Source organism: Amphiura filiformis, chromosome 6 (genome assembly GCF_039555335.1).
Source record: "Amphiura filiformis chromosome 6, Afil_fr2py, whole genome shotgun sequence".
NCBI lineage: Eukaryota > Metazoa > Echinodermata > Ophiuroidea > Amphilepidida > Amphiuridae > Amphiura > Amphiura filiformis.
Window position 1 is genome coordinate 36,961,994 of NC_092633.1, and position 273,051 is coordinate 37,235,044.

General features: G+C 36.3%; 10 protein-coding genes and 1 long non-coding RNA gene across 18 annotated transcripts in view; 3 read left to right on the forward strand and 8 right to left on the reverse strand.

The window, feature by feature from the left end:
- Positions 1-13,375: 13,375 nt before the first annotated feature.
- On the forward strand, positions 13,376-29,411 carry LOC140155369 (interleukin-18 receptor 1-like). Its single transcript, XM_072178187.1, has 8 exons — positions 13,376-13,545; positions 18,221-18,396; positions 19,276-19,396; positions 20,935-21,202; positions 22,841-22,980; positions 23,475-23,636; positions 25,655-25,807; positions 27,124-29,411. Exons 1-8 carry the CDS (start codon positions 13,431-13,433, stop codon positions 27,741-27,743), a joined length of 1,755 nt encoding a protein of 584 aa, XP_072034288.1. The 5' UTR covers positions 13,376-13,430; the 3' UTR covers positions 27,744-29,411.
- Positions 29,412-32,634: 3,223 nt separating this feature from the next.
- LOC140155371 (dnaJ homolog subfamily C member 15-like) lies at positions 32,635-51,867 on the reverse strand. The gene is made up of 6 exons (XM_072178189.1): positions 51,741-51,867; positions 49,993-50,044; positions 47,057-47,118; positions 46,017-46,093; positions 39,919-39,989; positions 32,635-34,156 (listed from the first exon to the last, which is right to left on the reverse strand). Exons 1-6 carry the CDS (start codon positions 51,741-51,743, stop codon positions 34,080-34,082), a joined length of 342 nt encoding a protein of 113 aa, XP_072034290.1. The 5' UTR covers positions 51,744-51,867; the 3' UTR covers positions 32,635-34,079.
- Positions 51,868-51,934: 67 nt separating this feature from the next.
- Positions 51,935-65,317, forward strand: LOC140155370 (uncharacterized). The gene is made up of 3 exons (XM_072178188.1): positions 51,935-52,044; positions 62,520-62,598; positions 64,054-65,317. The coding sequence occupies exons 2-3, from the start codon at positions 62,542-62,544 to the stop codon at positions 65,305-65,307; spliced, it is 1,311 nt and encodes a 436-aa protein (XP_072034289.1). The 5' UTR covers positions 51,935-52,044; positions 62,520-62,541; the 3' UTR covers positions 65,308-65,317.
- Positions 65,318-75,582: 10,265 nt separating this feature from the next.
- On the reverse strand, positions 75,583-135,268 carry LOC140155372 (phospholipid scramblase 1-like). Of its 5 annotated transcripts, none has more exons than XM_072178190.1 (9): positions 135,078-135,268; positions 133,068-133,128; positions 130,035-130,076; positions 129,078-129,272; positions 120,060-120,137; positions 116,191-116,323; positions 111,815-111,989; positions 110,958-111,119; positions 75,583-78,176 (listed from the first exon to the last, which is right to left on the reverse strand). In XM_072178190.1, the coding sequence occupies exons 2-9, from the start codon at positions 133,078-133,080 to the stop codon at positions 78,114-78,116; spliced, it is 861 nt and encodes a 286-aa protein (XP_072034291.1). In that variant the 5' UTR covers positions 133,081-133,128; positions 135,078-135,268; the 3' UTR covers positions 75,583-78,113. The 5 variants fall into 5 exon arrangements, with proteins under 5 accessions (XP_072034291.1, XP_072034295.1, XP_072034293.1 ...); XM_072178192.1 differs by lacking the exon at positions 75,583-78,176 and adding an exon at positions 78,183-79,404; XM_072178191.1 differs by lacking the exon at positions 75,583-78,176 and adding an exon at positions 91,908-94,082.
- A 4,912-nt stretch (positions 135,269-140,180) lies between these two features.
- Positions 140,181-157,923, reverse strand: LOC140154507 (uncharacterized). The gene is made up of 10 exons (XM_072177074.1): positions 157,906-157,923; positions 156,903-157,143; positions 154,567-154,659; positions 154,185-154,267; positions 153,497-153,690; positions 145,674-145,814; positions 144,734-144,833; positions 142,386-142,472; positions 141,471-141,622; positions 140,181-140,583 (listed from the first exon to the last, which is right to left on the reverse strand). Exons 1-10 carry the CDS (start codon positions 157,921-157,923, stop codon positions 140,397-140,399), a joined length of 1,296 nt encoding a protein of 431 aa, XP_072033175.1. The 3' UTR covers positions 140,181-140,396.
- A 1-nt stretch (position 157,924) lies between these two features.
- On the reverse strand, positions 157,925-161,811 carry LOC140154251 (uncharacterized). The gene is made up of 3 exons (XR_011859285.1): positions 161,762-161,811; positions 160,565-160,744; positions 157,925-158,028 (listed from the first exon to the last, which is right to left on the reverse strand). It is a non-coding gene; the product is annotated as an uncharacterized lncRNA (long non-coding RNA).
- Positions 161,812-169,350: 7,539 nt separating this feature from the next.
- LOC140155374 (uncharacterized) lies at positions 169,351-205,442 on the reverse strand. Of its 2 annotated transcripts, none has more exons than XM_072178197.1 (21): positions 204,992-205,442; positions 198,949-199,161; positions 198,452-198,536; positions 193,569-193,729; positions 193,363-193,398; positions 192,790-192,906; positions 190,328-190,477; positions 189,756-189,875; positions 188,536-188,652; positions 188,000-188,137; positions 187,674-187,790; positions 185,827-185,943; positions 185,383-185,491; positions 184,771-184,872; positions 183,706-183,777; positions 183,371-183,442; positions 182,570-182,641; positions 181,979-182,056; positions 180,239-181,428; positions 179,509-179,753; positions 169,351-169,947 (listed from the first exon to the last, which is right to left on the reverse strand). In XM_072178197.1, the coding sequence occupies exons 1-21, from the start codon at positions 205,053-205,055 to the stop codon at positions 169,807-169,809; spliced, it is 3,516 nt and encodes a 1,171-aa protein (XP_072034298.1). In that variant the 5' UTR covers positions 205,056-205,442; the 3' UTR covers positions 169,351-169,806. The 2 variants fall into 2 exon arrangements, with proteins under 2 accessions (XP_072034298.1, XP_072034296.1); XM_072178195.1 differs by having other exon boundaries at positions 192,790-192,909.
- Positions 205,443-214,752: 9,310 nt separating this feature from the next.
- LOC140154252 (D-beta-hydroxybutyrate dehydrogenase, mitochondrial-like) lies at positions 214,753-220,946 on the reverse strand. The gene is made up of 5 exons (XM_072176839.1): positions 220,451-220,946; positions 220,225-220,359; positions 219,108-219,260; positions 218,505-218,638; positions 214,753-218,129 (listed from the first exon to the last, which is right to left on the reverse strand). The coding sequence occupies exons 1-5, from the start codon at positions 220,737-220,739 to the stop codon at positions 217,725-217,727; spliced, it is 1,116 nt and encodes a 371-aa protein (XP_072032940.1). The 5' UTR covers positions 220,740-220,946; the 3' UTR covers positions 214,753-217,724.
- Positions 220,947-221,283: 337 nt separating this feature from the next.
- Positions 221,284-221,637, reverse strand: LOC140154508 (uncharacterized). The gene has a single exon (XM_072177076.1). The coding sequence runs from the start codon at positions 221,635-221,637 to the stop codon at positions 221,284-221,286; it is 354 nt and encodes a 117-aa protein (XP_072033177.1).
- Positions 221,638-225,693: 4,056 nt separating this feature from the next.
- LOC140155377 (uncharacterized) lies at positions 225,694-239,735 on the forward strand. Its single transcript, XM_072178202.1, has 9 exons — positions 225,694-225,994; positions 228,923-229,021; positions 230,134-230,183; positions 232,502-232,603; positions 235,189-235,674; positions 236,034-236,298; positions 237,106-237,204; positions 237,395-237,444; positions 238,194-239,735. Exons 1-9 carry the CDS (start codon positions 225,864-225,866, stop codon positions 238,763-238,765), a joined length of 1,854 nt encoding a protein of 617 aa, XP_072034303.1. The 5' UTR covers positions 225,694-225,863; the 3' UTR covers positions 238,766-239,735.
- Positions 239,736-254,671: 14,936 nt separating this feature from the next.
- The window catches only part of LOC140155376 (uncharacterized), a 105,663-nt gene continuing 87,283 nt past the window's right edge, over positions 254,672-273,051 (reverse strand). The window contains exons 75-97 of one of the 3 annotated variants that reach the window (XM_072178201.1): positions 271,728-271,994; positions 271,041-271,310; positions 270,636-270,790; positions 269,607-269,730; positions 268,997-269,100; positions 267,996-268,205; positions 267,157-267,331; positions 266,673-266,824; positions 266,277-266,393; positions 265,044-265,202; positions 264,427-264,613; positions 263,947-264,095; positions 263,312-263,490; positions 263,027-263,156; positions 262,174-262,336; positions 261,012-261,208; positions 260,460-260,643; positions 259,810-259,980; positions 259,044-259,272; positions 258,557-258,636; positions 256,233-256,364; positions 255,393-255,542; positions 254,672-254,806 (exon numbers count right to left, since the gene is read on the reverse strand). In XM_072178201.1, the coding sequence (XP_072034302.1) occupies positions 255,505-255,542; positions 256,233-256,364; positions 258,557-258,636; positions 259,044-259,272; positions 259,810-259,980; positions 260,460-260,643; positions 261,012-261,208; positions 262,174-262,336; positions 263,027-263,156; positions 263,312-263,490; positions 263,947-264,095; positions 264,427-264,613; positions 265,044-265,202; positions 266,277-266,393; positions 266,673-266,824; positions 267,157-267,331; positions 267,996-268,205; positions 268,997-269,100; positions 269,607-269,730; positions 270,636-270,790; positions 271,041-271,310; positions 271,728-271,994 (3,572 nt within the window). In that variant the 3' untranslated portion in view covers positions 254,672-254,806; positions 255,393-255,504. Of the gene's footprint in view, positions 254,807-255,392; positions 255,543-256,232; positions 256,365-258,556; positions 258,637-259,043; positions 259,273-259,809; positions 259,981-260,459; positions 260,644-261,011; positions 261,209-262,173; positions 262,337-263,026; positions 263,157-263,311; positions 263,491-263,946; positions 264,102-264,426; positions 264,614-265,043; positions 265,203-266,276; positions 266,394-266,672; positions 266,825-267,156; positions 267,332-267,995; positions 268,206-268,996; positions 269,101-269,606; positions 269,731-270,635; positions 270,791-271,040; positions 271,311-271,727; positions 271,995-273,051 lie in introns of all 3 variants that reach the window. The other 2 variants (XM_072178200.1, XM_072178199.1) reach the window with 2 other exon arrangements.

Below are 273,051 nucleotides of genomic sequence, written 5' to 3' on the forward strand. Positions count from 1 at the left end.
TTAATGTATGTTGGTAGAGAGCAGCATCAGATATACCATAGAGAGTATGTCAATAAACAGGAAAACTCTTTGTATGTGATACAGTCAAGCAAAATGACCCTTGATTTTAGGAAAATTTCTCTTGTTCAAATGACCAGAAGGAGCATACAGGTTTTTCATGTCTAATGTACTCTAATGTCACTAAAACTTCATATATCGACTGCTCGGTGCCAGAAGTTGTTAAGTGCAATAGCTGCCCTGTGAACATTTGGCAATTTACACACAGTATATTGTACTCATCTACATATGGCAGCTATTGCACTTACCCACTTCTGACACTGAGCAGTCGATACCAGCAAATAGTGCTTTAATATTTGCAACATTTTTAGCAGTTGTAATATTTTCAAGATGTAAATTATGTATAAATGTGAAATGTTAGCGATATTGGGCTCATTTTGCTGGATTGCTTAAAAGAAATCAACCTCTTCCAGTGCCATTGGGCCCTTGGATTTGAAATCTAAGGGCCACCTTCACCCCTCGTCACGGGCTGAACACAAATGTTTAAATGTTATCTTGGTCCACATTTTGTGACATTTAAGTATGACTTCTGATTCGCAAATCAATAACGGGTAACGTCATGGATTGATGTTGCAGTCAGCATTGAGCCTTGTCTTTAGTAACAAAATTTCATTGCTTGCATGCGTTTCTCTGTTGCAACAAAATATGACATTTTCTATTCTTCACTACAATCTTGACTTGTCTGCAGCGATTTACAGCTCATATGACTAGTTTTTGCCACAACTGAAAAATACACAGGGCTAAGTTGCACCAACAAAATGCATACTAAAGAGCTGGTACAGCATATTACCAAATCCTGCCTGGTAATGGCGATTTCTTAGTGTCGAGTGTTTATAAACTTGCTGAATGTATGAAGACAGTTAACAAGCATTTTGTTTCAGCTGAATATTACTGCAGAGCAAATAATTGGGCTATTCCGGTTGAAATCCACACTACCCCTGTGGAAGATTTTGGAAATATCAAGGGGGGGGGTGTTTTTAAAATGTAATTGGTCAGGGTTAATCATTTTGAAACCCATACTCCCCCTGTATTATGGCTACCTTTTATCTTCTGGAGCGAGTATTTCAAGTGGGAAGTTGACCAATTTGTTATTCTAATCGAAACTCATACTCCCTCTGTGGAAGAGTTCAGCTAAATCTTCCACAGGTGTAATGTGGATTTTAAATGGAGCCCATTATTACTGAAGCAGCTGTAAAAGAAAGTGACTCAATTGTGATAAAAGCACCTTGTATTGAGTGTTACCTGCTGATATCATGAATGTCTATTTTGTTTTTTCATTTTGTCAAGAAGAGAATATGGATACAGTGCTATGTAAATGATGTAATCAAAGTATACTGTTTTTTTTTGTATGTAATGTGGTTGTATTCAAATAAAAGACAGCCAGTCAAGATAAGACCCAACAAATGCCCAAGTATTTTTGTGTGTAATTTATTAAATGTTTACAGCATTTTATTACAATCTTTGTTTTTGCAAAGTATTAATGCAAGCGCCGATTTAAAGCATGAACCTACCTACCTCAAGCCTCGGCATATTATCAACGTCGATTCGATGCTGATGATTGAGGTCAACAAATGTATGACTTCAAGCCTCGGCATATTATCAACATCGATTCGATGCTGATGATTGAGGTCAACAAATGTATGACCTCGATCATCGGCATCAAATCGACATCGATAATATGTTGAGGCTTGAGGTGGGTAGGTTCAAACTTTAAAATTGGCGCTTGCATAAAATATTGGTACCTTGCAGTTTCCAGGTTTATGGGAAAGATTTGCATCCAAATTTTCCTTACAAGCCCGTTCAGTTGTTTGCTCATTGGCAGGAGCGTAAAAATCATAAATTCAGATTTTGGAATCTTTGTTAGTGTCATAAATGTGCTAGCATAGCCTGCTAGTGGTTAAGCCGAAAGACGTATATATAAGACAAAATGAGACATTTTACATTTTCCAAAAATGTCTAAAATAACATTTTCCATTACCAAAATACAAGTTTTTTAAATAATTCATTTTATCCCATTAAAACTATATTTTCAACAATATAATTTTATATGTTATAAAGTTCGTGCACTGATATTTTATTACTAGAATATTTGTTTTCAGATGCGATTTAACCCAACTCCCATGCCTTTCAATTCAAACTTAGTTGATATTTGGTAAATGAACTTTAAAATAAATTCCCTATGGCACTATGGTGTTATACACATGAAAGTTGAGTGAACTTGGGAGACAGAGCATCAATCATCATCATAATTTATTTTGTTTTATTTGTGGCATCTTTATAGATGCTAGCCCAGATCAGTGAACAAAGCACTTCTTTCCACTGGGGCCCACTTACAATATTTAAATGTACATAAGAATAATTATGAATATTGTAATAAATGCATTAATTTCTCAATAAACAGATCAATTCAAATTGGGGAAATTAGGTCTACCCTGGTATTAGGGGGACTCTTGGTCTTTTTACAAGATGTAAAAATTGCTTGGTGGTGCTTATTGGGGCATGGGCGCTTAATGTTACAAATGGAATAAATTAAAAGCAATGTTGATTGTAAAAAAAAAACCCAAAACAATCAGATAACTCATGAAAGTCCGCGTTACTCATGTGTGACCTCTAACAAAAGGCGCTGGTTCCCGTAGTATTCCTCATTCAAACCAATTCAATGCATGATCTCGGAGTTACATGTATGACTTTGGCGGGCTATTTTGAAACAGTCATGTTTGCACATGCGGGTACCTCTATTGAAAATCCTAAACAAGGTATAGCAGTCGCTGATAGGATATGCAGCTTATAGAACACGGATAACCTCTATTAAATGGCATATTTTCAATGAGGGCCTTGACTTCCGACCATATTACTAAAAAAGGAGACAGCTAAAAATAGAGCAAGTGGAAAAAGGGTAAAAAAAATAGATAAGTAAGGAAAGGGGAAACAAGCTGCACCAGGGACATGATTGCAAATAGCTGTTGGAGAGATGCGGGTACCTCTAACCTCGTCAGAATTAAATAGCCAAAATGATTAGACAAATAGGCTACTGTCCATACACTGAGTACAGTCTCATTGCAAGATCATAGGCTAAGTACCGTAGTCCTTGTCATTTGAGGTACGTAAAAACATACTCATTATGATCGATGCGAATTATAGAAACAGTTCAAACAATAAAATAACTACACCTTTATCTTGACACTTCCTCATTTGTTCGCCCTGTTCCTTTTTAAAGGAATTTTTATTTGTGTGTTGTTCAGTTTTTTCTGCTGTTTTATTTTTATTTTTTCCAAATACACCACACAAAAATATCCCAAATCGTAACTCTCAATAAAATTTTTCATAGGTCTATTCTTGTCTAAATCTCGTCCTACAGATAAAGATAAAAAATAAATAAAGTAAAAAAATAAATTCTAAAAAAACCAAACCACATTCTGCATTAGGTTTTTAACTTGGGAAGGGCTTTAAGATAAGATGGCCTAATATAAGGAACTGAGTATCAAGAAGCATAATTCATTTGTAATAAAAGGTACTAGTACAGACGGGAGTACAGACTTACAGAGGTCAATAGATTTTGGGAACAGCAAAAGTTAAACCTATTTTGGGAACTCTTGAAGCCATAATGTGTGATTTACTTCACAGCGATACCCTCAATTTTCCTTGACTTTCTACTTTTTTGCATGATTGTAATGCCAAGTGGTGTACTAAAGTAGGCTACCATAAAGACTTAGCCTGTTTTTTTTTTTTTTTTTTAAATTTGTCTCTTTTTTTCGAATATTGATGGAGACATGTGAAAAAAGCAATTTTGTCACTCCATCAAATTAAGCTAAAATTGCACATAATGCTGTATATTTTTCTTTAAAGGAGGATTTTGTGATCCTAGCATCCTCTTTTTATGACATTTTTCAGTAGATATCCACAAAAAGCGTATACCCAAAATTTCAGTTGATTCTGATTTTGCGTTTGCATGATTATGTGTATTACATTGCTGCATAGGCCACTGTTGTATAAATACCAGAACGAAATTCAAATTTGACGATATTTTTGCAAAACGAATTAATCTGCAAGAAATTTTATGTATAAACATTATGTAGCCAGAGGTTTCCGCTTTCCAGTGGTACAAAATCTCAACTTTTTGGAGAAAAATGGGGGAGGATAAGGCTGTGGATCATGAAATGCCCTTTTAAAACAAATATTTTGAAAAAATTAAAAAACCTGGCCCTAAGTTCATGTCTCCTCTTCATGAAATTATAATGCTAACTAAAATTTTTTTATTTATTCCAAACCAATTTTTTTTTTATCTTGTCACAAAAAAAAAAAAGTTTGTTTCCTGTAGCGCAGCATTTCGTTTTTGACTGCTTTTTTATGCATTTAGATTTTTTTTTTCACTTTTGAAAAAAAAAAAAAAAAACATCACACATTTGTTAATACTTTTTTTAATCTGCAGGTTGAAAGGGGATCATAAATATTCTTGAATATGAAGAAATATGATTTTTTTTGTGTGTCAGAGCACTGTAAATTTCCATTCCAATTTGCAGCAAAAAGGCTATTTTTTTTTCATTTGAAGACATGGATTATAAAAAAAAAAAAAAAAAAAAACGCATTTCGCATTTGACTTTTTTGACCTGCTACAGGAAACAAACATGTTTTTTTTTTTTTTAAAAAGAGAATTTTTGTAATGTTCAAATAAATACTTGAGATTTTTGAAAAAATCTAACGTCATCATGGGATTCCTTGACTCATTTCCTTTCCAAAAATATATAGTTTTATGATGCTTGAAAAGTTCCATGTTCTCACCCCTTACTCTGGCCTTAAGGATGAGCGTTCAATCAAGTCAGCCAGGTAATTTCAGGAAAAAAGGGGAAGCAACAATAAAAAAAACAAAAGAAGGCCAAAATAGTGTGAAATATACCTTTTTTAAAACTTTGAGGCTTGATGACTTCACATGGTCTCTCTAAAAAATAAATATATTTCACTGATTTTACTGGGCTATTTATGAGAAAAATTATATCCAATAATAAAATCCCACCCCAAGCAAAACCAAGAAGACATTTCTTATTTGCAGAAAGCTGACCATGCCCCTGGTCAAGACTCCATCACAGACCCTTTTCTAGGGAGCTATAGGGTCTGCTCCCAAGAGAGCTCAAGAGACTATCTTGGGTAACAAAACAAAACCAAGTTCATAAAGTTTCAATATCATTGCCCAAAATTTAAGTTCATATCAAACCACTCCTTCACAGCCTGCATGTAGCCTTTGGACCTGAGGATGAGGGTAACCCAAAACCACTACCAGGCCAGCAGCTGCCATACATGTACATGTAGCAGTACTGGCAGGCAGTGATGTTGACAACAACCAGGATACAAGTAAGGCCATAGACACACATGTTTGGAATGATAAGGGACTACATGTATGCCTGATTTACTGGTCAAGTGTATTGGTATATTGACATGATTAAATTGTGTAAATGTCACAATATAATATGAGAGTTCAGGTACCTGTATGATAGCAGATTTGTCACCAGTTTGACCCAGTTCATGTAAATATATAAATGACTCAAAATATTTCTGACTGACTTGCAGGTGACCATGTGACTATATTTTAAGCTATTTTACCATCCGAGGAAAACTTTATACATGTATCTTCAATTATATTGTGCTATTTAGTATTAGAGTTTGACCTATGTATACATCAAGAACGTTCTTTTGTTGTTTGCTGTAGGAACTCATAGGTAAGTCTATGATATTAAATTTGGTCATAATATAATTGGCATGCCTGATGGATTCAGGAATGGGCTGATCCCAGTTGAAGATCTTCCACAGAGTCATGGAGTACCGGTACTTGTAGTATGTTTTTCAGGGTTAATCATTTTGTATTTATGGCTGTTAGGGTCTGTCATTTTCTTCGGAAGGGGGGGGGGTCAGGGGGTCATAGAATTTTGGGACCAAAAATAGGGCGGGTTTTAATTTTTTAACAACCAAAATAGGGGGTTATAGAATTATTAAGGGCTGGTGACTCAAACTTGTTAACTTTTTTTACACTTTTTTAACAAAATGTGCGCACAAATATACAATGCAAGATTTTTGCTTTGTGCGCCTTCTTTACGCTTACGATCAAAATTTTTAACACGTTTCGTGCACTCCGCTCTAAAATTTTGGCGCGCTCCGCACCTTATTTCCAGCTATTAATTTTGGCCTTGTGAATTTCAGGGTGGAAATAAAACAATTTTGCGCCAAATTGCCAGAAAAGTTTACATTTTCGTAACTTTGGGTTTTCAGTTGATTCCGATTTTGCATTTGCGAGTTATGCATGATTAGGCCAAATAAAATAAAAAACATGTTTCACGTCCGGTTTTCAAAAAAGGAGGAAGAGGGGCTTTTATTTTTTATTTTTATCGCAAAATCGGTGTAAATACCCATAATTAGAGCTATTTTAGCGTATACAATAATGCCTGGAAAGAGGAGGAGGCCTCTTTTTATTTGTTGTTCTGAGAGATAGGCCCCCTCTAACTATCACAAAACCTTATAAAGTGTTTCTTGTATATTAGCAAGGCTATACATGTAGAAAGCACCTCTACTTCCTAGACATATTTTTTGAAAAGTTATAACTGAATTTCAAAAAATAAAAATAAAATTGAAGAAACCTCAAAAAAGGAAGCGGGAGGGGACGTGAAACATGTTTTATTTTTTATTTGGCCTTATGTGTATTACGTCTGCTCATAGGCCATTGTTGTAATTTTGTTCTGGTATACCAAAACGAAATTCAAATTTGACAATATTTTTGCTAAACGAAATAATCTGCCAGAGCTAGTTTCCAGTGGTATAAAAATCTCTACTTTTTTTTTGAAGTTGGGGGATGAGGCTGTGGATCACAAATATGCCCTTTTAATATTCGATTCCTTAATGTTATAATGCATCCTTGTACAATAAGTACAAAACCCAGATGGTTTCAGTTTAGAATAATTCACAGAATCCTGGATACACATTTATTTAATTCAAAATTGGGATAAAAGATTCCAGGCTATGTACTTTTTTCTGGTTGAAAGTGAAACTTTGATTCATTATATGCTGTAATTGTGGCATGAACAAGGGGATATGAGTCGGATGTCGCTAATATTACTTTTGAGATATTGGCAAAAACAGTGTTCAAATTCTCTTGTTTTATCATTGTTTTCAACCATTGATAAATTGCTCATAACTCGGTAACCAGTTGTCCAATTTTGATGGGGATTGCATCAAAATGTAGTATATGTAAATTGCCAGAAAATGATGTAAAAAACTTGTAATTGAAAATTGCTGACACATGACTCATTCCCCTGGCCTTGATCATGTCAAAATTGTCTCATTGCAATCAAATTTTGGTATGATGTGAAAAGTTGATCGAGGACTAAATGTTAACATAAATCTTTCTTAGAAAAAAGATAACTTGCTGTTTGGCGTATATTGTATTGTATTGAATTTTAGAATTATAATTTTATACAGATTTCATGTACATATAAAATTAAAATGTGGAGTGGAATGTGGCTTGTGGATTGATGGCAGTGGCGTAACTAGGGTTGGTAGCACCAGGGGCAAGTAACAAAATTGGCACCCCTACCCCCACCCGAGAATATCTTAGACGCAGGCAGTGGTGTAGCTAGGGGTTGTGGCGCCCAGGGCTTGCACGCGAAATTTTCGACAAATAATGCCTACCACTAATTAATTTTGGTTACTAGAAGTTAAATATCAGTCTTAAAATGTTCTTTCAATTGATATTGTGCTGAAATGTGTGGGAAGCGCGCGACAATTTTGACTTTGAGCGTTTGGATGGGTGCAGAATCGATGCTGAATTGGTCAATTTGCCCCGAGGGTGGCGCCCAGGGTATGTTTATGTTACCCCCCTAGTTACGCCACTGGGATATGGGAGTGTTTTAGGGGTGTGGTGTTTGTGTTTGTTTTCACCTACAAACGTGGACTTTGAGTCCACACTTATGTAGTGAAAAACCCTGCATAGCATATAGTGGACGTCCACGGTCATAAGACAGCAGCAGAGAGTGCTATACAGCATAACTTTGCATAAGGAGTAGGGTCCTCTATCATTGGTGTAATACCAGGTCCACGGCCAATAGCGGTGAAATATCACAGAAGTCCACCTTTGGATTATGATATGTCTGTGTACGTGTGTGTGGGTCCATGGTTTCACTGTTAACAACCACACACACAATACGGGGCCACGGTTGTCGGTGAAAATGTGTAGGGGTGAGGGGGTATGGGGTGGGGTGGGTGTGTGTCTAGGGGTGGTTGCACCAGTGGTGGGTTTTGCATGAATACTTTTAAACCCCAAAATCCGCAAAATCTTTCTTTTCCATAGTTTCTGAGAAGTTAAAACCCTTCCAATAAAAGTTATTTCTGTAAAGGTGACATGTTTGTTTTCAAATAAAATAATTTCTTCCACTCTCTTAAAAGGGCATTTCGTGATCCACAGCATCATCCCCCACTTTTCTTTAAAAAAGTTGAGATTTTTATATCACTGGAAACCTCTGGCTACATAATGTTTATGTACAAAAAATTTCTTGCAGATAAATTCGTTTAGCAAAGATATCGTGGAATTTGAATTTCGTTCTGGTATACCAGAACGAAATTACAATACATTGTCTATGGAGCAGTGTAATACACATAATCATGCATAACACGAAAACAAAAAATCGGAATCAACAGAAATTTTGGGAATAAGTTTTTTCGTGGATATCTACTGAAAAATGTCATAAAAAGAAAATGCTAGGATCACGATATACTCCTTTAAATGTTTCAATCTTTTAATGGTTGACGATCATAGGAATCAATCTAAATGGGTTAAAAAAATGATTTTTGGATTGGTTTTAATTCTTTTTGGAGACTGATTTTGCCATCCACTCAAAGTATAATGTACTGTAGACCTACATTGCATATGGTTAGATTGAGATTTTTATTGTGAAAATTTCCAATCTTTTTTCAATTCAAAAGAATTTGTCCCTAATTTCAATTGGCAAAAGATTGAAAAACAATGAAAATCAACCCTTTTGATAGAATATTCAAATGGCACAGTTTTTTCCAGCAACTTCAATTGCTAAAAGATTGAGAACCATTTCTTTTGATTAAGAAGATTGAAAGTCAAATCAATTGACTTTTAATTTGAAAAAGATTTGTCCCTAAGTGCAGTTTGTAAAAGAATGAAAAAATAATCTTTTTGATTGAATATATTAATCAGAAAATGTATGAGAGCACAAGATCTTTTAATTTCTTTTAGTTTTTTCTCCATTTCAATTTTATTTTTGTTTTTTTTAAATACTAGAGTACCTGCGGCTGTGAGGGCACTGTAGCTGTACGTGAGAGCACCACCAGCATCAGATAGTGATGCTGTTTGACCCCCACTGAACCCATATGACCTCTGACCCTAAATGACCTTGGCTTGATCCCCTTTGACCTTTGATGACCTCAGTTTTATTTGATACATCCATTTGAAATTTAGAAATCATTTTCAGCTATGAATGCTGGGAAGACATTGCAGTCCTCACAGGGAGTGGTGAAATGTTCCTGTTCCTGTCATATTGAGAATTCGTTATACCATGTTTAAGCCCTCGTAGCAAGGACTCCACCCACCAAGTCTGTGCCCGATCGGACAAAGTTTGAAATTTGACCCCTCCGTAATGACCTTTGACCTCGGTTGACCTCAATGGTATTTTGCGCATGTATTCCCCTCGTAGCAAGGATTCCACCCACCAACTTTGAGCCCCATCGGACAAAGTTTGAAATTTAACCCCTCCATAATGACCTTTGACCTCGGTTGACCTCAATTTCATTTCGGGCATATATTCCCTCGCATCAAGGATTCCACCCACCAAGTTTGAGCCCGATCGGACAAAGTTTGAAATATGATCCCTCCGTAATGACCTTTGACCTCGGTTGACCTCAATTTTATTTCGGGCATATATTCCCCTCGTATGAAGGATTCCACCCACCAAGTTTGAGCCCGATCGGACAAAGTTTGACATTTGACCCCTCCGTAATGACCTTTGACCTCGGTTGACCTCAATTTTATTTCGGGCATATATTCCCCTCGTATGAAGGATTCCACCCACCAAGTTTGAGCCCGATCGGACAAAGTTTGAAATATGACCCTCCGTAATGACCTTTGACCTCGGTTGACCTCAATTTTATTTCGGGCATATACTCCCCTCGTATGAAGGATTCCACCCACCAAGTTTGAGCCCGATCGGACAAAGTTTGACATTTGACCCCTCCGTAATGACCTTTGACCTCGGTTGACCTCAATTTTATTTCGGGCATATACTCGCCTCGTATCAAGGATTCCACCTACCAAGTTTGGGCCCGATCGGACAAAGTTGAAATTTTGACCTTTGACCTTGACCTCCGATGACCTTTCAAACTACCCCATAAACGTGGAATGCCCGATACCTATCTATATCCGAAATATCGGAGTGATGCGTCGAAGCGCGGCGAAACGCATTGCCGGACAGACGGACAGACAGAGCTTACGATTTTATTAGTACTAGTGCACCTGCAGCTGTGAGAGCCCTGATGCTGTGAGAGCACTGGCCCACCTCAATTTTGTTTGCGCATATATATTCCCCTCGTATGGAGGATGCCACCCACCAAGTTTGAGCCCGATAGGACAAAGTTTGAAATCCATGACCTTTGACCTCGGATGACCTCCATATAATGGTTTTCATGCTCCCCTCATACAAACGATTACACCTACCAAGTTTGAGCCCGATTGGACAAAGTTTGAAATTTGACCCCTCCGTAATGACCTTTGACCTCAGTTGACCTCGATTTTATTTCGCCCCTATATTCCCCTCGTATCAAGGGTCCCACCCACCAAATTTGGGCCCGATCGGACAAAGTTTGAAAATTTGACCTTTGACCTTGACCTCCGATGACCTTCAAAACCACACGGTCAACATGCTTTTCCCGCACCTACCCATGTCCCAAATATCGGATCGATGCGTCGCAGCACGGCGGAACGCATAGCCGGACAGACAGAGACCGCTTATTATTTTATTAGTATAGATAGATTTTTGGTTATTTGTGACGTGTCATGTCAAAAGGAGACACTTTTGGGCAGGATCGTAAATGGAGAAATAGCCAAAAATCTGCCGGGGGTGATTTTTTCACAATTTGGGTTTGTTGCGAATTTGTGATGTTATTAATGTAAAAAATATTGTCTGATAGTTTCAGACCGGAATATAACTGGCATCTTGTATTTTTGAGACATTTCTCAAGGTAATTCCTACTCTCAACATTGTCAATAATATTTTTAAAGGTCGATATCTCAATTTCCAATTTTATAATACCATAACTTACGAACTCAATATCTTCGCTTAGGAATGTCCGATTTCATTGGGGAAACGGCACTGTGGAGCAAAATATCTCTATATTTAAGATATGTAAAAACCTCACAATTGATAACCTGCCCAAAAGTGTCTCCTTTTGACATGACACGTCACATTTATTTTTCCCCATTTTTGCCAAAGGTGTTTTTTTCATACCAAAAATAAGGTATTTTTGTTTCATTTCTTATACTTCTGTTAAATTATTAATATCTCATGAAATAATATAGACTTATTAATCAACAATTAACATTGTGATCTTTTGTGAAAGAACATTTGCCTCATTTCCTTGGGTAGATATGATCAAATTATGTACTATTTTGTAACATGACTTGCTGTTCATCCAAACTTTGTAATTTGTTTTATTTGACTCATGGATTCCAAGAATAAGTGTGTAGCTGGAGCTACCCAACAGCTACACTTCCCCTAACAGTACTTCCCCTTTTGGCAAAAACTAACTGGGGAATGGAGGAACTTGGAGGGGAAATGCAGTACAATGATTCAATTCAAGGTTGGGATTCATAAGTGCCAAGAGGTTAAAAAGGTTAATATGCTAAAGGCAGCTATAGGGCATTAAACCATATCCCAGTAATATCCAATTATAAACTAACCACCAAAACGGGAACTGAAGAAGAAAGTTGTTTTTTTGCCAAAGTTGAGAATTATAATTGCATTTTGGATGGTTGTTTAAGCCTTTGTTATGTAATTGCATACTTCTTCATGTATCTGGCTTGCCCAAGACCACTAAATCTACTTCCTGGTAGAAGTCCTGATTAAAAAAAAACTATTAAAAACATCATTTGGTTGTTGAATCATTGAAATCAATTGAAGTATTCATATCTTTCAATTATAAAATAAAATAAGAACTGGCTTATTACCATGATTATTCTTTTTCCCTTCATTGTTGTTTTTCCTATATTTTGTTCTAATTTTCTTCTGTTCCTTCCCCCTTTCAATCTTTCTGCTGGTCTTTCTTTTTTCCTGCCTTTAAAAAAAATTTTTTTTGTAAAATGTCCTAGAAATTCTCCATTATCAACCTGAAATTGGTTATGCAAATGCAAATACACTGCAATATTGAACAATGTTGGGTCTATTAAACAAGGGGTGGTGCAATAATAACATAATTCTGAAAGGAGGGCAAGCAATTTGGCCACAGATAGGCCTATTTGGGCACCGTTTCTATATTGCCCCTTAAAAAAAGGGTGTAGAAACGTAACATGTTACAAAACTTGCAAATATGCATTAATTGCATCACATATGATTATAGACAATTTCTTGTTTTAAATTGGGGTTCCCCAAATTCGCCATGTGTAAAGGGAGGGGGGGGGCAAAAAGTTTGGCATGTTGAGGGGGGGCAAAGATTTTTGGCATGTCAAAAGGGGTAAAAGATTTTTGCATGTTGAAAGGGGGGGGACAACCGGGCAAGCAATTGTTGGCAGACCATACTTATAATACATGGCATGTGAATAATTTCAAAATCAAAATGTCATTGAACCAATTCAGAATATGCCCAACATTTGGTGAAATATTTGCCCACTAATTTAGGCTGCAAACATATTGATATTAAACCAAATATATGGGAAATACATGTATGTGCCCATATTTGCAGTGTATCGGTGCCTGGGATCATTGCTTACATCAAAATAAATGATCTAACATTATGCTGACATATTTATTTGAGTACAGTTCCTGATAAAATGTAGCCTATATTATATCAAATCAAGATTTCCCTGAAAAAGAACCACCAAATATTTTCGAAATCCTCATTAAATTTTGATTCAGAAAAATTTTCTCACTATTCCCTATCCAAGTTTCCAGTTCCACACAGTGTTATTGAAGTGGGCGGGCACAAAACCATTGGTATAATTGCCTTACCACTATATAGCACTGACTCACATTCAGTGATGACTTTGATGAATGTACATTTCCCTTTTAACCTGTACACAGGATTTCGCTCAGCAACAGTGGGCTCAGTGGCACAAGAGAGATATTTCTCAGTACAACTTCACTTCAGCTGCCAACAAAATGATGGTGGAAAGAATAGTGTGTTGTGTGATATTCCTATCACTGTGTGTCAGTGGAATGAGGATTAGAGGTAGTGATTTGTGTGATGGTGGTAAACTACACAACCCCACACCAGGTGAGTACCTCAGAAAAAGGGGGACGGTAAGTTATGTGTACTATAGCCTACACTACTCCAAAAAAAATTAATCAAGTGGATCAGAATCTGACCATCTTGATTTTATCTTGTTCTTTTCTCATTGTAGCATGAAAGTAATTACTTAATGAAATGATGCCTTTTAGTATCTGATTTACAGGATTAAAATGATTCAGTGATCCCAGCGAAAATGTTTAGAAAATTAAAATTGTGTAATATTGCTTAAAGGGGCATTTCGTGATCCACAGCCTCATCCCCCCACTTTTCCCAAAAAAAGTTGAGATTTTTACACCACTGGATACCTCTGGCTATACATAATGTTTATGTACCAAATATTTCTTGCAGATTAATTGCTTTAGCAAAAATATCGCTAAATTTGAATTTCGTTCTGGTGCACCAGAACGAAATTACAACTCATCGTCTATGGAGCAGTGTAATACACATAATCGTATATAACTCGCAAACGCAAAATCGGAATCAACTGACATTTTGGAAATAAGCTTTTTTCGTGGATATCTACTGAATAATGTCATAAAAAGAGGATGCTAGGATCACGAAATCCTCCTTTAAAAGGGAAGGATAAGTCATTAAAATTGTCATTCTTTGGAAATGAAAGCCTGAAACCCACTAGCACGCTATGTCAGCACTTCTATGCAGGGGGTGCGACGACCCCCACCCAAATTTGCAAAAGTATACCAAAAGTCACAAAATTTAAGAATTTGTGAGCATAGCGAGCCAAAATATCAGGGTTTTTTTTTTTGGTAAAAAAAGGTCCAAATTTGGGGAAGAAAGTCAACTTTTCACAAATTGCCCCCCCCACTTTTTCCAAATCAGCACCCCCACATAAAAAAAAAAAAAAACTGGCTACGGGCCTGCTTCTATGGTTCTAACTTAGGTGCAAAAAAATGGAATTTTAAGATTTTCCAAATGAGCAAATTGCTGCATACAGGCCTTTAATGATAAATATTTATGCTAATATTTCATCAGATCCTTAATTTCTTTGAGTAGTGTCTAACTTCAATCATTTCTTTTATAATTGGGTCTGCTATCTAGGAAACTAATTAATTTTATTTTGAAAAGGATACATTTATATAGAATGTTATACTGAACATGTTCATGAGGAGTGTTAATTGAAAATTAAACATAAAATTCATAGTTCTACTCCAATAAGGACAAAAAGGACATAGTGTTGAAACTTCCACAGTAAGTACTATTGGAGTCATATGAATTTCGTATTTAATTCAAAGCAAACTGTTTAGGCCTAATGAACGTTTCTTTATAAATTCCAGTATTGGAGGGATGAGATTGAGTTTTGAGGGGTCAGGACCCCTCAGTTGCTGCTTTGTCATTTGCTTATCATGTTTGCTTGTCAACATAGTATGATCAATATCAGTGGTGTAGTCAGGATTTTGGTGTGAGGGGGTAAAGCCAAATGTTTGTCCCCATTTAGGGGACAATGCCAGATTTGCTTTCCCATTTAGGGGCCCCTGGGAAGCCTGATTTTCATCCCCATTTGTCAATTTTGTGTCCCATTTTTGGTCATTTTAAAGACATTTTGCTCTTTACCATTCCCCATTGTCCTTAAAAACTTTCTGTGGGGAGGGGGCACTCTGCCCACCTGCCCCTGGCTACGACACTGGTCAATATTACATTTAAAAAGTGAGCAATGTTACTTTTTTCATCAGTGAATGTTCACACTTTCTAGAGAGTGTTGCCCACTCCAAAAGAATGTTTTACTCATACAGCTCTTTCTGATGAGAGTGGGGAAATCATGGAGTGGTTTTACACTCTTTTGCATTTAGAGAGTACACATAATGTTTAAGCCCATGAGTATAGTAATACTGATTTTAGCCTTTCCGACATTTATGAATATACATGAGCTTATGAATATTGATGAGATCAGGTCAGTTCCAGTTTGCATATTAATGAGGTAGGCATGGCTAATTAGCATATTCAGGAGGTCATAAATATTAAAATGAGGATGCTCCAAATATTTTTGCATGTTTTAGTTTTAAAATATTTTTTTGTGTTGCAGTGAAGTTGAAAATATTTTTTGGCATTGCAAGGATGTTTGTGAAATGTTTTTTTGTGTTTTGAGGATTTAAAAATATTCTTAGTGTTACGAGGATGTTCGTGAAATATTTGTTTGGAAATAGTAGGAAGGAAGTAATTTTAATTACAGGAAACAATTAAATAATGTGTCAAAACCTTGACTTTGTGGCATGGTAACCATTACTAGAATATTTACAAGGTTAATGAATATTATATTATTGCAGAAGTTGTTAACCTAAAAATAGATATGAATAAATGTGAACATTATTTTGAGGGAATTGTTAATTACAAATTCAGGTATTCAACTTTCCATTTTGTGCCTATGATTTCATGGTATGCATGTGAGAGTGTGATTTAATGATTAAAATAACAAAACAAAACAAACAAACAAACAAACAAAAAACTACAACAAAACCTGAACTTTGGGAATGATTTTTGGGAACCCCAAAGTTTGTAATAGTTAGCTACTGAGATAGGGATGAGCTGGGAGTGTTCGCCCTAGGGGCAGGTTCGCCCACCCCTTGTTTCTCAGCACTACGGCTATCGGGGAATTTGGTGATGGCAAAATTAGGTGACATATGTCATTATAAACTTCTCATATTAGCTACGCGACATATAGGGACGTGTTCATCGAACTGCAGCCAAAACAAAAAAATTACACCAAAACGAATTTTTTTTCTTGCAATAATAATGTTGTATTATCATTGATACATAAATACAGATGGTTTTAATGACAATCTGTATTGGGAACATATGTGATTTGTCAAAGATTTAATGCAATTATAAACTCCTTATTCGATTTGTATTATGCATACCCTGAAGAAAATACAAAAAATGTGCACAAGGGGCACGTTCGCCCTTTTGAGGATGGGGCATGTTCGCCCTATATCCTCCCCGGGCGGACTTACCCCAAACTGGAGGGCGGACCTGCCCCATCAGTGTATTATGCAAAATATTTATAATTATACCATTAAACAAGGTAAAACTACTGAAAAGCATGTGTTTTAAAGTTATGTGGTATCAGTATTACTCATACCACCGTTTATGTCCTATCTCCCCGAAGTTGTAAACATGATAAGTTTAAGCTCACTTTGGACCACTACATTTTACCCTGACCCAACCCCTGCAACAATTTAGTGACTCCCTAGAAGAGAATGAATGCCCTGTATACTCTTGCTAAATAGATCTAAATGTTTGCATTTAATATGTTATTGTTATGCAATGTTTAAACCTTTTTTGTGATTAGGGTGAACTTACCCCCCTTATATATGGGCTGTAACCTGCCCCAATATGGGGCAAGTTCGCCACTTTGCAAAACTTTTTTGTTTGCTCTATCCTGTTGCTATTGTAAGGCCTATAGTTCTGGGATTGTGGCCGTATATAGCTAAGACATAGAGCTTTCACATGGGCTAATCAGGTAATCCCTAACCTTAAAATTGACATCGCTAGGTTGGTCAGAAAAATATAGGGCGAACACTCCCCGCTCTCCCCTACATCAGGATCATTTTGCTCCAACAAGCTCCCCATTACAACTGGGTACCGTGGTGTGAGGCAAGTAAAGTAAAGCACCTTACCCAATGCACAACACATTGGCGATAGGGACACCAACCCACAACCACAATAGCCCCCAATAAATCCCCCCAATATTTTGCCAGGGGGATGGTCCATACAATCATCCCCCCAATGTTGACGCCTGTATGTGGGTTTTTGACCAAATTAACCTCATATTTGGGCATTTTAGCCCCCAAAGTGCAAATTTTCGCACGCATTTATTCCACTTTATTTCATGCCATATTTCAACAGTTAAAGGAGGATTTCGTGATCCTAGCATCCTTTTTTTATGACATTTGTCAGTAGATATCCACGAAAAAAGCTTATTTCCAAAATTTCAGTTGATTCCGATTTTATGCGTTTGCGAGTTATGCATGATTATGTGTATTACACTGCTCCATAGACAATGTGTTGTAATTTCGTTCTGGTGCACCAGAACGAAATTCAAATTTGGCGATATTTTTGCTAACCGAATTAATCTGCAAGAAATATTTGGTACATAAACATTATGTAGCCAGAGGTATCCGTGGTGTAAAAATCTCAACTTTTTTGGGAAAAGTGGGGGATGAGGCTGTGGATCACGAAATGCCCCTTTAAGCTTCAAAATGGCAATATTTTTCACACGCCTCGCGCCCATTTGTACCATAAACTTATTCTTTCGCTAAAAGATGCTGGATTTACTATACTTCAAGAATTTTTTTCCAACCCCATCCCCCCAATGTCAGGAAGAAATCTACGCCACTGGCTAGCATAGTCTGCTAGTGGTTTAGCCGAAAGCTGTGTATTTGAGACAAAATAAGGCATTTACATGAATCTGTAATTTATATACTGACAGTATATAAATTAGCTACATGTATTTGAATGGGGCTTCAACTTCGTCAATACTGCTGTTTTCTTGGTTTTTTTGCCAAATTTTCATTTCTTAAAAATACCAAATGACAATTTGAATGGCTTATCCTTCACTTTTAAGCAATTTATTTAAAAAAAATTGTACACTTTTGCTGGAATCACTGAATGGGGCTTTAATGTACTTTTTATTTCCTAATATTTTCAGATAACAAATTGGATTATGTGAAGAAAAACCTATCAGAATGGACTAATCATGAATTAGTAAATGAAGGTGGATTGGTGCGTGTGCGCTGTGAGGTGGTAAACTTTTGTACATTGGAGTGGATTGACAACCAGACAGGAAAACCAATTGAGGAAGAGGCTGGCTACATTGAATTTGAGGTAAGTGAATTAGGATTTTCAGCCAAAAAGTGCCAAAATTGGCTATTCCAGTTGAAATCCATACTACCTCTGTGGAAGATTTTGGAAATATCTTCCACAGGGGGAGTATGTTTTTCAAATGTAATTGGTCAGGATTAATCATTTTGAAACCCATACTCCCCCTGTATTATGGTTTTACCTTCCACAACAGGAGTAAGTATATCAAATGAAAGTTACCCAAGTCTATTCTATTTGAAACTCATACTCCCTCTTTAGAAGACTTTAACTAAATCTGGGGTAGTGTGAATTTTAAATGGAATAGCCAAATAGAGTACAATAAATTGTCCTGTAAAGCTAAGCAGTTTTGGTCACTGAGATAACTTTGCAGTCCCTATAAACTTTGCCTGCCAGTGCACTCTTAAAAAAACTTATCAAAATGAATAGATTCCTCTTCAGAGGGGGACTTACAAGGTATCTCTTCAATTTTACAAGGGTTCTCTTCAAAAATGGTAAATTGAATAAGGGGGTCAAAGGTCAAATAAAAGATTAATACTTGTCAGAAATATAGAAGAATGCTTCTTGAAGTGTGATTTATACCTCTCCTAAAATGTACCTCAAGCTTCTTGGAGAGGGATTTATGATCATACTCTAATAAGGAGTGCAATTTGTAACTCTCATGAAAGTATTCAACAAACTCTAATGCAGCTCGTAGATGGTAGATAGACCTTAAACTCAATCCTTATAATTATTTTATAGTGCTTAAAAAGTAACGGCACATGCCTATACATGAAAATATTCTGAATTTTCCCCCACCTTCCCCGGTCGATATGCCTCTGTGCCTAAAATGCAGTTAGAAATAGCCTGTATAACATAATGATATGGGATTTGTTATATATACAGGATGACAAGCAGGTGCTAGTACTACAAAATGCCAGACTAGAAGATACACGGTATTACACATGTAAAGCATCGCAGGCCAAGGAGTCATTAGAACCACGCACCATATTGGTACAAGTCTTAGGTATTGGGCTATTCCAGTTGAAATCCATACACCCACTGTGGAAGCTAGACATGACATTAATCTCCAAGGAGATTGAATGTTAAATGGATGGGTGTCTCCATTTCAAATCTACACTCCCTGTGTGGAAGATTAAGGTCATGTCTGCCATACAGGGTGTGTGGATTTCAACTGGAATAGCCCATTATACTATACCCCATGCATCTTGACTATATACCCAGCAAACACAAAACGTTTTCGACATCATTAGCATAAGGTTATAAAAGGTTGTCAGAAAACGTTTAAATGTCGGGTTATATAAAGGGTATATTAAGGGTATAAAACGTTTTCATAACATTGAAAAACATTTTTTGATAATCTACTTCCCAGCAAACACAAAATGTTTTACAGAAAACGTTTAAATGTTGGGTTATATAAAGGGTATAAAAACATTTTAATAACATTCCAAAAACATTTTTGAAAACTTGATACCAAACATTCTAAACAGAATGTTATTTTGGGGTTGAAAAAATATTTTGCGAAAAATGTTTGCCCGAAATATTTGCAATAACGTTTTAAAAACGTTTTCATGACCTTTTACGACATTTAAATGTTATTAAAACGTTTTGAACAAAACATCTTAAGAACATTTCTATGTTTGCTGGCTGCAAATATTTTAACATAATGTTATTTAAGTGTTGACAAAATATTCGGCAAAAAATGTTTGCAAAAATAGTTTACAATACCATTTTGAAAACATTTTAAAAATATTGTTGTAGTGTGTTTTCATACAAAACGCTTTTAAAACGCTTTTCATGACCTTTATATAACCCGACATTTTAATGTTATTAAAACGTTTTTACCTAAACCAAAAGCCAAAATATAACTTATTTAAAACATTTTTAAAACATTTTTGTGTTTGCTGGGTAATGGGAGCCCGGTGGGTGGGGGGCACTCACTAAAATGGGTGACAGAGCTGTGCGGCTACAATGACCCCCATTTTTCAACTGCCTTTCACCAAATGAACCCGTTTTTTATTTTACTGAACTACCTCTCACCCAATAACCCCCTTTTTTGTTTTTCTGTCACCAAAAGACCCCCTTTTTTTTAAAATTTTGAGAAAATTTCTGATAATCTCTCACTGAATGACCCCGTTTTTTCCATTATTTTTCTTCAAATTTTTCAAACTTTTATATTTTGACCCCAAATTTTTTCCAGTCTCACTGAATGACCCCCTTTTTGGTAAGATTTTCCCCAGTCTCATGGAAAGACCCCCTTATGGGGGCCTTGTCACTGAAAGACCCCCTGTGTCTAGGCTCTCGCCGAAAGACCCCTAGTTTCGAACTGCACATCCCCGTCACTTTCAAAGTCGAGTGCCTGATTTTCTTTGTCATTTTTTGTCTGAGTGGCACGTTTCTCTTTCATTTTTTGTCAAGGGGGAAATCTGCACCCTGCCTTTTCCCGCTGGCTATGCTACTGGTGTAGTTTAGTTTTACATCCCACATATAAATGACTGCCGAGACTTTAGTTAAACAAAAAGCTGTATTCATTTAAATCCACAGAACTAAATTCAGAGGGATTAGTGCCATTGTCACATCCACACTGCAGAAACACGTCTGCTGACATAGGTGACACGGTCATGTTTTACTGTGAATATTCCGTCGGAACAACAAACCCATGGCAGGGAGTAGGTACATATTGGGAAAAACAAAATGGAACAGGTGGTGATTTTCTCACATTATCCGCATTTCATGAGGAAATTGAAGATGATCCAGATGTAACTACTGACTATGATGAGGTAGTTGAAAGAGAAGGTGTTAAAACAGAAATGTAAGTCTTACAAATCACGTAATCAATAGCACATAATAACATTTTTGTTTCAAACGGTATTGATGTTTGATTGTGTCCTCATGGTTTGCATATACATAGGGGTGTCCTCATGGTTTGCATATACAGGTGCATGTCAAAAAGTAGGCCACTCCGGTGCAAATATTCCTTAATATGAGGAGCTCCTTAATATGAGGAGCCCCACTCGTGCCAACGTGTTGTGTCCTTAGGCAAGGCACTTTATCCTCATTGCCTACTGGGGGATGGGGTTGGATTGGATTGGATGTTTGTATAGTTGTTTGTTTCAATGTTGCAATATTGGCGCTGATTAAGTTGCTGCCTGCAAATTGCATTGTGTCTGTTTGTTGTGTTTAATGTACCATTCTAGCAATTTGACCTGTGGGTCACCATTAGATAGATAGATAGATAGATAGATTTATTATTATCTTTTCACTCATTACATGATACAAGAATAATACATAAGAATAATACATTATAAAGATATAGATAATAATACATATAATAAACTATGGAAATACATAAAACAACGATGAGTGAAGGAATTACAGTTGAGGCCCAAAGGCCTGTAGCTCTGTAACCCCTTGATACGTTCAGGTATATGGCAATTATTTGACATGACAGCAGGTTGGTAGACAACAAAAATGCCGAGTCCAACCAACCAACTGTCATGTCTATCAACGACATATCCTATGTTAACATTTAAGGAAAAACAAAGAAAAAAACAAAAATGCACATATCAAAAACTAATTATTGAAAGTAAATTAATGAAATTAGTGAACAATATATTGGTGCGGTACACATGAATGAAAGACTGTAAACAATTAGGAATAGTTTTGCATAAGATGTTGTTTATACTTTTTCCAGAATTGCTTCACTGATGACGAGTTTGAAATAAAACCTTCCTTATATGGTCACACAAAATTATAAACATATTGCAATTACTGAACTGTTTTGATTGTATGTATTAATTATCATTGGTGCTAATTTTATGTGTTTGTTATAAGAAAATTCCTTACCATCAGTAGTTGAGTTTTCCTGACAAATAAGAATATACCAGACATTCTTTAAAAAATGGTTCTGTGTAGAACCTAAAATGGTTCTTGAGCTGTCCCGCACGTGGACCTTAACCCCTTGAGCACTACCTGATGATCTAACATTGCCTCTGATTGGTCAATTACATGATATCTTCATTTTAATCACCAATCAGAATGGAGCTTGGCAAATAATCCACCCCAATTTTTTTGTGTGGTGAAATTATTCTAACAATGTTGCTGATTGGTCCAATTGATAATGAAAACTTCTTTTTGGCCTAGCGGCAGGTAGTTCTCACAGGGTTAAATGGTTCTACAAAGATGAGAACGAACCATCTCAGACCTGAAAAGGGTTCTGGAAAGTCAAAAGAACCATCTCAGACCTGAAAAGGGTTCTGGAAAGTCAAAAGAACCATTTTAGACTTGAAAAGGGTTCTGGAAAGGCCAGAAAGAACCATTTTTAGCTCTTTAAATTTTCAAGAACCCTTTTCTCTGATGAGGGTTCTACATACAGGACAGCCAAGAACCCTTATGCCTGAAAACTTTTGATTCTCCTTGCACCCCTCTCTGTCTTGCTCTCTGTATACAGGCCAGCGGGTGATCCACTCTGGGTGTATAACACCACACTGTACCTAAGGAACATATCACAGGAGGCATTTGGTGAATATAGGGTGTTCTTTAGTATTCTTTTTGATGATAACAGACTGTACTACATATCGTTAACAGAAAGTAAGTGTATCTTTAAATTCTGTGGTGATTGCACAAGTGGTTTAAGGGATCAGACAGCAACATTTGCACAGTATTTCTTGTGGAGCATGAGAGAACCTCGGACATATCAAAAGTATTCTGAATATGAGGAATGTCTTTCTGATATCAAATAATTTTGATTTTTAAGGTGTACTGCAACTCATGATCATGAAAAAAACACCATCTCTATTCTGAAATATTTTCCAAAGTTTAGGCACTTATCGAAAGTAAGTGTATCTTTAAATTCTGTGGTGATTGCACAAGTAGTTTAAGGAATCAGACAGCAACATTTGCACAGTATTTTTTATGGGGCATGCGAGAACATCAGACATATCAAAAGTATTCTGAATATGAGGAATGTCTTTCTGATATCAAATAATTTTGATTTTTAAGGTGTACTGCAACTCATGATCATGAAAAAAACACCATCTCTATTCTCTATTTTCCAAAGTTTAGGCATTTATCATATTTTTCAGATCCGGCGCCACCAAGGGATGACAGAAATGGTGTAACAGAAGTATTAATAGGCATTGCAGTATTAATTGCAATTATTGGCTTACTTGGAATAGTCTACTACAAAAAACAGGTTGATATCAAGCTATTCTGGAAAGACAATTTCAGCAAGGAAGGGAAAAATGGTAAGAATATATAAATATATTAAAGGAGTATTTCGTGATCCTAGCATCCTCTTATGCAAGTTATGCATGATTATGTATATTACACTGCTGCTCCATAGACAATGTGTTGTAATTTCGGTCTGGTGTACCAGAACGCAATTCAAATTTCAAGATATTTTTTGCGAAACGAATTAATCTGCAAGAAATTTTTTGTACATAAACGTTCATGTATAGCCATAGGTTTCCAGTGGTATAAAAATCTCAAAAACTTTTTTTTAGGAAAGTGGGGATGATGCTGTGGATCATGAAATGCCCTTTTAATATTGTGTTTTGTATCTGACATTGAGGCAATGGCGGTGCCAGAATTGTTTTTTCAGGGGGCATGTTGGGGATCACACCACTAAATCAAGTTCCTATATATACCGTGTGTCGAAAGTCCGTTCCGCCTATATTCCGACTTCCCATGGAGCGTAGCATCAATATGGAAGTACCCCCTCTGTTCATTTGCCTTTGGGCTACTAGCTACAATGAGTCCAAAGGCGCATTGCAAAGAAAAAAATATGTCGGCCGTTGTTCTACATTTGTAGAGCTAATTTTGTATGTGTTGACAGATTCAAAGATCTGCAAACCTCAGATTTCAATGGAAAAGCAATACTGACTGAGGTTTGCATACCTTCGGAGGTTATCGACCATAAAGAGACAACAACTTCAAATAAATTGCTAAGTGACATTTTAATTAATCTAAAACAATAACCAGTAACAAATTAATATCAAATTAATTGTGTAAGTTTAATTTAAAGCATCTGAAAGTGGTTTTCTTATGGGGGGAGGAACAGACTTATGACACACCGTATATGTATGTGTTAAAAGGTAGTGAAGAATTCATAATTTTCTATTAGTTAAACCGTCATCCCAGCAAACACAAAACATTTCATACAGGTTATATTTTGGGTTTTTGGTTTTGGTAAAAGATTGTATATATGTGACGTGTCATGTCAAAAGGAGACACTTTTGGGCAGGATCGGGGTGATTTTTTCACTATTTGGGTTTGTTTTTTTACCTTGAAATTTTTCAAGGTAATTCCTACTCTCAACATTGTCAATAATATTTTCAAAGGCCGATATCTCAATTTCCAATTTCATAATACCATAACTTACAAACTCAATATATTCGCTTAGAAATGTCCGATTTTATTGGGGAAAACGGTGTTGTGGAGCAAAATATCTCTTTATTTAAGATATGTAAAAACCTCATAATAGATAACCTGCCCAAAAGTGTCTCCTTTTGACATGACACGTCACATATAGTGGCTTTAAACCATGCCATTTAAGTATGCTAATTTATGTGATTTCTCTCGTAATAATATTTTAATATAAAATCGAGACACAATTAATATGATTGGCCATTAAGGCACAGTGGGAGTGAGAATGCAGTTGATGAAATGTTTAAAATGTTGGGTTATTATAAAGGGTATAAAACTATAAAATGTTTTGATAACATTAAAATACATTTTCGAAAATTAGCTGAAAAACTTGGTTAACCCTAACTGTACCAAACATCAAAAAACTCAATTCACAGAGCATCTGCTAGCACGGGTATCCCATATGATGCATGCGATTGCATCATCATGCAAACAGTCATATGGGCATGGAAAGCTTGGCCGCCCTATGACAAGGTATGGCAGTGCGCATGTCTGGCACCAAAGAGGTCCCAGGTCCAAAGCCGGTCCCCCTCACCAAAATAGGCCTGGGCGTTAAGGTTAATAATGGTTTGTAAATATCGGAAAAATATTTTACAAAGTGTTTGCCCAAAAATATTTTACAATGATATTTTGACATTTTAAAAATGTTGATATAGTGCTTTTTCTTATAAAACCTAAGATATATATAACCCAACATTTATAATACTATTAAAATGTTTTGGCCAAAACCAAAACACATATAACATTTTATAAAAATTTTTTGCTGAGTATATGCATGAATGAATAACCTATTTGCCCTTTCAAATATATTTTCTATTATCCTCTTTCTGTAATTCAGACAATAAGGAGACTGATGCATACATATCCTACCATAGCGATTACGGCCAATCTGAACAGGACCTCAACTTTGTAATCAACGTGTTGAAAGTGAAACTAGAGGGCCAACAATATAGAGTAGTTATCAGAGATATACATCATATACCTGGCACACGTAAGTAGCCCTGTATGAAAAGAAATGAAAAAAAGAAATACCAAGGGACGTTTCCAGAAACCTTTGACCTGGGATACAGAATTGTCAACAGTTACCATAGGGTATTAAATAAAAGGCACTAAATTTAATGCCCACGTGACCCATGGGCACCGCCATACCAAGACCACCAAGTGATCAGTAGATGTGCTACAATGCTAAGAGATAGGAATTTTTCAGACAAATAACATCAAAATTGCTGAAAATTTAATAGGCAACTTAATTATACATACGGGGGTTCTGTTTTTTAGTATGTTTTCAAGAACTAAATTTTGAAAGTTTTGGTCGACGGAAAAAAAAGTTATCGAAGGAAACTCTTACAATAATACAACAAAGTTGCAAAAAAAGGACAAATTTGCTAGAAAATTTGGACATGCATCCTGCGTTTCCAATTGAAATACACAGGAAGACCACCCGCTGTGCCAAAGGTCACTTTTCCAGACATCCTGTCTAGACGCTGTAATGTCAGTGCCCATCTGGTCACGTGGGCATTAAATTAAGTGCCTTTATTTAAATGCCCTAAGACGACTGGTCAAAGTATATATCTTTTGCAATTAGGCTAAGTGGCAACACAACTTTATAGCGTTTTGGCATGATCTTGAGAGCCACTTACAAATTTAATAATTTATTTTATTGGCACAGACCCCCTTCCCATATGCCCCTGACATATACCCAATGACAATATATCACCATCCTAGATATGTTAGGTGCACACAGAGAAAATGAACTTATATTCTTAATTAAGTTGATACTGTCACTTTCAAATAATCTGTCACATTTACTGGACCAATTTGACATAATGAAACTAAAGAGAGTGAACAAAACAGTTTTCAAGTTTCTTGTCATTTTGAACAGAAATCTGTTCATTTTGAACAGAAATCTGTTCGTTTTGAACAGAAATCTGTTCGTTTTGAACAGAAATCTGTTCGTTATGAACAGAAATCTGTTCATTTTGAACAGACATCTGTTCATTTTGAAGAGAAATCTGTTATATCCCATTTGAATAGAATTGAGGGGGGGGTTCTCCCTGGGTGAAGGTATACAGGGATTTGCCATGGTTTTGGGGTACCTTTTCAGCGATTTTGGTATATTGATGGGTAGGTTTTCAATGTGCCCAATTGAGTGCATTTTGAAAATTGGTATACTGATGGGTAGCAAAAGTAGGTATAGAGAAAAAAATTATCCATTTATTTCAGATACTTTGCACAATGCTACTTTTAAGTTAGTTCTGTATGCACTTTGCTAATTTTATTACCATTAATTATTTTATGTCATTTCAGATATAGCAGAGGAGATAGTCAAATCTCTTGATACATGTCGCCGTTGCATTCTTGTTGTGTCGCCTTCGTATATCACATCATCAACTGGAAATTACGATATCAAAGTCATGATGGATCAAGTAGAAAGCTGCAAGAAGCAAATTATTCCAATTGTTTTTAAGGAAGTAGAAGACTCACTTACAGGTGATACAAATGATATCAAGTTATTGAAACATATTATGAACAATGCACACTGCTTGAAATGGCCAGAAATTGAAAGACAATCCGAGTCCACATCTGAAAAACAAACTAATACGAAAAGGGTTAAAACAGTGGATAAAAAGATGGATAAAAAGAAGGAATTATTTTGTAAAGAATTGATGCTTCGGATGCCTCCTCGACCTAAATCATCTCTGGAGTACAATACAAGTATGAGCCAAGTTGATATGATATCTCATGAGGAGAGACCGTCATTTTCAACTTCAATAAGCTTTCAAAATGGCCAGACCTCAATCTATCCCAATCTGAATTCTGAATCAAGTACTGATATGATCAATATGGCAACAGTGCCAGAGACAAGTAATGGTGAAGTTCCACAGCAACACAGTAAATCAGTTGGATTGTATCCAGTTCTAACATAGGGTTTTACAACAGTCAACATTAATGGGTATATTGTCACGGGAAAATTTTCTGGACACATGACCAATGCGTATCAATGTAAGTGTAACCTCGAGCCTGATCACTGACCCCCGGCGGTGACCTCGCTATTCAAGTCTTAGTAATTTTGAATTGGAATAGTATTCTTGGCCGCAATTTTGATAGAAATTTGTGTATTGCAAATTTATTGAATATCATGCAATCTTAATTTCTTCACAATATCATCAAAACGTAATTTCAAAAATATCTACCTATGGAAAAAAATATTTGTCTACGGAAACTCTTACCATGATATTTTTAACATGCGACAAGTTATTTATTTTGCATCAAAGAAGGAATTCTTCCTATTCAAATACATTGGAAGACCACCCGCTGTGCTCGGGGTCACATTCCATAATGCTAATATGTCTGCGCCCATGGGTGTCACGAGTCCAGAAAATTTTCCCGTGAAAATGTACCTATTAATTCTAACTGCACAATGGGAGATTGTCGAGTAGATGCCTTTTGTTCTTTTCTCTTGAGTGTATAGTTGCTTATGACTAACATTTTCTTGTTTAACCCCATGAGCACTACCAATCTAACATTGCCTCTGATTGGTCAATTACATGATATCTTCATTTTAATCACCAATCAGAATGGAGTTTTGCAAATAATTCACCCCAATTTTTTTGTGTGGTGAAATTATTCTTACAATGTTGCCGATTGGTCCAATTGATAATGAAAACTCCTTTTTGATCAATAGCCAGGTAGTTCTCATGGGGTTAAGGTTGATGCTTAACATGTTGAAAGGTCAAAAAATAGCATGGCAGATGATGGCACCCTTGAGCAATAAATATGAAGTCAAAGGTTATACAGGGGTCAAAACTCAAAATTGCTCTGATCTGGTTAAAAGCTATACCAAAATATTCCTTGGGAGGTTCTGGTTAAAACTATTATACGCCCAAGGTGAGATCAATAGTACTATACGCCCTCAGGAAAATCTCAACATCTCAACAAGGGATCATAGTTTTAACCAGAACCTTGAAAAAAGGCAGTATAGATTGGTTTTATTATATACTCCATTAATATATTCTTAGTTCATTGATTGGTCAAAAATTCAACAGCTGGAGAGTACAAATTCAACATTTGTACTCTCCAGCTTCTATACTGAGTGAACAGCACAACCAATTTGAGCATAACTTATATGTTTTGTTCTTCAAAAAGAAATTGAACAGGATAAAATCGGGCTAACCAATGACAGCAGCGCGAAATCATGCTATGGTAGTTGCTCGCGCGTTAATTGTTCCGTTACATCGGATGTGTGTATACAGAAGACATTGTTGAAGACAATTGTTACGGCTTGGAGGTACTATATATTTATGGCTCATCCGGGACATTGAAAAGACTATTTACGGCTAAGAGGTACATGTAATATTTATGGATGGGAGTACTGATGTACTATTGTACTGTACTATTTTTCGGTCATGTGATCCACTTTTAACCAATCAATGAACAAGAATATATTAATGATGTACAAGGGGGTATCAAAAAGTTTTTGAAATCGCCCTGAAATGAAAGAGCTATATCAATAAAATTTTGTCAGTGCAATCACTGGTCCTTATGTACACTAGGCCAAAAAAAAATATTGTTGTGTTGCCCTCAACCGTCCTACCCTAAATTTTGTTTTTTTTTTTTTTTTTGAATGATGATTTTTACAGATTTGTTCAAAAACTCAATGTTTTTCACTTAAAATTAATATTTTATTGTGAGACTAGTCTTTAATTGTTGTCTAACAGGTATCCAGAAGTCAAAATTGACAAATGTCCCCTAATTGAACAAGCATTATTTAATATTTGAGGGGATTTTTAAAAACTGAAGGTTTAAAAAAATGTAAAAAAGAAAGAAAAAAAATCCGGGATCCGACCGTCCTACCCAAATTTCCCATTTTTCCACTTGAGGGCAACACAACAATTGTTTTTTTTGGCCCTATGGTGCAAAAATGGTCTCATAAGTATGTTTACTTTGTTTACAGGCGCTAGATGTCAGTACCTGCCTATGTAACCGCATAACCAGTAAAATGGAGAAAATTGAGACATGTAGCATGATTAAGTTCCATTTTAAGGGTTACAGTGCCCAGAAAATTTGTGATGAAATAAATATTCCTTTTCCAAAAAGCAACAGTGACATTGGCATCTAGCGCCACCTGTAAAAGAAGTAAACATACTTATGAGACCATTTTTTCACCATAGTGTACATAGGGATCAGTGATTGCACTGACAAAATTTCATTGATATAGCTCTTTAGCCTCTTTCACTTCTGGGCAATTTCAAAAACTTTTTAATACCCCATCGTATATAATTATCATTATTTATCATTTCTGCACAAAAAATGTAAAAAATAGTGTATCAAGTAGAAATTTATTATAGTCAAACATATATGTAAATATTGTTTATATTATTTCATTTTGCAAATAAATTGTACAAAAAAGACGAAATATAGCACTGGTAAAAAGGTTGTCCAAAGATATGGGTAGTGAACAGTGAAAACCATTATTACATTATTGTTCCCATCATTTGTGTAGCTGTGACTAAGTTTGGGTTGAAATTTAAAGTGATCAGTATGTGACATATTTTAACTATTACCGGTACATAAAATTGTCCAAATTGCACCCATTATCCAAGTTTGATATAAAATTGGATGGTTTAAGGCCAGAGTAAGGGGAGACACATTCGTCCACATCCGAATTTGAGATTTCTTGATATTTATCAACACTAAGATGTATTCTTTCACTTGAAACTGATAAAAATACAACTTCCTAATATTTACTTGTATTTTTGCTTGATTTATTTCACTCTTTTCAACTCTAAAAAGTCACATGGCTCAAGACAGCTTAGTAAATTGGCGGAAATAATGAGTTGGCAATGCGCTTAATGCAAAATATTGTGATTACGCGTGTGTCGTCGCAAGGACGCCAAGCGCAACTCTCGCGTGTGTCCAACGAGTCAAGGCGCATTCGGTATATTGTTAACACCAGCAAATGTGATGTAAACAAAACAACAATTTGTAGTGAAAAAGCCACTTAGATTTTTTAATTATTTTGGATTTAGGCGCACTAAAACAGACATTATAGATTCATTGGTGCAAAAAGATGCATATTTAGACCACGCACCAGATACAGCTTTTACAAGCGTGAAAGTCTTGCCGTTTTAAAATATAAGGACCTTTTGTGCATAATTTTGACATTTTTTTACTAAAATGTCGATTTCTCAGAGTTCATTTTTAACAATATTGTACGATTTTTGTGACAAGATAACTCGAAAAATATGCAAGCAAAAGGTAAACCTTTTGCACTATCGTTTAGAGCACATCAAACTCTAGGGAAGGTTTTCTCATTTTTTCAAAATATTTGTTTTGAACAAAAATATACACCATTATGTGCATTTTTTAGCTTAATAGAGTGACAAAATTGCTTTTTTCACATGTTTTTTGCAATATTACAAAAAATAAAAAAAAATTAAAAAAAATAAAAAAACCTTCCCCAAGTTCATGTCTCTTCTCCATGAAAAACTAACTAATTTTTCATTACTCGAACGGATTTTTTTTTAAGTTGTCACAAAAAAATGGGGGTAAAAAAGTGAATTTTTGTGATTTTTTTCAAAAACTCAAGATTTTTGAACAAATCTGACGTCACCATGGGATTCCTTGACTCATTCCCTTTCCAAAAATGTATAGTTTTATATACTTTGGACAACACAATTCAAAAATAATGATGCTCGAAAAGGTCCGTGTTCTCTCCCATTACTCTGCCCTTAAACATAATAAAGGTTGCAATTGAATTTGAACTGTGCATGTGAGACCACGTCATTTCAACCTATTTAACCAAGTTTGGTTGCAATTGTGACCCGTTCTGACAAAACCAGGAACAAGTCGCATTTTTGACATTTCATGATTTGGATAAAATTGCAAGCACTATACAATAAGCTTTAAAATGATACCACAATTATATAAATAAAATCAATACTTTTCAACGATAAGGATAATTTTGTAAATGATACCTTGATATTTTTGCCAAATTGGTATCTCGAGTACATGGAGTATTGGGCCAATTAGTTTCCTGCCTTACACAGGATTGAATAGGGATTATCATAGTTCAACTGTTATTTATTGATTAAATAAAACTCCCTCTAATAAGTACTTTCACAGAATTTAAAAGTCTACTTAGTCCCACAGTCAAATACTATGAAATCAAGAATTCCAAAATTTGATTATTTTGTTTATGGAAATGTCATCTTTAAAGGCCTATAACTCAAAAACATGTCTGGCGACTTGTTTCGGGTTTTGTTGGAGCTGATCACAATTAGATAATGAGCTCTTCCTGTGAGAGGTAAGTTTATACTAAATTATATGTGACGGACATACACACACCCCACTCTAACGTCAGCCCACCATTGATAGGCAAGCCTATGAGACCTGTTCCCACAAAATGAGTGGAAAGTCACTAGGGAAGAAACCCGGTCCCCGCACTCCGTGCATCCGCGGGTATTCATGCTCGTCGAAAATTTCATGAAATAAGGGGTGTATTCAGATGAAGAAACGCGATTCATGAAACACACAAAAAGGGTGTGTTTTTTCAAACCACATGTAAGAAAAATAAAAAAAAGGGTATTTCCATCGAGCAGCCAACACGTTTCTGCCAGAAAAGAGTATATTAGAAATATCATTCGCGTTTTAGCGAAAATAGGGGTATTGTCGAAGAGCAAATAATTCGCGAAAAAAAAAAAAAAAGGGGTGTTTTTCCCCTAAAAACTTCGCGAAATGAGATGCAAAAGGGGGCGTTTTTAAAGTTCACCGACAAGCATGAATACCTGCGGATGCACGGAGTTCGGGGACCGGGGGAAGAAAAGGAGGTATGGTTCATTCATATTGAACATAGCAGAAAATATAGAATTCTTCTTAAGATATTGACTTTGAACACCAAGTGAGAAGCAATCCTGGCAAGTTAAATACTATTTTGAAGTTAATAATCCAAATATGAAACCTGCTACTACTAAATGCGTATCAAGTCGTAAGTAGTTTCGAGACATCCTGGCTGACTTGAGTTGTTGTTCTTTGTTTGCTGTGCACCTGTACAAGCCAGGAGTATGTCCTTTGTGAATGGCCCATTGTGCCCACATTCACGAAGGACATACAGACACACTTCTGGCTTGAACATGTGCGTGAAACAAAAGAACACCAACGCAGTAGCCAGGGCGCTTTGAAACTATCAACTTGAGACTTGACACTTATTTTGTGGTAGCAGGTCACATATGACGTGCAACTTTCCTCTCATTTTTATTAGATTTCACTGAAAACCTCATGTTTCTCTTCAACTTTTGTTAAAACATTAAAGGCCCATTCAGTGATTTGATCACCCGGACGATCGTAAAAATCACCAAAATTCAGATTTTGGTGCCTTCATCGTTGTCATAGATGTGCTAACATAGCTTGCTAGTGGTTTGACCGAAAGCTGTGTATCTAAGACAAATTAGGGCATTTTACATGAATCTGTAATTTATACACTAACGTCAATACTGCTGTTTTCTTAGTTTTTTGCCAAATTTTTCATTCAAAAATACCAAATGGCAATTTGAATGACTTATCCTTCACAATTTTTTTACAAATAAAACAAATAATCTTTTTATACTTTCACTGGGATCACTAAATAGGACTTTAATCAAGTTCAGTCATCACACAAATGAAGGGAAACATGTGCATTAACATATTGCAGTATTCATTTAACAAAAAAAACAAAATTTAATGTTCCCCAAGAATTTTGTTAATTATACGTAATGTTTTTCATCACATTTTGGCCTGTGTTTGTGCTTTCTTTTAAACAGGCATGAGAATTTTCAGTTTTAAAACTGAATTCAGTTGTTTTTTTTAGTCAAAATTTCCGCAACTTAATTTCAGCCTGTGTTTGGTACATTTTGCCCAATTTCAAACGCATTTTCGTTTTTTTTAAGGAAAGTGCAGTCTCATGCCTGTTTAAATTATTATAACATGGTTCTAAGTTGTTATGCTGTTTGACTAAAAACTACCAACATGACAGACACACACTGTTTATCTGCTTTGCAAAAGACCGCACCCTGAAGTAATTACAAACTAGATAAATAAGATTGTAAAAAGCTTCCTGGTCTCTTTCTGATTAACATCTCCACATCGGCTCTTTCACACACGGCAAGTTTTTACATCCAAAAGCAGTTCAGTATTTCAATAAACCTGCTTACTGGGGAAGACAGTCTGCTATGGTGACATTTTTCTTTGACATAAATAGTCCATACAATTTTGCACATAAGTTCATTTCACATAGATTTCTTTGATTGGCTTTCCATGTAGTCCTTTGCTTCATTGATCTTTGCTGCAATATAGGGTGAGCCACCTATAAACAAGAATAAATATTATAAAAAGATGTTATCTACAATACATTGTCAAAATGTGTTATGGCCTAGTTTCTGGTATTTTTAATTTTTAACGTGCTGAAATGCCACTTTATTGTATTGGTGTCAAGCCTAAGCCCTTCCATAACCTCCCAAACCTCCCCTTTCCCCTACCAGTCAACCGCCGGTCAAATTTTGATTTCATCAATCAGGATTTGTTGGGAGAATTGGGGCAATTACATTACCCTGTTGAAAGTGACCAACACTTTTGACGAGCATTGTAGCTGATCATCACCTACATTTACATGTCAAAGTACAAGTATAGGTGCCCGCACAATGATAAATCCATCCTATGCTATATCAAATACCTAAAATCCAGGTCCTGTGAGCTTCCAGGAGCGCTGCCCCAGACCCTTAGCGTTGCTAGGGCCATTAACGTGGGCCCCTAGACTCCACCAGTTAGTCACTGTACTCTGCTATGCAGAGCTCCACTCTCATGTATAGTGGCACTTTTAAATTCTAAATAATTATTTGAAAGTAGCACTTCAGGAAATAGGTGAGGACCCCTGGTCTAGAGAATTAAAAAAAAAAATGTTTGTGCAATTGAAGAAGTGACATCATGGAATCAAACAGCAATGCTGAAAAGATATTTTGCTTGATGCTCCATTTTCAATTGTGTATTGCAGGAAGTGCCTGCATGGGCAGGATCCTTCAACCTTGACTCACTATTATTAAGTCTATTTTTATCTTATCAGGTAGCTTCTGGTCACCTAAATCTCACCTTTGTTTCATAACCACTAAGGTATAAAACATTTTTAGGTTTTGGCTAGAGCTCCCTCTTAAAAAGTATTTAATTTCATTGTGGGAATGTGATGATATTAAGGTATGGCTTCTGGTATGAACTGCATAGATATTACTGAATTGAAGCAACAAACAAGGGGCAATCATTTATTTGGCCAAAATTAAAGGAGTATGTCATGATCCTAGCATCCTCTTTTTATGACATTTTTTAATAGACATCAACGAAAAAAGCTTATTTCCAAAATTTCAGTCAATTTCGATTTTGCTTTTGCGCATTGTGCATGATTATGTGCATTACATACACACAATACTAAGGCCTACCCTTACCAAACATGAATGCCTATTTGGCATTCTGTAGGTATTCACCAAGCCCTCAAGTGCCAAGGATAGCGGTACTAGGTGGTCACTAGCACTCAGCAGCTAATGAATGCCTATAGAGCTGGTTCACAGGCATTCCGAATGCCTCACAAGAATGCTACCGAATGCCTATTTACTCATTAAGCCCTCGTTAAAGCTCAATGCTATTAACTTAGGCATTCCTAAGCATTCGTAACTTAGGCATTCCTTTAATTAGGCGGTTTGCTATAGGCACTCAGTGGCATTCGGATAAGTCATAGGCATTCGGTTAAAAAAATTCTTAAGTAATAGGCATTCCACTGAAAAATTTCTAAGTATTAGGCATTCGGTTAAAAAATTCTTAAGTAATAGGCATTCCACTGAAAAATTTCTAAGTATTAGGCATTCGGTTAAAAAATTTCTAAGTAATAGGCATTCCATTCAATTAGGCATTCTGCTAATAGCCTTGACTAGCATTCCTTAGTGGTTGACCCAAGGGTCAAGCAGGTGCATGATGGGAATATATTTCTAACTGCCATTTTGAACTGGTGTGAATGCAGAGATGATGGTTTCTTAATCCTTTCATGTTTCCAGCTTTATTATAGGCCTTATTTTTCACTCTTTACATTTGGGATGTTACATGACAATGCATATTATGTGGACAACATCATACATGTATGGGATCCATGTAGTTATCTTTGTGTACAATAATTATGCCACAATATGGATGGTGTAAGTATAGGTAAGCTTAAATATGACTAGATGTAACTTTGAATATAGGTTTTTATGCAGGCAGTTTCTTGAAATATGGAATGGTCTAGTGTTAGGAAAGAGGAGCTAGTTACCATATTGGGGCATTATTGTTAACATTAATAATAATAGTGTACAGTTATACCATGCACTAATCCACTAAAAAATGCACTCATATGTAAGGACCGTCGATGTTAGGATTTTTAAAATCGATATATCGGTCACTCATTATCGATAATAATCGATAAATCGATTTTCCTCCCAATTTTAGTGACCTGAAAATTCAAGTCACTAAGCTTCTAAAATTTGAATTAGGCATATGGAAATGTATTAGAAACTTTTAATAGTGGTGAGGTAAAATAACACTTATTGATTCTAGAAGTTTTACATTTCAAAACACGCCTGTACTGACATAATTGCGGCAGTTAACACACTGCTTACGCCCGATTTTTGGATTTTTTTTTCATTATCGGCAACTCCGATATATCGATTTTCTTCCGAAAGTGATATCTGCGATATTGATATTATTGGATAGCCGATTTTTTGATTATTATCGATTCATCGACGGCCATATGGCGCAAGAAGAGCTCAAGCAAAGAGCAATGAAACCTCAAACAATGAAACAAAACAACAACGACAAATTACGACGTAGCTATAATTATTTTGTGTATTTATAAAACACACTGATCCCAGTGGGCACACCTAACGTTGAAATCAGGTTGAAATTTCGACGTCTACTAGTTGAAATCGGGTTGAAATCATGTTGTATTTGCAAATGGACTTCAACCTGATTTCAACCTCCTTAAATTTTGCATTGAAAGTTGGTTGAAACCAGGTTGAAATTTCAATGTGATTTCAACTAACCGTAAGGTTAAAATCAGGTTGAAATCAGGTTAGGTTGAAACTTCGATGTTGTTTCAACGTTGATACAACATCAAAATCCTAACCTGTGCCCACTGGGATGTACTCAATCTATCAGTTATCAATTTGATCATGCAATTTATGCTCTTGCTGATGCACATGGCTATATTTGAGTTAAATTTGTGCATATTTTTAATCCTTACTCTCCTAGAATTCCTATAGCAACCCCTATAGGGGTTCAAGTGCTATCTCGGGAAAATATGGGAAATCATATGGAAAAATATTTATCATGAGCCTCATTTGATCAGGAAAATGGGAAAATTAGCGGAAATTGTCTTTTTCACTCTTGACCTAAAAATATCATAGACTCGACAAAGACATACGCTGTACTGAACTAAAATGCCTCTGCATCTGTCACAATGGATAAAAAATGGTTCTGGGCTATTACCATGTGCGATTTTCTGCAGTGCATTATATTCCTATTACGGTCACTCTCGTAGAATTGCTTAGCCAGCATATACAGCCTGTCTCAAAAAAAATTGTGCAAGTAAAAAACGCCCTCTTTGGCAATTAGAAAATACCATTGTGACATGATGCTTACATCAACGTCAAGGGCGTAGTCTTAGCTCTCAAATGCCGTTTACTCTGTTCCATTTGCTTGTTTCAATCTCGAGATATGTTTATTTAACAACGAAAGGGCAAAATCACAATTGTGCCACTTTTACTAGGCAAGAGAGCTGTACATCAATGAGCTGACGTTGATGCGTCTAATGCACTCCCCCTTTGGGACTCGTGCATTAGACGCATCATTCGCATCAACATCAGCGCGCGTGCATTATTTTGTCTAATTTCTCTCCCAACAAGTAATATAAACCTATAAAGTCGTATGCACAAAAGAGTTAGACCGGGTCTAAAGTTAGACCTGGTCTAAGTGGAATTTAGTACCATGAGAAGGACATTTTCCTTTACATTTGCATAAGTTATTTTGTATTATTTTTGAACGTTGCATTACAATCTTTAGAATGTGCTAGCTACTTTAGGAAGGAAAAAAGAGTAGGCCTAAAGGACCATTCCTGATGGAACTTAATTCCAGTTAGACCAGGTCTAACTTTAGACCCTGCCTAACTCTTTTGTGCATATGGACCTTAGTGTGCAATATGTGTTTGTCTTTTAACATGTCTTGAGTGACTAAGAGAACAGTATTTCCCATGATAAAATCACTGACGTGCACATGGATTTAAATTTACAACAGAATGTGAAATAGTTATTCTTTTAATCTGTCGAAAAAGAGAATCATTATTCCTGCATCATGATAAAATAGTAAAAAATTTGTATTGTGTAATTGATGCATTCTTTTGATTTCACGAAGGAACCCTTGATAAACTTGATGCTATCACTGATTTACATGTAAAGCATCTTCCTAGTAAAAGTGGCACAAATGTGATTTTACTCTTTAAATCGTTAACTAAGCATATCTCGAGATTAAAACAAGCAAATTGAACAGAGCAAACGGCATTTGAGAGCTAAGACTACGTTCTTGACGTTGATGTAAGCATCATGTCACAACGGTATTTTCTAATTGCCAAAGAGGGCGCTTTTCACTTGCACAATTTTTTTTGAGACAGGCTGTAGCTATATAATTATATAGTGGTTCGAGTGCCTCACCTGTAAGTGGTTGGAATACCTATAGGCGGTTGGAATGCCTATAGGCGGTTGGAATGCTTCTGAGGCGATTGGAAATTTCTTTGGCGGTTGGAGTGCTTCATAGGCGGTTGGAATGCCACTAAGTGGTTCGAGGGCCTAGCTCATTTACATATTTCGCCTCTGAGGAGGGCTTATGAACCACTTACGAACCGCTTATAGCGGTTGAGGGCTAAATAAGTGGTTCGAGTGCTAACCGGTAGGCGGTTGGAATGCTTCTGAGGCAGTTGGTATGCTTCCTAGCGGTTGGAATGCTTCCTAGCGGTTGGAATGCTTCCTAGGCGGTTGGAATGCTTCCCAAGCGGTTCGAATGCTTCCTAGGTGGTTTAAATGCTAGGCGGTTTGAATGCCTCCTTAGTGGTTCGAATGCCTCCTTAGTGGTTCGAGTGCTTAGCTCATTTACATATTTCACCTCTGAGGAGGGCTTATGAACCACTTATGAACCGCTATAAGCGGTTGAGGGCTAGCAAACAGGCGGTTGAGTGCTAATAACCGCCTATTAACTCAATGTTATAGTATTGGAGGCATTCACCATTTAGGCATTCATTAACGGTTCTTTACCATTCAATGGAATGCCTAGTGAGTGCTTAGGGAATGCTAGTTTTTTAGGTAAGGGTAAAAACAAATTGTTTGATTGGCATAGCCCGACCGACCCTGAAAATAGGCCCGACCCTAGACTTTTTTTTGATTTTTTGCAAAAAAAATTTAAAATAAGAAACAAAAAAGTTCCAAGGCCTTCATCATATTAGTGCTGTAATCGATAAGCTTTCTGGGTATCGATATGTCGGGAGGCAAACATCCGACATGTCGATACTATTATCGATACTCACACAGTTTGAAACACGGATTTGAGTTTACCAATTTTATTATCAGTAAGTTCCAGAAACAAGTTAACAACAAGTGTATTGAAGCCTAACAGCTAAAACTACATGGATCATGCATTAAACAAACGAAAGTGGTATTGCAAATCCGCAATTTTACATGACTTTGGCAATGTGTGCCATGTCGTTTGTGTATCGATACTGACATTGAGTGTTTCGACATGTCGGAAGTCTATGTATTTTCCGACTATCGATACTTACGACAATCGATTACAGCACTACATCATATGCAATTTACAGCTTAAAAATGTGTGTGTAAAAAAAGAATAAAAAAATTGGCGACCGACCTACCCTAATTTTTTTTATGTTACACCAATCAAACAATTTTTTAGGTCTAACCAATCACAGGCTGTGCTGGAGTTTGATTGACAGAATCATTAGACACAAACTTTACAACTTTTATTACAGCTTGTGAAAGACTCCATGCAACTTACCTCTATCTGGATGGTTTAACAACATTATTCTTCTGTGAGCTTCTCTTAATTTTGTCCTACTAGTCGATGGGCTGTTGGTCAAACAAACACAAGGTAGATCATGTGGTTAGAACGGGGGTTAGAAGTTGTTAAATAAAGGGTTGGTCTTTTTTTTTAATTTGAAAAACAAAAATAAAACGTGATTAAAAAATTTTAAAATCAGAAATGCTTTTTAAAACACCAATTCGCCATAGAAGTAGTGATGTGACAGGATTAATTTACTACCATAGCGATAGGTGAAAACAATTGTTGAATAGAAGTAGTGATGTGACAGGATTAATTTACTACCATAGCGATAGGTGAAAACAATTGTTGAATAGAAGTAGTGATGTGACAGGATTAATTTACTACCATAGTGATAGGTGAAAACAATTGTTGAATAGAAGTAGTGATGTGACAGGATTAATTTACTACCATAGTGATAGGTGAAAACAATTGTTGAATAGAAGTAGTGATGTGACAGGATTAATTTACTACCATAGCGATAGGTGAAAACAATTGTTGAATAGAAGTAGTGATGTGACAGGATTAATTTACTACCATAGTGATAGGTGAAAACAATTGTTGAATAGAAGTAGTGATGTGACAGGATTAATTTACTACCATAGTGATAGGTGAAAACAATTGTTGAATAGAAGTAGTGATGTGACAGGATTAATTTACTACCATAGCGATAGGTGAAAACAATTGTTGAATAGAAGTAGTGATGTGACAGGATTAATTTACTACCATAGTGATAGGTGAAAACAATTGTTGAATAGAAGTAGTGATGTGACAGGATTAATTTACTACCATAGCGATAGGTGAAAACAATTGTTGAATAGAAGTAGTGATGTGACAGGATTAATTTACTACCATAGCGATAGGTGAAAACAATTGTTGAATAGAAGTAGTGATGTGACAGGATTAATTTACTACCATAGTGATAGGTGAAAACAATTGTTGAATAGAAGTAGTGATGTGACAGGATTAATTTACTACCATAGCGATAGGTGAAAACAATTGTTGAATAGAAGTAGTGATGTGACAGGATTAATTTACTACCATAGCGATAGGTGAAAACAATTGTTGAATAGAAGTAGTGATGTGACAGGATTAATTTACTACCATAGTGATAGGTGAAAACAATTGTTGAATAGAAGTAGTGATGTGACAGGATTAATTTACTACCATAGCGATAGGTGAAAACAATTGTTGAATAGAAGTAGTGATGTGACAGGATTAATTTACTACCATAGTGATAGGTGAAAACAATTGTTGAATAGAAGTAGTGATGTGACAGGATTAATTTACTACCATAGTGATAGGTGAAAACAATTGTTGAATAGAAGTAGTGATGTGACAGGATTAATTTACTACCATAGCGATAGGTGAAAACAATTGTTGAATAGAAGTAGTGATGTGACAGGATTAATTTACTACCATAGCGATAGGTGAAAACAATTGTTGAATAGAAGTAGTGATGTGACAGGATTAATTTACTACCATAGTGATAGGTGAAAACAATTGTTGAATAGAAGTAGTGATGTGACAGGATTAATTTACTACCATAGCGATAGGTGAAAACAATTGTTGAATAGAAGTAGTGATGTGACAGGATTAATTTACTACCATAGCGATAGGTGAAAACAATTGTTGAATAGAAGTAGTGATGTGACAGGATTAATTTACTACCATAGTGATAGGTGAAAACAATTGTTGAATAGAAGTAGTGATGTGACAGGATTAATTTACTACCATAGTGATAGGTGAAAACAATTGTTGAATAGAAGTAGTGATGTGACAGGATTAATTTACTACCATAGCGATAGGTGAAAACAATTGTTGAATAGAAGTAGTGATGTGACAGGATTAATTTACTACCATAGCGATAGGTGAAAACAATTGTTGAGTAGAAGTAGTGATGTGACAGGATTAATTTACTACCATAGCGATAGGTGAAAACAATTGTTGAGTAGAAGTAGTGATGTGACAGGATTAATTTACTACCATAGCGATAGGTGAAAACAATTGTTGAATAGAAGTAGTGATGTGACAGGATTAATTTACTACCATAGTGATAGGTGAAAACAATTGTTGAATAGAAGTAGTGATGTGACAGGATTAATTTACTACCATAGTGATAGGTGAAAACAATTGTTGAATAGAAGTAGTGATGTGACAGGATTAATTTACTACCATAGCGATAGGTGAAAACAATTGTTGAATAGAAGTAGTGATGTGACAGGATTAATTTACTACCATAGCGATAGGTGAAAACAATTGTTGAATAGAAGTAGTGATGTGACAGGATTAATTTACTACCATAGCGATAGGTGAAAACAATTGTTGAGTAGAAGTAGTGATGTGACAGGATTAATTTACTACCATAGCGATAGGTGAAAACAATTGTTGAGTAGAAGTAGTGATGTGACAGGATTAATTTACTACCATAGTGATAGGTGAAAACAATTGTTGAATAGAAGTAGTGATGTGACAGGATTAATTTACTACCATAGTGATAGGTGAAAACAATTGTTGAATAGAAGTAGTGATGTGACAGGATTAATTTACTACCATAGTGATAGGTGAAAACAATTGTTGAATAGAAGTAGTGATGTGACAGGATTAATTTACTACCATAGTGATAGGTGAAAACAATTGTTGAATAGAAGTAGTGATGTGACAGGATTAATTTACTACCATAGTGATAGGTGAAAACAATTGTTGAATAGAAGTAGTGATGTGACAGGATTAATTTACTACCATAGCGATAGGTGAAAACAATTGTTGAATAGAAGTAGTGATGTGACAGGATTAATTTACTACCATAGCGATAGGTGAAAACAATTGTTGAATAGAAGTAGTGATGTGACAGGATTAATTTACTACCATAGTGATAGGTGAAAACAATTGTTGAATAGAAGTAGTGATGTGACAGGATTAATTTACTACCATAGTGATAGGTGAAAACAATTGTTGAATAGAAGTAGTGATGTGACAGGATTAATTTACTACCATAGTGATAGGTGAAAACAATTGTTGAATAGAAGTAGTGATGTGACAGGATTAATTTACTACCATAGTGATAGGTGAAAACAATTGTTGAATAGAAGTAGTGATGTGACAGGATTAATTTACTACCATAGTGATAGGTGAAAACAATTGTTGAATAGAAGTAGTGATGTGACAGGATTAATTTACTACCATAGCGATAGGTGAAAACAATTGTTGAATAGAAGTAGTGATGTGACAGGATTAATTTACTACCATAGCGATAGGTGAAAACAATTGTTGAATAGAAGTAGTGATGTGACAGGATTAATTTACTACCATAGTGATAGGTGAAAACAATTGTTGAATAGAAGTAGTGATGTGACAGGATTAATTTACTACCATAGCGATAGGTGAAAACAATTGTTGAATAGAAGTAGTGATGTGACAGGATTAATTTACTACCATAGTGATAGGTGAAAACAATTGTTGAATAGAAGTAGTGATGTGACAGGATTAATTTACTACCATAGCGATAGGTGAAAACAATTGTTGAATAGAAGTAGTGATGTGACAGGATTAATTTACTACCATAGCGATAGGTGAAAACAATTGTTGAATAGAAGTAGTGATGTGACAGGATTAATTTACTACCATAGTGATAGGTGAAAACAATTGTTGAATAGAAGTAGTGATGTGACAGGATTAATTTACTACCATAGCGATAGGTGAAAACAATTGTTGAATAGAAGTAGTGATGTGACAGGATTAATTTACTACCATAGTGATAGGTGAAAACAATTGTTGAATAGAAGTAGTGATGTGACAGGATTAATTTACTACCATAGTGATAGGTGAAAACAATTGTTGAATAGAAGTAGTGATGTGACAGGATTAATTTACTACCATAGCGATAGGTGAAAACAATTGTTGAGTAGAAGTAGTGATGTGACAGGATTAATTTACTACCATAGCGATAGGTGAAAACAATTGTTGAATAGAAGTAGTGATGTGACAGGATTAATTTACTACCATAGTGATAGGTGAAAACAATTGTTGAATAGAAGTAGTGATGTGACAGGATTAATTTACTACCATAGCGATAGGTGAAAACAATTGTTGAATAGAAGTAGTGATGTGACAGGATTAATTTACTACCATAGCGATAGGTGAAAACAATTGTTGAATAGAAGTAGTGATGTGACAGGATTAATTTACTACCATAGTGATAGGTGAAAACAATTGTTGAATAGAAGTAGTGATGTGACAGGATTAATTTACTACCATAGTGATAGGTGAAAACAATTGTTGAATAGAAGTAGTGATGTGACAGGATTAATTTACTACCATAGCGATAGGTGAAAACAATTGTTGAATAGAAGTAGTGATGTGACAGGATTAATTTACTACCATAGCGATAGGTGAAAACAATTGTTGAATAGAAGTAGTGATGTGACAGGATTAATTTACTACCATAGTGATAGGTGAAAACAATTGTTGAATAGAAGTAGTGATGTGACAGGATTAATTTACTACCATAGCGATAGGTGAAAACAATTGTTGAATAGAAGTAGTGATGTGACAGGATTAATTTACTACCATAGTGATAGGTGAAAACAATTGTTGAATAGAAGTAGTGATGTGACAGGATTAATTTACTACCATAGCGATAGGTGAAAACAATTGTTGAATAGAAGTAGTGACGTGACAGGATTAATTTACTACCATAGCGATAGGTGAAAACAATTGTTGAATAGAAGTAGTGACGTGACAGGATTAATTTACTACCATAGCGATAGGTGAAAACAATTGTTGAATAGAAGTAGTGATGTGACAGGATTAATTTACTACCATAGCGATAGGTGAAAACAATTGAATACCTGAGTGAAAGAAGGGCCCAACTCCATCAAAACTGTTTTTGAGATATTAAGAAAAAACTTAATATTTGGAAAAGTTTTGTAGACAGAATTTTTTCATCTTCAGGGGACCTTTAATACATGAAAATACAATATTACATACATTCGAAATTATATATGATGTTTCCATGGTAACAGTACGGGTCATAATATGAGCTGGAGTTGGGCCCTTCTTCCACTAATATATTGTAAGTGCCAGTTCCGTAAGCAGATGTGTTATAAATAGCTACAGAAATTTGATAATTATCTATTAATTGCACAAGTAGAAGTATGTAATATGTTAGTAAGAAAGTATATTGCAGTGAAAAGCAGATTTCATGGATGAACAAAATTCCTCTTTAACCCACTATTTGTGGAAGAAGGGCCCAACTCCATGGAGTTGGGCCTTTCTTCCATGAAAACCATGATTATTAAGTGTACGTGGACTTTCACACACAAGGAAGAACAGTCTACTGGCAATAAAATGCTGGGTCTAACTCATTTTTGTAAAAAATTGGAGTTGGGCCCTTCTTCCACTCAGGTATTCAATTGTTGAATGTATTGCCCTTTTCACATTATGCAGAGTCCATATATGTTTCAAACATGTACGACTAGTGTCTTTGAAAAGGGTGATACTGTATTCAATCTATGATTGCAGGTGATGAGTGCAGCCTACTTATAGTGCAGAGTAATATATTCAAAAATTGTTTTTACCTATCGCTATGTTAATTAACCCTGTTACATCACTACTTCTACAGCGAATAGGTGTATATTGTAAGTTATCTAAAATCACAAAGATTTTCAATCATGGGCTAGAGCAGATGATCAAATAAGCCAAACATATATTGAATTGTCCATAATTAATAAAATTAAAATTTTTAATATAAAGTTGTAAAAAGAATCATCAACTGATTTAAATTAACCAACCCTGATTAAAAACAAGTTGTTTGCCCAATAAAAACAAACCTAGCCATCACACAATGGAAATTTTACCTTTCCCCCTTTGTAATTTTACCCTTCCCCCTAAGCAATTTTACCTCTCCCCATTGGCAATTACCCGCTCCCCTTGGTAATTTTACCCGTCCCCATTTTCAATTTTGCCTAGTAGGTTACTTTTTGTCGGACGTATCTTTTACAATAGGATGCATGTACTTATTATCACAATGCAGCTTTTGACAAATCCCTTCTTACCTTACTCCTAGAATTAAGGCTGCTTCTCTTTTTGACATCTTGGGCTCAAAACCACCTTTGTAATAACTAGAAAATGACTGCAAGGTAAAACAAACAACAATTGTGTCATGAAAAATCAGTCTTGAAGTTGGGCAAATTCATTTTTCTATTTAAAGGAGGATTTTGTGATCCTAGCATCCTCTTTTTATGACATTTTCCAGAAGATATCCACAAAAAAAACCTTATTCCCAAAATTTCAGTTGATTCCGATTTTGTGTTTGCGAGTTATGCACGATTATGTGTATTACACTGCTCCATAGGCCACTGTCATAATTTCATTCTGGTATACCAGAACAAAATTCAAATTTGGTGATATTTTTGCTAAACAAATTAATCTGCAAGAAATTCTTGGTACATAAACATTATGTAGCCAGAGGTTTCCAATGGTATAAAAATCTCAACTTTTTTTGAGAAAAGTGGGGGGATGAGGCTGTGGATCATGAAATGCCCTTTATTGTACAAGCATTAGTAAAGCTTCCTTTAGTAGGAAGCACATTTACATTGGACCATTAGTTCTAAGATATGAGCAGTAAAGAGTTATAATAAAAGAATGGACATTTTTCCCTTTGTTTGGCTATATCTCAAATCTTAATTACCCTTGCGACCCATTATTCAAATCATGCACTGTGATTTGTTAAAACTCATCAAGTGAGAGCCCTTTGTTCACAGTAGTGGGTCAAGCACCTAACACAATATACACAGAGCATTACGCTTGATTACGCGCACAATATTTTCATGATATGCACTGCCACTTACTGTGTATGCGCAAAATATTTGGGCAAGAAAGTGGTATTTTATCTTCAAATTGCACTATATGGTAGTAAAAGAACATAAATAAATGGTGTACATATCATTATTATAACATCCAAAAAGTGTATCCTCTGCAGTAAAAACATTTAAATGGGTTTGACTGTACATTGTAAGTATCATTTATATTTTTAGGACATGTTGTCATTTGTCAAGTGACTGCATCATACACAGACAAACAAATTTGTACTTACTGGTTTGGGTATTTTGTGTGCATTTTGTGAAACCAGCTTCCCTGTTTGAAGAGCCAACCGTCCTGCAAATTCAATAAAATACACGTAAGAGAACTAAAGCGGTTACCGCACCATAGCTGAACCATGGGGCTTTGGCAGTATTGTGGTACATGTATATATATCACGCCTTTATGACCCCTTAATGACCTTAAATGAATATTAAATTATTTTAAACATGTTTAGAATGTCATAAGGATCATTGCATTTAAATTTCAGCTCAATTGGAACATTTTGAAAACTTGACCTTTGACCCTTTATGACCCTTAATGACCTTAAATGAATATTAAATTATTTTAAACATGTTAAGAATGTCATAAGGATCATTGCATTTAAATTTCAGCTCAATTGAACCATTTTGAAAACTTGACCTTTGACCCCTTAATGACCTTAAATGAATTTTAAAATCTTTACTAATAAAATAATAAGCGGGCTGTATCTGTCTATCTGTCTCTCTATCTGTCTGTCCGGCTATGCGTTCCGCCGCTTTGACGATCGAGCGAAATTTCGGATATGGGTAGGTGACGGAAAAGCATGTTGACTGGGTGGTTTTGAAGGGCCCCTCGAGGTCAAAGGTCATCTAGGGGCAAAATACCCCAACTGGATAGCAAAAGCAGCAGCAAGTGGATACAAAGATGTGTAATGGGCAACTATGGACAAGTTTCATTCAGCTTTTGGCTGTCTGCCCAATTTGAAATGCACTGTAATGTCTACCCAGAATGCATTGCTGCAAAGCTACAGGTGCACTATCTATCTATACTAATAAAATAATAAGCGGTCTCTATCTGTCTATCTGTCTATCTATCTGTCTATCTGTCTGTCCTGCTATGCGTTTCGCCGCACTTCGACGCATCGTGCTGAAATTTGGGATATAGATAGGTATTGGGAAAAGCATGTTGGCCATGTGGTTTTGAAGGTCATCGGAGGTCAAGGTCAAAGGTCAAAATTTCAAACTTTGTCCGATCGGGCCCAAACTTGGTGGGTGGAATCCTTGATAGGAGGGGAATGTAATGCGTGAAATAAAATCAAGGTCAACCGAGGTCAAAGGTCATTACGGAGGGGTCAAATTTCAAACTTTGCCCGATCGGGCTCAAACTTGGTGGGTCGAAACCTTCATATGAGGGGAGCATGAAAAACATTATATGGAGGTCATCCGAGGTCAAAGGTCATGGATTTCAAACTTTGTCCTATCAGCCTCAAACTTGTGGGTGGAATCCTTGATACGAGGGGAATATATGCGCAAAACAAAATTGAGGTCAACTGAGGTCAAAGGTCATTACAGAGGGGTCAAATTTCAAACTTCGTCCGATGGGGCTCAAACATGGTGGGTCCAAACCTTTGTATGAGGGGAGCATGAAAAACAATATATGGAGGCCATCCGAGGTCAAAGGTCATGGATTTCAAACTTTGTCCTTTCTGGCTCAAACTTGGTGAGTGGAATCCTTGATACAAGGGGAATATATGCGCAAAACAAAATTGAGGTCAACCGAGGTCAAAGGTCATGTAGGGGCTAATTTAAACTTTGCCCTATTGGGCTTAAACTTGATAGGTGGAATCCTTCAGTATGAGGAGCATGAAAAAAAAAAAAATACACCGAGGCCATCAGAGGTCAAAGGTCATCTAGGGTTAAACAGTATCGCTATCATGCCAGTGCTCTCACAGCATCAGGGCTCTCAAAGCCGCAGGTGCACTAGTATACTAATAAAATCGTAAGCTCTGTCTGTCCGTCTGTCCGGCAATGCGTTTCGCCGCGCTTCGACGCATCACTCCGATATTTCGGATATAGATAGGTATCGGGCATTCCACGCTTATGGGGTAGTTTGAAAGGTCATCGGAGGTCAAGGTCAAAGGTCAAAATTTCAACTTTGTCCGATCGGGCCCAAACTTGGTAGGTGGAATCCTTGATACGAGGCGAGTATATGCCCGAAATAAAATTGAGGTCAACCGAGGTCAAAGGTCATTACGGAGGGGTCAAATGTCAAACTTTGTCCGATCGGGCTCAAACTTGGTGGGTGGAATCCTTGATACGAGGGGAATATGCCCGAAATAAAATTGAGGTCAACTGAGGTCAAAGGTCATTACGGAGGGGTCATATTTCAAACTTTGTCCGATCGGGCTCAAACTTGGTGGGTGGAATCCTTGATGCGAGGGGAATATATGCCCGAAATGAAATGGGGGGTCAAACAGCATCACTATCTGATGCTGGTGGTGCTCTCATGTACAGCTACAGTGCCCTCACAGCCGCAGGTACTCTAGTATTTTAAACATGTTTAGAATGTCTTAAAGATCATTGCATTTAAATATCAGCTCAATTGGAGCATTTTTGGAAACTTGACCTTTGACCCCTTTATGACCCCTGGCCCTTAATGACCTTAAATGAATATTAAAATATTTTAAACATGTTTAGAATGTCATAAGGATCATTGCATATAAATTTCAGCTTAATTGGAGCATTTTTGGTTAAAATGACCTTTTTTGACCCCTGTGACCCCTTGGATGACCTCTGACGTTAGGAAATATTTTATCATATTCTTTACTTCTTTCTCTTTCATTTGACACCACTTGGGGGTTCATACCTTCGTGGCATTTAAAGATATGTCCATTTTAGACCAAATGGTTGGTAAGTAAGTAAGTAAGTAAGTAAGGGACATACACTAATATAGGCTGATACCATTTCATGGTTCAGCAAAAATAGTGAGAATAGTCTATAGAACATTCATCACATTGATAGTCAATCAATCAATTAATACATCAATCAATCAACCCATCAATCAATCAATTGTGTAGCTCTGGATTTATTGCTTACCATAGTAGACTCCTACATTGTACCTGCCCACGCTTACATTTTCAGCTCATAATTTCACTTAATATCCATACACATAATATATATCCACACTTACCTACATATGCTGCACCAGCTAGCCCTAATCCAACAACTATAAGGGTAGTAGACTGCAAAAGAAAATTTAGCACACAATAAAGAAGACTTAAAATAAAAATCTACATAATCATAATCTATAACAGCTGTACTCTATATCAGAAATGATTTTGACAGACCATATTCCAGTAGGTCTATTTTTTAAAACTAGACATGTATAAGCCTACATAGAATAGGCATGGGAACGTTAAACGCATGTACCGTTAAATGTACGCATGATCCGTTAAACGTTTAGCAATTGTGGTAAACGTGTAACACGCAAGTCATTTTGAACCTTCAATTTTCCATTTTTCAATGCTAATCAACAGTTGAAACTTGAAAGTAACAAAATCCGAAGATGACCTTAATAATTTACATGAAACTTGCTCAAAACATTCATTATTTAACACTAATACATTGAAATAATGCATAGTTTCTGACATATTTGGGCCGTTGACTTCGCCAATTTCAGGTGGTGGGAGCCGTGCATTCTCTAAATTCAGTAAATTTCCATTGTCAACCATGTAATTGAATGGGATTATTTTGAAATTTTAAAATGCTTGAAATATCACAAACAAATAGGCCTATGGTAATAAATAATATAAATACAAGCTAAAACCGTTGGGGTTCGAGCAGCTGGTTTTTGTACCCGAGCCGTTAGTCCCGGCGGGTATAATAATTTTCGAGTGTGACTCAATTTTACGGAATTACTCCTACTCCTAGCCTTAGGCTATGACATAATGTACTTGAAAAATTCTTGTAGATTAATTCATTTAACAAAATAATATTTATAGGCATACATACCGTAAATCTTTAAAAATCTCAACAGGAAAATGGAAGGAAATAGTCAAATATTTGCATCAAACTGCGATAATACGATGCAATACTGGGTTACTGGCGATCAGATGCTTTATAAAATTGTACTCCTGCTGCCCAACACATTTGTACAGATGCATAAATATTTTGTGGGATGTGCATTACTGCATTTCAGATTTTCCTGACCATGATTTACAGTTGCGAGTGTCCGATCTGACGCAGAGATTTTGAAGGCTAGTAGGAGCCTTGCTACAATCATGATGTGTGACATTATGACTATGCATGTTTATTTTGAGAATAAACGATAGGAATTTTTGTTTTTACTATACCCTCAACCGTGTGATAGACGACAGGCAGGTCCAATATCCAGTAGTGGATGCTGGCACAGCCGGCATCCACTACGTCGACGATATTTATTTTTTAAAGCAAAAACTAAGTTACTGTCATAAAAACTTGTTTACAACTTCATATTTGTTGCGTATACTGCTAGTGCGTGTGCATATTCCGCACTAGTCTACGCTTATAACTCGATACATACGCATGTGTACGCACACCTCTACAAGCGTGTTACGCATTTCATATCAACACTCATCATGACATGATGACGTGGGGTCGTCTACGACCTGATATACGACACCCAAAATCATGCGATTATCCAATCAGATTATGTGCCTACGAACTAGACCACTCCCACTGACTAAGAATAATGCATTATCATGTTATACTTAACTTTCATTATATAGTAACAAGTGAACAAGCATGATGACAAGCATGCAAAATTCGACATGTTCGAGTAAGCTTAACCATGTTAACTGTCTTAACACTGCAGATTTAGTGCATGACAGCATGAGTGATTACTAGTAATTGCATACGATGTTTTGTCCTAAACACGGGAAATTCATGCAGTCTACTTACCATACTTATTATCTAGATGAATTATTATATCATTTATGGGTCAAATTGATGGGAAAATGACGTGTTTCGCAATCAACTGCGTGCAATAAAATCTGATGTAATCCGATCCTGTTTTGCGCAGATGTCGCGCGCAGTTCACTTTCATACCACGAGCTGCCTCCAAGATTTCAAGTGCAAATTTTTTTTGGCGAACGATCTCTCTCTCTTGTTTCGAAAAAAGAACAACAATGCATGAATGTGAAAACAACAATTAATTATGCAACGGTTGCCAGTATTTGATTGAAAATATATAATTATATATGTGGTGAGTATGATGTCTATATCCACATAACAGAAACTCATCTGTGACTAAAGGATAATTTGAGTAAACATGAAAATGATCCCAAGACCAAGTAAATTTTAAGCTTACTGGGTTACTTACCGGTACTCAAGATTTATGTAGACTCGCTCGCCAGTCCTACGTCTACGATACATACCGTACCCATACCGCGGAAACATGGCATGTTACCTCAGGGGATCGACGCTAAGTCAGGTACCTCGTGAGCAAATTCAAAATAGCGCAAAACAGCGCGAGCGTACACAAAAGATAGGTATGCCAGGCAAACCTTAGTTAACACATTTGCTAGTCAACCAAATTCACCTAGAACTCAATACATATTTTACATAGAAATTTAAAAGAACAGGCTGGTCAAGGAAACCTACATAAATATGTTTTCTATACTTCACTTGACCCAAATATATGATTTTTTATGGTGATAAGACAATCGCACATGGAATTTTAGAGGGATTTTGATAGCAGTTCCATTAAAAAGCTGCTATCATAATGAGACTACGATCTAGAAACATCCCCGAAATGCTGTTTTGGGGAATTTTGCCAGGAGGGTGAAAGTGCATAGGAACAATGCCGGAAACTACGTCACGCTATTGTTCGACTTAAATGGATAATGAAAAGAGACCGAATAATGAATAATGAAATAGCGACCTCGTCCTTTTTTTTAAACATCCAATCGGAAACTAATAATCGAGTTCCATTGGCCTAAACTACATCATTTTTAACCCCTTCCGTTTCCGTTAATACAGCTTTAGCCTCCTCCACCTTCGCAACACGGTACGTGGAGTGACTGGAATCACAATGACAGCGGAGGAGAATACTAGCTGGTCAGACAATTTAATTCTATCAAGCATATAATACCTGAACAATCACCGTCATTTGATCGATTTACTACAGAATATATTGTATACACAAAATATAATTTTAAAATTGTAAACCTGTTAACTTATATACTTGTGTACTAAAGTATAAGGACACGTGAATAAAATCATGTAGAAGACAAAATGGCCGCTAATCCGCCTATTGTCTAGACTTAAACTACATCTTCCGGTTTGTTACGTAATACTAGGATGCGATGCCCTGATTTTGCTAGCTGAATCTTTTTGATGAAAGTCAATATTTGACAAGATGTAACTTTGCTACGGTATGTGCTATGAAAAAAAAGGTTTTCAGTTTTGGCTTTGTTTACTCAAGGGCTTTAATTTGATACCGGTATATAAAATGATGCAGTTTGATGGCAAATTTGCATTCACCTAGCATACCTACAAAAGAAACTTCGCGCGTAAGATAAGCGATGTCGCCAGGTCTGTATACATGTATGCTGTACCGGCGAATTCGAGTACCGTACGCTTAGAAGGCACAGGCATGAAAAATTCCAATCTGTGTATTAATAATCTAAGACCGTACCTAAGGACTGGCTCACACCATTTTGGATGTCAATGGGAAATACACACTTAACGATTTGCGCAGGTCAGAAATTTGAAAAAAATCTTTAAAATTTCATCAACATGATCAATGTATATAAAAATGGTACCAACTTTATTGTGCTTGCTAATTTAAGACTTGGTTGAATCAAAATTAAGGATCGAATGCATTTTAGGTCATGTTCACATATGAATTATTTACCCGGGACCCGAGTTAATCCATGTTGTACCCGTGTCCCGGGTTCAAAAAATCTCTGTTCACACTATAGCCACTCTCATGAAGAAAATTGACCCGGGTTGATTATTTTACCTAAGCCTACTGATGATGCAGGCGTATCCATATTCTGTCATTGACTATTACCGGTATATATAAGGCCAAATAAAAAAATAAACATGTTTCACGTCCCCTCCCGCTTCCTTTTTAGAGGTTTCCTCAAATATGTTTTTATTTTTTTTTTTTCAGTTATAACTTTTCAAAAAATATGTCTAGGAAGTTGGGATGCTTTCTATAGCCTTGTTAAGATACAAGAAACACTTTAGGAAGGTTTTGTGATCATTAGAGGGGGTGTAACTCTCAGAACAACAAATAAAAAAGGGCCTCCTCCTTTTTCCAGGCATTTATTGTATACGCTAAAACAGCCCTAAGTATGGGTATTTACACCAATTTTGCGATAAAAATAGAAAATAAAAAGCCCCTCTTCCTCCTTTTTTTCGAAAACCCGGACGTGAAACATGTTTTATTTTTTACTTGGCCTAACAGGCTCCCGGCCACACCGTCGACGTCCTATACGATAAATATAAATTTAATACTCCGTTGGTGAGCGACGGGCGAGTGGTAGTGAGCGACAGGCGAGTGGTAGGCCTATTTCACTGAACGCAAGAAAAGGAGTTCTATCTGATTGGCTAGCAATCGATCGCTTAGGTCGCTCAGTAGTCAACTACAAACTCATGCATTCAATTCGATTGAAATCGATTATTCTATTATTGACGAAGATAAAGAGCGTGATAGTGTGTCAATAATGTACATTGTATTGCACCTGGTTTTACCAGCATTCCTTTATAAAAAAATTTTCTCAAAGAGTTGAATATTATCAAAATTTTTACCCAGGATTTCAAATTTTTTACCCGCAAATTGCAGTTAAACATATCCACAGCAAAATACCGGTCCTCACTAATTAGTACATTTAATTTCCAGTTAGTACATTTAAACGAAACCTGTGATTTACGTGACAACAAATAAAATTTTCTTACAATAGAAATATCATATGGGATACTGATATGGTAGGCACAACCGCCTGGCGTGGAGCTGCTACGCGTAGCTGACTTTTTTGTTCCGTGGAGCCAAATTGACCAATCATGTTAGAGTTTTTCATTACTCGGAGGTAAAACTGACCAATCAAGTACGACTTACTCATTACGTGAAGCGAATTTAGTCATTAAGAATTTGCCAGACGAGCTTCACGTAGTTGCAAGATATCCTCGGTCACAATAGTTATGATTCAAAAAGTAATTTATGAAAAGTACGAACCGACTTATTATTAAGATGGACATGCACTCACAAGAAACTCATACAGTATTGTACACAACTATATAGCTAGGCAGAGTGGTGGTAAACCATGCACACAATTCTGCGATCTGCAGTGTATCGCCGGGAGCTGATTTGTACATCTTCTTGCGGCGTGGCCTGCGAATTCGACCTTCAGCAAACCAGTTCGGATTTACTTTATATACTAGTAGTAGGCCATACATACTGTAGTTACGGTACTGCCCGTTTTCCTATACACAATACTCAGTGCGCTCACCATTGACGCGTGACCTAGTGTATGTTAGAAGTATTATGCCAATGCCTATATGACGTCACTGTGTAAAAAATAACCAGTCAATATTTAAAGTATTCTCTGAAATTCTAGAAAATATAGTTTTGTAACATTTCCTAAATTTTTAGCTAATTTAGGTGTTTGGAAATATTGGTACTTTTGTGTTTTAGGAAGGATATGTAAACGACAGATAACACCAAAAAATATGAACAAATTATTTCTAAACCGTGTTAAGTCTGCAAACCATTATGCTTCTAATTTTCAAGAACGCTGGTTAACAATAAGCAGACTATTGTCTCATTTCGTAAACAAAAGTATTGTTACCTTGCGTTCGCTTTATAATCATTCACCCAACTGAAACTATAATACCAGCTCATTGTTCATTGCACAGGTAAAACAGACACAAGTGCAGTGTGTATTTAACCAGAGAAGATCTGATGTAACATAGTTGAGCTGTTTTCATTGAGTGTTATCTTGGTTTAATAGCTTTTAATGGGGTTTAAGTCCTTCAAAGGTCGTGGTGAATTCTACTGTAGACATGACTGCATCATGATTATTTTAAAGTCAACAACATTCAACAATATGATCACCGTGATAGTATGACAGTATCAGTACCGTGGGTGTCAGTGATCCTGGCCTGACACAGTAGACAAACAAACAAACACGCCACACACATGACACATGCATGCAAGGTAACATTGACTATACACTAATCAAACAATGGTATTGATCCTGTACAACTGTTTGTGGTTTATTTACATTCGATTCATTTAAAATCCACATAGTAAACATTAATTTTGGCAAGAGTTTTCTCTCTGGAACGATGATGCATCAACTGGCTCCGCGTAATGAAAAGATCTAACATGATTGGTCAATTTAGCTCCGCCGAAGCGAAAAGTAAGCTACGCCAGTAGCAGCTCCACGCCAGGCGATTCGACCAGCCATATACTGATCATGCGAAAATCGTAAAACATAGAATAGAAACAGTGTGGCCGGCTCTCAAAATCTCAAATTGTATGCATAGCCTGAGTCGCATACGGCCTATCTCGAACAAAATAGCTCAAAATCACCATGCGTAGTTACGCCATTACCACGGCAATTTATAACACGAAGATATAGGGATGATGACGGTGTGCCGGCCTAACTATGCTAATTTTTTAAATTTTATTTTCTAATTCCACCTTATGTAATTTATCTAGTTGCTTCTGTTTTGGGTTAAAAACTCACAAAAATAATTGTTACTTCTTGATTCGATAATACTAGTAATTTGTTTGCATGAAAATAACTCAGGAATAGATGTTTATTGATTTTATTGCCAAAGAACTGAATCATTCTTTTCCCAGTGCAGACAGACACAATAGAAATGGGGTGATAATGGTTGCGTTTACATGTACTTCTAGTAAAGCGGGTCAAACAGTGAATTTCTGTTCACACTACAATTGACCCGGATCATACCCGGGTTTGACCCGGGTCTTAACCTACTCTTTCCTAGGTTGAAAAAAATTGACCGGTCGATTTTTTGAGGTTTTTTCCTGTTCACACTTATAACCAACCCGGGTCTAACCCGGGTTGTACCCGGACCCAGGGCAAAACAGGCATAGTGTGAACACGACCTTAGTGTCTAAAATTTTTCTAAAAAGGCAAAATTATCGTCAACAAAGTTCTGCCGAATTCTGCACCCTTGCGAGGGGTTCAGAATTCGAATCGAATAAAAATATCCGATCTTTGGGATCAAAAACACAACAACTTTAAACATAATATTGGCAAAAGACATTAATATTACTAAACAATATAGACTAGTAGAAAATTCGATGTCAACTTGTCAAAATATTGGAGAAATGTGCTCCCTAAACTTGTGGCGAGTAGGCACAATAATTCCCATTCAAACGCATGGGAAACTGAAAGTGCATAAGGCCCTTCGCACTTGATTATTAGTTTCCTGTTGCAGATTTTGAAAAAGGGACGAGGTGACTTTTAATTATTAATTATTAATTATCTTTTATTTTCTTTATGAACTATTACAAGCAACTATTGACTCGTTTTGACTAGAGCGGGCATTTAATTATTTCACAACAATATTTGATTTTATAAATAAGTGAAGGTGGAGTTGTACTCTTTGTTTATTCATCATTATTGTTGATATTATTAAAGTCAGAAAATGGAAAGTAGAAGTAGTTGAAAGTTATTTTAAAGGAGAAAATTAGAAATAAAAATAAAATAATTAATTATTTTGAGATTTTCAATTTTGGACGCGGGCGGTAAACAGGAAACTAATAATCAAGTGCGAAGGGCCTAATCCCCACTATAGATTTATGAGTAGAAATTTCATTTGAATGCACCTGCCAACAGCAAACTGTGTGATGATTCTACACATACATGTACACTATGTGATGAACGTCTGTGTGTGCGTTAAAATGTGGAAGTGAATTCAACCATGCCCAGTGGTACGTGGTGGAGGTTTTTCGGGGGGGGGGGGCATTAGGGGAGCAATAGCCACGCAAAGAGTATGTTCCACGATGTACACAAATTTGATAATTTTTCTATAATTGCTTTATTCTGAGCAAGGCCCAATACTTTTGCTGACAGCCAAGTTGGTCACTTCTCGCTCACTGTTCAAAATGTGACATGTACACACTGGATGCAATTACAGTCCCCGAAATGGTCTACTTTTTAGCCGACCTCAATTCCGAAACATTTAGTGATTGATAGTTAAAATGCGATCCCCAACCCTTTGGTTACCTTTGGAAGAATTTGTAGAAGTCTCCGTGCCTGAAAATCCCGGTTACAAACATCGAAAATGTCGCATTTCTGATTTCTCAGATTTCTCCCGGTGATGAATACTATCCACGTCGCTGTTTAGTCAGCAGCCATTCAAACATGAATATGCATATCTCTGACCCCTGTATAAAGGTCAACCACGTCGCGTTAATTCCAACCACTACTCTGATCCACCGATATTGTGACCACGTGGTCGGGTTCATGAATATTTAATGAGCAGCTTGATACTGGCGTCATTACGCATGCGTGTTAAGAACTGAACTCTTGCATTCTACTCGCTAGATACAGCGGTTTAAAAATTTCCTTTTGGTTGACATAAATCAAACAAAATGTTCAATATAACGGGTAATACATACATGTGTAGTAGGATTTCAATTTTTTATTAATGAAGTCGCATGTAGTTTTGCCACGGAGGAATGACAAAGTTGTTTTTGGAAACTTGGATGTTTGTTTCAACTGATGATGTAGGTTACTCGAGAAGTCTAGCCAAGAATTTGCTCACCGATAGCTTCACATTCTAGGCTAGAGACCATTGCATTCAAAATCTAGTCGGATTCGCTGAAGCATGACACCGTGTAAAGCAATGGAAGTTAAGAACGGCGGACTGAGCAAGTAAACATTTTCTTACAATTAGCGATGGAAAAACTTTAAAAAAAGGATAATAAATTGGTAGTTTAAAATAATAGTATTTTTTAGTTCTGGAGGAAAATAATAGCACGCAGAAAGTTGCGTATGTTTAGTCATGAAAATATATGAATGAACCCCTAATTAATGCCGAGCCGGTGTAAGAATGATGCCTTCAATGCTAAAATACACAGGGTTCGTACACATACACACATGTACTTTCTCCAACATTCAGTGATGTGTATGTCATCATTTGATTTTGAATATAACTAAATAATAAGATGTAAAATTCTTCAAAATCCAATTTTGCTAAAATTATCACACTAAAGCAGGTGGGCACTTATGGGTTAGTTTGAGCAACATGATGCCAACATCCCTGTGTTATGAGTGCTTGATTAAAATCAACTAAATTGCAAACCCGGAAGTGGAATTATTATCTAAACCTACACGGAAAACAATGTTACTTTTTTTTATTTATACAGCCACCAAGTAAGGGACCGTTCACAAACACTTGTAAGGGGGGACCTGATGCAAAAAAATTTCATCATGAACATTTTTGGGCCCCTCCCCCTTTACAGACCTCAAAAATTTCAGGGCCCCCCTTTTTGACATGAAAATTATGGGTCAACCCCATAAAAAAGCATATAAACTCAATTTTTCCAGGAAAATTTTTGGTCATTTTTTCAGGCCCCCCCCCTTAGGAGGGTCAAAATTTGCAGGGCCCCCCCTTTTGCATCAGGCCCCCCCTTACAAGTGTTTGTGAACGGTCCCTAAGTGCACTGAAAAGTTGACCGGAAAATACCTCAGCATGCATAACATTTTCCATGCACGCTTTTATATAGTCCGAATAATCAGACCCAGAACAAAATATTAATTTCTGACATGATCGTGTTCTGGGTCTGGACTGTTTCCATTCGAAATCTTGATGCCAAATTGGACAAAAGAAGCACATGGTCCTACTTCACAGTTTTTAATCCCCTATTCATGTTGCGTGAATCACTCTATTGTGGACCATCCTTTTGATACTTGAGTATTTGGACAAGCGGAACAGTTTTGACAGGCCCTTTGTCTACCTCTCTGTTTGTAAACAAACGAGGAGGTAGAAATTGTCCTCCTCAGCGAATACGAAAGGCAGCGTAATAGTACGGCACTAGCTTTTATAGTGCCAGCAAGCCTGGCTTAAGGTCCATTCATACTATGCCACAATTGCTTTGCGGTGTGGTGCTGATACATTGATTACTTTTTGCCACAACTCGTCTCATTTCCAAGTTAAAATGTATTTAACTTTATTGCGATGCTGCATTGCAGTATTTTGCTGTACAGTGCAGTGCAGCAACACTACACATCGCAAAGCAATTGCGGTGTAGTATGAATGTAGCCTTACCAAAGATAAATTCCCAGAAAGGAGACAGCATTCATTCATTCATTCATTCATTTCATTCGACTGCGAAGCAGGCGACTACAATGTTTCTTCATGTACAATGTACTTCGATTTGAAGCCAAGGTGGTAATGGAATCTGGCAGTAAAAGGTTGTCGAGCTGATCAGTGCACATGAGCTAACTGCAGCAGCAGCCCTCCAGGTGGCTTAAGGCCAGAGTAATGGAAGACACATTAGTTCACGCCCGAATTTGAGATTTCTAGATATTTATCAACACTAAGATGTATTCTTTCACTTGAAACTGATAAAATACAACTTGCTAATTATTTACTCGTATTTTTGCGTGATTTGTTTCACTCTTTTCAACTCTAAAAAGTCACATGGCTCAAGACAGCTTAGTGAATTGGCGGGAAATAATGAGTCAGAAATGCGCTGAATCGCGAAATATTGTGATTACGCTGCTGCGATTCGCTTAGCGTGTGTGGCGCAACTCTGCGCGTATGTCCAACGCAGTCTAGGCGCATACGGTTTGTTGTTCACGCCAGCAAATGTGGTGTAAACAAAACAAAAATTTGAAGTCAAAATGCCACTTAGATTTTTTAATTATTTTGAATTTTGGCGCACTGAAAGCAGACATTATAGATTTATTGGTGCAAAAAGATGCATATTTAGACCATACACCAGATACAGCTTTTACAAGCGTGAAAGTCTTACCGTTTTAAAATATAAGGACGTTTTGTGCATAATTTTGACATTTTTTTACTAAAACGTCGATTTCTCAGAGTTCGCTTTTGACAATATTGCACGATTTTTGTGACAAGGTAACTCGAAAAATATGCAAGCAAAAGGTAAACTTTTTGCACTATCGTTTAGTGTACATCAAAGCCTAGGGAAGGTTTTCTCATTTTTCAAAATATTTGTTTTAAACAAAAATATACACCATTCTGTGCAATTTTTAGCTTAATAGAGTGACAAAATTGCCTTTTTCAAATGTTTTTTCAATATTTCAAAAAAAGAGACGAATAAAAAAAAAATAAAAAACCTTCCCTAAGTTCATGTCTCTTCTTTATGAAAAGCTAACTGAATTTTTTTTTTTTTTTTTTTTTTTTTTCTAAGTTGTCACAAAAAATTGGGGTAAAAAAGTGAATTTTTGTGATTTTTTCAAAAACTCGAGATTTTTGAACAAATCTGACATCACCATGAGATTCCTTGACTCATTTCCTTTCCAAAAATGTATAGTTCTATATACTTTTGACATATAATTCAGAAATAATGATGCTCGAAAAGGTCCATGTTCTCTCCCATTACACTGCCCTTAAATCAGCAACTTCCCAACATCTACAGAGGGGGATTACAGATTTACAGATATTAATTCCCCACCCAATCCCACAAAAAAAGCTCACATCTTGGGCTATGCCAGACATGAGCCAATTCTACCTAAAAGCAGGCAGCCTTATTTCTATAGATCTACTGCGCATTCAAATTGCATTGTATTGCATCGTAATTTCATTTGTGTCCATGCTAATTATGTTTACACAACATGAACTTGCATGTTTCAAGCAAATTCGTCGATAATAGGTGATCAAAAGCGATCGCATTCAGCTTACTTCATATGAGATGAACTTTGGAAAAATATGGCATAATTTGTCATGGTGCTTGACAACTAAAAATCAGCGTGTCGCTGTATCCTCCGCTGTCAGTTTCTTATCCACTCATTACATCCTCACAAAAGCTTTGTGTTGATTACGTAATGTGTTATGGCAAATTGCAATATGATAATGAGTAGGGCGGGTTCTGGGGCGGTTTTTTTCTTCGTCTTACGTAACAGTATTGTTCTCCAAAAAACCCGGTTGCTCTACCTATGGCACTCTAGCTGAAATACAGCAAGATAATGTAAGATAGTAAATGTAAACCTGTATTTTAGCTAGTCCGAATAATCAGACCCAGAACAAAATATTAATTTCTGACATGATCCTGTACTGGGTCTGAACTGTTTCCATATGAAATCTTGATGGCAAATTGGACAATAGAAGCACATGGTTCTACGTGACAGCTTTTAATCCCTATTCAGGTTACGTGAATCACGCTATTGTGGACCATCCTTCTGATACTTCAGTGTTTGGACAAGCGGAACGGTTTTTTGTCTACCTCTCTGTTTGTAAACAAACCAGGAGGTCGAAATCGTCCTCCTCGCCGAATACGAAAGTCAGCGTAATAGTACGGCACTGTATTTTAGCTAGAGTATCTCGAGCTAGGCTATGCCCTGGAGATAAGGTGGGAGTGGACAAAATATGTGGCACTACCACCCATATGGGGTTTAGTTTAATGCTGTATCCTTGCTGCCCTTAGCATGATGTAAATTAAATTTCAGTGACCAGTGTATACATGCATTAAGAAATTGTATGATTTATGTTCATTGCTTTCAGAGAAATAAAGAAGAAATCAACCATGGCAGAGTCACCAACATCAAACCAGCCTTTGACATCGAGTGCAATAAACATAGAGGTATGTTACTCATTCAGCGTTTTTCTATTGGAGTAAAATGCCGGCTTTTATCCGGTTTGTGGATTAAAAATAACCAGTAGAAAATGCAGTCCTCCGGTATTTGGCCGCGAATGCCGGCTAAATTTTCTCCGCTTTTTTGCCGGCATTTATCCTTATAAAACTAGGATTTTTTCCAGAGAGGAGAGCCGACTTTCGTCAATGGAAAACCACAGCCTCTGTATTCCGATTCGCCACAGGAAGTGATCATGCATTGCGCGATGACCTACAACCGGCAAATATGCAAATGACATCAGTGGCATCGGGTATTTACCCGGTATTTAGTGCAGTAGAAAATCACGGTGAGCAGGAATATTCCGGTTTAATCTCTAACCGGAATGATTCTTTATTATACCGTATGTTCAATAGAAAAACGCTGATTGTTACCAGGGACTGAGTATGAAGGGACTGGAAATGACTTATTGATGACTATTGTTATCGGATTACGACCTTTGATTAGAGGTTAATACATTTGTAACTATGCATCGGTTATTTAGAGGGCATCGTGACCCCGAAGCACCACTGCACCTTACCCGCTATGCACACACGCTACCTCACAGAGTCCTCCCTTGACATGTTGGCACTTCATGATCACTACAATTTTCCAGTTGGCACTTCAAATAAACTAGTTGAGAAGGCCTGGGCTAGATTCCAGTTGAAATATACATGTTGTATATATATATACCGCGTAGGGAAGACCTGACCTTAATTTCCAGACACAGTAGCGTAGATCAAATGGTGTCACCCATTCAGGTAACTCCATTTGAAATTCCCACTCCCTGTGTGGACGATTAAGGGCAGAACTACCAGTGCCATATGATAGGTGATGTGTTGATTTCAACTGGAATAGCGTAATGTGGCACATTTCCATTGGCAACTGCCCTGACCCATTTTTTTACAGAGAACATGTACATCGACTGTTCAGTGTCAGAAGTGGGTAAGTGAAATAGCTGTCCTGTGAACATTTGGCAATTTACACACAGTATATTTTACTCGTCTACACATGGCAGCTTTTGCACTTACCCACTTCTGGCACTGAGCAGTTGATGTATGCAGCTTAAGACATTATACAGTAAAACCTCATTATAACGAAATCGGATACAAGAAAATATTTTTCCAGAACCAAGATACAAAATTCTTTTGTTATTTATTGTTTTTACAACCCTGATATAACGATATTTGGATATAAAGAACTAATTTCTCTGTCCCTGATGACAACTTCGTTATAATGAGTTTCCACTGTAGAAACCGTCAGTCGTGAGTTAAGTTCTGGTTTCGTGCAAAAGAAATTTATTCTAACTAGTATATATCTACAAACCTGATGAATCTATTCAGTCATTAGAGGTTGCTATGTCAATTCTCTCAAAATCCCATTATATGATATTTAATTATCTATGTGTATGTTTGTTTTCTCCACAGGAAAACAGTATGGAGAAGAAATCCAAGAAAACATTTACTTGCATGTCACCAGGTTGTACCAAAATCTTTGCAGCCAACTACAACTTGAAAAGACACATGATTAAAGCCCACAAGATTAATGCCATTTCCGACAACTTGAACATCAAATGTTTACATCCAACATGCACAAATCAATTTGTACATGTGACAAAAATGTTAACTCATCTAGAAGATGAACATGGTGTGGAAATTCAGCGGGAGAAACTCACGTTTAAGACATTGGACGAGTTCTACAAGTGGAAAGAAAACGAACAGACCACAAACTTTGTGTACTTTAGTAAGTATCAAGGAGTAGCGACGCCTAAAGATGGCGACTCTGTGGTGTTATACTTCAAGTGTCAACGTGATGGGTCAAACAGGCCACACAGAGCATCGGGTCATACGCCAAAGACTAATAAAACGAGAGGGTCTGTTAAAATGAACATGGTTTGTCCGGCTAGAATGGTGGTCAAAGTAAGCAAAAATGATGGTACTGTCATGGTGGAATACATCCAGTCTCATTCCCATCCCATCACGGCTGAAGATTCCAGACGTCAACCCATGCCCTCGTCGCTACGGGAGGATATAGAGAGAAAATTATCAGCTGGTATGACTGAAGATGAAATCATGACCGAATTAACAGGCGGGACGTATCTTCCGACTGGTAAGCAAGGCGATAGATCAATGAAGGATAGAAGAGGCGATCGCAGCTCAATCAACTACGGTATTCCGGTAGACAGCGGTATTTATTTCATCAACAAGAAACGTTTATCCACCATGAAACGTCGTCTGAAGGTACCCATCGCAGCCGACCCTGGTGGTGTCCCATCTGGCGGACCACCGGCAAAGAAGAGGAAGACTGTTGATGAGGCTGCGCTTGAACTTGCTGCCATAAAAGGACAACTGAAACAGCTTTCAGAATACCTTGATGATGAAGCAGTACGTGAAGCCGTGCTGCCAGACGTTCATTCTCTTGTCACATATCTACTACAGAGTTGTGCTACAGCAAAGAAAGGCGAAAGTTTAGACGCTTCGCAACAATCATCAGATATTGTTGGAGGTGAACCAACAGTTGCATTACAGAGTGTACCATATGAGCAAGCTGCGTCATCCCAAACAGTAGATAAGAGTGATGCGGAAGACTCAGAACCAACCGTTTACTTTTCAGATGGTAAGAATGTTATTAAAGTAGCAATTAAGAGACGTTGTAAGGATGGAAATAAACCCCGCCAGTAGTTTCACAGCCGTCTTTAACAGATACAAGCATAAGCACTCTGCCTGTATCATTAGCTAGCTTGGGTGAATTGCAAACTGCCGTCTCGTCCGTCACTACCTCATCAGTTGGTACTAGTAGCATTATTGAATCACAAAGCACTGTCACTGCTCCAGTCTTTGGGGTTATTGATGCACAGTCATCAGTTATTGAAGTTCTTCCATCCGGTCATGATAATGGAATAGATACCCAATCAAGTCAGATTGATGGCGGATCAGCTGTTGAATTAGTAGTGCCAGCAGACAACTTGTCTGTAGAGCCATCCGCTCTGACGTCTAATCCAAATTTAGAAGAGCAAGAAGGAAGTTTGGAAGTCAACCCAGGAGTGGAGATGATTCAAGTGATTGAGCATTACGAGCAGGCTCAGCAGTCGCGGATTCTGTACAACCTGCCTACAGAGGGCGCTTATGTGACGGTTTGTGATGTAGATGGTGTGAGTATGGATGGTGGTAGTAGTGCAAATGGAGCAATAGTTAATGCCGAAGCACAACAGGATGGTCAAGCCAGTGCAAGCATACTTCTTAATGCGATCATGGCAGCCAACTTATGTGGAACAGAACCAAATACTAGTACCTCATAACAATACTGACATGCTCAACTGTAAGTTCATATGTGCTGGTGGTAAACAATTTCCAAAAGTTAAAACTGATTTTGAGCACAACAAATGCAACTAACCTTGGATTTTGATGTGTGACACATGTCTTCATCAGAAGTCCTATGATGTTGTTTTGGACTTGCCATTTTGTTGATACCAGTCCTGGCGATTGCCAGAACAAATTCGCCAGAAAGAAATTGACAGAACTAAACATGATCAAGGACTGAAATTGCTAACCTTATTACAATACCCTCATTTGATCAAAAGTCACCAATGGTCAACAAAAGGGCAAGTCCAACACCACATCATTGGACTTCTTCTGATTCGTGTCACACTTCGAAAATTCAAGGTTAGTTGAATTTGTTGTGCTGAAAGTCAGTTTAAACTTTGGAAAAATATTGAAGTGCTGTATTTAAACTCAAAACTATTCAAATGTATAGCACAAAAGTACAAAAAGGTAAATGAAATATATTTGTCATGTCTGAAACCACAGCAGCAGAAAGGACTATCCCATTATGCTAAAAGTGGTAATATAATAGAACTGCATTTGTTTAGAGAATATACCGAAAATCCCTCACTTCAACATTTTACTGAAGAAACTTAACGAGTTCATAGAATTCAGCAGTGTGTAATTGTGTAAGTGCCTTACATGACTTGGCAAATCATATGTAAGGCACTTTATATCTGGTATTGTTTAGCAGAACTCACCACAATGTTGCAGGCAACAGTGAAGTGAAACTATAGAGGAGTTCAACCATAGAGCTGTTTATGTTATAGACGAATCCAATTTCACACATTCCTACACCTCAATGGTAGCCATAGCTGGGTCCCTGTTTTATTCATCCCACCTGAAATGTGAAATGGTGCGGCATTGGTGGGAATTTTAACTTGCATTCCATCACCCGTTTAACACATAGACAAAAGAATGATGAAAGTTTACAACACAGTACAATATGACATAGATTTTAAGCGGCTTTAATCCACCCATTTAGGTAGTCACAACACCAGTTTGGTGCGAAGGGGACCCAGTAATGGCTGAATGAATTCTGACCATCACGTAAGGCTTGTTGGAATCGTCTATTATACAGCTCAATTCAATACTGTTTCTGGTAGTATCTAAATCAATTTAGCCAGCATGCTGGCAGTATGGGTTAATTATGAAGCCATGTATTAGTTTAACAGTGGAATGAACTCATAATTGTCTAAGCCATGGATGTTAGTTTTGTCAGGTCAGTAAACTGTACATGTATGTATTCGCTATTGTATATAAAAAGATTTTGTATTATCAGGAATGTTTGTGCTAATGAGTTTCCACTCATTGAAGTACAAAATGTACTCTGTAAGGTATGACATTAATTTAACATACTGTTTAAGATGCCTGAGAATGCAACATATTTATTTAACAGGTACATGTATCCACTGAAGGTACATAACTTTTTGACATAGGTAATTCTCAACAAGGGTGATTTTTCAAATTCGCTCAGTTCATCAGCACATGAACTTTATGCAGTTAAAGTAACTCAAAATTAAACATCATTTTTACTAGTTAAGGGTACTATTAGTGACTCCCTTGAGAAAGTGTAAACATATGTGACCATCCAGCACAACTGAGCCCTGAAGTTGCCAATCATCATTTTTGAGATATTCAACCAAAATATTCTGCTTAAAATTAGCTTTAAAATGATGTATATCATGTCTATAGTACTTGACATTTAAGTAGTGAAAATCAATAAAACAGTCAATAAATCCTTTGTTTCCTATTGTTAAGTTCAACGGAGCATATCTCAATAGTGGCACTGTGGACATCCGGGCGCAGTTGTGGTGGATGGTCACATATATGTACAATGAATCTGAAATTTCAGGCCTTGTGTTTTAGATTTTTCCAGGTGAGCTGTCAACATGCCCCTTAAGGGTATTAAGGAGAGCTGTTCAAACTGCTCCCCTGAAAGTTTTAAGGAGAGTGGCCAAGCTGGTAAGAAGATTAATCCCTGATAAAGGAGAACCCAGTTCTAAAGGGTTTTTTTTTTCAGTTTTTGTGCATGCATTTGAGGACCTAGAATACAAGAAGTGCAAATTTGAATAGATTTCATGTACTTTTAATAGTAACTTGCAAATAACCTTCTGAGAAACTATTAGGTGATGTCATAAAAGTTCCCTGATTGCAATTGAAGGGGAATGCTCACCAAAAGCAATTAAGGAGAGATGTGGCCAAGTGAGAGCTCCCACTCGCCTCACAAAAAGGCTTGAAATTTGTATAGGAAAAACAAGTTAGAAAGGGAATGACTAACTGGTAAATGCGTAGAATTTTATACATCTTCTCTGTGAGCAGGGAGCAGATTCACATGCATTTCTTTATACAGGGCATACTATTATAATAGCTGTGAATCAAGTCAACCTCCATGTACTGAATGACTGTTTGCAGTTATGAGGAACCATATTGTACACCCATGACCAAGGCTACCCAGCAGATGCGAATACATATTTGTGTACATCCATATCAAAAGGATGCACTTGTCGGCTGCTACAGGTGTCTCTTTTTAACTCATAGCTGGGAATAAAATACCAGACTCATCTCAAGTGGAGGTCATTTCAAATCATCAGTATAAGTCACATGGTTTAGGAATGTTTTAGAACTGTATAAAATTTATAAACCATGTTACTTGGGATGTTTTGAAGTGATCTCCACTTGAGATGAGTCTGATATTACATGTAGCTATTATGTAAAAAGAGACACGTGTAGCAGCCGACAAGTGCATCCTTTTGATATGGATGAACACAAAGACACCTGCTAGCTGTCCTAAATATATGGATTGTAAAAGTATGGCATTGACATCTGCTTACGACAGCCAGTGTAGCCAACCTCATCTCCAGGTAGCAGCGGTCACACTCACAGCCCACAGGTTTTATAATGCGGCAAAGCAGCTGCTCAGTTTAGGGAAGTTGATGAATCTCTCCCCAGGGATCCAAGTTTTTTCAAGACATTAGAGATTGAATGAAAAGTGGTGGAGATTAAGCTTCCTTGCTTACTATTTGTAAAATATTTTATGAAACCACTCCAGGCTAGTTATCACTGCACATTGAATATTTTCAAACTACACCAATTTTCATTCAGTTCTGCAGGTAATTCATGAAATGGTCTATACATGTGTATGTTAATTAATCTTATTGTGTTTCGTAAATTACAATAATGAATTTATGAATTTATGAACCCTGGAATTATGGAAACTCTCGGGCGTCATAACTGCTAAATTGTTGGTCTAAAGTATATATATAAAAGTATACATATTTAGAATGGCAAAGACTTGATAAGTTCATCTGCTAGGTCAAATTTGGGCCAAAATGCCATTTTGGCCCAAAATCTAAAATAACGTTTTTTTGGCCCACTTCTTTTTAGTGCAACGTAACTAAAAAATTCTTTTTTTTATTAATTTTTAAAAACTAGATAAAAATATCTAGGAGCCGTTTTTTCATTTTTTTAAATTTCGACCAACTTCAAGAAATAATCAAATTTGCACCAAAAATGGTAAAAAAATGCTGAATTTTCAAAAAAATCATAAAAAAGCCAGATTTTTGCCTAAATTTTTGGGGAAGTTGGTCAAAATTAAAAAAAATTAAAAAAACGGCTCCTAGATATTTTTATCTAGTTTTTAGAAATTAATTTTAAAAAATTTTGGCGTAAGAATTTTTTTATGTTGCACAAAAAAGAAGTGGGCCAAAAAAACATTATTTTGGGGATTTGGGGCCAAAAATGGCATTTTGGCCCAAATTTGACCTCACAGATGAACTTATCAAGTCTTTGCCATTCTAAATATGTATACTTTTATATACTTGACACCAACAATTTAGCAGTTATGAGGCCCGAAAGTTTCCATAATTCCAGGGTTCAGACCAACCTTAACATGAACTGATATATCTGGGGTTTGAAAATTTTGCTTCTTTCTGAAAAATTCTGAAATTCCAGCAAAACAGTTATTCTCCAATTATCCTTGATATTTTTTTTTACAAAAACCAGTAGAGCAGACATAACCAGTTCTGGCTCTAAAAGCCCTTAAAATAAACTTCATTGTTTCCCTAAGCAGAAAATGCTGGCAATGTAACTCAAACAATTGTGAATAGCATGGGCTTATGGTTTTGCTTTGAGGGAAATCTTTGCCTAAACTTACAATGTATACATTTAAATGTATGTGTGAAAAATAACTATTAAATTGAACTGAATTGATTCAATTCTCTTGAATTAGAAAACATGGATCAACTGCCATGTGTCGACGAGTGCAATATACTGTGTGTAAATTGCCAAAAATTCACAGAGCAGCTATTGCACTTACCCACCTCTGGCACTGAGCAGTCGAAATGTTCTTTAATAATAAATAAATATTCTTGTAAAAAGTGTTCATAAGTAATGTCATATTTTCACTTCAAAATAAAAGCAGGGAATGTAAAGAAAATAGTCATCACTATGTTTTGTGTGTTCATTTCCATACATTTATTCTTTTTATTTCCGTAGTGTACAAATACAATAATTGCATTATGATAGTTATAATAAAAATGCTGGAATTGAATAAGAATACAATATTTATAGTGTACATGCTGATGGGATTTTAATGCTATAGGAATATTTCTTTTGTTGCAATTTGGCAGCAAGATTGAGGATAACAAATTCTTTAAAGGTCCATGGTTCTTTGTTTAGGTCTATATTTTGTTCAGCATATACCGGTAATCGGCAAAACTTATTTGATTTCGTTACTGTGCACATGAATTCAAGTCTGAACTTATACTCGCATAAATTAATATGAGTGCACCAAGAACAGGACCTGTAGAATCCATGACCAAATCATAGAACAAACGTTTGAGAGTCATTTTGGGATCTTTGATTGATTGATTCTGAATAAATTTAGCTTGGGCTCACCTCCTGAAACTTCCGGGCATTCCAGGGAGGAGTCAATCAAGGTCATATGGGTGTCAAATTTTCAGAATGCTCCAATTATGTCAAGTAATATATCAAAATACTCGTATGGTCATGAGGATTCCAAAAATGTATAGTAAACTGATGACCCTCTTTTGCAACATGGATGCCAAAAGCATCCATATAAGGAGGTCATCGATTCCTTGTACAGTTTTTTAAGTTGCATAGTTGTATTTCTCGTGCAAGAAAACATATTTAGCTATGGTCAGAATTCAAAAAGGTCGTTGACCTATGAACATTTTTCGTCATAGCACCCTCTTGAAAGGTCTGACACATAACAAAGTATACATTTTTGGAATCCTCATGACCGTACGAGTAATTTGATATATTACTTGACATAATTGGAGCACTCTGAAAATTTGACCCCCCATGTGACCTTGATTGACCTCTCCCCGGAAGTTTCAGGAGGTGAGCCCAAGCTAAGTTTATTCAGAATCAAAGATCCAAAAATGACTCTCAAACTTTTGTTCTATGATTTGGTCACGGATTCTACAGGCTGGTCCTGTACTAACCAGTCATGCATTATGCAAGTAGCATAAGTTGTGTGCCCTACCACGTACACGCCATTCTATATATCAATACATGATGTTGCGAGTCATTTTTTGCCAATTATAAGGTGAACAACCTGGTCTGAATCTGAATTCCATTATCCCAAAATTGTCATACACTGTATTTTAATTGTGAACATGATTCTTACATTCTATGTAGGATTGCAAGACTAAATCAACTGTAGACATAGTGTCACTATAAAGGTAGCCATGACCCTGGTCTGGTAATGTCAACTAATGTTTCAAAAAGTGTTAATATTCATACATGTGATACACACGTATAGGGTCCAAACTTATAAGTTCCCCCTAAATACTCTTTAAAATAAATCGAAAAATATTTGACAAAATTCAAACGTGTCAAAAGGTATGGGTAGCCTTATTTGTTTTACACATGTGGCCCAAATTATAGCATCACACATCATTGCGTTCAGTCACAATAGTTCATTATGTAAAAAAAGATACCAATTTGAACAGTGTTAAAAGTTGCATCTGAGTCCATAGGAGTCAACTCTCAAACAATACAGGAGGCCAGGTCTATTCATGTGTTAAAGAAATCATGACTGCTATGAACTCAGGTGCAACTTTTAAAACAGGCTCTTTTCTTACACAATTAACCATTGTGACTGAACGCAATGACGTGTGACGCTAAAATTAGTCCACATGTGTAAAACAAATGGGGCTATATATACCTTTTTACATTTCGTAAAATATTTTTCGACTTATTTTAAAAAGTATTAGGGGGAACTTATAGTTGTGGACCCTATATAAATGGCACCTATATGTGCACTTCATGTACAGGCTACAGAGAAAAAACTTGCACTATACCGAGTGCTGAAGTTCCATGACAATGAAAAATGCGCAAATTAGTATTGCTCACTTCATTGTTTTGAAATGCTAGATAAATTTAATAAAAAAACATGCACATATATATAAATGATTTGAATAATATACTTTATAAAAAGGATATAATAATCACGATGACAGCAATACCTTTTAACAAATACAATTATTATACAACAAATAGTATCTAGTGATATAAATAATTGAATCAATAATTTTACTGTTCATTATCTCGAAATACTGATAGTCAAATTTTAAGTGCACTTTAATGATTGAAGTTTTACTTTTAAATTCGAAAATTAAATTGGAAATATTTCTTTTTATCCCAATTACTTTATAAATTCAATTGTCAAAATCAGATTAAAAATATGCCAAACAAGAAATATATAAAGTTAAAACAAAACCTGTGAATGTGAAATACCCTTGTACAACATTTTGGTCCGATTTCTCAAAGCTTGGCTAGTGGTCAGGCTTCCTAAGCCAGCAGGCTATCCCTACCAATGTGTATCCATTTCAGTGATTTATCTTTCTCGGCAATGTATGATGTGAAATTGTAAGCACTGGTTTATAGGACTAATTGGGCTTACGCCTGATGGCTAAGCCCTACCACTAGCCATGCTTAGAGAAACCAGCCCTAAGATTAATTGCATGCATACATCAAGATCCTATAAACTAGAAGTATCTGTACCACATACAATTATAAATATAATACACAAAATTTGGATAAACTAGTTCTTTAATATGAGATGTACTGTAAACATGATTGGTAAAGCTTGGCAATATGACACTTGGAAGAGCTATTAATTTTAACTTCATTTTCCTCAATCCACTTCTGGATAAATCGAGCTGTACTCAAAACAATAGGTTCTCCCTAATATAATTTATACTTCTCACCACACAACATGAATAATAGCCAATGAAAAAAATTCAACTGATCATCCATGATTTGAACCTGGGACTTGAGGTTTGCTGATCAAAATGCTCTACAAACTGAGCTAGAGTAGATTTTCATCCAATAGGTAGTCAGTTCGATCCAAATTAAGTTTGGAAAATCCAAATATCACTAGACCAATTATTTTCAAAGTATGCAGCATATAGCATGACAATTAAACACATCAAACCCTACATGTACTAACATTTTGTCATTTTGAAAAATAAGGCCATTTTTCACAAGAAGCCCATTTATGAATTTGTATGCCTCTTCCATTTTTCACCTTAGCGAGGCAGCAATATTATTGCGCATATCATTGGGCACAAATCGTAAGCGATCAGGAGTCAAACTGTTTGCATACACACCCATAGATATGTGCGCAAAACAGCTGCCTCAACACGTTAACATCACTGTCTCACCAAGACGCAAAATGGTATAGAGAAGAGTTGCATTACTATCTTGTGTGTGAGACCTTTTTCCTACACTGTCCTTTTGTCTCCTTCTGAATTATATGGCTGCAAAAATGCACATAGTTATGAGTCTGTTTCAATTGTAGCACATTTACATCCATAGTAGTAAGACAACCCTAAGTAATACAATATACAATCATCAATAATTATTTAAAACATACAATATGGTAAAATGAATTTTTTAAACAGTTCTCTAAAAAAAAAAGACACTTAGTTATATTTCGCCACCGCATCCACAGGATTTAACCAGACGGTGACATACACATTTTTAATCTTTCCCCAGAGCAGGTTTGACATGCATTTGTTAAACGCCATATTTTTCACTATGATGTGGCAGTGACGTCAACGCGTTGATGCAGATATTTCGCACTTGCCTCTATGCGGCGTCTTTAAGCATGCACGCAGCGCTTTGAGCATCCTCTAGCTACTTGAAGCTGCGCCTAATGAAAAGCACACTGACGTCACTGCCACATCATGTTTAAAAATGGTATAGGAAAGTGATGGCCACTACATTTCAATCTTCCGCTCTTCCCCCTGTGGCTCAATTGGCATTACAACTGCATATTTTTTTAACAAATACATGCCAAACCCATTCTGGGGAAAGATTAAGAATGTCCTATTCCATTTAAAATCCACACTACCCCTATGGAAGATTTTGGAAACATCTTCCACAGAGGAATTTTCAAATGTAATTGGTCAGGGTTAATCCCATATTCCCCCAGTATTATGGCTTTACCTATATCTTTCAAAACGAGTGAGTATTTCAAATGGAAGTTACCCAATCATTTGTTGTACAATGTATTCAAAACTCATACTCCCTCTGTTGAAGATTTTAGCTTAATCTTCCACAGGGGTAGCATTGATTTTAAATGGAATGGCCCAATGTGTTCATCACAATCTGAAGTAGATGTGGTTACAAAATCTAAAAGTAAGTCTTTTTTGCGAGAGAACTGTAAAAAAAATCATATTACCATGGATCAACCTATCAGTTTAACCTCCACAAATAATACAATAATATATTTACAGCTGATCTCTAGGATTATAATATCTAAATACTAATCTACAATTTGATAAATTGATAACATGAGCTGCATTTGTATTTATTTTTGTGTATTTAGCTATATTCTAAGAATACAGTTCCTTCTTTTGGGGGGAGGGATTAAAAAAACTTTGTATTACATCAACAATATTAAAGTCTAAAGAATGTAGGAACAACTGATATCAAACCCTTACACTGAAAATATTTTTAAAGACCGTTGCATTTCTTAATCTTTCTCTAATCTTTGTCAAAACAACCTCCTCACCACTAATTAATTTTACTGTATTCTTTCATTGATTTTGGAACGTAATATAAAGTAATAAAAAAATTCTTAAATCAGCACAAACACATTTACATTAAAACTAACAAAATGTTGTTTTTATAACTTATTAATTTGCAAATATGTGACGTGTCATGTCAAAAGGAGACACTTTTGGGCAGGTTATCAATTTTGAGGTTTTTACATATCCTGAATATAGAGATATTTTGCTGCACAACGTCGTTTTCCCCAATGAAATCGGACATTCCAAAGCGAAGATATTGAGTTCGTAAGTTATGGTCTTATGAAATTGGAAATCGAGATATCGGCTTTTGAAAATATTATTGACAATGTTGAGAGTAGGAATCACCTTGAAAAATATCTCAAAAAATATAAGATGCCAGTTATACTCCGTTTGAAACTATCAGACAAAATTTTTAACATTAATAACATCACAAATTCGCAACAAACCCAAATTGTGAAAAAATCATCCCGGGCAGATTTTTGGCTATTTCTCCATTTAAGATCCTGCCCAAAAGTGTCTCCTTTTGACATGACACGTCACATATATAAATGTACAATCAGTTACATTCTCTCTGCATAGTGTTCACATAATAAACTGCTCAAATAAAGAAAGTCCGCAGTCATGTAACCCATCCTAGACCAAAACCTGATCTTGTTATGAAAATCTGATTGATACGGTTGTGTGCAGAATCTTGTTAGCTCTAATTTGATACCAAATTTGATACCAAACACTCAAAAGTGACAAAGACTGATACCAGTTTATGGCATTTGGTGCATTTTCAAAAGTTGCAAATCAAAACGATAACGCGGTCGAAATTGCTTAGCGTGGCAATGTGGTCAAGCTTGCTTGCCCACGATGAACCCATGTCGACTATCCCAAGTGCGCACTTTATTCAATTGTTAATTTAAAACGCATGGATTGCTACAGTGCTTTACTGATGAATAATAGGGCACGATGCGATCGATATGACCTAGCGGTTGTTTCGGGCTATGTCAATGGTCGCGCTGTGCCATTCACCTCTACAGCTCCGCGTGGTCCATTTTTAATTCGCAACTTTTGAAAATGCACCAAATTTCATATACTGGTCTCAATCTCTCTGAATTTAGAGTTTTTGGTGGCAAATTTGGTATCAAGTTGGAGCTAACAAGATTCTGCACACGACTTTATCAATTAAATGTTCATAACACGATCAGGTTTTGGTGTAGGACGGGTTACATGACTGCGGACTTTCTTTATTTGAGCAGTTTATAACAAATCATAGGCTACCTCATTAAATAAAACCTGTACAATGTTCTTGTTTGCATAATTTACTTATTTTTTCGTTGTTTGAAATGCCCCCACCAGTGATGTAAACAGTACTTTTCAGGGGAGGCAAAAGGGTGAGGCAACTTTCAAGAGGGGTAACCAAAATGGGCTAATCGTGTCCATAGGGTTAATATTAAGATCTCTAGATTCATTCATATTAAAGCCATATTGCAACATTTCCATAAAAAATTGGGGACCAAAAATAATTTATGCAAAACTCTTAATAATTTCATAATGATAATTTGAAAATACACAGCTTGGAAACTATTTTCACCTAAATAATGATAATACTACCAAAATATACAAAATCGTAATGACTTTTATACTTAAGCCTGTGTATGTGATCAAACATACAGGCTATGGAAGATATTATTCAAAACATAGTACATTGGCTTGTAAGGAAGAGTAGGGTGTGAATGCATGCTCCCTCACTCTAGAAGATATTTTAATATGCTTTGGCTATCCATTTTCTGCATTTGCATATACATGTATGCCTATTAATTATATACTATATATCCAATTCTACCTTCTATATACATGTAGTATAGGAATACTCCCTCATTTAAATAATTGGGATTGCTCAGCACCTTGGCTTCTTTGATTGGCTTGATTATGCCATGTGGCATGAGTTAAAATAGTAATCTTAAGAGTAACCTCACTTTTTATACATATCTGTATCATAGTAACTTCTGCATTTAGATGAAAGAAGACATACAAACTGATGATTTTTTGAGAAATGGACTGATCCCTCGATTGGTCTAACGACTGCAGCACATTGAAGAAATTGTCTCGTGGTCTATTCACCCCTAGCATGGTTCCGCCATTTTGGGTATAGAGTCTAAAACTGGCAACAGACATGAAAGGAAGAATTATGTAACGTTACTGTAAAAGTTACATAACTGTTGTATATAACTGATTCAATTCCCATTCATGTATGTTGCCAGTTCCAGACTCTACACAAAACTTGATGACCATGCAAGGAGCGAATTGACAGTGAAATCAATTTCATAACATTTGAAATAAAGAACAGATGAGGTGAACACACCTTTTATAAACATGCTATAGGTAACAGCTTATTATGGCCACTCTATACCATGACCTCACAACCTTGTTGCCTGGTATCTGATAGGGTGAGTTGTTAAAGCACAGGTCCCAACCAAAAGTTGGTAAGCACTAGCAGTTGGTCTATGCTTCAGCTTAAAGAGGAAGCCCCACCAGAGCAGTTCTTCTGAGGGGTGAACCAAACCTGCCTGGTTATCAAATTAATCAGTGACAAGGTTATCTCTGAATTTGACAGGTGCTAATTGATGCAATAACATTAAAACATGAATTCAAACCAGCAGAACTGCTCTGGCGAGGCTTCCTCTTCAAAATAGATGCAACCCTCCAATGGATCACACCAAAGATAAATGTTGAACATGCACATGTATCATGCTTTGTTTCAGTCAGGATTAATTTGATACTGCATAATTTCTCTTCCTGTACAAGTCACCATGATCATGATTAATATCTTAAGACAAAGTCAGCGCACAGATACATATTTACCAATAAGTTATAATACAATTTGTACCATCTAGATAGGGACATGGACATTTCCCTATACACAGTTAGAATTTCAGTCAGAATCTGACAATCAATTTTTTCAAAGATTCTTGTAAAAAATGTGTGTGAATCAAAATTGATTCTCATTTATTAAAGTCTACATAAATGATTCACACAATATTCCTTTCCAAGAATCAAGATTGGTTCTCGCAGTGCATACAAAATTCTAACCGTGCCATAAACTTTGGTGTTTTAGATAAAACTGGCCTTCTTCTGGTCTTTCTTGTCTCCTGACCTTTCAAAGTACATGAAGTCCTGTAAATGAGTAAAAAATTAAATAATACAAAATGGCAAGATAATTAGTGCTTTTAATTACTGCATAATTAAAACAATCAGGCTTAAAATCAGTGATAGTTTGCTTGCCTAAAGGTGGTCTTAACCCTGGTATTATGGAAACTTTTGAGCCTCATATCTGCTAAATTGTTAGTCTTAAGTATATAAAAGTATACATATTTAGAACGGGTCCTATAGATATTTATATCTAGTTTTTAAAAATTAATACAAATTTTGACTCAAGAATTTTTTGTTAAGTTTCCCGAAAAAATTTGAGTCAAATTTGTTTGTTTTGTTTTTCTTCAAAACTGAGCATTTTTGCCCAAATTGTTTGTTTGTTTGTTTTGTTTTTCTTCAAAACTGAGCATTTTTGCCCAAATTTGACCTCACAGGTGGATTTGCCAAGTCTTTGCCATTCTGAACACTATATATATATTACTTTAGATCAAAATTTAGCAGTTATGAGACTCAAAGGTTAAGACCACCCTTAATAGAAATTGATTATAGGTTTTGCTGTAACTGATTGATCAGAATGTACTAAATATATATTGTTTTTGAACTACATAAATACACATTTCTAACTATATAAAAAAATGTCCATCAAACAAACAAAAGGTACTGTATTTTAAGCCTGATGAAAAGTTGTTAATGCCCAATGTATACTCAAAAAAAAAAAAAATTTGGTTGCAATATTGCCGCTGCAATTATATTTAAAGCAATTTTTAACAGGGCCGGAGCTCCAATATGTCACATATGTGTCTTTGATTGACCGGTGAGATGTTCATCTGTAGGAATAATACTACAATATGTCTAACCTACATTTATGGCTAAATTTCCTATACAAAGGAATCAAGAGCCTCTAATCTAAATGGCCTCTATTTTCGTTGTTAAAACACCGGATTTGTGCTGTCAGGTTATTATAATTATATAAAATGTACACTATGCTTTGTAGCATAACATAGTTTGTATTAATGATATTTAACAATATTTCCAGTGTAATTTCAATTGCATCCAAATGTTGAAATAGAAAAAGCCATCGACTGATCACAGCACTGAAAGCTAGGATAGACGATCGAGTATAAAATGGGCTTAATATGGATAACCGTGATCCTCTATCTCCATCCTCCTTCCATCCTCTGGCTTGTTAATTCAGTGTGACTTAGAACTTCTGGTCCTTTTCATCTCCTGACCTTTCGAAGTACATGAAGTCCTGTAGCAGAAAGAGAAAGAGAGAAGAGAGAAAAAAGTGTTAATTTTCTAAATTTCATAGTTTGCAGCTGTGGATTTTGGTTGGAATTGCCCACTTTGGGTTAATCCATTGTGTAAAACTGCATGGAATTAGTCTCTTTTGAAGGCTTATACAGCTTGCTTTATTTTGTACGCTACTTGCAATTCCTCAATGGAGTCTTTACACTAGTGTAACTCATGAATATTTTACACAAAGGATACAACTTTGGGGTGGAATCATGGGGTATAACTTGAGTTGGATTTTCATGCAAAGTAATACATGAAAGGGAGAATGCAGGGTACATGTAACTCCTACAAAGGGTATCAAAATGGGTCATGGTGGGTTTAGATCATGGTGGTTATAAATTAGAACTCATAGTGGAAAGTATTTTGTCATCTGATGCCCATTGGTTTTTTGTTTTAATTTGTGAAAAAAAATTAAACAAAATGTGGATAAGAATGTGAAAATCACTTTAAATAATCTTAATTAAAAGAAATCCCAGATACAGACTTGGCATTATATGCTGTATTATATGTGACACGATCTGGTCCAAGGAGGACAAAGGCGGCAAATTTGAAACTGAGATAAAGGCAAAAATATGGCGTAAAAAACAATATAATACATAAGAAAATACACATAAACAAAACCTCATAAGAACCAAGCATGCTAGACCTTTGGTGTTTTCAGTATATGATAGCCTAATGTTACTACAGGGTAATAATTATAGTAACCCAATTTTCAAAATTGCCTCCTTTGGAGCAGATCGTGTCACATAATGAAAAATTGCGATGATCAGTGTGGGTCTTTTAACAAACAAACACATCCAGTAAATAAAACTGCATGACCACATTAGATATTCATAAATTTTCATCACATCAGAGACAATTCTTTTTGTATGCTGATGTTCAGTGTAGATATCAAAAGTCAAAAATTTAAACCAAACATGATCCTTCTTTAGTCAGGCTTGGGAATAACAGGGTATAATCTGACTAAGTCACGTCTCAGCATTAATGTTCACACCTCAGAATGCATGGGAAATACAACAATCATATTGGCTATCTTCAACATGCTACGTCTACATGACACATCAAAAATGCACATCTGACTTACTTCATCTGATACAACTCAACAGACATCACAGTTGATACAACCAACCTTTGACAGTAAATTCCGTTTTATTATTTGGCTAGGCAAAGATGATGGTAGTATATAGGAACATGTAACACTACTGAATCTCCACTATGTTAATCAGATCAAAGGGTAGATCAGCCTATTAGTATTAAGGATATCCTATACCACACATCTTCTTCACCAAACAACATATCTTTAAGAGTTACATTTTAAAATGTACATTTGAATCATTCAACTCTTTAAAATGATCTAAATATTCCATGTAAGTATGTAACACTTATAATCCTTTGTTCTCTTAAGACAATGTTCTCAATGACAATGAAAGCATTATGTATGTACTTACTAATACTAGTCTGATGCAAGATACCCTGTGGTACCTTTGATGTTTGAATCACAACATACCCATGATAAATATAAATCCTAGATAAAAATACCAGGAGTGGAGGGCTAAGGTAGAAACTCCGGAAGCTGTGGGGTTTTAAACATGTGTTTGAAACCCAAAAAAACCTTACATTTAAGTGGAATATTTTCTAAGCACCATGTGGCCTGTACATAAAGCTGAAAGATGAAGGTCAGCCAAATCCAATGGTATTTGGTACTTAGTCTAGTTAGGTCAGATGGTTCACAACTATGATAGTAAAAAATCAGGTGACCCCCTGGGGAAATTCCATGACCCCCTAAAATTGGCCCTTTTGACCTGCCTCAGAATTGATATAGCTTTAAAATGAACAACATTTGACATCATGAAAATGTACTTTGAAATAACCTGGGTCTGACAGAAATTTGAACATATTGGAATTGAACTAGGCTTTATAAGATGACATATTCAGAAAAATTTAATTCTTTTGATATAATTACGTAAAATCATGGTGGAATTTGGGCAAAAACAGGATTTTTCATAATTTTGAAAGTAGCGAAAAAAGAACATTTTCAAATCACATTTTCTGCTATATTCAGGCTAACATTGGATCAAACCTTTTGTATAATATAACCAACATATTGTACTTCTGAAATATGATTAAATTAGCGTGGTACTTTTTTCCTATACTGCAGGGGAGTTTGTTGATTTTGGCGGATTTTCCGTTTTTTACTTGTTTTTTGTAGACTTAATTAACGTTTTCCAATGTATAAACATACTAATTATTTTACATTCACAATACGGCTTCAATTCTCAACCAAGGTTATTATTGATTTGAGTTTGATAACTATTTTCATGTGGATTTTGCTCTTTTATTATAGTGGAATTTGTTAATTTTCATGAAATTTACATATGAATCTCCCTGCAAACTAATGATATGAAACTTGGGTTTCCTAGATTGATATGATAATTATTTTGATTGCTGATTTTAGAAATATGGTTCCAATAACAGAATGTGTTTGTTTTGTTTTAATGGAATTTGTTTTTTCCAAGGAATTTGTGTCTTTTAACATATTTTCAAAAGTGGAATTTGCAACCAACATTACACTGTTTAGGTAATAAATCATATTTTAAATAAAATAGACTAATCTTTAGTTAACTGTTAGATCAGGCAAAAAAACAACAACACCCATTTATAACAAAACAAAACAAACACCACGCCATACTTCATATAATATCTACTACCAATGCAATGGAATTTTCATTTCTTTTCAAAGGCGAATTTACCAAATAACAAGTACAGGTACTTCAAGCATTGTCTAAAATTGAATGTGAATATGTACATGTACATGTAATGATGTACGTTTACAATATCTCAATATCTCATTGAGCGTGAGACTCACACATTCGCGGACTTTATCAGGTGTCAGGTCTATTGCCATTTGGTCTAATACCATTTGGTCTAATACCCATTTTATCTACAGACTTGACATTTAGCATGGAATATTTTCTTGCAAAATTCAAGGACTGGGCTGGAATTTCGGACTTTATGCAAAATTGTTCTGTTATTAGGCCTATCAAATGTATAGGGGTTTGAGGTGATATTTCCTAAACTTCATCAGCAATTGGCATTTATCACATTTGAAATACACTTCCAATGTACACATTTTTTAACATGGGAGGAGCTTAAAATATGGCTCTTAAAAGTGGTACGTACTCAGAAAGTTTAAATGACCCCCCTGGGGTCAAATGTTATAAATTTACGGTACAAAAACAACTGCGCATATATCTGGTTGTCCAATGAACTCACGCTGCTTCTTTGTGTACAGTAAGATTATAATATTTGGCCCCAGGGGGCCATTCAAACTTTCTGAGTGCGTACCACCACTTTTAAGAGGTCGGAAGAAAATGGCCATTTGGTCTAATAGTTTATTATTAACAATTTGGCCTAATTACCTTTTGATCTAAACCAGTTAGTCTAATACTATGTCGTGTATTTGCCAATTCATCAAAAAAAAATCGTCTACAATTGGTTACAGGCTGTAAATATATGTAAATGAGACGAGCATGTGTATAAACAATATACTATACTACATTCATCAAAACTTATGCATTATTCCTCGGAATTCTCAGAATTAATATTGTTTATTATTGTTTATAATGTACCCAAAAAAAATAAGGAGAAGACATGCGGCCTGCATGTATTGAAAGTGACATTTTGACGGGCTATTTGTTCTTCTTTACCGGTCTTTACAAGGTATATAAATAATATAACCAACACTAGGCTCATCATACATCACCGGGGGTGCCACAGGCATGGGACATGGGCCAGTACGAGCTACCTGCCACTCCCTCCAAACATTAAAACGAAATTGGTTTGCCTGTTTACGTCATTTGCATAGAGTTGGAATACTACATATAATACTGTTATAATCCCTGTTTATGAAACACAGCGAGCAGAGTGTGTAGTATAGCATCATTGCGCCTACATAGCCTCACACGTGCTATTAGACCAATCGGTTAGTAGACCAATTAATTAGTAGACTAAATGCTTATTAGACCAAATGGTTTGTATACCAAAAGGGTCATATTAGACCAAATGGCTATTAGATGGTTATAGACCAGTTGGGTATTAGACCAAATGGTTCATTGGAATAAATGGCTTTAGACTTTTTGGTTATTAGGGACCGTTCACAAACACTTGTTGGGAGGGTGGGCTGATGCAAAAAGGGTGGGGGCCTGAAAATTGTTGATCCTCATGTGGGGGGGGGGCTGAAAAATGACCACAAATATTCCCGTGAAAATTGAGTTTATATGCTTTTCTATGGGGTTGACCCATAATTTTCATGTCAAAAGGGGGCCTGAAATTTTTAGGTCTGTAAAGGCGGGCCCGAAAAATTTTCGCGATGAAATTTTGTTGCATAAGCCCCCCTAACAAGTGTTTGTGAACGGTCACTTAGACTATTGGGTTTTGGTCGAAATGGTAAATAGGACCAAATGGTTATTGTACCAAATGGTAATGGGACCAAGGCCTCAAGGGGATGTAGTAAAATCGAACAAATTCTCACACATCATCAAATTTAATTTATTAGGGATTCATTCATGAAAACCACGCTTATACCAGAACATTTTGTGATACTATACTATTTCTTCATTATATACCATTATTTCTCCAACTGAAATCCTCACGCAGATCAGCCGGTCCTAAACGCTGGGCCATAACGCCGTTGTTCAGCCTCAGACAATCAAGCGCGCCGTTAGGTATATAGCGCGTATGTATGTATGCATATATGAATGTAAATTATTGACCAAATACAGCCAAAAATGGGATATTTGGACATTAAAAAGTCACTTGTATGTAAAAACTTGCACTCAGTTGTTATCAATAATCTACATACTGATGTTATATAATATTTTCTTTCTGAATAATACAGATTATAAATAGTATTAGACAATATTTATATGCTCATTTTGATTTTGTTGATTTACGAACTAATGCAAAATGCAATATTTTAAAGACCCCTCAAAATAAATTGGAAAAAGATGCCACAATAAAAAAGCATTTTCTATAGGCAAAGGATGGGAAATGTTTATCTAAAAAGGTCATATCAAACTCAGCCTGAATAAAGGCAATAATTAAGTTAGAAATTAGGTAAAATTTGCATTTTATCTCATTTTTGACATTTTGAAAATATGGCGATATTGAGTTTATGAAAAATTCACCTTAATGAAATTGTTGGCTTCTGCAAATTTGTGAGGAGATTCACCAATATATGTATTTTCAATACCAATTTGTTTGGGACCTGTTGAATTATGGAGTTTCCTACAATATTTCCTGGAAATGCGATGAAAAACTGCTTTTTAAAACATATTTTAGGTGATTTGGGGGCGATTTTTAGGGGGTGGTCATATATTTTAACGGGGGGCTCCAGAGAATTTTTTAGTGTCGTGGTTGGAAAGTGTTATCAAAACCTATCAATGTCCCAAAATATTATTGATGGCGGCCGACCTTCATCTTTCACGTCTGCAGGAAATTAGAAAATATGCCACTTAACAGCAAATAAAGCTTTATCACTAGAAATGGGCAAGTGCAACACTTTTAAATCCCAGCAAACAAACAAATGTTTTAAAAATATTATTAACGCATTATATTATAAACGTGTTTTGGTTTTGGTCAAAATGTTTCAATAACATTTAAATGTCCAGTTATATAAAGGTCATGGAAATGTGTCTTATATGAAAAAACACTACAACATTAATTTTTTTAAATGTTGTTATATTGTTATTGTATTTTGGGTGGGGAGGGGGGCAAACAATTTTGCTAATTATTTTTTCATGAACATTAGGTTATAATGTTTTGCAGCAAGTTGTCAAAAATGTTTTTGAATGTTATTAAAACATTTTATACCCTTCATATATCCTGATATTCGGAAATGTTTTCTGGCAGTGTTTTGTGTTTGCTGGGATGTCCCTATATGGGTAATCAGAAAGTAGTGATATCAGTAAGAAATACTATTTCCCCTAAGTTAATGTACATATAACTACTGGTATCTAGAACTATTCTAACTTTTCAAACTGTCATAGATAGTAAGATTAAACTACAGTAGAAAGGGTCCGTCATATGAAATTACACTTCAAATGTCATACTTGTACCCTATGTCAAGAGCCATAGCTAAAATGACTTTAGAACCTGGTCATGGGACTCAACATTTAACCAATCAAAACATGCAGCCAACACTGATATGGTCAACTTTACTGAAACATATTGATTGCAGGTTTTCACCTGTTTTCGTATTTTCGTAAGTACTGGTAACAAGAAAGTTTAATGGAAATGACATTTCATTTTTAAATGCATCCTATATTAGCTAGCACTGGTTAAATAAGGACTTTGGTGACCTATATAGAAAATAATACTGCAAAAAAATAACGCTTAACAAGAAATAATTTCTTCTTGGTACATGATCGGAAAGATCTCAACCAGTCTAATCAATGTGTAACATGCACCGTGCCTTGTGGTGTACCCATATCTATTCATATAATTGACACAACTGTGTTTTCATGTGGAGGTGGTACATGCACATGTGATCACATGATGTTGATGTAACGACCCTACCAATCAACATCACATGATCATGCAATCCTGTCAACTTTAAACCTACATTTTGCGGTGTGCCTATTTATACTTAAATCTACACTATTCGGGACTTCAAGCATGCATGCAATACTCATTCCCACATGCAATTTCTGTCATAAATCAATCTGGTATATGCCACTCAAAGCTTTTTAAAGATTTTGGTGGGGTTAAGTAAGTGGAGGGATAAGACTGTCAATTAATCTGTAACTGATATCGCAACTGTTGGTTGCTGCTTCCAACTAAGGAATCCAGAAATTACCAACACTACTTTATCTCAATGTATGACTCATTGCAGATAAAATGTTTTTATTCTATTAGTAGCTTATTCAAGAAAAGACCCAATTATAACAAATCTACACTAACATGAAAAAACTACACAAGTCTATCCTATAATGGCAATACACTGATCAAGTAAAGAGGCTACTTATAACATGCAACAAGTGTCCACAACATGCAAAGAAACAGACTTAATATGTCATATCATGTGCAAAAAGTCCTGTCATTTCTAAGTGAAAATGTAAGGTCCGATTTCTCAAAGCTTGACTGCTTGTCAGGCTTCCTAAGCCAGCAGGCTAGCCCTACCAATGTGAATCCATTTTATTGATTTATCTTTCTACGTATGATGTGAAATTGTAAGCACTGGTATATAGGACTAATTGGGCTTAAGCCTGATAGCTTAGGAAGCGTGATCACTAGCCATGCTTTGAGAAATCTTCCCTAAAGGTCTTGCAAGTGGGAAGTTAAGAGTAGGCCTTTAATTTATTGAGGATAGTTATTTTGATGTGATCCAAAATGGATCTGGAATAGATGTTATTATAACATTAGGCGGAGGCGCCCTATTTAATGTTAGCTTTGGACATTTAATTATTTTATTGATTATCACCCGGGTAAGTCGAGTGAAAAAAAATTAAATATCCAAAGATAACGCTAAATAGGGCACCTCAGCCTAATGAACTTTTTTTGTCACCTAAATGAACTATAATACCCTATTAAATATAAAAGGGGAAACTAATTTTGATAGGGAGGGAAACACTAGATTTAATAATTCCGGTTTCTTAAAGTTTAATGCACATGACTTAACATTTGATCTTCATCTAGTGCCAATAATAACAATGCTAAACTTACCACACCAAATACTCAAGAGATGGTGAAATATGTGCCAGAGGATGGAGCTTCTGAAATGCTGTATCTTATAATTATGCAGTACATAATGATGATTAGTGATTGGTGCTCGTTAGTGTCATATATATTTGTTTTGTTGTTGCTTCAAATTTTGATTAATATAAGTTTGTGATAACCTGAACCATAAACATTCTGAAGAGTGAATATTTGTGTGTGTGTACAATTGCAAGTGAATATTGGTGTGAATAATGTGTTGTGTGTGTGTGGGGGGGGGGGAGGTGGGGGTGTTGGGGTGTGTGAGAGGGGTTTTGTAAATATCGTAAATCAAGGACACACATATGTGAGAAAATGTGGTGTTACCGGACACTTAAAGTGCCAGGTTCATTTAGTGGTTACTGGTTGAAAGAGTCAGGCACACTCAGCAGTCGATCAGTGCTATTAAACTTGTGTGTACTTCTGCCATTGTTTGTGAATGTTACCGGCAAATGCAGATGTTTTTATGAAACTTTATATTCCAACCGTGGATATTACTGCAACCGGGGTGTGCAATTTACTGCAAATAGCCTAAAAAATTCATGCATCCTCTATTGTTGATATGAAAAAATGTGTATAATTTGTATAAAACGGGTCAACGTTGGTCTAGTACAGGGTCACAGTTTGACAGCAAACATGTGTAGGGGTATGTGCATGTGTGTTTATTATTTTGAATGAATATGTGATTGCATATTATTATATTATGCACATCTAATTTGATGTTCAAGCTCAAATACTGAGTACTAGAAAAGAAGAAAAATGAATTTGAGCTGAAATGATAGTTAAAAAAATAACAACCTAAACAATATATTTTGTTACGATTCATTCACATCTAAAAAGAAATGATTGAAGAATTCTAACATGACCCGTGAAGATTCACCATGCACACATACAGTCAATTGTAAAGAATGCATTTCAAAAGAAGATTTGTTTATAAATTACGAGAAATAGTATAAGTAAAAAAGATATACCCAAAACTTCATTGTAAAATCAAAATTGAGTGCCTTTAAAACTGGTTTCTTCTCTTGTTCCTATTTTCCATATTTCAAATGGAAGGCAATTCCACATTTTTTCCCTTTATCATTCAATTAAAATAAATTATGCTCTTGACCAAACTAATTGTTAATAAGTTTTAAGGGCTCTGTAACCCACCTTTTGCACAGTAGTTTTTGTAGGACCTGAGAGCACATCAGATACACCAAACTGCATTATGAGGTATGTCCTTCTTTGCAATACGAGGTATGTCCTTCTAGTTTACTTCAAAGACTGTTTAATGTCAAAAATGTCAATTTTAATCATTTGCCATAAAATTTGTATTATACTGCAAAGTTCAAAAATTATTTGATATCAAAAGGAAATTCCTCATATTCAAAATGGTGTGTCTGATGTGCTCTCAGGTCCACAAAAAAACTGTGCAAAGGGAGTGACCGAGCCCCTTAAGGAACAGAAAAAAGTTGGTTAGTATATAAGTACAGTAAGTATAAAGTGTACAATATACAACTAAATGGTCTCATACTGAATTACAGCCAAGTAGAAATCACTGTAGAAGTTTTTGCAATCAATACTTTGCTAAATCAGTAATGATTGAGACTTGTTGCCACATACCTACCTTTACAACATTAAAAAATATTATTTACATTGTTTCTTTTCATATTTACAAATGGTAAATTATCCCTCTACAATGAAACTCACTATTTTCAATGTAAAAAATTTATATGATACATACGTAAATATGATACATATGGAACTATTGTGCATCAATGGGGTAAATTATTGACCTAAAGTTGCTGGCAGAGATAAACTTGTAATGTTGTATATGACGTCATCCTTGAAGGACGTGGCAAGTTTTTGCACGCAAAATATTGTTATGTGTATGCATGGTGACCAGATATCGGTTCAGTTGGCAAGACAGCCAATCACAGCACATTTCTACAGGTAGGTGATGTCAGATGCAACATTCCAAATTAATCTCTGCTAGCAAGTACATAGTTGGATGCTGAAAACATAGGTAATTGAATATTTGACCTAGGTCAAGTGTCACAATAATAATATTGGCTGCACCAAAACTTCCAAGCGAAATGAAAAACCAAATTCAACTCCTATGAACTCGGAAGAGTTTCAGCTGATCCACCAATTATTATAGAGGAATTGCTGTCTGCAGACACCTGTGGTTTTGATTTGGTGGAGGACCACACAATCAGAAGCCACAAATGACACCTTAAATTTTCTGACACCCTTTTGAGCCTGTGTGGACAAACCTAACTCTATCTGCTGAAAAGGAAATAAAGTAGTCCATCCAAGCCTGTAAAAAAATCTGTGGAAGATGCTTATTACTTTCACAATGAGCACTGAGCCATTCCATTTAAAATTTTGGAAATATCTTCCATATAGGGGGAGTATGAATTTTAAATGGAATCGACACATTAGCAGCTCCATGTGAAACTCACCCTCCCTCAATGAAAGATTCAGGACAGGTTCAAAGTGTATATTGTATGAAATTCAAATGAAGGGCTATTTCACGTTAAGTGTGCACTTTTCAAAATGGTGCTTCAGCATTTCTGGTTACCTGAATTTGGAACATTATATAATGTGGGTGATTTTATTAGATGGGTGTTATGGAGGAGAAGCTACAGGAGCATTTTCATTCAATTCTGACAACTTTTTATATCAGATTTTTGCATTTACATGCATTTTCAACACATTTCTGGAGTCCCACTTCATATTTTGAATGTCTTGTGAATGATTTCTTAGGAATATAAATAAGCCTCCTTTGTAGCTATTGCTTTGGTAACAAAGTATGAAGCATACACAATGCAATGCAAGTTATTTGGCATAAATTGGTCCAGTATTGCGAAAATTATGACCATTTTTGTAATTATGTAGATTCTGCGTTAAACAAAAAAAAGCGATGTCCTCTCCAAAACAAGTACTATCAAAATTGAAACTAAATTGGCAGTTCCTGACAAAAGCGGGTGTTCCGCAATCATAAAACAGGACAATTAGTTCTGAGGATATTTGTATAAAATATCACAACCTGCCAGTTTTGGTGTCTTGATTCCGCGTTAAAAGTGTGTCCTCTCCAGAACAGGGGTAAATCGGCAATTGACACAAAATCAAGAGTAAATGTTTCACTTTATTTTAACAAAATTAACCTTCTCCTTCCCTCTAACAAGACAAGGCATTAGTTTTTAATCACAATACTCAAAGTAGCCAATATCTGATGATATCATGTTGTTAAACAGAATGTCCTCTCTAGAACAACCAAAAACTGTGGTCCGTAACAGCTCACAAAAAGCATGTACTTTTATTTCAAGTGAATGTTTCATCTAGATATTGACAACACATCTAAAGTGAACATTTGTAGTCAGAAACATCTATTTTCAAGATATGTTTTGATGGTGAAAGTGTGGATTTCATGCCTCACCAAATAGCTGTGACCTGTGTCTGGATTTACAGGAGCCTTCATTAAAAGTAAAATACAAGAGATGGTATGCTTTTCTAGCAGTATTTGTGTGTAATAACATCTGATGAAAACTTTTAAGACTGATGAAGATAAGTATGCAGTGAAAAAAAGTGAAAAACTGATTGTTAAACAAAATGTCCTCTCCAGACACCCATACGTTGGAAAGCTCAGAAAACACAAGTTCTACTGAAAAATATGGGAACTTGACAATATTTAATTAAAACACATCAGAACTAACATTTATGATAAGAAAAATGATACACAAGAGGATATACTGTTATAATAAAGTAAGAGTTTCATGTTTTTTCAACAATCGTTTAACTTGCTTCTGGATTTGCAGAAGCCCGCACTTTAATTTTTAAACAAAAAATGTCATGTAGAATGATTAAAAAATGTGTATTATCATCTGATGAACAATGTAAACAAATGCAAATAATTTTGACCCATACATTATTTGAACTACATAGCACTGAAGTGGTTAATGTTGTTTTGTTAAACAAAATGTCCTCTCCAGACGCCATGCATTTTCCCATTGAAACTTTAGTGATGAATTTAACAATGTTATTGATGATCCCACGCTCTGATATTTTGGAATTAAATTTGGTACATCATGAAGTTCTAAAAATCATAGAATTTTTATGAATTTAAGGACTTCTAATTTTGACCCTCTGTGGGACTGTAAGTGTACGCTTAACATGAAATAGCCCTGAAGTTGCCTAATGTGTTCAATCCATTTAAAATTCATACTCCCCCTGTGGAAGATATTTCCACAAGGGTAGAGTGGATTTTAAATGGAATCCCTGACTATGACAAAGCAAAAGAATGCATGGTTAATAATGATTGACAATTAAACAAGACTACACCATTGTTTTTATTTGACTCTTTTTTTCTCTAAATTTTATTTATCAGTGCACATTTGAAACATATACATGTAACTACAAAACATTAACCTTCACTATTAACATCTACTGAAAAATTTAAAACAATAAATGGGGCAGTGCAATGATTATGTCTACCTCCAGAGTGAATTACAGGGGGCCACACTTTTTTGGCAAGTTGAAAGGAGGTCATTAAATTTTGGGGGCAACTTTTCAATATTAGTACACATTTTGCAACAAAAGTAGGAAAACATTCAAATATGCAACATTTCCTGCTTGTTGCGCTGGCACAAGATTAGATAATGCAAAAAAAATGGGTTCCCCAAAATCTGGTAAAGGCTGGAGCCCGAAGATTTTTTTGGCACATTGAAAGGGGGGAAGAGTGCACATAATTATTACACAGCCCCTAACTTGCCCATTGATTGGAACACATCACAAGGACTTCTATCAGTTTGTGAAGTTACAGAACTTCAGCAATACTGATGCCCTTGCAAGCAATTTAATTGCAGAATAACAATGCTAGTAATTATAATCATTGGAAAAGAAGGCTGCTTCCCAGAATAGTTGGTTTCTTGGTAATGTGTGACTGTGATAAATGAATTGTTTGTCACTATTTATAAATATGACTGAAAGAGGTTTTCAACATTTAACCGTAGCGATTCCATGGGTAAAAAAAGTTGAAACCCAATTCTCAGGACTTAGTGGTGTAGCTGTGATGGCCTGCAGCCAACATCTGTTAACATTCTTTCTCAAACAATGTTACTGGCAAGTTGCAGAAGTCACAAGACTAAGTCTTGTGATCAGGGATTTAGACTGAGAGGACAACTGGTTCAAGCATGATGTCATAGAAGCCATCCCCATAAAGCATTAGGAGGACCGGGAGTAACTTGAACAATGACAAAGGATGACACCACCTATGTTACCAAGAACATAGACCAGATTGTCACATTCCAGCCATACCAGGTTAACTTCCCAGTAACATCAGTTGGCATTGTAGGTTGACTGATAGATGGTCGCAGGCCACCAAAGCTAAATAAGCAAGTAATGATGAGAGTAGGGCGCTATGTTCTCATCTTCTTCTGTATTGATTGTTGCTTGGAACATGATATCTTTGGAATTTAAAATTCAATTGCAGTGGGCTTTTGAGCTAAGCTATTAAAGCATACTAAAATGGGCAAGAAATATACACAAACTTTCAAATATTGAAGTCCCATGAGTTGGCATCGCCCTTTAACCAGTTAAATAATTAGCATACAAAATCTAGCTGATACACAAATTTGACATTACTTGACATCATATTTAGTCTTAAAAATCTTAATATTCCTTAAAATTCATTATTTTCAAATACAATTAATTGTTACATCTTAAAAAGTTTCCATTTGAAATAAATGTGACTAGCCACATCAGAGAGTAAAAATATTTGAATTCATTCATTAATCCTGTGATCTTGTAAATTGTTAGATACATACCCAGTGTTACTGTTGTTATTTTTGATTCTTTCCATGTGTGCATAGGGACTGCGTACATCACAGAATCTCAGATCTTAGAGACCAGCTGCTTAGTAATTAATATGTGTGATCAAGCAAAATCTGTCTGAAGTTGGACATATTCACTTTTCAGTTTCTTATAGGATTGTAAACAGCATTTGCAAAACTACATTTTGCAGAAAACCCCATTGAATTTGGACAGCTAGTTCAAATGATATGAGCAGTTAAAGAGTTTCCAAAACAATAGGAACCAAAAGGAAATAATTCCTTTCTTTGGCTATATCTCAAAATCAATATTTCCGACTTCCAACTGATTTTGCTTGATCACATCACATATTGCATGGCATGATTGGTTAAATTTTCAAGCTGTGCATAGTTTACAACATCATGCTTATGAGACACACTTGGTGCTTTCATATGTACACATCGTGTCCAAGATGAGCAAGTTGGCTTGATTCCTTCAACTTAAACTGCATCTGCACCATTGTATTGACTGATACCACTTGTCACAATCACCTGACATTTGCACCCAAGCTTTTTTTTCAATAGGATAAGTAGCCCCTTCTGATGTGACCAGTCACAAATTTCAGTCCTAATCAAGGGCCACATTTACTCATAAAACATATTATTACTTTCTAAATTGTGAACACTTTCGTTATTCATTTCCCCCAACACTAGCAGACATAATGAACTCATGCACTGAATAACACATATCAATAGGTGCACTCACATCCGGACTCGCATACCACACACAACATGTTGAGTACAACAGGGTTCAATGAGGTTTCCCATGTCATTGCTCATTTTATATATATTCAAAACACAGAACTAATAAAGATGTACCCCCAATATTTCTTTACAAGCTAAAAACAAAAAGAGCATTTATAAATATTCCTTTAAAAGGTATATTGTCCAAGCTGAAGAGACCTTCTAGAAATTGTGCTAAACTGGTCACGGTTATATTAAGACCTTATCTCATCGTAGTATCGGCTATCTATACTCCTACATAGTCCCCTTTCGACTTCTTTTCATCTCTCTCAAAATACATAAAATCCTGCAAAACAAACAGAAAGTATAGAAATGTGTTACTCTCTACACACAACAGCATGAATGGTGGTACAGGTGTCAGGTGTATACATGGTTCTAATCATCAGTGGTCTGCAGGTTATGGTAGCGAATCCCGGTGGTGACGTTGTGTTGTGCACACTTACACAAGGCCCTGTATCTCTACAGTTTTTCTCCACCCATGTGTATCAATCGGCGTGTTTATACTGAGCATACGGCTTTTTGACCCGCTATTTTCCGGGCACAAAATACCGATCATAATCCGGCCACCGTTACCCAGCTTGTTTCTACTGAGACCAGAAAGCCGGGTCTCGCACGATGCACGGCATTTTTTCCTGTAAACCGGAAGTACGGTAAACAGATTTCAACGAGCGCAAGGGATGACGTTGTATCCTAAATTTAAATGTCTACGTATGGCAGCTCATGGCATAGGACTACCTAATCACAATTTAGTGTTTTCGTTAATCCAAATTGCATTAATTTACCAGTGGATCTAGTAATTGGCTATTAAGATAATTAATTTACAGCCAAAATATAACCAACTCATTAACTATAAAGAAGTAGGCGTAGAGTAAGTAAAGTCATATCCACTTTACTTCATCAAGTTCATGCGAGTCACACATGTGGCCAGTGTATATAATATCAGAAAGAAGGAACCTACTACATTATAGGCCTATAATGCCCCTACTTTAATACAAATAGAATATAAATCGCGTTATTTTTGCAACACACATGACCTCGACCCGCAACCGATCACACGGCTCGTTTCTACTGAGCGTATTACGCTTTGACCGGCATGATCCACCTCAAGAGGTGGATCACGATAGGCGAGCACATGACCCGGCATGACACGGCAACCGATTACCCAGATCGTTTCTACTGGGCTTGTTACCCGCCATGACCCGGCACGGCACGGCATGGCACGGAATTTGGCCCTCAGTAGAAACACGCAGAATGGGTACTGGTATATCGTGTCAGGAAAACTTGTTGTGCATGAGAAGTAGCAACATCCCCCACAAGTTACAACAAAGGTTACCACCTAGTCTTTCACCTTGTCTATCAATATGCTTGAGGGAACAACATGTGACCACTGTACTTTTCAATAACTTTATTGCAGTACATCTGATTGGTGTGAGGTTATAAAAACACAGGTGCTCAATAAAACAGGATGCACATTTTGGTGACAAAAGAACGGACATATGGCAACCACCTGTTTGGTATGTCACCTCATCTATTAGGGATGTCATGTTCAGCAAAACCATTACATGTGCAAACCTGATGAGTAAACACAGTAAATAGAATCTCTTATACCCTTTGCAGGAAAAGCAGTGTTTCGAAAAGTGAAAAAAGTGGCATGGACTTAACGTAATACATTAGAAAAACCCAACTATTGGGCCCTGAATCATATTTAATCCTCATTTAGGCCTGGGAATTATAGATTATCTATGAAAAATGAGCAGGATCTTTTTATGAAGATTTGGCCAAGCTTTCAAAATGTGTTACATTTCAGAAACACCATGCCATTTTCAAGCTGATGCAGTGGCGTAGCCAGGATTTTGGAACCGAGGGGGCACAACTTGTAAATGTACCAACGGAAATATTTTTTACCGACGGAATTTGTGATTTGTTGACCCAAAATTTTTTTGCATGGTTTGAAAAAGTGAAGAGCAAAAAAAAAGGATAATAGACGATACTAACATAAAAACACATAATTTTGATGTATATAATTCACAATTTTTCATCATTTTTTTACATTTTCACCCTGGGTGAAAAATAGTCTATTGTTAACCCAAATTTTTTTTCACCAACGCCTTCCGTCTACCGACGGCCTTACATGAACCGACGGCCATGACAGGGGGCACCGGCCCCCTGCCCCCCCACTGGCTATGCCACTGAGCTGATGTAAGCTGTATGGCATACATGATCTAGTCGACAATTTCCTGCGAAAAGCCACTGGACTCCATGTTTTCTCTGCACTTGCTGTCTTTATCTGACTTTCCAACTTGCAGAAAGTTTTAAAGAGCTGAGTCACTCTAATGTCAAGAAAATTATGTTTTCCTGGAACCTGTTTGTACAGAAAGTCAATGGGGACTATTTACCGGTTTGCACCCTGATACAGATATTTGTGGCATATGCACGTCAACATACAGAAATCACACACAATGTACAAAACTATTATATTCCTAATAAGTTTGTCTTTCACCTGTTACATGGACATTGTGCAGGAAGTTAAAATGGGAAATTAATAAAAACCTGTAGTGCCAAACGAGACTGGATATTGAGTGCAAATGAAATCAAGATTGTTTTTACAACAGATTTACAGGGACTGTCTTTTGGAATATGCAGGAGAGCATTAAATAGCTCTTCTGGAGCCTTCAAGGAGAGCTGTTTAGAGCAGTTACAATAGAATGTAAAGACAGAATGGTCAACTAAGTAAGGAAAGCTAAAAATCACTCTCCTATATCAGATTTAAGGAGAGCAGTAGAGAGCGAGTCACTCTCCTCAAAAGGCAGTCCCTGGATTGAGAAACTTTTCTGGTGAAATATCTACATGTACACATCCCAAAATGAATTAAAAAAGCAGGAGGTTAAAAACGTACTCACCAATTCAGAAAGATAGAAGTGCAGTGTTGGTTAGATTTTCCCGGAAGTTTAACGACCACACACACAGATGACTGACACAGCAACATGGTATTAGTTCCCACATGAAGTTTTGATGAACACAAATGCTTTCATATATTAGTTTTCTTATGTCTACCACAGCTGACTAGAAATACTAGCTTTTTTTTCTATTTGTAACTTACATAGGCAACATGATTTTGTTTTTGCTCATTTTTGTTTTCAAGCAAAAAACACTAGCTCTATTTTGCAGCTCACTGTGTGATTAACGATGTTTTATTTTGACATCCACATCAAATTTCAGACTTGTTCGCCATTTGTGTTCTCATTTGCTAATTTTTTCTGCCTCTTTTTGCCTTTTTCTTTCTCAACCAAAGACATCTGCAACATTACACTATCGTGTAAGGAGACCCACATGCTATAGCACCGACATTCTTTAAGAGAAGAAAACGCAGGTTGACTACACGTGATTGAAATGTTTGAAGATGGTTCAATTTCATTAAAGTTAATTTTTTATTACTTCTGTAGTCCAGGTACACGCTGGTGATCAGCGATCGCATTCTAGTGGTGAGGTCTCCTCACCTTCGATAACCCCAATGGGTAAACCGTCTTGTTGTCAAGACCGTTGATCACCCAACTTTAAGAAGTTAATGACTTTGCATCAGTTGTTTTGAGGGTATTGTGAAAAATAGAAACATTTTGCATTTGAAACATGGAATATCCTGAGGGAATGCTTTGGATTCCAAGGGCTAAGTAAAATGTTTTCACATACCTGAAAAATAACTGATGCAAAGTCATAACCTCAGTTCATATCCATGAATTTTCACTTTTAAATTCTATTTGCGTCACATTTTCTTCTTTTAAATTTAAAAACTAAATCTTTATCTTTTATTTTTCCTGTATTTTTTTTAAGATGATGAACTGATGATAAGTGTTGCAACTGCTCAAGATGTTTTCTTTGTATTTCCAGCCACATTAATGAGGTAATATAAAAGAAACAAGCTGCGGTCATTATACAATTGAGAAATGGCAAATTTACTTCTGGATCCATTTAGTAACATACAAAATTGTACATTTTGATACATATGTGAAGGTTGTAATTCATCCAGGTATAATTATAAATGAAACACATGAAACTAATCAACTGGACTCGCTCGCATTCAATTGAGTGGCTGCGGCATCGCACCTGATCCTAGGTGCATCTTAAGGATGACTGATGATCTGGCGGCAAAATCAACAACTTCTGGCAACACCATTTTGTCACAGGTCAATGACGATTTACCGCTAGATTATCAGTCGACCTGAAGATACACCAATTATAAGGTGCGATAAAATAGCCACTCAAATAAATGTGAGTCCAGATTAGTTTCATGATTTCCAATTGATTAGTAGATTATCGTACCAATTGGAACACACAGGCTTTGTCATTCAAAGAACATTTTTGTGTATCAATACCATTCAAAATTATGTGAAAACCAGTACAAATATGAGATGAGAGTATTATTATACTCTTACACTATTTCTTTCAAGGATAACCTTTATTCACTCTAAATCTATTTTCCATTTTGAAATTACACCACATATAAAACCATCCACTACGGTTTGGGAACTGAAGTCCACCTTTCCTTATTGGGTTTTGATGTGGGTAATTTGAAAATATCTAAACAAATATCTTAACAAATATCTAAAAACTCATCACTAAAAATTCCATGCAAGCAGTGAATTGCTATATTTATTATCATAATGTAAACAAGATAGAAAAGGTTTGATAATTCCTACTCCCTATTCCAGAAAAATACAGCACTCAATTTTTGGAATGAAAAAAATATTATCCTGTTTTGCCAAATGAAACATTAATATACAATGTAGTTAAATCCTAATCCTTTAGTTAGATCAATATTTTTTGCAATTTGAGGGAAAATGGGCCAATTTCATGCAATTTTGTGTGTTTTCTGATAATAGTAGTCACAAAATATTTTTAGCCCTTATTTCCCAAAATTGACCAAAAACATTTTGCCAGTTAGAACTTACTAAATGATTAGGATTTAGCTATGTTTCATTCGGCAAAACAGGATATATTTTTAATCCAAACAAATTAATGCTTATTTTTCTGGAATAGTGAGTAATTATATGTGACATATTGTTTAGTTAATTTTACTTGTTAAATTTCAATAATGAGTTTCAAAGAAACACTAAAAGTACATGAAATAAAAATGATACATAAAATGGATATGTTCTATAAAAGGCACTAGTAGATTACAAGTTTTACAACAGTTTATTAACAGGTTTGTAAATTTTGATTAAAATATTTAATATCAATATAAATCATACAATCCTATATCATAGCAGCCAATCAGAAATGCTGTTAGAAAAGTTTGTGGAGAGTATTGATAGTGCATAATGCACTTTGCGTAGTTCGATCGCGTATGCATCGCATAAGATTGATACATTTTCTTTGCAGCTTGATGCATTTATATTTTCCATCATTGTTAGTGAAAACTTTGTTATATAAGAACAGCAAAGTTCGTTGGATTTTTTCTCTTGTGTATGAAAATAGGTTAAAACTGTGAATTACTTAATGTTTGAGAAAGTGTATAAAATAATGCACTTGTATAGAGATGTTGATGCTTCTAAAGAATTCCCCTCTTCAGGGCTCGAGCATTAAACACATCAATTAATCTATTAGAAATCAACATCTCAGTAAGTGTGCATATATTTTGTACAATTTCACTCTCAAAAAGAAATTGCAAAGTTATTTACCTATATAAATGACTACAGTCCTATTTCAGTCTCAAGTCAAATTGAACTATTATCAATTACATTTAATTAATTTAAACTTCCATTAATGTATAAAATATTTCTGTTAGAAATAAAACTAAAATATTTCAGAACAATAACATTGATTCATATGAAATCTGATCCAAAATTTAAAAAAGAAATTGATAGAAATGTTGGTTTCCCCTCATATCTACATGTACCATTATTATTAACCTCTACATTATGGATATACTACACTTAAACCTAATCTTTACCTTTTTACAATAAAAAATATTTATATATTGCAATACACATACAATCAATTATTATGTGTTCAATTAATTCAGAGAGGTGGTTGTGATTGTTTTATTGAAAACTGGCTTCTTACCTCACAATATCGTGTATTTTTGCATATTACAACCCAACATTATTTTCCGATGTATTCTACAACAATACTAAATTTCTGAAGATGAATAGTGTTTTGATATCTATATGCATTTATGGATATACTCATGAGTTTCAACCTAGTGAATGTTGTCTATCTTTAATGGATGAATGGAATAACAGTTACAGTTGATTCTGTAAGTCTAAGTACAGGGGTGTCCCCAGAATTTAACCTTCATCCATTGGGGGATGGGAGCAGACCGAAATGTACACACCTTGGGTCAGGGGACAATCTCTGATATCTGCTGTTTAAATTATTGTCTGTTTCAAATGCTTAAATGTCCTCTTAATTAGAGGGAGCTGAGCCTTCACCTTCCCACTCCCCCAGGCAGTTTGAATCCAAGCTGGTTCAGTTCAGTGGTACAAAAATGTTTCTTTACAGATCATGGGTCAGGGGTCAAACCCTAATGTCTTTAATTATTGTGTACTTCAATTGCTTAAATTTCCTCATAATCAGGGTAGTGCTTCTGCACACAAGGCATGGGTGAAACTGGAGTCTATTCTGTATGGAAGGATTTGTTGGCCTGGGATTGAAAACCCCTGTGGGTATTGCTTGAAAGAAAGAGTCAGGACGAGTCGAACCCTGTGCATGTCAAGTGCCAGAGCTATTCGAAAAGAGAACGGCGACCATCCCGGGTTCTGATATCTGCAAGCAATCCTAGGTTTCAGGATCGTTCATAGGTAAACTGTGCACATAAAGCCTGTGCGACAACCTCAAAATTGAGAAGAAAGCCTGCTCAGCAATATCAAAACACTTTCCTGTCATCTTGAAAATAAAAGTTTTTAAAATAAAATACATCTATGCATCAATAGAACACATAATGAAAGATACCCAATAATAAGTAATTGAAGATTACATTAAATGCAATGGTTATTTTCATACATACACTCACTCAGCACTAGACTTTATAATATACAATTATAAAACTTGGCTCTTAATTTTGTTCACAAGAGATATGACTTGTTATGAAGTCTTAAAATGCTACCATCACAACACAAAATACTAAATAAAAAGTTACCAAGTTGTGCTATTGCAGTGGAAATGTATACACCGCTATGGAAGGCATGACATTAATCTCTTACAGAGGGTGTTGATTTCAAATGGAGTCACCAATTCAGGTCACCCCATTTGAAATTAACACTCCCTGTGAGGGCAATTAAGGTCATGTCTTCCATGGTGTGTATGGATTTCATCTGCAATAGCCCAACAAGAAGTTTACTATATGATATTGATAATGTACTTTTTTGTATGTATGTATTTTTTCCTTAATTTAAACAGAAACTTATTTTTTAAACTTAAAATTCTATACAGTAATAACCCCTTTTATTAAGCTATGTTGTTTATTTACAAGGTGCAAGTTCCTCCCTATTTAATACAGAATAACATATACTCCATCTGTTAGATAAATATTATACGTAAAGTGTCATATTGCATTTCAGTTTTATCATTTACAAGAAGCTAATGTTACCTATTTGTTACTATCATAGACCTTTTCAAATCAAAGTTTTCCCGAAGACATTCATGTGTTTATGATGACCCGCTTTATAAGTCTAGGTCATCACACAGCTGTCATGCACTGAGCACCCAGCACAGAACTTATGCTAGTTACCATGTGGTTGCACTCAGCATAATGCATGTCACTGGTGAGCGTGTATGTGAATTTACACGAGCGTCTTATGACACGTACACACCTGGTGCAGGTTGCCTGGTTTACCGAACATTTGATTTGAAAAAGTCTATAGTAAAGGCTAAATCTATTAGGACATGTATACATATTTGAATGAACAAGTGTAGGGCAAAAAAGATTATACTAGATTCTCAATGGGCTAGAAAAAATAACCAAAATATACATTGCCCATGTTAAACCTGATCAAGGGCCCATATTCTGGCAGGTTAAAAGATTTTAAGATGGAAGGTTGTTAAGAGACCGGTCATTATTTATCTTGGAGGAAATAGGGTTATTCACAATTTTTTTGATGTACTATTTTTGCACTCCCCTTCTGTGTGCTCACAAATTTCTTAGTCCACCTTGGTTTCTCAAGTTTCTGTTTTTAATATTTTGTGTTTCCCTTTTGACATGAAAAAAAAAAGCATTCCTCTTTTTCAAGCACCAATATTTTTAGAATAAAAACATTTCAGGAAAATGTGCTTCGATTTAATTAAAACTTGAAGCAAGATTTTAAAATAACTGCTACCATCCAAGGAGATCAGAATATGGGTTTAGGATTAGGGTTAAGTTTAATAGGATTAGGATTAGGGTTATAATAGACTGAGGGTTAAGGTTAAGGAATGCAGTTAGTGTGGCAACCACCATTTTAAAGTTGCTCCAACATTGAATAAAAGAATGTGTTGTTTGGAGATAAGACTTCTCAAAAAAAAAAAGATTTCGGACTAAAAACATGCCAGAATTGTGCCCCGCCACATGGGTGATACTATTATTATGTTCATTCAGCATTTATAGCACCTAAAATACATATTTGTGCTTTCTGCACCCTGGGATCACTGCTAACATTTGCATTGAGAATGATCAGCACATTTTTGGTCCCGATACAATGTACAATAATGTAAGTTGCATAAACCCGCTTCCTTTATCTATTCATGTGAATTAGCATTACTTATATCAGCTCTTGAGCATTAATGTGTCAGTAGATTTTGACCAAACGTGGTCAGAAGAACCACCAGCCCAAGCTCAGCATTAATGGTTACATGAGGGTATATTATTATCATGGTAGTATAACATATGCCATTCTGCTTCTTAACTTACAGACCCCATCACAATTATTTTGCTGCTGTGTTACAGGATTATGAATGTTGGATTCTGATTGGTTGATTAATACAGACCATACACATTACTGGCATCTCATTGGCTGATAAGAGGTAAACACAGCACAAGTATCACTGAGCGTAAAAGGTGATTATTCTTGTACAAAATTCTGATAAATTTTCACCAATCAACAACATTTTAAGAAACCATAGAAGTGGTGATGTAACAGGATTAACTACTATAGCAATAGGGTACAACAGTTTTTTAATATATCGCCCTGCGCTACAAGCAGGTTACACTCATCACCTGTGGATGTCTGCAATCATAGATTGAAAACAGTACCACTCTTTTCAAAGATACTAATCTTACAGGTGCAAGTGATCAGCATTCAGCATGATACGAATATTCTATAGAATAACAATCCAGGTCTTCATCCCTGTTCTTTGACATCTGTGGTTCAATGCAGAGGTACCACATGAACATATTAGTGCAGTGCTATATATTTAAAACTTGTTTTAACCTATTGCTATGGTAGTTAATCCCGTTACATCATCATTTCTACAGCGAATATATGTACATTTTTATCTGTTATAAGTTGGCAGTGGCAACCTCAAAACGTTTTACATGTTTGGCAGTGGCAACCTCAAAATGTTTTACACATTTTTGTTATTCATTTTACTTACAAATGTCACAGATCATCTCCCCAGTCCCCATAGATACATAGTAATTACATAGATGCTTCCTTATATTCGCAGTCGATAGCAATACAATGTGTACCCAAGAAGTTGACACAATAAGATTATACTTTGTCTCATTGGACAGTGAAGGTGACATTTTACTGGATATACAGCAGAAGTACCAACAAATCCCCCTTGTATGCATGTGTATATACGCTCTGTGTGATTAGGTTAGGGTGCACGCTTCAATACTGGAACCAGTGCAATATGCACCTACATCTGCCATCACCTCAACTCCCAATGGGATCAAGTAAGCTAAAGTATATATACTTTAAGATCCTGAGATTATAATTAAAACTAAACTTAAGAACAGGGAGTATGCGTGATGCGCAAAAAGCGCTGAAATTTGCGCATTTTGGGTATAAGAAATTTGCGCATTTTGGGTATAATCGCACATTATAGATTTTACAGCAAATTTTAAGATTTTCCCAAAATAACCATTTTTCAAGTTCTCATTTTCCAAAAACTTAAAGAATCCATCATGCTCTGTAACACAATCCATGTTAAAAAATATAGAAAATAGACTGTATGTCGCTAGAAATTATAGAAGAAAAAAGTAAAATTAAAAAAATATTTTTAAATATTGCAAATTCAAACTTTTTGGGAGAAAATTCACACATTAAATTGCGTATTTTCGAAAACTGGCGAGCGTACTAGTATTTTGCTATCAAAAATTGGCGTTTTCCCTATGCTTAACTAAACTGAACAAAAATCTTGTAGTTCTACTCATCGTTAAATTAATAATGGTTTTAATTCATGATAATCGGCTATTCCCATTTAAAACCCACACTCCCCCATGGAAGATTTTGGAAATATCTTCCACAAGGGAAGTAAGAATTTCAAATGAAATTAGCACATTAAGCAGCTCCATTTGGATTTCATGCCCCCTTTGAGAAAGATTCAACCTGAATCTTCCACAGAGGGAGGGTGAGTTTCAAATGGAGTTGATTTATGTGTTCCATTTGAAATTTATACTCCCTCTGTGGAAGATATTTCCAAAATCTTCCACAGCGGGAGTGTGGATTTTACATGGAATAGCAAAATGAAAGACTTAAAAACGTTTTAGGTACACAGTGTATTGCCGCACCCATGATATCCAACCTATCACTTGTAATAGGATGTATTGCATTGATCTCTTAGTCCTTATCCTTTCCTTCCGATTTTCTCTCAAAGTACATAAAATCCTGGAAGAAAAGGAAATGAACAACAAATGTGATCATGGAAATAAACACAGAGTAACACATTTTATTATTAATTCAATTATTTATTATTTATTATCAATTTTAATAAGCTTATGCAATTTTAGGACCTGTAAAAACCAGGTTGAATTTTATTAAGCAATTTAATTGACAGAGACAGCCTGGCAAAAGACAGACAAACAGACAAACATGCAAACAGTTAGACAAACATGCAAACGTTGCCAGCATAATTAACCAATACAACAATGCAGATCAGTATAATACCAAATGTGTAAAACTGACACTGACACAGACAGACAGAAAGACACACAAACAGAAAGACATGCACAGAGTAGACACACAGTTTATACATACAAATGAACTCACCCCCCCCTCTTACATGCACATGCATGTTGCACAAACACAGCACACATGCTCATATCCACCCCATTCCCCACCCCCATAATTACCCCACACATACCCCAACACACATGCCCAACGACACTCAGATTTGCAGACAGACATTTGCAAATCTGTGACATACATATTCAAATACATGCTTGAACACGAAGGCCTATAACTAAATAACTACAAGATTCACATGATGCATAGGATATGTGATGTCAAGCAAAATGTATTGCACTCTCCAAAACTGAATCAAGTTTTATCCACTCAAAAGACTTGGGTAAAATAACTGTGTCCTGGGGTGTATTTCATTATATTTTAAACCCTACTTGGCTCAAGTAACCGTTCCTAAGTTACCAATACCCTTTTACTACACCTAATTTTATGAAGGGTCCCTGCAGTAAATCCCTATTACTTATATAGGGTACCGATCGTAAGTCATTTGAGTGAAATGGATTTTTCGATGTGCTGTAAGTTACATTGATTTTGAGACTTACGAAGCTTCAAAAAGTTTAGTGGAATGGACCCCTGGTAGTTGAGCCATTTGAAATCCTACTGTTATCAATCACAGAAGCTTTACTCCTATGATTAAAAATCAGGTGTAAAAAAAAGTAAAGGGGGCGAACTTGATTTCACAGGCCAAAGTGCTCATCTCTCTTTTGAATTGACTGGGCCAGACTCCTCTATGTAATTGGCCAGACTCCTTTATGTAATGTTGTGGCAAGGGGATTGCTGCACCTCCTCCACATTGAGTCTGTTAATAACCTTTCTGGCATTGAATAAAGCTGGTACCCATTTGTTCATCTGGTGGAACGAGGCAATAGGGGTAAAGAGTCTTGCCTAAGGCCAAATAAAAAAGAATGTATGTCTCAAACACCCGCGCACATTGCTATGTAAAATCCAATTTAGCGCTTAGCACTACGCATTGGCTGTAATTTTTTTTTGCCCGTATGTTCATTTTTTCAGTATCATAGCGATCCAATTTTGTCTTTTTTTGCTGTTTAGCTTGTTGTTTTTTGTACACATTTCGCCATCATTGTAAAAGAGACAAACAAAACTATTCATTGTGTATATATACTACTATGTTTCTGTATTTGAATATAAAAAAAGTACATAAATATTGTGCCTTGACTGTAAAAAAAATAAAAAATAAAAATATCGCATATCGCATATCGCATAGCTCATATTCTTTAAAAAATAAAAAAATAAAAAAATAAAAAAATGCATAGCACTTGGCTTTTTTACCAAATGTGTCTGAGACATACTTTCTTTTTTACTCGGCCTCAGTGCACAACACGTTGACGCCATGGGGACTCAAACTCATGACCTCGAGCTACCTCGTGATTAAGAGTCGAAGTCTACCGCTGCACCACCTAGCCCCCTTTATAACCTATATCAATTATCAAGATTATTATGAACTGAAAAAAAAACCGGATTTCACTTGAAAGACAATGCATTTTGCTTGATCATGCACATCACATATTCCATATAAAAAACCCAGAAACATAGCACGCCACAGCAAAAAGACAGAGAAAAGTAGTTGATTTGAAAGTTGATAGAGAAAAGCTGATGGTTAAATATGGATCAGTATGGCGAGGAAGGAAGAAGAGATAGGGTGATGATGAGAGACCTAATTCATTCATAATATTCTTAATTAATTACTCTCCTGACTAAATTAATCAAACATAACATTCTTAATTAATACTTTCATGACTAAATTAATCAGAAATGTATGAAACACACATAACATTCTTACTTAATTACTCTCATGAATAAAATTAATCAGAAATCTATGAAACAGATCAATGTTGATATAGATACTCACCGTATTTATATTTGCATCATGATGATGACATTTCAATCTTGTTAGTTCATCCACCTCATCGTGTACACCGTGCAATCCCACGACTCAGCACTTACATCAGCGTGCAATAGATCCCACGACGTGCTTCTACATTACAGAGCTATGTGTACATGTGCATTCAGCTAGGGTGCATCTACTTCATACATGTAGCTATGTGGCATAATATACAATTTTTTGTCTCCGTGAAAGTTTCAGCTTATAATTTCAATGTTTCCATGGTGATTTTCAGTTTCAAAGGATAACAAAGAGGAGTGTATCCTATTTTTTCCTTGAGACATCTGTAGTGCATATAAGCCCAATCGCCATTGTCACTTCCGGTTTTTGAGAGCACTTTTGGGCCACTTTGACCTCTGACATATCGGGAAAATTGCTCTAATTATTATTCATTTATTTATTGTTGTAATAATGTTATCATTAAAAGTATTTATATAATTAATTTATATAATAAACATGTTTTTTGAATTTGTTTTTATTCTAGTAAAACTTTTTAAATTATATTTTGTACGCACAAAAACCAATTTTTCTGAATTTTCCCGATAGGTCAGAGGGCAAAGTGTCCTAAAAATGCAAAAACTGTCCCACAATGCATTGCAAACTTCTAATGCCGATTTGGCTTATTTGGCAGTGTGCGTGAAGGGCAAAGCGACAAGTGCATGCTGTTGATTTTTCCGTAAGCATTCTCCTCAAACGAACTTCACAGCAATCTAGCTATTTTCTATCGGTGTTAGTTATTTTCATACACACATTTGATTGAATATATAGTAAGCACTTAATTATTTCCAATAATTATTCATTTCCTCCCTCTACCATGTTTGACACACCCAACTCCCATTCTTTGCGGTGCCAACATCAGACTACCACATACAAACTACAAACAGTCAAATTCCCATGCTTTGTATGCTGCGAATTCTCGCATATTCATGAGGCTGATCGTTTGATTGTGCGTGTCTAACAATCATGCCAGTGTTTTGCGTACCTTCACGTATACGCAAGAGAGTTGCATGTCTTCACGTTTACGCAAATGACCGTAAAAATATGCAGTATGTGTATAGTAGTTTCGGCTGTCACAATTCATGGAACGATTGGCCCTCATTATCGTGTTATGCTGTTTGTAGTTTGTCTGTGGTAGTGTTGGTGAACTTCTTTTACTCTCATATAAGAAATGCTGTCCATCAATCATGTATTCATCAAATGTCTGCTTACTTTTGTCATGATTACATTTTCAAAAATGTATTTCTTTCTAGCACAGCTTTTGTGATAATAGAGTCTTATTCAATCGAGTCATCAATCACATACCACCAGTCTTTCTTTTCTCTCCTGACATAATATTATGAAAGGTTGGTTTCTTTGAATAGAGCAGATATACAATGTGAGCAAGCAAGTACTATCAGGTATTCCAGTAATGCTATCTTGTGCAGCATACACAGTGGAACTTTCTAGTGGATAGGTACTCTAGACTGGGCATGGTAGCCTAATGTGCAGGACTGGAATACTCTGTACCTGTAGTATATAATACTGCTCATGACCATAGACCATGGTAAAATGTACAACTACTTTGACCATTAAGAACTTGCCAGAATGTCAGCTGCATAGATGCTAAATTCAAACTGAAGTACTTTTACGCTTAGGATGTCATCCCATGATCACAGTCACATATTCTCCTTCCAAAAAATGATATACTTCATGGATATCATTTTATCTGCCCATCTCAAAACCAATAGCAAATATGCAACACTTCCATGAGACCACTGCAGTGGCATAGCCAAGGGGGGCAAAGGGGGGAAGCTGTACCCCTGTGAGAAGTCTTGCCCCCCCTACCACCACCCACCCTCTCCACCATGTGACAAATATTCTCTGGAAGCATCTTTCAAATGATATGTGTAGTACTATTGTGTGTCACCTATTTATATTTGCAAAGCTTTGTTATACTGGTTATTCAAAAAACCTTCACCACACTTGTAGCTATATTAATTTACAAAACACCTACATAACAAAGGTTGGAAATAATCTTCCACATCACGCACAAATTTTTTCGCCACAATAAACATTAAAGCAAAATTGTTACAATTTCAGCGATGAAAAAATCCTTTGTGCGATAAATGCGCTTCAGTTTGATCAATGAATGGTATGAAATACAAGAGTGTAATGCGCTATTCCATTTAAAATCCACACTACCCCTGTGGAAGATTTTGGAAATATCTTCCACAGAGGGAGTATACATTAACAGCTCCATTTGAAACTCTGATTCTCCCCGGAAGGTTCAGGTTGAATCTTTCTCAGAGGGCGTATGAAATTCAAATGGAACTGCCTAACGTGCCCATTGCATTTGAAATTCATACTCCCCCTGTGGCAGATATTTCCCAATTTCAAACACTTGAGACAGTTCTATAAATTGTTTTGCAAGTGTGGTTTGCAGCAAACCTGGATTTTGTTCCCTCAATTGTCCCAATCATTGAGATACTTTCATACTTCAAGGATTAGCATAGTGGACCTCATGGTCTACACAACAGGTTAAACTACAGAATCAAGCCTAAGGTCTACTTACAAGGCTTTTATATGATATAAACCTTATATTAGGGGACAAAAAAAAGTTTTACAAGCCCGACCGACCCAGATATTGCGTTTTGAGAAATTGATTTATTTACTTTTTAATTTTCTTTTTTTACTTCATGTAAAATCAGTTTTTTTTTTTTTTGTAGTGATTTTGACTGAAAAATATTTCAAAATATGTTACAAAAAATGATCAGATTAAAAAAACATTGTCAAGCTTTTGCTGATATTTTAGGGTCATTTTAGCTTTCCAGACCGACCGACCCTACTTCAAAAGTCTGTCCGCCTGTAAAACAGGATTTTTTTGTCGCCTTATCTCTAACATGCTGAGATTAGCAGCACGTTGGATTATGATTTCCAATGATCTCAAAATATATTTTTTGTACTCAGAAGTGATGATTAGCACACTATACATGGTTATAACATCCTCGTTTGAGGTGGTGCAAATGTGTATGCAGTTGTACATGTTATATGTAGCCTAAGGTCCATTTATTCAGTCTGTGCAAGCATGTGCATTGGGCTATTCCAGTTGCAATCCAAACTCCCCCGTGGAAGATTTTGAAAATATCTTTCACAGGGTGAGTATGTTTTTCAAATGTAATTGGTCAGAGTTAACCATGTTGAAACCCATACTCCTCCTGTATTATGGTTTTACCTGATATCTTCTTCAACTGGAGTGAATATTTTAAATGGAAGTTACCCAATTGTCTATTCTATTTGAAACTTATAGTCCCTCTGTGGAAGACTTCAGCTAAATCTTCCACAGGGGTAGCGTGGATTTTAAATGGAATAGCCCATTTCAAGCCCAGTGGAACAATATCACAACAAAATCATCCACATCCACACCCACCATCAAATAAAGGTTATTAATGTCCTTGTAGGCTTATGATCAGGTCTGTGTGAAATATTTCCAACCTTTGAATACTTTCCAGCTTACAACTGACATACTTTACTTCATAATTAAAACACCGATACATTAATAATTAAGTTTAGTACCATGTGCTTTACTGCAAACCCAATTATTGGCGTTCACTGCACTCTTAACAAGTGAGTTAAACTTGGTTGTGTGAGTAAGGGGAAACAAATTCTGGTTAAACAAGGGTAAAGGAGAGGTTAAACAGAGTTAGCAAGAATTAGCGTTGGTTAAGTCAAGTTAATGCTGGGTTAGCCACATGTTAAGCAAGAACAAGGTAACGGTTAGTTCACAGTCACCAGGAATCAAATTACAATTAAAGAATAACAAAATATGTACCATTGTACATATTTACAAAATAACATGTATCTGAGACAAAAGATGACAATCCTGAAAAAAAGAGCATCTTTCTACTGAATACAAATAACTAAAAACAAAGAATTGATCAAGTAATGATCACAACTACAAAGAAAACATAGACAATGTGGCTGAAGCTCGATTTGAACCACATGTCATTGGTTCGAATCCTGCTACAACCAAATTTTCTTTGCTTCTCTTCTTCAATACCAATTTCTCTGATGGTTTCCAATTTCCGTTCAGTAAGACAAAACAAACCAATCTGGCAATACTTACGATCAGGAAACAGGCACCCATCAGTGTTGCCTTGACATTGACATCCAAATCCATTGGGAAGTTGATGCCGAAATTATCCGCATCGGTGAAGTGCTCCTTGATCAGACCTGTCCACTGCTTAGAGATCTTGCCCACCTTGGCACTACCATCTTCAGACATGACCTATAAGAAGGAATTAATCATGTCCATCTGCTTCAAAATTGCACTTTAGAGGTGGGTGGTTAGATTTCTTCGTATTCTGTTTTTTATCTTACATTGAGGCCTACCATTAATGCCACATTATAACACTTTTTACAGATTTGTATTTCTTTTCCATAAAATGTTAGCTTTTATTGTCAAATATGTCCCCTTTTAATTTTCGAGCTGAATAACTGAGGTAAAGCAAAGAAAATTGGAATTTACTAGCAGCACCAAAGTAAATTGGAATTTACTAGCAGCACCAAAGCACCAATGCATGCCTGGAACGGTCGTTTGATATGTGTATGATGACCGCCCCGTGCGCCATGTACATACCGTGTTATGAACATCAACTAATATTGTCATTGTAATGATTAAATGTCGGTTCCTACGCCTTATTTAAAATCTCAGATTTTGACAACACTACAGCACCTAATATTGTGATTTTTGCGGGGTATATGTTAACTGTTATCTCTTCTACATGTATGTAACCGTAAGCTTGCATAATTATTTTGTAGCATTTTAAAGTTTTTATTTCTGTTTAGTACATTTTGGCCATAAATAGATGGTGCCTTACAAATTCATACATTACATATCAGCTGAAATTATGCTTGCTGGCAAGCCAAGTTTGCTAATTTCTTTAAGAAAAGTTTTCCAAACTCCCTCTAGGCTACACTCACGTCAAACTCCACATCGCCACAGCAATTACATGTACACAGAGGACCTTCAATCCTCAGAATCACATTCTCCTTAGCATCCTTGATGGCAAATTTTGGGTAGCATGGACTCCAAGTCTGACAAACGTAGCCAATAGTTGTGCCGATAGGGGCTTGAACTTCCATCTTCTGCATGAAACTGTTGCAAATAAACATGAAATGAAAAAAATTTCAGTTTTAAGGAAGGCACACATTTAGTAAAATCTAGAAATATCAAGTTAGTAAACATCTGAAAACTTTTGAATTCTTGGGGAGACTGAGATTTCAGACTCCAGTATAGATGAGTTGACCTATGCTGTCATTTATACAGTGCCTTTCACATGTTTGAAAGTATACTTTATATTTATTCCGCTGTCGTAAGAATATGGTACGCCGCCATACAATGCCCAAGGCATGCTCATACCTTTGGGCGGTGCTCAATGAACAATATTCATAACAGCTCCCCATTTTACCCCCGAGTAGAGAGAGGCAAGTGAGGTAAAGCACCGTGCCAAATGCACAACATGATGGCGCCGCCGGGGCTCGAACTCGCAATCCTTCGATTGCAGAGCCTGTAACGCTGCGGCTGCGCCACCATGCCCCACTTTTACCCTATGTGATTGATGTCACATGTTTACACTTAGAATGCCATCTGTTGTTTCACACAGGATAAAAATAATACCTAGCGTCCATGGCATACTGCATAAAATCTTTTGAAACCCCAAGTTACTAAACCGTTGGTGTTTTTAATAATGCTGTGATACACTACCGTATTGTTTGTAATAAACGCTCCCCCTCTAATAAACGCCCCCCTCCAAAATGTCTGTGAAAAATTGACAAAAATGCAAACATTTCCATGCCATATCGTGTAGGTAAGCTTAAAACTTGCATCAGTCATGTCAGTCACGATCGCTAAATTGAATGAACAAAACCTATTATGACTCAACTCCTATGCATTTCATTGCCTAATTATGGTAGAATTTCACTAATTTCATGCACTTACATGTGTAATTTTCTTGTATTTCCCACAAAAAAATCATTTCCCGTGGGCGCCGCCATCATGTATAGTCGTAAATCCCTCCTTTTAATAGGAGCACCATCGGGAAATTGAACCTGAATTTTAAGCTTTTTTCACTGACAATTCGCTTCCAATAAACGCCCCCCTTTTGGAAAAATGCAACGCCCCCAGGGCGTTTATTACAAACAATACGGTATGTAGTTTGCAGGCCCTGTTAGCAAATTTGATAACATTTGTGGTATTATTTGCTTTGAAACCAAAGTTATTAGTACTTCCTCCATGGCGTGTGAAGCCGGGTTCTGATTGGCTAAGTGAATCACGTCATCATCACATCAGCACCTCATTTGCCGATCAATCTGCGTAGCATCGCATGATATAGGCTTGACCTAGTTCTTTTTACCCAATCGGTCGGCAGCAGTGTGAAAGGTCTGTGCAAAAACCTGTAGTAACCAAACTGAAGTGTTAGAAATACATTTGTAATACAATGTGCAGTAAGATATCTTAATGGTACTGCGTTCCATACCACATCAGGATCACACATACATGTACTGGTATTGGATTGGTACTGCACTGGTATTCTAGAGTAGCCATAAAATAACTGGGCAGCAGTGCACCTGGGGTTGGCAGGAATCTATTAGTGTATTTTATAGTTGTAAAATAGTGCAATTATTAGTCACTGCAAAAGTTTAATGTTTTGAGCATTACACATATTTATGTATCACTGAATACAACTGCAGGATTTTGTTAAAAGTAAATGTTTTGCTTTAAAAAGGTGAGGTCAGACGTGTCACAAATGGAATGTTCAGATCAAGAAATTTGGGATGCGAAATGCACATACATGTAAAGCCAAACAACACAAAGGTTGTGAGTGTTCTATACATAGGGCTATTCCATTTAAAATCCATACTCCCCCTGTGGAAGATTTTTGAAATATCTTCAGCAGAGGGACTTTGAATTGCAAGTGGAATGAATACATCAGGCAGCTCCATTTGAAACTCATCCTCCCTCTGTGGAAGGTGTATGAAATTCAAATAGAGCTGCCTAATGTGTTAATTCCATTTGATATTCTTCCCCCTGTGGAAGATATTTCAAAAATCTTCCACAGGGGGAGTATGGATTTTTACACAATGTGCCTTGACTTTTTAAAGGTTGCTTCAGCAATCTGATTAACACATGGGGCTATGAATTTGCAAGCAATTGTACAAAGCATATGTCTAAAGTGGAAAACACTGTGTAGGTATGTACACAACACTGTGTAGGTATGTACACAACATGTCAAGTCAAGTGTGAATGTAGGAAAAATGTTGTTTTTGTCAATGAAAGCCTGGCAACCTTAGTCCTGTACCGTATTCATTCCATTAACCGCCCATGCCCCTAGAAGCGCCCACCAATTACAACAAGCAAACTGTGATATTAGTTTATAAAACTGCCCATCCAAATCTGAATCATGGTCTGAATGAAACATATGACATTGATGATGATGGATTAATATTTTGGGCCTTTTTTATGTATAGTAGGCTTAAACAATGTAAAAAATAAGCGCCCACCCAAAATGACTTTGTGAAGCACCCTGGGTGGTTAATGGAATGAATACGGTACATGTAAATAAACAGTATTGGTCCATTGTAACTCAATGCCCAGGTCACTCTCCCGTGGCATGCTACAGATGATCTGGAAGGACACTGAAATCACACCAGGGAGGAAATGACAGCGGGCTTCCGCAGTAGTACAGCTATGCAAGCTGGCATTACACTGACATAGCGTATCCTGTCACGCACATCGCACTGGAACACATACTGTATGCTCTGCTGATCGTGTGTGTGGGGTGCTATAAGGGCTCATATTGAAATACCCTACCACGTTTTCACACAGAAAGAAGGCAGGATTCCCCTCGCTAAGCGCGCGCCTCAGGAAAGCTCGGTCATAAAACGGATGGATTATATGCATCAGTGATACACCCTGCCCAGGATTTTAACAAAAGAAGGCTAGCACAGGAAAGCTGCATGATGGCGCACACCTTCCTGTGCAAGGGAATTTCAATATGGGCCCTAATGAAAGACAAAGATAAAAAGACTAGTTTGCGTCTGACGTCATCTGTCAATCAAACTCCGAGCACGGTTTGTTTACAAGTTTCGTGATGATGACTTGCTGAACGCGGATTTATAACCGGGCGCCTTATTGTTAATTTTGCACCTTTCGACATGCAAACCATCTCAAAAGTTAGGTCTTTATAGTATGAAACTTTCTTAACCGAAGGCACCATGTCCACAATGCCTAGAAAAGCTGCTTTTCGCCTCGTAAAAGTACGTAATTTTCGCCATCCTCGCCATTCACTGCTATTCCTTTTCTCCGATCGGCACCAGCCAGATGAATCGACCTTCCTTATACGCTGCTATTAGCCAATCAAGGATCGTAGAGAATTTGATTGACAGTGACGCCAGACGCAAACTAGTCTTTTTTATCTTTGTCTTTCATTATAATGGATGCGCTGTTATCACCCTGTTGGGATTGGCGGCGCTCATACAGGAGTCACATTTCTGATTCCTGGTGCTTTCTTTTTATTTACACTTCATATTGTGCAGACGATAACCAGCCATGGTCTGTCAGGGGCTTGGTCACACATTCTATTAGTGTTATTATGCTGTTTTGTTGACAAAAAACTGTCAGACCTCTTGAGAAAATATCAAAATTATAACAAACTATACCATTTTTCACCTTGATGTGGCAATGACGTTAACACATTGAGGTAGCTGTTGTGCTTGTGCATGCAGCGTCTTCAATCGCTTTGAGCGCATGCTAGAGATATGAAGCTGGGCACACTGACATCACTGCCACATCAGGGTGAAAAATGGTACAAAATGTATAGATTAGATTCTTTTGATCACCCTGAACCCGGACCCTGAACATTTCAAATTCATCTGAATGAATTCCTAAGTCTGATCACTGTGGTGACAGAATTGCGGTAGCCTGGTAACTAGGCCAACTTATCTGCACTGACAACAATGAGAATCTCGTTTAGATTGCACTATCTTTCTCAATGAAGTATACTAAAGTGCTACCCAAGTACTGTATAGTGGGATATTTTTGCTGCGTTAATTTTTCGCGATTTTATCAATTCTGGACAGTTTAGTGGGTTTTTATTTCACATTTCCAAATACATGTATATTCACATTTAGTACTATGTCATGTGTAATAAATATTTTCACAGGGTTAAAAATTTGGTGCTGCCTGTTCGACCATGAAAAGGGCTGAAATTAAACCCTGCGAAAATTCCCTGCTAAACAGTACCTGTTATTTGATATTACTACCCAACTGATTTGATGAGAGATAAGAACTGACTCACCATGGACACCAACAAGTGCTACATCTGAGATCACGAATCAAATGAATCACTTCTTTTTTTTTTTTGTTGTCCAAGATCTTCATGTCAAAACAACGCTTGTTGCCGCAACAGTTACGAGTGCAGCAGTTAGTATCTGTAGGAAGAAATAAAAGACTTAATTTCTGCATGAAATTTAGTATATATTTCTGTTCAAAATAAATAGTAATTCACACAGTAAGAACTATACAATCTCAACATAGACTTTTTCCATGGTAGTAATTAAATTGTCATTACACATGACACAATAGTCCAAATTTCTGGTAGCTTAATTAGCTTAATAAATATTACAAAGCTTTCTGTTATCATTACGTTTTGTTACCTAGAGAGATTTGATCATGTCTCTCCTCCTTTTTCAACCAAATCGACGGTAATAACTCTTGTAGTGAGGGATCAACATTTAATCACAAATTGCCTCTGGCAAAACTCACTTCCTGGGAACAAAATACCACACAAGGTCATTTGTATGTAACTCATTGACCCATTTGTGTTATGTACTGCCCCTAGCTATAATCACATCCTTGTGATCTGGTCAACTCATTGACAGAACCTCAGGAGGGAATTCAATTTTTGATCAATTCTCTCAGGTAGTGAAATGTAATATGTTCTGTGATCCACAATAAGACTATTGAGCAAATCCTTTCTCACAATAATGCCATGACAATCAAGTATTTATGGACTTAACAATAGAGTTACAAAACAGTTCATACCTCGGTGGAAGAAATGTGTTATTTCTTCTATTTGTCTCAACTGGGATATCAAATACTATACATAAGAGTTCTTCAAGTTTGAAATATAGGAGTGTCATACTCATACTAGCAAAGAATGGCGAATAGAACAAAAGAATTTGAAAACCATATCATGTATGCCTACTGAAATTGAAAAACACTAAATAATTATCAAATTAAAAGGCAGCATTTGAAAAGCAAAAAAAAAAACAATTTCTTTTAGAAATAAAGTACGTAACACAACTGATATCACAATAGTAACCATGCAGTTCATTCATCTTCTTTTGTTTTCTTTAATTTTTCCTCCTTTTTTTCATCCCAGGTAGATGTCATGTATATTGTATAACAGGCAACATTTTCATGATTTAAATCATTCTTTTATTCAGGTGCTTAGTTACACAGTAGTGCATTTTTCAATTGATCAGGAAAAAGAAAGAAGCGCACCATAACAAACGTTGCCAAGTGTTTACTCACACACAACTTCCTGATAACTAGGGAAGTGCAACACTGGAAATATAACCACAATTTAACTTTCTGTTTGTACATCAATATCATATCGTGACTACCATTTTAGACTGGATCTCAATCCATCTAGTTTTCATGTTAACACAAAATTTTGAATTACGCTAATACTATTATTATTTAAGTTGATCAGTCCAAAAAGGTTTTTAAAAATTTTCATGCACATACATATCTGACAGCAAAGTTGTGATCAAGTTCATGGTTTTGATCACTGATTTCAATAAGGCCAAAAAAAAATATATGTTGTGTTGCCCTCCGCGGCCGGGTCAAAATCGCGAAAATCTGGGCCCGGGTTTTTTTTTGTTTTTTTTTTTTTTTCTAAAAAAAAAAAAAAATCAAAAAAAACACAAAATTTTAATTTTTTTATAATTTTTTTTAAAAATTTTTTTGTAACAAATGATTTTTTAAAATCATACATGTACCCCAAGCCTATTCCCGGATCCCTGATGTTCACTAAAAAGATTGTGCCCCAAGCCAGCACTTTAATTGGATAGTAGGACTTACTCATTGAATCCCAACAACATGGATGTTAGGCCCTTCACAATTGATTTTGAGTTTCCTATTTCCCACCCGCATCAAAAACTGAGAATGCAAAATATTTAATTATTTGATTTTTATCTGTCATTTTCTCTGTTAAATGACATTTTTGTTACATTAATTTGCTACTTTCTTACTTTGATCATGAATCCTAAACAAACAAATAACACATATTATATTATTATCAATGTATAAAATCAACCATAATTGCAATATATGATCTGCAGTGCCAAAATGTACCATGCAGTATGTTGATATTGGGCTGTGACCACTTGTTTCAAAATTAAGAAAATAGTAAGTAAATAAATAACTAATAATTAAGTTACCTTATGCCTTTTTTTAAATATTTAAATAGTAAACTAAGAATTAATTGTGAAGGGTCTTAATATTAATATTTACTTCAATAAAATATTCAATATTGGGTAGAAAATACAGCCAATATTATGCATATGCCTCTCTTCACTCATGTTACTGTGAAATAGTAGGTATCAAATGGTTGAGTTGGTAAAAAAAAAAAAATCCGGCCGGCTGTACTACCAGATTTTAGACTTGGGAGGGCAACACAACAATTTTTTTTTTTTTCCTAATGGCATGCACCTCACAAATGCCATGTGACTGCATGACTGGATCAGACCAAGTACGTTGCAATTTTTCTGTTGTTGTAGTTATCAATCAGCAAACTTCCAAAGTTCACCAAATATTAGTCAAATGAAGTACATGTAGGTCGTACTGAGCTTATTACTATTTCAACATATCAGACTCATCACAACAAATAGACCTTCGATTTAGAAAATTGGGGTGATTAATGTCCTTGCATTGTTAGTTGTGTAAATAGGAACATGCCCACACAGTCTGATGAAAATAATTTTAATCCACTACCCTACTATTTCATCATAATGCCAAAAAAAAAATCAAAATCAAATGTGCAGTCATAACAAGAAAAATTAATTTACTTCTTTTGTGCCATATTACTAAATGGTTTCCCTAGAATTTTTGTGTTTTATTTTTGTACTTTTTATACAAAATTAACATATAGGCCTATGTTTTCAATCTTTATTTCAATCTTTTATTTAAGGGCTCGACATTTTCATTTTTTTTTTTTGTTTTTGAGAGCACATCAGACATGTTGAATTGCATTTTGAAAATGAGGAATGTCCTTATGATATCAAATAATTTTGATTTTTTGAAATTCGCGATATAATGCACATTTTATGGCAAATGATTAAAAATTAATATTTTTGAAATGTAACAGTCCTCATGGTAAATTGTATAAAGCTAATAATATGTACTTTTAAAGTGTATGTAGCTGGGATGAAAAGCCGTCCATCATATGAAAATTTTGACTCTTTTTCGTATTGAAGATATAGATTTTTTTTTCAAAAACACCAAAACAATTTAGGTCTTTTGGGGAAAAAAAATGTATATATTTTTCAATATGAAAGGTCAACATTTTCAATTATTAGTCAGCTTTTCATCCCAGCTACATACACTTTAAATACATATCATTAGATTTTAAAAGTTTACTTTGAGGACTATTAAATATCAAAAATATTCAAAAAATATCAACTTCTAATAATTTGAAAAATAACATTTTTATTATATCACAAATTGAAAAAAAAATTGATATCAGAAGGACAATCCTTGAATTCAGAATGCAATTCGATATCTGATGTGCTGTCAGATCCCACAAAAATACTTTGCAAATGTTGCTATCCAATTCCTTTATACCATAACACAAAATCCATACTAGCAAATTATAGAGTAGGCAAGATGCCAAAATTTTGAAAATTTAATCGACCCCTCCAGTCTCACATAACAAAATGTGCTAAAAAAGAGGGTCGTTGATATAAGCTGTAAAAGTGTAATGCAAGTTAATTTATTTTGTAGTGTAACTTAATTTCTTGTATCGCACCTTGAGCACCATCATTTTTTTTTGGTGGATTTGTGAGCATTATAAATCTACATTATTATTATCATTATTATACCATATGGCATATATATCTTGTTGTTGTTATTGTTGTTGTTATTATTATTGTTATTGTTTACCTTCAGCAGCAAAGTAGACTTGTTGACCCAGCGTGTTTTTCACCACATACTTATTGGATGTCTCAAAACCAACAAAAGCTGAAAAACAAAGACAAGAAAATTGATTTTGTTATTCACTTCAGTCATATTTATTCATACAGCTAATGCGTAAAACAATTTTGATCAGAATACAACTGCAGGCACACATGTAAACTCATACGAATGACGAAAAATAAGGCAAAAAACAAAATAAAAACAACCCACACATACCCCCGCACCCCACACACAGTGAGGTTCTTATTTTTGGCAACCAGGTAAATTTGGTTGCATATATTGAAAACACCAAACTAAAATTTAAAAAAAATTTTGTACACATCATATCAAGCCGAATAAGGTACATGTAATACAATAAGGGGTACAACTTCTTCTTTTTCTTCTTTTAAGTACTGTGCAACATTCCTTCTGGAACAAGACGCATAGGATTGTGGTGAGCGCGAATTAGGACTTTTTAGTCCCTAATGTTCCGATCCTGGGCTCTGATGAAATCACCCAATGTGATTTTGAAGTGTTCAGGATCTGGGATGCTGGTAATGTTGGATGGAATGCTAGTATTCCAGTCCTTCACAACTACAAAGGGTCAAATTTATATAGGGGGATCTTAGAAGAGTCAACATTCCTTTTTTGTATCCAACATCGATACACCCAACAATGTTTGTTGGTAGGATGAGATGTCAAAATGCACCATATTAATAATCATTTAATAAGTGACCCGGCCCATGACTCTATTGACATATGCAACTTTCCCAATGCAACTTTCACCATTTGGTTTTTGCTTTCATTTCTTAGTGTGCAAAAGTCACCACATTTTCATGTCTAACAAGGTGAATGATTAAACTACAATGTTGTAATAAATCCATGCTTGCTTTATGGGCCTGGGAATACATTTGTTATTATAAAAAATGAGTGATTTAGTAAATTGTAAGTTGTATAAATAAAGATTGGCAAGTTTTCTAGTTACTAGACTTAGTCATCCACAAGATGAAGTACACAGGGGTTATTACAGGATGTGATGACAAATTGGTAGCTTTCCTGACTTCAACATGTAAATGGGAAAGAGTTGTAATTTTGTACTATTAAAACTAAGGGGCTTCTGCAGTAGTATATAGTGGTACCACCATCAAAGGGGGGTCACACCTTCTTGGGATTTCTAGATATGAAACCCAGGGGGTACTCAAGTTTGGTTTTGGTAGGGCATGCTGCTGAGAATTTGAAAGTGGAACCATAAATAAATATAATAATTTTTTCAAGAAATTTTATACCAAAAATGTCTTAGTTTTACAAATTTTCCCCCAAATTTTGCCAAAATTTCAAACACTTTGGCTAGATTGAGGCAACATTGGGCTATTTTCCAAAAAAGAACATTTTGAACAAAAAAAGGACCCATCCATACCAAAATTGGCCTAGGAAAAGGGGCATTGATATACAAAAAGGTTGAAAATGCTACTCATGTTTGCGTCACGTCCCCGTATGGTCAATTGCACTGAGTCCCCCCCCCCCCGATATGAATAGGGTCTAAAATAGGAATAATGCCCGTGTCTTATGAGGAGTGTCACTTCCAGTGGCCACATTATTTTTATTATATTCTTTTTTCCGCTTTCATTCAACACCACTCGGGTGATCATACCTTCTTGCCATTTCAATATATGAAAAGGACTCACAATATGAATACCTTATTTCCAGTAGGAAACTTATTTTGATTATATTCTGTTCTACCTAATTAGCGCATTCCCCCTAATAAACACCCAGTGGCATAGCGTGGGTCATCACATTGGGGGCACCAACCATAATTGGGGGCACCGGGTCTGATTGGGGGGCACAAGCCGTTTTTCAGCAATTTTCCTATGGGATGTTTTTTAATTTCAGATCGATGGGGGGGGGGGCACATGCCCCCTGTGCCCCTATGATGCTACGCCACTGAAAACACCCCTACAATTTTTTCAAGTGACAGCTATCTCAAGCATCCTGTTTTCATGTTCCTGAACAAAAGAAATTAAAATGCTTGCACATACATTTACCATTTACACTGTGACTAAATAAGGACGATTGATTTTGACTTCAGATAGTGTTTTGAATGTTTCTTTGCAAAAATTCCCTATTTTGCTTTCATTATAAATGTTTTAATGATGACCCCAAACTGACTGATTAAGCACCCAGGACACTAATTATGCCAAATATGGCATATACCTGCAAATATATATGAATAATCAGATTGCCATCATGTGTGTCGCAGTTCTGTTATATTTTCATAAAGCTACACATGGTAGTTATATTACAATCTTGAATTAATATATTGAGGTATATTATAATGGTTATATTGTTACATGTCATATGCATACACATTTTCCTGACAGTAAAGTTTAATATTCATGCAAAATGTTACAATGACAGTATACATGTAGAGGACACCAAAACAGATAATAGGAAAAGGTCTTCAAAGTGGGGCACAATTTTAGTTGCAAAGTAGTTCAAGTCAGAATAAAAATTGCTATGCCACTTCAAAATTGTGTTTGTGTACAGGGGTATATATTTTAGCATTTTGTTATGTGATATCGCTGAGTTATAAGCCCTGATCCTTCGGGGTGGCCTAATGTGAAGTGATGTGGTGCATGTAGTTCAATCATAGGTTGCTGAAAGTAAGGTACAGGCAGATCATCACTCTACACCTACAATGTAACATGCCTTATTAAAGACACTCTATTTTAAAGACGCTTTTGGAACCATTAAGGCATAAAAGCTTTTAAATCTGCATATTACGAAGAGTTGGTATTCCATCAATTAATATAAGGTACATACCTGTACAACCTCACACTCATGGTGTGCAACAAGGATGAACTAGTAATTTTGAGCAGGTGGGTAGGGGAACATAAAAGGTGGTGCAATAATTATGTGGTGAATTATAGGGAGGGGAAAAGATTTTTGGTAGGCCGACAATACCTTGGGCGGGGAGCAAGCATTTACTTGTTGTTTTGAACCTGGTTAAATTTGTATGTTTCAGTTATGGTACTTTTGCTTTTATTGAACAGCTAGCAATGCCAGGCATGAGAGTTGCTTTGCTTGAAAAAAGCTGAAGTAGAACAAAAAAAAGCTGAAAAACAGTGTGAAATTGGCAAGAGAGACACAAAATTGGGCTGAAAATAAATAAGAATGCGTAAATTTGAATAGTCAAAAACGCTGAATTCAGCTGAAAAATCTCACCCCTACAATGCTTGTATGTACTAATTCAATATGTCTCTGGCTGTTCAATAGAAAAAACAAACATACATCATACATGTGTACAACTTTATCCAGCTTAAAAAAAAATCTTAGCTAAATAATTTTTTGTCTGCTTCTCGATCTTGAATTAATAAAGGTCTATAATTTCCCAATTTGTTTTTCAATTTTTGTAAAAAAAAGAAACAATTTTTATTTGGACCAAAAAATTGCGATTGCGGCCAAAAGTACCACAATCTTGCTCTTTTCCTGTACATACCCAAAATGCCAAAAAAGCATAGAAAATAAATGAATTCACAATTAAATTTGCCTTATTATGTTTACCATGTGCATTTTGTACAACTGTATCCATTGCTGCACTTGCAAATTAATTCAAATTTCATCCTAGGATTTGGGTATAGGATGATTTTCAAGCTCAATCTTTTCATGTAGGGTCAAAATATGATGTAGCCCATTGCACAAAATATGATGTAGCCTATTGCATTGGTTAATCAATGATGCATCAATTAATTAATGATGTAAAATCCAACTGCTTGTTTTATCTAACAGCTAATGTGTTTATTTTGAGACAAATACTGTCAATCAATTTTATTTTAACCAGTATACATTACACACATTGCTATCCATCAATAATCTATAGGCCTAGCTAGCTACATGTATACATTCATGTAGCACTGGTGTCATTTAGATTATTAGATGATAAATGGATGAATCAAGACCTCCCACACAAACACAAATATTATTCATTCTCTTCGGTAAAATCAATGTTTGAAAAAATAATTAAGCTTTTCATACTCTACAGATTTCTTAACCTTTTACTTACTAATACTATAGGGTCCACAACTTATAAGTTCCCCCCTAAATACTTTTTAAAATAAATCGAAAAATATTTGATGAAATGCAAAGGTGTAGAAAGATTTACTTAGTCTTATTTGATTTACAAATATGGACCAAATTATAGCGTCACACGTCATTGCGTTCAGTCATAATGGTTCATTATGTAAAAAAGAGACCGTTTTAAACAGTGTTAAAAAGGCATCTGAGTCCATATAGGAATCAGATCTCAAACAATACAGTAGGCCATCATGCATTTGTTTAAAAAGAAAACCTGACTGCTTTGGACTCATGTGCAACTTTTAAAACGGCCTCTTTTCTTACACAATTAACCATTTTTGTAATTCGTAAAATATTTTTCGACTTATTTTTAAAAAGTATTAGGGGGGAACTTATAAGTTGTGGACTGTATAAAATAGTACCCAGCTGTATGCTGTATGTTCCATGCAAAATACTGTCATAATTCCTAGTGTTGTCACTTACCATTCAAAGGTATAACGCATGATCTTTCCGAAAGTCAAAAATGACCCCCTATTTTGTGCTTTCAAGGACATTTACAGCACTTTTGTACTCTATTTTGCACAAAAACAGGGACAAATTGGCTGTAAACAATGCCATTTTTTTGCATTTCAATGAAACTTTTAACTAAAGCACCCCTTTTTTTTATTCAAGGACACAACCACAAATAATATACCCTATTTTGAAATTTTGAGGACACATCAAAAACACCCCTATTTTTTAAATCACAAACATACTTTAAAAATAACCCCTTTTCCGTGAAATTGGGAAGTGGCAACCTTGTCACAATTCAAGACATGGAATGGCACCATTCTTCAGAAAGTGAAACTAGTTTTGTGTGGGTGTGTGTGAGTGATTTTTTCTAAATGTAAAAATACCCTGTTTGTCTTTGGCTGCATTAAAAATAAATTTTATTCAATGAAATGTTCAAAGTAATTGAATTTCCCACACATTAGTCTAATTTAAAGATTTATAAACAAAAAAGAGATTGACCAAAATATCACATGTTATAAAGCTTAAAGGAGGATTTCGTGATCCTAGCATCCTCTTTTTACAACATTTTTCAGTAGATATCCACGAAAAAAGCTTATTTCCAAAATTTCAGTTGATTCCGATTTTGCGTTTGCGAGTTATGCATGATCATGTGTATTACACTGCTCCATAGACAATGTGTTGTAATTTCGTTCTGGTGCACCAGAACGAAATTCAAATTTAGCGATATTTTTGCTAAACGAATTAATCTGCAAGAAATATTTGGTACATAAACATTATATAGCCAGAGGTATCCAGTGGTGTAAAAATCTCAACTTTTTTTGGAAAAGTGGGGGATGAGGCTGTGGATCACGAAATGCCCCTTTAATAGTGGGGATGTTGTTTGTTGTTATGAGCATCAATCCTGGGCGGACACCCCCCTGGGTGGGGGACATGGGAGACAAATTGAGCACAAAATTAGAAATGCAAAAATTACCACTACAGTACTATATCAGTATACAAACTTGGCTATATATACTGATGCTTGCTACAGATTGCTAACACGGATTGCCTATTTCCCTCTCATAGCATGGCCAATTTGTTTTAATAGAGTAATGCACCTTACTCTATGGTGTCATCAATCCTGGGGCATTTCCTTTAAACTTTATGTGATCCAAACCCATGACTCTTTACTTGCTATACAAGTATTACAATGTACCTAAGAAAAATACCCAACTTCATTCAAAACAAGTGCATGATCCCTGACAACATTTTTCTTCAAAAAATATAATTTTTGACCTCATACTGACTATAGGGCTGTTGTCAAGTAGAATTTTCATTGTCAACAATCGTCAAATCTCAAGATCCGATGTCGACAAGTTGTCGATAAAGCAATACTTCAGTAAGGTCAAAATTTTAAGTTCAGAGACCACATTGTGCGTATTGTTGTTTTTTGCATAGAAACATCACCAAGGACAAGCAGCCCAAGGGGAGGATCAGTGGAGTGGTCTACGGGGTCCGCTGTTCCGAAGAGCAAGCTTGTCAAGACTCTTACATAGGAGAAACCGCCCAACCTCTTCACAATCGCATGTTACAACATCGCAGAGCCAGCTCAGGTGGAAACGACTCATCAGTGTTCTTACATTTGAAAGCCACCGGACACCATTTTGACACCAAGGATGTCCGAATCCTAGATCGCGAGCATCGTTGGTTTGAGCGTGGAGTGAAAGAGGCAATCTGGGTGAGGGCTGAGCAACCATCCCTCAACCGCGTGGCGTGTCCGGGCCAAACTATCACACGGCTGGGACAGGATCATAAAGGACATTCCTCGTCGATTGTCATCAATACCGGAAGTGTCCGGTACTCAAGGTCATTTGCATCACAACCCAGCTGAAGACTGAAGGTTTCAGTCGCAACGTCGGTTCGTCCGTCAAAATAGGTATGTCTGGTTGACCAGATTTAAATTAAATCTTAATCACCATATAGTCATATACGCATCATCAGAATATCGGGATTAAATGGAAAGATAATCTGCACCACTTACAAATGAAATAGAAGACTGATGCAGTTATTTTATGTAAATCATAGCGATGTTAACCCTCTGGACACTGGTCAACTAACATTTCTGATCAATTGGGTGATAACTTGAAATCCTCATTTCAATTGCCAATTATGACTATAAGCTTTAAACTATTTATGGTCAAACTTGCATTTGCAGATGATCTTATTAATACCCTCCTTGATTGGTTCAAAATTGGAGACAATATTCATTTTGGCCAATCGGCAGGTAGTTCTCATGGGGTTAAGCATATCTTAAGCTTATCTCTAATATTTTAGTGACTAGTTTTTTTTGTCGACAATTGTCCCATGCTTGTCGACAATCGGGAAAATTGACAAAATGCTCTGTATCAATGACACATACGTGTATAGACTGTACAAGTCATTTTATAAAACATTTAAACAATGTAGACACATTCACACTATATACATGTACTAGTCAATGCATTTCCCTCTCACCGTGTACATGTTTTTGTAATATAATGCTAAATGTGTGGGGGTATAGAAAGGTGTGACGGTGACAAGTGAGCAAGGTTAACCAGGTACTCCTGTTATCCTAGACTCCCATTCCTGTCTGTCTGGTTCTAGAATACCGTACCTCACAGTTCACTAAATGTAAGTCAGTGCAGAATGCGCAATTCTCTGACACATACTGATTTTCATTTCCATTTCCATTGTTACTTTCACACCACTGTTTGGTTCATTAGTTTTTCAAGCTTTCATTTACTTTAATTTCCATTATATGTATAAAATGTGTCAAATTGAAAGTGAAGAAAATAAGGTGAATAAATTTTCATGAATTAACTTTTTTTCACAATTTTTACCCAGGACACACATGCACATGGGTGGGCAACTCTTCAGGAGTGTTGACTAAGGAATACCAACTGTCAAAGGCTAAAAATAAACAATGTAAAAACACAAACAGAAGGGCATGCATTTGCAAAGGCTCCTGATGGATCAAGTACCCTCAGTCGGCAAACTAACGCTAAACATGCTTGTGAAATGGACCTTTCAAATAGTTTCCAAAGTTACATTGTAGCTGCTGTTTGTATGGATGGACTGCCAAGTTTATAATACATGTATAATCAGGGCTGTCAACTCTCACGCATTGGCTGTAAGTCTCACGCATTGGGTCACTTTCTCACGGTCTCACGCCAAGGTAGTATAATCTCACTCCTAGGTAGTAAATCTCACGCAAAATGCTGGAAAATGAGTAAAATCTCACGCATCGTCAAAAAAAATCATTGTCCCCCCCCCTTTCAGATTCTTGAGCGCCATGGCTCAACTAATCATTGGTCAACATGAACATTGTAGTCGATAAATCCCGGTACGGCTCTGTCTCACGCCAAGCAATTCCAAAAAGTTGACAGCCCTGGTATAATACCGGATCATCAACGCTACTTTATAATATAGCCTGAACACAAATCTGCATGAAAGACACAATCAAGCATGGGGTAGATCTTGTGTAAGAGATTAATGTTTACATTGCCATGTCCAAACCTTAGGTGCTAAAAAGTGACAAACATTTGCACTTTTCTTTGCATTACTGCCACAATGTGAAGTGGAGCGAAGTATTTAGTTCAACATGTTAGAAAATATTTGACCTTGTGACCCCATGCTGACATAGGCTAAAAAATAAGCTGTATTTTCACTCAAAAGGATACCATGATTCGTGACATTTCTTGTTCGCCATTTTGACCCCCTAAGCTTACTGAACAAATACTGTTCACTGCACCTGGTTTTCCGATCTTGATTTGAAATGGTCTATACATGTAGGTATAAAGGGGCATTATTTTGGGGACTTCGTTAATATCTCATAATAAAAGGGGCTTCAATTAAAAATTGTGATCTTGCAAAAACGAGGGATATTTTTAGGTCTAAGAAATGTTGTGAAATGAATTTGTATTAGGTATTGCTGTTTTTTGTGGGTTTTTTTTTCATTTTTACACACACAAATGAATTCCTTCCAACTAGCAAGTCCTGATATTTCAGAATGACAGGACCAGGACTGATGAGTTCATGGTTGGAAAACACATGCATGTATAACATGCTAACACATGAAACCTTTGACGAGCGCGACTACCGTGATGTTGCAAATTCGGAGCTAACAACGCGTACGGCACAGTTCATTCATAAATTTCCACTCAGCAATAGCAGATCGCTTAAGCAGCCAATCAGAGACAAATCGTCCAACACAGTAAATACGCGATGTGTTTCTGAAGCCACCAGTGATGACACATTTGCCTCCAGATGCTGTTAAATGCAGATACACACGACTGTACATGCTGTGAAGAGAAATATGCTTAAAATATGCGCTCGTCAAAGGTTTGCTACAATTGGTTATAACAGATCCCATTATACTACATTGAATAATATACTCAAACCTACCTTCCAAGAGTTCAACTTGCTGCTGCACCAGGAGCTGGTCAATTTGTGTGAGATATTCCAAGCCAGGTGGGCAGTTTGCTGGTACCCCTGGCCCTGAACCTGGCTGATACACACCTGGTGCATTGGGCGGCACTGGGGGCTGTCCTGGAGCATTCTGGGCAAACTGTCCTTGAGGCTGCTCTTCTGTGGGTGGAGCTAGAAAAACAAAAAGAACCAAAAATTTATGTTACTAAAGGCAAGCAATTCAAGTTTTCACTTGTCAAGTCAAAGGATTATTATCCCAGGGTGACACAAATGACCATACGGGTATGTTCCCCGGATTTGGATTTTGCAGCTCTGAAAGACCCCCTATATTTGACCAAAATAGAGCTCCGAATAGCCCTTCATTTTGATCATTTCAGCTCTAGACCCCAAAATTGCTCATAATTTCAGTTTTTTACAGGCAATTTTTAACCAGAAAGCCAAGAAAGACCCTTGATTTTTACTGTTCGCAACCCCAAAAGTCCCCCTTTTACCGGTACACCGTCAGCTCCTAAAGACTTACCACCTCAACATTCCGGGAGGACATACCCACCAAAATTTTTTGATGTGCCCCTCCCCCCGGATTATTATATGACAAGAGCTTCCTTTTAAAGGAAAATTTGACTTATTTTTGTTAACTACCAAGGTATATACATGTATGTGACCATCCACGATGAACCCAGTGTACACATACAGTCGCCAGTACAGATTTAAAGATATGGACCAATAAACCAAACAGAAATCAATAGAAAACAAAGGAATTTTCGCGGGGGGGGGGTCACTCACATTGTGGCCTGTACACCATGTGCGATAATCAACTTTTGAAAAGCACTCTAAACAAGGATTTAACCCTTGGCTAAAATGATACCCTAAATAGGTAACATGCACCTGTTTTCACATCCTAAACAGGAATTTTATTCCGTGCAAATTTCATACCCTGGGCAAACTGTCCTTGAGGTTGCTCTTCCGTGGGTGGAGCTAGAAAAACAAAAAGAACCCAACATTTATGTTATGGCAAGCAATTCAGGTATTTAAGTTTTCACTTCATCCTGTAACATGCACACAATACCAAGATGCTTCAGATGAGATGCAGAATTGTTTTTGTTTGTCTCTGTCCCCCGTCGGCAAGGACCCAAATACCCCCAATTTTCTCCCCATAGTTGAAGGCATGATTGTATTATGTGGCGGTATAGGGAGTCTGGGTTCTCCTTCTATAATTCTGTGACTCTCACACTCAGGGTTTTCTTTAACGCACAAAACACGCGTATTTACGCGTTCAGGCACTTTGCTGACTCCTTCAAATCCAAAGTCCCAAAGTCCAACGCGTACAAAATCTTGAAAACGTACGCGTTCAGATATTGCAAGATTTGAATAGAGAAACACCCGATATTGTGCATTTATTCTCGGCTTTTGGCATTTTTCACAAATGTTCTGCTTTTTTAAACTAAACTTTTACACATTAATAGTGCCAAAGTGATCCACCAAATTGCTTCAATTAGGTCTTAATTTTGCAAAAGTTTCTTACTTCTCAGGGGGCATTTTTAAATAGTATTATTTTCTTTTAAAATTGCCCCCACCCTTCTGACTGCTTTTAGATCCGCCACTGCTCCAAACAGTGACGTAGATTTCTTTTTGCCTTGTGGGGGGGGGGGGGGGGAAAAATGTCTTGAAGTATCAGGAAATCCAGCACCTTTGGGCGAAAGAATAAGTTTATGGGAAAACAAATTTTGCCATTGTGACGCTTAACTGTTGAAATATGGTGCAAAAGTGGAATAAATTAGTGCTAAGCGCAAAAAATGTGCACTTTTGGGCTAAAATGACCAAATATGAGGTTAATTTGGTCAGAAACATGAGACTACCGGGCGATATAGGGGAGAAACCCACATAAAAGCGTCAACATTGGGGGGATGATTGTATGGACCATCCCCCTGGCAAAATATTGGGGTAGATTTCTCTCCCCGGATCTCGCCTATGGCTCCAAAAACAAACATATTGTTAAAAATGTCTTCAAAAATAATATTATAAAAATACCCCTTGGGCAATGTTTTTGACTCCTTCAGAGGAAAAATTCACAATTGAAAGGGTCAAAAAATTTTGAAAATACCCCTTCAGCAAAATGCTTAAAGAAAACCCTGCTCACACTCATGGCTTCAATCTCCAAAGGCACTGAAAGGTAAATTGATTGCCTCTCTCGCGACTAATCAACATCTTCTTCTTCCTTATTAGTACATGTACCTCCCTCATATGAGTATTATCGCACTGCGTACAGACAAGCTGTACTTATGACACAATCAGACCAAGTCATATATACCCAGGGAATCGTTGGCGGGCCAACGTCACCTGTCTGCAGCTACATGCTGGGGATCTTCTGCGTGGCATGTGAGGGGTCCGAGGTTCAAATCCCGGGGGTGCCAAGTGACTTTCTTCTTCATCTTCTCTCCTTTTTCGTTCCTTCTTTCCCTTCTGATAGCCAAAAAACCACGGGTAGGGTTAGGGTTAATGTGCCCTCCGAAGCACTAAGCAAGTAGAGTAAAGTGCCTTGCTCAAAGACACAAAGAGCCAGCCGATTTCGAACCCTCGACCTTTGGATTCACAGTCCAACACCTTAACCGCTCAGCTACGCTACCCGGCCTCGCTCCCCTTAAGCAGTCAACTAGTCATGTCCAATGGTGTCAGACAAAACATGTTTTTACATTTGTACATCAGAACGTAAATTCCCGTATTAGATTTAGTTTTGTACTTTTAAAGCCTAAAATACTATAAAAAATTAGGCATGAGTATTTTTTTGATAAAAAGAAGAAGATTAATTATAAAATAAAGAAAAAAAAACAGAAAAAAAATGCATGTAAAATATGTAAGCCCGGCAAAAACGCATAATCTCGGTTTTCTACGCCGCAATTCTCGCTATTGAGTAATTATCTCGCTTTTACAAACAATAAAACAAGGTGTTTAATGCCGTCAAAACTTCCGAAAATCATTGAGTTCCATGCCGTGTTGACAATTCATGTCATCAAATGCACTCACCAGTGTGTAGTTTCAGTGCTTAATTGGTCTCTAAAATGCCATGTCAAGGTAATTGAATACTAAATTGTAGTAGTTAAATTTATTAAACTGAGAAAGGATTTATTATGTAAACAACATCTTGAGGTGGAAATACTTGAACTTCTGTTTACGTTTTTCATCCTTCGATCGTGATATCGGCACATGTTTACATACTTGGACTGCTTGGACTTCCAGAGGGCAGTATTTTGTTTTGAATATTCAGGGATTTTTCTGTTTTTGGCGGCGATTTTCCAGGAAAATCTCGGTTTTTAAAGCAAATTTGGGGTAAATCTCGCTCTTTATTTTTTTATATCTCGTTTTTTGCCTTTAAAAATTGCGTTTTTTGCCGGGGCCTAAAAATATGGCAAAAATACTCTAAAACAGGCTAAAAATTTAATTAATTAAAAATGCTGGAATTTTATGAAAATTCTCATCCCTAAAAATACACCTAGAGTACATGTATCTGAATTAGTCAAAATCACAATCTTTTGTTTAAAACTTGTAGAGAAACTGCTAAAATGTGACATAGGCATGTTGTGCCTATAGACGAATCCAACGAGCCAAGTCATGGTCAGGATTTGGTCGGCCATTATTGGGACCCCGCATGCACCAAACAGGTGTTGTGAGTGCCCAATTGGGTGGATTAAACCCGCTTAAAGTTCGATGTTAGATTCTTTGGTGTTGTAAACTGTCATCATTCTTTTGTCTATGTGTAACACAGGTAATAGAATGCAGTTTAAAATACCCTTCAAGACGGCATCATTTCACATTTTAGGTGAGATAGCTGGGTCACCGTCGCGGCTATGGCTGCCATTGAGGTGTAGGAATGTGTGAAATTGGATTTGTCTATATTGATGTTTAATGTGTTTTCATACATGTATGTATACATGGACACTGCAATACTGTATGAGGTCCTTATTACCTTACCTGAGGCTGACATGATTCTTGATTATTGTATACAACTGCTTGACGAAGTAGTCTCAGAGATCTACATCAAGAACAAGAAGAAATAAAGAAAAACATTTTACACATTTATTTTAAGATTTAAGAAGTTGACAAGGTGATTTGTATCATGTTCAAATCTGTTTCACTTCTCTTTCCATATAGGCCAGCAATGCCCAGCATGCTTTTTTATATAGGCTTTTTAGCCTGGCTTGAGCCTTTTGTTTGAGCCTGGTCCCACCAGGACCCAAGCGTGTCTCCACACGGTGCGACCGTTTAAACAAACAAACACATCATGTAGTCTAAGCAGTAAATCACATTTTCTCCCAGTGCTTACTATAAGCACTGGGGAAAAATGCAATTTTGGAAACCAAAAAACAAAACAAAACCGCTGTTTCCCGAAAAAAAATTCTTTCGAAGAAGTTATAGACCCTAAATAGTAAGCATACAGCCATGATAAGACTAGAGTTTGCAAGCAGAAAGATAGTCTCGGTCATTTTTGCAAGTGAGAGATAGTCTTGGTCATTTTTATACAATGTAGGCCTACCTTCAAATGTACAGTACCGTACCCAAATTTTTCACACATGCACCAAATATGCTTTGTTTTTAAGTCTTATCTTCACGTGAGGAACGGTAAAAAGTGATATTTTGTTTTTAAAAAATTGGATACTGTGTACCCTGGACCAAATATGCCCATATCTAGGAGCCTCAGACCTTCGTACAGAGAAGGACAGTGGAAATCGTAGTGACTAGTTGTAGTAACTACAAATTTCGAACGTTTGAGGACTTGTTCTCAAGTTGTAGATACTCCCGTAGGGTGCCTCCAGGGTTTTATTTTGGCAAGTTTGCATTAGTATCTAGTAAAATACTCACTTTAGAAACCTATGTGTCACTGATGTATGTCATCTGTGATTGCTCAACTTATTCTACGCATCAGCTTTTGTCCAAAGAAATATTTTAAAAGATGATATTTGAGTGATTTTTATGAGCAGCGAAAAGTCCACTCCAAGACTATGTGAACATGGTTACATGGTGATGAATGCGCGCAAAATCGCGGCGGCACATACCCATATCTCCCACGGTCGGAGCCGTGGCGTCGGCCGTATCACATACTGACGTATTTTTGCAAAATCGCATTTTGAGAAATCGAACTTGAAAATCTAGCGATTTTCATTTGCTGCATAATTTTGATTTTAAAATATTATTGTCGACTGAAATACGTCGCGCAAATACGTCAGTATGTGAAACAGTTGCGCAAATACGTCAGTATGTGAAAAGGACAAAACAGCAATTTTGCTGTGCATTGACAGAGTCGCGCAAATACGTCAGCGCCGTCGTCAGTATGTGAAATGGCAAATTCTTCAAATTGCAGATACGATATACTGGGCTTGCGCAGTATAGGTGATCGGCAAATACGTCGTTATGTGATGCAGACATTTCAAGGTTTTGTAAATACAACATAATTAAATTAATTAATATTTTACTAATTAAGCCACTTTGAGGCATGATTTTTGGTTAATATAGAGTAGAACATAATGTTCAAACTAACATACCAATTTTCTCAAAATATTAAAAATCTCGAATACGTCAGTATGTGATACGGCCGACGAATTATTGGAACTAGTAGTGAAAGAGGTGCGAGTACCTCGGCCTGGTATCGGGCTAGGAATGATGATCATATGAACATAAAAAATAATATAAAACATAGTCAATGCAAATGAATTATGTTTTATTTTAATTTATTGGTATACTGTCCAGAGACGCAGAGTGCACAAGGGACAGCATTATATTGTTTACAATGTACATTGAAAAAAAAAAAAAAAAAAAAAAAATGTTGTAGCTTTACACTGCAGCTGCAGTCGTACTGCGCTACATTCATGCACTCATGTCAGTTGAGCTGAGCTGACCGTGATCGTGACATGCCATGCAAAATTGCAATATGCGTGGGTTTAGGAAGCTTAATCTTTTGAATGACTTTACTGAGCAAAATCTTACCTTTTTAAAGCTCACACAGTCTAGAATTTAGTAGCACACGACTGGGTAAAGTGTTCCGACCTAACAATGAAGTAAAATCGGCAAACTGCTACAGAAAAGGGACAAAATCCAGCTCGTTTGTAATTTGGGCGTGGAGCTACCTGTGTCAGAGTCGCGCTGATGACCAATTCGTTGATGGGAAAGCCCTTGATTGGGTCACGTGACTTTTCTAGGTCAAAGGTCATCTTCGGGATTCCCTCTATTTGTTTACAAACAATGAAACTTCCAGCTGAGCATGCTGATGTAGCAAACACAAAAATGTTTGAAAACGTTTTAACGTGTTTGGTTTTGGTCATAACGTTTTATTGTTTTAATAATAAATATTACGTCTGTATGCGGATACCGAGCAAATGGTAGGAAAAAGGCTATTTTAAATTTATTTATATATTTATGGATAGTACAACTAGGCCTACAAGTGAAAAAAAAGTCATACAGGCCCAGTCCACTCACGATCTGGTGACTGGTGTGCATGTTTTTAAAAATGGGGGGGGCCTTGATTCCGGACTGCTCATTTCAGCTCACTTGATCGCCCAAATAAATTAAACACAAATATTTTTGAGTGGAATCTTCCCCCCTCCATTTAGAAAACCTTTGTATGCCACTGGGGAACCAAGTAATTGAGTCCCTTCTTTATTAAAAAGGGGGGTACCCCTATCGGTATTAGGATATGGATTCTCTTCAAACTTACAGAGAATGTCAAATATTTTCGAATTTATCAATCTATGTGAGAAAACAGGAACAATTTCAGCATAAATGTGAATAATTAGCATATTAGCAAGCCATTACACTGGTACGCGTGCATTGCATTCTGGTCAGGCATCTCGAAACAACGCCCGAGCGCATGTCCCGGTGGAAACAGGAAGTGTTCGCCTTGGTACTGAAAACCGGCTCGCCCCTGTACACTTTTATACCCTCTATTCATACTGATTAATCTTAAAAACATTACATATCACTGCGCTCATTATCATTCTTGACAAGATAGCCCATGCTGTATTTACTTCGCTTAATTATTTCTTTATTTTTAGCTATATGATGCACATTTTCACATATTTATGATTTTTCTTTGTTTTATTTTTTAACTAATTTTTTAATGGGGGAGGTGCTCTCATAATTTTTTCATATTCCTCGTATCATGCTTGACAATATAGGTCATGTTTCCTTATTTATTTCGCCTCTTATGTATTTCTTTATTTTTGTTTTTGTTTTAAATCATTATAGCGCCATCTATAGTTTGACATTAGGGGCCTATTTGATGTATTTTGCGGACGAATTGGTACTGGGGTGAAGTCTTCCGAATCTATTCCGATTTCATTCTATGACTACCCAAAACTCCCGTGTCGTGTAAAATGCGAACAACTGGTATACCTGTAAAAACAGCTGTGTTTCATGATTTCTCCGGAAATACATCGACTTGGAGCGTCAAATTTCAGGATAGTAATGAGAAAAATAGTATCTATTATGTGATACCAAAACCTCATCAACAATGAAAAAAATCGGGGGATGATGCTGTCGATCGGGTTACGGACCTTTAAACATTTTTGTTTAATGTCCCTTTGGGGTGGTGCAATAATTATGTGTACCCCGGGGGTGGTGAATTCTCAAAATGGTCTGCCAAAATTGCTTATCCCACCCACCCCCTTCACAGTGTCATCGCCCCGATATCTTCATGGCAGAAATCGCCATGGTAGGTTGAATCCACAGCCACGCATGGCCAATTTGTTCCGACCTTTGAGACGCATAATGAGCCGAGGGACATCCGACTAAGGCTACTGACAATAGCCTGGTAATCGACCTCTCTGTGTGTGAGTGAGCATGTATACGCCATGATCATGATGATGAGGTCAATGGTCATCTGCTTTGGCCCCGAGTGAGTGGAGCTAGCCTACACTATAGTTCGGCACATATAAAATCAAAATTTTTGTAAGTTTTTGAGTTCAAGATGCAAGCTTCTTTCTCAAGACGCAAGCTAATGACTATCATATCCGTTCAACACATATATTTCAAGTGCAAGGAACAAAATCTGGCTTCTTTAGACTAAATAAATTACGGGAGATATTCAAGATATTCATCATTTTCTATCCAAAGATTTATCGTCTGAATATCAAATTGTGCATAGCACATTCACGTGTATCGATCCCGGGTATTCATTTCAGTGTCTCTGCTGTATAATGTAATTATTAACCGGGCGATGTCGGTGTGCCCTTTGGCTGGGCCAAAAAATCTTTGCCTCCCCCCTTTTGACATGCAAGCCCCCCCCCCCTTTTTTGATGTGCCAACAAATCTTTGCCCCCTCCCCTTACACAAGCAAGATTTTTGGGAACCTGAAGTTAAAACCTTATATTGTCTTATATAATGCGAGTAGGAAATTTTGCACATTTGAACGTGTTCTAATGTTTTCCTACACCGTTTTTAGGGCGTAATATAGAAACGGTGCCCAAAATATCTGCCAAAAATCGCTTGCCCCCCCCCCTTTCGACCTGCCAAAAATTGCTTGACCCGCCCTTTCGACCTGCCAAGAAATGCTTGCTCCCCCCCTTTTGGCTTGCCAAAAAATCTTTCCCCCCTATAATTCACCACCCCGGGGGTACACAAAATTATTGCACCACCCCTTAAATGTACCATGGCTCTGACCAGTGCCTGAGCAAATATTAATTATTGGGATCGATCTCCATCAAAGGGTTGGATAAAGTGTTGATTCAAGACCGGACCCTTTTACCCTCCCTTTTAGAAAACCTTTGCATGCCACTGGGGAACCAACCAATTGAGGCCCTTCTTTATTAAACATTTTTGTTTAATGTCCCTTTAAAATCTTTTAAATGTACCATGGCTCTGACCAGTGCCTGAGCAATGATTAATAAGGCCAAAAAAAAAATTGTTGTGTTGCCCTCAACCGACCGACCCTAAATCATGAAAAATCAGGGTCGGCATTTTTTTTTTTTTTTTTATTTGAATGATGATTTTTACAGATTTGTTCAAAAAATCAATGTTTTTCACTTAAAATTAATATTTTATTGAAAGACTAGTCTTTAATTGATGTCTAACAGGTATACAGAAGTCAAAATTGACAAATGTCCCCAAATTTAAGAAGCATTATTTAATATTTGAGGGGATTTTTAAAAACTGAGGGTTTGAAAAAAAAGAAAGAAAAAAAAAGAAAAATCCGACCGTCCGACCCAACTTTCCCATTTTCCCACTTGAGGGCAACACAACAATATTTTTTTTGGCCTTATTGGGATCGCTCTCCATCAAAGGGTTGGATAAAATGTTGATGCGAGACCCTTTTACCCTTGAATTGAGGCCCTTCTTTATTTTCTTTGATGTCTTTTTAAATGGATCATGGCTCTTACTAGTGCCAAAGATTAGTTATTAGGATCACTATTCATCATAGGGTTGGGTAGCTCAGATGGCAGAACACTGAACTCACCACCCAATCCAGAGGTTGCCTGTTCGAATCCTATTCAGTGGCATAGCTAGAGCTTGTGGCGCCCAGGGCTAAGGATACATAATGACATCCCCCTCTTGAAAGAATTGCGAGCGAAGCGCACACAAATTTGCAAAAATAGGGCCTACCACTAATTAATTTTGGTTATAATGAAGTTGAATATCGGTCTAAAACTGAAAATTTTGACTTTCATCACTTGGAGGGGTGCAGAATGGATGCTGAATTGGTCAATTTGGTGCCCCCCCCAGGGTGGCGCCCGGGGCGCGTGCCCCCCCTCGTTGCTATGCCACTGATCCTATTTTGTGTATCATCACTGACCTACATGTGTTTGTTTTTGCCCTACAGAAACACACAAAGCCACAACCAGACAGATTTAATTTTTCTTTGTGAACTCTCAGAAATTTATTAACACGATATATTTAAACTTTAAGGTTTAAATGTTAAAACATTTTGTACAAATAATTTCAACTTGTTAATACATTTACATACACCGATCATGAATATTTATGTGACACGATCTGCTCCATGGGGGCCAAAGGAGGCATTTTTGAAAATTGAGTTACAATAATTATTACCTTACACAAACATTAGGCTATCATATACTGAAAATACCAAAGGTCTAGCATACTCGGTTCTAAAGTTCTCACGTTTTGTGAGGTCTATTTCTTATATATTTAATGTTTTTTACTCCATATTTTTGCCTTTATCTCCATTTCCAATTTGCCGCCTTTGGCCCCCATGGACCAGATCATGTCACATATGATAGTCAAAGATTAAAAAACCACTTGTAGTAGTTGTCATATATATTTTAATAGGTTAGGCCTGTAGCAAGGATTCATTTACTGGAGGGCACATTTTTAAAGAAAAATTACTGACGGCATTGTTTTGTGCAGAATTTATTTTTTTAAAGTGAACTTTTGGGGTGCCACACAATCTTGAGTGGAGTCTGAAAGGATTTTTGTGGAATTTGAGTACATTTGGTGTAATCTTGGCACAATGTTGGTGTTGCAATTTTAGAGTAATTTTGGAAGGATGAGGGGCTCTTTTAGATCTTGGTTGATGGGGCCAGGGGCATCCACCATACTCCCCTCCCCTCCCCTGGATACAGGCTTGCATATTTTAGTACTGGTACTTAAAATAAACATGTTTTATTATTATTAATGCTGTTGAGTACAATGTATTGTACAGTGTACAGTGAATTTACTTTTTACAACACCCCTTTTAAGTTTTTATACCCTACCAGCAAAGTAAACCCCTTACAGAGAAATTTAACACCAAAGCTTAAAGGTGCAGCAAAAATCGATTGCTCATTTTGACCTGTCAAATACTGGTTTGCTTCATTAATTCACCTCCACAGTGAATTCCCATATGCAGCAAAAGCATTTTATTGGCAGGTTATATAAAGGGTATAAAAACGTTTTAACAACATTCCAAAAACATTTTTGAAAATGGGATGCAAATTCGCTCTAACATAATGATATTTAAGAGTTGACAAAATATTTGCCAAAAAATATTTTTCAAAAATAAAATATGTTGTAGTATTTTTCATACAAAATGTTTTAAAAACATTTTCATGACCTTAAAGTAACCTATAAAAATGAACATTTAAATGTTATTAAAACGTTTGGAATAAAACCAAACTTGTTTATAACATTTTAATTTTTTTGTAAGTGTGTGTTTGCTGGGTAGACCGATCAATAATGCACGCAAAAGTCAAACTCATGTTCATTGAGCATCATTGAAAACTAACACTACATTATGAATGCATCACACTGCGAATGATGATAAATTAAACTCATCTTCTTTATTTTTCAATTCAAATTTCACATTGCATATCTTCAATGCCCTTGGTCGACTTGTTCTTCTTCTGTAGTTTTCCCCCGAACCTTATGTACAATAAATCCTGCTGCTAAGGCACCCAGCCCTATCCCACAGGTACTAATCACAATCCTCATTGCTGGTATATCTGCTTTCGGCAATGCTCCATATACTCTCACTGCAAACTGGGTGCTCAGCTGACAGAAACTGGTGGGATAAAAAAAATTGACATTACTTACAGCTATGAAACTGAATTAAAGCCCAGATTATAAATGATATATTGGTGCTCTCATATAAATAATAAACAGGCTCAAATGCTCAGCGAGGGGGTGCGGTTGGCAGAGTTGAGCCCACTCCTGCACATGCTTGTCACTTCTAAAGTCGAGTGCCCCCAGCCTATGAGTGCAATACATACAGACAAGTGAGTTAGTGAGAGGTCGCAAGCTTGCCCAGCCTCCTCTCCCCTCAGAAATAACACTGGTTATACAGTAAGAGGCCCCCTCAAAAAGTCACTGCAACTCAAATTGTTTGCTACCCTGCTGCCCCATAAGTAAGTCAATATAAGTTACAATAAAGTAACTCTCACTTACTCCCTTGTCTCTATGTACATAGGGTCCCTCCCCTATAACGCATTGCCACTTCTACCTATATAATTAAAGATTGTGGAAACTGTCAGAAATGTTCTGGTGAAGGTCATTTTTAGGAGAACTGCTTGCTAAAAACTGGGTGCTGAAGCACCTGCCCCACCCAGAGGGAGGGGGCACTCAACTTAAATTTGGTGGGAGTGAACAGTGCAGACAGAGGGCTGAACTTTGGGAACGAGAACTGAATAGGAGCTTATTTTTTTGGGTTTAGTGAACTATAATATGGCCAAATTATAGGTTGTGGAGCTATAAATTTAAAATATTTCCATATTTGAGATAAAGAGCTACAAGGTTGGGAGTTTTACTTGCGATAAAGAACTGGATCACTTTCCCAAAAATTTGGGTCTTCAGAACTTCCAGACAGCTTAATAAAGGGCCCACCGCCACACATACCTGTATCACCTCTGGGCAATCACACCCAAATGGTATAAGGGTAGGGTAACGGCTTACCTGTAGTCTGGATCTACCACGGTGACATGAAAGACATAAATGGTGTTGTAATCACCCCAATCTATGGCGTTGGTGGTAGCATTGCTTAGTACTTCATACGATTGGTGTCGTTCAGGTAACTCACTGCCATTGATGAAGCAACTATGGTAATTCTGAAATTAACAATTGAATTTGCTTATTTTTGTCAGTGTTGGAGGACTCATCAGACTCAAGTCCTTTTTTCAAGGACTTGGACTTGAACTTGGTAGCTAAAGACTTGGGAGTTGTGGATGAGGAGGACTCGACTACAAGCTTGATTTTTGTGTCAGGATTTATGGTAAAATCTATTTCTAATCCCACATATTTATAGTCAAATCAGTTGCAAAGTAAGATAAATGTGAATGTTATAAGGGTATATATCACTAATAGGCCTGGGCGATGCATGGAAAGACAATGATGAACTATTTGTTTGTGTGGCATCTGAAAAGACTGCTATAAAATCATTGAAATTGACAAAGTTATAGGGCAAAAAAAAGTACATATTGGGTTTTGATGCTTTGAAAAGGTATATTTTCTCTTATTATATGACATTTTTGTTGTCATATTACCAAAATTCATCCGCACAGAATCGGTTTAAATTAAATATTTGCCCTACCCAATTGTAACTTTCAGCTTTGAGAGGACACTGCCATTTTAAGGTGTTTACGGTTCAGTGTTCAGTTAAAATAAAACAAGAAAAGTCTCAGGTCAACCCATGTTGAGGTTTTGATCATTTGGCATCTGAATCACCTGGTTTTACCTAATATTAGTGGTGCTTTACTGTGAGAGTTCTGATTATGAGAAAATTGCACCTAATGTTAGCCATTTTCTCATTGAAAACCGTGTAATAGATAATTAGTGGTGTTTAACCATAAGGAGCAAAAGACTGCTAATTACTTTTCTTGTCCAAGCAGTGGTAGGATCTGGAGTAGCCTGCTGCATTATCATTGATGTCCAACTCTGTGGTGCTGACACACAACCAACCTAAAGTGATAAGAAAGATAAGAAATAAAACTAGAAGGCTATATATTTGTACACAAATACGGCTATACCCGCATGTTATCGGTATACCCAAACTTACAGTCCTTATTTGCTGAGGACTTAAAATAAAGAAATTGTAAAAAGTCGTCCAATTGGGCAGAAAATGTGTAAAAGGTGAAAGTCCAAGTCACAAGCTTTAATTGAATGTAGGTTGCACTGTCGCAGCACTTAAAATAAAGAAATTGTAAAAAGTCCCTCCCAGGGGAGTCGCCTCTTACTCTCCATAGGTTGCTGTTGTCAGTCTCTCTTACTCACAGTGAGGCTATGCAATATGATTAGGGGAAACTATTCCAGAGGGAGTATGTAAATTAAATGGAACAGCCATTTCAGAGGGAGTATGTAAATTAAACGGAACAGCCTTTTTGGGGACATTTCAGAGGGAGTATGTAAATTAAATGGAACAGCCAATGGGTATGTAATTCAACTGGAACAGCCTTAACGCTTCACGCTGGTATTTCCAATTATGATATAATACGATCTGTCTGTTTAGTCCTACGTGTGTGGGGTGGATGAGTGTGTGGGTGTTAGTAACAATATAATTCTCAGGTGCTATCTGTGTACAAATTCTGAGCCCGGAAGCTGCTTTCTTTGATGAGAAACGGCCCGCCCTTTGTTTTAACATTTGGGGCCCTGGGCCCATAATATTTGACTTATGAGGCCCATGTACATAATTAAGTATAATTCTCAAGTGCTATCAGTAGACTCAAGCTGGGCACTGTAGCTGCTTTATTTACTGAGTAACGGCCGGCCCTATGTTTTAGCGTTTGGGGCCCTGGGCCCATATTATGTGACATATGGGGCTCATATGTACATATAACTATATAATTCTCAGGTGCAATCTGTGTACAAACTCTGAGCCCTGAAGCTGCTTTATTTGATGAGAAACGGCCGGCCCTTTGTTTTAACATTTGGGGCCCTGGGGCCCATAATATTTGACTTATGGGGCTCATGTACATATGTTGAAGTATAATTCTCAAGTACTATCAGAAAACTCAAGCTGGGCATTGTAGCTGCTTTATTTACTGAGTAACAGCCGCCCTATGTTTTAGCTTTTGGGGCCCTGGGGCCCATATTATGTGACATATGGGGTTAAATATACATATGACAATATAATACTAAAGACCTATCTGTGTACCAAATCTGAACCCTGTAGCTACTTTATTTGCTGAGAAACGGCCGGCCCTTTGTTTTAACATTTAGGCCCCTGGGGCCCCTAGCCTTGTACATATGGGGCCAAAATGGGCAAAAGGCACATCTACAACTTAGGGCCCATACATATGCCACATATAAGCCCTAGTCATCTTATACTTATAGAAATAGTGAAAATCTGAGAATGATAAAGTAGGCGAGCCCTGTTTTGGTTGTTGTTTTTTATGGCTAATCAGTTTTGAGGACTTGGTTGGGTTACTGACCCTCTAAATGCCCTCACCCACACCCCACTGACAATATTTTATGCCACTGCTGACAAGGATTTGAACATGGGACTCCTGGGTATCTAGCCTGCATGACCAGTTGCATAGGCAGTGGAAGCGGGGGGGACACATCCCCTTAAATTTTGGCACGGGGGGATGTCCCTCGCGTGCATTGGCCCATCAAATAGCAGAAAACACCTTAATTTGTGGCTAAAATAGTCTGAAATTGATTTTTTTCACACGCTTTGCCATACAAATACAAGTCCCTGTAAAATAGGACCAAAATATGCTCGTCCCCAGACCCCCTAAATTTTAATGCTTCTGCCACCACTGACCAGTTGAGCTATAAAGGAAGATAGTGAAGTATAAATCAGGCCCATACCCAGGATTTTTGGGGTGAGGATTTTGACAAAGGGGGAGCAGAATTGCTAAAAAAATGGACACTTTTGCTAAATAAATTACTAATATAAATGCAGTTGATGGACCTAACACCCCCCCAATCCACACTCAAAATTTGAGATGGGAGGGCTAATGTCAACGGCTTAACAAGAAAAAGCGCTCCCTGTATTCATTTATCCTTATAAATGGGACCTTCTTGGGTGCAAGTTATCATTATCCCCTTCAAAGTGGACCTTTTGTCAACTGGTGGTGGGTGACACCACTCACACCCACTGGCTACACACCTGGTCACTTATGATTTTGAAAGAGGGACAATTATAGGTCCTGTCTGTTCAAATTTAGAGAAAATTGAAAGTGATTCCTCAAAAATACAATAGATATTTAACTACTTACCTGATCGGCTGTTTTTGTGTAACCATATGTAAACACACCATGTATTTCATGCAGAACATAGTCCGCCAACACTTCTTCTACAAACACATCATCATGGTATCTGAATTAGAAGAGCAGCATTAACTTATTGTGTTAAAACACAGTCAAAACTATTAGAGATGTTAGAACATGCTTGAATTCTGTAATTGAAATAACAGGTTTTGTTTTCAATTTTGGCAACTTGGATATACATGCCTACACTCTTAAAAACACCACACTCTCAAAAATATTTTACTTAACTTGAGTAAATAGGTCACAACTCAACAAATTGAATAAACAAGTACTCAAATTGAGAAAATAATATCCAACATTGAGCTCATATTAATAAATAATACCTTCAATATGGGTACTGTTTATCAATATGAGCTCAATGTTGGGTATCATTTCCTCAATTTGAGTAATTTTTTATTTTGTTCAGTTATGATCTTTTTACTCAAGTTGAGTAAAATAATTTTTGCAGTGTACCTTGCACACACCATATAGCATACAACATTTAAAATGGGTGTGGTTTAATCTTTTCATGTTCTGTTTTGTATCTTACATTGAGGCCTACCATTAACAAGAAATGTTTCCAAATTTTGACTTGTATTGCTCCAGTTTTATGCCGTAGATAGTCTTTAAAAATATCAAAATATAACCAACAAATTTATAAACACATGTACAAATAATAAAGAGATAAAATGATCTTAGTCCTTTCCGCTCCCAGTGCCAAGTAAAAACAAGGAAGCACAACAAAACAAGGCATTTGTGAAGCGACAAGGAGAATGAGTATTATACTTTGATTAAACCATGATAAAACGAACAAATATAAATATACAAACAAACATTAAAGTTTATTTTTTACATGCCTAGAGGCATTTATTTGCATCATACGTTATATTAAATCTGTCATTATACTCACAGATCAATTTTTGGTTTAAATTTGCCACCATAGTATTGCTTGACAGGGCATCCTAGCTTAGCATAGTCATATGATAGAGTCAGATCTTCCTGATTGTCAGTATCTCCTAATCCACTCAGAAAGCTGGAGTCATAATGTTCTCTATGAAAACAGAGTGATAGCAGAGCCAAATATTATGAAATGTTTGCTTAAAAAGTTACCTTTTTCAGAGTCTTGGTTAGCAGAGGCGTAGCTTATGCACACCATCACAGCGTCTTCATTCAGCATAGTGTTTACAATCCTTGTGTCATTATGAAATGTGTTATCACTAATTTTATACATGCAAATTACAATTAGGCCAAATTAATTTAATCATTTGTCTCAAAGCTTTTCAGAAACGTGAATGTTGAATGCAGTTTTATTGTGTCCATTTTTTGACTATAGAGGCAATGTGTGGGTCAACTGATTTGAACAAACAAATGTTTATTGGAGATGGAAAGGAGACAAGCTGTGTCTACTGAATTAAAAACACACTCAGAACCAAAGTGCTGGGGCTTAGCAAACAGGCATTCATAATTTTCTCATTTTCATGGGAAATTGATAGCAATAAAATTAAAACGGAAAATAAAAACCAATTTTGAGTTAGTCCACTTATACAGCTTTTGAGACAAACAATTAAATTGTTATGGCTAAATGTAAAATAGAAGAAAAACTAAAATTTGCTTTTTAATTTTTTTGCAGCAAATGTGTTATCTTACTTCTTGATGATGTAATTGTTTCCCTTCATCTCCTCACAAGATGTTTCCACGCTGTAAGGTAAACAAACAAACAAACAATGATTCCTGGGCATTGATTGATCACAGTTGAAGTGGTTTACCAAGACAACTATGATAGGTACAAAATGTGTTTGAGAAAACAACAAAAATTTTCGAACTTAAAATAATTAGAATAAAAAGGTTCACCATACATTGTGCTCCATCCCAAAACAAGCATAATACAAATGTGACACGATCAAGAGAAATGAGTCGGATGTCGCTAATACTGTTTTTGAGATACTGGCAAAAGCAGTGTTCAAATTCTTTTGTTTTATATTGTTTTCTGCGATTGATAAATTAACTTCGCAAAGAAAAGTCGTATCAACATGGGGTTTTCAGTTTCTGAAAGCTCTAGATGTCTTTTTTAGAAACATTTGCAAAAGTCGTTTTGACCAGGGATGACATGTGACTCATTCACCTTGATCATGTCACAAATGACCAGGTGTTCTTTTAAAAACAAAGTTGAAAAAAAAAAAAAGCAAATTAACAAATAAGGAAAAATGCAAAAACATTTTTTTTTTAATTAGAAAGCAAACAAAGCTCTAGCCTATACAAGGGTAGAATTATGCAAATAAAACAAACAAAAAAGAAAGGTAAGGAAACTTAAACAAAACCTCTTGAGACAATGAATGATTTTGACCACCTTATTTGCCAAAGGGTGTTTCTTTTCCTGGGCCCTAGGATAGGGCATCACATGGTTGCCCAGTGTATACACCACTTTAACATCCCATAGTTTAAGAAAAGTAACCAATAAAAACAAAATAATAAAAAACAAAATTGGAACTCAATGACAATGACTCACTTTCTAACCCTGATATTCTTGTAGGGTGGACAATCAGCTGCAATGTGTGCTACCTATATGAAATAATTCCAAATATTTTCAGTGAAATTTGTCTCTATTTCTGGTATGAGAAAGCTTCACAGCACAGCTCACATTGACCAGTGGTCTATTTCCATGAACTTTTAACCCTTCATATCTCAAGTAACCATTGTAAAGTTACAAATACCCAATTACTAGACATAACTTTACAAAGGGTCTCTGTAGTAAAGCCCTCTTACTTAAAAGGGCATTTCGTGATCCACAGCATCATCCCCTCACTTTTCTCCAAAAAAGTTGAGATTCTTATGCCACTGGAAACCTCTGGCTACATAATGTTTATGTACAAAAAATTTCTTGCCGATTAATTCGTTTAGCAACAATATTGCGAATTTTGAATTACGTTCTGGTACGCCAGAACGAAATTACAACACATTGTCTATGGAGCGGTGTAATACACATAATCATGCTTAACTTGCAAATGCAAAATCGGAATCAACTGAAATTTTTGGAATAAGTTTTTTTCGTGGATATCTACTGAAAAATGTCATTAAAAGAGGATGCTAGGATCACAAAATACTCCTTTAATACGAAGGGTACCATTCATAAGTAAGTTTAATGAAATGGAACTCATGACTTGTTGTAAGTTACAAACGATTTCGCGACTTACACAGCTTCGTAAAGTTTAGTGATATCAACCCTTTTTTTTTCAAGTAAGCATGGCCAGGAACCCGTTTCTAAATATACCATCTTGGCTTTAAATCTAATAAAAGTGTTAAGGATGCATGCAGGATTGCATTTAGTGGGAAGTTTTAATCTTTATTTTCACTATATCATTTAAAGTAACAATGAGAAATATATGAAAATATACATTTGGAAGGAAAGGAAATGAAGGGAGGAATTAAATACACATCAGTTTTTTAGTAAATGACAAATCCTTAATATTTTGATGTATTATGTATAATAGATCAGTATGCAGTTAAGGACATAAAAGTGACTCAGTGTGGAAATGTGAAGTGCATCAGTCCTTTCCTTGTCCTTTGATAGATTTTTTTCTTTATATTCGGAGGTGGGAGGCACAAATGAATATGGCACTAAATGCATCAAAACCACATCAAACTTGTTTAAGTGTAGCCTCTCTGGAAATCATAGGGAGACCTTAGAGCAAAGTGAATTCCAGATTTAAATGCCTATAAAATTGGTCAATTAAGGAGGCTGTGTACTCTCAGACATGCATGTAGTAAAAGTGCAATAACTTTGTAATTATTCGCACAAGACATATAAAAGTATACATTTTTATGAAGGCAAGACATCAATAAATCTTAATATAAATACAGATTTGGGTTAAAAACAACAATTATGAAAAAAATCAAAAAAAAGAGAGTTTTTTGCAATATATGTTAGGTACAAAAAAAAAAAAAACACTCTTTCCAAAATATTTTATTTTGTTTTTAGCTCAATCTTGAGGCTCCATTCCAAAAACATTTTTTTAATTTGTTTGATATTGGCCTTACTTTTTGAGATATTGACCATATAAGGCATCAAATTAAACTTTTTTAAATTCACAAACGCCAACAAATGTATTTGCACAAAATGATGCCTAAAATCGAAATAGACCAAAATATAAAAAATGAGAAAACCGTTTCTTGAGTCGATCATGCTTTTTACGATGATCATATTTGCTTACCTATTTATTGAGTTATCGTGTACCTAAATCGTCATTTTACCGAGAAAATGAACATTGATATAATGGCCGTTGAAGTTTAAAGTGGTCACATTTTGCACTTTCATCAAATCTCACAGGAGAATGCGGCAGTTTTCGTTTTTGTACCTTATATTACGTGAATATCGGGTAAATCCACAGCCCCTTGAGAAGTTTGAGCGAAATCCATTCAAAACTTGATATTTAATTCGGGGGAAAGAACTTGAAAAAACCCACATTTTATCAGCTAAAACGGAGCCATTTGACCACTAGGTTTTTGTGAAATCAGTGCTTCTGTGGTGTTTCCATAAGATGCGCCGTGCATGCAGATAAGCGTCGCGTATTTGTGCGTTAACAGATTGCGCGATACGCAACTTGATGCGTTGTTGCGCGAGTGTACCCTTGCTGGTTCAACAAAGATTTTCTTTCCTTTTCAATTTCAAACACGAGTGGAATAGTGAAATAAAATCCTTAAAATATTGTAGTTTGAGTTTACAAATCTGGATTTTCATTCCTTGTATTTATAAAAAACATAACAAAGTACAAACATATCAAAAAAACCTCAATTTTGCGAAAGAAACAATGTCTAGAGTACACAGCTGCCTTAATATTGTCCCCATTTTCCCATTATATCATTGTCCCAATTTGTACATTATTTTGACTGAGGGATGATATTTGGGGACCGCTGTGGAGTCTTGGACTTCAGAGGCACGTGCCCCTCCCTTCCTCATGCTGGATGTGCCTTTCTTCTGGTTTCAAACTTTTTCTGTCCTAAACTTTTCCACTTACCAGGAATGGATTTTGAGGACATACAAGACTGGTGTTCATCGCTGCCATCCACAGAGCTGATGTGCCACGGGCAGCCTCCTTATGCCTGATGGAATAAAAGGGCAATTTGGATGTATCATAAAGACTATAATTTATTTAATTCTATGTCAGTCTAAAATCTAAATGGTATTTGATACTGTTATAATTGGTCTTGATTACTCATTATGTTCTACATATCTTTATACTAGATCTGCTGTGTGGTGGGTGTTTTAAGATGTTTTATGTGTGTACATGAGTGTTGCAATTGGATTAATACAGTTATCATACATCTTACTATAAATAAAGAAATTTTGCGAGTTGTATGTATGTATGAAGATTGAAAGGCTTCGTCAGTTTGGATTCAAATGACGCCAAATTCACACTATGATGCAATGCAATGCAAGACAGAAAGAAACAAACAATAAGTTGCTTTCTTCATCAATTCACATTGAAAAAGTCAAAACATTCAGTATAAAATGAAAAATAACAATTTGGCAATTTGGCAATTGGTAAATCAACAATTGTACAGCATACATACCCTTTTGGAAGACTACTGGCTACTAGATCAATGCGAGCATTCTGAAATAGAAAACAAAAGGTTTGGAGGAATAATGTTACCTAAAAAATCACAGAATGTGGTGAAGCTAATGCCATTTTTTTTAATATGAAATAATGTCAAAGGTTGACGCAACTACTAGGCGGTTGTCTTGGGCGGCACTGTTTGTTGGATGGCGAAATGTTAAAAACAATGACAAAAAAACCAAAGGCAGTAACAAACAAAATGATCTTTATGTTTCTTTATCAAAGACCATGATGCGGGTGCAGGTAAAAAACTATTATTTTACACCAGGGTGGACGTTTAATATGGCCAACTTGTTTGAAATCACTTTTGATTATTCTCCTTCCTGGGAAGCAGGGGTAGCATTAACCCCGATCGGGGGTGAATGACCCCCTAGATTTAAAAAATATTAATTTTTCACCCTCTATATTGGGAATATATGTGCAAGCTCGGGGGTGAACTCTGACCCTCTACTTTTGGACCTTACTCCTACCCCTGACTACACTGCAAAATATTTTTCACCCCCGAGATTCAATTTTCACCCCATGTATTCTGCAAGCTCACCCCCGACTTTCGGGCCTTAATGCTGCCCCTGCTGGGAGGTACTCACATTTGGTTTGGGTAGGGGTGTGTTACTGATAATTTGAAAGTGGACCCGTCGATATACCAAAAGTCAAAAACTTATTGGCCAAATTGATCAACTTTTCTCCAAATTTTTGGATATGTTTTAAAAAAATGTAGCTACAATGAGGTAAAATGTGATGTGGCTAATAAAATGACCCATATCCATATACCAAAATTGTGTCCCAGAAAGAACTAAAATGCCACCCATGTTAGCAGCAAATCCACTAATGGACATTTGTGCTGAGTACCCCCAGTCCCTTCCCTCCAGTCGGTAGGTCTGCACATAAAAGATAATTCTGATAAAAGCTTGGCAGTTACATACATGTATATTCTATTTTAAAGGGCCAACTCTTTGAAGCCCTTAACTCACTACTGAGATGTTGTTGAGGCCTGTTGCTAGCAATTCTTCTTCTTTGGTGTTGGACTGCACAGAAATGATATTTGGGTTAGATACACCAACCTATAGACATAGAAAAAGATGGGTGTCACTGATAATTATATGATTTGCTCCAAGGAAACAACAACAACAATAACAAAAACAACAAATATGAGATGATAGACAAAACAAGCTTTTAATGTTCAATGGGAGTGCGATAGCATATAAATGATCTGAATTTGTGGTTACAATTCAATGAACAAAATGGTCAACAAAATTTTGTTTTGTCTGTAAACTTGTGTAATTCTGTAAATTCACTTGGGATTTGTATTTGTAATTATATCTGATGGGTACATATAATTTTGTTCATCATAACACTCAATTAATGACATGATGTTCCCCTTATGACATCCAAGTGGCAGAAAATCTGACACATGTATGGTCATTTGTACTGAGTAATCCCCCCTCCTTCCCCTAAATGACAAAGTTTCAAGAATTGAACAAAGAGCCAGTAGCATATCTATACCACCACATGAAACATATTCTATAAAAAAAAGGGTGTGGTTACAGTACAGCTTACCATGAACCAATTTTGTTGCCACTTTTCTGGAATGAACATAGCTGAGATGTTAATATGCAAACCAATATCTATATAGAATACCTCATTATTGAAGTCTCCATCAAAAGCTTGGTGCTAAAGAACATAAGATAAAATATTAGTAACTATTGATTGAAGATTCATCTTTATACATATTTCTACTAACAAAACTACAAAATACCTGTTATAATTAAAGACAAAGATAAAAACAATTTATCGCATCTGACGTCATCTGTCAATCAAATTCGAGCACGGTTTGTTTACAAGTGGCGTGATGATGACTTGCTGAACGCGGATTTATAACCGGGCGCCTTATTGTTAATTTTGCACCTTTCGACATGCAAACCATCTCAAAAGTTAGGTCTTTATAGTAGGAAACTTTCTTAACCGAAGGCACCATGTCCACAATGCCTAGAAAAGATGCTTTTTGCCTTGTAAAAGTACGTAATTTTTCGCCATTTGCTGCTATTCCTTTTCTCCGATCAGCACTAGAGAGATCGGTCGTCCTTTTACGCGCTGATTAACCTGTGTAAACCAATCAAGGATCGTAATTGACAGTGACATCAGACGCGATAAATTGTTTTTATCTTTGTCTTTCATTATAACTATACGGTCTATACCATTACCAGGCATTATGTCCTTTAGGTGAACTTTCAGAGATCGGCAGTGCTGGATCGGCCAACACTACAAACATGAAATTTATTTTGTCAACAAAAAAACAACAACATTCATTTACCTAACATGGGAGGATGATTGCTTGGACCATTCCCCCAAGTCAAATATAGGGAGGATTTATCTTCCCCCATCCCCCTGGGATCAACACCTATGGTTGCGGAATAGTAAAGATATGAAATGATGATAGTTCAAGCGATAGGAAATAACATGTCAAAATGGTCCACTATATCGTGACACTTTCATGAAAGAAGAATATCAAACATGTTCAATGAGAATGTTATGGTTAAACATAATTTCTCTTAACTTTAAAGAAAAGTAACCTGCTCAACCTTAGGCCTAAGTAGGTAGGTGGAAACCAAAGCCATTAGTTATTCCAACAGGTAGGTGTGAACCACTTCAATCGGGATCAGATTTCCACAATTTTTTTCTCAATCATGATCACTGCAAACCGGAGTTCACAAAACCGTTCAAAATGGAAGCATTCTCAGCAGGGGTAGCGCGAGCACAAAAAATCAAGGGGTCTAATTTAATTTTTTTGGACCCTTTGGTACCTGCAAAACCAACATTTAAGGGGTCCGATGAGAATTTAAGGAGTCCATCTGTCCGAAATTCTAAACTTCAGAACTTGTCAAATATTCCAGTGAAATTATTAGTGTTGTTGGCCTATGGTGATTCAAAAGATTTACTAATCTTTTTATTTTTTTATTTTTAATTGATGATTTATGCCTCCGTGCATCGTGAAATTAAGGAGTCCATACAGTTTTTATCTGACCCTTTGGTCACTTTCAACTTGAGATTTAAGGAGTCCAAAATAAGCAAAATAAAAAATAAGGAGTCACTGGACGCACAAACTCCTTAAAAATGATATCACCCAATGCTACTTACAGGACAGACTGATGTAGTTGCAATCAAACCAAGATGTTCCTCTATATTGATAACGGTAGTAGAGAAATCCAGCACAGAAGAAGAGTTACTGTGTTCTTCATCTGGACATAAGATGGCTAAATGTGTTGTATCAATCCAATGCAGTCTACACATTCCATTACCTGGCACAGACACATCAAGCTGAAACAAAGTGAACAAAACTTCAAAGACTTCAAAGTAAGATTTATTACATTGAAGGGATAATCTGTGAACAGAACCTGTAAATTCATCTCATACACAAGGTGGACAGCTCTAAATATCATTTTTACCACAGTTTTACACTGTTTGCAAGCTGCTGACCCTAACAGTGAACCTGAACCAAGGACGTTCCCGGTTCCAGGTGTCCATGTTGCATTTAAAATATTATATAATTATCCTTGTTCATGCAACAATATAAGCTAATGAAGATTAGTACTACGGAGAAGTAAATGCTTACAAACCCCCCCCCCCCCCACCCACTGCCCCTCACCCCCCACACACCCCTCTTTGTAAATACCTGCAAACAAGGACCTCATTCTGCATAAGATTTCATCCTATTTTTCAAGTTTGCAGGTAATTACAAACGCACACACACTCCACATACACACAGGGGGGGAAATGGGTCTTCAACGTCTCTGACATGGCATAATACTTACTTCAACTGCCTGTGGCAGGATGCCTTCTCTTCCAAAGATTATTTTGTTTCCATCAGTCAATACAGCAAAACTTCTCTGCTTGTCTGAAATTTGGACATTTGATTTCATGTTATATTTAAAGGTGACAATGATAAAGTAATAACTTGACTAAACAGCAACAAAAAAAGACAAAATACAACAACAGTGTAGCGTACATTTTGAAAAAAATAAGTCATTGAGGTTGTTTTAGCCACTGCTGATTCATGCGAGCACTTTTGCTATTGTCCAGTTGATATTTTGAGTGGCACGCAAATAGAGTTGATATAATAGAAACCTCTACATCGTTTGAATAGATAGATAAATAGATAGATACAAGTTGCATCCATTTCTTCTATTGACTTACCTGATACAACTTGTAATACTTGCTGATTATCTAAAGGTGTAGGTGACAGTCTTCCTGAAGATGAAAACACTTCCACTGGTATAACAGCTTGCCCTAAATGAATTGACAGACAAATGGATCAAATCAATCTACTAAATAGATTCAAGGCACGTTTCTTATGTCAGATATGAGCCAAGAATTGTAAAATTTCACAAAACCCATTTGAGCTTTGCCATGTAAAGACAACACAGAGACTGTACATATTTTAGCATAGATAATGTGCTCTTCTTGCTCTTCTTCATCTAGTTATAAACTTCTCAAAAAAAGTAACTGACGCCCTTAAATAATGACAATCAATCGAAAACGGGTGATTGTATTACACATCTGTAAAATGCGTTGGAAGCAGAATTTATTTCTGCACATTTTGACACTTCATTTGTAGCAATTGACTAAATATTGATGTCACAGCGTACAATTAAATCAATCAGCCCTCAAATTAAGGATCTGAAGGGGCACGGCAACTTTTTTAGGGCAAGTTGATAATTGCCGTGGATTTTCACTGAAAAGGCAAGGCAGCACAGCAAATTTGTAATATTTCAAAAGGGCATCAAGGCAACCGTTGAAAATTTGAGAAGGGCACCAAGGCAATTTTTCAAAAGCGAATAGATGCATTACCGTCAGCTGAATTCGACACCAAAGTAAAATTCGACTCTCAACTTTACACTAAAACTACCCTGATTGCTTAAAAAACCTGCTTTATAATACAGTTTAATTTACTTAAATTTTGCGATCCCTAGTTCTGAGCTGCAAAACTGACTCGAAAATAGCGATGAAACAGCTGTAACTTTGGTAATAATATTGATCAAATTCGCCGGAATAAAAACTATTTCGTGCAAAACATATCTAGAGATGGGCTCACATGTACAAGATAAGACGATACCGGAAGGGTATCGCCATCGGTTTGCAATGGGAAGTCAATGTTTGATAATCGAGAGAACAATTGATTTGCCCAGCGCTCAGATTTTGTTCACGACACAAGGTCAAGGAAGCTATAGTTACTAACAGCGTTTCTGATTGGTCTATAGTACGTTGAAGGTATTTCTCTGACCAATCGAGAAAATGAAGTCAGATTTCTAGTAACCAGATAATGTATAAGCCGATGTGATTGGCTGAATATGTAAGCTTACGTAGGGGTAATGAATATTAATTCACAACAAACTATTGTGTATACTGTGATTGATAGCTGGGTTACGATGCTCAAAATAGCGTGTTCAAGATTTTCGATTTAATTTTCCACAATTTTGCTGGGATTTAACCAGTACTTGTTAATGATTTTATAATGAAGGGCAGGGCTGGCGGCTAGGGCACCCACGGCAACTTCATTTAGGGGCACGGCAAGTGACTGCCGTCGGTAAAGGCCATATTTTGAGGGCATTGCGGCAATGGGGGTGGGCACCCAGGCAATATGCCGTCGGTGCCGTGGGTTAATTCGAGGGCTGAAATCAATGTAATCCAAGATTTGAAAGTTGCAGTAAATTCTATTGATTTTGCATTCAGTGTAATGGAAGGAAATATGTGTAATGATATCCGAGTGTTTTTGTATTGTAAAAATTTGTATGTAAGTGCAACTTTCAAATCTGGACCTCACTACATTAAATTGACAGGTGTTTTATTGTTTTTTGGGCTATCGTATCAAATGAGGTGTCAAAATGCGCAGAAATAAATTCTGCTTCCTACAAATTTTACAGATTTGCAATACAATTATTTTTGAATAATGGCCATTATTTAAGGGGGTTAGTTACTTTTTTTTTTGAGATGTTTATATTTTTTTCATACCATAAATATGAATTTCATGAGTTCCTCTTGGGCTTGCTGAATGATCCACATGATGCACTTCATGCATCATGTACTATAGAGGTTATACGTGTTCTATAAGCTACATATCCTTTCATGGACTGCTATAAATTGTTTAGGACTTTCAAAAGAAGTACCTGCATGTGCAACCATGACTGTTAGGCTACTGTTTCAAAATAGCCTGCCAAAGTCATGCAGGTAACTCCGAGGTCATGCATTGAATTGGTCTGAATGAGGAATACTACGGGAAAAAGTCACACATGAGTAAATGGATAATCTCTATTCCCCTCCCATGATTTTGACTGTTCGCAGCTCCAAAAGACCCCCCCTTTACTTGTTGGCAGCTCCAATAGCTCCCTTTTACCGTGTATGCTGTCAGCTCCCAAAGACCTACCACCTCTAAATTCCGGGGAGGCATATGCACCAAAAATGTATTATGTGCCCCCCCCGGTCAATCAATCAATATATCAATCAATCAATCAACCAATGTATTAAACAATCACCTGATGATATACTATGAAAAATCTTCTTGCTGTCCCAAACCAACAGGCTGTCAATTCCACTCTGCAGCGGGATGAAAGTGAGATCATCACCCTCTACAGCAAACTCCAATGATTCTGATGATGAGCTCTTCGGATATTGGCTATAGCTAGTGTGTAAGAATTGGGCTGTTGTAGAGGTGGTTTTCACAAGAAAGACAATCTCAGAGTGTGAATGAAGTAATGTGGTGCCATATATTTGTCCCTAAATGAAAATAAAAGATTATATTACTATAAATAAATAGGTGTGATTTGGAAATACTGTATCATATTTTCATTCAAGTTTGCAAACACTGAGGTATGAATGTAAAGAAACTGTTTAAACTATAATTGAAAACCGAATTAAAAAGACTAGTTTGCATGTGACGTCAGGGCAAAGCATGACGTGATTGGTTACTGGCCTGCGCAGTACGGCAATTTTGGTCTGGTCAACAGGACATCATACACAAACTAGTCTTTTTAATTCGATCTTCAATTATACTTGTGTTATAATAGGCCTTTTTAAGTATGGCATGCCCTCCCATAATTGTGTCCGCCATACTCCAAAAAGGTTTATTCAGAATGTCATCAAAACATTGATCTGGAACTGCATAAAAGTTATTCTTTTGTAAAGTAAATGGTAAAAACTTCATTGCTGATTTTCAAAATAAGGGAGGTTGGTTGAGGACAAACAAACAATGTTTTTCCTGACCTAAAGCAGAATTCCCATTAGCATTATGAACAAAGCTTTATTATCAATATTAAAATTTGTATTTCTCAATCTTTCTACAAAAAGATTTGAAACCCATCAATGGGTTGTTCCATTTAAAATCCACACTACCCCTGTGGAAGATTTTGGAAATAGGTTTCAAAACTCGGATTAGCCCTGACGAATTACATTTAAAAAACAAACTACCCCTGTGGAAGATATTTCCAAAATCTTCCACATGGGTAGTGTGGATTTTAAATGGAATAGCCCAATACTCACCTGATGTGAAGCAGTCATTTTCTGAACTTGGAACAGCAAACCACCATCATATGATATGTAATATACCACCTTGCTGGTCATCTCTTGTATTGCGTTATATGCAACTACTACTTGGCTTCTCTCCTATAAAGAGAAAAAAAATTCTTCAATTCAGTATTGCATTACCTACAGCACAGCTGCAAATACAGAATTGATTCTCGCAATGATTTTCCTAGTAAACTTAGTTTGCGAGAATCAAGATTGATTCTCCTAAATTTTGGCTTATTCCACACACAGCAAGTTAACTTGATTCTCACAAATAGATAAGCTTGTGAGAATCAATTTTGAATCACACAAAGTTCGACGAAATTGCTACCGACAATGTTTGAAACAAACCAAAATCTTCAAGGCCTATTGAGGCTCTAAAGTGAAGGAAACCTCACTGGCTATTTATTTTGGTTGTTTAATATGGATTTCATATTATGGGCGACTTAATGTGTGAATATCACATAATGTCAAAATTGCTCTGTTGACCTGACAAACAAAATGAATTTGGTTGATTCCATTTAGGTGTAAGTTGGGACATGTGTAAACATTACAAATATGCCAAAAATCAAGGTTTGAAAAAAAAAATTCATTATAAGATCGCACATTATGGCGTAAGGTTTTACCGTCGTAACTAAACCTATCAACGAAATTTTTTTAAATTGACATATTTTGTACATTAATATGTGTAGATAATAAATCAGGAAAAAAAAACAGGGGGTGCCGGACCTCACTTTTGAGCTACAGCCGTTTTAAAAGAGGTGTACATTTCCAAAATCTCTGTACACTTCAATGGCAAAATCAGCAATTTGTCCAAAATATACCACCTTTTATGTTGTATAAAAAAATTGTCGAGACAAAATTTTTTTAATTTTATATATGTTATGAAAAAGAAAAAGCTCTGTAAAATTGCGTAAAAAAAATTTGGGGTACCGGACCTTGTTTTCGCGTAAATTGACCAAAATAGGTCAAAAAAGCATTTTTGCTGCGACACCATGCGTAGTTAATTGCGTAGATGGATATTTTTGTGCGTACCAACGCGCTGGTATACACGCGCAATCTGATGCCAGATCAGCGTTCGTTTACGAAAATGGACACAAAAAGGAATTGTCTGTTTACACAGGAAAGTTTTCACTATAAATAAAAAGTTACCTAAGATACTTCTTATGCTAAGAAGTGCATGTCCATATTAAATAGGAACAATTATAATGATGTCGACTACAAAAGACTTAATGAAGCCTTAAAATCCTTAGCCTAATTCTAATTTGGTGTATTTTGGTCACAAACGGGTGTACGAAAGACTCCCATTCTGCATGCAAAGAGTTATCAAGTTACACAAAGTGAGGAATTTTCAGCTTTATGATCACCTGACTCGAATGACCAAAAAGAGGATTTATTAAACATGTTACAGCGAAGCGTTTGACACCATGGGCGGAAGTGTTTGACTATAATATGCCTACAATTATTATAGGCATAGGCCTACTTAGCATGCTTAGTCCCTTTTACCGAGAAGAAAACTTTTTTGGTCACAAAAACTATAGGCCTACGGAATTATCTCGAGCTGGATTCATATCATCAATGGTTGCAGTTCAATTAAAGCGAAGTTAAACACTAGGTTTCCTATAGCTGTAGAAAAACGTTTGGCCAATGATCATTTTTGTAAATGTATGACCTTTTTTTGAAAAGTTTTGATGGTGGTGTCTACAGTATATCGCATGCATTATGAATTCAGTGCACGTAGTAGGTCTTTACCCAATAACACAAAATGCTTTAAACATTTAAATGTTGGATTATAAACTTTTAAAACATTTTTAAAATAACAATCAAAAACATTGAACACTTGCTGCAAAACATATTCTAAGTTGGAACAATGTTGCCAAAATAATATATGTCTACAATAACATTTTCACAACATGTTTTTAATTTTGTTTTAGTGTGTTTCATTATGAAACGTTCTACTAACGTTTAACCTTTAATATAGGCCTATAAAAATAGAGCTTACCAAACATTTAGGCCAAAAAATTATTAAAACGTATTAACCATTTAACCAACACTCGTTTAGGCCTAATGTTAAAAAACCACACCCTGATTCTGTATGGGTAGGCCTATAACTTCATACCATCTATTGGACACTACTGTCGTGAGGCCTACTTTGGGGAGGGGTCCAGGTCCGTTATCAGTGGAAGCACGCTGGCATTTGGTTTGTACATGTTGTATTTAATTAGAAGCGGCCACTTTTTATTGCGCTCAGCAAACATTGTTTTCTTTATTTTTTGGCCCTAGTTATCGCCAGTGCGCAAAAATAGCATAGACACGCACAACACGCATCGTTCTCTGCGATGTCTGCAACGCAACGCCGAAAGTTAATACGCTGAGTACGCACGCGTTGAAAACAGGCGCAATAGTCAAGTCGAATCGGGTGACGACGGTAAAACCTTAAATAAGGTACAGTAAAATTAAGTATTTCTTGGCCAAACTGGAACGCGGTACAGAAGAAAGCATACACGCGCCTTACATTGCGTACACGCTTAGTACGCTACATGGACGCAACGCGCATGTTCAAGTTTGGCCAAGAAATACTTAATTTTCCTGTAGTTATGATAATTCATTTGGTTTTTGATACTTATTTTCATACCTGACACCACTCCCTGTCACTATGGCAACACGGAAATGAAACCACATTGGTCACATTGCCATCTATTCCTTTCGAAGGTAGAACAATGCTTGAGCTAAGGTCAAAAGTCAACAACCTGCCCTCTATGACCACCAGCAAATATGATAAAGTGAAGGCTGCAGACATCACTTCTGAAGAGCTCTGGACAATGGGGTGGGAAAATAGGTTCAAAAACAAGTATTTTTAATACTTAAAATTACATTTTAAGAAAAATTAATTACATTTGTGCAATAAATGACAAATTCAGTGGCAATGATATTATGGCTATTGACCCAAATGAGGTACGTATTGTACAAAATGTAATTTTATGACTTCTTTGTGTCTCACTTTGGAAAGTTTGATGCATGTAGGATTAGAGTTGCAGTCTTAAAAAAGTGTATACTTTTTGTGATGTGTTCATGATGATTCACATTGGGCTATTCCATTTAAAATCCACACTACCCCTGTGGAAGATTTTGGAAATACCTTCCACAGAGGGAGTATGTTTTTCAAATGTAATTGACCAGAGTTAATCATTTTGAAACCCATACTCCCCCTGTATTGTGGCTTTTCCTATATCTTCCACAACTGGAGTGAGTATTTCAAATAGAAGTTGCCTTACTATCTATTTTATTCAAAACTCATACTCCCTCTGTGGCAGATTTTAGCTAAATCTTCCACAGGGGTAGTGTGGATTTTAAATGGAATAGCACATTACATGTGGGTATTGTACTTGTCCAAAGTTTTTAACAGGGCAGATTACCTCATCATGGCATATATTCCTGGAAATTCCAGCTGTCCGGCCTGGCTGTGAATCTTATCTGGCCATGAAAGTTTGCCTAGATACTGCTGTCAAACCATAGTTTCCTATAATTCTACCTCATTTTTAAGTAATTTTTAACATATAATTTGAACCTAGTGCTGTGCACAGTGGCAGCGCCAGGATTTTTTTTCAGGGGGGCATGGGGGGGGCAAAATGAATTTCAGGGGCAAATTTTGAGTTTTACTGGGGAAACTGGGGGGGCAAGAGTTCTGACTGGGAGCATTTTCCGCCCCCATGTCCCCCCCTTGTGGCGCTGCCACTTGCTGTGCAGTCCATGGTGAAAGGTAAAGATTCTCATTTATCTACGTCTAGTTACGTATTTGATAACAATTGAGAGTCCCTGTAGTGATACTTACTTTCAAAGTTGTTTCATGAAATGCAACCACTGAATACGGCAGACCCTTGATGGCTCCACTTGAGCCAATGTAAACTAGCCCACTGATATTAAAAAGAAAACATTTATTAGTTAAAACACAGTGAGCATGAAAGGTATTGAGAAACAGACTACAGCATTTACACCATTACTTATGATATTTCTAGTTTTCTAATAGTAATAATAAAAAGAAAAATATTTATTTCTTCTGGTTTGAGCCTTTTCTGTGGAAGAGTTTAACCTATTTCTCTATATTCCATAAAGCTAGCACCATATCTGAGGCTCTTCTGCTAGCGATATTCTAATATCACCATTTGAATGTCAGACTTCACTGCATGCATGCATGTGTTCAAACTCATGTGCAGAGATGACAGTAAGCCGTAGGCCCTCTGCCCTGCCATGGAATAGTGCATGATGGGAAATAAGAAAGTTTGGTTTCTAAAACTTAAGGTAGTCCAGGTTGGCCATTTTAATTTTCATGATTAGATTAATCAGGGTTGCTACTTACTTGTTCACAAATAATGATAAACCCTGACAGTTTTTGTTCCATAATAATGGATGAGGGTTATTGCAGCAGGTTAATGGTACGTAACTGCTAGAGACTTTTTCCTCTACAATTGGCCATTTACGAATATTAGCTGAGGATGGTCTGAAAAGATAATTTACAATATTATAATTGAATGCCTTTGCAAGTAAAATATGGAGTTAGAGCCACACCAAATCAACAAATGTGACATGATTGAGAGGAATAAAGTCCAATGTCATTAATATTGATTTTGAGATCGCCGTCTAGCTCTCGTAGAACAAGGGCTAATATTGATTTTGGAATCGCTGTCTATCATAAGGCTGGATAGCTCAGATGGTGGAGAACGGGCAGGGAGGTAAATAACAAGAGAAAAATTCTTTTCATCTAGGTGAGCAGCTCCATTGTTATTACCCATGCAGTTGAAAAGATCTCAAGTGCTATTTAACTGCCTAGCACTGGTCTTTCAAACCAGAGGTCACCTGTACAAGGCAAGTCTCAAGGGGTAAAATTTGACAAAAATGCCCCGCCAAAAAAGTAGAAAAAGACATAAAATCTTTTAAAATATCAGGGCAGCCAGTATCCCACAGGGGGTAGTGCCCCCCTTAGGCTTAGCTTAGCTACGCGACTTTTACACGGCTCAGAAACTACACTAATTCTACAGCCTTTTGCAAAGATCCTTCGCAGTTTTTATCCCACCTAGTACGCTCGTATAAATTCACGCCTGCGTCACACGATTGATCGGCAAATGAGGTGCTGATGTCATGATGACGTGTTTCAAGTAGCCAGAATCTGACTTCATGTTTACACCATAAACTTCACCAAACTAAAAACTGCGAAGGAATTTTGCAAAAGATAATATTTAGTTCTAATTGTACATAATATAATAGTTCTAATTGCACATTGTATTGCACCCTGCCCCACCTTGTCCTCTTGGACCTAGAGGGTGGGTTACAAGTTCAGAACCGGAGATGGTCCTTCTCTTTTTCAAAAAGGTCTGACACTTAAATGTGCACAGGGTTGATTATTCTGATCATGGGATCAATAGCTTATCATGTTTATGTGACTTCCAAACCATAAGATGCCGTGCATATGATATGCTATACTCTTTTTAACTACCTCCAGTCAGTGTCACTAGCTTTGATGTCTACTAGCTTTGAAGTCTGTTGTGTTAGCTCAAATAGCTTTACATTTGCATATGCCCCACTAATTTAATCATGCACGTAAAACTATGTACAGACGCACCAATTGCACAAATAATGCCAACTAACGCACAACTTGCTGAACTTCAAAGCTAGTGCCGGTGACTGGAGGTAGTTAAAAAGAGTATAGCTATAGGCCTAGCCATACCTGTACCTGCACATATGCAGTGGATGGGGCGAGAAGAAATTCAACAAATTAATAATCTGTACTGCTTCTCAATAGATGCTGAAAAACTAACCTAACAACACTCACAGTACCGTACTTGAACATATTGCATTTGCAGTAAAAAAAAAAGCGCAGTGATTTATAGTGTGCTACGCACAGGCACAATGCCTAGACGTTGATCCACAAGCCTCAGCACACTTTACAGTAAGCTAAGGCAAGCATGTAAGCCTAGTCAAGCAACAAGCATGCAAGCTCAAACTCTTGCAGATCGTATAACATGCCGGCAGCACAGTACCTTGGGATTATGCCTTGGAGCAGACTGCTCATAGTCATTATTATGGCGATCTTTTCCTTTAGACCACCCTCGCTATATAGGGACTAAATTATTACTTTTGCATCAAGGTTTACTTTTGCATCAAGGTTAAACATTGCCAAACACTTTGAAGTCAAGGTTTAATATATTTGAAGGAGGGCAGGGCTTCGATAAATGAGGGAAATTATGGGGTAAAAAACAAGGTTAAAACAACTTTTTGTAAACAAGTGAAAATGCCTATTATGCTCGGAAGTTTTTGTCTTAAAAAACAATTTAAAAATTATCAGAAAAACAAGAAACGTACCTTCATAAAAGCAGCATCACTTCCGTTACATGAAAAGATGATCAGATGAGTGGAAAGTGGCAAAGAATTTGTGAAATGAGGGACTTTTTTAAAGAAAAATACATCGCGTTTTTTCGACAAATTCGCCATCTTGAATAAATTCAGAATTGCGTCACGCAGTAAAAAACTGTCAAACGCGTTTGAAAATGCTTGATACGCGAGCGTTAATCACTGGCAAAGCGAGCGTACATCAAGTGCTTGTGCTACGCGAAGGTTTCTGAGTTTGCATCACCGGTTTTGCATTCAGCTCTTTTACGTCCAAAATTGCGATAAAAACGTGGATTTTGGAACAAAATAAAACTTGTTCGACAAAGTAATGGGTATGTTTGAATAGCTAAAAACATGTTTAACCTTGATGTGAAAGTTTAATTTGATAAAATCGCAATTGTAACCTTATATAGCTCGGGTGGTCTAAAAGAAAAGATCGCCATTATTATTATAAGCTCTAATAGCCATAATTTATTATATAGATTATTAATTAGGCATATGTAATGAAATTATTAGTTTCCCGTCATCCGCCCGCATCACCTTTTCAATTCAATGTAAACCTGTATTTTAGCTAGAGTATCTCGAGCTAAATTGTCCTCATTCACAAACTGCTATATACAAGTTTACGTGGTGACTTAAAGGAGTATTTCGTGATCCTAGCATCCTCTATTTATGTCATTTTTCATTAGATACCACGAAAAAACCCTATTCCCAAAATTTCAGTTGATTCCGATTTTGCGTTCGCGAGTTATGCATGATTATGTGTATTACACTGCTCCATAGACAATGGTCAATGCGTTGTAATTTCGTTCTGGTGCACCAGAACGAAATTCAAATTTCACGATATCTTTGCTAAACGAATTAATCTGCAAGAAATATTTTGCACATAAACATTATGTAGCCAGAGGTTTCCAGTGATATAAAAATCTCAACTTTTTTTGAGAAAAGTGGGGGGATGAGGCTGTGGATCACGAAATGCCCCTTTAAGCTTACCTATTTAAACAGCTAGAAGATACAACAGCGATCAATTTTAAAAGTATTAAAAGTGTTGCAAATTCTAAAATCCAGCCTCGGATGTTTAGGGACCGGCACGTCATGATTCCTGACTTCAAATGAAAACTGAGAATCAATCCATCCGGTGCAGGCCGTGCAGCTGTACCACCTATTTATAAATCATGATTCGTGAAAGTTGTTGAATTTCGCTCTTCGCGATCGCGATGATTGATTGAATTGATATGGCAAGCCAATAGTGCCATATTACTAGCCATACTGCCACTCGTCAGGACAAAAACGTAAAATCACCATCGGTGAATGCAAGTATAGCAAGCGGGTAAACAGGTTGGACTAAGGGAGCGATCGTTATTTATGGCAGGGGGGAATGGGTAAATTTAGGGGGAACACGAAATTTTGTGTGGTCTTGAGGGGGAACCTGAAATTTTAGTTGAACCAGGAGGGGGATTGTTAAATTTTAAATGGAGAAAATTGGGAAAACAAGGGGAACGCGAAAATTTTGAGCGGACGCGAGGGGGGAACGCGAAATTTTTTGTCGATATTTTTGCCAAAACACCCATTCCCCCCCTGCCGTAAATAACGATCGGTCCCTAAAGCTGAATTTATAATCGATCGTGCTAGGAAAGTCTTAGGGTATATTTTGATTTTATATGGGTTTTTTTCCCGCTATCTACTAGAATTAGAAATAGCATTTAGCATCTCATCATCTCTTTCTATTGTAGAAATCATATCTCTATATTTTCATTTCATCACGTATATTTTTTTCTTTCTAAGTACAAAAGTCCCGATCAGAAATTTTAAATCGATATTACAGACTCATCCCTTTCATACCTAATGACGTTTTTATAATTAAAAAAAAAGCCATTCGGCCTAGTGCTAACCTATGAAAACAAGGGTAAAAACGGAGAAACATGTATCAGTCCCGATCAGAAATTTTAAAGCGATATTGCAGACTCATCACCTTCCGGACCTACACTAGCGTTTTTTTTAATGAGCCCAGAGCGAGCGCGTACTAGGAAAGTCTTTGGGTATATTTTGATTTTTTTTAAATGTTTTTATTTGCTATCTACTGAAGACAGCATTTAGCATCTCATCCCGATTCACCATCTTTTTATACTGTACAAGTCATGTTTTACATTATTTCCCTATATTTCATTTCATCACGTAGCGGCTGATTGTTTCTTTCTAGGACATCAGTCCCGATCAGAAATTTTAAAGTGATATTACAGACTCATCACCTTCCGGACCTACATGTTTATCTGTTTTTACCCTTGTTTTTAATTTTATAGCTCAGCACTAGGCCGAATGACGTTTTTTTTTAATGAGCACAGAGCGAGCGCGTGCTAAGAAAGTATATTTTGATTTTTAATGTTTGTTTTTTTGCTATCTACTGAAGATAGCAATTAGCACCTCATCCGATATATAAGTCAGTAATATCGCTTTAAAATTTCTGATCGGAACTGATGTAAAACGAAAAAATGAGCCGCTACGAGATGAAATGAAAATATAGAGAAAATAATGTAAAACAAGACTTCTGCAGTAGAAATATATGATAAATCGGGATGAGATGCTAAATGCTATCTTCAGTAGATAGCGAAAAACATTTTAAAAATCAGAATATACCCTAAGACTTTCTTAGCACGTACTCGCTCTGCGCGAATTAATAAAACGTCATTCGGCCTAATGCTGAGCTATTAAAAAAGGTCCGAAAGGTGGTGAGTCTATAATATCGCTTTAAATTTCCTGATACTGATGTACTAGAAAGAAAAAGTTGGCCACTACTTGAAAAAATAAAAAAAAAAATAATAATGATGATACGGGACGTGATATTAAGGGATATAGACATAGAAATAATTACCAAATTGATGTCAGACGTATTATAATGATAAAATAATTACGCCCCCAAATATTGGCTTTCATTTTAACGAATTTTGCAATGGATAATATTATAGTTGTGAATAAATGGTTGAACCGTTTGTTGCACAGTCTTGCTGCTACGTACTTTGAATAAACCTGTTTACACGCAGTGCCTATATGTGACGTGTCATGTCAAAAGGAGACACTTTTGGGCAGGCTATCAATTTTGAGGTTTTTACATATCTTAAATATAGAGATATTTGGCTCCACAACGCAGTTTTCTCAAATGAAATCGGACATTCCTGAGCGAAGATATCGAGTTCGTAAGTTATGGTATTATAAAATTGGAAATTGAGATATCGGCCTTTAAAAATATTATTGACAATGTTGAGAGTAGGAATTATCTTGAAAAATGTCTACAAAAATACAAGATGCCAGTTACATTCCGGTCTGAAATTATCAGACAATATTTTTAACAATAATAACATTAAAAATTCGCAACAATCCCAAATTGTGAAAAAATCACCCCCGGGCAGATTTTGGCTATATCTCCATTTACGATCCTGCCCAAAAGTGTCTCCTTTTGACATGACACGTCACATATGACAATATAAATCCAATAAAACAGCCATAGGCGTCAATTTTGGAAAAGGGCTCGTAATTGGTTAAAAGTAATTTCTTGGCTATTTATATTGCACTAACACATAATTGTCCCGAAGAAAAAAAAAAAACGTATACTTTCCCGAAAATACATGGCATAATTTGTATAAAGAGCAAAGAAATTGTCTTCTAACAATTACGAGCCCTTTACCAAAAGACTAATTTTGACACATGTGGTCATTTAATGGTAATTATATCATATAAGCACTGCATATACACAGGTTTATTCAAAGTACGTAGCATCAAGAGAGTGCAACAAACGGTTCAACCATTTTGTCATAACTACATTAACCGTTGCAAAATTTAGAGTGTACCTTATTGCTCTCATCCCTTAAATGCTATCTTCAATAATGGTACCAGGGTGTCCCAGAATGATTTATACCGGGAAAGATGGAATTTTTTAGGTGTGAACGGCATTTCTATTGGTCATATTGTTTGGCATTTTAAGTTCTACATATATTTAGCTTTCTCAGATTTTTTAGATTTTAAAAATTGGACGTTTCTAGTAGAAGTTAGAGAGGATTGCGTAGCAATGGTGAATTCCAAGTTTTGACAAATCAACTTATTTTGAAAATCTGTAAAAGTTATTTGGAAAATATATTTGTTGTGTCCTGTTTCTTACTACTACTAAATAGTCGATATCTATAGTTTATTTATGATATTACGAAGCAATCCTTGTATGGAATAAAGGATTTGCTATGCTTGAGTGACCTTAAACTATTCTTTATTTGGCGGCAGGTTTGAAGCCAATTATTGTGGTGTGTGAGTTTCATCATTTGAAATGCCGGCAGAGATGGCGTTTTCATAAAAGTATAGAGAAGGTTCGTCCTTAGTGTCACAGCATACATTTATGTCCACAAACCCACCCCTACGTGACGAAGAAGATAACATTTTACTGCGGTGGATGCTTGAGGGAGTTATATCCTCTGTAATAATGACATTTTTGGGTTAAAATTGTGGTAAAAATCACATAAAAAGTATGTTTTTCAACCAAAATATCTGATGTTATATTGAAATGTTTCACTTAATTCTATATCAAGAATTATTTAGCATTGTAAGCTCTACATCTGTGCCAAATTTGGTGTATTTCCTATAAAAGAATGTAGGATTTCTCCAATATATTGCACAGTGCGGCTGGATGATGGTAATAAAGGATCCATGTGTTATGGTGCCTTTGCACTGTAAATTACACACATGCCGTTTTTGTCCATTTTCAGTAACAGCAATGTCACGCAAAAACGAATCAAGCTATTTCCATGAAAGTCACAGAATAAGTAGGAGACATGTGTGGCATTGTATTGCACTTATTAAGATTAGATACACTGTTGACTATATATTTTTGATATTTTGTTCAAACACGGTATAAATCATTCTGGGACACCTTGTATAGGCCTAAGTAATTAGAAATCAAATTTATAATGGCAATGAAAGTATAGCTTTTAAACCTGTTAAAATTGTTGTAAGAAAGTATAAGAAAACAATGACAAAATGTTCCCAAGAAAGTTCAAATGTTCGATATTTATTTGCTGTCAATGAAGTGAAGTGTCTCTGAAAAGCCTTAATTCGTAATCCACTGTATTAGTTAGCTCTTGTTAATTTGACGAAATCTAGATCTAATTTTAACACGTATTTGTAGTATTTGTAATTTATATGTACATAGAATCGCACTGACTTAGTTTTAAAGGCCCATTCAGTGATCCCAACGCAAGGGCAAAAAAACAAAAACACGAAGGAAACAGCAATATTGACAAAGTTGAAGCCCCATTCAAATTCATATCTAATTTATATACTGTCAGTATATAAATTACAATAATTGTCTTAAATACACGGCTTTCGGCTGATTAACCACTAGCAGGCTATGTTAGCACATCGATGGCAATGACAAAGATACCAAAATCTGAATTTTGATGATTTTTACAATCATCCGCGAATGAGCAAATCACTGAATGGGCCTTCAAGTATTATCTACACCCGCGGCAATCTGGTGACTAATTTCTGCAACTGTTCAAAGTCAGACAACGTCGGTTCCTTGCTCCCATTCTGTGCTGTTTTTTGCCATTCAGTTATTGCAGAAAGAACTAAGAAGTACCTCTTCGATCCATCAATCTGAAGGAACAAAGATTAAGATTTTATTTAGATTTTAATTGTGATGTGCCCTGAGTAATTTGATTTAATTTAATTATTTAACTTTGTTTACAAGCTGAAAGTATTTCATGAGATGGGAAACCCCTTGTATTTTGGAATTCCCCAAATTATTGTAAACAAAGTCAGATCTATGTTTGGAACTTGGAAATTCCCAGTTCAGTATATTGCACCATAGTCAGGAAAACCCCCCAGGAAGTGATGTAATGTGAAAGGTGAATGTGTATAATTAATCTTGGGAAATCCCAAGATTGCAGCAATGTTGTGAAAATGTGATTGAAGTAATGGTTTATTAATAGATGATGGGTTTTTTGCATGAGTACTGATATAAAAAGTTGAAGGCTTTTGTTGGGACTTTACAGAATGTCATGTGAGATTGAAAACTCCACATGTGTGTGATGGTCTTCGTGCTTCAAAAAAGAAGTACATTTTAACCAGTTTATATAGCCAATAATTGAGCTAATTTTAATACAGCAACGAAGAAGACAGCGAGCACACAAAAGTGCTCTTCCTCATCAAAGGATTAAAAGTTCTTCTGTCAAATTGCTGGAGTTTGCTGGGTTTGTGAAGGCAACGCATCTGTCAAAAAACAGTGGAGCTGTGTTAAAGAAACCTGTTCCCTGGAAAAAGAGTGGTTGGTGAAAGAAACACCATTTTTGGAGAAAGCAGCACAAGGAGATATATTTGTGGAGAAAGCAGCGCAAGGAGATATTGTGGAGATAGCAGTGCAAAGGAGATTGGAGGAAGCATCATCATTTTCGTATGAGGATTTTATACGCAAGGATTTATAAATGCAAGTGTACTATGGACTTCGCTGATTTTCGCAGGACAAGTGAATAAGGATATATTACATCAGTCGTCCAGAACATTGCAAGAACTCTAGAATCACCAACAAGAAGACCGCTGGTTAAGTACCGATAGAGTAAAACTGATTGTGTGATTTTAGTGTATATTGTTGTTATATGTACCAAGCATACTTTGTTTTCAATTAAAGACTTAGATTATGTTAGCTTAATCAAACAGTGTATTTGTGTTGTGCATTCGTGTGAGTTCGGGTAAAAGGTGATTTTGGCCTTGAGTCAAGTACGACTCGTAACAAAATTGGGGGCTCGTCCGGGATATACACTGTAAAAAAAAGTTGGCATTTATATACTGAGTCTTGAAAGTGAAAGTAGAGTATGGCAGAGTTTAAAGGAGAAGAGTTTCTTGAAACTATAGATTGGGAGAAGTTTGATAAGTTGAAGAAACCTGATTTATTAGCATTTGCAAAATACTATGAATTGGATGTAAAGCAAGCCAACAGAAAACAAATAATCAAAAATGCCTTGATTGAAGTTTTGGTTGATGAAGAGTATTTTGAGGAATCCATTTTGGACAAGAGAAAAGAGGTCAAAACTGAAATCGGGGATGCAGTTAAGTTGAAAGAACTAGAAGTTCAGGTGGAAATGGAAAAAATGAAAATGCAATTGCAGTTGGACATGCAAAAGCTAGATATGCAAAATAAAGAAAAACAAGAAAGATTAGATATGGAAAATAAAGAGAAACAAGAACGGCTAGACATTGAAAAACAAAAACTAGCAATGGAAGAAAAAGCACGCCAAGAAAAGATGGCGCTTGAGCACCACAAATTAGAAATGGAAGAAAAGGAAAAACTAGCAAAAATTCAAATGGAAGCACATTTGAAAGAAAAAGAAATTGAGTTTGAACAAGAGAAGTTGGCTAAGCTAGGTGACAAATACTCATCAAGTTTCTCCTCAAAGTCAAAGTCAGGCTTTGATGTTACAAAGTATGTAAAGCTTGTGCCTAAATTCAAAGAGAAAGAAGTTGACGAGTACTTTCAACATTTTGAAAAGGTAGCTACAAATTTGAAATGGCCTCCAGAGCATTGGACCCTACTGTTACAAAGTAGTTTTGTGGGAAAGGCCAGGGAAACTTACTCAGCTCTACCAATAGAGAAGTGTAATGATTATGAAGAAGTTAAACAGGCAGTCCTTAAGGCCTATGAACTGGTGCCTGAAGCATACAGACAAAAGTTCAGAGATTCAAGAAAGCAAGCAGATCAAACCCATGTAGAATTTGCTAGAGTAAAAGAACAAATGTTTGACAGGTGGCTTGGGTCAAAATAAGTCAAAGATGATTTCGGCCAACTTAAGCAATTAGTTCTTATAGAAGAGTTCAAGAAATGTGTCCACGTTGACATTAAAACCCATTTGGATGAAAGCGCTAGCAAAATTAAGACGCTAAACGAAGCGGCGACAATGGCGGACGACTATGGCTTAACTCACAAATTGAATGGGAGTAGATTTGGTCATAACAGAAGTTATTCAAACAGGTTCAGCCATAATCAACCTAGAACAAATCAGGGTGGTACACAAGAAGGGAGATCTCAGTCTAATTCACAGCATAGTGCTGGTGGTATAGGGACCCCAGGGAGTTCAGGTAACAGAGCAAAATTTGGGACTGAATTTAAAGCCAAAGTAACTTGTACTCATTGTAAGAGACCAGGGCATACGATGACCCAGTGTTATTTCTTAAAAGGCAGACAAGATGCACAAAAACAGCAGCAAACTGCTAGTAATACTGTGGGATGTGCAGTGTCGCTTGAGTCAAAGGAAAAAGTCAGTCAAATCAAGAAACAAGAATTCCCACAAAAGGGAGGTGAGACCGACAAGGTGTGTGAAGAATTTGAACCATTTGTGTTAGAGGGAGTGGTATCACTTGGTGAGAATGGTAGTCCAAAGCCCATTAAGATTGTGCGAGATACGTGTTGTGCACGGTCTATGATTCTGGAAGGAACTTTGCCCTTTAATGAGGATAGTTCAGCAGGTAATGCTTTGATCCAGGGTATTGGGATGGAAATACTGAATGTACCTCTCCACAAAATTAACTTGACATCTGACTTGGTTTCTGGTCCTGTAACCATAGGAGTTAGACATGAATTGCCAGTCAAAGGAGTGTCCATGTTGCTAGGAAATGATCTGGCAGGGGGGAAGGTTTTCCTGACCCAATAGTCACAGAAAAGCCCTGTTTACAGGATGATAGTAGTGAAGAAAAGGAGATATTTCCTGCATGTGCAGTGACACGGGCAATGAGTAAGAGAGCTTCATTAGAAACAATTGAGGACAACCAAATTGATGACTTAGGCTACAATTTGGAAGACACATTTAGTCACAGTTGAATGAGAAAGAAGATAAACTTCCTTCTCCTGGGGATAAAAATACCCCTCAAAATGACACAGCCTCTGAGCATGAACAAATTGGGGAAACCATGAGAGACCCATTAAGTCATGACAAGCTGATTCTGGAGCAACAAAATGACCCAGAACTCAAAGAGATCAATCAAAGGGCATTGACCCTAGAAGAAGCAGAACAAAATTCTGTCTGTTTTTACAAACAAGATGGTGTGCTAATGAGAAAATGGCGCCCCCTTGATGTACCTGCCGATGAAGAGTGGAAGGTAGTGCACCAAATTGTGGTACCAAAAGTCTACCACACTGAAGTAATTAACATAGCACATGATAGTCCCATGGCAGGGCATTTGGGTGTTAAGAAAACTCATGAAAGAATTCTGAGACATTTCTGGTGGCCCACTCTCAGAAAAGATGTTTCTGAATATTGCAAAACATGTCACATATGCCAAGTAGTAGGGAAGCCAAATCAGAAAATACCTCCTGCTCCATTAAAGCCAATTCCAGCCTTTGATGAACCATTTAGTAGGGTTATTATTGATTGTGTAGGCCCCCTACCAAAGACTAAGTCAGGTAATCAATACCTTCTGACAATTATGTGCGCGTCAACACGCTTTCCTGAAGCCATACCCTTGAGAAATATTAAATCAGTGACAATAGTGAAAGCTTTAACCAAGTTCTTCACATTTGTGGGGCTCCCCAAGTCCATACAGTCAGACCAAGGATCAAACTTTACTTCTGGAGTATTTCAGCAGGTCATGTATCAATTAGGTATAGAACAGTATACCTCAAGTGCTTACCATCCAGAATCACAAGGTGCACTAGAAAGGTTCCACCAAACATTGAAAAACATGATCAGAACATACTGTTTGGAATTTCAGAGGGACTAGGATGAGGGAGTACACTTGTTGTTGTTTGCTGCTAGGGAAGCTGTTCAGGAAACTTTAGGATTTAGTCCTTTTGAGTTAGTGTTTGGACACACAGTGCGCGGGCCCTTAAAGTTGTTGAAAGAAAAGTGGCTCAATGAGAAATCAGATATCAATTTGTTGGATTATGTCTCCAATTTTAAGCATAGGCTTAACAGAGTAACTGATATTGCCAAAGAAAACTTGAAACAGGGTCAGGCCAAAATGAAACAATGGTACGATAAACATGCCAAAGAGAGAGTGTTCAAACCAGGTGCCAAAGTTCTAGTACTGTTTCCAATTCCAGGACACCCATTACAAGCCAGATATCATGGCCCATGTGAGGTAGAGTCAAAAGTGGGTGAAGTAGATTATATTATCAAGACTCCTGGTAGACGCAAGAGCAGGCAGTTATGCCACATAAATATGCTCAAAGAGTATGTTGAAAGAAGTGACAGTGGCATTCCAAAACATGTGTGTACAGTAAAACATGCTGATAATGTAGACAAACATGCCGATGTAGACAAAATCGCCAATGTAGACAAGAGTAAAGATGACAATTCTGATGTCACATTTGACCAGGATAAAGAGCTGGAGCACAAAGAGTATAATGTAAAATTGAACAATTCTGATGTGCTCACTAATTTGGACTCAAAGTTAGGTCATCTTTCTCAAGATCAACAAAGTCAAATTGCAAATTTGATTCACAAATTTGACAATATATTTCCTGATACGCCAAGTAGAACAAATGCTGCATTTCATGATGTAGATGTTGGTGATACAAAACCAATCAAGCAGCATCCTTATCGAGTCAATCCATTGAAAATGGAACATCTCAAAAATGAGATCAATTATATGCTAGACAATGATATCATAGAACCAAGTAGTAGTGAGTGGAGTTCACCGTGTATACTTGTTCCCAAGCCTGATGGTTCATACCGATTGGTCGCAGACATGAGAGCTGCAAATGTTCATTCAAAGACAGACTCGTACCCAATTCCAAGAATTGATGATTGCATAGACAAAATTGGGAATGCAAAATTTGTTAGCAAATTTGATCTTTTGAAAGGGTACTGGCAGGTTCCACTCACAGACCGTGCCAAAGAGATTTCTGCTTTTTGTACACCATTTGGTCTTTACCAATACAAAGTTATGCCATTCGGGTTGAAAAACGCACCTGCAACATTTCAGAGAATGGTGAACCAAATTGTGGCAGACATAGAGGGATGTGAAGCGTATGTAGATGATTTGATTGTTTACAGTCAAACTTGGGAACAACACATGGAACAACTCCATCAATTGTTTGAGAAGCTGTCTGAAGTACAGTTGACAGTCAATCTGGTAAGAAGTGAGTTTTGCCATGCCACAGTCACATACTTGGGATATGTTGTAGGTCAAGGTCAGGTGAAACCTATCAAAGCCAAAGTTGAAGCAATTGAGCAATACCCCACACCTGTGAACAAGAAGGCACTCATGAGATTTCTAGGAATGGTTGGCTATTATAGAAAGTTTTGTCCAAACTTTTCAGAGATAGCAAGTCCTTTGACTGATTTGTTGAAGAAAGATGCAAAATTCATTTGGTCAGAACAGTGTGAAAACGCTTTTCACAAAGTCAAATCAATACTCATGAGTTCACCAGTACTTACTGCACCTGATTTTCAGAAGCAGTTCAAGTTGACTGTTGATGCCAGTGACATAGGCTGTGGAGGTGTTGTGATGCAAGAGGGTGAAGATCAAATAGATCACCCCATTTGTTACTTTTCAAGGAAGTTCAACAAGCACCAGAGAAATTACTCCACAATTGAGAAGGAGTGTCTAGCATTGCTATTAGCATTGCTACATTTTGATGTGTATTTGGGTACCACAGTATACCCTGTGCTTGTTTTCACAGATCACAATCCCCTCACCTTCATCAACAGGATGAAGAACAAAACCAAAGACTGGTGAGGTGGAGTTTGACCTTGCAAGAGTACAATCTGGACATCAAACATATTAAGGGAAAAGACAATGTAATGGCTGATGCCCTGTCCAGAATTGCATAAAAGGGGCTGATAAACAAAAATTCCTTTTAAAAGGGAACTTGTGTGACAAGTAGTCACTGTGTATGATGAGTTAAATACTCAAAGTTGATAATATGTTGAAGTTGATGTAAAAGAAGAAAGCATTTAAGAAAGTTTTCATTACATTCGAACTTTCTTCTTTTAAGGGGGAGGGTGTGATGTGCCCTGAGTAATTTGATTTAATTTAATTATTTAACTTTGTTTACAAGCTGAAAGTATTTCATGAGATGAGAAACCCCCTTGTATTTTGGAATTTTTTTTTATTATTGTAAACAAAGTCAGATCTATGTTTGGAACTTGGAAATTCCCAGTTCAGTATATTGCACCATAGTCAGGAAAAACCCCAGGAAGTGATGTAATGTGAAAGGTGAATGTATAATTAATCTTGGGAAATCCCAAGATTGCAGCAATGTTGTGAAAATGTGATTGAAGTAATGGTTTATTAATAGATGATGGGTTTTTGCATGAGTACTGATATAAAAAAGTTGAAGGCTTTTGTTGGGACTTTACAGAATGTCATGTGAGATTGAAAACTCCACATGTGTGTGATGGTCTTCGTGCTTCAAAAAAGTACATTTTAACCAGTTTATATAGCCAATAATTGAGCTAATTTTAATACAGCAACGAAGAAGACAGCGAGCACACAAAAATGCTCTTCCTCATCAAAGGATTAAAAGTTCTTCTGTCAAATTGCTGGAGTTTGCTGGGTTTGTGAAGGCAACGCATCTGTCAAAAAACAGTGGAGCTGTGTTAAAGAAACCTGTTCCCTGGAAAAAGAGTGGTTGGTGAAAGAAACACCATTTTTGGAGAAAGCAGCGCAAGGAGATATATTTGTGGAGAAAGCAGCGCAAGGAGATATTGTGGAGATAGCAGTGCAAAGGAGATTGGAGGAAGCATCATCATTTTCGTATGAGGATTTTATACGCAAGGATTTATAAACGCAAGTGTACTATGGACTTCGCTGATTTTCGCAGGACAAGTGAATAAGGATATATTACATCAGTCGTCCAGAACATTGCAAGAACTCTAGAATCACCAACAAGAAGACCGCTGGTTAAGTACCGATAGAGTAAAACTGATTGTGTGATTTTAGTGTATATTGTTGTTATATGTACCAAGCATATCTATAGTTTCAAGAAACTCTTCTGCTTTAAACTCTGCCATACTCTACTTTCACTTTCAAGACTCAGTATATAAATGCCAACTTTTTTTACAGTGTATTTCCCGGACGAGCCCCCAATTTTGTTACGAGTCGTACTTGACTCAAGGCCAAAATCACCTTTTACCCGAACTCACACGAATGCACAACACAAATACACTGTTTGATTAAGCTAACATAATCTAAGTCTTTAATTGAAAACAAATTATGCTTGGTACATATAACAACAATATACACTAAAATCACACAATCAGTTTTACTCTATCGGTACTTAACCAGCGGTCTTCTTGTTGGTGATTCTAGAGTTCTTGCAATGTTCTGGACGACTGATGTAATATATCCTTATTCACTTGTCCTGCGAAAATCAGCGAAGTCCATAGTACACTTGCATTTATAAATCCTTGCGTATAAAATCCTCATACGAAAATGATGATGCTTCCTCCAATCTCCTTTGCACTGCTATCTCCACAATATCTCCTTGCGCTGCTTTCTCCACAAATATATCTCCTTGCGCTGCTTTCTCCAAAAATGGTGTTTCTTTCACCAACCACTCTTTTTCCAGGGAACAGGTTTCTTTAACACAGCTCCACTGTTTTTTGACAGATGCGTTGCCTTCACAAACCCAGCAAACTCCAGCAATTTGACAGAAGAACTTTTAATCCTTTGATGAGGAAGAGCACTTTTGTGCGCTCGCTGTCTTCTTCGTTGCTGTATTAAAATTAGCTCAATTATTGGCTATATAAACTGGTTAAAATGTACTTCTTTTTGAAGCACGAAGACCATCACACACATGTGGAGTTTTCAATCTCACATGACATTCTGTAAAGTCCCAACAAAAGCCTTCAACTTTTTATATCAGTACTCATGCAAAAACCCATCATCTATTAATAAACCATTACTTCAATCACATTTTCACAACATTGCTGCAATCTTGGGATTTCCCAAGATTAATTATACACATTCACCTTTCACATTACATCACTTCCTGGGGGGTTTTCCTGACTATGGTGCAATATACTGAACTGGGAATTTCCAAGTTCCAAACATAGATCTGACTTTGTTTTCAATAATTTGGGGAATTCAAAAATACAAGGGGTTTCCCATCTCATGAAATACTTTCAGCTTGTAAACAAAGTTAAATAATTAAATTAAATCAAATTACTCAGGGCACATCACAATACATAACCCAGTAGTACCATACTAACTTCTATAGAGGTTGATTGCGCATCAGATGTTTTGAGGGTGTTGTGAAATGTCTAAAAACTGTGCTTTTGAACCGCGGAACGCCCTTCGGAATATTCCAAAGCACAATGCTTAGATTTTCACAGATACCCGAAAAATAACTGATGTAAAGCCATTAACCTAATTCATAAAAGTCACCTTTCACTCTTTTATGTGCATCAGCGTCTCGTTTTTCTTCTTTTGAATATGAAAACGAAATTCAATTAATTTTAACTTTATATATCTTTTCTTTTCTTTTTTTTACGGGCCACCAAGGTTTCTTTTTGTTTTGTATATACTTTTAAAAGTATATTTCGTTTGAATTATGTTACTTGTTTGCCTTTGCCACAATGATCATCCTTGATATAATGAAGACTTATGCCCCCAGCATACTTTCCTGCCGCTTGCCGCTGCGGCAAGCGGCAGGGCGTTTCAACCAATGACAAGCCTTGATTGTGTCCGTTTGTCTGCAATGCGCGTGCGCCACGCCGCTCAGCGGCAAGCGGCAGGGTAGTATGAAACCAGCTTTAGCAGAGAGAGTGCTTAATCGTGAGAAAAATCAGAACACACTTTTATATGGGAGATGAATTTTTCCCACAAACACACCCCACCCAGACCCTAAACCTTCTTATGACATGTATGACGAAAACTTATCTTGATGATAATGGCCACTCAGCATGCGCAGTGTAAAGTTTTTGAAAATCTCGCCCTTCGGGCACATTTCTCCATGACGCAAGACCGCAGTGAAAAGTCAGTTGAGGAATCCAATATTTTTGACCAAATTTAAGCTAATATTTTAGCCGACAAATTGCAAATTTTCAGCGCTTCGCGCGAAATTTGTTTCTGGAAATCGAAGACTATTGTAAATTTGATGTCTCCTCTGAAAGACTTTATATTTTCATGGATATTCTACACTTTAAAATCACAATTGGAAGAGAGAGAATGGGAAGTTATTCCACCGACGCTATCAATTAGATGTATCGTTATTATTACCTCCTCAACAAGAACGTGCTCCTCATCAACTGATCCATGTTTGATGCCTTTCCTATGAAGAATTCTCACTGCATCTTCAAGATCTTGCTTGATAACTTCAATATCTTTCTCAGTAAACCCTGACCACTTGTCTGTTTTCTTCATATAATTGCTCATGAGATATTGCGTGTAATGGTCCATGTTCCTCACAAGGAAAATGCGGCTCTCAAGTTGATCTTCGATGGCCTTCTTGAACAACGACGAATCTAATCGTATAAGAAATATGGAATTTTATAAATACACTACGTAAATTCATATAAATGACTCACATTTAATAGTCCAAGAACTGAGAAACTAGCCGCGTAAAAGAGAAAGAATAGATTTCAAAGATTGGGCCAAATTTTAATGTTGCTGTTATCTTAAAAATTTGAATCAAATCGTTTTCTAGATTATGATGCGACCTCTCTTTTAAGACTCATGGCATCTTATCCACTGCGGCAAATCGGACTCTCATTATTGCCATAATAAATTATATGCGATGCGGGAAACCGCGTATCTCTAATATTTGGTCTGGGCTATTAATTGGCCTGATAATTCTAACATATCGGTTTCGTCTTTCAGAAACTGGCCGTTTTTGAGCTCAGGAAAGTGTCTAAAATTCAGCTCGCTAAGTTGATGACATATCGAAAATCTCGGGTAAATTTATTTGGTGCATCTATACCAAAGCGGCTAATAAAGATTTATTACGTACATGCTTTATCTCCTGACATCACAGTGTTGAAGTTTGTATCTTTCTGGTCAATTCCGTCATTCATTTTGCTTTTCGGCGCCATTATACTCAGCGATTTGTTGCCTGCTTTTGGTGCTTTTATTTTCACACGCTTCATCGTTTCTGATATTGACATTTTGCTCGTTGATGTACTGTCACGAGATCCCATCTTTCCTTTCTTTCTCGCCATTTCATGTGTAAGTATAGTGTAGAGATATGGATTAAGGGAGGCGTTGAGAGGCAGTACAAACACTGCCACCCAAGCGTAGATGACCGGACGAAGCTCCCACACTTCCGCTACCGATAACAGGCCACAGATAATGATTGGCATCCAACACACAAAGTTTGTGCCTATCAAGAAGCCCATACGAATGGCAAGTTGAACCTGCTGATGCTGAGACTTTCCTGCCGATTGGATACTCTTCGATGATGCATTGACTATGAAATACATAGCGACATAACAACACAACATAATGAGGAACAAAACCAAATTTAGCCCGAGGAATATTCCGAGCGAGTAGTGATAACCCCGGGTACGATGCCGACTGATCAGCGGCAAAGCTAAACATACACTGGACCTTCCATAATATTTCTCGCCAAAATAACCAGGAGCCATTGGTGGTATCGCGCTGATCAAAAACACTATTGCCCATACAGCCAATACAGCGATCCTTGCTGTCTTTGTAGTAAGCTTCTTAGAACTAAACGGAAAGCTAATGCAAATAAAACGATCAAGACTTATGATCGTCAGAAAAAATATGGACGCTTCGCTAGACAGAACGGCTAAGAAACCAGCAATGTTGCAAACTATACCAGTTTTCCAACCGTGTGCTTCTTCCATGAACCTAGGGCGATAATATTTATCAGCAGCAGCTATAATCAGCATATAGACACCCATGAGTAAATCGGCAATTGCAAGATTTGACACAAGTATCGATTGAACCGAAGATTTTTTACTGGCCTTGAGACAACTTACACCACAAGTTCTCCAAACTACGACAAAGGCATTACCAATTAAAGCGCTAACTCCCAGAACCCACATGAACAGGCGCAAGAATTTGTTACAGATAAGGTCCTCGCAATTGGAAAACTCATTGGAATCTCCTGGTAAACAATCCGAAATAGTGTCTGAGTCGCCCACCATACAGCAGATCATAAACTCGCTTGACCATCTGCAATTAAAGTACAAAAGGACATGATACTTTAATGTTTCAGATCTTGAATGATGAGGATCGACAAATGATTAAAAAGCAATCCAGAAAATATGCTTGTGCTACCAGTACATGTATATTATATGATAATTGTCATTTAAATTTAGCTCATGTCAATTTTAGTAAGTTTGAAATTCATGCATCAATCATAATAAAAACTTATAGAAATCTAAAACTTTATTCTGTATGCACGAAACAAGTTCGACTAGGTCTAATTTTAGACCTGATCTAAATATGGAGGTTAGATTTAGGGAGGGATCCCTTTAATCTTTTCTTTTTCCTCCTTTTTTACTTTGTTCCCTTTTTTTACTCCAAGCAAAGTCCACAAATGAAACTGCAGCTATCTAATATTAAGCTACACATTTGCTCTTAACACTAATAACAGGATCTACAATATTATAGAATAAGGATATGTAAACACCAAAAAGTTCCTTCTCCATAGAACTAATCTCGATAGTTAGACCGGGTCTAACTTGTTTCGTGCATATGGACTTTCGAAAGGTACACTTACAATGTTTTAAGCCTAGTAAGAGGATCAAAGAGAGCCTTAGATGGCCTCACTTCCATATCATTTGTCGTTGTCATGTCTCTGTGATAAGATCAGTCAAACATATCATTTAATACTACCATCATTTATTGATTTGATTTTCTTCCGAGTTTAATTTAATACCACCAGGTATCCACTAGGTATTCTATAAATTATATATTTGTGTGCAAACTGAGGGCGCTATTTACATATATTTTTAATTTAATTTAGCCAAATAAAATAAGTTATTCCTTGCATTTTTTTGAATTTTTTTTTGCTATTTGTTACTCTTTTTCTGATGTTTTAATGCCATTATATCAGTGTCTACCCCTTGTAAAGATGAAAACACGATTTAAGATTTTTTTTAAAGCGCCATCAGTGTTCACCTTTTCTTAAAAAAGAACGTAGTTTTACATGCTATCAAACAACCGTGTTGAAGTGCTAATATAATTGACAAAATAATCATTGTTTTAACATCTCTTGGTAGATAAAGATTGGATAAAAACATTTCGGTCTCTTGAATTAATATGGATGATTAAGGGTTACCTATTGACAAAATTTTGGCAGATTACTTACAAAAATACTAGGTGTTTTAAACCGGAGAACACATCCGAATCAATCGTGATTAATGAGTTGCCTGAAAGATCTCTGTAAGATAGAATAGATGCATTATAGCATTTATTTTGAAAAAAAAAAAAAAAAACATCAAGTTAATAAACTCCTGAACAAAAGTTTGAAAAGTTTTTTCAAGCATCTATATCTCAGATTATTTGTGACATGTTCATGTCTTGTTGCATATCAATGGATAGCTATTTGATTCCCCTTTACAATGACACCACATTTGAAACAATCACCTTTTCACGCCTGAGTACACATCTTGTGAATGTAGTGGGGTCTCAAACCGAACGTGCCAAATTAATCATCATTCTGTGCAGCAAGATGCAATCCCATATTATCACAATCTGGGACCTAATGCAATCCTCCAAGATGACAACGCTCGCCCCACAGAGCCAGGGTAGTCAACGACTATCTACAAAATATGGGAGTTGAGATAATGAAAAGGCCTGCCATCAGCCCAGACCTCATCGCGATTGAACACTTGGTCGTGCTGTACGTGGCAGAGTAGCCAATGCAACCACATTGCGGCGAATGGTTGAACAGTTGAAGAATGGAATGTCATTCTACAGTGACGTCACAAATAATCTGAGACATAAATACTTGAAAAAAAATTCCAAACTTTTGTTGACGAGTTTATATTGGTATCTTTTATCTACTATATGATATCAAATTTGTAATTTTGTTACGTACGTTCTGTACGTATCAGAAAATATTTTGAACTCAATTTATGTACATAATAATGTCATAACGCAAACTTACAGATATTCCAGGGCATGTAAACCAGTGAATGATCCACCTTGAAGGTGATATATGGTATTGACACTCACTATTCTGAAATAAAAGAGTTTGTGAAATTTGTTGTTTTATATGTTAGAAATGATGGTCCGATAGTTAACTATCGAGGATATCAAACATATTTGAAAAATATTGAAATATATTAATATCACTGACATGGTTAAAATATTTATGTTCGGTTGATGATTTCAGTGATGTAGTTGACCAAGGTAGTGGTGTTGATACTATGATGACCGCAATAATAGAGACATTTTATAATGGCTTGAGATTTATCGCATTCGGCAAAGAATATAACTCACAATTTCTTTAGATTGGAATTTCCTTCAAATTGTCCTGGTCTCAGATAAGAGATGCCGTTTTTACTTATGTCACTATATGATAAACAAAGAAACGAACAAATGTTATTAGTTATAATTAAAATCAAGTCATATGTCATGTAAATTCATTATCGTTATGAATTCGGCAGACGGCCGAATCCGGATTCGGCTTTTGGTAAATTCATATTACGCATGCATTATTTTTGAATAAGAGAACAAGGGATCAATGCTTTAACGATAGAGGGCAGCATATCAATTTTTAACAGTTGTCATCGTTGACCGTACTGCAATGTACCGTTAGCTAACCCTGTATGCCACCCTCTTTTGATTACTTATTACGCTATTATCATTTGATTTTATCAAAAATGATATGCTTTCTGTCTGCCGAATTCATAATGATATCAAGGCTTATTTTCGATATTTATTACATGGCTCCTTTCTCGTGAGTAACAATCTGAATGGATGCGACTGATAGAATATGTAGAAAAGTTATTCATTAGTAGATCACAAGCGCTGTAACTTTCGGAGGCTTATTTCACCATATTTATGATGAGCAATCCGTTGTAATTTTCTCTCCTGAAGGTGGCATGGGGATAGTTCCCTGAACTGTATTTCTTCTCCTTGCTCACTTACACGCACACAATTCATAGGGCTAGATAGGGCTAGAGCCACGCCGTTGCAACAGTTAAATTTATCCTTTTATTTATTTTATTATATTAAATTGTAAGCCGTTCACGGACACCTTGTCACAGAGTGCAACATGAAATGTAATCTACAATGCCACAGTGGCCAGGGCCGGATTTACCTTTTTGTGGGCCTTGGAACAGGAGGCTCCAAAACCCACCGTCTGGAAGGCATGAGCACTTAAGTGGCAAAGTATTGGTTTCTGTATAAGATCGACAGTGGCGGCGGAAGCATTGAAATTGAGAGGGGCGGGCATTCCGATTGTACTTGGACAGTTGCTAGCGAAGCGCGGAAAAAATCATATAAATATAAATATGTCTACATGTGCCTTATACGGTAAACCACTCAAACATAAATACTTACAGAATAAACAGCATCTTCAGGCGTTTCAAGTCAACGAAGAGAATGTTTTCAATGGTGCTGTTGTCATTGACATTGGGTATGGGGTCAACAGATATTAAATTCCTAAAAGAATTTGAAAAAAATGTTAACATTATGAAGTCAACAATGTGAAGTGACCATATTGGACATATAAGTAAGATTGTTTAATCTACGAAACTTTTTATTGCACACTACGCTGTTTTCCAATCAACATCCTGTTGAACTGGTATTATTACATTAACTTAAAAGATAACACAGTTACATGGGACTGTGTCAGACACCACTGAAATATCCGATCTAAAAAACATTGCCTTATTTGGATGGATAGATTCTCAGTACGTTTAGAGACAAAAATCTATAAAAGTGAAAATAAGAGACATTGGGAATTTTGTCCCAGATGCGAACCCGGATTCGGAGTTTTTCATTTATTCATTAAGCGTGATTATTACAAATGACATTGATTTATTTGGATGGTGATAAGTACATGGACAAGTATAACACATTATGTGAAAAACTGGACATTGAAAAACACCCGAGGGCATACTAGTACGTTTGAATAAGTTTATTTGGTACAATTTTGAATAAGTTACTTACAATTGTCGTAAACCACCTGGTAACTGTCCAGCTTTGATTGCATCCCATGTAATGTCTTTACATGAGTAGGAATGTCCAATACAGGTACAGCCGGCTGGACAATGAGTATCTTTGAACAAATGACAAGGTTTGTATTATGTTACAAAAGAATTGATTGGTATAGATTGAATGAATGAATGAAATGCAATATGGATTTTCTGCACTTAAAATGTAGCGGGTGCAAGACACGCAAAGAAAGAGTCTATGTGCAAGGTGTCCTAGATCCCAGAATATGCAAGTGTAGTCTTATTACAACCAACTGGTTTTCTTCATAAATCTTTGTTGAGATATATTTAAAAGAGACTACCAACTATGTTAATAAAATTTGAACAACAACAACAGCACAAAAAAGATTTAAAAAAAAATCAAAATCAAACAAACAAACAAGAATAAATGCAGTCTTACCACAGAACAGTTCATCATCTCCATCCGGGCATTGTTTTATTCCGTCACATATGTGATCATCCATTAAACATTGTTTAGAACCACGGCAACGATAAAAACCATGGCAAGTAAAATCATCTACAATTAATTAAAAGCATAACACGTTATAATTGTATATAGGTTACAATACGAGTGAAAGTGATTTTAACTTGAGTACAATCTGGAATTATCGTGAAAGCATGATCAATAACGTCGTTTAACCACTAATATATTGCCTATCCATTTATTATTGGATCTCTTAAATTGCGCACCAGTATGGTATTCGTCCGAGTGTGTGTACTATTGTTTTGGCGTAGTTGGCAGATGACACAGGATAGCACCCCTTGATGCAGTCCTTGCCGACACATTTATTACACTAGTTGCTGCCACTTTAATTTAAGAGGGCATACAGTGACGGAAAGCCTACTATGGTCTGTTCTTGCTGACAAATTTATTGCACTAGTTATATCCACTTTATTTTATGAAGGGATGCAGCGACAGGAAAGCCTACTATGATACTGTCCTTGCTGACATATTTATTGCACTAGTTACAGCCGATTTATTTTACGAGGGCATGCAGTGACGGAAAGCCTACTATGATACTGTCCTTGCTGACACAATTTATTGCACTAGTTACAGCCGATTTATTTTACGAGGGCATGCAGTGACGGAAAGCCTACTATGATACTGTCCTTGCTGGCACATCTATTGCACTAGTTACTGCCAATTTATTTTACGAGGGCGTGACTGAAAGCCTACTATGATACTGTCCTTGCTGACACAATTTATTGCACTAGTTACAGCCGATTTATTTTACGAGGGCATGCAGTGAATGAAAGCCTACTATGATACTGTCCTTGCTGACACATCTATTGCACTAGTTACTGCCAATTTATTTTACGAGGGCATGCAGTGACAGGTTGGTGCTGTCCTTGCTTGCACATTTATTACACAGTTACTGCTGCCAATTTATTTTATGCCGGCATCCAGTGACAGCCTACATTGATGCTGTCTGAGCTGTCCTTGCTGGCATAAATATTCACTAGTTACTAACAATTTATTTTATGAGAACATCTAGTGACAGGAAAGCCTGCCTTGATGCTGTCCTTGCCGACATTTATTGCATTAGTTACTGCCAATTTAATTTATGAGGGCATACAATGACAGGAATCTTGACGCTGACTTGCTACTGCCAATTTATATTATAGGGCATCCAGTGACAGGCACGGTTGTTTGATAGCATGTAAAATTTTAAAGAAAAGATGAACACTGATGGCGCTATTTATCTTAAATCGAGTTTTCATCTTTACAAGGGGTAGACACTGGTATAATGGCATTAAAACATCAGAAAAAGAGTAACAAATAACAACGAAATTTTCGGAAAACTTTTTATCATGAAATGTTAGGAATAATTTATATTATTTGGCTAAATTAAATTTAAAATATATGTAAATAGCGCCCTCAATTTTCAAACAAATATACAGTTTTACTTTATAGAATAAAAAAATCACAAAAAAGCAGCAAAGGATGAATAACTTGGAAAAGAAACGAAAAAGAGCTGGAAATATATGAACATATTAGTGTGATAGTTGTTGGTATTGTCTTGGTCTAGAATTGAACATAACATTACATTGTGCTTTGTTAGAAAATTTAATAAATAATCACATCAAACTACTTTCACGCTATCCTTGCTGACAAATTTATTCCATTAGTTTCTATCGTTGCTGACACATTCAATGCTCTCTTACATGTTGAGTGCATGTGAGCTGTGAATGTCAAGGAGATGACAGTGGGCGGAGTGATCTGTACATAGTTAGTATGACACTTACTACATTGTTGCTCATCTTCTCCGTTAGGACAATCCCACTTTCCATCACATCTATATTGTATATTGATGCAGTATGAATCTGGGCATTTCATGCTAGTCTCCGAACATTTGCTTTCCTCTGTTGAAATAAAAACAAATTCCGTTGAACATGCAATATTACTTAATTAATTTTTGTTTTGATACCTCATAATTGCTAATTGAATTTAGACACCAAACTCGGACATAGACTACACACCGACCTTTTCATAGCGTCGCTACTCAATACAACTACCTGTTCTCAACCCCGGGTTCTCAACGAGTAGAAACTGGTGCACACTTTAGACTTACCACATCCAGCAAGATGAGTCATATCCCGACATCCAATCGGAAAGCCGTACTTATCGATGTCATATTGGCATGATTTATTACGTTCTGCTGAAGCGCCATTTTTGCATTCAAATTCGTTGCCCACCTTTGTATGATTTTCTGGACAGATAGACATGAATAATTACGTTTAAAAATGACAAATTTGTGGTTCAAATCTCAAGATATTTTTATTATTGATTCAATAATTACATAAATCATTGGAATAACATAAGACTATATTATCCATTTCCTTTATACACAGAACGACTGCTCAGTGCCAGAAGTGGGTAAGTGCTGTGCAATAGCTGCCATGTGTAGATGAGTACAATAATTAGAGTGTGTAATTGCCAAAAGTTCACACTTCATAGCTACCATGTGTAGATGAGTACATAATTACTGTGTGTAAATTGCCAAATGTTCACAGGGCAGCTATTGCACTTATCCACTTCTGGCACTAAACAGTCGATAATATAGAATCACAAGATTATCAACGATTTCCCCCTTATCATGATACTCACTACATTCCGGGGGCTCATCTTCCCAATTCCTTCCGGGACAATCTACTTGCCCATCGCATTTAGCTGAGAGAGGCAACCAGGTACCATCGAAGCATTGGAAACCAACGGATGAATAATCTAAAATTGAATCAGTTTCATGTGATGTGAATGTCATCGACAATAACTATTATCTTTGTCTTTGTTGTGACTTTATAAATAATAGGGGTCGAATGTGGGCAAACAAAAAATGTTTGAAAGTCGGCCTTTCCCCCCGTTTGGATTCAATTAGCGCACAAGATGGATCTATGATTACCTGAAGTTATTTGGGTCTATATTTATACAATCATTTCATTTCACGCAGAAACCTTCACGGAATTCATTTTTCCAGCGTGGGCCGCGATATGTTAGTTCAGTAACAGTAACAGGACTCCTTTTAAGCATTCATCGCCCATTAACCCCCATTTTCAAGTATTTGCACATGAATGACTCGAGCTTCCCCTCTCATGCCAGGCATCTTGGTATGATGTCTAGCATTCACTACCCAGCAAACACAAAACGTTTTCGACATCATTCGCAAAAGGTTATAAAAGGTTGTCAGAAAACGTTTAAATGTCGGGTTATATAAAGGGTGTATTAAGGGTATAAAATGTTTTCATTACATTAAAAAACATTTTTTGATAATCTACTGCTCAACAAACAAAAATGTTTTACGGAAAACGTTTAAATGTCGGGTTATATAAAGGGTATAAAAACGTTTTAATAACATTCCAAAAACATTCTTGAAAACTTGATACAAAACATTCTAAACAGAATGTTATTTTGGGGTTGAAAAAATATTTTGCGAAAAATGTTTGCCCAAAATATTTTCAATAACGTTGTAAAACCTTTTTATGACCTTTATATAACCCGGCATTTAATGTTATTAAAAGGTTTTGAAAAAAAAAACATTTCTGTGTTTGCTGGGTTCAAATATTTTAACATAATAAATGTTATTTAAGTATTGACACAATATTTGGCAAAAATGTTTGCAAAAATAGTTTACAATAACATTTTTGAAAACATTTAAAAATATTGTTGTAGTGTGTTTTCATACAAAACGTTTTAAAACGTTATCATGACCTTTATATAACCCGACATTTTAATGTTATTAAAACGTTTTACCTAAACCAAAAGCCAAAATATAACTTTTTAAAACGTTTTTGTGTTTGCTGGGTAGCAACGTTTTGTTATTGCAGACTTACCACAGGCCGTCTCGTCTGATCCATCTGGACAATCTTCAATCAAATCACATCGCTTACTTAGATCAATGCATTGGCCATTATCACAAAGAAAATCTGTCCAAGGATTACATATTGGATATACTGAAAGAGAGGAATAACAGTTAAAATGAGTAAAAATATGTCTTCACATGCACATGGGTTTATATGCACAGCAACAACAACACCAAAAAGATTCAGAAACCATTAACAAACAAAATATACAATGCTTTTAGTAACACATTGTTTTGTTTTCTTAGCATTATGTGCTTACTATCGAGCGCTTTTGAAAACATGAAATTGTACTTAAGTCCGGCGCTTTACAAATGAGCTAATGGCGTTGAGACAAAAATTTGCAGGTTTAGTTGTACGTATATAACTACTATGTGTATCAATGATTTGCTCAAAACCCTTTACACTTTTGTGGATGGGAAACTTCATGTTTGGATGTCTTAAAAGCGCTCGATAGTAAGCACATATGCTAACTATCGAGTTTTTACGGTAGAATTAATCTCAAATTGTTTGAATATTATGTATAGATTATATTATATACAAACCACATTGCATTTCATCAGATCCATCTTGGCAATGCGGGATGAAGTCACATAGATACGACACCGATATACATTGATAATTGTCTCTGCATCTCACTTGGTCAACACCACACCCATTTGTTATGTCAGCCTTGTGCCAAATTACACCAAAATCTAGACAAGAAAAGGGAAAACACTTTCAATATGTTGAAAAAATGGCACTTTTTATATGAAACGACTGCTTCTTCCACATTCAATCTAAGAACCTCTTAAAATGACTACTATTTATTGTTTAATGACCTTTTACTTTGCGCGCACTTTTGAAAATATTTTGAAAACCATTTAGTTGGGTTGCTAGACGTCGCTACAAAATTGGTTTTGCTCTATTTACTTTACAAAACTCGCTATTTTTTAAGTTAAATTGAATTAAATGACTTAAAGTAATGCGGTTTGTAGAGAAAATACCTGCAAACCCAATTTAGCAGCGACAACGTCTAGTTAAAGTGAATTAAATCCCGCATTAAGGGATCTGGAATGAGGGTTTTGAGCGTTTCGACAGTATTTTTGTGGGACATAAGAGCACATCAGACATATAAAATTGCATTCTGAATACGAAGAATGTCTTTCTGATATCAAATAATTTTCATTTTTTGAAATTCACGATATAATACAACTTTTATGACAAATTATAAAAATTTGATATTTTTCACATTTTTGATATGTAACAGTCCTCAAATTTTATAAATCTAATGACATATTCTTAAAGTGTATGTAGCTGGGAGGAAAAGCCGACGATCAATTGAAAATTTTGACCTTTCATATTGAAGATATGGATTTTTTTCCCAAAAAGACTTAATTTTTTTTTTTTTTTTTTTGGGAAAAAAAATCCATATCTTCAATACGAAAAGTCAAAATTTTCAATTGATCATCGGCTTTTCATCCCACCTACATACACTTTAAGTATAAATCATCAGTTTTATAAAGTTTACTTCGAGTACTGTTATATAAAAATTTTAATCATTTGCCATAAAATGTGTATTACATTGCGAATTTCAAAAAATCAAATTTATTTGATATCAGAAGGACATTCTTCGTATTCATGCAATTCGATATGTCTGATATCCTCTAATGTCCCACAATAAATACTGTCCAAACGTTCATACCCCACCCCTTAAGCATACTGGCAAGGTTATATTTCAGTATTTCGCTCTTTCCAATGCTCTTCCGAGTGAATCGAAGAATGCAGTGTTATCAAATTGAAAATAGCCTTTCTTATTCTGTTCCTATTGAAGACTGTTCGTCGAAGATGTTTAGACATGCTATGGTAAATAAGAAATATGTTCCACATATTTGTATGAACTACTTGGTTATAGAAGATTCCCCAATTATAATTTTAATTGGGAAAATATATTGGGTTCAATTACATGATGTATCAAAGAGGCCAGGTTTATTTGACTTAATTGGACAATTATTCACAACATAATTATACGCAACAAAGGTTTTATTATGTAACTTGGGGAAAGAAGATATAATATTGTGCAATTCTTGTATTGCTGTTGATCATTCAGATCACTTCTTTTTCATTGTAATAAGACGATGCCTATTTGGTAATTTGCTAACACTGGTTATTTACACATGAGCTGGAAAAGCACTCTAGACTATCAGTTGAAAATGTTTTATTGAATTATCATAATCACATAAATAGTGCTTACTCAAAATATATCAATTATGTTATATATGTCTCGAGCTCTCCTCTCCCCATCCTTCCCTTCCCACTTGCAATGCTCTCGCCCCTCTGTATCTTTTTTCTCCCTCCCTTACCCCACCTCTCTTCTCTTGCTCTCTTCTCAGTAATAAATATCTTGAATAAAAGTCAACTATATTGGAAGTCATATAGCTTTCTATCGACCCTTCTGCATGTGATTCTCACATAAATAGATGTGTTTATATCACTTTGTAATTCGGTTGGAAATATTTCAATGGTCTATACTTTTTAACAGAGAAATAAGCTTTATTGGATTTTCTAAACCACGCTCTCAAATGTAGATTGACATGTTCGATTTCTCTGCTCGCGAATATTGCACTGCGTAATTTAAACATTTCTTTTGTATACTAAGATTAGGTATCTTCAAACCAAGCGATTATGCGTTCACACGATTATGTAACAAACTCAAATAAAAACCAAAACTCCTTGCTACAAGTTTTAAGTTTCTAACAACGGGTACAAATATATCGATAATTACGTCAGTCAAGAGCTTAGGCAGGATAACAGGAAATCGCGTGACCAAAACCGTTCGGAGGAATTTAAATTACATAAATGTAACAAGAACGTCCGACGGGTTGAAATAATCCTTGAAATAAGAGGCGAAAGAATAATCGATTTGGTCACTTTTCAGGCAACGGGTGATATTGGGACACCATGTATGTTACAAAAGGTGTAATGGCAAAACACGCTTTTGAACTATGTTATACCAATAATGTCTTACCATTCTCGCAATTCCTCTCATCGCTGCCGTCTGTACAGTCACGGGATCCATCACAAATAAAGATGTTATGAATACATTCTCCAGATGAGCAAGTGAAGAATTTCTTCGAACATCCAACTTCTTATTGCCAAATATGTAACAATAGTAATAGAACACTCTCATGAAAATACAAAACATCGAAATTCAAATTCTGCATTAGTTCATTTATTTCATTTCTAATGAGAAAATTAATTTAAAAAAGAGGACAAATGGAGGCCATTTAATTTTTTTTAAATGCGTGAGACGTATAAACAGAACAACTGCAAGTAACATAAAATCGTATTTGCATACCCACACTGGCACACACTTATCGTACAACACGAAAACCTACATTGTTGAGATAATTATTGCCGAGATGAAATTACCGTTCATATGATTCTTTGAAGTACCGTAATATTTTCACTTTTTTAATACCAATTAATATACATTTAGTAGAATAGTAGAAATTTCCGAGCTTAGAAATGTAAACTTTTACTTAAAATCATTAGATCAAAATGTAACAAGTGAATTAGTCATGGATGATATTTTGTTTACCTGTGCGGCTCCTCAAATGCATTTCGTGCAGCTGTCCTGTACAGGTAAAATTAGTAATGGGTAAAAGTTAAGCGATTATCAACAACAATGAAAAATAATATCTTATTATTTTGTGAATTTGGAGTAATTTCAAGTGACTAAACATTTCCGGTTTCAATTGAAAAGTTTACATTGTACGCACATACAGAATATGAAGCTTATCTCACGTGGTTTTGCTTGTTTGACGCATATAAACTGTCGCGTTCTCGGTGCTGCGCATGGTATATCATGCCAGTGACTGGTTGGGGACGCAGCGTCAGAGGAAAGTACCATTGTACAGGCTTCTAACCACCCTCCATCTGGTTGACGTTCAGACAAGCTGGTTGCGCTGAAATGAGGATTGCATCAAGACGTTATTCATCTAAAATTTGATAACCACACAGTATTGTTTGTATATACAAATCTCTATTAAATATAGTGTTGTTGATTCGTGAAAGAATGTGCAGACCGCAAACGAATTAAGGTACCAATAATGTTCACCCCTGTAGATCCTAAACAAAGACAAATATGTCAAAATTATAACCAGCAGCCAATATCTGTACCCTTTAGCTCTGATTTACTACCTCATTTGTTGAAATCGGCTGAGATTAAAAACGGTCATCTAAACCCTAAAGAAGGAATTAAATCAAAATTTGTATTTAGTTCTCTTGTTCCTTGGGATTTTTTATTATCTGTCTTCATTTTCTTGAATAATTTCAACAAATAAGATCAAAAGAGCTAAAAGATGCAGCTATTAGCTGCTTTTTCGAATTTTGACATATTTGTCTTTGTTTAGGATATACAGGGTGAACCAAACTGGTACCTTAATTATTTTTCGGTCTGTATTCAATAGTAAAACAAACAATAAATTATTTCAATGCATAAATCTATCTGCCGTGAAGGAATAACAATTACTTAGCCTAAATTAATTTTATGTGCTGCGTCGATGATAGTAATAGACTGCGCTGCATTCCTTTTTTTTGATAAACAATTCATACGTTTCCATGCATGAAACCATTTAAAATCTATGACGAAACACATCACATCTCCAGTGACTGCCCTGCCCAGAGTAAAAAGGACTGCGGTAGTCAGTTTTCTCAAGGATAGCTGAGCTGTTGAATCAGAACAGGAATGATGAGTTTTCCATGGTCAGGTCAGAGAGATTAGGGAATGATAAATTAAACTGGTCTACTACAGTAGACTATGATAGTAATAGCTCAAGTTGATGAATCATTGACAATTTATTTTCATAAAGTCGTCCTTCTAGATGAAGCGGGTCATGGTAAGCGCACGGTTTTTGCACAAAACCCCATGGATTTCCACATAGCAACTACACGATTAAAATAACGTTGGTTAATCATACATTACTTTAAGCTAAAATGAAGGTGAAACATTGTGCTATTTACTGGCGCAAGTTGCAATTTTACACTATTTTGCCCAAAATCTAGGTATTTAAGGAAGCGGATAGCAACGCTTGCCCAGTATTTTTGAGGGACCTGAGAACACACCAAATTGCATTCTGAATAAGAAGAATGTCCTTCTGATAATCAAATTATTTTGATTTTTTTTTTAATTTCGCGATATACCATAAATTTTATGGCAAATTATTAAAAATTGATATTTTGACATTTAACAGTTCTCGAAGTAAACTTTATAAATTTAATGATATGCACTTAAAGCCTATGTAGCCATTATTTGAAGATTTTGACCTTTCGTATTGAAGATATACAGTTTCCCACAAAGAACCTAAAAATAGCCCGGTAAAGCGGGCCTGTAACGCAACTGAGGCTTTGCCCCACTACTTACAGAAAAAATTGGGGGAGAAGGGGAGCATTCGTCGGCATGACCAAAACCATTTTGACTATGCGTTGTATTTGTTAATTTGTAAGGCAATATTTGTTTGAAAAATTCAAAATTAATGTTTGACCGATTACTACAACCTACTACCCTTTTTGCATAGAATATTGCGTCGCGATTAGTCTACTTTGTGGAGGAACTCAATTGCATGATCGTCATGGTTTGAAGCTTCAATAGCATAGAATTATTTTAAGCACAGATTTTTAATTCTTTCTGCACGGATTTTTAACCTCACTGCACGAACGTGCCAGGAGGCAAAATAGCCCATGCATAATCATGGTAATCTTCACCCCTCAGTGAATCGTGATGCAAAAAAATACTTACGTAACACGATTTACGTAAAATTCGTACTCAAGGTAATAGAGACTTTGCGGAATGAAGTATGAAACTTTACTGGAACTTTAACGGCAACTTCAAAAATATCGATTGGATTTCTTGCTCAAATTCACTTCAACGCGAACGTCAGATTGGTTTCTGTACCAGAAGCGTCTTGTTGTTTAATCTAGGGGAAGTGTATCAATGGGTGATCAAAAGAAGGGTATGTAAAAGCTACTGCAACAAATGTCTCCCTTTTGTTTGCTGAAGTGCTTTGTTGGTAACACTTCAATACAATAGGCGCTTAGTCTGAATAAACATGGATTACATCTCTAGGCGATGACCCATGCCCGGGACCCATGCAATGGCTATACGCTAATATTATACTTCTAAACATGTTTCAATTAAATATTCTTGTGATATGCCTATTATTATTGTCCCGGATTATTATAATAAAAGCTCAAGTAAACGTTAGTTTTGTCAATTTTATATTTCCATCAGGACACAAGCCCATTTTATCTGTTTGCTCTCCCTAGCCACCCCCAACCACCACCACCACCACCACACCTCTCCATAATATCCTCCCCTCCCTCCGTCTATTCATCTATCCTCACTTTCCCACCCCCCAGTGGCGTTGCCAGGAGTTTTCTTTTAGGAGGGCAAGGACTCCTCTTTGCATTCTGATCGAATTAAATATATCTCCTCGAATGATCCTCATTTTGTTCTTTAAAAACTCCCAGAATTTTGAATTTCAACCAACATATTTCTGGATGCTCCTTTTCTGACATTCTTATTTTTTGTAACAAATAGGCCTCCTTTTTAATAATGAATAATGTGGTTGACATACAATATCCATAGGCCTATATGCCCCAATGTATAACTTATGTTTGATGAGTGTGTTTAAAGAGTGTCAGCGTATAGCGTGGCACATGTTAGACACGCTTTCTGTTGAATTGGGGTACATAATGTAGGCCTAAATGAATAAATAAATAATTAAATAAAATACCTGAACAGTACAAGCATATTTGGTTATATAGAGGTGTAATTATAAGACACGCAACGTTGTAAAAAATGTTCACAGAAGTTCAGTACACTGCTGGGTCCCGTAAAATCAGGCCATTTTATGGGAACTTAATACCCTTGGCGTTGCGTTGAAGTCGAAGCCAAAACTTGGTTCCGCAAGCTGATTTGGTGTACGTCATGAGCACACACAAAAGTATATACCAAATGTGACGTTTGGAACAAAAAATATTTTGATCTAATTCAATCAGTAATTTTCAGCAACATGTGGCATGTTTTTTACCCAAACCAAATTAGATTTCCAATAATTGGTCTATTAACTAGATAATACATAAGTGGTAATTATGTAGTCTATGAGGAAATATCCAAACTATTGTTCTTAATTATGACGTATTTTCATCATAATTTACGGCACACTATATAGATTCTCGCGTTAACTTTAACTTCAAGCGGCTTTAATGGCAGAGTGGTTTTGAATACATAATCCTCTAGACGTTAAAGTTTGTGGTTTCTAACTTCATTTCGCAAGGTCTCTATTGATATTGTTATACATTCAATTAACAATTCACTTTTATACTTCATAAGGTTTTTGTGTTGAATGTTCTTCTTGTCAAAACCAAATACAGTAAGCCAAAAATTAAGGTACCAGTTATGTTCAGCCTTTGTATATCCTAAACAAAGCCAGATATGTCATAATTGGAACCAGCAGCTACCAGCAAACACAAAACGTTTTCGACATCATTCGCAAAAGGTTATAAAAGGTTGTCAGAAAACGTTTAAATGTCGGGTTATATAAAGGGTATATTAAGAGTATAAAACGTTTTCATAACCTTAAAAACATTTTTGATAATATACTGCTCATCCTCCCCTCCCTCCGTCTATTCATCTATCCTCACTTTCCCACCCCCCAGTGGCGTTGCCAGGAGTTTTCTTTTAGGAGGGCAAGGACTCCTCTTTGCATTCTGATCGAATTAAATATATCTCCTCGAATGATCCTCATTTTGTTCTTTAAAAACTCCCAGAATTTTGAATTTCAACCAACATATTTCTGGATGCTCCTTTTCTGATATTCTTATTTTTTGTAACAAATAGGCCTCCTCTTTTAATAATGAATAATTTGGTTGACATACAATATCCATAGGCCTATATGCCCCAATGTATAACTTATGTTTGATGAGTGTGTTTAAAGAGTGTCAGCGTATAGCGTGGCACATGTTAGACACGCTTTCTGTTGAATTGGGGTACATAATGTAGGCCTAAATGAATAAATAAATAATTAAATAAAATACCTGAACAGTACAAGCATATTTGGTTATATAGAGGTGTAATTATAAGACACGCAACGTTGTAAAAAATGTTCACAGAAGTTCAGTACACTGCTGGGTCCCGTAAAATCAGGCCATTTTATGGGAACTTAATACCCTTAGCGTTGCGTTGAAGTCGAAGCCAAAACTTGGTTCCGCAAGCTGATTTGGTGTACGTCATGAGCACACACAAAAGTATATACCAAATGTGACGTTTGGAACAAAAAATATTTTGATCTAATTCAATCAGTAATTTTCAGCAACATGTGGCATGTTTTTACCCAAACCAAATTAGATTTCCAATAATTGGTCTATTAACTAGATAATACATAAGTGGTAATTATGTAGTCTATGAGGAAATATCCAAACTATTGTTCTTAATTATGACGTATTTTCATCATAATTTACGGCACACTATATAGATTCTCGCGTTAACTTTAACTTCAAGCGGCTTTAATGGCAGAGTGGTTTTGAATACATAATCCTCTAGACGTTAAAGTTTGTGGTTTCTAACTTCATTTCGCAAGGTCTCTATTGATATTGTTATACATTCAATTAACAATTCACTTGTTTACCTTTTGGGAATAAACCAATGCGTATATATCATTGGTCGACCATCCGTCCATCTATACTCTCCAATGTTAATATCAAGTTTCAGTCCTGAAATAGAACGACAAAATGCAAATAACCAACAGAGATGAATGATTAACAAGAATCAATATTCCTTTAGGGAACGAAATGAAATGTAAATACATGTAAAATACAGATATAGAGGGAAAATTACAAGTAAAAATAGTCCTTAATTCTGCGAATACGTTATACAGCCATTTTGTTACAAGCATAATTGGTCAAAGCACTTTTGCACAACTGATATACTAGTACACCCAAAACAGTACGAATAAACAATCAAACAAACAGACGAACAATAATAAATAGAACGACAAAAGTGGACAAAAATGTAAATAACCAAGGGAGATGAATGATTAACAATAATCAAATTCTGCAGGGAACGAAATGAAATGTAAATACATGTAAAATACAGATATAGAGGGAAAATTAACAAAATATTTACCGATATATGCTTCTGTCTGCGTTAAGTTGTAATGTACCAGCATCTGATCCAAGAAGTTCATTTCTTGGTGATCACGAATACTTGCTAAATTCGCACCTCCATGATTGCACTGGGTTTCAGCTGCAAACCAGCTAATTGGCTCCTCCGAGTTATTCAGCATGAAACAATTGCCTCGATGCTCTGACCAACCGTTCTCACAACCAGTAGTAGTATCTTTCAAAAACCAAAGTCGATTAAGATTGAGTGAAATTTAACAAAAGTATGTGGCAGCTAGTTAGTCACACAGAAGAAGGTACCATTAATGTTGATTTTTTTTGTTAATACTATGTTCACACGGTCGGAAGTAATAATATGAGTAGCGTGTGGCAAGGCCAGCAGTGCCCATGGGAACGAAACTAAAGTTAGGAGGAAGCCTAGATATTGATATTTCTGCCAACAATTTTATAACTGAATTAATTGAAGCGATTCATCCGGAATTGTTTTGCATACAGTTTCGGCAATCCAATCTGTTGCCTTTCTCATAGGTGAATGCCAATCGATCCTTTGTTGGAAGGTAATTGCAAGCCACGACTGTTCAAGCGAAATGTCGATGACTTTTTTAGAAAATCTTAACCATGTTAACCAAGTAGATGAAACTGGCAACATAAAATTCATATACGCCGCTCCAAATATCTGGAAAACACATTAAATTGGGAGCTGTGTAAAGTTTGGATGGTATAGACAGATAGAGGTGAACATTGGCTTGATTATATTTTAAGCCTACTTAATTGGGTTGCCCTTGTATAAAGTTTGCCTGGTCAACTGGATGGGACTTTAAGTGTACTTTTAGCACAATGACCGATTCATTTATTTTTCTGAAAATATATATTCATGCTGTAACAGCTGTATCCAAGACACATTCATCTTTGTATTCAAAATTAAACCATAGTTCTTTTTAATTGACATAATTGGTTTTACAATAATATAAAATGGTGTTTATCAGCAACTATGGATACGTGATGTTCACCTCTATAAAGGAAAGAAAGAAATAACATCAACATCGGTTTTGTGCATTCAATGCAACTAACCTGCTCTGGGGTCATTATAACTGCTGTCCAAACAATACGTGTTTTAATAGAGATAGACATGTTTTATACTTCATAAGGTTTTTGTGTTGAATGTTCTTCTTGTCAAAACCAAATACAGTAAGCCAAAAAATTAAGGTACCAGTTATGTTCAGCCTTTGTATATCCTAAACAAAGCCAGATATGTCATAATTGGAACCAGCAGCTACCCAGCAAACACAAAACGTTTTCGACATCATTCGCAAAAGGTTATAAAAGGTTGTCAGAAAACGTTTAAATGTCGGGTTATATAAAGGGTATATTAAGAGTATAAAACGTTTTCATAACCTTAAAAACATTTTTGATAATATACTGCTCAGCAAACAAAAATGTTTTACAGAAAACGTTTAAATGTCGGGTTATATAAAGGGTATAAAAACGTTTTAATAACATTCCAAAAACATTCTTGAAAACTTGATACAAAACATTCTAAACAGAATGTTATTTTGGTTGAAAAAATATTTTGCGAAAAATGTTTGCCCAAAATATTTTCAATAATGTTTTAAAAATGTTTTCACGACCTTTGTATAACCCGACATTTAAACGTTATTAAAAGGTTTAAAAAAACATTTTAAGAACATTTCTGTGTTTGATGGGTTCAAACATTTGACGATAATGGTATTTAAGTATTGAGACAATATTTGGCAAAAATGTTTGTAAAAATAGTTTACAATAACATTTCTTGAAAACATTTAAAAAATATTGTTGTAGTGTGTTTTCATACAAAACGTTTTAAAACGTTATCATGAGCTTTATATAACCCGACATTTTAATGTTATTAAAACGTTTATACCTAAACCAAAAGCCAAAATATAACTTATTTAAAACGTTTTTAAAACGTTTTTGTGTTTGCTGGGTAATAGCTGCATCTTTTAGCTCGAATTTAAGACCTCATTTGTTGAAATTGTTCCAGAAATAAAAACACCACGATCCAAAAACCCAATTTAAAAGTTGCAATTTGGTACATTGCATGCCCTATTAAGTTGTACACTCCAAAGCGTCAAAGCGTTCGCGAACAAGAGAACTAGCACCGTGCTTCCATTGATTAACACGTAAAAACTAGCGGCGTGCTTTCATTGATTAGAACACAAAAGTGTAACTTTTGATTTAGGTTTTAGATCGCCGTTTCTTTAAGGTCTTTAATTTTGACATATTTGTCTTTTATTTTAGGATATACAGGGGTGAACAACGCTCTGCAGGGTCTATTGTTCTATTGTTTCAGATTAGAGCGCTGACATATTGGAAAATGTTGCCAATCAATATTCATGAGAGTGTACATTCAACGTCCAGTTTTCGAAATTGGGTGACTTGTGTTTGGCAGGTGTGAAATACATCTGACTGGGCGTTTTAATTACGTAACGAATAAAGGCATTGACATCATCGAATGGCTGCCCAGTGCTGTTATGTGTGTAGTTATTTTATAGGCCTATAATAATTATTATTAAATGTATTCATCATTCCTTTCTTTTCCCTTCTCTGTACTTATTCTTTCCTAGGCCTACACTTTATCACTCCCTCGATCTCCTTGTCCCCTCTCACCCTCCCTTATCTACTTGTCTTTATTATATCTTTTCATTTCTCCCTTCCTCCAGCCCTCTCTCATTCTCCATATCCCTCCCCCTCCTCCCCTCCAATACTTCTCACAGGGGTGAATCTGCCCCTTCCCAACCCCTCCCCTCTTTGGGTACGCCACTATTTCTATACCAATCTCCTTCTTAAAATAAAATGAAATGGAAATGTCTTTAAAACAACCTTTATAGGCCTATACTTATACTTACATGTATACGTATAGCGATTACCATTATAGTGTAATATATGTGGAAATGGCAGCCTTCATACATTCTAATGTGTAATCGATCAGCAAGAGCATTCAATTTATTTAAATGAAGCGCCTAAAGCCAGGTGGGTGGTAAAGATGATTGCATCGACAGCTAAAGCCTCCTTTATAGACTTCGGACCCACACAAGCACACATTGGGATACATGGGAACAATGGTACCACTTTACACATGACTGCCCTTACACATGACTGTATCGTGGTCACTTATTGATACTCGCCTGTTGTGTAGAGCGTTAATATGATGCCGGATCAGTGACCAATTTGATGGCGGAACCCCTTTGTTCGAAACAATGGTACCACTTTTATGAATAGCCTGTCGCAACTTCTAATCGGCATCAAAAGAACAAAGCATTATATAATTATATTGCGACTCTATTTCTATTAAAAGCTCTTTGGGGGTGAACACAACTGGTACCTTAATTCTTTGGCTTACTGTATATTTAATGACCTGACAGTTTCAGCCATATCTTTGTCGAAGGCCAACGCCTACGCCTGTCTCTGTAGATGATCAATCAGCCAGAAGAAATGATCAACCACATCAATCCGATGATGGTTTTTGACAAGATGAACATTCGTATATATAATTCAGGTAGAGATTAATCACGATTTGTAACCATACATTGCCTATTTATTCAATGTGATTTTTTTGTGGGATATATTGCCGGAATTTGATCCATTAGCAATGTTGCATTTCACTCAACAAAACAGAAATACGTTCAAGCGAAGGAAATTGACCCCATTCATTTGCTTTTCGAGTTTGAATTGCATCAGTCTAGAATGCTAGATTCGAATTTATTTAAAATGTTTATGAGAATATAGCAGAGAAGGGAGGAATTGGCGAGGCTCACAATTTCAGCATCACTGTCAACAAAATACAATTCAGTTTATTTGTTTAGGGATTGATCATACTGATTAAATTTGCAAATTAAGGGTAAAATATCGCAACCAAAATAGAGATAAATTTAAAAAGTAGTCCAAAAATTAAAAAGATGACAAAAACAATAAAAACAAAAACGTAACAGTGATAAGGGGAGAAGAGGAGAGACGCTGAGAATACAAAAACTAATAGATTAGAAAGCCTCATAATTCAAAAGATGACAAAGAAACATATAGACAAAAACGAAACCAGTGAGAGTGGGAAAGGTGGAGAGACAGAAGATTAGAAAGAGAAAAAACGTAAGGAGAGAGATGGAAAGGATGGGAGAGGGTACTTCTACATTGAACCATATGTCAAAGAGAAGGGATAAAGACCTTTAGCCTTTGATGTCTGATAATCCCTTTTATTCTAATTTTTTGTCACTTACGGAAAAGATGAAAAACAAACAGGGGATTAATGTCGCCCAAATAGAGCTCCAAAATCGCGTGTGTGGTGGTATGCAACAGAACAGAAATGCGTTCAAGCGAAGGAAATTGACTTGCTGTCACGTAAAAAAAAACCTTATTTTTCAAAATGAATTGTTCTTTCTAATGATAAATATCATGGGAAGGAAATTCACAGTGCTTCTTAAGGGGTACTACACCCTTGTGGTAAATTTGTGACTATTTTTGCATTTTACTCAAAAAATAATAACACACTGGTAAAAAAAAAGTAATGTATGTTATTGGGGCAAGGAATCCAATTACTACACTGAAATCTCAGTAACTCAAGACAAGCGGTTCAGTATATATGATAGGAAATAAGGTACATCCTAGCGGTACCTTATTTCTTATCATAAATAACGAACCGCTTGTCTTGGGTCACTGAAATTTCAGTGTAGTAATTGGATTCCTTGCCCATATAATATACATAACTTATGTTACCACTGTGTTATTAGTTTTTGAGAAAAATGCAAAAATAGACACAAATTTATCGAGGGGTGTAGTATCCCCTTAAAGGTCTAAGGATTCTTATTTTAGTAATTGTTTTATTCTAGGGAAAGGGAAACCCTTTTTTAAATTCACTTCAGTTTGGAAAGCTTTCTAATATCATTACAAATTTAGATGCGCGTTGCTATACGTTATAGAGAAATAATGTTGATATGCAAAATGGGAATAAGTGCTTGTTGATTTCTTTTATGACTTCATGAACTTAGTGATTTTCCACACCTATCAAAAAGAATTGGTTAAAATGCTATTATTTTCAATGTTGAGCTATATTTTGTATTTTTAAATAGCGACATTATTTCAGTGCAATCAAGAGGTAGCATTATGGAGCATTTCCCAGTTTTACTTGGTCAAAGTTCGCAATTTTCATCTTATTTCATAGATATGAACTGCAGCAATACAAGATATAAATGAGAGTTAGGAATTTGGTGAAGCATCGAGCTTACTGATATTTTAGCACAAAAGTATGTATCGCCATAATATTGTACTATTAAAATTCAAGGTATTGGCAAATGCGTTATACGCAATTAAATTGATTTAAGGTAAATGCAAACATACATCAGTTTTTCAAACACTTAATATTGCATCCGTCATAATAATGTTATGGGGAGACAAGCTGGTTACTGAAACTAACTTTGGTGTATGCGTCTTCCATGCACTTTCTAGAAACGAAGATTGTCTTATTCCTTTTATGAAATACAAATCTTCAATTTGCAGCAGTAAACACGGTGAAGCTCGGTGCCCGAGCCAGCTATCACACTAAACACGCCTCAATTTCAAAATCCATATCTTAACTTATATTTTGCCACATTTGGATGATATGGTGATATGGCAGAGGATGATTTAAGGAAGCCCCATCATGCACTGTAAAAGTGTTATCACTAGAGTTTCAACTGCCACTTTACTTTTCAAATCCCATTGAACTCTGTGCAAAAGATGTTGTTTTAGAATTGCCCGTGTGTCATTATTAGTTGGTCGATTTCAGATCTAAAGTGATGTATGCATGAAGGATAATTCACACCTTCTGTAGATAACATAAAATATGAAATCGACCGACCTCTTGAAGGTGTTTTTATTGTAAATATATCTGTCAAAATTCAAATTTCACCATGCACGTGTGTATGCAGTGGGCGGGCAGTGGTGTCATGTTCACTCACACAGCTGTGCTAACCGCAAGACTTGCTGGGAAGTGCTTAAATCATCCTCTGGTGATATGGTAACAAACATTCATAACTTACCCTCCGAAACACTCCTTTGTAAAAGACAGAAAATCAACAGCCAGTGAGACCAAATGGACTTCATCTTTAAATCCTCAGCTCTTAAACAAAACTGCGTGTCACTTTACATAATTTGAATATAATAGTAACACCACCACGCACACACAATGCCCCCAATTGTCTTATAAATTACAGCTCACGACAAAATTATTTTGTCGATAAGTTCCAGAGATGAGCTATCGATTAGCGTCAATGTCAGTCAACAATTTGGTACTGTGCGACTTCACCCAAAACAGTTTGTGGCTTCGTCAAACTCAGTACCATGCTCTCGTCTTGTCTTGCCATATGAACAATAGAAATGAGTGACGTCACAGTTGTGGGTGATTTTACATCGGAGAAATTGTCGAGAAACGTGACGGCGATGGACGCCATGGGACGTGACAATGTGTTACCCGCCAAGGTCTTATTATCCACAATTGACCAAGCGAGCTGAGAAATTGGCACAGAGGTATTGAAAAAAAATATATGTTAACAATTATATTACCAATACAATATGTTGCCACATTACATTCATTTGATAGACTTTTTACGAATCTCAATGAAAATCATTCTTACAATACTAGAAATAGGCATGATTTCCCACTGTTGTTTGATAGCATGTAGAACTGTATTCATTTTAAAGCAAAGATGAACACCGATGGCGCTATTTATCTTTAATCTTGTTTGCAAATTTACAAGGGGCAGACATTTGTATAATGGCATTAAAACATCGTAAAAATATTTGACTTTTAAAACCTACATTTTGGTCAAATATTGTGCTGGGATAGGTCGTTTTCAACAGATTTACCACAGTCGCCTTGCTATATAAGCATTGAATTGCGTTATCTGTTGACCTAATCATGAATGTTTTTAGGGGGAAGTGTTAGCTTTCGTTCGATATAAATATGATTTTGTGTTAAAAAGTTATGCAAAAAAGAATAGCTTCCTTTGCAAGTTATTTTAAAATACTTTTGTTGCATTGTTGTACAGTAATAATGGTAGTAATGCTGGATTTGGTAGTTTTGAATTCAATGCCTTTATTTATGTATAAATTTAGTTTCATAATTATTTGCAATGTTGTTTAATATCATTCTATATATTTTATGTTTTAAATTTGTATGTGTTTGTATTTATATTGTAAAGCACCTTGATCTATTGAAGAGACGCTATATAAATGTGAAAATATTAGCAATAATAAATATAATAACATAATATTTTCCTCCCCAATACTTACTTTTGACATACCTTGCCCTTTCTTTCATATGAAAAGGTTTGACTACAAAACAATTCTCTTATAACTGCATCTACGCAGAGTTTCGACCTCGATACACCCGAGTACACAGATTTTTCCAAGCACAGCGAGTCTAGCCTCTAAACACTCTGTGTTTATACTACACGGTTGAGTGCGTAGCATCATAAGAGCTGTGTGAGATCTAGCTGGTGACTAGTGGAAAATACGGCATCTGTGATTGTTTTTTGTCAAAATCCCGAATGTTCCCTTCATCCAATAGAAAAGGTTTTTTTATATCAAACAAAAGCTAACGATTCCCGCTAAAAACACTTTTTTCATTCCGTCAGCAGATGACGCAATTCAATGTTTATAGAAACGCGAATGTGAAAAATCTGTTGAAAACGTCATATTCAAGCACAATTTTTGACCAAGATGTAGGTTTTAAAAGTCAAAACCACGAGTGTTCCTTTCAAATTTTATGTCATTAAATGAAAGAGCACACTTATATTGTCCATTCATTTCAATGAGCAATGGCCAACTCTTTATTGCAAATTTTGTGCAAAAAGTTACTATTTTCGCCTGTTTTGTCATACGGCTGTAAATTCAATGAACCATGACTTTGCTAAAAGAGTGCTTACAAATTGATATGCTGATTGGAGTATTTATGTAAAGTGCCAGTACTAGCAGTAGGTTTGATAAAACATACATTAGGGCATTTATGTGGTTATCTATAATTATTTAATGGCCATGATGGTTAATGGCTATAATGGTCACGATGCGCTAATTATTTAATGGTCACGATGGTTACAATACAATAATAAGTTGTACTTCTAATCAGCTGTTGTTGCATATATGTAGCCTAGTTTTGGATGACGTCAAGCCTATGCACCATTAATTAATGTCACACTTCAAATTTCAAATTACAATTTTGCATAAATACCCCTTTACACTCAATAAACAGATGCATGAGCTGAGAGCAGCTGATGAGAGTGGGAACTATAATACAACTACTTGGGAATTTATCCACGCATTCTCCGGAAAGAACACCAAGCGAAATGTGAAAATCAAATAGAGAGATGGCACAGCTTTTTCAAGTGATAAAGAACATCTCGAGGAGTGGAAAAGTTTCTTCAGTTCATTGCTCAACAACGATCGTGGTACATGATTAGGGTCTGTCAGAACTACATGTACCTCCACCATCGCAAGAAGATCTCCCCATCTTTCCTGACCCCCCTCCTCCTACTCGTGAAGAGACTGGCAGTACATGAAAGCCAACAAAGCAGCAGATTTAGATAGTGTCAGTACAGCCGCGGTTCAGGGATGTGGCGATCAAATGGTTGATGTCACTCATGCTTTCTGTTCAGAAGTTTACACTATACTATCTCCACCACGCCAATGGATCACTAATGTTATTATACCATTGCCAAAGAAAGATGGCCTTTCTTTGATGACCAACTATAGAGGCATATCACTCATGCTCATAGGGGCTAAAGTCTACAATAAGATCCTTTTAAACCGTATCCGGCCACATGTAGACCCCTTGCTGAGAAGCATCCAGGCTGGTTTCAGACCAGGACGCAGCTGCGCACAGCAGATCCACATACTGAGAAGAATTATGGAAGGCTTTAAGGAATACCAGCTGCCCTTGACAGTTACCTTCGTTGACTACGGCATTCCAAGCACTTTGGTCAGCAGTGGACTTCGGGTATATATGTGACGTGTCATGTCAAAAGGAGACACTTTTGGGCAGGTTATGAATTTTGAGGTTTGTCTCCTTTTGACATGACACGTCACATATATAAATGCGCATATATAAATGCGCACGTGACATCTACAAGTCGCCATACCGTGTTCAACGATGTAAGGTACCCGGATGTGCACAAATTCCACACGCAAAAGTATAGGCGAAAATGACAGGTTACAAGGAAAATTGGCTTTGCAAAATAGTGGCATTGATTGCAAAGGGCAAAATAATTTGACCCGAAACATAAACTCTTTAATTGGATTTTCCATTACGGAAAAAAAAAAATTATGACGGAAAAGCTAGATATAGCTGATTTAAAAAGTTATATTTCATTATTTCCGTGCTAAATGGGAGTGGCAATTGGCCATATTGATGACGAAATGTGATTCTTACTGGCATTAAGGTCAGAACTGGGTAGTTGCCGATGATGTTATTTGATAATGTTTGCACGTAGGGAACTTAGGGGGCTGTCTTTTTCTTCGGAAGGAAGGGGTCATGGATTGATTTATTTGGGAGTCAAGATAAGTATTCCCCCCCCCCCGTAGTGCCGCCAATGAACATAACTCTGACCCTAATTTTAACTCTAATTATAACGTAAATTGAGGAAACTATAACTTTAGCCCTTTTCGGCATAATGACCCTCTCAAACTAATAGGCTAGATGTCCCCGCCCGACCTCCTCAACTCTAACTTACTCATTCGCTCGCAAATGGTTTTGGGGGAAGGGGGGGCAAATAATATTTATAAAATTATAAGTAAGGCGAGAAAGAGAGAAACCCTGTTCTACGGGCGAACGGACCTTTCAAGTAGGGTCGGTCGGTCGGTTGGTATTTAAAAAAAAAATTTTTAAATAACCCAAAAATCACAAAAATCTGTAAATAAATTTCAATTTGAGAAAATACAAAAAAAAAATTGTCCTGAAATTTCCGAAATTTGGGGTCGGCATTCATTTGTACAGGAAAAATTTGTTTCCCAATTTGTTCAAAATAGAACAGGGTTTTCGTTTTTCGTCGCATAAATAAATAAATAAATAAATAAATAAATAAATAAATAAATCAATAAATAAATAAATAAATAAATAAATAAATAAATAAATAAATAAATAAACATTAGTCATGTTTGTACAAGGGGGGGGGGTGATGTGCAATAATCATGATCCTTTGATATCCATGATTTATAGCATCGAACCTCCAGCCAATGTTCCTTGCCAGTGCTAGCCACGAAACAAGGTCACAACTGTAGAGCCACTCCTTCAATGATCGCCATTTCAGTGATTGACAGTGATGTAATGCAAATATGGCGCTGGCCATCTGGTCACGTGCGCATTTATAAAAGCGAATTTATATATACAACCGAAGTCTACTGGTCAGTGCCATAAAGGTACTTTACAGTCATTTCAGCAGTGCAGTTATGATAGACGGAGGAGGCATCTCTGAACCCTTCGATGTAACAACAGGAGCCCTGCAAGGTTATGTATTGGCTCTTTATCATCCTTGTTGACTACCTTTGGGAAAGTCGTCTGGACCAGACTCCGGAGTTGTGACCTGTCCTCGTTGGCCAAAATATCCGGCCAATTGCTAAATGAACTGGACTTTGCTGCTTCTTGTCTTGTCTTGATAAATACTGCCTAACACCCCTTTGCAGGAGTCACTCAAGCAAGTTTAGGTGGGCGTGTATAATGCTATTATATGCTATTCTTCTTCTGTGATGTAATACAGTTTGTTGACTGCTGATTTGAACTTCTGTTTCTCTTCTATGTTAGTTATTTCTTTGGGCAGATTATTCCAACCAATCAGTGTTCTTGGTATGAATGATTGTTTATAACAGTTTTTGTTTGCTTGAATCGGTGTGAAGTTTCAGGAGTTTGGTGAAGTTAGTCTAGTTGACCGTTGGACCGGACGCAGGATATTTCGAGTTGGTATGGCAAGGTGACCCCCAATAGCCTGATTAAATAGACAAAGTCGTGCTACTTTCCTACGTGTAGCCAAATCAGGCCAGTTGAGGTCTGTTTTCATCTTGGTGACGCTGCTCTTTCTGCTGTAATTTCCAGTAACAAACCTCACTGCCCTGTTTTGGACAGCTTCAAGCTGGTTTACGAGGATTTGAATGTAGGGGTCCCACAATGAGGGGCTGTATTCTAACAGCTGCAGACCTTTGGACTTATAATCAGCACACCCAAAACAGAGTATATGACCATCAACTGTCAACCTCAGCCTCCTCTCCAAGTATACGGAAACCCCATTAAGCATGTAACCGACTTCAGATACCTAGGCTCCATGATGGGGTCCAGTGCTAGTGACCTGAAGAGACAGAAAGCTCTTACATGGAAATACATCCAGTGTCTTTTGGAGGATATGGACAGCATGCTGAGTCAAGGTCAACTATCAGCAATGGCTCACGACCGATATAGTTGGAGGAAACTTGTTGGCGCCTGCTCCGCAACCGAAGGATGATGATGACCCCTTTGTGTACTTTATTCAGTCGGGTTAATTTGGATGGTGGCATTATTGATGTATATTGGACAATTGAAAATGTATTATGATTCCTGAATTTGTGGGTTATTTCGAGTTGCATCTTATAAAAGAATATGCCTATGGCCGTGTGTCCTGAACTCGCCACCCTTAGCGTTACATGACAAATATTATGAATTTTTACACCAACCGGGTTTCTAATTAGATTATCTCGACAATCATCAACCCTAAACTAGCAAATGTATACATTTTTGGAAAGCTGAAGGCATAAGCAATTCAAATATATACATCTCAACTCATTATACAGGGTGACCTGCAGGTTATACAGGGTAAAAAAGATTTTGATAAAAATGGGTCACTCAATGCATTGCTTATTACCAACTTACAGTAATAAACTGGAAGTAACCAACATTCATTTGGTTAGAGGATATGGAGAGCCAACTGATTTTGGAAGAAACCAAAATCACAGGTGTTTGGTAATCTTGGAATATAGGGTGTCCCAAAGTATGTTGGATTTTTTTACAATTCAACATATTTTGAACCTAAACATTTTCCCCCTAACCCATACATAAAAAATATGTCCATATTTAGATTCCTCGTCAAATTTCCCTTCAGAAAATCTATACTTTGACTATGATAGGATAAGTAATTAAAATTTTACAGTAACTTTTAGATTTTGAAGACATCTGCATTACTTACTACAGTGTTTAATATGACAACGGTAGTTTTGTATGGAAAAGTTTGTATTTTCTAGACTAAACCAATCATAAATGATTAAAACAATTAGTAGAACTGTTTAGCTGTAAGGCCATGAGTCTTTTAGATGCTAAATGGAATCCAAATCCAATTTACAGCCTTTACAGAAGCAGATTACGCACTAAAAATACCAATCCCATAGAGTTTGTGTGTACCACATCCCCCACCACCACATCCCCCACCACCGCCACCCTGCCCATTCTGAATTCTATGATGCACTGTGTTAGTATTAAGAAAGTTCAAGTATTTCTTTTTACAGGGTTGAAAGTGCATTTTATTTAGCAATAAAATGAGACTACAAGCATGACAATAACTTCTTGCTTGACAGAGATATCATCATTTGTTTTGAGTCAACTTTGGCAAAATGTAACGTCGCCACCTTTTTTTGGTGGTGAGCTCAAGACACACGACCCTATATGAAATCAACACAATAGTTCATTAATAGACAATGTTTCCCTACAATTTGACATTCATTGTAAATGTAAAATCTAGAGCGTGAATATTTGATATCTATTCCATTTCAATTTGATTTAATTTAATACAATCAATTGGATTCAATTAGTGATACATGTCATGGCCCACTCAACGCAATAGCGACCTGAACAACAAATATCCTTTCAACTATCGTAATAGAAAATACTGGCTCTCATTATTCCGTTTGACAATTAAAGTATGAGAGCCTTAAACATGTGAAAGAGCACACGGTCAAATTGAAAACTTTATCACGACGAATTTAATTAAATAGAATTCGATTCAATTGAATTCAAATTTAAATGCATATATATACAGGACATTAACATAACGTCATTATTGATTGACGTATGTGAACTGCTACTTTAAGTTTTAAATAAACTTACTATTTTGCTAGTATTTTGGAATCATATTTTCGATTTTCATAGCATATCAATTTGCAAGCGCTCAGTGTCAGAGTCATAGTTCATTGAATTTCCGACCGTATGACAAAACAGGTGAAAATGGTAACTTTTTGCACAAGATTCGCAATTTAATGACATAAATTTTGAAAAATATTTTAAGGATCACTTGAGGTTTTGACTATTAAAACCTACATTTTGGTCAAAAACAGTTCTTGGATTGGTCGTTTTCAACAGATTTATCACATTCGCCGTGCTATAAGCATCATTGAATTGCGCTATCTGTTGACTTAATGACAAAATTGGTTTAGGGGGAAGTGTTAGCTTTCGTTCGATATAAAAAGAAATTCTAATTGGATGAAAGGAACACTTGAGGATTTGAGAAAAACCAATCACAGCTGCCCATTTTCCAGCTAGAAGCTCACACAGCTTATGACGTTATACAATCAGCCGTGTAGTGTCATCAAAGACTGTGTAGAAACAATTCACTGCTTGATTTGAAGCTCTTGGACGAAATTGTGTGCTCAGGTGTATCGAGGTAGAAGCTGTGGATAGATGCTTTATAAGAGAATCGTTTCCCAATAAATAAAGGCCACAAATGCAATTTGTTGTAAAGTTTACAACATTTTTCCTTACATCTAAAGCAAATTGTTTTAAACTTCCGTGGTCGGTGCTGTGCGTTGAGCGTACACGAACGTAAACACATAATTTATAAACAATAACGCTGATTGGCTGATCGGTCTTGAACGGTCTTGAAAACCAGACGTAGTAGGGATCTCGTCTTTTCTATGCGATCAATCATCACCAAAATGTATTAAAATTAAAATTCTACCAGGGTTCTACTAGGATTCGAACCAACAACCTATGGATCCATAATCCAGAGACTATATAATATACCACTGTGCTACGAGTCGTTCTGCCAGAAAGGCGTCTTTTAATCATACTTACTGATTAATATTACTATACATACTGATGAATACAGTTTCCTAACCCTAAACCTAACCTAACGTTATTAATTTGCAATAAACCTATTGGGAACGTTGTAAGGGAATGATTGACCGATCCAGAATAGAATTCATTATCTAGAGGGCATACTAACATAAAATGGCGCTCCAGTTCAAGGATCACGTAAAATTCGCGTTAAACTATCCACCGTTTATTCATAAAGGATGACTCCGGCAATCACAATATTATGGCTTATATGATAGAAAATTAATTATCAAGCACGAATCACGTTGTTTTATTTGAAACAAACTCATATTTATTGAAGTATGCCACGAATAACATTGCTCCGGTCTAGTGTAATATTTTTAACTTATGTATTAAACAAGGTAAAGTTCCTACTGATCTCAAAATTGCCAAAGTTTCCCCAATTTTCAAGAGTGGTGATAAAGATGATTTTTCAAATTATAGGCCCATCTCCATTCTTCCAGTTTGTTCAAAGATTTTGGAAAAGCTCGTTCATAAGCAACTGTATAAATATGTTACTGATAATAATATTTTGTATACTGCTCAATCTGGTTTCAGAAAACTCCACTCTACATGCACAGCTCTTATTAAAGCAATTGATAAGTGGAACATGGAAATAGATAATGGAAATTATGTTGTGCTGTTTTTGTTGATCTCAGCAAAGCATTTGACATGGTTAATCATGAATTTCTTGTGCACAAATTACAGTCACTTGGTATTTCAGGAGTTGAAGGTAGCTGGTTTAAATCTTATCTTGAAAATCCAACACAGCATGTATTGGTTAATGGCAAAATTTCAAATCCAAATTATGTTAATGTATCTTGCCATTTATGAGTCATCATCTTGTCTGCATTCTTAAATTAAGTTTACAATAACAATTGCAATAGGTTTGTTAGCATATCAATGTATTTTTCTTATGTATTTTCTAATGGTTTTTTATCAATTATCATATTTATGTATATATATATATATATATATATACAAATTCAAAGTATAGACCTCTGGCAAGGCAACCGTTACTTAAAGTTTCACGGAATACCCTCACTTACGATCATTGGGTAAACCGATCATCAGACGGATGATCGGTTTCCATGAAACTTTAAGTAACGGTTGCTTTTGCTAGAGGTCTATACTTTGAATTTGTTTCTATAGCTCACCTGTAATGGGTTTGAGCACTCTAAATTCCAAAGTTAGTCACTTGTAAAGTATACTTGTTATATATATATATATATATATATATCTTTTATGTCTTTTACATCAGCATGTCTCTTAATATTATGTTTTTTTATGGTTCGATTATATGTTTATGTAAATATTTATATTCTTATGCAATTCTTATGAAGTTTCTAATGTTTTTTATCAAATATTCAATAATGTATATACATATCTTTTATGTCTTTTACGTCATGGTTTTATGGATTATATGTTTATGTAAATATTTATTTTCTTTTAACATGTAAAACTGTGTTTTATACGTTAAGCAGGGCCCTGCTGAAAATCAATTTTATTGAGCAGGTTACCCTGTGGAAATATTGTGAAATAAATAAATAAAATAATATTGACCATAAAAACGAATTAATACAACTGTCTCTCAACACGCGATATTCAAAATTCTCGAGCGACGAAATTCCCGTCGAGTGCAATGACGTCTCAGTAATAGAATGAAGACTGACAACAATTGAGCACAAGTAACCATTACGTCATTACACTAGGCAATTTCGGCGCTGGAATTTTGAATATCGCGTGTTGAGAGCCGGCTGTTTTTATTTGTTTTTATGGCCAATATGAGTTTGTTTCAAATAAAATCACGTAATTCGTACTTGATGTTTTTCTAACATATAAGGCATAATGTTGTGATTGCCGGAGTCATCCTGTAATCTGATCCCTTTACTTCTTGTTTACTGGCCAGTGATTATGAAAATCATCCACATACTAATCTGAGGGCCGTTGGCACTCCGTCCATTCCATAAGGTGTGTAAACTACCATAGCAATAGGTGAAAAAAAATTTGGAATATATCGCGCTGCACTACAAGCAGGTTGTACTTATCACCTTCCGCACTTCTACTAATCTTACAGATGCCAGTGATCAGCATGATATGGTTCAATCTAGAGATTCCGCGTGAACGTTCTAGTGCAGCGCGGTATAATCAACAATTATCATTTACGTTGGTTGTAAAGGATATGGCATTACCCGTTATTTCTTAAACATACACGGTGCGTTGGCTTTTACTGATTTACTGGTATCAACGGTGTCAAAATCTGTATACATCGGTAAGTAATTTTCCGGGTAACTTTTTCACAACGTTTTGAGCCAGTAATGACACCCGCACAGTGTCATCGCCCCCATATCTTCATGGCAGGAATCGCCATGATGGTAGGTTGAATCCACAGCCACACATGGTCATTTTGTTCCGACCTGTTTGAGACGCATAATGGGCCGACGGACATCCGACTCTGGTGACTGACCTCTGTAGATGTCAGTGAGCATGGTATACGTCAAGACGTCATCTGCTTTTAGACTGCCTCCACCAGTTGCCTACGCTGCGCTATCATCCGTGCATCTTCCGTGACCCGAGTATTTACGAATGAGGGCAGTTTTTGTTCGGCACATATAAAATCAGAATTTTTGTCAGTTTTTGAGTTCAAAACGCACGGTTCTTTTTCAATACGCAAGCTAACGACTATCATATCCTTTCAACACATATATTCAAGTGCAAGCATCGAAATCGGCTTCTTTAGAATAAAAAAATTACGGGAGATATTCATCATTTTCTACCCCGGTATCCAAAGATTTATCGTCTGAATATCAAATCGTGCATAGCACATTCACGTGTATCGATCCGGGTATTGAGTTTAGTGTCTCTGCTGTACAATGTAATCATTAACCAGGCGATGTCGGTGTGACCCGCGTTATCTTAATGTACTGTTTTAAGATTGAGGGTTCCCTTCAGTAATTTCGGGTCAAGTGATTATCAAGGAATAAAGGCAGCGCTTCAGAGCATTCAGTCAAGGGGTGACACTGAATTCACGGTTGTTCTATTACGGCACAATCCGGCAACGGTGAAGGCATCAGTGATTTGTTTTTCAAATGTTAAATGGCTAGTGAAAATTAGAGCTACTACAGCCCGTCTCACGTCTGTTAGAAAATATTTCCTATCCCTATCGTAGTCTCAGCCTCAAACCAACTAACATCTCACCAGTCATGAACAACACGCCCATTATTTCTGTATGCTTCTCACCTTTTATCTAATACCTATACCGCATACCACAAAAATCATTTGGCTACCATGATATATCATGTCAGCTTTGGGATACATATTTCCGGGGGGCACTTAGAATAATATTTGTAAGCATCCGCGTGAAAAAAAACGCGGATTTAGGGTGGTTTTGAAAAGCAAAACAAGGATCGGCGTGGATCCGCGATTAGGTTCTCAAAACACTCATTTTACAAGAAGAAGGGGTGTTTTTTTTATGGACGATCCTCGCTTAGGGTAGTTTTTTTAAATTGCTCAATTATTGGCCATTAGTGGGGACATATTTATCAAGTTATTCAGGACAAAAGAGTGGTTTCCGAGTGTGTGGCCTGGTGTACATGTGTACGGTAATTTTAATGTTAAGCTTACCGATGAATGGCACTCATACCGGCACACGCAATGTCTATCCTTGTTTAGGGGTAAATTTCAAACCAATTCCTCGCTTAGGGTGTTTTTATAATGCATATCCTTCTTTAGGGGCAAATATCAAACTAATTCATCGCTTAGGGTGTTTTTATTTCAGTAAAATCCTCGTTTAGGGTTAGTCACAGTGCAGTTAGGCTGCACAGCAAACACGATTCGACCTTTGCAGTACTTAAACCTGGTTAACAGGAAATTACTCCAGCAATATCAATCGATAAAGTAATGCACTTATGCCCAAATATGTCACTTGCCAATCAATAATCACCCACTTTAAATCCCTGACTACCTCCACTGACCAAAGTTATGGACAGATTTGGGAGTTGTTTTTGCTGTTATCTGTCATTTACATATCAGGGAGGTACGACCATTTGCATATGCCCCACCTACTCAGTTTTTAGCCTACACGTAATGTATACATTATTCTTGATTGACAACAAGTACAAAAAATATCCGTCAAGTGGTTTAGTTTTAATGCCCTTCGGAAGAGAGCGGTCCACAAATGAGCGATAGTCACTAAAAGTGGCATTCGATTTGACAGGAATTTTGCAGGCCATGCCGTGCCCTTCCTTACTAAACACAAAAGTGCGAATATTTCCAAACATCTAAATTAGATAAAAATTTAGGACATGTTACAAAACTATAGTTTCTAGAATTTCAGAGAGTACAAAAAATATTGGCAGGTTAGTTTTCACACAGTGACGTTAACATACACTGTTTGTAGAGGTCACACGTCAATGGTGAGAGCACTGTGTATTGTGTATAAGAAAATGGACAGTAACTGCAGTATGTTAGACACATCTTCGATATCATACCTTAGGGTCATTTTTTAAATCAATTCACGTGGATGCTTACAACTTTTATACATGCGTTGCCCTCCGGGAAGATCTACAAATCATACCAGTAGGCCTATTATCATTTAATTTATTCTTGTTCGCGATTGAAAGTTCGTCGAGCGCACCCAATTTGGACAGTAGCAATGGTAGCATTGTTTCAGTTTAATCGTTCTTATTCCTATCCTGAAGTACTGCCGGTAATCCTAAAGCTTCTTGTTGTTTATACATCTTGATATCTGAAAGCCACGTGGGTAGTAGGTTGTAACGTAGGAATTCTCGATATGATGCTGGTGCAAGCAGGCCACCAATCACATATCGATGTTTGGGATGTTTGGACAAGATGGCGTCGATCATAGCATCAATAACCGGCGTGATATCCCTATAGCTTTCATATTTGCGATGTTGTGACATTCCGTATTCTATGGTGTCGACATAAGCTCTACCGTACACTTCTTTAGTGGCTTCATCCATTCCATTCCAGATAAAATCTGCCCGTTCTTTGTCGTTATGGAGGAAGCTTATAATGTTAGTAATCCCACCATATGGCCCAGGATGGATGATTGCCACCTATATGATACAATCGAGACATAAATACTTCTAATAAAGAAAGTCCACACTTATGTAACCAGTCCTACACCAATACCGGATCTTGTTATGACAATTTATTTGATAAGGTAGTGTGCAGAATCTTAATAACTCCGATTTGATACCAAATTTGCTCCCAAACACTCTAAATTTACCAAAATTGATAACAGTATATGAAAGTTGGTGCATTTTTAAAAGTTGCAAATTAAAACGATGCACGCGGTCGAAATTGCTAAACTTGGTCAAGCATGCTTGGGCCTCTGCCGACTACCCCAAGTGCCGGTATAATTCGCGGTTTATTCAGTTTTTTTATAATTTCATACTCATTTGATGATATTAAATCTTATTATATCTCACCTTAACACCCCATTTATGCATTTCATAGCGCAAAACGTCATTGAATGTGTCTGCAGCAGATTTTGTCATGCAATATGCAGCATTGGCAGGATTACACCAGCGCGCCATCACACTCGTCATATTGACAAACCGCCCTGGATATGAAGTAAATAGAATAAACTTAAATAAAATTGGGCAGTTAGATCCGTGATTAAACGGATATCAATTTAAGAAGCTTTGCATTTATTACACTGCTACTTTAGGATATATCACACCATGTGGCAGACAACAACCCCAACGGCTCCCCATTTTACAGCTTGGTGAAGTGGGACAAGCGAAGTAAAGTGTCTTGTTCAAGCACTTCAACCTTTCAAACCCAATCGACACTCGTAAATTCACCAATATAATGATATTTGCCCGCCATTTAGAATTTTGGAGCATAAGGTAGCCATTTTGGAATTTGCGGTAGCTAAATAAACATTTTTAACGTTTGATACCCGCTATATAACATGACAAAAACGATTTGTTGCTGCACGGATTTTTATTCTCACTGCACGAACGGGCCCCTCACGTTAAAATAGTCCCTGTGTTTGGTTCTGTGTTAAATTACTCTGTAATCTGTACCTTTGCTTTCTCTGATCATAGGAATAAATGCCTTAGTGACGCGTACTGTCCCAAACGTATTCACCTCCATCATATCCTTGAAGAGTTGCAACGGTAACATCTCGATTTCAGCATATCTCTGAATACCGGCATTATTTACGCAAGCCCAGAAAACTGCATGTAAACACAAAACATCGAAAATATTTTTTATCAAATGGAAACTCCAAAGTAAAGAATCATCTATGGATAGAATAACCCAGTCAGTATAATGCAATAGCTCTTTTTTCATTGAATCATATGTTTATTTTATCTCATCAGTATTGAGGAGGTATTTATTATTTTGTTATTACTTGTCTGAAATTTATCGATGGACCCAAACTGAATGTGATATGCCATTAAATCCCTTTTATATATTTATCGAGAGATACAAAATAATTAGTTTTCATAATGATATCAATAATTATAATTGTAACCCGTACGAAACTCGGGGAGCTGATCCTGGTTGCGAAGGTTATTTATGGAATGTCTATGTGTGCGCTCTTGAAGCAGCAAAGTCCCTGATTTTGTTGTTAAATGGTTTATAGAATGATGTGAGGCCGTAGTGGTCAGCAACAACCTGTAACGTGTGCTGTGGATCAACGTCTAGGCGTTGGGCCTGTGCGACTGAGTGTACACTGTATGGCGCACTATAAATCGCTGCGCTTTTTTTTTAGGAATACTGACGTGAATTTTAACAGCAACAAGAACAATAACAATGTCAAGGAACTAGGGAACCTTTTGGTGAGATGTAACGTACACTAAAATGCCCTAAAATGTAGAGGGCGACGTCATCAATGTTAGGGACGGTTCTGCGAATCCAAAATAATAACGGCTTTCTTCTGTATTTGGAACTCACGACAATATCACTCAGTGCGCATTTAATTGGGCACACAGCCTCAAATCCTCAAAAGCGTTCGCCCAAAGTCATGATGTACACTCGTACACGCTTAAAGACGACGCATAGATGCGAGGGCGAAACAGCTGCCTCAACGCAGTGACGTCACTGCCACATCAGGGTGAAAAATTGTATATACTTGAAATCCATTATAGTTAACTTGTAAGTCTTTAAACCAAAGTGATATATGATATAGACCCCTACCTAATTTTTCTTTGATGACTGCTTTAGAAACTAGATTTCTTGCTGCTATGACGGCTTCATCGGAAGTGACATCACATGGTATAATTGTCAACCTCTTGGAGCTCTCTGATGATAAAGTTCGTGCATCAGCTCCAGCTTAAAAGAAATAAAACAATTTATATAAAATAGAATGTCGCATTTTGATTGATTACGTTGGTAATTGTTGTAAAGATAAATTGAGTCTCACCTGGTAAGAGACAGCCAGCGAACACCCGGAGTCCAATTTGATCACATCTTAGAGCCAATTTATGTCCTATTCCAGTATCACATCCTGTGATAAATACAGCTTTACCCTCGGGTTTAAAACGTCCCCTTGGGATCAGCTTTTGGGCAACATACACGCCAGCAAGAGCAAAAATTGACGCAATGAATTTGGCGGAAATACTGTAAGGTTCTAGGGAATATACACAATACGAAAAGGACAGAAATACTACCGTGAATATAATATATGTATGAGGTCCGACGCACGTTTCCATAGCGAAAATATTATAAGTTCATATTCAGTACAGCTCTCAGTGTGTTTGTATCGATAGGTCTGTTTGGTTTTGCTGCTTTAAACTAACAACTTTGACCTATCGAAAGATAGCGGGTAAAGTACGAAGCTTTACACGCGCGAGGCGATGCTATTATCACGTTTATCAAAACTTAAATAGTAAACGAAAATTGTTCCCAGGTCAGTTTGTACTGATTAAGTGTGCTTATTATAAGCCTAGCAATCTTGAACAGTTCTATTGTTTATTTCAATTAATATTTAATTGATTTATAGATTAACCTTGATCACAATAGAAAACAATTGTTTAACCCTGATTCGAAAAAGGTGGTAATGAAGCAATGTCTGTGACACACAGCGACAACGCCTGGTAAATAACTATATTGTGCAGGCAGGGAAACTAAATCAATACACGTGTATCCTCTATGCACGCATATTGTATTCACACGTGTATTGATTTTCAGACGATGAGATCTTTGGATACCGGGTAGAAAATGATGAATATCTCCCAACATTTGACCTACCTTGGCCTAAGGTGTCGGTACGGGAGGATCACTCTGCCTTGCCATCTGTGCCACGATGCTTTGCCGAGTTGGTCTCTGTTTTGCTAGCATTCCAGCTTCTACCAGGGTTGTCATGTTAATGGTTGAGGAGTCTGCCTTGTTGCAATCCGTCCATTTCTTTGCAGGTCTTCCTTTTGGTCTCTGTGGAAGTATGCTTGCTTCCAGGAGGATTTTGGGGTATCTTGTGTTTGGCATTCTTTGGATGTGTCCAAAGAACCGCAGTCGTTTCTGAGTTACTCTGTTTAGGATGGTGTGGTTCATCCCTAGCGATTGGCGGATGGTTGAGTTTTTAATTTTGTCTAGACGAGATACTCCCAACATTATTGGTTTCTAAAGAACCCAAGTGTAAGGCTTGCACTAGAATATTTGTGTTGAAAGAAAAAGTGAACTTCAACTGTGCGTTTTGAAATCAAAAGCTGACAAAAATTCAGATTTTATATGTGCAGAACAAAAAAATTACAGCTTCCCTCATTCGTAAACACTTTACTAGTGCAGTGTAGACCACTGGTGGAGGCAGTATAAAGCAGATGACGTACCTGGCTCACTGATATACAAAGGTCAGTATTGTCAATAGCCTTAGCCTTAAGGTTATTCATTATTTTAAACTGTTGCGATTTGGTAGTTCACAGCATCTTACGTATGGTAGTGAGCTTTGGCAAAAACTGCTTTGTTCAATTCATAGCGAACGTGTAGAAGAATTAAAATATCACAGATATACTTTTATAGGTGCTGCGGTTCTTGAGTTACGTTGTAAAGAGGGCTGAAACAACAACACTTTTGTAAAACGTACAGAACTCATTAACAACAATAAATTAAGCAAGTTTGCAAAGTATACGACTTGTAGAATGAACTTTTGCAAAACATCAACGTGTTAATTTTCAATAATATATTGATCTAGATAATGAAAATCGATTTTTAGGTTGCTTCGACCAACAATACCTCGTCTACCCTTAAACAGGTCGGAACAAAATGGCCATACGTGGCTGTTAAAGAACTAGTGGATTCATTCTACCATGAAGATATCGGGGCGATGACACTAGGTGTGACATTGAAGAGCAATGTCTCAAAGAACAACATAAATTATCCAAAATCCACCTTGGGCAAATTTTAAGTATTTGTAAGTGGCAAGGTTTACACAATACAAGGGTCAAAATCTGGAAATGTTTCGATCGTTTTAAACAACTATACCAAATTATGTATTCCAGGGCTCGTTGACTGAAACCAGGTTCGGTTGTTCAACATTACACAGGGTCATTGGCAGCCGCAGTATGTGGCCCTCACGGCATTGAGCCCGAAAGTAGTGATAGGGTTCAAGTACTCATGAGGGCAGGGAGGAAAGGGCATTGGACAAGGCTAGGCAGAATGCCAAAATAATCGCAACAAAGGAATACAGAGTTGTAGGGAATGGCGACGACGCTGACGTAGGCGCTGAAGCAACAATATTAACACCGTTAGGAGACACATAAAGAAAGGGTACTATTTGACACCGTAACATAAAACCAATAGATTATTAAAGTCTGGATCTGACAATTCCGAATCAGCATGTGTCTTATTGTTATTTAAATTATTAAATAGCATTGTTATTCAAATCATAACCTTATATGAGGGCGCTAGTCGTGTCTACAGACATAGGTTGCCTCGAAAGTAGGATCTAGTACACACAATGACTACCAAGTGCGCAAAACAGCCGTGAAGTTCAAAATCCCGGTCTTAAAATGTTCACTAGCTCACGTGTTCTTACCTTTGCGTTGGTAATAAAAGGTGAATTTATTGCCCTTTTAGAAGTGTTCTCTGTGGATTACTCTCGGGTTAGCCTATGGTGTTATTCACCTGTTAATACATGTGTTTGTTTGTTTGTTTGTTTTTTGTGGGGTTTTAGGGTTGATACACTAATTATTTGGCTATATTATAACATTTGCTGAGGAGAACGACCTCAAAATATTTTTAAATTCTGGTTTTTACACGATTGTAACCAGTGGTAATGTACTTAATAGTAAACAAAGATGCTCTGCAAAAATCAAGCTGTTGTTTTGTGGAAAATAAATACGAATCTATTTCTACAGAAATGTTCATGATAATATGGTTAGAGTACACGATGTATTGTTGGTCGAAGCAGCCTTTAATTTCACGTATTGCATTACTATTACAAAAAGTAGACTTTCTTTGAAAAAACAAATCACTGCTGCCTGATGGAGTCATAGTAGTTGACCCGTTTCCGGTATCCCGTGACCTTGCTAGAGGGCGTTTTTACTTTCTTCAACAGGTACGATTCGCTTCACAAACGTCAAGAAATAACCTGAATACAACGGCCGAGGATTTTTTTAACTCCCTGTACTTGGGACTGATGGGGAAAGACACACGACAGATATGTAAGCCACGACAAAACTCCTGTGAAATGCATAAAAATGTCCCGAAAAAGTATTAAAACCAACACAACCGAACAGGTAGACAATTCCAGCGATAATGAAATTGATGGTAAAAGTACAACAACAACAACAACAAAATAAAAAATAAAATAAAACCTAAACCCAGGAAATTTCCCGAAAACTTACCTCTCAGATACAAAGATAAAAACCTAAACCCATGAAATTTCCCGAAAACTTACCTCTCAGGTACAAAGATAATAACCGCCAACCCCTGCTAAAATGAACTAATGTAACACAAATCACACATCATGGAAGTTATTTAATATTAAAAAAACATGGAGATGATCCGTGTCCAGAAGAAAGTGAATGCACATGGCAAAAGCACCTGCAGCCAAAAAGTTGGGAAATGACAGACACAGATCAACCCAATTGACATAATAAACAAACAACAAAATCATGAAGAGGAATCATTATTCATTACAAAACAACGCATAATTAATTGTACACAGTAGTTGTAAAAAAGAAGTGAAATCTCTGATATCAGGGAAAGGGCCGAGTATGAGTTTAGTGTGAATTACCGATAAACAGCTGGCTCACTTTTTAAATCGCAAACCAACGGAATTCGTCATAGATTTGCGCTGCTGAAAATAAACAGTCGTGAATTTAAAATAGTGTCTGCACATGAACTTTAACCACAAGCTTACCCAACATTAATGTTAACGAGTCCATGTAGACTTAAATGAATCCGGGTGGTAAAAGGGGGAATTCCCCTGTAAACCCTGAATTATTAAAGGTGTACCAAGTGGCCGCCAGAGAGCAATATTATATAGTTAAGGCATTTTACACTCCTGTTCGTAGCTGTGTGGTCCATGGGACCGATAAGCAGAAAAGCAACATAAATTGAAATTATATGAATGATCAAAATCATCAATGGACACGTTATACGGCCAAAAAGTGTAAACTTTAGTTTCGTGTTCGTTCAAACCTCAGCTATTACTAACTGTTCCAAAATAACAAGATTCATAACATAAAAATTATTGCCTCGTAATTATTGTTGTAAGGGGGAGCACGGTGGCCGAGCGGAACGGGATAGGACTCATAATCGGAAGGTTGCGGGTTCGAGCCCCGGCGACGCCATCGTGTTGTGCCCTTGAGTAAGGCACTTTATCTCGATTACTCCTCTCCACCCAGGTGTGAAATGGGGAGCTGTTATGAATACTGTCCATTGAGCGCCGCCCAAAGGTATGAGCATGCCTTGGGCATTGTATGGCAGCTGACATATTCTAATGACGGCGGAATAAATGTAAAGCGCTTTGGTACATGTTCACATGTGAAAGGCGCTGTATAAATACCAACATTTATTATAAGAGTGTAAAGATGGTCACTGATTCTTCCATATGATATCACTTATTAATCCACCAGCATGTCAAAAAAAATAAAAGAAAGAACCTTTTACATTAAACCGCGTCCTACTAAAGGGAGGGGGGAGGGAATTGTACCACACCTAACTTATTTTCCCCGAAAACATTCAAGTAGGCTAAGTAACTGGCTAATTGGAGTCAATTGCGCCAATATCTTGCATTTAACGGTAAATCAGATATGCATATACGATCCCTATATAAAATGTATTAATTTTGCTTTATTATTTTGTTCCAAAATATCAGTTAAATTTGTAGTGTGTATAAAAATTAGCACTTACATCCTGCACAGTTGGCTTTTTCGTTAAAATTTTTGCCTTTCAAAAATACCGTTTGAAACACAAATATACCTCTCCTGCAAAATAATGCAAATGATGCATTCTCATGACGACTTAATCTTTTCAACAAACAAAATTCGATATTAGTATTCGCCGTAGAAGTGACGTTTGGTACAATTTTGTGCCACCCCTGGTCTCGAAAAGGTGGCTACGCCACTGATATACCTTAAAAGCTGATCGACAAAGTCAGCGAAATCCTATTGTTCGTAGTGATTTATTACAGCTCGATTTGTTTTTCACGGTCTGGGTCTATAGTCGGTTAGAAGGTTTTAAAATTCCATCGTGGCAAAATGTGATTGCGGTCCAATGAGATTTTTCTCACTTTTTGACCAATATGAAGCGTAAGACCATGAAGACTGATATATATATTTGATTTGATTTAATATTAAGACATAAGTGTCTCTCATGCTACTGCTAATGCGTTAATGTTCAGCAATCAATTTCGAGTCTGGGAAGAAAAACGAAGGAAAAGAGCAGGTGACACCTCCAAAATGCATAGTATCACGTTCATAGCTATCGTGGCATACCTTGTATGCATTAATGTCACAACAGCAAGGTGAGTTTGTATTTTTGTCTTTTTTTTTTTTATTTTAAAGAATTTTATCTAATATCGTAGCTGCATTTCAATTACGTGACTGCACAATTCGATATAATATATGAATATAATTATTTCTCTAAACACCATTAAAGGCCAATTCAATGATCCCAGCCAAGGTGTAAAAACTTTGAAATTGCTTATAGAGTGAAGAATAAGTCATTAAAATTGTCATTAGGTATTTTTGCTATGAAACAAATTGCAAAAAAACCCGAAAAACAGCAGTATTGACAAAGTTGAAGCCCTATACAAACACATGTTTTTGTTAATTTCTCTACTTTTAAGGGATCTGGAATGAGCGTTTTGACAGTATTTTGTGGGACATGAGAGCACATCAGACATACCGAATTGCATTCTGAATACGAAGAATGTCTTTCTGATATCAAATAATTTTCATTTTTGAAATTCACAATATAATACAAATTTTATGACAAATTATTAAAACAATTTCACATTTTTGATATAACAGTCCTCGAAGTAAATTTTATAAATCTAATGGTATATTCTTATACGATCAATTGAAAAATTTGACCTTTCATATTGAAGATATGGATTTTCCCCCAAAAAGACCTAATTTTTTTTGGTGTTTTGGGAAAAAAATTCATATCTTCTATACGAAAGATCAAAATTTTTAATTGATCGTCGGCTTTTCATCCCACCTACATACACTTTAAGTATAAATCATCAGATTTATAAAGTTTACTTCGAGTACTGTTAAATATCAAAAATATCGATTTTTAATCATTTGCCATAAAATGTGTAAATACATTGCGAATTTCAAAAAATCAAAATTATTTGATATCAGAAGGACATTCTTCGTATTCAGAATGCAATTCGATATGTCTGATGTCGTCTAATGTCCCACAATAAATAATGTCCAAACGTTCATACCCCAGCCCTTAAGTATATAAATTACAGATTCATACAGGGTGTCCCAGAAAAAATTACCGAGCGAATAAAATTGAACGTAAGTTGAGTAATAGACTTCAGAATCAACAAATTAAAAATGTAGCGTATAGCTTATTTTGTTGTGCATCACATACGAAAATTGATTTGATTCGATTGACTGGTTGCGAAGAAATGAACGATTACATAATGCGTGCATCAATGCAGTTCATTCCAAGTTTGATGAACAGGCGCTTTTTTCATACTCGCTCACCGCTTCCTAAAGTTTGTGTATCTCATTAAATTTAAGTCCACATTATCTATTTTATAATCCGACGATGTTATGTCATTCATGCTTTCACTGAAGATGAATAACAGTTTGTCCGAGAAAACTTTGATTTCTGCAATTGGAAGCTTTCCAACTATAATTCTTTATGTTGTGCAAATATGTTATATTTTAACTTTCCAAAGAACATTTGAGCCAAGAATGACAATGATCAAGTACTTATAGCTTTACGTGTGATTTTTGATACCATGCAACATTAATGTTGAAGTTTTAGAAGATATAAACTTTGAATTATAATTTCTTGGAAATATTTCAAAAACATGTGTGTGAGAATTTTTTTAAAGCCAGCTGTAATTCTTTATGCAATAATTAAAATGTAAAATTAAAGAAAAAAATATATTTACAAGTACCGAGCATCATTTTCCATGCAAGCTTTCATTTCCAATATCGTGCAGGTTTTTAAATTTGAACAAAACCTAATTAAATGTTTTGCAAGAAAGAGATTGTTTAAAAAGAAAGATTTCACAAAACAAAATATGAAGCCCGTTGACAGTTAACCACTAGTGCGCATTGTGTTGAATGATCTTTCTTTCAACTTTGGAATGAAGTGAATTGACGCTTGCGTTATGTAATTGCTCCTTTCTTCGCGATCAGTCAACCGATTCCATTAGATTTATGGATTCTGATGTCTATTTCTCGACTTACGTCCAAATTCTGAATTTAAATTCTAATCTAATCTAAATTTGATGATTTTTACGATCCTACGGATGAGTAAATCACTGAATAGCCTATTTAAGGGCTCGGATAGTGACTTTTGCGTATTTTTTGTGGGACCTGAGAGCACATCAGACACATCAAATTGCATTATTAAAACGAGGAATGTCCTTCTGATATCAAATAATTTTGATTTTTTGAAATTCGCAATATAATACAAATTTTATGGTAAATGATTAAAAATTAATATTTTTTGAACAGTCCTCGAAGCAAATTGTATAAATCTAATGATATAATGCTGGGATGAAAAGTCGACGATCAATTGAAAATTTTGACCTTTCATATTGAGATGTAGAATTTTTTTCAGGTTTTTGATCCCCTTGCCGTTGAAGTTTTCATAAAACTTCATTTCGCAAACTGATTCTTTTACGTCATGATCACACACAAAAGTATATCTTGACGTCTGAAAAAAGAAATAGTTTCACCTAACTCAATCACTAATTTTCAACAATATGTGGCGTGTTTTTAATCCAATACAAAAGAGATTTCCAATAATTGGTCTTTTAACTAGATGATACATAACTTGTAATTTTGTACTGCATGAGGAAATATTAACACTATTGCTTTTAACAGTTAATTGGTAATTTTTGCTTGTCAAAACCAGTAAGTTTTTACTTACTATATTATTTCGTCCATATCGTCGGAGGACTTCATCAGATGTAATCATCTGATTTATTTTCCCATGAAATTGGCTTCCGGTTGTGTGTAGTCTCATTTCCAGTCTTCAAAAGTGGGTGACGTGACCTAAAAGTCACGTATATGACCCACTTTCCTGTGTAGACACTCAATTTTGATACTCCCAATCAAGGGTTGTATCGTGTGCTTTTTAATAAAGGTGTCTAAGGTATATACGCATTCGTCTGTGGATGAATTAAGTACCCGAAGGTATCCACAAATCATTAGATAGAAAACTGACACATACATATATTGTTCTTTTGTTTCAGCGTGTCCGCAGGTTATATATGCAGCTACGTTCATGGTGAAAGATACTATGAGAGTTGTGGATTTTGGGGCTTTTCGTCATGCACACATTACCGATACGAGTAAGTTGCTAAGCTTGAAAGGGTATATGGGCTGATAGCCTCATCCTCCACCATCAAAATAGACACTTTGGCACCAGTGGAAGTGTCATAGTTTCCTCATTAAAGCAATATTATAACATTTTCAAACAAAATAGATTAGCATTTCTTTGCCATAAAATGTTAGCTTTTACTGTCAGATATATCCCTTTTATTTTTGAGCCGAACAACTACGGCAAAGCAAAGAAAATTGAATTTACTACCAGCGCACATGTCGCCAATACGTACCACTCCTTCGGTCATGTTGTGGTACGACCCTTTGTTGTGTATATCACCGTCGCGCACGCCGTGTACATACTGTGTGTTATGAACATCGTGTATGAGTTCGACTAACAATTCCATCGTAATAATAAAGCGCCGAATCCGGCGTTTTATTCAAGATTTTGACAAAACTACAGCACCTAGAGTCTTGATTTTTGCAGGGTATATTGGTTTAATAAAGTACAATTTAATCGTGTAAAAAAGGAATTTTTAAAATTCAGTGAGGGCGTCTTCCTCAGCAAATGTTATAATATGGCTTTAACCATGTGAAACATTGGGACTGAAAAGATGTTTTGTTGGTATTTCAATAATTTACCATGCCCTATACACACTTTTGTCTCTCACAATATGCGACGCGAGAAATGGGCTTCCATTTCTTCGATACCATGATAAAATCGCATCGTTATCTCATGTAGTGGCGTCAATCTGTCTTCGGGGCCGGCCTTCGACTTGAATTGCCGAAAAGAACAAAGAGTGATTAAGAATTAAAATTCTTCCAAGAAGTGGGGGGGGAGTGGGACATGTAATCCAGCACCCCCCCCCCCCCATTGCCTCCCATGACTATGGCCTAGTTAAGGTACCCCCTGTAGACCCTGTATGATGTATAAAAAGTAATATAACACTATTGTAAAAATGGTGCACAAAATGGCATGGCTTTAATAGGAATTTCAGTTTGTTGCTGCATGCAGGTCCTATGTTTTTTCACACTGCAGTTTACTGTCATTTACTGCCGCCCACCTAGGCATCATAGATGTTCACCCTTTGCATTGCCTATCCTCTGATTCGTATATTTTTTCTTTAATATTTTTCCACAGGACTCGCCATCGATGTTGCACAGGATGGCAAGGAAATTCCTGCACAATACGTACGTATAATGAATTTTCTACTTATCAGGCAGTGTGATGTTCTGACATTGATTCATTTCTTGTTGCCCTGGTCAGTGGACTTCGGGTATATATATAAATGCGCTTTTATAAATGCGCACGTGACATCTACAAGTCGCGCGCCATACCGTGTTCAACGATGTAAGGTACCCGGATGTACACAAATTCCACACGCAAAAGTATAGGCGAAAATGACAGGTTACAAGGAAAATTGCTTTTGCAAAATAGTGGCATTGATTGCAAAGGGCAAACTAATTTGACCTGAAACATAAACTCTTTATTTGGATTTTCCATTACGGATAAAAAAAAATAATGACGGAAAAGCTAGATATAGCTGATTTAAAAACTGTTATTTCATTATTTCCGTGCTAAATGGGCGTGGCAATTGGCCATATTGATGACGAAATGTGATTCTCACTGGCATTAAGGTCAGAACTGAGTAGCTGCCGATGATGTTAGTTGATAATTTTTGCACGTGATGATAGGGAACTAAGGGGGCTGTCATTTTCTTCGGTGAGGAATAAGTCATGGATTTATTTATTTGGGAGTCAAGATAAGTATTTCCACTCCCCCCCCCCCCGTAGTGCCGCCACTGGACATAACACTAACCCTAATTTTAACGTAAATTGACGAAACTATAACTTTTCTTTTCGGAATAATGACCTTCTCGAACTTAATAGGCTAGATGTCCCCGCCCGACCTCCTCAACCCCAACTTACTCATTCGCTCGCTCTCATTCAATTAAGTATCAAAATGGACAAAAAACAAATTCAAAATGTGTTTTTACATGTTTTAAGCACCTTTTTGTGTCCCCCATGCTAAATCGGTAATCTCCCAGCAAATACAAAACGTTTTCGACATCATTCGCAAAAGGTTATAAAAGGTTGTCAGAAAACTTTTAAATGTCGGGTTATATAAAGGGTACATTAATGTTATAAAACGTTTTCATAACATTAAATAACATTTGTTGGTAATTTACTACACAGCAAACACATGTTTTACAGAAAACATTTAAATGTCGGGTTATATAAAGGGTATAAAAACATTTTAATAACATTCCAAAAACATTTTTGAAAATTTGGTACAAATCATTCTAAACAGAATGTGAATTTGGGGTTGAAAAAACATTTTGCTAAAAATGTTTGCCCAAAATATTTACAATAACGTTTTAAAAATGTTTTCACGACCTTTATATAACCCGACATTTAAATGTTATTAAAACGTTTTGTAAAAAACATTTTAAGAACATTTCTGTGTTTGCTGTGTTTAACATAATGTTATTTAAGTGTTGACAAAATATTTGGCCAAAAATGTTTGCAAAACTACTTTACAATGATATTTCGAAAACATTTTTAAAATATTGTTGTTGTGTGTTTTCATACAAAACGTTTTAAAACGATTCAATGACCTTTATATACCCCGACATTTTAATGTTATTAAAACGTTTTTACCTAAACCAAAACCCAAAATATAACTTATTTAAAACGTTTTAAAAACGTCTTTGTGTTTGCTGGGCTGTACACCCTTTGACGTACAATTTAGAGTATAAACACATAGATGACTGTACATGATCTAATCATCCCGGCTGGAAGATGTTGAGGAAGACTCGTATACTATACATCACGAAACAAGGTCATAACTGTAGCCACTCCCTCAATGGTCGTCATTTCAGTGATTGACAGTGATGCAATGCAAATATGGCGCTGGCCATCTGGTCACGTGCGCATTTATAAAAGCGCATTTATGTATATAACCGAAGTCTACTGCTGGTGATGGCATGCCGTTTTATGCTGGTGGTATATTCTCAAAACCCTTCCTTTATTTCTTGTTGGAAACGCTCACAAGTTTCGCCAACATAAACTTTATCAATTTCTTTACACTATAAACCACCTCACAGATCTTGTTAGGGTCCCATAAATATATTCAGAAATTGAAATAATAAATGGGAGCAGCGTGGTCCACTGGTTAAGGTCTTTGCCTTTGGTGCGAGAGGTCCCGGTGCGAGAGGTCCCGTGGTTCATCTGGTAATGGCGGGGCAGATGATCCATGATAAAAAGACCTTGTTACAGGCGGTTCCGATCAGGGTAACGCCCGATTGTCGGCTACACTTGCCTGTCCTATAAAATTACCCCGACCAGCTATCTACGGCGACCCACTTCGTTCACCAGGTCACTTGTATCTGGCCCAAGTTTCGTCAGCGTTATCTCCTAGATTTCAGCTGTTAATGCCTAGATATGCCCGACATAAAAAAAAGAAAGATTATCCTATATAATTGATTATCCTTATTTTTCCTATGAAGCCAAATGCACTGATGGGGATGGATTGTGTCAGAATGGAGGAATATGCCTTTCAAGTGGTTACTGCTTATGCGGGGATGAGTATTATGGAACATGGTGTGAAAGTAAGTTGTCATCGATTGTTTGATTTGATTACGCTGGGAAGTAAAGATGTTGCGTACGCCGTGGTCGTTCGCCCTTCTACCCGATGCCCCATGTCCCCACTTCGGGCAGACAACGCAGACAATGCACAAAGTGTGTCCGTTTTACAATATAAATAGAGGCAGTCAATGATAAAGTCTACCAAGCAAGCACAAAAGTGATTTTAAAACGTTATAAATGCGTTTTGGCTTTGGTTTTTAATGTCGGATTATATAAAGATCATAAAAATATTTTTAAAACGTTTTATTATGTAAAACCACTATAACGGATCTTTTCAAAATTTTATTGCAAAATATTTTGGCAAGCATCTTTTCACACTTGTTATGCTTCAAATTTCAAAATGTTTTAAACGTTAAATACCCTTTGTAACCCGACATTTGTAAAATGTTAAACGTTTTGTGTTTGCTGGACCAGCAAACTCAAAACTCTTTTTAAAATATTATTGATTAATGTTATAACGTATTTTGGTTTTAGTCAAAACGTTTTAATAACGTTTTATATGAAACAACAACAACAACAACTGCAACAACATTTTCGAAATGTCGTCAAAATCTTATTTGGCAAATATTTGTGCAAAATGTTGTGCCAAAAATTAATAACACTAAGTTAGAATGTTTTGCATCAAGTGCTCATTTTTTAAATAAATGTCATTGAAACGTTTTACACCATTTTAAACCTTTTCTGTAAAACGTTTAATGTTTGCGGGGATAACTAACAAAGATGATCCAGTTTGTTTGTAAGAAAGCAACAGCGATTTTGACCTCATTCATACGTGCGATTATACGTGCATATTGTCCTGTGTGTGAGATTGATCGTATAAAAAAGTTGCAATTTGAATGGAATTAATAATTTGTACACGTGTAACTTCCACGTGTAACGCCCGTAAGACGTCAAAATTGACAGTTTTGTACTGGTTAGTAACGTCACGATGTTTATGTAACGCGACTAATTTTCAAAACGAAAAAGTATCATTTTGAAAATAAAGTCTTCATTATAATATGCATGTATTGGTCCTTAATCTACCGAAATACTTGGGTTTTTTGCAATTATAATTCATAATATTCGGGTTAAAATTAGAAGTTTTAAATTGAGATCGCTAAAACTTGGCTAGTTGCCCTCCTGTGGCCAAGTGCTATACATGCTAAACGTCATATATGCACAATCGTTGCTTTGCGGCATATACGCTCGCACATAAGAGTATCCGTACGATGGACGGACGTTACGCGAAGCCGTATCGAACATCGCAATAATCTTTTCTTACGTAATTTCATCTTTTTTAAAGCATTCTGTCAAATATGAGCAACAAGGAACTGCTGCTGATAGACCACTATTAAATACTAATTTTTTTGTAATGGTTTTAAAATGTTGTAATTTCAGAATAATAGTCTAATACAGGGTGTCCCAGAATGATCTATACCGGGAAAGATGGAATTTTTTACGTATGAAGGGCATGTTGAATAGTAATATTGTTTTGCATTTTAAATTTTACATATATTTAGCTTTCTCAGATTTTTAGATTTTAAAATTTGGACGTTTCTAGTAGAAGTTATAGAAGATTGCGTAAAAATGGTGAATTCTAAGTTTTGACAACGCAACCTATTTTGAAAATCTGTAACATTACTAACCGTTCAGCACAAAGTTATTTGGAAAAAGTTATGCAGGTATATGCCCTATTCATATTTCCACTAAATAGCCGATATCTATCTATTATTTATGACGTTACGAAGCAATCATTATATGGAATTAAGGATTTGTGGCCTAATCCCATTCTCTCTTTGGCGGTTGTTTTAAATATAGTTATTGTGGTGTGAGGTCCATGTCATTTGAAATGCTTGCAGAGATCGAACTGGTTGTGGTTCAGAAAAGACGGCTCCTCAATTTACTGTACAGTAGGCGTGGATTTCTTTCAAAAACTTGCTGCAAACCGGCAGCTATGTTGAGACGCAAAGAAGATTCATTAGACGATAGTGTATAACATAAAGAAGTTTGACGAGCATGGAACTGTCAGGAATCGGCAGAGTGAAGCTTCAGGTGCTCGTAAGACTGTAAGAACTAGAGCGAACCTTGCAGCTGTCCGGCAAGCTTTAAGGCGCAACCCCAATAGTAGTTGTCACCGAAATGCTGTGCCAAGCAACGTTCTTCATTTAATCGTATTGTGCCATTTTTCAAAGGTATGCGAGTCGTTTTTCTTCGATTTTACATTATTGCATGCCACGCCAAAACAAATAAAGGTAGCGTGCTGAAATTAACAGAATAAGTAGGAGACATGTCCAACATTATAATACAGGTATCAAAAATAGATACACTGCCCGTCTTCTATTTTTAGTTATTTTTGCAAACACGGTACAAATCATTCTGGGACACCCTGTATAATTTGAAGTAACCCTAACTTTTTTTCTCAAGCTCTCATCATAGTTTTAACAACTTCCGAAGGAACAACATCTGACGGAGCAATTACCGAAGAAACAACTTTCGATGGTTTTAAAATGTTGTAATTTCAGAATAATAGTCTAATATAATTTTAAGTAACCCTAATTTTTTTCTCAAGCTCTCATCATAGTTTCAACAACTTCCGAAGGAACAACATCTAACGGAGCAATCACCGAAGAAACAACTTTCGAGGGAACAACTTTTGAGGAAACCACTTATGAGAAAGCTACTTCCGAGGCAACTACGTTGGAGGGAACAACTTCTGCGAGAACAAGCTTTGCGGGAACAAGCTTTGCGGGAACAACTTCTGTAACAACTACTTCTAAGGAAACAAACTTTGAGAGAACAACATCCAATAAAACTACTTCTGAGGGAACAACCTTTGAGGGAGCAATATCTGAAACAACTACATCTGAGGAAACAAGCTTTGAGGGAACAACCTCTAAAACAACTACTTCTCAGGGAACAATCTTAGAGAAAACTACTTCTGAAGGAACATCATCTGATGGAACAACATCTGGGGACACAACTTTTAGGACAACGGCTTTTTACCAAACAACTGTCAAAGATTCAACTTCTGATGAATCGTCGACCCTGGCAAAAGGTACGAAAACTTGAGACGTCAAAACCCGTTCCTATCATGTGGTTTCTGATCGAAGTTTGAATCCTTCCTGTGTTCAATTTACTTTGCCTATATTGATCAGGTGGAACGTACTGTTAATTCTACTTAGGTACAAGAGACATGTTTATAATCCATTGTTAATTCTTCTCTATCATGTCTATGATTCAAATGCTTTGATTCCGATCGATTTTCATTGATTTCATGTGATTTTTAACCGTATATACGGGAAAGATCTGACACCTAATATTTGGATGTCAGATTTTGTTCCTCAAAATTATTATATAGATCACAAGCTTTCCTAATAGCTTAATACCGGATCATGTGTGTTTTTAATTATTTAGATTATGAATATGCTACCATATGGATCACTCAAACGGAAGGTGGATCTACTGATATATTAAACAATCACAAAATAGAAGGAACAACTTCTGAAGGAACGACCTTTGAGAAAGCAACTTCTGATATAGCTACTGAATTATTAACCAATCACAAAATAGAAGGAACAACCTCTGAAGGAACGACCCTTGAGAAAACAACTTCTGACATAGCTACTTCGGCGGCAACTACATCTGAGTTAACAACATATGCAGATCCGAAAACTACAAGGTACATGACTTCAGAATTCTAACGGAATTGGAAAAAAATAACTGTTTCAATGTTTACATGCATTCAACATGTTGTGTTAATCACATCCTGTATCCCAATCTACTGGAATTCGTTAATTGATTGATAGTTTGATTGATTAATATCAAAATCACAACAAAAATCACTGCAAAATCACAACAAATTCACTGCGCTCACTGCTGCGATTTTTTGTTAACTGATTTATTTATTTATTTATTTATTGATTTTTTGTTAAAAAGTCTTTTCGTAAAATATAAATCAACTGAGATATTGGGAATAAACCTGTTTCGTTGATATGTACTCAAACATACCATAAAAAGAGCATGCTAGAATCACAAAAACTCCTTAAGAAATTCAACTCATACATCAAAGAAATAGCTAGTCTCCCAGGTTAAATATTAAACATGGTATAACATGAAAATATATAACGCTATATACACTAACAGTCAATTTGAACTTCAAAATCACAACTAAAATTACAAATGAATAGTTTCCTGGCGAGAAGTTTATGTTCTTGAAAGGAGATAGTATTATCTTCTATTTAATACCAAGTGTGTCACCAAAATAGTTCAAAATAAAAAAATGTACCTAAGATTTCAAAGAAGTTTGTTTCCTCCTATTCATTTACTGTGTATACCAGCAATTTTCACCCGACCCCTCCTCCATAAAGAGCTGTATGTACTTTTTGATAGGTATGCCTTAGTGTGTGAATGAGAGACCAGAAAGTATTCAAAATCACAGTGCGATTTTTTTAAAGCGACAAACCCATATGTTGTTCTTTTGTTTCAGTGTGTTCGAAAGTCATATATGCAGTTACGGTTACCGTCAACAGTACTACACAACTTGTGGATTTTGGTACCTGTCGACATGCTCACATTACCGATACGAGTAAGGGTCTTAACATTGTTGTCATCTCATCCACATATAAGTACAACTGCCACACACCAAGGGATCATGGATGCTCAGACTTTTCATAACCTATATACTCCATATTTTTTCTCATATTGTTAATCGGCATTTCATTTCGTCCACTGTGATAGAACCACTAAATTAATAATTTGTAAATCTTTTTCAACAGGACTCGCTATCGATGTTGCCCAGGATGGCAAGGGATATCGTGCACAATACGTATGTATAATGAACATTAACAATATTCTAATTATTATAGTCAGTCACTTCCAAGATACATAAAATCATCAACATAATGTTATATAGCTCCATTACGTTTTGTTACCTGGAGAGATTTGATCATGTCTCACCTCCTTTTTCAACCAAATCGACGGTAATAACTCTGGTAGTAAGGGATCAACATTTAACCACAAATTGCCTCAGGCAAAACGCAGATCCTGGGAACTAAATACATTAACCCATAATGTGCCATATACTGCCTCTAGCTATAATGACAGCCTGGTGATGTGGTCAACTCATTGACAGATATCAATCTCAGGAGGGAATTCAATTTTGATCAATTCACTTCAGGTAGTGAAACGTAATGCAAAAGACAGAAGTACAACATTAAAGACTGTGTACACTGGCAGTTAAAAAGCCATAAGAGTAGCCTAGCACACTATGCGGCCGTGCAATACTTATGAGCCGGTGGCTTAAATTTCCAAATGGTGTGTGAAAAAAATGATGCCTCCTCTCGGCTTACCAAAAATTGCTTGCAAATTTTAAGTTTAACTGGCATATTTTTATTTAGTAGACTGGAGATGTGCATAGTTAAGAAATGAGTCTTAATAGTCCGTCACCACTATCTTGGTGTCTGCGTGCTTCGCGGGTTTGATTATTCACCGCAATATCCGTGTCATTTTTTAATCTGGGGGTTGCGCTTTCAATAAAACTTATTAGACTATTCGTTTCTTTTATCATTTCGCAAGCTTTCATCATAGCTTCAACAACTTCGGAAGGAACAACCTCTAAGGGAACAATTACCGAAACAACAACTTCCGAGGGAACAACTTTTAAGGGAACAAATACCCAAGTAACAGCTTCCGAGGGAACTACGTTTATGGGAACATTAACCGAACGAACAACATCAGAGGGAACAACTTCCGGGGAAGACATTTTGGAGGAAACCAATTCTGACAAATCATCTTCTGATGCAACTACTTCTGAGGGAACAACCTCTGAAGGAACTGATATGGAGGGATTAAACTCTGAGGAAACAACATTTGAGAAAACTACTTTTGATGGAACAACCTCTGATGCAACTACTTCTGAGGGAACAACCTCTGAAGGAACTGATGCGGAGGGATTAACCTCTGAGGGAACAACATTTGAGAAAACTTTTGATGGAACAACCTCTGAGACACCTACCTATGAAGGAACAACCTCTGGAGGAACTGATGTGGAGAAAATAACTTCTGAAGGAACAACCTTTGAGGGAACAACCTCTAACAGATTTACAAGTCTGGAATACTACTCTGATTATAACACAAACCCAAACTAATATTTTGCATTATGCAAATAATGCATTGTTCCAATACTTGAAATTTCCTAGACTTTTTATATGCTTTTGTGTGAGCTTTTGTGAATGATGCACGAACGTGGTACTAAGCATGCCTGGAAGCATACAATTCTATGTCAATTTAGGTCAAAAAGATGAAATAACAGCAATTGAATCGCACCATAATTTTACATTCTTTTCCCACATTGGATTTTGTGCTGTTTACTGCCGGCACCAGAAAAATTATTATTCTGTCTTCAAGTTATTGGTAGTGGAAATGGAAGAGCTTCATCCAAACAACTATATTTTTACGCAAAAAATTTAAAGCAAAAATATATCAGCATGCGAAAGACAAACATCGGTAAAACACACACACGCCTGTAATGATAACTCACTGCCAGATTGTTAGTCACACTGCCATGATACTCTAGCAGTGTGTGGCAGATGGCGGCACCTACACCTGTAGACTATCTACCGTCTCCTACCTACACTGTTAAAACGCTGTTTAAAAGTTGAAACTACGATGATTATCTGGTGAATTGAATAGCCACTTGCTTTAAGCTAATGAAACTACTGGTTTAAAATATTCTTATAAACTATTTTAAGCAACTAGCTGTTCAGCGTTGTTTAAACTTTTAAACAGTGTTTTAACAATGTAGCACATTGTTAAATAAGTTGTCAAACGCCATAGCTTTCCCATGGTTTGCAGGAACGTGGGTTAATAAGGTGGGGAATAAGGCTAAAATGTTTGATACGGCTAAAAAGTATCGCTGTTTTGTCTGTTTGAAAATAAAGAGAACTTGATACCACATCTATTCATGTTCACAAGGTAACTACGTGCTTTATTTCTGAGTACACATTATATTTTCTTACTTTATATCAAATGAGCTGTGTCCGATTTTATATAAAAAATGCGAATGTAGCTCAAAATATTATTGTGTTAACAAGTAGCCAAACTAAATTATGCAAATATTTCTTTTATATCCAAACACACTACATCACGCTACATTATTCGTGGTTCCTAGCCTTAACATGCTTAATGTCAGGACTGATTTGATTGGGCTCCTTGAATTTTTTGAGCGACATTCACCATGTTGACAGGCGGATTGCTTCAAATTAAGCCAATATACACACAAAGTCAAGATATCTTTTTATTTAAGGGGAATAAGGTTATACAGAAATGTTTTGTATTTTCATAAAATTTATTGTGATGGTAAATCATAGACTAATACAGACCAGTTTTAAAACATTTCACAGTAACATGCCAAAAAAACTCACTTCGTTTTCCAAACAGTTTCGGCAATCTAATAGGTTGCCTTTCTCAATTACGGTGAATGCCAATCGATCCTTTGCTGGATGGTATGACGTCAGCAGAAGATGATGACGCCCTCTGGGTCAATTGGTCATAAATCTGACTTATTCATAACACTTTACTTGCGGGAAGATCAAAACACATCTCGATCGACAGGGTGACACGTATTGAGGACATATGCGCTGGAATTAAATAGTGTTTTTCCCTCATCTTTTCGAGTCAAATTAATATTTAAAGGGGGGATATCTGAAGGTTAAAACTAACATTTTGTGGAAAAGAAATGCAATTCTATGGACATGTTACAACATAGCTTTAAAGGACAATTATTTGTTATATTTGATTATGTTTGTAATTTTCTTATGTTTAGTACGTTTGCTAGTATTTCCATAACAAAGGCGTATTTCTCTCTTACATATTTGACCATTAAATTAAACCTATTTTAGAAAAAGAAGGATTTGAAACTTTGGCATCACGCGGTACCAAATATCTGTGTACAGGATAAAATTTAAAACACACATAACCAATGCTTTTACAAAATGATACTACAAATAGAGGTTGTGCATATGACGTATCATACCGTAAATATGGCGGACTACTCAAATGCATTCAACAAAAGCATGATTGCAATCTACCGCGACAGTTCGTCTCACACACATAACAAATGCACTAAGATCAAATAGGTTGATGACAACATTTGATTGAATGGACTGCACTGCGCCATGATTACGGTGAAGGACACCGGTTCAAATCCTTTGTTTGGAGCCAATCAATAATTTCACACACAACCTCTATTTGATGATCAATATCTACGGCATTCAATTCAAACAATTACCGCCACCGTTGGAACAAACATCACATGTTTTTTATAATGACATACAATAATAAATGACATCAAGATAAAGGCTTTTAAAGATCATTAAAAATAGAAATCTACGAAAATGGTGTAGAAATTATTGACTTTTTAAGTGTCTAAACCTTGCTTACAATTTTAATAATCCTAAAATACCATTACTATACCTACAAATCACCAATTAGTCAGTTAGTTATTTGTACTTTTTACTTAGCCCACAATAATTACTTAACAGAACATAAAATAAAATAACAGAACATAACATAACCAGATAACATATATAATACAACACACTTCAACATAACACATCACATCACAACACAATAATATAAAACGTAACATATAAATATACTTTAACGTAGCATTACACGCTGATATAAACTCCCATTTATATTTTGCAATTATCATGATTATATTTTTATAACGCATAAAATATGGTAAATGTCCTCTTCATTATCTTCTGCCTCTGATGACGAGTTCTGAAACAACAACAAAGAGGACAATTTGAGTTGACTTGTGAAGAAATTAAGTTAACATTAATGTATAAAAAGAAAAATAAACGAACAGGCATGCAATATTATCCGGGTGCTTTGATACATGTTGTTAATCTTACTATCCACACTGGTGAAACTCAAAGAAGCGAACTGGAGATGGGAAGGTCACCTTACACGAAAGGAGAATAGCAGGCTAGCACAGGTGGACAAAACGGCTTACAAAATGGCAACAAATTAGAAAGGGATGACGACGAAGAGGAAGTGGACGTGGCGTGACACATGTGACCTACATCGACAAGATATGCGAGAGACAGAAAAAGCTGGCAGAGTCACGAATAGGGCTACGTCCAACAATGGTCAAACATAGCCTGATGAGGTGAAATACGTGAGGCGCAGGGGTAATGGTGGTGTGCATGTGTCTTCAAACCCTTCACTCCTTACAATGCTTACCTTATGGGATTCAGTTTGATCAGACTTTGACATTTCCACAGAGGCGTTTTCACAGTGGTCTCCTGTTACCAATATAGCATCTTTGATTACGCAAGCAGTTACTTCCTCACAAGCCATTTCTTCCTCGCAAGCAGTTTCTTCCTTGTCTGCAGTTTCTTCCTCGTCTGCAGTTTCTTCCTCGTCTGCAGTTTCTACCTCGCAAGTAAGTGTCATGTCGTTGTCGTTTTCCACGATCTCTGCGATTATTGTCGCTGGGACATCTTTGTCATCGAGTTGTTTTTCCTCGTCATTAGAAGATCTGTTTGATAAAGTAATTATACTAAATTACCATCAATTACATATGTATATTTAATTATATTATAAGTACATTTGGTTGTATGATAATGATATGATCACAGTGCATTAGTCAAGATTAATTAACTGCACGCGACAGTAGAAGCTAGTAGACAGTGGACTTCGGGTATATATATAAATGCGCTTTTATAAATGCGCACGTGACATCTACAAGTCGCCATACCGTGTTCAACGATGTAAAGTGCCCGTAAGTACACAAATTCAACACGCAAAAGTATAGGCGAAAATGACAGGTTACAAGGAAAATTGTTTTTGCAAAATAGTGGCATTGATTGCAAAGGGCAAAATAATTTGACCCGAAACATAAACTCTTTATTTGGATTTTCCATTACGGAAAAAAATTAATGACGGAAAAGCTAGATATAGCTGATTTAAAAACTTATATTTCATTATTTCCGTGCTAAATGGCCGTGGCAATTGGCCAAATTGGCCGATGATGTTATTTGATCATTTTTGCACGTAGGGAATTTAGGGGCTGTCATTTTCTTCGGAAGGAATGGGTCATGAATTTATTTATTTGGGAGTCAAGATAAGTATTTCCCTCGGGGGGTGCTGTGCAATAATCATGATCCTTCGATATCCATGATTTATCCTTGCACATTTATAGCATCGAACCTCCAGCCAATGTTCCTTGACAGTGCTCGCCACGAAACAAGGTCACAACTGTAACCACTCCCTCAATGGTCACCATTTCAGTGATTGACAGTGATGTAATGCAAATATGGCGCTGGCCATCTGGTCACGTGCGCATTTATAAAGGCGCATTTATATATATTAACGAAGTCTACTGGGAGAGTTACTAGTATTGCAATTGGGTCCAGATCCCGCGTTCAAGTACGATTGTCTTGACGAATGCACTTGTGCGAACACAATATACACTGATATTATGTGTGCGTTTTGTTTCAGGCTTAACAACGAATATTTATGACACAGAATGCACAGAACAATGGATAATCGTCAAAAGACTGGTGAATTGCACGCAAAGGTTTGAACAAAATATTAAACGCCATCATAAAATGATGCTATGCAGAAATATATGTAAAAACTGATAATTAGTACTTACAGTAATGGCCCGGCGTCATTTCCCATTTCCTTTAGAGGAAACTCTTTTCCAGCCGACAATTGTGCCTCGTTGCATCTCTTTCGTTTCCTTAAATAAAATAGATATACACATATTTTACTATTAAAAAGCTGATATTGAAATATGTTGATGACCTGGCGTTTGGTGAAGTTGTAAATACTAAGACAGGTGGTTCATCACAAATGCAAAAAGATCTTGATGGTTTAGGTAAGTGGTGCAACAAAAATTACATGCTACCAAAACCTTCAAAATGTCATATTATGCACATCAGTTTTTTGAAAAGAGAGCATTCCTTCAATCCTTTGACTCTCAATGGTTCTGTTTTAGATGTCACTCAGAATATGAAATTTCTTGGTATCACCTTAGAAAGTGATCTTAGTTGGACTACTCAAGTCAGTTAAATGATATTTCGCGTATTCGTACATGCTCTATGTTTCGAGACGTATCAATGCTTCGTGGGATGATGTATGAAATGTATATTCGGCCTATCATGGAATATGCCAGCCCTTTATGGCATTCTAGTATCTCCAAGGCACAGTCTGAGCAGATGGAACTCGTCCAGAAGAGGGCGTGTCGTATCATCCTGGGCCAGACCTACACATCTTATCGGGCTGCTTTGGAGAAACTAGGTTTGGTTTCCATTATGAGAGGAGAGATCAGCTGTTGGTGCGTTTTGGCCAGGGTTTGCAAGCGTCTGCTAAACATTCAAAGGTGATCCAAATCCAAAGGTGATCGGCACGGTAGGAATCTTAGGTATGCCGAACAAATAAATAAATAAATAATTTTTTTTCCCGTGGCACCGACCATGATTGGGGGCACCGGGTCTGATTGTGGGGGCAGAAGCCGTTTTTCGGCAATTTGCCTATGAGATTTCGTAATTTTTGCAATCGATTGGGGTGGCACGTGCCCCTAGTACCCCTATGACGCTACGCCACTGGTTCTTTCATCATTAAGATAATTGAGTGTCTGGGTTTTTTTGTATTTTGATTTTAATATCACTGGATCACAATTGAACAGCAAAACGAATACCAATCAGAATTCATTAGCTGAATTTTGAAAAGGTATTTGGTGAACAATGCAATTTTTTGTCTTTTAAACGTACCTCCTTTTGTTCATAATAACAAGATCCCGCGTTCAAGTACGATTGTCTTGACGAATGCACTTGTGCGAACACAATATACGCTGATATTATGTGTGCGTTTTAGGCTTAACAACATATATTTATGACACAGAATGCACATAACAACAATGGATAATCGTCAAAAGACTCGTGAATTGCACGCAAAGGTTTGAACAAAATATTAATTGCCATCATAAAATGATGCTATGCAGAAATATAAAAACTGATAATTAGTACTTACAGTAATGGCCCGGCGTCATTTCCCATTTCCTTTAGAGGAAACTCTTTTCCAGCCGACAATTGTACCTCGTAGCATCTCTTTCGTTTCCTTAAATAAAATAGATATACACATATTTTACTATTAAAAAGCTGAGATGGAAATATGTTGATGACCTGACGTTTGGTGAAGTTGTAAATACTAAGACAGGTGGTTCATCACAAATGCAAAAAGATCTTGATGGTTTAGGTAAGTGGTGCAACAAAAATTACATGCTACCAAAACCTTCAAAATGTCATATTATGCACATCAGTTTTTTGAAAAGAGAGCATTCCTTCAATCCTTTGACTCTCAATGGTTCTGTTTTAGATGTCACTCAGAATATGAAACTTCTTGGTATCACCTTAGAAAGTGATCTTAGTTGGACTACTCAAGTCAGTTAAATGATATCTCGCGTATTCGTACATGCTTTATGTTTTGAGACGCTTCAATGCTTCGTGGGATGATTTATCAAATGTATATTCGGCCTATCATGGAATATGCCAGCCCTTTATGGCATACAAGTATCTCCAGGGCTCAGTCTGAGCAGATGGAACTCGTCCAGAAGAGGGCATGTCGTATCATCCTGGGCCAGAGCTACACATCTTATCGGGCTGCTTTGGAAAAACTAGGTTTGGTTTCCTTATATGAGAGGAGATATCAGCTGTAGGTGCGTTTTGGCCAGGGTTTGCAAGCGTCTGCTAAACATTACCATCAAATGCTGCCTAAATCCAAAGGTGATCGGCACGGTAGGAATCTTAGGTATGTCCAACAGATTGATCCCACTCGTTGTAAGCGAACCAGGTACATGCAATCTACCAATCCTCAAGTTGTTCAGCGCCTTAATAATGTGATTTCTTTGTTGCTTTGAATGTTATGATGTTGTATGAATTTTGTTTTTGCTTTGTCTGTTGATTTTATACATATTTTTAATTGTTACCCAGGCGTATCAGGTCTGTGACCTGCTTTCTGGATTGTTTTATTTTATACCTTAATAAATAAATAAATAAATAAATAAATAAATAAATAAATAAATAAATAAATAAATAAATAAATAAATAAATATATAAATATATAAATAAATAAAGTTCTTTCCAGTGGCACCGACCATGATTGGGGGCACCGGGTCTGATTGTGGGGGCACAAGCCGTTTTTCGGCAATTTGACTATGAGATTTTCTAATTTTTGAAATCGATTGGTGGGTGCACGTGGGTGCACGTGCATGGTGAGTGTCTGTTTTGTGTATTTTGATTTTAATGTCACTGGATCACAACGGCAAAATAAATACCAACTAATCAGAATTCATTAGCTGAATTTTGAAAAGATATTTAGTGAACATTGCAATTTTTGTCTTTTAAACGTACCTCTTCTTGTACATAACCACCATGACAAACACTATGATAACGATCAAAATGACGACGATGACAGAACATGCAATGTAAACTGGATTTGATCTGAAAAAGATGACGAAACAAAACGTAAACAACTGTCAATCGGTCGAATTGATAACATAATTTTCTCAATAAAGGAAATTTGTTGAGGGTTTCCCCAATTAACCAAACACCCAACACACATCCCTACACACCTTAGGGGCACTTAAATATGAAAGCAAATGCCTATACCTGTACAGAGTACGACTCCTGTGTAGGATTTTTTCCCAAAAATATGTGGGGTCATTCAGCGTGGACGCCTTAAAAAACGGGGGTCATTCGGTGTGGACTGCCAACAAATTTCGGTCAGTGGGTGTCAGCCAGTGAAATAGGAATAGCGTGTCAACCCTGTTGGGTCCAGCCAGCCTTTAAAACGAATGGCGGACTACAATGTGATTCCCGAGTTGGCACTATGCTGAAGTAATAATTTCAGTCATACTGAGAAATGGCCTATTCCAGTTGAAATCCACACTATACCTGTGGAAGATTTTGGAAATATCTTCCACAGGAGTATGTTTTCAAATATAACTGGTCAGGGTTTATAATTCAGAAACCCACAGTTGTCTTGTTTTATGACTTACCTATATCTTCCACAACTGGAGTGAGTATTTCAAATGGAACTTACCCAATATTGTCTATTCTATTCACAACTCACCAGGAGTAGTGTGGATTTTAAATGGAATAACCTAATATAAGGGGAGTAATTGGATGTAGCTTCCATGCACTACATGTATAATAGGGTTGGGTCTAATTTTACTATTTTATTTTATATTAAGTCACTTCATACTCGTTGAATGTAAATACAACAAATGGGGAGAAAACAATTACCGTGTTTCAGCAGTATGAACAAGACCCTCGTCCCCGGTTATCAATGTTGTTGTTGTTGTTGTTGCACACTGTTTGCCCTCGCACGTGTTACTTATAAACTGACAATTATTTCCAAAATATCCTTGCAGACATTCACAAGTGTAACCATCAAATCCCAAACTTCGTCTGATAAGTGTACAGTTTGTATCATCATCCGGCCCTTGAACATAACAGAAAATTTGATGAATCACTAATGATATGCTTAAGAGATGATCCACTGCGTCCACACTTACAGCATTCCATGGGAGCTAGAAGGCGATGAGCGTGTTGTATTGTGTAAAATGTAATTAAAAGAGAACTGGACTTATCTCACCTTTACAGGATCCGTGGACACACGGATTTCTCAATATTCCGATGGTTATTGTAAGGAGTCTTGAAATCAAGCCCATCTTGTCTTTTGCGTAAATTTTCAACTCATCGGAGCCATAAACACCCACGTGTGGAGTGTAAGTAAAGTTGCTTATCAGCCAAACCATATTCTCCTGTTTATTAACATGGAAACAAAATAAAGCCATTCAACTTTATTACTGATCAAAACTTTTAAAAGGTAAGATGCTTAAAGTCCAAAATATCCATGCATGAAGAACAAAGTCGAATACTATATAGTACCATAATATTTTAACTATATCATCGAAAATAATGCACTATCTAATGAAAAGGTCTGCAGCTGTACATAGTAATAGGTTGGTTACAGTTTGTCATGGTAGGGTGAAACAAAGTTGCACGAATCAAATCAAGTTTGTTTCTGATAATTAAAAAAAGACCAATCAACAAATTGTAACATTTTACCAAGAATTTGCAAATTATGTTCATTGGTTGAATATCCTTTGCAATGTCCATCACGATGGACTCTAGAGCAGCCAACCTGAATTGATGGTCACGTTTTATAGCGTCTTTATTATGCCAACATACAGCCTGTGTCAAAAAAAATATTGTGTAAGTGAAAAGCGCCCTCTTTGGCAATTAGAAAATACCGTTGTGACATGATGCTTACATCAACGTCAAGGGCACATTCTTAGCTCTCAAATACCGTTTGTTCTGTTCAATTTGCTCTTTTTAATCTCGAAATATGTTTAGATAACAACAAAAGGGTAAAATCACAATTGTGCCACTTTTACTAGGGAATAGGGCTGTACATGTAAATCAATGATAGCTGATGTTCATGCGTCTAATGCACTCCCCCCATTATTTTGTCTAATTTCATTAATTTGTCAAATTTCATGAACTTGTTAAAGCTACCTGTGCAAGTGTGCAATATTTGTTTGCCTTTTAACATGTCTTGAATGACAAAGAGAACAGTATTTACCATGGTAAAATCATTGACATGCACATGTATTTAATTTTACAGCAGAATGTGAAATATTTATTTATCGTTTAATTTGTCGTAAGTGGAAAAAGAGAATCATTATACCTTTATCATGATATAAACACTAAAAACAATTTTGTATTGTTGTGTAATTGATGCATTCTTTTGATTTCACGAAGGAACTCTTGATAAATTTGATGCTATCATTGATTTACATGTACAGCCCTCTTCCCTAGTAAAAGTGGCACAATTGTGATTTTACCTTTTCGTTGTTAAGTAAGCATATCTCGAGATTAAAACAAGCAAATTGAACAGACTAAACGGCATTTGAGAGCTAAGGCTATGCCCTTGACGTTGATGTAAGCATCATGTCACAACGGTATTTTCTAATTGCCAAAGAGGGCGCATTTCACTTGCACAATTTTTTTTGAGACAGGCTGTATATCTGATCTGTACAGTTCTTGCTATGAAATAGTGTAAAAATATCTGGTCAAAGTCGATTTGTAATGTACAAGCACATGGGAGAGGTAATTGGTGACAAATTATTATTCTTTTAAGGAATTTTCAGCAACTTGTTTTTGGAATATTATAGCCAACATGGAAATGTGTTGGGTGTTTGTTTGTTTGTTGTTTGGTTTTGATGGGCGGGCTGTGTGGGTAGAATTATTTTCTAACCATGCTAACGGATCGTTTAATAAACTTGTGTCGAATATATAAAAAATAATATTCTTACCGCCTTATGTGGAATCTCAAGCCCGCAAGGAATCAAAGTAATGTTATCAGAATTAGCATTGCATTGGTTGTTCTCGGTGACATTACGAATCGATTTAATTAATGTAAAATTTCCTTTAGTTGAACCTTTCATTTCGAGGGTGATGGCGTCTTCGAAGTCGACATCATATGCTCCAACAATAAGGGATATGGGGTGATAAGCCAGATTGTGTCCTGTGTTTTCTTCAACTGTTAACTGGATATTAATTAAAGAAAATTATCGCGTCAAAACTAAACATACGTATAAGTGTTCGTTATTTGTTATTATTGTATCAGAAGTCAAAATCAATTTACTTCCTAATCCAATTTAATATAGTACCAATATAAATCAATAAGCACTAAACAAACTAATAAGCATTTAAGTATTTGAGACAGTGTCTCAACCAAACCGTGAGATACAAGTTCTTACAATTTTCAAGTAGTCATGATTATTTGATAAGTTCCGTTACCCAAGTTGGAAACAAACTCAGCTCTATTTTATTTGATTGGTCAATTTTGGTGCGACATAATGCAGAAATCGTATTGTATAGTACATTTTGATATATGTGACGTGTCATGTCAAAAGGAGACTCTTTTGGGCAGGTTATGAATTTTGAGGTTTTTACATATCTTAAATATAGAAATATTTTGCTCCACAACGCCATTTTCCCAAATGAATTTGGACATTCCTAAGCAAAGATATTGAGTTCGGAAGTTATGGTATTATAAAATTGGAAATTGAGATATCGGCCTTTAAAAATATTATTGACAATGTTGAGAGTGGGAATTAACTTGAAAAATGTCTCAAACAATACAAGATGCCAGTTACATTCCGGTCTGAAACTATCAGACAATATTTTTAACATTAATAACATCACAAATTAGCAACAAACCCAAATTGTGAAAAAATCACCCACCAGCAGATTTTTGGCTATTTCTCCATTTACGATCCTGCCCAAAAGTGTCTCCTTTTGACATGACACGTCACATAATTTATGCTTGCAAAAAATGTATTTGATGACGCAAAATTAAAGGTGTGTGACAAGATTCAGTCGCACCCCACAATATGGAGATGGTATCAGAAGAATAATAAAGTTTAAAGGTTTCTTATAACCCTCGTGTTGGTGTGAGATATGATTCGCTCTTTGGAATAGCCCAAACAATGTTTGGACGATAGGCCTCCATAAGGTAAACATATCTTGTGATTAAATCACACCACTAAACAAAGTAGTAATTGTTCAGTTGACGTGGGTACTCTTCAAGATCTGCAACTCCCTCTGTGTTTCTCAAAATTCTTAGAAACCTCATCCCATATACCCAATCTTTGGAACCTTAACAGCTGTGCTCTTGGTCCACCCTTTTTCAAAACTATCTCTTGCTAAAACCGCTTTACCCATATGCACCCACCATCTGGAAATGTCCTCCCGAGTCAATTATTAAGTGCCACACTGTCGCAGTTAGCAAGCATCTTTTGTTTGTGCTTCGCTTTGATCTATTGATCCTTGAACTCCATTGGAGGTTTGCCTGGCCTCGACCGAATTCTTAAAAGTGTAGCTCTCTTTAGAAATATTTAAAGGTTTTAGTTTACTTACATATGCATTCCGCTGTGAGCCAATCACGCTCCCACTTTGCACAACAAACAGCACGGGTTCATCACCTTCTTCCGTTATTACAACTTTAAACGTCATTGTTTGTGCTAATGGTGTGATTTCGTCAACTAATTGCAACTCTTCAACTGAGCAATAGTAGAAGAGGTAATAAGGTAATTAAATAGATTAATATGGGTCTGGACTGGGTTATGGAGCATAACCTAGCAAATAAAGCTGACACACAAAAGGAGTGGTATGTGTTATATAAAAAGACCTTAAAGCTTGATATAATAAGGGGTGTCATTCCCTATGTGCACGATTTTCCGGTATCCTTAAAGCCACAACTTCCAATACCAAAAAGACATATAAAGTTATTATTTGGGTACGGATCTCCATGCTTAAGTATGTTACTCTCAATCCATGGAAAATAAGAATATCCAAGTAGGAAATAAGACATTGAAAAAGGTGTTTCAAATGGATAAATAAAACTATAGTTAGATGAAATAATATTAAATAAAAATTCAATACATATCAATCAATAATTATATTTAATCTGTATTGCAACACAAGTAAATTAATTACCTATGAATGTGAAGATATCTTCACCAATGTGATCGGGATAAGGCGTGTACGTGAATAGACCATCTTCTGTTAACGTAGCAACACCTTTCGTTGGTTTCTGCTGATCAGGATCAAGGGAAAACCTTACTTGATCGCCATCAGCATCAGTCGCCAGGAACTGGTAAAAGACGGTACCTTAACATAAATTAACATAACATAAATTTCATTTATAAAGCGCATAAGACTGAAATTTCGATGCGCTGTACATCAAATAAAAAGCACAGGAAGATATACAATGTGCTAGCATAAAGTTGAAAAAACAAACAAAGAAAACGCATTAAAGCTTGAAATGTATATGGTAAATTTGACAACGCCGACGAAGACGATAAGGAATCGATTAATATTTACGCTAAAGGGTGGGGAATGGAAAATATGTTCAGTCACCTTTTCGCCCTCGTGCTGTTTTTGTATTTTCCGTGTTCTCCAGTATTTCAAACAAATTCATATTCCACCTATCTCAAAGTTGTTCCCCTGATCCAAAGGAATAGCAGTCAATGGTGATTGAAATTGAAAGTGGTCCCACAATTGCTTTATATTATAAAGGGATAATTTGCGCGCCAGAATGTTAAAATTTATTTGGGTCTTAAAGATGGGAACAAATTTTGTATTCCCAATAATTGCCGAGAAAAATTCAGGTTCCCGCCTTTAGCACTGAAAAAAATTTCGCATCAACACATAAAACTCCTATTCCCCCTGGCATAAATATGGATCGATCCATAAAATGATAACAATTTATAATAATAACAAAAATGATATTGAGTGTCTTCACCTATAGAAACATCTTGAAAGGACAAAGTTACATACCTTCATCTTCTTTGATGCTTATATTATCAATGACATTTAGGATGACAGGCGGTTCGTTAATCGCAAAACGGGATACATCGACCACTGCAAAATGAGTTTCTCGACTAAAATATTGTGGTGAATCCGCAGCATTAACATCATCTGATACGCGTCGTTTCCGCGAAATAGTTCTTGGTTTTCTTGTGCTGCATACCTTATAAACCGTACATAAAGAGAAAATAAGGTTACTGAGAAACAATGTCTGTTTGAAAAATTGGCATGTTTCAGATTTGAGTCACTAATTAATAAACTTACTTAGACTATTTGTGTATGAGCAAAACAAATATCAATGAGTTTCACCAATAAGGAGGAGTTCTCCTGGTTGAAGGTATACGGGGATGTGCCACGGTTATGGGGGTACATTTTCAGATATTTTGGTATATCGGAGGGAGGGTTTCCAGAAGACACCGTACCGCATTTGTACCCTTAAAAGCGCCCAAATGTGTGTTTGGTGAACAATTGGTATGGGTTGCAAAACAGCAAAAAGTAGGTACAGGAAAAGTAAGAGAGACAGAGGGGATATCTGACCCCTGTATATTTTTTATTATATATCCCCTGTGTAAAAACGGAAATCACATCAAACACGCAGAGACATCGGTAGTAATTATGATAAATGACATATTGGACAATAGTAAGAGAAGAAGTGGCTGTGAGCTCAAAAGAGAGACAGAGAGCGCGAGAGAGCACGAAAGACAGAGAACAAAATGTATAATTGATTTTTGTCTGCCCAATCTAGCAACACCATAATGATTGCTAACTGTAAGTGGCGTAGACAGTACAGCCAGCAACGTAGAGGTATAGGTAGAGGGTGATCGTGTGGTTTGGTGCACTAGGCTATCGGTTGGAAGGTTGTAAGATCATAGCTTTTTCTTTTCCCCCTCTATCCTACTTATCGTGACCCTAAATGTGCAGACACCACTGTGCATGGCATGCGGTGGTTCGGAGAGTCGCGTAAAATTATGGTCCCGTGTACCAGACGAGCAATATCGGGACATCTAAAAATTGCAGGCTTTTTCGTAAAGGGCAGGGGATCAGCACGACCTGTTGTCTATCGCACTCAGCATTGAGGTCAACTTGCGCTGCCTTTAGGAGCTTGGCAGCATATCGACCTGTGGTGCTCTTTGAGGGATGTGACCATCCAGAAAGCGTGGTCTGTTTTACTATTTATTATTATTATTACGTACCTGTACTGATAATAACGATTTTTCCCAGTCAAACAAACTATTGTCATTGTGTGTGCATGTTTTTGCTGCGCTGTGCCATAGCTGATCGTCTGTACAAAGATGTAAACATAAGTAACATAACATTATGACCTAAATTAAGGTCACCTTATTGATAACAGACTTATAATATATAGTAAGTTTATGACATGACTCAAAACATCAATTTACATAAGGGGTGGTGCAATAATTATGTGTACCCCCGGGGTGAATTATAGGGGGGCAAAGATTTTTGGCAGGCCAAAAGGGGGGGGGCAAGCATTTTTGGCAGGTCGAAAGGGGGGGTCAAGCGATTTTGGCAGGTCGAAAGGGGGGCAAGCAATTTTTGGCACAGATATTTTGGGCACCGTTTCTATATTATGCCCTAAAAAGGCGTAGGAAAACGTTACGAACACGTTCAAATATGCAAAATTTCCTGCTCGCTGCGCTCGCATTATATGTTAAGACAATTTAAGGTTTTAAATTCGGGTTTCCCAAAATCTTGCATGTGTAAAGGGGGGGGCAAAGATTTTTTGGCACATCAAAAGGGGGGGGCAAAGGTTTTTTGGCACGTCGAAAGGGGGGGGCAAAGGTTTTTTGGCACGGCCAGAGGGGGGGGCAAGCGATTTTTGGCAGACCATTTTGAGAATTCACCCCTCGAAACACATAATTATTGCACCACCCCTAACGGTATGGTTGTGTAACATTTCATATATCATATATTTTAATGATAATGCTTGCACTTTAGGAAGAGGAAAAGCTGCACTCTGAAGGCTAGCATTAACACGATAAATATTCAAACTGAACCCTGGGTTAAGGCGGTTATGTTTGCTCCCATGGATATCTACCTGCAACGTTTAGGGCCTGTGGATTATCTGTCCGCCAAGTGTGGTACTGCTAACTGCCTTCTTATTGTCATCTGTTGACATTCATATAGATCATTCCTATAATTGGTATCCTGCCGTTGATGGGGTGAACTTCAATGTCACATCGATATCACGTATTACAAGTAGCAAAGCGAGGTCAAATCTGGTATACCGTTATTATTTCGTTTTACAATCATGCGATACCCTTCTTGACCTCGCTTTCGACGTTTTATATTGCGTAATATCGATGTGACATCAACGACAGTATGGTGCTAATTATAGGAACGATTTTTAGTCTAGTCTCCAAGGTCCAGCAATAAAGAAATATACATGTAACGTTTCAGTATTTTGAAAGTAATAATAGAAAGCCGTTTGAATTATAAGCTTCCTCTACAGAAGAAGAACTAATCTACCATAAGTTTCCAGAACATAGCTTTAAACCACGGGAATCAAAGATGTACATGAAGCCTTCAACAGTGCATGTACGTACAATGTAAAGTAAACTACACATACCTGGATTCCAATACACTAGAAGAGGGAAAGATTCCGACATGTTACCCATATCACTAAACGTAATATTAACTATCAAGGGACCATTGAGTTCCATTTGTCCAAGGCTTGTCAAGTAAAATGTTGGGTGATGCACAAGACGTAATCTGCAAAGGAAGTCAAGATGAGTTTGGGCTTGAATCATCTGCATGTAACCTTGAATGATTGATACTTTAATTCAACTTTTCGGTAAATCCCATAAGCTTTTGCGTTTTGAACCCCTGATGTCGTCGTATCGATGTGCGAGTCACACCGATGTGAACAACGTTAATGCGCACTTCACGACATTGAAATGCGCAGTAACGATGTTCACTAAATGATGTGCATAAATAATGGTGACGTCATCATTTGCCAAAAAGGTGAACTATCAAGTTTTAAAGTATTTTACAATATTAAAATAAACCTGTTAAAAACCAACATCTTTATACTCTTTCAATACTATGAAAATGAGGTAATTGTTTTCGTCCGTACCAGGTTCCCACTGACTCGAGTCAACTCGGTCTAAAATTAAAAATAGCCTCAATGATTTAACGACTCGATTTGACCTGATTTTTTATGATTGGATTCCAAGTATGGCACCTATCATACAATCTTTATTAATAACTTGGTGCAAAATTGCAAACTGATGCCAAGATTCCATAGATGAAGATTTGTTTTTAATCACAACTTTTATATCTGTATAATACTGCCTACCTGTTCCGGAGTTCTCGTGAAGTTTTATGCATTGTTGTCTTAGGATTCACTACATAAGCTTGATATGTAGTAACAGCATCGGAATCATAAATCTGGTTTGTCCTGTCTTCGTTCAAATACCCAAAATGAGGGATCCGCCTTTATGTAGACCTGCAGATTGTTATAGAAAGGTTTAACCTGGCTAGAATATTAATATTAATATTACATGTCCAATATTTTACTCTATGGATGGTGTCAAATGCCTTTTGAACTCGATGAAGACCAGGGCTGCTTACAGTTTGTTGTTGTTTATCTCTTCTATAATTCTTCTCAAGGCCATTAGTTGTGACACTGTTGACCTTCCTGGGTGGAAGCCTTTTTTGTTAATTCCTTAGTACAGGATTCAGGAAAGGACGAATTCTGTTGAGTACACTGCAAAAACTCGGGTGTTAAAAGGTTGGAGTCCAGGGCTGCACCAGGGGTGTTATTTTTGTAACACTTGTCGGTATTATTTCTACACTCTTGGTGTCATTTTTGACACCTGGAAGGTATAACAATAATGAGTGATAAAAACCTATTGACTTCAACCGGTGTTACTTTTAACACCAGAGTTTTTACAGTGTAGTAGACTGTTGTAGGTCTTTACTCCTATGTATGATAAGCCTCTGTAGTTCTTGCCCTCTCTGAGATCATCGCCTTTGTAGAAGATTCAGGTTGAATCTTTGTCAGAGGGTGTATGAAATTCAAATGGAGCTGCCTAATGTGATCATTCAATTTGAAATTCATACTTGATATTTCAAAAATCTTCCACAGGGTTTAGTTTGGATTTTAAATGGAATACGGTAGCTCATTTTGTTTTACCTCCAGTAGTCTGAATGCTCAAATCGTAGTTTTCAAAAGATCGTTTTCGTCGTGATTCTGAGGTGTGATTTACTTCTTTTGGCAGATTTATATCGCCACCGTCTGTTGATGTCGTTATTTCGTCTTCATCATCTAAATCACAAGAACACACAGTACAAATTAAGAATTGATATTAATATACTATACAAGCAGTTGGATTTTGACTGCGAAAGGTACGAATAATTATGAATGCGTAGACATTAAAATTCTTGTACGACTCAGACACTAAGAGTGCACACCAAAAATAAATGTATATATGAATTCCCTGTCACTATCGTGGCTAACATCAGGGAGGTAAATAACATGTTAAATGGGTGGGCCCACCCCCACCCAGTAAATTATTTTGCCCACCCAGTAAATTCAATTTGCCCATTGCCCAAAAGTGCCCACCCAGTAAATTATTTTGCCCACAAAAAATTGGGCACCATATAATAATTATCATAAAACTAGTACTAACGTGCATCTCTTGAAATCAACTTGCATAAAGTGATATTGAATAATGAAAGTGATGTATTTTCTTAACATCTCTCAATTTATTCATTTACCATGTTTACAACTTAGAATAATTATCACATAATACAAAATGGTATAGGAAGTCAAAAATTAATATTATTTTGAGCAATTTCCACACAAAACCTGACAGAATTCTTATGAGCCCATACATTTGGATATTCTTTGGATATGCGTGTTTTAATAGACTTGAAACATTTATATCGAAACTTAATCCACATAATTATACATTACATTTCAAATCTATCACGAAAATGATTTCATGCAATCAATCAGGCCTATAATATTTATAAGAATTGACAAAATAAACATTTTAATTATATTTGCGAAATAGGTCAATATAATTGCCAATGAAATTCTTTTATTTACAAATTTACAAAATTTCTACAATTTACACCTTTCGACTGTGACTCCACATCAGTCTGTATATTATTTTGTGCAACATTGGGCCTCTGTTTTAAGAATTATAAGAATTAACAAAATAAACATTTAATAATTATATAGTTGGGAAATAGGTCAATATAATTGAGGGCTGTCCATTATTGCCAAATTCTAGTAAATTAATTTCCAGCTACGGTGGAAAATACCGGGGAATACCAACATATACCGCAGAGATGCCAGTTTGGGCCACTCAAAAAGCCTGAAACTTTGTGAAAAATGCCTGTAATAATGTGAGCTAATGTGTAAATTTGGATAAAAAGTTCAACAAATGGGCTGAAGATAATTAAAAGTGCGGAAATTTTGACTTAATAAAAGAAGGAATTCAGGCATAAGAAGGAAAAGTTGCATCTCTGATACCGGAAATTACTGGGAAATATCTGGTCAAATGCTGGTTTGGCAATCTTTTTTTTTTTTAATAAATTTTAGAAATATAGTTTTGTTCATGTTTTTAACACATTTTCATAATTTCTAATCAAATAATTTCAATACATTTTAGAAAATACCACTCCAAAAGAGGTAGGCCTATAATTAAATTTATATTTCTTTAATCTGTGAGTGATTTGTGTCTGTGTCAAGAAGTAAAAGTCAAAACATTATTTCAATGTAATTATGAGGTAATACCAAATAAAAATATTACCCTTTCCATCTAAATTTAAACTTTTTCTTTACCTAGGAGTAAATGGTAAGTGATAATTAGTGTAAGATTTTTAAATGTCCAAAGTGAAACTAATACGATATACAATTTTTCTTGAAAGTTTCAACACGAATATGCTAATATCTATAAAAGATGCATTTAGAAGGAGGGTAAAGTCCACTTTTTACATGAAAGCCAATTTCCACGCAAAACTAGGTCTACATTTCCGAAAATCCAAACGCCCGGATGCCATTAATTATTGCTGCCCACCCAGTAAATTATTTTTTCCCAATTTGAGGGCAAAAATAAATTAAATTGCCCATCCAGTAAATTATCCTTATTTACCACCCTGTCTAACATTTGTGTTTCAAAAATAACCTGGGTCTCTACACTCAAATAAACTGTTTAAATCATCGAAGAGTTAGACACTGGTTCCTACTTATTCATAATTTAGCACTTGCTATTTGAACGTTTAGCAGTTCATGTTTCTTTATCAAACTGTGTTTTCCAAGCTTCATGTACTTCAGGGCTTAATTTTTTTCAAAATGTAGCTGGACTCAATATGTAATCTGACCTTGAACTCACAGGAAAATGCTAGTTTTGAAAAGCGGATAAACTTTTTTTATATCACATTAAGACTATCAAGAGCCATTGAAGATCGAGCTATTTTAAAGTGTGCAATAAAGGATTGTTAACTTACTGATGATTGTCGTTGCTTCGGAATGCACAGGTGAGCAGAGCCCAGCAGAGTTACAAACTTGAATAGTATTATACACCGTTCTGTAGGGTAATGAAATAAAATTTGAAATGATTTCAAAAGATGTAGATTTTAATAACATTTTGCCCAAATCAAGAGTATTTTGAACGATTTTGACCCCATGTGCAGCCACAATTATTTTTAAAGGCTTAGAAAAACACAAGAATGTATTGGCGAGAATTTCTGGAAGTGTCAAAATTATTGGACGCATGTTTTCATACAGCATGTAAACAAGGCATTACTCCATCACTGCAGCAGGTTGAGTTTTAGCCTATATAGGTATTTGTGTAAGAATAAATCACCCAATACATTAGACCTTTTGCGCGCAATATGTATGTTGTGTGGTAAGTAACAGTAAGTAATATAGTTACCAATCCTAAAATTAAAATAGTATTACGTAACAATCATTGATTTCATTCAAAATACTTACTTTCCAGGTTCTAAATTAAAGTGAGTCCGGTCTTCTGCATTATCTTGTGCAGTTTTGTTTAAATCAGACGGAGGGAAATCTGTTATGTTTAGTTTTACGTCATCTGTGTCAGTGGATATGATAACTTTCCCACCATCAGCTATACTGACAGATCCTGATGAATTAGAAGCAACTGGTATACACTCCACAATGTCATCCGACTCATCTTCCGAGCTTCCAACGCAATATTCTATTGATAAACATTAGGTCGATCAACCATTATGAATATTTAACCAAATTAATGACAGCCGTGTACTGATTTGATTATGAAGTATCGCATTATGAAGTATCGCACCGTATCGCATATCCAAATAGTGACAACTTAAACCAAAAGAAAAACATCGAACGCACGTTGCGCAATGAGCCTCAAATTGAGGTAAAAACGAAGAGAAAGCCTATGACAGAGTTGGATATATCCGTCATTTAGACACTAGCGGCGCCAGGTATATTTTCGATAGGGCGGGGGGAGCAAAGTGAATGAGTGGAATCAACCAATTTTGTGCAAAATTGCCGAAAAATATTTAGGGGTACACCTCCCCCCCCCTAGTGCCACAACTGCATTCTACACCTACTCAAAATTAGCCTATTGTCATGACTTCATTTTAAGGGATTATACAGGATCATTCCGTAAGCTGTATAATTCCTTGATGACGGTTTAATATACAAATTATACAAAACAATACTGGTCACTATTCATAGTTTTATATTGCTACAATACAATATATACCGTATCGTGTAACGAAGGGGTCGTCAGCTTCCGTCCATGACATTCCTACTTGACTCCCATTGTTCATTCTCCTACTATGCTGTGGGTAAACATCCTGGGGTAGCTCTTCGGAAAAAAGTGCGGTAGTATTAACTCCATTCGGAATTGGTGAATCGATGAGCACTGTCACACCTTTAATAGCAAAACAGGATTATTGAGGGATTATAGCAAACAAGTTTACAACGTTAAGAGACTTACGAATCATGTATCAAGTTAATGATGCTTATACCTACCATTCTAAACGTATGACACAACAAATTCGGTCCTCTCACGGGGGTAGGGGGTTCGAGGAGGTGTCTTGGTTGAATAGGCAATCTACATGCTACCTTTTTGCTTATAACTCAAGAACGGTATGTCGCAGATAGGTCAAACTATACTTTTTCTGAATCGTTATGACCAGGTGATATATATAAGGTTATTTTATCCGGTCTACCAAAAGGCTCATATATACACCCAAATGGTTTCAGCTAATAGTGGATCCATCCTAAGCACTCATTTTACTAACGACAGTTTGGATCCACCTCCGTTTTATGTCGCCAATTATATTATCTATCCTGGTATTTGTTTGGGAAAAAAGAAGCGATATTTGAACAAAACTGTCAATGGCTCACCTGGACATTCAATAGTTTTTGTTAAACCGGCTCCATTAATGGATCTTAGAGTAACGTAGTAAGTGTGGTTGTGGAATAGACGACCATCTAAGTTACTATTGGTTCCTAACTGTTCCATTCCAACGCTGACAAAGTCTTGCAAATCTGTAGCACCTGGTTGGGATCCGATTGACCATTGGTTTTCCTATTACAATATCATACAATATGAAGATGTAAATAATGGATTGTAAACCGTGATAATATTTTTTTTCACATGGCTAGTGTAGAAAAGGAAACTATTGAACTTTCATAAACCTGTATCCTTTTTCTTGTTGAAAAGACCACAACAATACAGTATGTATATAATAGTTACCTTCAAAATTAGGTTTTCGCGACTTCATATATCTTTAATTAAAAAATCTATAGTATACGTATTACACATAATTATTATTGTCATCATTAGACAATATAAAACGTGGGTGTTTTGTAATAGTGCATATTATGTTTCATTGTATTGCGTATATCGCTTGTCCTTTATGATTCATCTGGTAATATAAAAATGATAATACTCACCGTAATTAGACTATCATCATCTATGAAGCTCCAGTATACTTTGATGGTCGTTTTGGAAGCCTGAAACGTCACAGGCTGATATTCACTTTTCTCAGCGTCGATGTAAAACATGAAGTCTAATATAGGTGGACTCGTATCAACCACGATACCGTTTGACGATGCCTCGACCGATTCACCATTTGCAAGAATGGATTTAACTGTTAATAGGTTTTTGTAAAATAAATTGTTAGTTGTTCAATGCAAAATTGACAGTATACATAAGAAATATAAAAATCCATTTGACAAATTACCTGTATCTTTTACAAATACCCTAAAGTCAAAACACTCTTTCACATAAAAAAAAAAGTATTTCGCAAGAAGCTGTGTTTCCTCTTAAGCAAAAACACATTTTGAAAAAAAATAACATTAACTGCGTGCTCATTCTTGCAACGAAATAATTTAAAGTGATGAACCAAGCCGTATATTTGGATCAAAATCCGTATACGGCATTTCATCAAACTGGTAACGATATCAAACCCATAATGTTGTTGTATTTGGTAACACTGGATGGGTCTATCCTGTGATATAAATACCAACTTCTGTTGCGTGGTGTCGCAATAATATCTTAATATGTAAGTGCGCCCTTAGCGAAATCTTAGCAATGATTGGGAACAAAATAAAGAATATATGAAAAGAAATTGACTAAAAATCGTACAAACATGCGATGTTCACCGGAATTTTGTCTAAACATAAACTAATTTAGGAAATCACTAATATAATCTATTATATATGAGTGCTTTGCGAACCCCCTAACCACGGAGTTTGATCGTTCATCCTATCCCATGGGTTCATGGATAAGGTGGTAGGTCAAAATAGCGTAAAGGCTTGTACTTAGATTAGCCAGAGTCAATTGGTAGCTTATTTGAGCAATGTATTGCATCAGTAATAATCTTTTGGTAACACCTAGTAATACAAGGGTTACGATTTACAATCTGTTTGAGCGTACGGGTTACAAAAGGATTAATTCAACATTCATCCTTAACTCATAGCACTGTTAAGAACAGTGAGAGCAGGGTAACGCAAAAAGAGGATGTGCATTAAATTTATAGATAAAGCCTCTATCTTAAAATAACACAATTGCCTTATTATATAGCGCATATATATAGGTTAGTACACAATTTACCTGTAATGTATAGAGGGGCAGTGATATTATCATTGGGTGTATTATCCGGTAATGTCACATTGCTCAAGATAAATGCAAGTTCTTGCAAAGCATCAGCATGGCAATCTATATCACAGTGAAGCCGATCGCAGGGATGTAAACACGGTATGCATGGTTTCGCTACCTGAAAAAAGGAGATATTTCATTGTACTTAAGATAACGGGTGAGAAGCAGACCATTATTCATAGAAATAATGAGCGTGTTGTTGTCCAGGTCTGTTGAAATGAGGTTGAGTCCATGCTTAGTATATGTTTTTCAGTTTAGCAGTCATAAAATTTAAATATGAATGCTGAACAAACTGTTGATTTATTTAAAACAAATTACATGTCCAAGCTAGCCAAATAATATGGTCTTGGATATTCATACGAAGTGGAGAGAAAATGCAGATTCTACACTACAATTATCTATTAAAGTTCTATAACTACACTCAAATGAAGTACTTTAAGATGGATTAGTGTCAATAGTGTCCGACACTTTAACATAAATCAAGTGGCATGAAGGTTAAACTATGTCATCTTTGGAATGTATATAGCAATATATAATTGCGCAGAACAGAAATATTTATCTCAGTGTTTGACAAAAATTGAGTTCGGGCCAGAAAGCCTTAACTCAGAGTTGAGGCTCTCTGGTTAACTTGGATATATTAAGATGCGGCTAATTATAATTGCGCAATATATGCAATATGAAGTTTGATTGGGTTACAGTCTTATGATTGGTGTGTTGGTGATTATTTTGGTACCAAAATCTCAAAATGGCCGAAAAGTGAGTTACGGCTTTCTGTTCTGAACCCTCGATATATCGTCATTTGTATTACCTCTTGATACGATATGACATCATCAGTTTGTGGTTGAGATCCAACACCAGCCATGTAATAGATAACCGGACTAGAACTTCCACGGAATGGATCACCATATCGGCACAAATTGCTGTGATGGGGTGGCATCCTTAATAATAATAATAATAATAATAATAATAATAATAATAATAATAATAATAATAATAATAATAATTAATGATGATTACACGGATAACAATAACGATTATGATGCTAATATTAGGTTCGTTATTTAATAGAATTTAAACGTTCAATGTAAATTACCTTAGATTGCGGAAATGGGCAGTTGCTGTAGGTGGAAAAAATTCGTCAACTAGTTCCGGTACAAAGTTATCTTCATTCCATGCGTGCAAGATAAGTTTGGTTGAATCTGACAATTGCGGAATGCCGTCTATTTCGCCTTTCCACTTTCCATCAATGTACAAATCAATCTTCCATTGCTCCTTTTTTTATATTATTAGATAATAATAATAATAATCACAAAAAGAAATAAGGAAAAAAAAAAGGAAGAAAAAAAAATTAAAGATTTGTCTCAGGTTTTTTGTTGTATTTTGATCCACTTTTCGTGTTGTAAATATTTTCCCTGACGATTACAAAACAAAAATTATCAAAAACATAGAAAAGAAAGCAATGCGCTAAAATGCGAATTTTAAAACATAATTATGCGCGTGGGAAGCTGAGACCAGTGACAGCGCCAGGGGGCAGCAAATGTCCTCTGCAATAGCACTTCAAACTATCTGACTTGTTCAAATGCTGATGAAACACTTTTCATCGTGATCATTTCTTTCCCATCGCAAAATTAAGTAATATTAATCATTTATTTTGTTATATTAATGTTAGTTTATTTAAATTGTAGATGTTATAATATAAGAATGTTTACAGCATTGTAAAGGATCTACCTCTTCTGCGTTTACAGGAGTCACAGTAAAAAGTAGAGAATAGGTATGCCATTCCTTAGATGGATCAAATGGTAGATCGATACCAATAGATATCGGCTCATATTCATCATCTTTATATCGGCACCAGACTACAGCTTTCCAGTTACTTTCTGCTACTATGGATAAAGACAAATACATAGTATTATACGGCCTATACACTAACCATAAAAAGTAACGGGATACTGGCATGCTAGCAATGATGCATTCATGTTAAACATATTTAAACTCAGTAACATGATTTATAACTTTGACCAGGGAATGATTTTGACACCATTACCAAGTAAGTATTACATTTCAGTATAGGGCAGTAATGAATCACTTTGATGGTGCATACAATGGTTTTCATTTTGATGTAAGGATTTCTGGTTCTCAACCCTCGAATTGAGGAAACTGCGTGATGCCATACAAGAAACAGGTACGTTTACAATGAAGATACCCTACCTGCTTTGAGTTGCAGTCCACAAGCTCTCTGTGGTTTCCTCGAGACATCACTTGAATCTACTAGCAATGGTGGAGGTGTAGTCTTGGAATAATCTTGCATTCGTAAAGTAGTTGGGATTCGTGATATATTTGCAAAACCGGTACTATTATTGTTTTGGATGACATCTGTACAGTTACACAAACAAGTCTAACAAAAAGAATTGACCAAATTAATTTCAAGATAGCAGAAAACAAAACAGTAATGTTAAACCTTAAAGTGAATTTTTTGGACGGACCAGACTCGTTTTGAAAGAAACGTGAAGTTTAGGAATATAAACGTCTAAACGTCTCTCTCGCACTCATGATTACACACACCTACCTACACTACAACACCAGCACCACCCTTATGACATGGATTTCTGATGTAATTACTGCTGAAAAGTAACTATGGGGTTTTTCCCCTCTTGTCCCCTAGTTGGATGCAGGCCGCCTTGTTAATTAAGATATTTAGTACTTTTAGCCCATTTTGTTACATTTTGTTCTTAAATACGCAAAATGATAAACAAATTTAGCTTTCTAAAATAAATGCACGGTTGTAGGCACACCACCTTTTGAAATGTTGCATTCCAAACACTCACTATGTTGCTTGAATCCCAGAAGCAACAGGCACAAGAGTCGCCCAGACCTTCTGGCAATTGTTCGTTTTCCTGATACCCTCCTACAGTGTTTTCTGGACCATCCCAAAAAACAATAGCCGTTACTGCATTCATGTCTTCTGAAGCTACAAGTATTTCAACCTGTAAGAAAACGAAAGGAAACATAGAGATAAAGTTATACATAACCTCAACAGATTCCTGTCAGAATTTTAAGAGAATATTATGGGCCTGAAGAAAGTCTTGCGAATTGCAGACAGAAAGCTACCCAGAAGGTGAGCTATTTTACTGCTGTAGAGAAACAAGATTCGTTTAATAAGGGTATTATGATGTAAAATTGTAAATAATTACCTAACGGCTGGAACAAGAACAGATCTTTAGTTTCATTCAATGATACTACGGAATATCTAGTTTTGATATGGGGATGGTGGTCGGTGTAAAATCCATGAAGCCAGTGACGTATTTAGGATGTATGTATGTGTTGGGGACATAAGGGGCCCGGGTAAGGGGTATACAGACTCTCGATTACCCTGTCTAGATATCCCCGACTATATCTATTACCCCAAATATTACCCAAAGCAGCACACTGGATGTTTTGTCAATTCTTCCGATAAAGAAATCATTGGGGTTTATCAATGCTGCGTTCTTGTTACCGCCAAACATTATTAGCCTACACACCGAGGAAAGGGAAAAACCGTTTCGTCTGACGTCCCGGTTATTTTTTACTACCACAGTCTCTGCAAGGCAGCTTTTGGTTGAATTTCCTCACACAAGTGAGCTGGTTACAACATTATATTTATTAGTGACAGGTGCTGCTTAATGTGAGGAGGCATACTCTGAGGGAACCAAAGGATGGATGCAAGATGATATAACTGTGTGACATTAGCGAAGGATGCATGTAATGATCAAGGTAAGAATTAATTTGACACAACATTAATCAAGTTAATATAGGAATAACACAAAAGGGATGAAAAGTAGAGACCCGCTCTCAGTATACATGTACAACAGGTAGAAACTAGCTCTAATCATAAAGGCTGGACTCTACCTGTTATATGTGACAGCTGGTCTATACTGTTTGATCCCTAGAAAAATAAATAGTTCATTTTTTCAAAACGTCGGGTTAGTTTATTATACCTATTGCGTTATTCCCACATCGGATGTTGTATCAAATTTATGTGTTTTTACAATGAAATAACTATAACGTTTTGATATATATACCTCATATTTCCCGCCAATTGATATATGTGCCTCAGTAGCATATCCTCCTGTCAATATACGTGGCTTCCTTACATCTCTTTCAAGACTAATTTCAATTTCTTCTTCCGAAGAAGCGACCTTGAAAGTAACAAAATAGTCATACATGATACGTCTTGATAATCGTTCCAAATGGTCATAGAGTGTAAGAGAGATCTCACTTATTTTAACTTTTATTGTAACTTATTTTATCAATAGAGGGTGAACAGGATACCAATTATTTTTAGGGACGTTTACACTACCTTTTAAGATCGAACGTGTTTCTGTATAAGAAAACGTGGTTGTCGGAGTCGGATGCATTTGTGGGTAACCATGGTAACCAAAAATTGTATTCAGAGCACATCTGTGTTCTTTTTTTACCTGTTCAGGAGAGTACCATATATCCCATGGGATACCGTCCATGTTCCATAGCCCAATCATGCTGATAGCAGTCCAACTATTGATGTCTTTGAAATTGCTCTTTTGAAGTGGGCAGGCAATTGCTTTTTCATCTGCTAGATGTAGAAACGAGCCTGCAATAAACACAATTCCATTTATTTTTTAACATTATCCTGTTCAGGGTTTTAACTATATCCATAGATGTAGATCCCGGTGATGGGGTAAATCCACCCCTCAATATTTTGAGGATGGTCCATACAATCATCCTCCCGAATGTTGATGCCTGTATGTGGGTTACTGACAAAATTAACCTCATATTTGGCCACTTTTGCCTAAAAGAATTTATTCCACTGCCTGTTGCACCATATTTCACCACTTTAGCTTAAAAACTTATTCTGTCGCCAAAAGGTGCTGCAATTACTATATAATTCAACCCTCCACATGTCAAAAGAAATCTGAACTTTACCAGATATTTGTATTGTATCGCCTTGAAACTGTTTGTCAAATTTAAAGTCAACACCGTCTACAACTTTTCCCGCAGAAGGAACATTATTATCCAACAAGATTGGTGGTGACATCGTGCTATTTCTGCTTCCTGCGTTGTTGGTTATCTCAAGTTCAACGTAGTACGGTTGGTTCTCCTGTAGTGCAAATAAATCAACATACGTTTTGTTTTCGTGTGAACACACTGCGGATTATGGTCAATTATTGTAAGGAAATGAGAAGATATAGTTTTGTTGAACAAAAATATAGCTTTCATTTCAATTGGTCAGTAAAAAGAAAAATAAAGACTGCACAAAAAGTAACGCAGCTGTTATAAATACGCCTATAGCTTCAGAACTAATAATAATTGTTTTCTCAATATTTTAACATAGAAGGTCAATTTATTCACGCGCATTTTGATATCTTATTCGTCCATTTTCATTCAATATTAATATCACAACATTGTGTTTAAAGACCAATACCTAAATTTAAAAGTTGCAGCTATTTGTATTGATTTGAAGTCAGCGCGGAAGATAATGGTGGGGTTTACGTGCCGCAACACTTGCGTAATAACCAGTGATCGCTGTAAATTGCAACTTTGAATTCGTGCATTTTTCTATAAAAGTACTACTGCGTTGTTAATATTGAACAACAATGGACAAATGTACCACAATGCGCGTAAATAGAGCATCCTTCTTTCTATGTTGAAATATTGTGAAAACAATTACTAGTTCTGAAGCCATAGGCGTATTTTTAACAGCTGCGTTACTTGTTACTTTTTGTGCAGACTTTAGTTTGTATTTGAGTTATTGAATTACGTACCGATAACGAAACGTTAACAAAACGATAATTTGTTAGGTTCCCATTGAGCTTTATCCAATCGACATGGGTATCGAGATCTGCTTGAACACTTTCTTCACAAGAAGCAGCCGAGAGTAGTCGAATACGATAGGAATGTATTCCACTGTCATCGTCTTTGAATCCATTCCACCAGATAAGAAGTTCTTCTTTTGATGTTGTATAATCTAAGGGCTGAACATCGCATTGACGTGAGTGTTAGTATTTTGTTATATAGTAAATTAGCAGCTTTCGCACGGTTTAACGATTGATAAAACAGAACATTCAAGAAGGGTTTTTGCTTTGAACAGGTCAATAAGCATATCAGAAAAGCGTAACGGGTATACAGGCTCTCGATTGCCCTGACTTACTTTCTCCCGACTATATTTGTTACCCAAATATTACCCAAAGAAGCACACTGGATGTTTTGTTGATTCTTCCAATATTGAATCATAGGGGTTTATTAATCGTCCAATTCTTGTTACTGTTAAATAATGGAGGAATTTTCGACTTTCGTCCCGGGCTGATACCACAACCGAGAAAAGGAAAGAAGCGGATCGCCTGGCGTCCCGATTATGTTTTACTCTACCACAGTCTCTGCAAAAGGCAGCTTTTGGTTGAATTTCTTCATAAAGTGAAAATATAACACTATATTTATTAGTGACAAGTGCTGCTTAATGTGAGGAGGAAATCTACGCTTTTGCATACTCAAGGGATGGATCTAAGATGATATAACTGTGTGACATTAGCGAAGGATGCAAGTAATGATCAAGGTAAGAATTAAAGTGACACAACATTAATCATGTTAACAGAGGAAAACACAAAAAAGAAAAAAAATAAAATATACAGAGACCATCTCTCAGTATGCATGTACAACAGGTAGAAACCAGTTCTAATAATAAAAGCTGGTCTCTACCTATTCAAGAATGGATTTTACTTTGAACAGCTCAATAAACATATCAGAAATAACTAAAATAGTTCCATACCATGTTAAAGTAAGGACCAGCTCTTATTAGACCCACTGATGGTGGCGTATCATCGACAGTAAACGTTGTTGACGTTGAATTACATTCACCGGCTTCATCATAACCTGTAGATGAAATAAATGGTCCAAGCTACTTCAATACACAATGGTTTTTAATATATATAATTAAGGCTTGGAATCAAGTTATAACTCTGTTGTAGATCTTGAAATACCAGAAAAAACATTAGTGGCATCTTGCTCCGAAAGTTATGGCCTTATTTTTTTTTACAATTTTCAATCAACCGAAACTGAAGTAAGCCTTTTCTTACTGTGGTGGGTTTTTTTTTAAAAGGGTCGGACAAAATTTCTTACAACCCCCACTGAATAAAAAGTCGTTGTCAGTATAATAATTGATAATTTACACCACTACGTATGAATATTCAATTATATAATTGATAAACAGTTTGATACATATGCATCTAAGTTAGATAATTCACTGTAGCCCTTAAGTTACGCTCCTGATGCTGTTTCGATGTAGAACTTGTCTGCTAATGACATTTTTTTCATATTCTATGTGAAGAGCTGGCTGGATCTTCTCTTTTCTTTGAAAAAAAAGATACCATTATAAATACCTATAACTATTATTGAATAGCTTTCCAATTGTTTCAGTCTCAATCCAGTGACCCGTTTGTAGGTATCTAGATTAGTTAACTGAAGCGGAAGCACGTTAAGCACTTTAGCTTTGTTTTGGAGCATCTGAATAGGAATAATAAAGTGTTATCAATTAATGACGTATTTGCTGATGAGTCCAAAACTTATATGCAAACTTATCACTCTAAATTATAAATATTTTTTTAATATTTTTTAAATATATTTTAAATATTTAAAAATAGAACAATTCTAGTAATACATCTTCATCGAATGCTCTATTTTACTGTTTATACGGCTATAGACTTAGTCATTTTATTTATTTATAAATAGGACAAAACAGCCACACCAATCCACCAACACCAAGAACAAAAGGAATTAGTATGGAAATGATTTCATGGAGGACAGAAGTTTCAAAAATGCATTACAAAAAATGGACTGCTATGATATTTCGGTACAAATACCCGAAAAATCTCGGTAACGCACTTACCAAGATACTGAAGATGTTGTCACAGAGACTTCGATTAAGTGTTTATTATCAACATTATTTGTATTGAAAATAGGTTTTCATGTTCTTCGGAAAGGAGGTAGTTTATACCAAAGAAGGGGATCATATTTTCCTTTACACCAAAAAATAGAATTAGTCATAGAATTATCAGGGCCCGTGAGTATCAACTTTTTACAGTTCCAATAAAAACATCACACGCTGCCCTCACTACGATCGCCTTCTTTCTGAAAAGGACACACATTCTTAACCCGGGGTTCTTTACCTTTTAGGAATAACTTATTTGGGTCAATCTGAGATGGGGTCATTTAAAAATTTCAACCCGCAATAGGAGGGAGTCATAATAATTGATCGATATATTCATCAGAGCTATAACGAGTCATGACTTGTGACCCCTTCTGAATCATAGCATAAACTTTACAGAAAAGGGAATTATCCCAGTGTTTTGATAGAAAGCATTTAAACTAAATATTTGTACACAGTTCAAAGTTAACAATAGTAGACCTACTGATTGTAAATTCTTGCAATCAAAAGTTGGAGCCTGCAAATCATCTGTGATACCAATGTAGTAAAAAACCATATCTAGCGGCGATTTAAAACCAGACCACTGGATATCCACAGTATCCAAAGAATTCAAGAACTTCGGCGCTGTGATATCACCAGCTGCAAGGAAGATAGTTAGCTATATTGTTATTTTTGTAACTGCGGTACTATATAAACTTAGATATCACATAATAATAATACACTACGCACTAGGCAATTCGCATATATTGAACTGAAGACCTATAGATAATCAGTTGGTAGAGCATCGGTCCGGTGATTCAAATCTTGGACGGTCAGTGAAACTTTTTCACTGTCAGTTATTTCAAAGAGGATTTTAGTCTTTTTTGTTCTTTATTTGTAACCAACGTACCAGACACTGAGCTCTCGTGCCCAACTGCTATGCCATTTGATGATACTTCACTGTGGGCAAAACTCACACTATGCGCCCGTACGGTGACATACACTGTAGTCAAGGGTGTCAGGTCCAAGTTGTCAAATACCACTGATGTATCTCTACCAACATTTTTAAACGGGACGATATCATGACGAGTTTTTGAAAAAACCCGGTCGGTACCAACAGCAACCTCGTAGTAGTCAACGGTCTGCACAGACGTTTCTGATCGGGATATTTCGTCATTACCTGTTCAATGTGTTATAAAAGTAAATTAAATAATCTTCGTCCTGCGGAGGGAATGGGAGCGCACTAACATGTTGACGTCATATCGACATCATAGACTTTGTATTGGGTTGTATGAATGACCCACATGATTATACATTAATTGAAAAAAAAAAAAAAAAAAAACCTGCTTCAGATGATGTGTTAAAGAATTAACTTTAAACGAATGTTGTATAGTTAGTTTCAGGGTATTTTGAAACACTAATGTTAGAAACTAATTTTTGTGGTTTATGATAAAACACAACACAACCATGACAACGTTTGAAAAACGCATAACCAAGATTGCATAAGCACGATTTGCGGAATTAATATTTTACCCGCGTTATACTTTTTTATGTTATGATTGTTATCTACGTGTAGCAAAGAGATATACATATGTACCTGTATGATCAATATTTGGGGAGTTCTTTTCTCCTCCAAAACCATCCCAAGAAGCACTAAGAACATTAATTGACAGTTGATAGTTCATATCTTTGCCAAAGAATGGTCCATCAAATACATGTCCAGGTATTAGAGGATCCTGTTGTACGGTTATTCCATCAGAACGTGCGGTAACTGTTAATCCCAAGATGTTTGTACCTCGAACTATTACATAGTACGTCTCTCCATTAGCCATAAGGAGCTCACTATTTGTTCCATACTTTTGATCTTTCAATTAAATAATAAGATTTAAAAAACACATGAAGAAGAAAAATATTTTTGACTTTTTGTCTTCATAATACCAAGGTGAGTTTAACATCACATCTCTATGTCCAAGTATTTTGAAATTTTAATATTAAAGGCTGGTTCAAAGTGAATATTCGAAGGCGAATATTCGGCTTCGAATACGTTTTGGGCGTCAAAATATATGCGGCTTCGAATATAAAACTATGAACCGGAGAAAGATATATTTCTACAATTCACAGCGTTGCCCGACTGTTAACAAGTATTGCCCGTTGACCAAGGTAAGCAAAATTTAGAGAATTTCTTTAACGAAGTTAATAAAATCATAACAGGTAAACTCCATATAACTATTGTCATGATTTAATTTCTGTATAAATGGGTCTAAATAGGAGCAGTGGCGTAGCCTAACCAGTGGGGGCCGGGGGTGCAAGCTGCCCCGGACACAAAAACCCTGGAAGAAGAGTCAAAAATTGGGAAGGGGGAAAGGGGAAAGAGAAAGGGAAAGAAGAGAAAAAGGGAAGGAGAAGAGAAAAAGGGAAAGAAAGAGGGAAGAGAAAGGGAAAGAAGAAAAGAAAAAGAGGGAAGAAAAGGGGAAGGGAGAAGAGAAAGGGAAGGGACTCAAGGGAGAAGAGAAAAGGGAAAGAAAGAGAGAAAAGATCTATAGGCCTACTACTTTCATTGTGAAATTTGTTCTCTGAAACACTGATATTTTCTAATATGCCAAAACCAGGAGCTTCATGGCGCTCAGCCCCTTGACCCCGCCTGGGCTTTGCCCTGGACCCCACCGACTCCACCCGTTTAACGCTTCGCGGCAAGCGAGTTTTCTCGAACATAAATACTAAAGCCTTTGATCAGAAATTGGGAAATTTTTCAATCTTGCCCCCCGGAAGGTCAGGTCTGGTTACGCCCCTGAGAGTCAAAAAGATTTGCTTTTCGGGGCATTTACGACCTGCCTGTAACCGGCGCGGAGGTTGACCCATACCTTCTTGCAGGTTTCAACTGCAAAGCAAATCAAGAAATGAATGAGGCAATAGATAAATAA

Excerpts from the sequence above, each read along its gene's own strand:
- LOC140155372 (XM_072178190.1), bottom strand. Across the intron at positions 129,273-130,034 it reads TCAAGGACAGTTTGCCCAGG|CTCCACCCACAGAAGAGCAG; the intron begins GTATGAAATTTG and ends TTGTTTTTCTAG. Across the intron at positions 111,120-111,814 it reads GTGGCGATGTGGAGTTTGAC|GTCATGTCTGAAGATGGTAG; the intron begins GTGAGTGTAGCC and ends TCCTTCTTATAG.
- LOC140155371 (XM_072178189.1), bottom strand. Across the intron at positions 47,119-49,992 it reads AGCTGGTGCAGCATATGTAG|GACGGTTGGCTCTTCAAACA; the intron begins GTAAGTGTGGAT and ends TTGAATTTGCAG. Across the intron at positions 46,094-47,056 it reads CACACAAAATACCCAAACCA|TCATTTTCTAGTTATTACAA; the intron begins GTAAGTACAAAT and ends TTTACCTTGCAG.
- LOC140155374 (XM_072178195.1), bottom strand. The coding sequence starts at position 205,055 with ATGAAGTCCATTTGGTCTCACTGGCTGTTGATTTTCTGTCTTTTACAA. Across the intron at positions 199,162-204,991 it reads ACAAAGGAGTGTTTCGGAGG|ATACTACTACTGGTTGTGAG; the intron begins GTAAGTTATGAA and ends GGTTTTTGAAAG. Across the intron at positions 192,910-193,362 it reads GCATTTGAGGAGCCGCACAG|AAGTTGGATGTTCGAAGAAA; the intron begins GTAAACAAAATA and ends TTTGGCAATAAG.
- LOC140155377 (XM_072178202.1), top strand. The coding sequence starts at position 225,864 with ATGTTCAGCAATCAATTTCGAGTCTGGGAAGAAAAACGAAGGAAAAGA. Across the intron at positions 225,995-228,922 it reads ATTAATGTCACAACAGCAAG|CGTGTCCGCAGGTTATATAT; the intron begins GTGAGTTTGTAT and ends CTTTTGTTTCAG. Across the intron at positions 237,205-237,394 it reads TGCTCACATTACCGATACGA|GACTCGCTATCGATGTTGCC; the intron begins GTAAGGGTCTTA and ends CTTTTTCAACAG.
- LOC140155370 (XM_072178188.1), top strand. The coding sequence starts at position 62,542 with ATGGCAGAGTCACCAACATCAAACCAGCCTTTGACATCGAGTGCAATA. Across the intron at positions 62,599-64,053 it reads CGAGTGCAATAAACATAGAG|GAAAACAGTATGGAGAAGAA; the intron begins GTATGTTACTCA and ends TTTTCTCCACAG.
- LOC140154508 (XM_072177076.1), bottom strand. The coding sequence starts at position 221,637 with ATGTTGGGAGTATCTCGTCTAGACAAAATTAAAAACTCAACCATCCGC.
- LOC140154252 (XM_072176839.1), bottom strand. The coding sequence starts at position 220,739 with ATGGAAACGTGCGTCGGACCTCATACATATATTATATTCACGGTAGTA. Across the intron at positions 219,261-220,224 it reads AGTCATCAAAGAAAAATTAG|TTTTCTGGGCTTGCGTAAAT; the intron begins GTAGGGGTCTAT and ends GTTTACATGCAG. Across the intron at positions 218,639-219,107 it reads TATGATCAGAGAAAGCAAAG|GGCGGTTTGTCAATATGACG; the intron begins GTACAGATTACA and ends CTTCATATCCAG.
- LOC140155369 (XM_072178187.1), top strand. The coding sequence starts at position 13,431 with ATGATGGTGGAAAGAATAGTGTGTTGTGTGATATTCCTATCACTGTGT. Across the intron at positions 19,397-20,934 it reads CATATTGGTACAAGTCTTAG|AACTAAATTCAGAGGGATTA; the intron begins GTATTGGGCTAT and ends TTAAATCCACAG. Across the intron at positions 22,981-23,474 it reads CTACATATCGTTAACAGAAA|ATCCGGCGCCACCAAGGGAT; the intron begins GTAAGTGTATCT and ends CATATTTTTCAG.
- LOC140154507 (XM_072177074.1), bottom strand. Across the intron at positions 154,268-154,566 it reads AGTATTACAAGTTGTATCAG|ACAAGCAGAGAAGTTTTGCT; the intron begins GTAAGTCAATAG and ends TCCAAATTTCAG. Across the intron at positions 153,691-154,184 it reads TCCTGCCACAGGCAGTTGAA|CTTGATGTGTCTGTGCCAGG; the intron begins GTAAGTATTATG and ends ACTTTGTTTCAG.